Source organism: Schistocerca serialis, chromosome 3 (genome assembly GCF_023864345.2).
Source record: "Schistocerca serialis cubense isolate TAMUIC-IGC-003099 chromosome 3, iqSchSeri2.2, whole genome shotgun sequence".
Classification (NCBI taxonomy): domain Eukaryota; kingdom Metazoa; phylum Arthropoda; class Insecta; order Orthoptera; family Acrididae; genus Schistocerca; species Schistocerca serialis.
In genome coordinates this window covers 1,002,557,698-1,002,806,387 of record NC_064640.1, presented here as the reverse complement: position 1 = coordinate 1,002,806,387, position 248,690 = coordinate 1,002,557,698, and the positions used below count along the sequence as shown (strand labels likewise).

General features: G+C 43.6%; 1 protein-coding gene across 1 annotated transcript; it reads left to right on the top strand.

The window, feature by feature from the left end:
• The first annotated feature begins 19,357 nt into the window (after positions 1-19,357).
• On the top strand, positions 19,358-204,072 carry LOC126471363 (glycoprotein 3-alpha-L-fucosyltransferase A). Its single transcript, XM_050099484.1, has 4 exons — positions 19,358-19,501; positions 60,626-60,805; positions 121,906-122,336; positions 203,001-204,072. Exons 1-4 carry the CDS (start codon positions 19,358-19,360, stop codon positions 203,326-203,328), a joined length of 1,083 nt encoding a protein of 360 aa, XP_049955441.1. The 3' UTR covers positions 203,329-204,072.
• The last annotated feature ends 44,618 nt before the right edge of the window (positions 204,073-248,690 follow it).

The following is a 248,690-nucleotide window of genomic DNA, read 5'->3' as shown; positions in this document are numbered from 1 at the left end:
TTATCTTGTTACCCAAACATGTTTCGGCACCTATGTACCATCATCAGTGGATTTTGTTTATTCAAAAACTGTAAAAAGTGAACATATCTTAGGTTTTAACTGATCTAACAAAATGGGACTGTCTTTAGGCCTCATTTTGTTAGATCAGCTACAACCCAAAATATGATCATTTTTGTAGTTTTTCAATAAACAAAATCCACAGATGATAGCGCAGAGGTGCTGAAACATGTTTGAGTAACAAGGAAAAACAATGTTTTGTATAAAAGGGCAAAACCTACATACAAGAATTGCTATTAACTGTGATACACTTACATGTGATACCTTAATACGGTGGCCGAGCGGTTCTAGGCGCTACAGTCTGGAACCGCGCGACAGCTACGGTCGCAGGTTCGAATCCTGCCTCGGGCTTGGATGTGTGTGATGTCCTTAGGTTAGTTAGGTTTAAGTAGTTCTAAGTCCTAGGGGACTGATGACCTCAGTAGTTAAGTCCCATATTGCTCAGAGCCATTTGAACCATTTGAACCTTAATACGTACACACATCAGTGTGTTGGTTAGTTTTTCTCGGCGTCTAACAGCTTTCACACAAAGTTTAGTACACGATGTTTTCTGCACGGTAGTACTGCAGCACTAAGTGGACTGCACACGTCAGTATAAACTAATCGTTTTGGGTCCATGCATCCACACTTCAGCACCTGACCTGCTGACCTGCTGCCCAGGGGAAAATTAGCATTGACGGTTTCCTCTTGCCACATGTCCTTGGAGGTACTAACCATCCATTAAGGTCCAAGGGATGTCTACTGGCCACCCACATGACGCCTTGTGGCTTCATGTGGGTGCGGTATGGAGGGGCAGGTGTTCAGCACACCGCTCCCCCGGCACCTTTGCAGACTTTCCAGACCGTGGAGCAGCTACTACTAGTTGAAGTAGCTCGTCAGTTGACATCATGACGTTAAGTGCACCTTGTACCAGTCCTCCCACCAAGGAACACTTCTTGGTAGTACCAGGGATCGAACCCGGACCCTTCGCATGGCAGCCATCTACGCTGGCCACTCAGCTATGGAGTCGGGCATATACACTGCTGAGCCCAAACATTATGACCACCCACTTAAAAGCGTGTTCGTCCACTTCTGAAACGTAATTCAGCAGCGATTCTGTGTGTCATGGATTTGACAAGTACTTGATAGGTTTTCAGAGGTTTGTGGTACCAGATGCCTACTCACAATTCACACACTTCACGTAATTTACGGGCAGTTGATTTGTGGACGCGGAGATGCCGCCCAGTAGTGTCCGGTTGGGATTCATCGGATTCAAACAAGCGGAATTTGATGCCCATGACATCAACGAGAGTTTATTATCGTCCTCCTCGAACCTTTTCAGCAGGTTTCTGGTTTTGTGAAGCGGACAGTTATCCTGCTGAAAGATTCCATTGCTGTTGAATAAGACATAAAGCACAAGGGGTTCCCTGATAATGTTCACGTAGTCCACAGTTGTCTTCTACATCTACATCTACATTTATACTCCGCAAGCCACCCAACGGTATGTGGCGGAGGGCACTTAATGTGCCACTGTCATTACCTCCCTTTCCTGTTCCAGTCACGTATGGTTCGCGGGAAGTAAGACCGCCAGAAAGCCTCCGTGCGCGCTCGAATCTCTCTAATTTTACGTTCGTGATCTCCTCGGGAGGTACAAGTAGGGGGAAATAATATATTCGATACCTCATCCAGAAACGCACCCTCTCGAAACCTGGACAGCAAGCTACACCGCGATGCAGAGCGCCTCTCTTGCAGAGTCTTCCACTTGAGTTTGCTAAACATCTCTGTAACGCTATCACGCTTACCAAATAACCCTGTGACGAAACACGCCGCTCTTCTTTGGGTCTTCTCTATCTCCTCTGTCAACCCGACCTGTTACGGATCCCACACTGATGAGCAATACCAAGTATAGGTCGAATGAGTGTTTTGAAATCCACCTCCTTTGTTGATGGACTACATTTTCTAAGGACTCTCCCAATGAATCTCAATCTGGCACCCGCCTTACAAACAATTAATTTTATATGATCATTCCACTTCAAATCGTTCCGCACGCATACTCTCAGATATTTTACAGAAGTAATTGCTACCTGTGTTTGTTCCGCTATCATATAATCATACAATAAAGGATCCTTCTTTCTATGTATTCGCAATACATTACATTTGTCTATGTTAAGGGTCAGTTGCCATTCCCTACACCAAGTGCCTTTCCGCTGCAGATCTTCCTGCATTTCGCTGCAATTTTCTAATGCTGCAACTTCTCTGTATACTACAGCATCATCCGCGAAAAGCCGCATGGAACTTCCAACACTATCTACTAGGTCATTTATATATTTTGTGAAAAGCAATGGTCCCATAACAATCCCCTGTGCCACGCCAGAGGTTACTTTAAGGTCTGTAGACGTCTCTCCATTGAGAACAACATGCTATGTTCTGTTTGCTAAAAACTCTTCAATCCAGCCACACAGCTGGTCTGATATTCCGTAGGCTCTTACTTTCTTTATCAGGCGACAGTGCGGAACTGTATCGAACGCCTTCCGGAAGTCAAGGAAAATGGCATGTACCTGGGAGCCTGTATCTAATATTTTCTGGGTCTCATGAACAAATAAAGCGAGTTGGGTCTCACACGATCGTTGTTTCCGGAATCCATGTTGATTCCTACAGAGTAGATTCTGGGTTTCCAGAAATGACATGATACGCGAGCAAAAAACATGTTCTAAAATTCTACAACAGATCGATGTCAGAGATATAGGACTATAGTTTTGCCCATCTTCTCGACGACCCTGTCTTGGTGCCTTCGATTACTGCTGCAAGTCCCATGGAAGCCCAGGCGAATGTTCCCCATAATATAACACTTCTCCCACCGGTCTGCGTCCGTGGCGCGCTGCATACTGTATTTCGGGCAGTCGTTCACCTTAACGACGGCGTATCTGGTTTAATAATAAACGGGATTAATACGACCAGACGACATAACTCCACTGATCCGCGGTCCAACTTCGATGATCCTGTGCCCACTGTAACCGTAATTGACGATGTTGTTGGGGCAATATAGCAACACGTAGGGGTCATCTGCAGCGGAACAGCATGTTCAGCACGGTGTGCTCCAAAGCACGTGTGTCAGAGCCAGCACTGTACTGTGCCATCAGATCTGCCACAGATCGCCCCCCTGTCCTGCAGGCAAGCCTCCGACCCCTATGTTCTGTGACGAAGTATGGATGTCCAACTCCTTGTCGCCTACTCGTGCTTTCAGCATTCTTCAGCCACTTTCCATAGAAGCTCATGACAATATCACGCGAACAGCCGACCAGCTTCGCCGTTTCCGAGATACTCGCTCCCAGGCACTGGGCCAAAACAATACGGCTTTTGTCAAAGCCACTTAAGTCGGACGATTTCCGCATTTGCCCCACTTATCGTCGCTTGAATGATTCCCCATTCGTCTCTGCTCCACTCATATACTTTTCTTACCGCATCACGTGCCCTCAGCGCCACCAGACAGCATACAACCTCGAGGTGGGCGGTGGTGATAATGTTTTGGCTCATCAGTGTACACATTGCTTTACAAAGTAAAAGGTGAAGCACCGAGAAGACACGATCGGGTGTGAGTGTAACCTCATACACATACACACCATTGGCTGGTGTTTGAATGATTAGAGTTGAAATTTTCTGTTACGTGCAGAATGGCCACCAGAGTAGATTAGTCTGTTTAGTGGTTGTTACCGAGCCTGTCAGGCCTCCATTTGGCTGTCTAGTTGAATGTAAAAATGTGCAGGACATTCGGATGTGGCAGTGTCCCGATGTTGGAATGCATGGTTACGTGAAGGCAGGCATACTCGTCATCAACGTAATGGACTCCCTGCAATATTCTGAGACATCCAGCACCATTGCTTGGAGACTAACAGCAGCCAGACCAGGGAATACTGTCCCATGCTGAGGCAGCCAGTACCACCACAACACTAATGGCTGCTAAGTTTTTGAAAACTGCCACAAGTTGCACTTAGTATTTTTTATTTACCGCTCTCTCTCTTCACATGAAGGAGAGCAACATAAGAATACACGCTGCAAAAGGTCTAAATTGAAATAATACGGAAAACTTACATCGACGTTACGTTAGTTGGTATATTTTACCACATTTACAACATTTTAGTTTACGCTTTAGCATAACTGTTTTGTATATCTAATGAAACAACAAGTTTACTGTTACCAGACACTGTTATGATGTATATTCTTTGTACTTAGTCATGATAATGGTTCTCTTTCAGTGCACGTCGTTTTTTGCATCTAATACTTTTTAGATGACATCTTTGTTTACAAAATATGATAGTTTACATGTGATGTGTTACGACAGTGAAAGGAACCTGTAATCATTAGAGGTATTCTGTTTTAGTTGTTTTAAATGGTTCAAATGGCTCTGAGCACTATGGGACTTAACTGCTGAGGTCATCAGTCCCCTAGAACTTAGAACTACTTAAACCTAACTAACCTAAGGACATCACACACATCCATGCCCAAGGCAGGATTCGAACCTGCGACCGTAGCGGTCGCGCGGTTCCAGACTGTTGAGCCTACAACCGCTCGGCCACTCTGGCCGGGTTACTTGTTTTATTTTCACTGTTAGATACATTCAGTTTTTTTGTAAAAAAAATCAAAACCATGTTCTGAAATAGTGTTTCGTTTCTCCACTAGACAGTGCCACAAGTTCCCCCAAAATCGTAAAACACACACATATGTCATACTAACAAATGTACATCCACCTGATGGTGGAGGTTTAAACCTTCGAAACGTATCATGGAGATAAATAAAGAGTGACGGGTAAAAGTAAACTTGTTGTTTCATTCGAGTGTATATTCTGATGATCCTGTTGTTGATCTGAAGAGCGAAACCGGTAAATAAAAAATACTAAGTGCGACTTGTGGCTGTTACCAAAAACTTAGTTTCAGCAGTCGCTCCCCCTTGGGGCAATGCCTGCTTCTATTACAAATGGCTGTGTTTGGAGTGGTGCCTTGAACGAGATGCATGGACTGACATCGTGTTCAGTGATGAATCGCGGTTCTGCACTAGCCCAGATTACCACCGGCAGCGAGTAAGGCGGCAAACTGGGAAGAAGTCCCATTCTTCCAATGTTTTGGAGAGGTGTTACTCCTGGCATCGTTGTTTGGGGAGCCGTGGAATATGATTTCAGGTCACGGATAATGTTGATTCAGGGTACCGTGACGACACAACGGAACGTCACGAACATCCTGCGTCCTCGTGCGTTGCCCCTCATGCGACAGTATCGTGGCAGCATTCTTCAACAGGACAATGGTCGTCTACAAGTGGCACGTGTTTCTGTGAACAGTCTACGTGAGGCTGAGGTACTCTGATGGCCAGCAAGATCCCCAAATCTGTTCGTGATAGAACATGTGTGCGGCTAGCACGGAATCGAGGAACCGTTATTACGGTTTGGGAGCCAGCTTGCCTCAAGAGAGGATACAACGGCTTTATGACACCCATCCCAGCGCATCCATCGAGGCCAGTGGATGAGCAAAGTATTAGTGATAAGTGCGTTCATACTGCCAAGTTCTTTGTAAATGTAACCCACTGTCGTAATCGCTGGAATAACATCACGTCCCTCTCAGCCCGTTAAGTTTCATTTTGGTTCCTCCTCCCCTTGTGGGCACTTCATTCTTTTTATCAGGCAGTAGGGTTGTGGCCCATGTATCACTCACTTCTTCCTCTATGCAAGGTATCAACGTATTCTGAATTCGTAAGATGTATGAGAAACAATTTCTCTGTGGACATCTGCGTGACAACCGAAACCACAAATCGTACGAAATGCTACTCGTGTGTTTCGCACATGATATCAGAAGAGCAACTGTAGGAGGTAAATCGACGGAGTCGGTATGTCATGATTAGAACCCGGATTATATGCATTTGAATGTTTCATTTGCAGATTTGGCTCCTTTTCACCGGTTATTGCAGATCTTAACTAAAAACTAGTGACGATACACATTTGCGCTCTATGTTTACAATATTTTAAAAATTTAGTCAGGCGGTCTCTAGCTCGATCTAGTTTTGATATCTCACAGATTGACCGCGACCTAGAACTGTGTGGAGTTGCCACTGCCTAGCGAAATCATTACGGAAGAGGATCAGGAACAGGCAGACCGAGTCAATGCTCCTGAGCCCGCAGCCCCGGTTCATCCCCTCCGCTGTACGCGTCGGCAACAATTAAGCTACGCAAGCCTTTAGTCGCACATTCATTGTTTCAGTTTAGCTTTCTATTTACTTGTACACAATTGAACGTGTTTACGACGTGTAGTGTGTAACGTGTTTTGCGCCATGCCGCCCGAAAAAAAGAAACGTCGTTTCGTGGACAGCTGACCATCCTGGAAAATTTACATATGACAGAATTGTTTTATAATGTCGGGTTTTAGAGAAAAACATCTCGTGCAAAAAAAGTTTCAAATAGACTACAATGTCAAGACAACTCTTCATATCGCAAGAATGCAGAAGAAATGACCACGACAACAACTTCTGACAGCAGCAAGTTCTATTTGGGATTTGTCCAAAGGTAACCAAAAATGTCGGTTTAACATGGATCTATGTGAAGCATTCATTGCAAGCAATATTCCTCTTCGCAAATTAACAAATCCTATCCTCAAAGGCTTCCTACGCAAATATTGCCTAAGTCAAAATATACCAGATGAATCAACATTGCGTAAAAATTATATATCGACAATTTACATAAATGTTCTGGAAGAAATTCGCTAGGACAGCATTATCTGGATTTCAGTTGACGAAACTGCAGATACTTGTGGCCGTTATATTGCAAATTTAATTGTTGGTGCTTTTAAAAAAAGAGCCTTCTTCTTCCTATGTAGCGGCCTGCAAGGAACTTGAAAAAGTAAATCATTCTACGATCGCCAGACTTGTGAGTGAGGGTATTAGAAAAATATTTCCAGAATCTTCTACAGATGAAAGGGAGTTCGTGTTTATTTCAGATGCTGCTCCCTACATGATCAAAGCAGGAAAAGCCCTCCGAGTATTTTATCCCAATTCGATTCATGTGACGTGCTTTGCTCATGGAGTACATCGCCTTGCTGAAGAAGTACGTTCCACATGTGTGAATGTAAATCAACTGATTTCATCCAAGAAGAAAGTGTTTCTGAAGGCTCCTGGTCGCATCAAGACCTACAAAGAAAAACTACCAAATGTACCTTTATCTCCTGAACCAGTGGTAGCACGTTGTGGTACCTGGGTCGATGCTGTGTTGTTTTACAATGAACATTTCGAGAGGGGTAGTAAACGACTTCGATAGTGCAGAGACTTTGGCAGTTTGCCAGTGCAAGGAAGTTTTTAATGACTGCGGTATTAAAAAAGACACTGCTGTGACTAGTACTCATTTTCCCCATATACCTGCAAGTATTAAAAGCTTGAAACTCAAGGTTTGCGTTGAATACATCTATTTAGTTGTTGTATAAAGTTATTTTAGTTAACTCCTCATTGCCGGAGGCATTCCCAAGAAAACTTAAAGCAAAGTTTCAAAACATTTTAAACAATAAAGTAGGCTTTGAACTCTTGTGCAAATTGATAGTTTTATTAATGGGAACTTTTACCAAAACAATAAGTGCCAGCATAGCACCCAAATTCAAATATTGCCCAGTTACCTCAGTTGATGTAGAACGGTCCATTTCTGCTTAGAAAAATGTTTTGAGCGATCGAAGACACAATCTTACTACTGAACATTTGGAACAGGGCCTCTGCGTGCGATATACCTCGCAGTTGGTCCTGTACATATCGATTGTTTGGCTGCGACTCGCTCCCAGAAGGAACAATTCTTAAAACAAGGTATGCGTCCCCATTTTGCAACTTTTTACAAAACAATCCCAGAAAGACTCCGTTCCCAACCTCTACCAGAAAATGATATCAGCGTTCTAAATGTTCCAATTTCTCATGTGGCCGGCGCTCTTAAAAAAAAAAAAAAAAAAAAGATTCAAATGGCTCTAAGCACTATGGGACTTAACTTCTGAGGTCATCAGTCCCCTAGAACTTAGAACTACTTAAACCTACCTAACCTAAGGACATCACACACATCCATGCCCGAGGCAGGATTCGAACCTGCGACCGCAGCGGTCGCGCGGTTCCAGACTGTAGCGCCTAGAACCGCTCGGCCACTCCGGCCGGCCGGCGCTCTACCTCGTAAGTGATATGCACAGATTAGACTTTGAGATACAATGTACACAGTAACTACCATGTTTTGTTATTATTTGATCTTGCATTTTTTCGACACTTTTCATGCATTTTTAAGTAGTTTTTATGCATATTTTAAGGTTTTTATGATGCATATAATCCAGTCTCTAGTCATGACAGTCTAAACTCGCTTAATTCAAATTCGTGCCGATCCGAGGTAAACAAAAACGGTCTAACAGGGTTTGATGTCAGTCTTTGGCCTACACTGAAAACTTCTTGACAGGTAGAAAGACACACATTATCCTGAACGGAGTTTTCTACACTCATCCAGAAGTAATTCCGCGTGTGCCGCTGGGAAGCGTGATTTGGAAATTACTGAGCATGCTACGTTTTAATGATTTAGAGGAACATACGAGTTCAGACACCACACAGACGCGGTTATCTATGAAGAAGTGCTACTCAATAAAAAAATGTAACAACATGCAGTCAGATATTGAATAAATACCAGCAAGATACAAAGACGGGCAACAAGTTTTCAGTACAGATTAATGTAGTTTGCGTATTTTACGCAAGGTAAAAATGTAATAGCCTTTGATTGCAAAATTACTGAGTTACAACTATAGACAGGTTTGTTATACAAATACGTGTAACAGTAGGTGGAGTTATGAAATGGAACTAATACAAAATCATTTACAGGTAAACAAAAAACAGCTTTTGAAAAAAAGGACAGATAATAGGGCACTGCAATTTATCTACAACGGAAATTTCTTACAAAACACTTTGCCGCCTATGTTAGAACACAGTTTAAATATGTTGCATCTTTATCTGCTTGGAATAACAGTGTATGCAAGCAAATATATCACAGACAGTCACACACTTGTTTCAAACATTTGAAAAAATTTACCTAACTGACAAAATCTACGTTGAAAATTTCAGCAGTCAGTTTTCGGTGAGGTGTTCACAAACTTTCATGAGCCACCTAAGTGCCGCCCACATCGTGCCGCAGAAGATAAAATTAGAATAAAATTTTCAGGAAAAAGACGTATAAGCAGTAATTCTTTCCATACTTCTTCCGTGCAAGGAACGGGGAGAAATGCAAATACGCGGAACAATAAAAAGTACTATACGCCGCACTTTGCAAGCTGACTTTTAGCAGCCCATATTCGTCGCCATTAGCCTTCTAAATGAACGCCATTGCAACTCACAGGTCAAATGTCACCTGGCTGACATTCCGACTGTTGGCACTCACTAATACTCTGCGTTATCCATTTGCACATACTTTCTGAATTTTCCAATGCAATGCACGACTGCAAGATATTTGCAAACAGTAATCAATTATCGAACACAAGCACTAATTAGTCAAAATGTTCAAATGTGTGTGAAATCTTATGGGACTTAACTGCCAAGGTCATCAGTCCCTAAGCTTACACACTACTTAACCTAAATTATCCTAAGGACAAACACACACACCCATGCCCGAGGGAGGACTCGAACCTCCACCGGGACCAGCCGCACAGTCCATGACTGCAGCGCCTGAGACCGCTCGGCTAATCCCGAGCGGCACACTAATTAGTCCTTAATGCTTGCACCAAGTAATGTGCAATTAAATAACACTTATGTTAAATGGCGTATAACTACCGTATATGAACAAACCCAGCATGTCACTACTGCAAAAACAGATTAATAGGAAAATTTTAGACTGCATTCCTCATTCACAGTATTCTTTTAAGCAGCGTAGATATATATTCAGCTTAAGATAACTGAAAATACAAAGGAAATAATGATCACCATTAGTGCACATAGATAAACAATAAACGAAGTGCCTTATTCGTAAACAATGATATCTAGACGTATTTTGCGTAGGTCGTGTTCCAGGGCTTCTGAGTATTTTAAAAAGGAAAACATTACTAACAGGAAGACGCAGTGTGACTTTACTTTGTTCAGCGTTTAGTTTCCGTAGCATTGTCATCATCTGGTCGAGCGTAATTGAGTCATTCTGGCTACCTACGGCGAATCATTATCGTATTGAGTCTAACGGCATAACCGAACTAGGTGGCGCAGTGGTTTGCACAAAGGACTCGCATTTGAAAGGATGACGGTTCATATCCACGTCCGGCCATTCAGATTTAGATTTTCTGTTATTTCTGTAAAATGCAAATGCTGGAATGGTTCAGCCGGCCTGGGTGGCCGAGCGGTTCTAGGAGCTACAGTCTGGGAACGAGCGACCACTACGGTCGCAGGTTCGAATCCTGCCTCGGGCATGGATGTGTGTGATGTCCTTAGGTTAGGTAGGTTTAAGTAGTTCTAAGTTCTAGGGGACTGAGACCTTATAAGTTAAGTCCCATAGCGCTCAGAGCCATTTGAACCGGAATGGTTCCTTTGACACGTCGATTTCCTTCCCCATCCATGAACATTCCGAGCTCGTATTCCGTCTCTAAGGACCACGATGTCGACGGGCAGTTAAACTTTAACCTTCCTTCCTTCCAACAAAAAAATGGTTGAAATGGCTCTGAGCACTATGGGACTTAACATCTTAGGTCATCAGTCCCCTAGAACTTAGAACTACTTAAACCTAACTAACCTAAGGACATCACACACATCCATGCCCGAGGCAGGATTCGAACCTGCGACCGTAGCAGCCCCGCGGTTCCGGACTGCAGCGCTAGAACCGCACGGCCACCGCGGCCGGCTTTCCTTCCAACAGCATAAACGCCACATATACACTGCATCCATGAGCGTTGGCAGAAATTTATTCAGGAGGGCCAAATTGCCATTTATGATGTAAATGAGTACCTCAGTTTCGAGACATGTCATGCCAAAAGAGCGAAATTTTGTAGGTGATGGTTAGCCATTCACTTCTAGAAGTATATGTGAATTTCATAGTAAAAACTCTACAGGTACTCCAGATTGCAAGTGCGAAGCAAGTCCCCTTATGGACGCGTATGACAGTAGCTTATAAATGTATTTTCTTTTAAATATGTACTTCTTTATCGTCAAGTTCATGAATTTACGAGAATTTGTTATCATACGGGTACACATACTAATACTTATAATGTAGAATAATTAATGGCTCATGATGAGAATATCTATTCATAGTTAGCCATTATGACTCAATTACATTCGACCAAAATATGATAAAGCAGTCGCAACTAGCCACTAAATGATGTAGAGTCGCACTGCAACTTCCAAGCGGTCGTACTCTCCTGTTTCTATTATATGTAGAAAAAACGAGGTGTCGTAACGGATAGTTGATAAATTTGATACTAAAAGCTTAGGAAAGCAACTATAGAAGCAAAATAATCTTTACTTATTCGTATAATTTGCAGTATCGTTATTATCATATGTTCAATGGAAACTGTTAATCTCTGCTTCAAAACACGTGTCTGTACCAACATGAATACAGGTACCTCGAAGGTACAATTTATTTCTAGTAGAGAATATTCAGTGCAGAGCAACAAACCATTTTCTAATTTCATTATGGTACGTGAGCCACAAACCTGTCTCTTCCAAGACGAGCGTATTTCATGACATATCTACACGTAACGCCCTTCGGAAAGGCTGGTTGTACCTTGTCGCTGAAAAGAATCGGCTTAACCCTAGCAATATCAACACATTTTCCGTAACGCGGACTACGAAAGGGGGCGGGGGTGGGGCGGGGTGACTTAATTCCCACCACAAAAGATTTCGTTAATGGTTGTTAACAGTTATTAACAACATAATTTTTAAATAGGTACTGATGTATAAGTTGCAAAATTCTAGAGCATATTCTGAGTTCGAAGATAATAAATTGCCTAGAGGCCGAAAAGATCATGTCTACGAATCAGCACAGCTTTAGAAAGCGTCGCTCGTGCGGAAACCCAAGTTGCTCTTTTCTCACATGATATACTGCGAACTATGGATGAAGGGCAACAGGCACATTCCATATTTCTAGATTTCCGAAAACCATTCGACACGGTACCCCACAGCAGTCTGTTAATGAAGGTACATGCGTACTGAATAGGCTCTCAGATATGTGACTGGCTGGATGACTTCTTAATCAATAGAACCCAGTACGTTGTCCTCGACGGCGAGTTTTCATCGGAGACGGGGGTAACATCAGGACTGACCCAGGGTAGTGTGTTAGGACCGTTACCCATTTCTGTATACATAAATGATTTGGCGGACAGGGTGGGTGGAAATCTGCGGCTGTTCTCTGATGATGCTGTGGTGCACAAGAAGGTGTCGACACGAATGACGTAGACAAAATTTTTGGTTGGTGTGATGAATGGCATGTGGAAAATTTTGGAAATTTGTGGTAAGTTCCCATGGGACCAAACTGCTGAGGTCATTGGCCCCTAGGCTAACACACTACTTAATCATACACACACACACACACACACATGCCCGAGGGAGGACAAGAACCTCCGACGGGGGGGGGGGGGGGGGGGGGGAGAGGAGCCGTGCGAACCGTAGCAAGGCACCTTAGACCGCGCGGCAATAGCATGCGGCTCTTAATGTAGAAAAATCTAAGTTAATGCGGATAAGTAGGAAAAACAAACCCGTAGAGTTCGGATACAGCATTACTACTAATGTCCTGTCTGATAACGTTGCGAAGCGATATGAACTAGGTCGACTTCGGCTTATTGGGAGAATTTTAGGTAATTGTAGTTGACCAGTAAAGGGTACCGCATATAGGACGCTACTGCGACCTATTCTTGAGTACTGCTGGAGTGTTTGGGATCCTTATCGGGTCGGATTGAAAGAAGACATCGAACCAAGCCAGATGCAAGCTGTTAGATTTGTTACCAGTGGGTTCGATAAGCACGAAAGTGTTTCGGTTATGCTCCGGGACCTGAAGTGGAAGAATCCCTGGAGGGAAGAAGACATTCAATTCGAAGAACGCTACCTAGAAAGTTTAACCAATCGGCATTTGAAGCTGGCTGCAGAACGATCCTATTACCGCCAACGTACATTTTGCGCAGGTACCATGAAGTTAAGATACGAAAAATTACGGCTCATACGGAGGCATATGGGCATTCGTTATCCCTCGCGCCACGCGGGGTAGCCGCTCGGTTTGAGGCACTTTGTCACTGTTCGCGCGGCTCTCCCCCCCCCCCCCCCCCGCCCCGTCGGAGGTTCGAGTCCTCCCTCAGGCAGAGGTGTCTGTGTTGTCCTTAGCGTAAGTTAGTTTAAGTCAGGTTAAGTAGTATGTAAGCCTAGGGACCGATGACCTCAGCAGTTTGGTCGACTTACCACAAATTTCCAAAATTTTTTCCCTCGCTCCATCTGCGAGTCAACAGGAATGGAAATGACTAGTTGTGGAACAAGGTACCCTCTGCCACGCATCGTACGGTGGCTTGCGGAGTATGTATGTAGATGTAAGTAGTGTCCAGTACCTGAGAATATCTTGGCAATACCGACGCGTTTCCCGTAATGTACGCCAAGGGAAAGGATACGACATAAACACCACAAAAAATTTAAAAAATACAATTTTCGTTAACTGTCGTTGACACTCTTTTTAAAGATACATAGCTGTGTAAGAGGCGTCCTGAACCCGAAATTATGAATATGACATTTGTTGTGAAAAGTCACATTCACTACCAAGACTTGAATTTTTTGGTTAAAAGTTACAGGAAATTTAAAACATTTACGGAATCTGGCATAAGAACACATCAAAAATAAGAACTTTTTTCAATGACTAGATTACATAAATTTTTAAACAGTGGGCACAAAGTACCCTCCTCCTCCCTACCCTCTGGTATTGCGAGGGTTGCATGGTGGCATACACCATCCATTCCCCATAAAATACTGGTATTATATCCTGGCCGCGACCGTCGACTAGTGCTGGTCTCTATTGTAAACGCCAGCGTTGGTTTTGCAGTTTCCAAGAAAGGAGGCTGTTCTGCAGGCTGCAGGTAATGGTCCCTGATAAATGGCTACTGGTCTCTACCAACCATCCTGCTTTCAAAGACGAGTAATTTTCATAGGATAGACGGTATCTGCTTACACCTTTTGGAATAGAGACAGCTGAGAAGGTTGTCAGTATGCAGCCCCGTACGGCAAGTACTATCAATGTTAGTAGGAAACGGCCAATTTAAGTGCCTTCATACCGTCGTGGAGGCTGATTATTTCTTGGGGCAGTTTGGTAGCTCACGAAATCGGAAGCCAGCCGGCTGTCCTCTTGAGGGTCGGACGTGAGTCGTAGGGCTCTGTAGAGTGGAGCTGAGATGTTAAAAGTGTAGTATGTATGAAGTTAGGAATTGACGAATCTGAGGGATCAATATGACTGTTTTCGGGACTTTTTGAGAAAGGAGATGAGCTAATGACCGAGAATTTGGTATGTGGAACTGCTCTGAGCACTATGGGACTTAACTTCCCCTAGAACTTAGAACTACTTAAACGGAACTAACCTAAGGACATCCTGCCCGAGGCAGGATTCGAACCTGCGACCGTAGCGGTCGCGCGTTTCCGGACTGTAGCGCCTAGAACCGCTCGGCCACTTCGGCCGGCGGTACGTGGACGGAGGTTTCATATTGTGATGAGCTAGCTGGAGATAGTGATCGATAATAATGAGATGGACTTAGTGAGATCTTATAGAAGGCAATAAATTCCAGTTGTTCCGGTGGAAAATTGTGGTGCTTTAGTGTGTGTCTTTCTGCCTTTTAACTTTAGATTGTTATCCAATTTTGTTTACGAAGGAGGTAGTATAAACCAATTGGAGACTGTATAGTGACGGTTGCGGTGCTCCTTATCCCACCCAGTTGTTGGAGCTGAGAGTCTTTTAAAAGTACGAGGGACATTCAGTTAGTAATCATACACTTTTGTTTGGCCAATTTCTGTTGTAAAACTACGTAATTTCTTATGGTACATCGATGAATATTTCCGCTTCAGCTCCTGTAGCTTCATGAAGTCCGTAGCCTTCTAAATGGCGTCTGTAGCTGTGACTCCAACAATGTTGTGACGTGCTGACACTCTCATTCGAGGTGATCGACGGTTCATAATCAAACACCTCTTGCTCAATTCAGCGAAGAACCATCTGTGCGGAAATACTTGAACGTTACAAAGCTGATCGTGACCATTTTTTGTCGAACATCGTCACGGGCGAGAAACATGGGGATCATCAATCCGAATCGGAAACAAAATGGCAATCCATGGAGTGGCGCCACGGCAACTCTCCTCCGAAGAAAAAGTTTAAAGCCATACCCTTAGCCAGTAAAGTCATGGCGCGGTCTTCTGAAAGTGTTCCTCTGTTTTATACCCTTCCTCGTGGTGCAACGATCGACTTGGAAATGTATTGTGCTACCCTCCGGAAACTGAAGAAACGACTTCAGCGTTTTGGTTCAAATGGCTCTGAGCGCTATGGGACTCACCATCTGAGGTCATCAGTCCCCTAGAACTTAGAACTAATGAAACCTAAATAACCTAAGGACGTCACACACATCCATGCCCGAGGCAGGATTCGAACCTGCAACCGTAGCAGTCGCGCGGTACCGGACGGAAGCGCCTAGAACCGCTCGGCCACCGTGGCCGGCTTCAGCGTTTTCTTCGCTAAAAAAAATGCAAACGAACTTTTGCTTCTCCATGACAACGCGAGGCCTGACAAGTGTGCGCACCCGAAAGGAGCTCACAAAAACTTCAAGTGACTGTTCTTCCTCATCCATCCTACAGCCCTGATCTCGCACTTTGCGACTTCCATCTGTTTGGCCCAGGGAAGGATGCACTCCTTCGAGAGCAGTACGTGGATGATTCTGAGGTTAGTGATGCAGCAAAAGAATGATGAATAATTATGGTGTACTGGAGTTTGGATAAAACCAACCTCCTTTCAGAAAAAAAGGGTTGCATTATTTAATGAACGCCCTCGTAGTTCGATGGATACGGAACATTGATTAGTGGCATAGAAGAAGCGATTATTGTAACACCGTCTGGCGGTTCAGTGCCAGGTTGGTAACTTTCATTTAGTAAACGTATGCGTAGTAGTGGATAGAAATAATCCGGGTTCATCAACACACGTTCTGAAGGTAGTCTACGGAGCTATACGTAGCGTGACTTGTCTGGCGCACGACACGGCGCTAAATGTGCCGCGAGTGAAACTACGCCGGACGCTACGGAAGCTCCGAGGCGACCGACGACAAGGGATGTTTCATGTAGAACATTTGGTGTCGATGAATTCGTCACGAAAAATACATATTTATTGTCTCAACACCACATAAACGCTATTGCAACAATCTATTCTGAATATCTAACCCGTGCTAACTTCGTCCTATATACGATCCAGAGGTTGCCCGAATTACGAGGGTAATCATAAATTTTCAAGTAGCACCTCAAAATATAAATTTATGTAATTATTTTATTGTGTGTTTGTAGGTGCATGCCTGCAGATCTGGTACCCTTTGACATACATCACATTGTCACAGTATGGTAAAACTTTATGAGTGGGCTGAGCCATTCCTTTACACACTAGTGGCGTGCTGAGGTACTACGGCGCGGGAATGTCGATGTGTACTAGGTCTCCAACAGAAGTCAACATCCAAACAAGGATTCACCACAAAAAAATAATGTATACATAATGTACTGGACCTAAAGGTGTCGGCGTTCTGCCGAAACACGGTATTGAAAACTACACTCTAAGAAAAAAAGAAGAAAACGACACACCACAAAGAGATTATCCGAATATGACGAAATGTAAACCCAGGATACACTATGTGATCAAAAGTATCCGGACACCTCAAAAAACATACGTTTTTCATATTAGGTGTATTGTGCTGTCCCCTACTACCAGGTACTGTATATCAGCGACCTCAATAGTCATTAGACATCGTGAGAGACCAGAATGGGGAGTTACGCGGAACTCACGGACTTCGAACGTGGTCAGGTGATTGGGTGTCACTTGTGTCATACGTCTGTACGCGAGAACATCCCTAGGTCCACTGTTTCCGATGTGATAGTAAAGTGGAAAAGTGAAGGGACACGTACAGCACAAAATCGTACAGGCCGACCTCGTCTATTGACTGACAGAGACCGCCGACAGTTGAAGAGCGTCGTAATGTGTGATAGGTAGACATCTATCCAGGTCATCACACATGAATCCCAGACTGCATCAGGATCCACTGAAAGTACTATGACATTTAGGCGGTAGGTGAGAAAACTTGGCTTTCATGGTCGAGCGGCTGCTCAGAAGCCACACATCACGCCGTTAAATACCAAGCGACGCCTCGCTTGGTGTAAGGAGCGTAAACATTGGACGATTGAACAGTGAAAAACGTTGTGTGGAGTAGCAAATCACGGTACACAATGTGGCGTCGCGATGTGTGGGTTTGGCAAATACCCAGTGAACGTCATCTGCCAGCGTGTGTAGTGTCAACAGTGAAATTTGGAGGCGGTGGCGTTATGGTGTGGTCGTGTTTTTCATGGAGGGGGCTGTCACCCCTTGTTGTTTTGAGTGGCACTATCACAGCACAGGCCCACATTGATGTTATATGCATCTTCTTGCTTCCCCCCAGTGAAGAGCAATTCGGGGATGGCGATTGCATCTTTCAACACGGTCGAACACCTGTTCATAATGCACGGCCTGTGGCGGAGTGGTTACGCGACAATAACATCCCTGTAATGGACTGGCCTGACCTGAATCCTGTGGAACACCGTTGGGATATTCTGGAACGCCTACTTCGTGCCAGGCCTCACCGACCGACATCGATACCTCTACTCAGTGCAGCACTCCGTGAAGGATGGGCTGCCATTCACCAAGAAACCTTCCAGCACCTGATTGAACGTATGCCTGCGAGAGTGTAAGTTGTCATCAAGGCTAAGGGTGGGCCAACACCATACTGCATGCCAGCATTACCAATGGAGGTTGCCACGAACTTGTAAGTCATTTTCAGATTGGTATCCGGATACTTTTTATCACATAGTGTAGCTTGCCATAAAGGGTAAGAAAACGGGCGTAACATATCGTCGACGTACCGCTATGCTGTAAGGGTGCCGCAGATGACGACCGAAGAGGTTCTGCTCGAAAACAAATGGCACCCCAGACCGTCACTCCCGATTTCCGCACCGTATGCCGGGCGGCAGTCAGACCGGTATCCCACTGCTGTCTGGGGCGTCCCCAGAGACGTCTTCAACTTAGAGTCTCATTGACTTGAGCCGGCCGCGGTGGCCGTGCGGTTCTAGGTGCTTCAGTCCGGAACCGCGTGACTGCTACGGTCGCAGGTTCGAATCCTGCTTCGGGCATGGATGTGTGTGGTGTCCTTAGGTTAGTTAGGTTTAAGTAGTTCTAAGTTCTAGGGGACTGATGACCTCAGATGTTGAGTCCCATAGTGCTCAGAGCCATTTGAACAATTTTGAACATGAGTAGAATTGTCTTCAGTGGTGTGTCCCGCTTCGAACCGAGCCCTGATGACTAGCGTAGGTGTGTCTGGGACGCCTTGGACACCCAGGACGCCCCGTTTTGTCGACTTTCGTCGCAAACAATCCTAGGCCTACATTTCAGCTAAATTATGCCCTTCCGCGCAAAGCGAAAGTTTGTACTGCTTGCGAAAACCTATCTTGGCCAGCAAAGTCGCCGGATCTATTCCCAATTGAGAAGGTTTGGAGCATCCAACCGTCCAACCATCTCGGGATTTTGATAGTCTAACGGTACACTTGGACAGAATTTGGCACGATACCCTCAGGAGCACATCCAACAACTCTGTCAATTACTGTCAACCCGAGTAACTGTTTGCTTAAGGGCCAGAGATGAACCAGCGCGTATGGACTGGCTGAGTTTGTAGAGGTCTTTCTCTTGAATAAATCATCCAATTTATCTGAAGTTGTAATCATTTGTTTGTCTGTTCATGTACATCACATCTACCGATTTCCGTCCCGTTCCTATAATTCCATCGTGCTTAAAAAAAAAAAGGAAACAAACGCTAGGCGTAAATTGAGACGCTCGTAGCGCGTGTGGCGGGGCGCAATGCAGCACGCACTTCCGTAACTTCACACGTGCTGTACTCGTCTCAATTTGCGCTTAGCCTTAAAGTGTATTTTTGGTAGTAGTAATGTTGAGACGAGTTAGAAGCTCGGTGTGGTGTTTCAGGCGGTGGGTGACGTGACCGCGGGGGCGGGTACCCCGTGGTCGGAGGAGTCGGCGGCGGCGGCTGCGGCGGCGGCGCTGGCCGAGCAGCCGTGGGCGCGGCCGTGGTTCATGGCGGGCGGCTCGCGCTGGCCGCAGTACGACCCGGCCAGCTCCGCGCGCCTCTGGCCGCACCAGGCGCCCGACTCGGACCGCATCACCGAGCAGCTCATGTTCGTCCCACCGCCCTCCGACGAGCCGCCCCGGATACGCAAGGTGCGGCACACAACTAACGACGACAAATAAATCGTTCCTACAGTTTTGCAGCATTCAAATACACTGTTCACTCGTATGACATAAGCAGCGACTGTTACTAACAACAACGCTCATTGTACACGAAGGAGAGGCGTACGATAGTTGTAATATTATGCAAGATTTAAACACACAACCTTACCGTATGCCTGCAAAATATGCCTCGTTTCTAAAGTTACTACAGTACTGGCCATTGAAACTGCTACACCAAGAAGAAATGAAGATGATAAACGGGTATTCATTGAACAAATATATTATATTAGAACTGACATGTGATTACATTTTCACGCAGTTTGGGTGTATAGATCCTGAGAAATCAGTACCCAGAAGAACCGTCTCTGGCCGTAATAACGGCCTTGATACGCCTGGGCATTGAGTCAAACAGAGGCTGAATGGCGTGCACAGGTACAGCTGCCCATGCAGCTTCAACATGATACCACAGTTCATCAAGAGTAGTGACTGGCGTATTGTGACAAGTCGGTTGCTCGGCTACCATTGACCAGACGTTTTCAATTGCTGAGAGATCTGGAGAATGTGCCCGCCAGGGCAGCAGTCGAACATTTTCTGTATCCAGAAAGGCCCGTACAGGAGCTGCAACATGCGGTCGTGCATTATCATGCTGAAATGTAGGGTTTCGCAGGGATCGAATGAAGGGTAGAGCCACGGGTCGTAACACATCTGAAATGTAACGTCCACTGTTCAAAGTGCCGTCAATGCGAACAAGAGGTGACCGAGACGTGTAACCAATGGCACCCCATACCATCACGCCGGGTGATACGCCAGTATGGCGATGACGAATAAACGCTTCCAATGTGTGTTCACTGCGATGTCGCCAAACACGGATGCGACCATCATGATGCTGTAAACAGAACCTGGATTCATCCGAAAAAATGACGTTTTGCCATTCGTGCACCCAGGTTCGTCCTTGAGTACACCATTGCGGGCGCTCCTGTTTGTGATGCAGCGTCAAGGGTAACCGCAGCCATGGTCTCCGAGCCGAAAGTCCAAGCTGCTGCAAACGTCGTCGAACTGTTCGTGCAGATGGTTGTTGTCTTTCAAACGTCCCCATCTGTTGACTCAGGGATCGAGACGTGGCTGCACGATCCATTACAGCCATGCGGATAAGATGCCTGTCATCTCGACTGCTACTGATACGAGTCCGTTGGGATCCAGCACGGCGTTCCGTATTACCCTCCTGAACCCACCGATTCCATATTCTGCTAACAGTCATTGGATCTCGACCAAAGCGAGCAGCAATGTCGCGATACGATAAACCGCAATCGCGATAGGCTACAATCCGACCTTTATCATAGTCGGAAACGTGATGGTACGCATTTCTCCTCCTTACACGAAGCATCACAACAACGTTTCACCAGGCAACGTCGGTCAAATGCTGTTTGTGTATGAGAAATCGGTTGGAAACTTTCCTCATGTCGGCACATTGTAGGTGTCGCCACCGGCGCCAACCTTGTGCGAATGCTCTGAAAAGCTAGTCATTTGCATATCACAGCATCTTCTACCTGTCGGTTAAATTTCGCGTCTGTAGCACGTCATCTTCGTGGTATAGCAATTTTAATGGCCAGTAGTGTAGTTGAAAATACAGGTACAAAAACGAATAATGTTAAAAAGTGGAATAAAATTGCACCAGACACTTTGTGATCTCTATGTCCAAAAAACAGAGAGACAAAAATTGATTTGTCAATAGCTCCAAAATTTGCACCAGCAAAAAGCAGTGCACAAGTGATTTATTTAATGAGCCATATCCATTTCTTTTGAGGATAGCCACCTGTAGCAGATTATTACGAGCAGGTTCTGAAGAGTAACGCCTCCGTTTTTTTTATTCAGTTATCAGTATCCGTTTAGGTATTACATATCGTGCATATTGCTCGGTCAACTTTCCCGTTTCGCTGACGCGAGTTGCAGTCCTTTGCCGCTAGAGGACTCTGCATTGTAGCTCGTAAGATGACGGTGTGTAATGTAACTTTGATGGTGTGTGGGAAACACCGTAATCCAGCCGAGTTTTGAATTCGAAGAGTTCGTCCACACATGGAGCACCATCTCCTTTAGCCTGAAGATGCCAGAACACACACGAACGCTTCGTCAGCTCCAACTATCCGACGCCTTGCGTTCACTGTCACCGATCATCCTCCATACATTCACAACTTGCCCCCAGTCGATTTTCATTTGTTTGCTAAACTTAAAGAACACCTTCGAGGACTTCATTTTGATAGTGATGAAGCCGTGCAAGCGAAGGTGAAGTGGTGGCTGCGTGAACAACGTTAAACATTCTATAGTGACAGAATCAACAAACTGGTCTCTCGTTGGGAGAGATGTGTTGCTCGTCCGGGTAACTGTTGAGAAATAAAGATGAAGAATAAAGATGTAAGGATTGTTTTATTTAAGAAGCTCCGAGAGTTTTCACATAAAAAATTCTGAGGCATTACTTTCGAGCATGCCCTCGAACCTTTCTGAACAACACAGTGCACTACAGGGTCAAAAGATTAGTTGCTTTTTCTATGGCCATTCGTGCCACCTGCCCAAATTCTTAACAATTTTATTTGGGAGGATGAATAAATAAAACTTTCCTGCTGCAGTTCAGTATCTAAAACGTCAAAGTTTTGAACTTGAAAATTCAGCAAATACGGACCAGTTTATTCATCAGTCCATCAAAAACTGACTGCTGTGGTATGGAACACCTGAGGTTAATTAGGAGTGCACAAATACACACACTGTTGTCAAGGAAACAGTATATATTTTACAACATATTGCACAAACAAATTTAAAATTAGCTTCTTCGTTTGTATTAACAACAGTATTGTGATCCATTCCACAGAAAATGTAACCCTTAATGTCAGCTCACATTTGAACAGCGTCTTTCAGTTAATGCTGAAACTCCCTGTTGACCAAACTCTTCTCATAAAGAATGACATAACCACAACTTAAGCTGTCGCTAAAATCAGCTACAGCTTCAGAAATGCTATTAATTTTTTGGAGATTACTGGAACAGAAGCGGATTCAACAAGTTTGTAGAAATGGTAAAGCATTTACAAAGCTTAGATATTATGTGAACTACGAAAATCGGTTTGTCTATCTGAAAACACGAAAAAATGACAGATCATATTACAGAGGGCAAATGAATTCCTCATATGAGTAAGATGATACCTCAAAAATGATGCACATAATACTGTTCTCAATTCTCAGTCAGTTTTCCATAAATTCACTCTGCATATATTTGAAATTACTGTCGGAAAGTATATTTATTTGTATGTCTGATTATTTATTTCCATAATTCCACTGAACTGTTATTTTTTCTACCAGTCTTTTAAAATCGAGGCAAGTGCTTTTGAATGTATCAGAAAAAATTAATTCCTTCAGTACTACACTCTTTCAGACTTAGACAACGCAGTTGGAGCCCGTGTTATTTCCTACCTTCTGCGCCGATTTGTTTGTTAGAACGGTGGTCGTGCGGTTCTAGGCGCTCCAGTCCGGAGCCGCGCTGCTGCTACGGTCGCAGGTTCGAATCCTGCCTCGGGCATGGATGTGTGTGATGTCCTTAGGTTAGTTACGTTTAATTAGTTCTAAGTTCTAGGGGACTGATGACCACAGCAGTTGAGTCCCATAGTGCTCAGAGCCATTTGCACCATTTGTTTGTGAGAAGATCGTGTTATGCCTCTTGTAAGAAGGAAAAATATCTACTAGGAAGTGTGGGAACTCAGCAGCGTGACACACGCAGTGGTTACGGTTATTACAAGCCACACCACAAGTTGGGAAACGGGGCCAAATTTCTAGTAGTTTACTGTCGAGTTGAGATTTTCGCAAATGTTTTATTCGTATCTTACAGGAACTAGCAGTACGGCAATAAACGGCCTTTTAACCACGCCGCTAACGGCAATCAAGTAATTTATAGCAATACAACAATAAAAATTTTTTTTTATGAAAAACAGAAGCTAGCAGTACGGCAATAAACAGTCTTTTAAAATACGCCGCTAACGGCAACCAAGTAATTTATAGAAATACAACAGTTTTAAAAAAAATTAAAGAACATTAGTAAACAGGCAACTAAGGTAAATACAGAACTTTGTTAATAAATTACGGTGAGGTAGTGAGGCTATCAATACCGCCATTAAAAAAATTAAATAGGTCTCAGCAAACACACGATTAATGGCAATAAAAGGAATTTACAAACTTGGAGGAATTAAAAAAAAAAATTTAAACAAAAGTGTCCTGGAATATCATTAGAACATATCAGATATGACGGACCCGTGTAAGGCGGTCACAAATCACCCACCCAGGGATGCTGAAGCTAGACAGAATACTGACCAATTTAAATACGCCTGTAAACACAATTGCCACTCTCAGGCTAGTCACTGCACCGAGTTTTAGCCAGCGAAAACTTGTTATAAGATGGCTTAACTTGCTGACAGAATTAGAGCTAACCTCGTGCAAGGAAACATTACACCACACAGTCCTGAATGAGCGACCACATGATCAACCAACAAGAAGCATGACTTTACTCATCACCCACGACAGAATGGCTAAACAATTAAACTGCCAAAACTATACCCCCCATCGGACAGTAACGAGAGGAGGAGGAAAGATCACTGTCTTCAATTACACCGGTGCCACGGACAGGAAACCCGGTCGATGGAGGCCACAAGGCAGAAGAGACGCTGGTTACTCAAAATTATTACTTAACGATTAAACCTTCCACGAACTTAACTTGCAATCATGCTCGAACAGGCAGTACACTACCTCCGATGGCAAGGATCCACACATCCGACCGCGCACGCGTCGCCAGCGTACCCAACACGCGACGGTCACGCGACAACACGCTCTGTCACCGGAGTGCACGTCTTCTCTGCAACGTTGACGGGTAGTGACCGCTCCTTCATGTTAGGTGTCTCCTTTTAAACTCCAGTGTTGAAAGGGAGGATTTAAAGAAGCTTGTTAACGTCCCACCAAGACGAAATGAACAGCAACTACTCGTGGGGCGATTCTGAATACACCCAACACGCGGTGAGCTCTTCCGTCAACTCGACCCGCTCGTTACACACAACCGACATACATGACGTGGGGCCTGGTACAACCGACCACGCCTGCTTCGCGCTGGAAAGCCACACTGTCCTCCCGTATCCGCCACATTCTCCGCGCGCAACACCCCTACTTCCGTGCCACCACACGAGGTTACAACCGGTCAAAGATCTCACTTCCTCCATAGCAGTTTCCCGGAAACAAAAACGCAGATATCGATAGCAGAGGGAAAAAGACAACCAAGCAGCTACTTAATGACAGACAACATATCAAACAAACATGTCAGGGGAAGAAAAGGAAAACCAATGCAATCTAAACACAAGGTGTAGTACGAGTCGATACACGGCTCAAAGGGGGAGTATCGTGACCTCTCGATACTGCACTTTATTCCTGCGATATTGCTGATCGTGTTCGTTTGGATCCCGCGACTGTCATGTGAATATGGAATCTATAAATTCGAGAGGACAGTACTCAACGTCGTGTAAGAACTCAGTGTCAGCACATGACTAAAGCCCAAGAAGACAGACATACTATTCGCCCGGCCGTGTAGGATCCATTAGTCAAGAACTGGGCTTGCTTGTAACATGACAAATATCCACGTCGACGGTCTTGAGTACCACCGGCGACCAGTTATGGCTTCCGTTGACGTGCCAGTCCTTTACACAGGAGTGACTCGACGTCTTTTCAGACGATTTCCGATCTGTGTACAGCATCACGATGGACGTATCCGTCAGTGATGGCTCAGAGGAGAATGAACACTGCAAAACTGCATACGTTGTCGTCATAGCGTCATATGGGCTCAGCTGGTTTGATGATACGGGGTGTTATTGGGTACGCAACACGATTGCCTCTGCTTCGCGTAAGTGGTAATTTGGATATCAGCTGTTACATAATGCCGACACGTGGAATGTTTTTACCTTTTTGAAATTTGGACTGTGTAGCCTCAGAGATATCGGGACGGCATCTGTGTATAACGGGCAGTCAAATGAAAACCGAACACACGCCAAAACGGGACAATGGAATGGTTCCATTCAACAGTAATCAGTACACGCATGAAGACATTTATTCCACTGGGAGACGAGACGGTCAGTTCGTGTATCGTGGAACGAGATCGGCAGCTGAGGAATCCACAACCGCATTCTCTCTTGCACTTCTTCGACCAACTGAAACCGACGTCCAGCCATGTGTTTCTACAGGTCGCCAAAGATGCGAAAATCACACGGTGAAACATCCGGGCAGCTTCTCCCAACACAAATCGCTGAAGCGAAGCCTTCGTCCGATTGGCAGTTTGGGACCAGGCGTTATCGTGCAACAAGATGATTCCCCTGCTAGTCGATTCCACGAGTGTGGAATGACGATTAGTGTGCAGCGCTATGAAGACACTTTGCAGAGCTGCGACGTACCATAAAGTCAAAATCCCCGGGAACGTTGTCGTACGGAATCATCCTGTAACACGATAACGGCCGCCCCTACAGTGCCAATCGGACAAAGGCTACGCTTTAGCGATTTGGTTGGGAAACATTGCAATATCCTCCGTACAATCCGGATCTTTCACCGTGTGATTTTCAACAGCTTCAGCGACCTGAATAAAGACATGGACGTCGGTCCAGTAGGACGAGGAAATGCGAGAGTGAGTGCGGTAGTGTATCCGTCAGCTGTCGGCCGCTTTCTACGAAACAAGAATTGATCATGTCGTATATTTATATGTCTTAAAGCGTGTGTTGATTACTATTGAATGGAACCATAACACGGTCCCACTGGGGCGGCTGTTCGGTATTCATTTGACTGCCCCTCATACATCCAGTTTACCGATATTCATTGATATGAGAAAAGGAGAAAACAATACCTCTAATTTCACAGCAGAAAAGTGGCAATGAAATTAATTCCATATTATCCAAATTATCCACACATACACTAATCTTGCTAATAAGATTATAATTCAGAGACTCTATAATTACTACACAGAGAAGCTTTACTGTCCTTGCTCTGCTTCAGTTAACATTAACGTGTAGGTCACAGATCTCGAAATACAAGAGACTTATTGCATGACTCAAACGTTTCACGAATTCATAGATAAATGACTACTCTGAGCATGCTGAAAAGCTAAATGCAGGTCAAATGATACGCTACAGGCAACCGATCGACTAACAGACTGCATACAACCCAACAAGGTTGCTCACACAAAAAGGACACCACGATAAAAGCTTCAAACTCAATCGCAACCGGATGGTGACTAGCTGGCCGTGCAAACGTAACAAAATTAAGAACTGAAGTGAACTCAATGCGGAGCTGTCCATGCGCCACGTAACATTCAGCATGCAACCCTGGTCCAAGCTGGGTTGCCAGACGTTCGGTTTCTTACCAGACTGTTCGGTATTTCAGCCCCGTGTTCAGTATTCAGCACCAAACTATGAGTGGTCTGGTGTTTTTAGATTTCCTTTTATATTACTAATTTATTTATTTATTTGCAAAATCAAGTCAGTAAACATTTGATGCGCTGTTGCCAGCCGGCACGTGCTGCGTGCGTGACATCGACTGATCGTTGTCGGTCTTCTTCTCTGCATTCGGCCGCCGCCGACCGCGCCCCCAAGCCTACGCCGCGCACCAGTTAATCAGTTGAAGCTCAGTGCTGAACGCAGATGCATTTCGACTTTATTTTGTGCATTGTTTCGTATGCGTATCTTACCTAAATACGTGTACAACCACCAAAGGTGCTGGGTGGTGCAGACATTGATAAAGATAGTTTATATGAGGAAAACCGTATACTACAAAAAACTCTGGAAGAATTAAAAAGACAACCTTCTACAGCAACAAACCCGTTTTCGTGGAAAAAGTTTTTAAACGGAGGTGGAGCGCCGAACATAAAATATTATCAAAAGCGGAATGGCAGTTCCATGCAACAATCCCTATTTGGATAAAGTCTTCCGTCACATTAGTCATTCATTGCCTAACGCTAGAAATAAGGTGTGTCGATATGGTAAAAGCAGAATTACGCTTTCATTGTAATTTGAAGTTTGCAACATGCAACGACTTTTAGCAAAAAATTAAAGGTAACAAAAATTTTTGAAGACTATAACTAGCAAAAACAAATATAATTTTTAGTGTTTAGCAACTGTTTTATTGTGTTCATCCTCAGCTCAGTAAACCCTTCCACCAGGAAATGTTCGCTAATTGTGTCAGATATCCCGTTTTTTAAGTCCAGTGCAAATTGGGGAGATTTTGAAGGCTGTTAATTGATTCCCATTTTATTGCTACTTCTTAAGGACATAAAATGTCGGGAGAAGTATGTCATCTATTGACAGATACCAGGCACTTCTTTTGTAGTGTTCTGTTACAGAGGGGATGTAGGATATCCGAGGGTTATTCGGAAAGTAAGATCCGATAGCTCACAAAATGGAAACCATTGTGAAAATAAAAAATGTTTTACTTGCAACAGTTAGCTGCACCTCCCATCTACTTCTCTACATAGGCGCTCCGACTTAGACATTTGTCCTAGCATTGTATCAACTCTCTAATACCCTTATCATATAATGCAGTCGTCTGTGCTTTCTGCCAGTTCCCTACGCTGATCTTCGGCTTGTTGTCTGTGCCAAAATGTTGTCTTCGCAGCCAGCAGTTCATGTGGCCAGCGATGAAATCAGGAGGTGCCAAGTTCGGGCTGTATGGTGATTTAGCAAACACTTCCCATCGAAAATGCTGCAGGAGCATCTTCATTGTCCTGCAGAGTGCGGCCGAGAATTTCCATGAAGAAGAAAACACATGACAGTTATGTTACGTGAGTTGGGATGACATCAGGCGAAATCTCTCACCAGTCCGTCGTACTTGGCGGGATACATTATTCATCCAGGTATCTTTACGTGGTCACTGTGCGCTCAGAACCGAAAAGAGTGACGTGAGGCGATCGACGGTCGTACTAGAAACACTGCCCAATACATCTGCGCAAAGCTTCATTGGATTTTCATTGTGGTTTCCAGTTCGCACCCGATCGGACCTTACTTTCCAAATATCCCTAGTACAATAATACGACCCGTATCCGGATAAGCGGTCAGTTTATTCCGACACAGAGGTTTTGTTTACTGTCGCGGAGTTCCCATCTAAATCCCCCTCCGATAGTGCTGAGCTATGTGAGGGAACATGCGTTGTGCGAAAGGCAATGAGGTGACGTGAAGCTATAGAGGATGCCTGGACGCCATATGGGAGCGATATAGACGTGTTAACATCTCGGGCAAAGTGGGCTTGGGGGGGGGGGGGGGGGGCGCTTGATGTTGTACTCTGCATGTCATGCAGGTGATAGTCATAAAGAAACACCGGCATATGGTGTGGGCGGCTGAAGCACAGCTCCGTGGTCGTGTCGGGGGTCGAAGCGGTGGTAGAGAGGTCAGCGGGGCTGAATGGTGCCAGAGGGTTCGTGATCCGAAGAGGGCAGGCGGGAAGCTGTAACGGTGAGACTGCTAGCATAGGAACAGGAGGTGAGAATGGCAATATTGTGAGTATCTTTAACAGATCTCTTGAAGTGACAGGTGATCCGACCATTTTCTGGGATCATCACCTGATAAAGCTTCTTGCAGAGTCCATGCCAGCTTAAGGTGACTGACAGACACTGTCATAGTTTTCCCTCGCAACAGTACGTCAAAGATATGGTCATCCCGTCAAAGTACCTTGCAGGGACCCAAATATAGGGGTTGCAAGGCTGGTCGGATTGTGTCGTCGTGTAACATGACAAATTGACAATGTTTTAGGCCCTTGCGGAGGAATACTTTTAGCGCAGTGTGAGTAAGAGGGGTAGATTCACAGAAGAGGGCGATGGGGCGCTTTACTCACGAAACCGGGTCGGGCAGGTCAGGAGGTGTAGTCGAAGGTTGTTGGAACACAGTCAGCAGGCAAGAAGAGCACTTTGCCGTACAAAATTTCAGCATGCGAAGCTTCAGGGTCGCGTTTGTGGGTCATACACACTCCCAGGAGTACCCACAGCAGCGCCTCTGTTCAGAGTCCACCGTAGTAAATGAGAGATGTCTTTAAGGTGCAGTGTCACCACTCGATGAGCGCATTGTTCTGTGGATGATACTCTGTCACTGTAAATCTACGGGTGCTGAACATGTCACACAAGTCAAGGAAGAGAGCCAATTCACACTGCTAACCTTCGTCAGTCATTATTGACGTGGGGAAACCGAAGTACAAAACCTTGGTGCGGAAAAATGCTTGGGCGGTGCATTCGGCCGTAATATCTTCAAGCAGTACAGCTTCTACCATCAAGTGACGCTGTCGATTACGGGAAGGCTGTACAGACAGCCATCGGAGATGGGTAGTGGTCCCACAAGATCGACGTGCACATACTGGAAACGTCCTTTTGGGACTTAAAAGCGCCCAGGGGCGATTCAGTGTGACGTGAGACTTGTTCCTTTGGCACAGAATGCACGCACTGGGTCAAAGCTTGCAATCCCTCTTCACCTTAGGCCATATGAAATGGTCCGCCAACGGGGGCGACATATGTCGGAGTTTGCCAAATTATGTAACTGGTTCGAAGATGAAATTGCAAAAATGACTGAGGAATAAGAGGGCGCGTCCGTTTCGGCGAGACGTCACAGATGATCGGGCTGGTCACGCTAACAATAGACCAAAGTGCAATCCATAGATTTGTGGAGGTGTCACGAAGAAAAGCCTCTAACTGCTGGCCTTGGTGTTGTGCTTCCGCGAACTTTAATAGTCGAAGTGGGATGACACGGTGTTGATGCATGAGAGGTTATCTTTCACTACGTTTTACACGCCTTTCGTATGACAGACGTCGGTGGTGAACTGTGCAACTTATGATAAGTGCCAGACTTGTCTAAAGTCGATTGCATCTCTGACGTCCATGTGAGTTTACGTCTGCCGGTAGTGGGCTTGCCGATGAGGACTTGAGTGGGTGGCACCTGAAGAGAAGCTGCCTGTTGACGGTACTTTGGATAAAAATTTACCACGGCTAAAGACCAGCATACTTTCTGGTAATTCTGCAGTGACGGCAGTTGCTGAATGATTTCAGTGCTCTGTGGCGTAGGGTGAACGCCAGAGGCGTTTACTACGTGGCCAAAGACAATTGTTATGATGCGAGTCAGCAGCTGTTATGTTCTGGGGAGACTAATTTTACGTCCTCCTTGTTGTTGTTGTTGTTGTTGTTGTTGTCTTCAGTCCTGAGACTGATTTGATGCAGCCCTCCAAGCTACTCTATCCTGTGCAAGCATCTTCATCTTCCAGTACTTACTGCAACCTACATCCTTCTGAATCTGCTTAGTGTATTCATCTCTTGGTCTCCCTCTATGATTTTTACCCTCCACGCTGCCCTCCAATGCTAAATTTGTGATCCCTTGATTCCTCAGAACATGTCCTACCAAACGGTCCCTTCTTCTTGTCAAGTTGTGCCACCAACTACTCTTCTCCCCAATTTTATTCAATACCTCCTCATTAGTTATGTCATCAACCCATCTAATTTTCAGCATTCTTCTGTAGCACCACATTTCGAAAGCTTCTATTCTCTTCTTGTCCAAACTATTTATCGTCCATGTTTCACTTCCATACATGGCTACTCTCCATACAAATACTTTCAGAAACGACTTCCTCACGCTTAATCTATACCCGATGTTACCAAATTTCTCTTCTTCAGAAACGCTTTCCTTGCCATTGACAGTCTACATTTGATATCCTCTCTACTTCGACCATCATCAGTTATTTTGCTCCCCAAATAGCAAAACTCCTTTACTACTTTAAGTGTCTCATTTCCTAATCTAATTCCCTCAGCATCACCCGACTTAATTCGACTAAATTCCATTATCCTCGTTTTGCTTTTGTTGATGTTCATCTTATATCCTCCTTTCAAGACACTGCCCATCCCGTTCAACAGCTCTTCCAAGTCCTTTGCTGCCTCTGACAGAATTACAATGTCATCGGCGAACCTCAACGTTTTTATTTCTTCTCCATGGACTTTAATACCTACTCCGAATTTTTCTTTTGTTTCCTTTACTGCTTGCTCAATATACAGATTGAATAACATCGGGGACAGGCTACAACCCTGTCTCACTCCCTTCCCAACCGCTGCTTCCCTTTCATGCCCCTCGAGGCTACAACCCTGTGTCACTCCCTTCCCAACCGCTCCTTCCCTTTCATGCCCCTCGATTCTTATAACTGCCATCTGCTTTCTGTACAAATTGTAAATAGCTTTTCGCTCCCTGTATTTGACCCCTGCCACCTTTAGAATTTGAAAGAGAGTATTCCAGTCAACATTGTCAAAAGCTTTCACTAAGTCTACAAATGCCAGAAATGTAGGTTTGCCTTTCCTTAATCTAGCTTCTAAGATAAGTCGTAAGGTCAGTATTGCGTCACGTGTTCCAAAATTTCTGCGGAATCCAAACTGATCTTCGCCGAGGTCGGATTCTACCAGTTTTTCCATTCGTCTGTAAAGAATTCGCGTTAGTATTTTGCAGCCGTGACTTATTAAACTGATAGTTCGGTAATTTTCACATCTGTCAACACCTGCTTTCTTTGGGATTCGAATTATTATATTCTTCTTGAAGTCTGAGGGTATTTCGCCTGTCTCATACATCTCGCTCACCAGATGGTAGAGTTTTGTCAGGACTGGCTCTCCCAAGGCCGTCAGTAGCTCTAATGGAATGTTGTGTACTCCCGGGGCCTTGTTTCGACTCAGGTCTTTCAGTCCTCTGTCAAACTCTTCACGCAGTATCGTATCTCCCATTGCTAATGACACATGGGTGTAAGGTGGTGAGTCTAGCGGTTCTAGGCACTCAGTCCGGAACCGCGCGACTGCTACGGTCGCAGGTTCGAATCCTGCCTCGGGCATGGATGTGTGTGATGTCCTTAGGTTAGTTAGGTTTAAGTAGTTCTAAGTTCTAGGGGACTGATGACCACAGATGTTAAGTCCCATAGTGCTCAGAGCCATTTTTTGTAAGGTGGTGAAAGGGATCTGGCGCCATAGAAATCTGGACAGACAAGCAAAAGAACAGTTGACACAAGTGCAATTAAAATAAATATGTTTTACTCAACTTTTGCGATAAAACTGCTGCACTGTCGACAGTTTATGGCAGCCCAGCATGGGCATGCATCCATGCACACTGCTGGTAGAGCTAGACATCAACAACTCAGTGGAACATTCGGCACCAATTAGCGACAAGTAAGTAATTTCGACTAGGAGGAAAATGGAAATGAGTGTATGGATGGTGTTGTTGGCCGGGAGGCCCCATCCGGGGAAGTTCGGCCGCCAAGTGCAAGTCTTATTTCAGTCCACGCCACATTGGGTGACTTGCGCGCCGATGACGAAGATGAAATGATGAGGAGGACAACACGACACCCAGTCCGCCAGCGGAGAAAATTTCCAACGCGACCGGGAATCGAACCCGGGCCCGCTGCATGGGAGGCAAGCACTTTACCACGCAGCTAAGCAGGCGGACTCGACTAGGAGGCTAGTGCCCAGATACTCGGCGCCTGTAACACCATTCTGGCGGCCTTCATTTGTTGGCGGCCTGGAGGTTCTTCATCGATGGTAATGTTCAAAGCGTCGCTCGCGGCACCTGCAGGAATCTTCGAGGCGCCAGATCCGGCGTTATCGATAGGTCGCGACACTACATTCCTCCCCCATGAACCTCATCACCATCGTCGTGTAGTGACGAATGCTGTAATATTCAGAATGTTCAAATGTGTGTGAATTTCTAAGGGACCAAACTAACTTATGCTAAGAACAAAACACACGCCCATGCCCGAGGGAGGACTCGAATCTCCGACGGGAGTGGCCGCGCAGTCATTGACACGGCGCCTCCGAGCGCGTGGCCACTCCGCGCAATGACGGCATTGGAGCGGCACAGATGCAGGAACCGATGAAGAGACAGGAGCCGACGCTGTGGCTTTGCCGAACTGCTGTCCGCTCCCTGGCATTCGCCTTGACCCCGTCCCTGAATGCCAGCCGAGAAATGCGATAGAGGGCGCGTCCTCCAGCGACGGTACGAGGTCTTCTAGTGGTCGAACTGCAACGGCATCGGCCGTGCGGTTCTAGGCGCTTCAGTCCGGAACCGCGTGACTGCTACGGACGCAGGTTCGAATCCTGCCTCGGGCATCGATGTGTGTGATGTCCTTAGGTTAGTTAGGTTTAAGCAGTTCTAAGTTCTAGGGGACTGATGACCTCAGATGTTAAGTCCCATAGTGCTCAGAGCGGTGGCCGGCCGCGGAATGGAGGGGAAGCCTGCTGCCAGCTGCCTGCTTGGTGACAGATGAGGTGTCGGGTCCAGGTCCATCAGATCAGGGCTAGGTGTTGGTGACGCAGGACCACAGGTAGCCGCAGGGGGGTGCAGGCTGCATCATCCGGGCAGGCAATGAATCTGGGAACAAAGAGTCAGGGGCAGGATCACGAATCTGCAGGTGCGAAGTTGGTTCAGGTGGCGAAGCTGCAATCCACCTGGACCTCGTATCAAAATCGTGCAATTGTCAAGCAACTTTACGACGATGCCGCGTTCCCAGCGCTTCCGACCGCTGTATGATCTGAAAAAACTGGGTCATTAGTGTGATGGAGTGGGTGGAGTGGGCGCCGGCCGCAGTGGATGGTGCAGCAAAAGGAGCGACGTGTGGTGGCGCCATCCGTGAATCAAAAGGAGTAACTGACAACACATCGTCTACCACAGGCAACCGACACGAATGTGCTGCGAATACACAGAAAGAAAGATCCCTTATCATTTAAATACAATATAGCAGGTCAGCAACTGGAAGCAGTTAATTCCATAAATTATCTGGCAGTATGCATTAGGAGTGATTTAAAATGGAATGATCATATAAAGTTGATCGTCGGTAAAGCAGATGTCAGACTGAGACTCATTGGAAGAATCCTAAGGAAATGCAATCCGAAAACAAAGGAAGTAGGTTACAGTACGCTTGTTCGCCCACTGCTTGAATACTGCTCAGCAGTGTGGGATCCGTACGAGATAGGGTTGATAGAAGAGATAGAGAAGATCCAACGGAGAGCAGCGCGCTTCGTTACAGGATCATTTAGTAATCGCGAAAGCGTTACGGAGATGATAGATAAACTCCAGTGGAAGACTCTGCAGGAGAGACGCTCAGTAGCTCGGTACAGGCTTTTGTTGAAGTTTCGAGAACATACCTTCATCGAGGAGTCAAGCAGTATATTGCTCCCTCCTACGTATATCTCGCGAAGAGACCATGAGGATAAAATCAGAGAGATTAGAGCCCACACAGAGGCATACCGACAATCCTTCTTTCCACGAACAATACGAGACTGGAATAGAAGGGAGAATCGATAGAGGTACTCAAGGTACCCTCCGCCACACACCGTCAGGTGGCTTGCGGAGTATGGATGTAGATGTAAATGTAGAATCAAACAAATCGTGACCAAATATATTTGCACTGTTCGCTAAACGCAAAACCTGAAATGTAACAGTTTTCTGCAAGCCCTGATATTCAGCAGGAAGGCTGCAAGAACGGAGCACTTGAATGTCTTGTCTGTTGTGTGCTCTAAGCGTAGTGTGCGATTTCTCCAGTTTGGGCTTGCCAAAAAGATCATTAGTGTTGCGACTGAGCAAGGAAACTGAGGCACGCGTATCTAACTGCAAATGAATAGTTTGGCCAGGTATCACAAGGTCTACATAGAGTTTTTTAGAGTGGCATTGCACCGAAGAAGAAGCTACTGATTTCTTGAATTGCGAACCACCACACTTCTGTTCCACACTACAAGGTCAGTTTCGTTCAGAATACACAACATCTACAGCAAAGATTGATTTCTGTGGGCGTGTACCACTAGAGGGAGTCTTCTCTTTTCGTAAGCATTTCGCTCGAACATATCTGTTCTTGCCACATGAAAAACAAGTTGCGTTTCGTGACGGACATAAGCGACGTTTATGCGCTGAGAATCAGCGCGGGCAAGGCTTCATGGTTGGCTATGCTGAGCCCGAGTGGGCCGTTGTGTGACTTGGAAGCGATCTGTTTACGCGGTCGCGCAATGCTATAGCTAGGCGCCACAACAGAATTGTTGATTGAAAACTATCTACGGCACTATGAAAAGAGCCTCGATCGTCAATAATTTGGAAAACTTGCTGCAAGGAAGAGTCTGGATACTTGAGAATCTGTTCCCTTATTCTGTTATAGTCATTTTCTCAGTAATGGCGTCGCATGTCATAAGATCACTGTAATACTTGCCACCCTCACATTTAAACTTACACTGCCTAGTAAGCCCTTACAGGTCTGTCACCCACTGTCTATAAGTTTGTCCTGAGTACTTCTTTACTCTGAAAAATTTAAACATGGCAGCCTCCACATGGACGTTCTCGTCACAGTATGTATTCAAAGAGTGAATTAATTCTTCATAGGTCAGAAGATCTGGCCGCGAAGTGGGGAATCATTTGCAGCACGTTCTGTTCACTGGCACACCGGCCGTTGATAAGAAAAAAGATTGTTTAACAGTATCTGGTATTAGTGCGCAGATAGATGGGTGTCAGACTGGGCCAAGTACTCAACTCAGTCCTCTTAGTCCTCTTCAAATGGGCGAAACGGAATCACTGATGATCGCTGCATGAGTTGCGGCGCTACTTTAGTTGGTGGAGTCTCATTGTGATTTCCATTGGCTGCCATCATCATCTCAATAACCTGCGTCATTTGCTGCGTCCGTAACTGGAGTGGGTGCCGAAAGCGCTTGCAATTGTGGCGCCGCTAAGTGCGAGGCAGGCATGCTTTGGGCGGTGGGGTAGCCGTGGCAAAGCAAAAAATACTGAAGCTAAATCAATATGTAGCAGCACAAACAAGTAAATTGACTGAAAAATTGCAAGCACGGATCTGGAACAGAAATATCTACCGGCGCAAACGATAAAAGCGTGACAAAAATATCCAGAAGGTGATGAAAAAATAGACGATAGAGGAAGTAAAACGATGTGTCGACTTAGATTCAAGGCTCGTCGGTGACTTTATGATGCGAGTGGGTAGTCGTTGTGTTCCGAGGATCCTAATACTACGTCCTCGTTGCTAATGATAAATGGGTGGCAAGCGACCAAAGCGGTCTGTCGCCGTAGGAATCTGGACAGGCAAGCAAAAGATTAGTTGACACAAATGCATTTTAAATAATTCTGTTTTACTCGACCTCTGTGAAAGAACGGTTACACTGTTGACAGCTTGTAGCAGCCATGGCTAGCTATAACCAGAGGCCAGACCCTGGCGTGTGTCTATGTACACTATATGTTTGCCGGTAGAGCTAGCAATCAACAACTCGGTGTAAACTTTTGCACCAGCTAGCGACATGGAAGTAATGTCGGCTAGGAGATTGGTGCCCGGGTGTCCGCCACTTATAACACCATCCTGGTGGTCTTCATTAGCCGGCGGCCTTCATTGGTGGCATGTTCAAAACAGCGCTCCCGGCGCCCGCATGAATCTTCGAGGTGCCGGCTCCGGCAGTATCAATTCTCGTTGCCGTGAAGTCCGTTGTCAGAGCGCATCGAAAACTTGTATGAGACGCGTGTAATGGGAATCCCAAACACGTGATGATAATCATTTTGTGGATATCGTCAGGGAACATAGGGATTTACAGGTATGCTTTCTTGTACTCAGTGACACAAAACACAGATGCATTCACCAGATGATGAATGAAATTCTGAATTTTCGGGACTGGGTAGCTGTTCAGTATAGTACGAGCATCACACAATCGGACACATCCGTGTTTTGGGAACTAATTTGACAGGTGAAGCCCACGAACTGTCGTGTGATGTCAGCCTGTAGGCGTTCATCTACCGCTATCTTAGCGACCGTGGGTAGATCCGGTGGTAGTCTGCACGGTCTGTGACGCACTGGGGGGCTGGGCGTAGTGATGATCTTATGAACCATTCTGTTCTTAACAAGGCACTACACAAAGCAGTCTTTGAGAATAGCGTGAAGACACGTCAGAGGGAGCACGAGCAAAAACCATGATACTGCCCTTAGTATCCGCAGATGGTGACGTTGTTGTAAGTGATCCACAGATGGCTAAAGAGCTTCAGAGTTCGGTCGTGCAGAGAGACGGAGGGTACGTCAGAATCGGGTGGAGGCAGTCTGCGAAGCTGGTCAAGACGGTGCCACATGGTGTTCCTCCTCAGCTTCGCTAATTTTGAGCTGAATGGCATATTTTTCGTGTTGCATAAGGATGTTCGTTGCATGCGAGTCGAAACAGAGCTGTTGTAGTTTCTGAATGTGACCAGTGTTGTGAAGGCAGTCCTGAAGGTACCGCTAGCCGGTGGGCATTCTGGTGAGCGGCGGAAGCTGTTGCGTAAAGTCGAGGGGGCGTGGCCCAAGTCACCGGTGACAGTGCGGCCGCTAGCGGCACGAGTCAAAACACCACGTACCGATCAGGTACCAAACGGAAGTTTCGAAGGAAGACTGCACTGAGTACTGGCTCACTAACATAACCAGCTATGAATGCCCAGGCGAAAATGTGATCAAAACCCAGGTCCAGCGTGCAGGTATGACATCCATAGATTCGGATTATCAAGTCGTTTGTTGCAAGAAACAAGAGGGCTGAACGCGCAGACGTTTGGAAAGAAGAAGGAGGCGGCGAAGTATTGACTTCCGAGTCAATTGGCTGCTGAAGCGGTCGAGAATGAAGAACGTGTTCTCACGATGATGGCGAGGCGGGAGAGAGCCGGCGTCAATATCGTGTGGGCATAGGCAGCTTCGATATGCTGCACGTTTCGGTATGCCTCCTGCAAACTGTGCATCGAGTTTGAGAAGTCGCATGGCCAACGACAGCTGCAGGCAGAGTGACTAAATCGTGTGTGATACCGACACATTTGTTGTCTGGGCTATTTATACATTGTCGGTGCTATTTCTATGCCTGAAATTAATTAATTCTATGTGTGTGTGTGTGTGTGTCTATTTACATAATATTTTAAAAAAAGTAAATGAAACATTATGAAAGTAGAAACACACGCACACACATATACATATATATATATACATATATATATAATTAATTTTATGGATAGAAATAACAATTTTCAAATGGCTCTGAGGTCATCAGTCCCGTAGAACTTAGAGCTACTTAAAGCTAACTAACCTAAGGACATGACACACATCCATGCCCGAGGCAGGATTCGAACCTGCGACCGTAGCTGAAGCGCCTAGAACCGCTCGGCCACCGCGGCCGGCTAACAATTTTCAAATCGTAATTTTGGCTTAAACAGTTTATCTACTTTAAGGTGTAAGTGGTTGTAGATGAGAAACTGTGGAACAAAACAGTCACTGTAGAAACACAACTCATCAGGAAAACTACACCATGTGGTAAAAAGGCATGAATTCATAACTTATGTGTTTTTTTTCAAATATCTGTAATTACGATTTAAGAACTAATAGTTGCACGTATACAAACAGTAAAGAACATTCTTTATCTTTAACAGATGAAAAATAAAAGCCCACTGAAGATGCTGCAACTGTAGTGAAACATGTTTGGGTTAAAAAACAAAACTGCGTTTTGCTAAAGGAAGACCCTTCCCAAAAACATTCGTATTCCCACAGTGTTCTTGGTGTCACAACAAGATCCTGTGACAACTTCTCTCAAAGTGAAGCTGAAGTGGTGCCAGTGTGTGGTTATTCACAACATTTCATTTTAATTATTATCTAGTTTAATGATTCTACTTTCCACAACACCCCTGTAAAGTACAAGCATATTTTTATTTATCGTTTTCATAATAGGAAACTCCATCTGAATAGGCTACATAAGGCCCAACGGTACTGAACCGACCGGCTTGTCATCTTCAGCCTGTAGGCACCTCTGGTTGTGGGTACAGAGGGGCATGTGGTCACCACACTGTTCTCCCGTGACCGAAGAGGCTACTTCTCAGTCCAGTAGCTCCTCAATTGGCCTCAAACGAGTGGAGTGTAGCCTGCTTGCCAACAGTGCTCGCCAGACCCGGCCATTGAACCATCCGAGCCCGACAGTGCCTAACTTCAGTGATATGACGAGAACTGGTGTTGCCACAACGGCATAATAGGAAAGGGCCTATATTAAATGATATCGTAGAGGCCGAGGTGACAGTCCTCTATGGTGGGTGGCGGAACTGGATTGACAGAAGTCAGGAGGCCAGTAGTTCACAGTCCTAGACAGAGTAGCAGCAAGAGTGACGACTGGGTGCCTGGTAGCCGTTCGACGTATCGTCATGGAAACATCATTGTTCAAACATTCATTTATTGCTCAACAAAGCAAAACAATCGTGACGATGGCCAGACTAGTCAGTGCCCTCTGGACGTTAGCTGTTTAGGGTCAGGAAGAGTGCCGCCTTCAGCAGCTGGCCAGGCAACGTGAAGCGTCGGACGGCCGGTGGGATGAGGATGGCACCGAGTCGGCAGGGTTACTGACTGCAGCAGCAGGCGTCAGCCAACAGTGTAGGCTCGAGGCATCCTGGTTGCTCAGGACGAGGCGCAGAATCGAGCTGTGGGCCAGGTGGATGAGACGCCCGCAGCAGGTGTCTCTGGCCACGCGAGCAGAGCGGTCCACCAATGAGTTTGTCTGCAGGGGCGATGGCGGCTGAGCGACTGCAAGGCACAGGGCTCCAACTGCAGACCTCCAGGGTACGAGGTCGTCGGCAGCTGAGATAGGCCTGCAGGTAGCCCACCAGTTGGAGGGCGCTAAGTCAGTAGCATCGGACTCAGCGCGAACGGTAGAGCTTCAGCTATCAGTGGCAGAGTACACTTGTTGAAGCATGTAGACTCGTAGACCTGTAGACCGTCGTAGGTCCCCCCTCGTAGCTGCTGGCCGGCAGACTGCAATCCCTCTGTCTAGAAATGGGTAATACTTATACAGGCTCGGCCCGTGTCTGTTTTGCTAAAGGATCGGTTTCCGTCATGTAAGAAGAAGAGAACAACGGCGCGGGCGTGAAGTCACCCACGCTGCAGCTGTCTTTCTACTCCACCAATGCTATAACGCCTCTGGTCCCTTGCTTGTCCGTAGCATGTTGTAACCACCTCAACGCCTCTGAGACAATGCTTGCCATATCACCAGGTAGCCTCTGTTGTAACTTCGCCTTGCCAGCCTAAACTGACTTGCTTCCACGGCCTCTTGCATCAGCTGTGGGCGGTGACTCAATTTTACCCAGCCGTGCCAAGAAAATTAGCTGTGGCGTAACAATGTGTATAAAAGCGAGCTGTAATTATGTGTCAACCATATCAGTGTAAAGATGAACTACTCTGGCTTCTAACTAATTATGGAACGATAAGTAAAAGTATATCATTAGTAGCTTTGTGTGAAAATTGCTCATAATAATGTTACATTAGAAATCAACAGTGAAATTTTTATTTCAGTTTGTTTAAGTATCACTATCTTTATATTATTCTTCATGTACGCCCATTCATATTGTAAACTACCAGCTCGAATAAAGTTTTCTTACCCGATTAGTTCAATGATACGTGTCAATGTTGTTTTGGTTTCAATTTTCGTACATGGCAACATAGCATTAAATATCATTAGAAAGTCAGTCCACAAGTTCCAAAATACGTACGGTTAATGAGAAGATTTTTGGATTGGTTAAAGTTTATTTTTACGCTCCACAATCAATTGTAATTTAAGTAAGGAAAAAATTCTACAGAAAATTACCTAAATAAAAGAATTCGTGTGGTATTAAAACTTTTTTGTGTACGTATACTGACGTGACAGAGATCGTGGGACAGCGATATGCATATACACAGGTGGAGGTGGTATCGCGTATACAAGGTATAAAAGGGCAGTGCATTGACGGAGCGCCGGCCGGTGTGGCCGAGCGGTTCTAGGCGCTTCAGTCTGGAACCGCGCGACCGCTACGGTCGCAGGTTCGAATCCTGCCTCGGGCATGGATGTGTGTGATGTCCTTAGGTTAGTTAGGTTTAAGTAGATCTACGTTCTAGGGGACTGATGACCTCAGTTGTTGAGTCCCATAGTGCTCAGAGCCATTTGAACCATTTTGAACCATTGACGGAGCTGTCATTTGTACTCTGGTGATTCATGTGAAAAGGTGCCCGACGTGATTATGGCCGCACGACGGAAATCAACAGGCTCTGAACGCGGAACGGTAACTGGGAGCTATGGGTATGGGACATTCTATTTCGGAAATCTTAGACAATTCAGTATTCTGAGATGTGCAGTGTCAAGAGAGTGCCAAGAAGACCACATTTCAGGCTTAATCTGTCACCCCTTACAACATAGTGGCCGACGGCCTTCACTTAACGAGCAGCGCCGTTTGCGTGGAGTTGGCAGTGCTAACAGACGAGCAACACTGCGTGAAATACCAGCAGAAATCGGTCTGGGCGTACGACTAACGTATCCGTTAGGACAGTGCTGCGAAATTTGGCGTTAACGGGCTATGGCAGCAGACAACCGACACGAGTGCCTTTCCTAACAGTCGGCCATTGCTGGCCGAGCGGTTCTAGGCGCTTCAGTCTGGAACCGCGCGACCGCTACTGTCTCAGATTCGAATCCTGCCTCGGGCATGGATGTGTGTGATGTCCTTAGGTTAGTTAGGTTTAAGTAGTTCTAAGTTCTAGGGGACTGCTGACCTCAGATGTCAAGTCCCATAGTGCTCAGAGCCATTTGTACCATTTGAACCTTTCCTAACAGCACCACATCGGCTGCAGCGCCTTTCCTGTGCTCGTGACCATATCGGGTGGATTCTAGACGACTGGAAAACCGTGACCTGATCAGATGAGTCCTGATTTCAGTTGGTAAGAGCTAATGGTAGTGTTCGAGTGTGGCGCAGACCCCACGAAGCCATATACCCAGGTTGTCAACAACACATTGTGCAAGCCGGTGGTGGCTCCGTAATGGCGTGGGCTTTCTTTACATGGAATGGACTGGATCCTCCGATCCAACTAATCGATCGTTGACTGGAAATGGTTATGTTTGGCTACGTGGAGACCATATTCAGCCATTCATGGACTTCATGTTCCCAAATAACGATGGGAATTTTGTGGATGACAATGCAGCATGTCACCGGACCACAGTTGTCCGCAATTGGTTTGAAGAACATTCTGGACAGTTCGAGCGAATGATTTGACCAATCAGATCGTCTGACATGAATCTCATCGAAGATTGATGGGACATAACCGAGACAGTTGTGCACAAAATTCTGCACTGGCTACACTTTTGCAATTATGGATGACTGTAGAGGCAGCATGGCTAATTTTTTCTGCGGGGGACGTACAACGACTTACTGAGTCCATGCCATGTCGAGTTGCTGCACTAACCCGGGCAAAAGGAGGTCCGACACGATATAAGGAGGCATCTCAAGACTTTTTTCACCTCATTGTATAACATGTGTTCCTCACAGTCATTTGATTTCAGACGCGAAGTATTATGTTTGGTTGCAAGTAGAGGAAAAAAGCCTCACTAGGACCACCTCGAGTGAGTAGTGTGATCCTGCTGCACGCAGTAAATGAATGTGAGAGAACTTGCTCTGTTTATCTGTCTGTCCATCTGCTTGTCCATCTACGCACTCTTTTTAATAGCAAATGAGAAGCTACTTTGGAGCCTTGCAAACGCAGCGTCTGATGAAAGTGAAACGCTGGCTGACATCATCTCTGACGTTGAGGAATTCACTTGAGACTGACTTCCCAAAATTTATGGACACGAATGAAATTATATCGTGCACTCTGTACACATCGAATGCAGACAATAGTTACGTATCCTGCAGCGAATGACTTCAAATTTTTCCTTCGACACCATGTCATATAACCTCGCCACTAGCTACGAATAACTCCAATTTCTGAATTTCATGATTTCGTACTATTGAATCTATACTAACACAATCTGTAGACTAAACAAATTAAAACTTGTGCCAGAGACAGGGGTTCGTACGAAATTAATCCGAACGTTTTTCTTGACAAGTAATTCGCGTAGTTAGACAACCGACTCGTAAGGGAGACGTCTTAGACCTCCTATTACCTAAAAGACACGATTTGTTCAAATCAGTTAACGTAATGGAGAGAATCAGTGATCACTAGGCTTTTGCAGTATCAGTGGCTTCAGATGTTATAAGCAATGTTAAGAAAGTTAGGGGAACGTTTTCGGTTATCAAGAGTGTCAGGAAGCAAACTTAAGATTATCTGAGCAATCTACATCAAATACTGAGCTCTAAGGACGAAAATATGAAAGAAAAATGGATAAAATTTTAAAAATATTGTATAATACCCTTTAGGCTTGTATGTGACATACAGATTTAGGTTTGCCGTGGTTTCCCGAAATTGCTTAAGGCAAATGGCGTGATAGTTTATTTGAAAAGGTTGTGGCAGTTTCCTTGTTCATTCCGAGGGGTGATACGTTTATAACAATTCCGTTGTCGGCAGGAGGTTAAAGTTTACCCTGCCTGAAATCATCTCTGACGCTGAGGAACTCCCTTCAGACTGACTTCCCAAAATTCATGGTCACGAGAGAAATCACGTCTTGTATTCTGTACACATCGAATGCAGACAATAGTTACGTACCCTGCAGTTAACGATTTCAAATTTTTCTTTCGACACTATGTTTCATAACCTTGCCAGTAGCTGTTGGTGTCTCCGTAATGGTGTGGGTCGTGGAGTGGACTAGATCCTCTGGTCCAACTGAATCGATCATTGACGAGAAATGGTTATGTTTGGCTACTTGACGACCTTTGCAGCCATCATGCATTCTGCTGCTGAGGCCGATTGGCTGAAAAGGTTAAATTCTTGTGGGATACTCAACATCCCACTCCCACTCGTCATCATCTCTATCCGGACTTACAATGCCAGCTGAGTTTTCCTCCTCAGTACTCCCTTCTTGACGTGGTTCTTCTGCTCCTGTTTTTCTTGTAAAACTACGCACCAACCATCGCTGATCTTGGCCCATTCTATATAGAGACTTAGTAACGTCCATCCTTCGGTATCCTATTACGCGTTCCGTCCCCCCTTTCTATTTGGTTAAATTACAGTGAAGCACCACAAGTTCAGATGTACCTGTTTCTCCACAATCGCAGAGCGCTGTTGCTCATCCTCCTATTCTGTGCTGGCGGACGGTGTTAGGACCACGTCCAGTAATGAAGTGCACTATTCCCTTAGTTTGGACATCAGGCGCGATCGTAGTCTGTCTTTGACACTTGGGGGAAAAGCTATGCACACACCTATCGGTAGTCATATCGTTCCAGTCACACTGCCATTCATCTGTTGTCAAGATCCGGTGCAGGATCCGGTTCCACGGAACATGTATTGGTTGGGGTTGGATTTTTTGGGGGAGGAGAACAAACAGCGAGGTTATCGGTCTCACCTGATTAGGGAAGGACGGGGAAGAAAGTCGGCCGTGCCCTTTCAAAGGAACCATCCCGGCATTTACCTGGAGAGATTTAGGGAAATCACGGAAAACCTAAATCAGGATGACCGGAAGCGGGATTGAACCGTCATCCTACCGAATGCGAGTCTAGTGTGCTAGCCACTGCGCCACCTCGCTCGGTGTGTTGTCAAGAGCCGGCGATTTTGTTATTGATATTCACGCATGTAATAACATGCCCTCGGTCGAGTCACCCCTTACTGAAGCAGTAGCATGCTGCTCTCTATCGTACTTGAATGTCGATGGGGCAGATCACCAGTATTACCAGTACATTATCGACAGGCGTGTACCGAAGGCCCCAGTAAGCCTGAGGAGTTCGCTCCTCTGCCCTCGTCTAAGGATGGTTCTGCATTTCTGAATAGCAGCCAATGAGCCCGTAACTGGCTGCGAAGCCAACTATGTCAGTGAAGATAGCGGTGTCGTACGCCCAAACGCCATGCTTGAAATTCATGGTACCGGCACTTACAAATGGTTCAAATGGCTCTGAGCACTATGGGACTTAACATCTGTGGTCATCAGTCCCCTAGAACTTAGAACTACTTAAACCTAACTAACCTAAGGACATCACACACATCCATGCCCGAGGCAGGATTCGAACCTACGACCGTCGCGGTCGCGCGGTTCCGGACTGAGCGACGAGAACCGCGAGACCAACGCGGCTGGCCCGGCTCTTACAAACTTGAGCATAATTTTCACTGCTTTTCCTGCGGATAGCTTAGTGCGTGTCATAAAATCCCTTCTTTGATCCAACTGGACTCTCATATACCTACAGATATCACTGCGCGATATGGAGGCGTTATTAATTTCAATCGTGGAGTTTCTAGCCTGACACAGTACGCCTCTGGGGCCTCTGGGTAGCATGTAGATAGTTTTTGGTGCTGCTATGATTAGATGATTATTTCAACACCACCGCCGCATCTACTAGAGCACACCACCAGTCCTTTCCTCCAGCTTCATCTGGAAGTCCCTTGGGAGTAGTCGGATCCTTTGCTTAGTATTAATATTCTCAACAATAATATGACTGTATTTAGTCGTGACGTAACATATCATTTCCTGGGCACATCTGTGTACTCGTCCTGTTCGCTGTTGTGGGCACTAAACCGTTATCTGGGGGACGGTGAGTTTTGTTCAGCCTGGAGATGATGGGCCAATATTTCCATAAACCTTCTAAATGGCCTGGGTCGAAGTCAAGTAGGCTGGATTAAGGGCTTGGGATTTCACACGTTGCCCGGTGAACATCCACTGGAAAAAAACTTCTGAGGGTCTTGGCAGGAAGCAGCACCTTACAGAAAATGCACGAGCACGAAGCTGCCAGTAGTAATGTCTTAATTCTGTTACTGAGGCAGACTGGCTAAAAGGGTTCAATGTTAAATAATTTCGTGGAATAATTTGAAACTTTCTAAGTCGAGAAAAATCGGGGAGTCGATCATCAGTCTTCGAGGAGAGTAGAGAACGCGGTACATGATACCTGTAGACTGAAGGTGGTGTTTTAGTTGCTGCTTATGTGGAATCACGAGTGAGTGATCCACGAAGTAGGTTACCAATACTGAAAGCTCTGAAACAGTTTGTGTGTACGTTCCCGTGCATGGGCACAGAACTGTGACTGAGTCGTTTCCGGCCAGTTTGGCCTCTGTTGCGGTTTTGTGGGCGTGCTCGGCTTCGGTAGACAGTAGCCTTACGTCAGATCGCTGATCCAGTTCGTAGCTGGAGGTGGTGGTCAATTAACAAACGAGGCTTGGCAAAGTTTAACTAAAACAAATAAATTGCGTTTGTTAGGAATTGCACCATTTAATAGACAACAGTACAATATTTATTTATGTATTATTTTTTTCAGTATCGATTTCGGTAGAATTCAGATCATCTTCGAGCCATCTGTAGCAAAGGAGAACAGCAACACGTAAAGTGCATACATTAACTTACATAGTGCTTCATAAAAGTGGTATGGAGTGAGGATTTACTTTGAGCAGTAAGCGTCTAGACCACGAAAATATGTAACAAAACTGAACAGTCTCTTTATTGAATCAATGAACAAGAAGGCAACATCTCATTACCAAATTCAGCATTTCGTATCAGGAAGACCACTTCAAATCTAATCTTACAATGACCGCAGTTCCGACACTCAGGGAACAGATTCTCTGACTGGTCCCTTGGACATTTAAGTCACAACTAAAACGGAGAGAAGGTGCATTGTAAAAGATGCTCAACAGAAAACCTTGAGGCCAACCAGAATCGGCCACAAATAACTTAGATAGAGAAATTCAAAGGACTCCAGTTAACAAATGAACAACAAGACATTAAACAATGAAACCTTTAAGTTTAGCTGTAGATAATAAAAAAATCTTTAAGACAAGGAACCTTAAAAGACTAAACAGCAAGTAAAATTTAAAAGCTGTGATCTTCATTTTAGGTAATGAATTCTTTAAAAACATTTAAACAGCGCTGACCTGCTGGGAAATTTCAACTTCACGAATTTAACTAAGGTAAACTTTACAGTAAACTTAATAAATCTGTTGCTGCACCACAGCAGACAAATGATTTATAGCAAACAGCTTACGTACTTGTGACAGCGCACAACAGTTCACAATGAGGTAAACAAGAAATTTGAGTTCCGCAACTTACAGTTCGTGGTAAGATCAAATTTCAACTTACACGTTAAACAGAGAGCAAATGACCATCAGAAAGTGATAATTAAAATAAACATCTTGTTTAGGTGAATCTTTAGGGCAATAACCAGCGGAGAAAGTGACCCAGGCAGAGAGTTCGTTTTCAAAGAAACGGTTCATGCACTGAACACAAGCGGTGCTCTCCGTTTCCAAATAGCGGCCTGCAAAACTATACATCCAGCGGTTTGGGTCAGCAGTTTCCGCAAACGACCCCCTCATCTGCGGCCACCATACTGCAGAGTGTACCAGGTCACATTTCGTCCAAAATAATCAAGTATGTTCGACGTCCAACAATGACTCAGCTCTACTGAGGCACCGCGCGTCCCGTAATTGACAAGTGATGCCGGGCACCAATATCCATAGGCTGCTCTTAGCTGAGTCAGAATGAGGTTTGCCCCTTGCAACTAGCAGCCTCAGACGTCAGCGTCATCACGGCTGCGCCTTCACTCCTTACGCACTCTGCGCGCAACTCTACAGATAAACATTGACTGCTGCCGACAAGAAGTCACAGACATGGGGCAGAACTACACTGTTTCGCTTCGCGGGCAGACTCTACGCGAGCGCCTAAGCTCACCGCTTGAAGAAGCCTCGCCAAAACCCACGGTGGCGCCGTCACAGCGGCCGCTGCCATTTTAGGCGAATTACAGCACACGTGAAATCAAATCGAGATCGAACCTCCACAAAACTGGCACTTCCTCCACGCTTAAACAAGGCCATGGAGAAGAGGGGACGGGGATCTCGAAGCCTCATCCTGGGGCCCCACAGCCTTGATCTGGCATACATGAACCTGACCTTGCTGCGCTGTAGCCACGTTCTCAACGACAAACGAGACTGGATAGGCAGCTCAGCAATTCCGAATGCCCCAACAAATCTCAGGAACATCTTACCCGTAATCTCGTCTGCAGCCACCCTACTACACTTTTTAAAGTTTTTTAACGAGGACCAACTCGCCAATTTTAAAAGAGATAGAGCGCCTCCCACGGTTGTACCGTGCTGCTTATCGGCTGTGAGCCAATTTAATGTTGTTGAGGGTTCAAATGGTTCAAATGGCTCTGAGCACTATGGGACTTAACATCTATGGTCATCAGTCCCCTAGAACTTAGAACTACTTAAACCTAACTAACCTAAGGACTAACCGGCCGGCATAGGCTTGTCCTCTTGATAAGACTGCAACATCCCTCGCCTGGTATTCGGACTGGGCTTCGCACACCGACATTCTTAACACTTCAGTACTAACTTGCGGATGTTAGCACAGAGAGTGGGCCAAGTTATATGCTCCTGAACCTTAGCTATAGTCTTACAGAGGCGTAAATGACCAGATGGAAATAGCGGAAAACGACAGGCACTAAATTATCTTGTAGACGTATTTTCGATTTATCATCCCGGCTGCCGGCCGGTGTGGCCGTGCGGTTCTAGGCACTTCAGTCTGGAACCGCGTGACCGCTACGGTCGCAGGTTCGAATCCTGCCTCGGGCATGGATGTGTGTGATGTCCTTAGGTTAGTTAGGTTTAAGTAGTTCTAAGTTCTAGGGGACTGATGACCATAGATGTTAAGTCCCATAGTGCTCAGAGCCATTTATCATCCGGGCTGGCGCGGTAGGAAAGCAACTCTTTAATAAATCTATAGCCTGGTAACTCGACCCCCGGGGTAAGCAGTTGGAAAATACTACTAAGCTTGGGATACTTTGCCTGTTGATCGGCAAAATCCAGGAATAGCTCAGGCATTTCACTGAGTACACCCAAGTTACACTCTGCTGGCCACTGCATATATTACGTAACCTGCTCACTGTCAATAATCATTCTACTAAGAACATAACCAGCTGATTCTCCGTATCCCGAATATGTCTAACAGTGAATCGGAATGCGGAAATATGGGCGGCCCATCGCGCTATGCCTTTAGTCTTACGTGGTGCAGCCAACATCCAACTAAGGGCTTGATTGTCAGGCTCGAGCCTGATTTGATGTTCTAAAAAAAATGTAAACTTCTCTAAGGCATACAGTAATGCGAGAGCTTCTAAGACGTAGAGTGCATAATTGACCCCCACACTACATAATGCCCTGGACGCATATGCGACGGGACGTCACTCGCCATTGGACTTCTGCAACAAGATAGTCCCCCAGTTCATAGCTGGATGCGTCCATTTGAAGTATAAAGTCTTTCTTAAAATCAGGAATGACTAACACGGGTGCTGTACTAAGAGTGTACTTCAGGGCATTGAAACCAGCTTGATGATTGTCAGTCCATTGAAACGGCACGCCATTACGACGCAACATGTTAATCGAAACTACTAGCTGAGCAAATCCTGAAATGAACTTACAGAAAAAGGTGATCACTCCAATAAATCGAGCGATATATTTCTTATTCTTAGGCTGAGGAAAATTCCTGACGGCCTTGGCACGTTGTGTGTCTACCTTCTCTCCGCTCGCTGACACCACATGTCCCAAGAACAATATTTCTGAACATGCCAAATTCACCTTACTAGGCTTAATAGTAATATCAGTTTTCCTAAATCTCTCCAAGGCCGGCCGAAGTGGCCGTGCGGTTAAAGGCGCTGCAGTCTGGAACCGCAAGACCGCTACGGTCGCAGGTTCGAATCCTGCCTCGGGCATGGATGTTTGTGATGTCCTTAGGTTAGTTAGATTTAACTAGTTCTAAGTTCTAGGGGACTAATGACCTCAGCAGTTGAGTCCCATAGTGCTCAGAGCCATTTGAACCATTTGAACCATCTCTCCAAGGCCTGACGTATATGGTCAATATGTTCTTAAAATGTGTAGCTATACACAACCACGTCATCCAAATAGTTGTAGACGATACGAAATTTCAGCACACCCATGACAGAATATAAGAGTCTAGACAAAACGGCTGCATCAGTAGATAAGCCAAATGGGACATGGCTAAATTCAAACAAATCGTAATCGGTGCTGAAGACTGTTAATGGCTTAGAGTCTTCAGTAAGCGGTATCTGATGGTAGGTCTCGTTGAGATATAACACACTAAATAGACGGGCCCCCGCGAAACACTTAAAACAATTGCGCAAACCTGGTAGGGGCACTGAGTCCAGAATTACCTTACGATTTAGTGCCCTATAATCAACAACCGACATCTATCCTACGCTCGTAGGGTTGGGCACCAGAAACATGGTTGATGCGTATGGAGATGTTGATGGCTTGATAACCCCTTCTTGCAAAAGTTTATTTATAATTTTTGTGATTTCCTCCTTCTTGGGTTGGGACAATCTCAAAGATTGGTGGCGCACTGGCATATTAACCGTCAACTGGATTCGATGTTTAATACGATTAATAACCCCCGAACGCTCGGTGAGAAGATTGGGCAATGCCTCCAAAACCCTCACCAAGCGTTCAGCCTCTTCCGTCTTCAAATGAGCAACATCAAACTACATTTCACTTGTTGGTACATAATTAAGCCCAGCCTTAGAATGATTGTCAAACTGATACCTCCGATCTGACCTAAACTTTAACCAAAACGTTCTATCCGCAAATCCCAACACGCAATTTACCTTATCGAGAAAATCACAACCCAAAATGAGATCAACAGACAGACCTATCACAAAGCCAAATATAATGGTCCAAGAAAAATCATAAATCTTAATGCGAGCCCTCACTCGACCCACAGTAGGAACAGACTCGCTATTAACGGAAAGACACTTTTTCTTCACTGGAATTAGTTCAGGAAATTTACAAACGTTTCTGTACCTTAAAAAACTTGGTAAGCTTATTAAAGTCAAACTGCTGCCGGGGTCGCAAAGTGCACACACAGGCGCTTGATTAATTAAGACGCACACACGCGACAACGAACCAGGGCACATAGTACTGAGGTTATTACACACCGGCGGCGCCGGTGCGCACCACGACGGCGAGCAGGTCTCTCCTTGCGTCAGGCAAAATGGCCTTGCTGCGCACAGCGAAAACAATTGCTTGCCTGACAGGAATTCATTTCTCAATAAACCTCTGAAAAGTCGCAGCACTTGTTTTAGCAACACCTTTTGAACTATCTCTTTCCTCGTCATTAAAACGGATCCCTTCAATAGTGTTAGCAATGCGATTGAGATCACGAAAGCTTACAGGTTTCGCACAGAATGCAACTCTCGAGTGGTCTTCCTGTCGCATTTCATCGAAAATACTAGCAACAGTTTGTTCTTCAGTGAAATTAAGGCCTAAAGCAACTTTAACCGCCGGCCGAAGTGGCCGTGCGGTTAAAGGCGCTGCAGTCTGGAACCGCAAGACCGCTACGGTCGCAGGTTCGAATCCTGCCTCGGGCATGGATGTTTGTGATGTCCTTAGGTTAGTTAGGTTTAACTAGTTCTAAGTTCTAGGGGACTAATGACCTCAGCAGTTGAGTCCCATAGTGCTCAGAGCCATTTAGCCAACTTTAACCATCCTAATACTTTCAACATAGTTAGCAAAGGTCTCACTGGACGATTGAACACGAAAATAAAATTTGTGAGTAAGCTCATTTCTCACTCTCTCAGAAAGTATTTCTTCAATAATTTCATCCCGCAAAAGCTGCAACGACTGATCTTCCTGAATAACGTTATAAATCATTCTGGCTAGCCGCCCCTAGGCCAATCGATAAACCATTTGTAAAATTTTAACACGAGAAATTTGAAAAACCTCAGAATGAATCAGTAACCTAGGAAATAACCATAGATTTTTTACAATACTGTCCCCTGTTTTAATGCTGGACTGACCAGTCCCCTGTAGAATCGGCAGTAAAATTTTAACACGAGAAATTTGAAAAACCTCAGAATGAATCAGTAACCTAGGAAATAACCATAGATTTTTTACAATACTGTCCCCTGTTTTAATGCTGGACTGACCAGTCCCCTGTAGAATCGGCAGTATCTGATTCGGCAATTTACCAAACGAGTTGGAAACTTTAGTCTGCCTGCTATTAAGTGACATTCTGGTACCGCGCGCCGCGGACTTTCAATCCACGCCAGACGTCATAGACGTCGAAGACCCATAAAGGTCTGTGCAGCATCGCGCCGTAAGCTGTGGCGTTGCGCGCCTCCTGGCCCGCTTTTACTATGAGGGCACCACAGCGGAACACGTGGTTGCAGCGACCAATAGCGGCGCCCCCGATAGCGTACTTAAGCGCCTGCCTCTCGCCCAACCAGATCCTCTACACCTCCCGTAAACTAGATCCCCCTCACCCGCTTTTCTCTCCCATCCTCTCCCACCCCCATCTGCTGCCGCGCCTGTATTTCCACGTCCCACCTGCTCTCCATCTCTCCACCCTCTTACCCTCTCCCAAGGTGGCTTCCTCGAGCTGCCCCTTACTGATGATGCCCTCCTCCCCTCCACCATCTACCCCTCCTATCAAATTTGCTCCTCCCCTCCCACTCCCTGTGTTTCCCTCTCTCCCTTCTCTCTCCCTTCCCTCCCTTCTCCCTACCTCCCCCCTCCTCCCCTGGGCTTCCCCTACCCCCCACACCTTCATTCTTCCCCCCATCTCCTCTGCCATTGGCATCTCTGCTCTCCCCTCTCCCTCCCCCACCCCTTCTTCCCCTCTTGGCCGGTCTCCGGACTCGCACACATTCAGTGGACATTCGCATGCCCGAGATCATCGCCATCAGTTTTTTGTGTGTGTGCCGTTGTGTTTGTGATTCAGTGTTTTTCGTCGCCCACGCTCCTTCATTCATGTGTGTCGTCTACATCATCAGTGTTTGTGCACAGAGCCGACAGTTTTCTTGTTTTTGCGTAGAGTGTGAATGGCTTCATGTTTTTTTATTATTGTATCTACTGTTTTTCACCTACCATTATGTTACTTTTATGTCTTCATTGGTTTTTTCACTTATTGTACTGCTTGTGGCTGAAGAGCGGAGTAAAATTAACCACTGCCTGCCCACCTTGTATGAGGTGCAAAATGACAATAAAAAAAAAAGCCCAACCAGATCCTCTAAACTTCCCGTAAACTAGATCCCCCTCACCCACTTGTTTCTCCCATCCTCTCCCACCCCCATCCACAGCCACGCCTGTATTTCCACGTCCCACCTACTCTCCATCTCTCCACTCTCTTTACCCTCTCACAAGGTAGCTTCCGCCAGCTCCCCCTCCCTGGTGATGCCCTCCTCCACTGCATCTACCCCTCCTATCAAATTTGCTCCTCCCATCCCACTTCCTGTGTTTCTTCCTTAGGGCACCCTCTCTCCCTTCCCCCTCCCTTCTCTCCCTCCTCCTTTCCTCAGCCCTCCTCCCTCCCAGGCTTCTCCTACCCCCCATCCCTTCATTCCTCCCCCATTTCCTCTGCCATTGGCATCTCCGCCCTCCCCTCTCCTTCCCCCCCCCCACCTTTTTCCCCTCTTGGCAGGTCCCCGGACTCGCACACGTTAAGTGGACATTCGTGCGCCAGAGATCATTGCCATCAGTTTTGTGTGTGTGCCGTCATGTTTGTGCTTTAGTGTTTTCACCACCCACACTCCATCGTTCATGTGTTATCCCCATCATCAGTGTCTGTGTCCAGTGCTAACAATTCCTTTGGTTTTCTTCGCGTGTGAACGGCTTCATGTTTTTTCGTTACTGTGACTACTGTTTTTTGCCCCCCATTATGTTATGTTCATTCTGTGTCTCCATTGTTTTTCTCTTGTAATACCTGTGGCTGAAGAGCGGCATAGTGTGCCGCTGGCTGTGCGGTTCTAGGCGCTTCAGTCTGGAACCGCGTGACCGCTACGGTCGCAGGTCCGAATCCTGCCTCGGGCATGGATGTGTGTGATGTCCTTAGGTTAGTTAGGTTTAAGTAGTTCTAAGTTCTAGGGGACTGATGACCACAGATGTTAAGTCCCATAGTGCTCAGAGCCATTTGAACCATTTGAACAATTTGAACCAACTGTGCCGCTGCCAGCCCACCTTATGTAATATGTGAAATAACAATAAGGAAAGAAAAAAGGCCAACCAGCCAGTCTAATCACGCGTACGTCGGTTGACACCTCGCCTCCCGTTAGACAGTACTTCCTTGTTCTGTGTATGAGTGGACGTGTTTGTTTCCTTGTGACTCTGTTGTTCGATATTGTTGTATTCGTTCTGTCCTTCGTTGGTCGTGTCCGTCCTCTCCCGTTGTGTTGTTCGCAGGCCTCTCCACGGGTCCCGCCGCGCTTTCCGTCATTGCTACCCTGCGAACGTCCTGGTCGCAGTTACAACAGACATGTCATCCCAATTACCAACATCCGACATCGTCTTTCACTAATTAAGTACAAAACAGAACATCATTACATCCTCGATCGTTTATATAAAAAGAACTGAAATGTCCGACAGGTGTCGAAAATAAAGTGGAAACAATCAACCATCGCGTCGTCCTGCGTGCTTTTCATTGGACTTTGAGAGCCTCAATAACGTTTATACCCTCTGTGAGCGTTTATCACTGCCTGACACCTACGTGGCATTCTCCGTATGTCCACAGAGTTCATTCTGTGGTATCCGTTACCATTTTTCAATGAGAGCCCACGAGAATTCTTGGAGAGTATGTGGTGGAACAGGGCGACCACAAACACATCTGTCAAGCATGTCCCACATACGCAAAATGGAGTTTTCGTCGGGACTCACCGCCAGCCATTCTATGACTTCAGTGCCCAGCCTTCGCGAGATATCTCTGCTGACGCCCACCACATGTCCTGAAGAAATTCAGGGCCACCACCTTACGCAGCAGCCACCACGTGGTCCAACAGGATCTGTTCGAGGTAATGCCTGGCGGTAAGGCGACCGTGGACATCGACAAGATCCGCATGGCTGTCAGCACTGAAGCTTCCTCATAACATCACAGAAGCGTGGAAGTCTGTCCGATTTTCTGAACAACATTTGGCACGTACCGCTCACCACGAGTCTCCGCACACGAACACGGCCGTCATCTTGCGTCAGAGGATATCTGGACTCGTCTACGAATAACACGTTTTGCCAATGACGAAGTTGCCAGTTGACATGGGAACGACAGAAATGAAAGCGAGTTGCAGGATATTGTCTTGTCAAGCGGAGTACTCAAGCAGGGCGTCTGGGTCGTAAGGTCCTTTTTCGTAACCTGTTTCTTGCAACCTGATCGGTCACAGCGGTTCCAGGTGCCATTCTGAGATCGTCTTGCAGTGCTCCTGCGGTATCTGTACGACGCCTCAACGCAGATATGGCCAGATATCAGTATTCACGTGGAGTTGTACTACGTCAGCGACCTTGTCCAACACGCCTGTCTCCCTATAGCATGTCCACAATCTATGGATCACACATGGAGAGGCATTGGCCTCTGCAGCAACACGACCGAAAGTCCATCCTTTTGGATCAGACAGGCCATCCTTGCAACTTGCACTACACTAGATGTCGCACTCCCAACATCCACAGATGACAACTGCCATATGTGTACCTCACTAGGAAACACTGGGACACCGAAGCTCATTTCCTTCTGAGGGGTCGCCTGACACTAGCACAGCCAATAGATGGCGAATGATTTTAGTTGTTCCTTACGCTGAAAGGAAAGATCCCAAACCATGCAATAAGACCACACGTACCGCCTGTATCAAAATAGATTTAACATACGGGACGTTGATAGACATGTTCCTTAATTCTTTTGAACAATACATAGGGTCCATCTTAATTCCCACTGATAACATGTTACTAACTTTTTTTATAATAAGTACAACCATAGTCCAGTACATGGATGTATCAAACCCAAAGAGTCAGCAATTGATGATATTATTTTAAATTGAGCACCAAGCCTCATTAATTATATGATGTGGAAGACCTGTAAATTACAACTGACACTATTCACGTCTTGATCCACTGAAAATCTGAGTGTGGTTTTATTGAATGACTTTTTCGGTATTGCCATTAAAATGCGTTCCCGTTTTTTGTTCCGTAGAATACGAGGACAAGGTGCTAGGAGCCCGTTGGAGGCAGCATATGAACTATTAGCGATGTGCATACCCAGTGTAGTGGGCGGGATCTTTTATCTTTCGGAACGTAGACAGTCACAGTGCTTTAACTGATGAGCTAAGATTGGTGACAGGTTTATACCTGCCTTCCCGGTGAAAGTTGGGCCAGTGACCTTTACTTAAACTGATTGCATGTGTATAGCAGTGCAGGGAATTAATCCGGGTCCGGCAGAAAACACTGCGGATTAAATCTGCAGAGTACTGTGTAATTCGTCTGGCGCGCCGTACAACGAAAGTGCATGGATTCTGCCCGCAAGCACCTGTGGATTTTGCGCGATGTCACAAAATTTCAGACGACGGACGAAAGGAATGTTTCAGTGTGACCGAACTTATTTGTCCTACGGCTTTCTGGAGTATTATTATACTAGCAGAAAAGTGCTTCTTTCGGAGCACATGCTCCGGTTTCAAAACTCTCTCACTGAAATATGGGGAACAAGCTGCCTCTTTCTACCTTCCTCGGCACCATTAAAAATTTTGGCATGCGAACATACCGGGTGATCAAAAAGTCAGTATAAATTTGAAAACTGTATAAATTACGGAATAATGTAGATAGAGAGGTACAAATTGACACACATGCATGATAGACATGTTCCTTAATTCTTTTGAACAATATATAAGGTACATGTTAACTGTCATTGTCTAATAAAGAACCGAAAAAATACAAAAGTTCAAAAAATGTCAAACAGATGACGCTTCATCTGATCAGAATAGCAATAATTAGCATAACAAAGTAAGACAAATCAAAGATGATGTTCTTTATAGGAAATGCTCAATATGTGCACCATCATTCCTCAACAATAGCTGTAGTCGAGGAATAATGTTGTGAACAGCACTGTATAGCATGTCAGGAGTTATGGTGAGGCATTGGCGTCGGATGTTGTCTTTCAGCATCCCTAGAGATGTCGGTCGATCACGATACACTTGCGACTTCAGGTAACCCCAAAGCCAATAATCCCACGGACTGAGGGATGGGGACCTGGGAGGCCAAGCATGACGAAAGTGGCGGCTGAGCACACGATCGTCACCAAACGACTCGCGCAAGAGATCTTTCACGCGTCTAGCAATATGGGGTGGTTCTAATAAAACCCCATGTCATTCCAAGCATGTGTGTCAATTTTTAGCTCTCTATCTACATTATTCCGTGGTTTATTAAGTTTTCAAATGTATACTGACTTTTGGTCACCCGGTATTTGCGCTTTTTTGAAACATGCAATTCACCTCTCACACCCAGAAGCTCCCCTAACTGTAACTCGCTCATACCCACTAGATCATAGCTGCAAGTCGTTCATACCCACCCTACCCCACATGGCCCTTCTCACTTACCCATTCAGCCCTACTCTTGTCATTGTCTCTTTGTGTCTCTCTGTTAGTGTCTCATGTTTCACAACCACTGTCTCCTTCGTTCTGTCCTACACCTACTGTCTTCTCTCACTGTCACAGTCTGTCTTTTGGTCTGTCTTACTGCCACTCTCTACTGTCTGTTTCATTCCTCCCCACTGCTGCTGTCTATTCTCACTGTCACTGTCTCTCTCTTCCACATTGTCATTGTCACAGACTCTGTCTCTCATTATCACTGGCTCTCACTCACTTCCACTTTCTTCTTCTCTTCATTCCTCTCCCACTGGCACTGTCTTCTTCACCCTTTTCCTAGCACTGTCCTGTCACTGTCAACTATGTTCCAATGCCACTATGGTCCTCTCTCTCACACACATTGCCATTGTCTCCTTCGCTCTTTCTATACCCAACCACTGCCTACCATCTTCCAGTATTTATTACTTTTCTGTCTCTTTCTCACTGCTACTATCTCCTTATTCCTCAGCACAAAGAAGGGCGAAAATGTTCACATGCCAAAATTTTTGCAAATATTTTTAAAGGTGCTAAGGAAAGTAGAATGAGGCAGCTGGAACCCCAATTTTGAGTCAGAGTCTTTTGAAAAAGGAGCATATTAGCCTTCGTTGTGCTCCAACAGGAGTATTTTGCCGATGGTTCCCTTTTTTTCCCTGCTACAACAGGGCATGTCACTTAGATGAAAAGAAATTTATGGGTCAGTAAACTTTTCACAGAGTACTTCTGTGAAACTGAAATAATGCAAAACTAATTTTAAGCCTTAGACTGTATTTTACATGCACAAACATTTTGCATATGCTTCAGTACTACAACCTGGTGTTTCTAGAAACCTTCTGATGATAACGGAGACACTTTACAGCATATTTGTCAGTGCTACGTCACTTTATAAACTTCGTTTTCGCATCACACTGAATATTATGTGCGTATTTTACGTGATCAAGTAGAGAAACTTTGAACCTCTGTATTTCGGGAACGGGTAAAAGTGTCTTGAAAATTTTCAAGGCTGTTCGAGATTGGAATCTTAGGAATACATAGTAAACATTACAGGCATTTGCTGTGCGTAGCCATTTTAGAACAAATGGCTCGGTTCTGACACCCAAAAACGACGTTTTTGGAGTTTCTCGACAATGGATAAGTACACTGATCAGCCAGAACATTATGATCACCGACATACTATCGATAGATACCCGTCCAGGCGATATCAGCGTCACCTGTCAAGTAATGACTGCTAGTCAGACACACGCACGGCGTTTGTAGTATCAGTGAGACAGCTGTCCGTGTGTAGAATGGACAAGGCCCGCGATCTCTCTGTGTTTCACCAAGGGCAAATTGTGATGGCCCGGAGGCTCGGCACGAACATTTCGGAAACTGCACGACTGGTCGGGTGTTCGAGGAGTGCCGTGATGAGCGTCTCCAACACGTTGCGAAACCAAGGTGAAACCACGTCCAGACGTCGTGAGTTTGGGCGGCCACCTCTCATTATAGATGTCGGACGTCGTAGGCTGGATAGATTGGTAAAACAGGACAGGTGGCGAACTGTGGCGGAACTAACATCAGACGTTAATGCTGGGCAGAGTACAAGTGAGTCTGAATACACAGGGCGCCAGACACTCCGAACGATGGGATTCCGCTGCCGACGACCCATGTATGTGCCAATGTTAACATCACGATATCGGCAACTACGACTGAAATGGGCACGTGGCCATTGGCACTGGACGTTGGTGCACTGGCAGAGCGTATCATGGTCTGATGAATCCCTATGTCTTCTTCATCATACCGATGGGAGGACGCGAATCCGTCGTCTACCAGAGGAACAACTCCTTGACACCTGTACTGCGGGACGGAGACGAGCTGGCAGCGGCTCCGCTATGCTCTGGGGAACATTCAGTTCGGCATCCACGGGTCCAGCGGAGATCGTGCAAGGCACCATAATGCCCAAGGAGTATCGTGCACTGATTGCAAATCACGTACACCCCATCATGACGATCGTGTTTCCCGACGGCACTGGCGTTTTTCAATAACATAGTGCGCCATGTCACAAGGCCAGGAGAGTGACGTAGTGGTTCGAAGAGCACAGTGGCGAATTTCAATCGATGTGCTGGCCTCCCAACTCGCCAGATCTGAATCCGATGGAACTTGTCTGGAATGTGATTGAACGTAGCGTCAGAGCTCATCGCCACTCTCCGCAGAATTTATGGGAATTAGGTGACTTTTGTGTGCAGATGTAGTACCAATTCCCTCCAGCGACCTACCAAGGCCTCATTGCTTCCATGTCACGATGCGTCACCGCTGTTTTCCGTGCCATAGTCGGACATACCAGCTATTAGATACGTGGTGATAATGTTTTGGCTTATCACAGCATTTTTCAAAACGGGAAGATGGCACTTATAGATGAATGCCTACAGAATATACTTTTAAAATTTGAGGCATTTGCCGAGGTTATTTGCAAGTAGGGTAAACTGTGTACCTCGGAAAAGGATAAAGATATCAAGAAAATTGCCAAGGTTGTTCGAGATCCGGATCTTGGGAATATATTGGAAAAATTTCAACTATTTTATGTGCATAGCCGTCTTCAGTTCGTGGCTCAGTTTTGGTATCGAAAACCAAGGGTTTGGGGTTTCTCATGCACCACCCATGATCAAAATGGTGCTTCCATAAGCTTCTTAAGGCCCATTATACACGATATTTAAGGTAAAAGAACTAACCTGCTTTTATGCGTGGCTTTTTAGAAGATTTTCGGTAGCGCACATTGTCACGTGAGTACTAACGTAACTACTAGACGTTGTCTGTGAGCTGCAACTGTTATGTGTCGCAGGTGCTGGTGTACAATGGACTGGGGTCGTGGTCACCGCTGCGCGCTGGTCGCGACGCGTTCCAACACTGCCCTGTCAGCAGCTGCACCATCACCACCAACAAAGCTGAAGCCTCGGACGCAGACGCCATCCTCTTCAAAGACCACTTCGTCAACCCAGGCGTCCATCGCCCCGCCAGGCAGGTTCGTCTCATACCTCCTGTTTCTTTTGTTTTTTGAACACACTTCAGATCTCAACAAACTTTGTAACACCACAAGGCATTTATCTTTCAAATCATCCATCTGAAAAGTTAATTTCATATGTAACACACATTATCTCCTAATATCGTGGCGGACCTCCTTTTTCCAGGCATAGAGCAGCAGCTCGGCGTGGCATTCACTCAACAAGTCTTTGGAAGTCCTCTGCAGAAAAAATGAGCCATGCTGCCTCTATAGCCGTCCATAACTGCGAAAGTGTTCCCGGGTCAGGATTTTGTGCACGAAATGACGTCTCTATTATTTCCCATAAATGTTCGATGGGATTCATGTCGGGCGATCTGGGTGGCCAAATCATTTCGCTCGTATTTTCCAGGATGCTGTTTAAACCAGTCGTGAACATTAGTGGTCCAGTGAAATGGCGCATTGACACCCATAAAAATGCTATCGTTGTTTGGAAACGTGAAGTCCATGAATGGCTGAAAATGGCTCCAAGTAGACTAACATAACGATTTCCAGTCAACGATTGGTTCATTTGGACCAGAGGACCCAGTCCATTCCAGGTAAACACAGCGCCACCATTGTGAAGCCACCACCAGCTTGCACAGTGCATTGTTGACAACCCGGATACGTGGCTTAGTGGAATCCGCACCTTTCACTAACCATACCATCAGCTCTTACCAACTGAAATCGGGACTCATCTGACCAGGCCACGGTTTTCCAGTCGTCTAGGGTCCAACCGATATGGTCGTGAGCCCTGGAGAGACGCTGCGGGCGATGTCATGCTGATACCAAAGCCACTCGCGTCGCTCGTCTGCTGCCATAGTCCTTAAAGCCAAATTTCGCAGCACTGTCCTAAAGGATACGTTCGTCGTACGTTCCACATTGATTTCTGCAGTTATATCAAGTGGTGTTGCTTCTCTGTTAGTACTGACAACTCTACGCAAACGCTGCTGCTGTCGGTCGTTAAGTTAAGGCCGTCGGCCACTGCGTTGTCCGTGGTGAGAGATAATGCCTCAAATGTGGTATTCTCGGTACATCCCTGACACTGTGGATCTCGGGACGCTGAATTTCCTAACGATTCCAGAATGGAATGTCTCAAGCATCTAGCTGCAACTACTGTTCCGTGTTCAAAGTCTGTTAAATCGCATCTTGCGGCCATAAACACGCCGGGAACCTTTTCACGTAAATCACCAGAGTACAAATGACAGCTCCGTCAATGCCGTGCAAAGGAACTGGTACACCTGCCTAAAATCGTGAAGGGCCATCGCCAACACGCAGAAGTGACGCTACATCACTTGGCATGGACTCGACTAATGTCTGAAGTAGTGCTGGAGGGAATTGACATCATGAGTCCTGCAGGGCTGTCCATAAATTCGTAAGAGTACGAGCGGGTGGAGATGTCTTCTGAACAGCACGTTGCAAGGCATCACAGATACGCCCAATAATGTTCGTGTCTGTGGGGAGTTTGGTGGCCAGCGGGAGTGTTTAAACTCAGAAGTGTTCCTGGAACCATTCTGTGGCAATAGTCGACTTGTGGAATGTCGCATTGTCCTGTTGGAATTGCCGAAGTTCAAAAATGGTTCAAATGGCTCTGAGCACTATGGGACTTAACTTCTAAGGTCATCAGTCCCCTAGAACTTAGAACTACTTAAACCTAACTAACCTAAGGACAACACACACACCCATGCCCTAGGCAGGATTCGAACCTGCGACCGTAGCGGTCGCGCGGTTCGAGACTGTAGCGCCTAGAACCGCTCGGCCGCCCTGGCCGGTGATTGCCGAAGTCTGTCGGAATGCACAATGGACATGAATGGACGCAGGCGATCAGACAAGATGCTTACGTACGTGTCAACTGTCAGAGTCGTATCTATATGTATCAGGGGTCTCATGTCACTCCAACTGCACACACCTCACACCATTACAGAGCCTCCACCAGCTTAAACAGTCCTCTGCTGACATGCAGGGTCCATGGATTCATGATGTTGTCTCCATACCCATGCACGTTTATGTGCTCGATACAATCTGAAACGAGACTCGTCTAACCAGGCAACATATTTCCAGTCATCAACAGGCCAATGTCGGAGTTAACGGGTCCAGGAGAGACTTAAAGCTTTGTGTCGTGCAATCATCAAGGGTACACGTGTGGACCTTCGGCTCCGAAAGCCCATATCGAAGATATTTCATTGAATGATTCGCACGATGACACTTGTTGATGGCCCAGCATTGAAATCTGCAGCAATTTGCGGAAGGGTTGCACTTCTGTCACGCTGAACGATTCCCTTCAGTCGTCGTTGGTCCCGTTCTTGCAGTATCTTATCCCGGTTGCAGCGATGTCGGAGATTTGATGTTTTACCGGATTCCTGATATTCACGGTACACTCGTGAAATGGTGGTACGGGAAAATTCCCAAGTCATCGCTGCCTCGGAGATGCTGTGTCCCATCGCTTGTGCGCCGACTATAGCGCCACGTTCAAACTCACTTAAATCTTGATAACCTGCACTGTGGCAGCAGTAACTGACCTAACAACTGCGCCAGACACTCGTCTTATATAGGCGTTGCCGACCGCAGTGCCGTAATCTGCCCGTTTACGTATCTCTGTATTTAAATACACATGCCTATACCAGTTCCTTTGGCGCTTCAGTGTACGTTGTGTACGCAATGCTACCGATATCTGCACATTGCTGTCCCATGACTTTTGTCGCCTCAGTGTACAATGGCTGTTGCCGGCCGGTATGGCCGTGCGGTTAAAGGCGCTTCAGTCTGGAACCGCGTGACCGCTACGGTCGCAGGTTCGAATCCTGCCTCGGGCATGGATGTGTGTGATGTCCTTAGGTTAGTTAGGTTTAATTAGTTCTAAGTTCTAGGCGACTGATGACCTCAGAAGTTAAGTCGCATAGTGCTCAGAGCCATTTGAACCATTTTACAATGGCTGTTGCCGAGCATTATAGCACAGCTTACGTACTGTGAAGTACTCGTCGGCTTCTCGATTTCTGGTAATACTTAAATACCTATAAGACTGATGCTGTGTCACAGAAAACCTGTAAGAGATGCAATATTACCTTATCTGTGTGCCAATGTAGCTGTCAGTTTACTTTTCTTGATTTGCGAGACTCCGCTAGATCATGGTACTTAAATATAGACCTAGGAGATGGTACAAAGAAGAGGGATGGCGTAGAAGTGTGTGTTCTACGTAACCCTCATTTCGTTTGGCGAGATTAAATGTATCTTTCCTAAGATGGACTTACATTATTATCTGCACAGGCGTGGCAACGTCACTACACTAAACGGTCGGCGCGGTTACTTCACTGTACGACGGTGGCTCAATACTTGCCGGGTAACAGAAACTCGTGAGAGGGAAACGAACTCGCCGTGCGCGTCTATCTTCGGCAAGCAGACATTCGGAGCCCACTTAGAGATAGTCAAGGGAATTGTTCACAAGTGAAACTTCTCATCGCAACCCCCTCAGATTTAATAGTTAAGTCGTCCAGTGGATAGCCCGTCAAAAACTGAGCACAGATCAAGCATGAAATGAGGAAGAAGGTCTACTGAACAGCGAAAAAAGAAGCAAAACAGAATTAGTGAAGGGTGCAAGCTCAGCATGTGAGCAAAACTGAACAGCTATGGCGTCGTGGTAGTGTGGTCACAATGTTGGACTGCAAAGCAGGAGATCCGTGTTTAATACATTTTTTTTTCACAAAATTATGCACTTTCCATCAGGTTATTGACGTGTCTGTCCTTCTTCTGTAGTTCTGGCAATTGTCATGCTATACTTTGGTTATAGAATATGGGGAGGCAGGAGAGGAGATTAGTGTTTAACGTAGCGTCGACAGTGAGGTCATTAGAGACGGAGCACAAGCTCGGATTAGGGAAGGATGGGGAAGGAAATCACCCGTGCCCTTTCAAAGGAACCATCCCGGCATTTGCCAGAAGCGATTTACGGGAATCACGGAAAACCTGAAGCAGAATGGCCGGACGCGGGTTTGAACCGTCGTCCTCCCGAATATGAGTCCATATACACTCCTGGAAATTGAAATAAGAACACCGTGAATTCATTGTCCCAGGAATAATATATAAACGATTTAAGAGACAATCTGAGCAGCCTTCTTAGGTATTTTGCAGATGATGCTGTCGTTTATCGTCTAGTAAAATCATCAGAAGATCAAAATAAATTGCAAATGATTTAGAGAAGATATATCTATGGTGCGAAAACTGAGCCCAAATAATGAAAAGTGCGAAGTCATCCACATGAGTGCTAAAAGGCCGTAAATTCAGCTAAATACCTAGGAATTACAATTAAGAACAACTTAAATTGGAAAGAACACACAGAAAATCATGTGGGGAAGACAAACCAAAGACTGCGTTTTATTGGCAGGACATTTAGAAGCCGGTCTTTGTGGTCGAGCGGTTCTAGGCGCTTCAGTCTGGAACCGCGCTGCTACTACGGTCGCAGGTTCGAATCCTGCCTCGGGCATGAATGTGTGTGTGATGTCCTTAGGTTAGGTAGGTTTAAGTAGTTCTAAGTCTAGTGGACTGATGACCTCAGATGTTAAGTTCCTTAGTGCTTAGAGCCATTTGATTTGACATTTAGATAATGTAACAACTCCACTAAAGAGACTGCCTACACTACGCTTGTCCGTCCTCTTTTGGAGTACTGCTGCGCGGTGTGGAATCCTTACCAGATTGGATTGACGGAGTTCATCGCGAAAGGTCAAAGAAGGGCAGCACGTTTTGTATTATTGCAAAATAGTGGAGAGAGTGTCACGGAAATGACACGGGATTTGGAGTGGACACCATTAAAACAAAGGCGTTTTTCGTTGTGGCGGAATCTTCTCATGAAATTTTAATCACCAACTTTCTCCTCCGACTGCGAAAATATTTTGTTGACCCCGACCTACATAGGGAGAAACTATCGTCATAATAAAATAAGGGAAATCAGAGCTCGAGCGGAACGATATAGGTGTTCGTTTTTTCTGCGCGCTGTTCGAGATTGGAATAATACAGAATTATTGTGAAAGTGTTTCGATGAACCCTCTGGCAATCACTTAAACGTGATTTTCAGAGTATCCATGTAGATGTAGATGTGGAAAATGTTCGCTGACGCTTCCCGGCGACAGTGGGCGTCTTTTGTGATTGATTATGCCCCTAAATGGCGGTAGGGCGTACGCACTCTACGATGTTCGTATGCAGCGTATCTTGCTTATGGTCGAGTCTGCTGCTCGGCGTGAAACGGGATAGGCCGAGCTTTTAAAATATCCTTCTCCGCCTAGAGACTCTCATTCTTAAGGTTTTCTTGTTGAAAATTACTCTAGCAATTTACTGAGGTAGGTAGTATGAAGATGAAGCACACGTGGTTAATAGACTCGGATAATGCGGTGAAATCTCGTCGTCCCAGGGCCATCGAATTTCAGGAAGAAGCCTAACGTTGCCGGAAAGTGAATTTGTGCCTAACAAAAGTTGTTCTCCTGACGTGGCCTATCAATAATGCAAAGATTTTCAAACACTCTGTATATATCACAATAACACTGGTTTTTGAGATATTTATAGTCTTTTAGGTTTTTGTATGTTTTTTGCCCTTCCTCCACCTTTCCCTCGATTCAGTCGACCTATTATAAACACTGTTTACATGCGCTCAGAACGGGTAGTTTGTGAGGGATTCCCGCTGTCATTTCGACGCCAAGACTTTGAAACACACTGTATATTAAACGATTCGTTCTGATCAGAGGATTACGAAACTGAAATTGGATTTGGGCTACATAAAGTATTATAAAAGTTATCTCTGCACCTTTATGGATGTTTTAATTAAATAATAGACATTAAACTATTGTACTTTAATTAAACCCATATATCAAAATCGAGGTCTAAGGCGATCAAAAACACTCCGTTTGAACGCCGTACAGTCCAGTATCGGTATGCTAATCAATTAAAATCACCGCAGCCAGTTGAAATCACCGTGGGCGGTGAGGTAATCCTCCCATCGACGCATAGGGTTGAAGATATCCGTTTGGTAAAACATGGTGTCCTGTTGTATGAAGAAGTCAGTAACTTCCTGTTTAGACCCTTCAAAGCCTGTTTTATGGGACTCAAGACCTGATAATCCCATGGGGAAATATGGGGGCGTGCGTTATCATGAAGCAGTAGCGCCCAACACGGAACTTGTTGCCCCATTCCACAGCGGTGGCTTTCGACAGACATGCTGCTCCACACACATTCTTAATTTTGCGATGGGTGTCTACCGGTGTTTGTCCTTCGGCAGCTAAGAAAAAAATAACAGCACGTTGGTCCTGTTTGGACGCATTTGGAATAACGTCGCCATAGTTCACATTTCCACATTTACCGGATGCACCTCGGAACGAATTCCACAGTAATACCTTGCCTACATGTCGGTGCTTATATACCCACATCGGAGTCGCGTTACGATGCATATACGCTGCAGCAACGCCCTCAAACGGAAACCTTTTGATCGTCCCTCGTATTTTGACCTCTTGCTTCGACAGAAATACATCAATTGAAACAAAATGCTTTTCTGAAATAGTGTCAAAATAAAGATAAGTAGTATCCTCACATTAGCCTGTGCAGGACTGATGGAAGCTATCTCCAAAAAAACCTATTATGCCCCTACTAATAACATGTTGTTCCGACTTCAGATACAAGTTATTAAGACTGGGGATCATATGTAAAAGAAAAACTATATACGAATACTTTAACGACACGAAGAAAGCTGGTAAAGTTAGAGTGACAGGGAAAGGCACAGATAATTTCCAGCAATTTTATGTAGTGGCCGAAAGTGTCTGTTATGTTATATCAAAATTAACTTGTAAAACATAAGGTTACGACTAACAAAGCAGTTTTCATCTGAAGCAATCGATTTGCAATACATCGACTAGTCACCATCTTTCTCGGATTCATGAAAAGAACGGCGAGTTAAACAGAATTATCTTACAACACGCGCCTCCTTTCGTCAGCTGTCTGCTTCGTTATCGCCTCCAGGAGCATGTCTGTGGGCTTTCATTACTTCCTTGGGCCCTTGTTGCGTTGACCGTCCCTCCTACACTGTATTTTTCTAGCCGGCCGCGGTGGCCGAGCGGTTCTAGGCTCTTCAGTCCGGAACCGTGCGACTGCTACAGTCGCAGGTTCGAATCCTGCCTCGGGCATGGATGTGTGTGATGTCCTTAGGTTAGTTAGGTTTAAGTAGTTCTAAGTTCTAGGGGACTGATGACCTTAGATGTTAAGTCCCATTGTGCTCAGAGCCTTTTTTTTTGTATTTTTCTACATTTGCAAACAAGTTCCAAGTGGAGACGATGTTTTACAGTTCACGAAAGACTTCGGTTCACAATCTAATCATGCAGCAATAACAAAAAACAGCTAGCGCTGGTTGTGGGCATGATGTGGCATCGTCGTCCACTCAGCCCGCCTTGCCATACTGACAACGAAAGCTTGTAAGTTAATTTGCTATGAACAATACACAATTTTACCATTAAAATGATTTTCTTAGCAAAGTTTACACGTAAATTTTACAGATCAGTTTAGAATATAAGCGCATTCACAGTTTGGTTAAAATATGAATATCAGTATGAACATAATGACGCACCAGTTGTCCAGATGAGTGATCTGGTTAGTTTAAAACATAACATGTTTCGGAAAGATACGATCCCACTATCAAGTCGTATAAAATAAGGAAAACACAAATAAATACTCCACTTTATTACATATACACGTTCCAGAACATTAATGTAATTAATTAAGTACTGCACTGAATAGGTGTTTGAATGTTGTGCAGGTGTGCTTAAATTTAACGGAGCTAAACTTCTAACTGTTGTTATTTATAGATCCCCAGACTCCGATTTCACAACATTTTTGCGAAAGCTAGAGGAGGTTCTTGGTTCACTTTATAGGAAATACAAAAAGTTAGTTATATGTGGTGACTTCAATATTAATTGTATAAGTGATTGTGCAAGGAAGAGGATGCTGGTAGACCTCTTTAATTCATATAATCTTATGCAAACCGTATTCTTTCCAACGAGAGTGCAAGGGAACAGTAGAACAACCATAGACAACATTTCTGTTCATTCCTCATTACTAGAAGGGCATTCTGTTAGCAAAAAGGTGAATGGCCTTTCATATCATGAAGCACAAATTTAAACTTTAAAAAATTTTTGTGCTGCAACACGTGTTAAATATAGTCATCAGCTGTTCAGGAAAGCTGATCTAGTTGCTGTAGAGACCTTTGTAAACCTTATAAAGGAACAAGAGTGGCAAGATGTTTATAGCGCTGATACAGTAGACGATAAATATAATGCTTTTCTCAAGACTTTTCTCATGCTCTTTGAAAGTTGCTTTCCGTTAGAACGTTTAAAACAGGGTACTAGCACAAACAGGCAGCCTGGGTGGCTGACTAGAGGGATAAGAATATCTTGTAGAACAAAGTGGCAATTATATCAAAACGTTAGAAACAGTCAAAATCTAAATGCAGCAGCCCATTACAAACAGTATTGCAAGGTGCTTAAAAATGTTATTAGGAAGGCAAAAAGTATGTGGTATGCAGATAGAATAGCTAAGTCTCAGGATAAAATTAAAACCATATGGTCAGTCGTAAAGGAAGTTGCTGGTCTGCAGAGACAGGTCGAGGATATAGAATCAGTGCGTAGTGGGAATGTCCGTGTTACTGATAAGTCGCATATATGTACAGTATTTAATAATCACTTTCTGAATATAGCAGCTGAACTAAATAGAAAACTAGTCCCAACAGGGAATCATATAGCGCTCTTAGAAAAAAGTGTTCCGAGACTGTTACCTGAAATGCTGCTCCATGATACTGACAAGAGGGAGATTGAGTTAATAATTAAATCACTAAAGACCAAGAACTCTCATGGATATGACGGGGTATCTAGCAGAATACTGAAGTATTGTTCTATGTATGTTAGCCCAGTTCTCAGCCATATCTGTAACTTTTCCTTTAGGAGTGGTCGGTTTCCTGACCGATTAAAGTACTTTATAAAAAGGGAGACATTGATAATGTTGACAATTTTAGACCTATTTCTATGCCATCGGTGTTTGCTAAAGTTATCGAGAAGGTCGTATATACAAGGTTACTGGAACATTTAAATACACATAATTTGCTGTCAAATGTTCAGTTTGGTTTTAGAAATGGTTTAACAACTGAAAATGCTATATTCTCTTTTCTCTGTGAGGTTTTGGACGGATTAAATAAAAGGTTGCGAACGCTAGGTGTTTTCTTTGATTTAACGAAGGCTTTTGACTGTGTTTACCACAAAATATTACTGCAGAGGTTGGACCATTATGGAGTAAGGGGAGTAGCTTACAGTTGGTTCGCCTCTTACTTTAAGAATAGAAAGCAGAGGGTAATTCTCCGCAATATTGAGAGTGGTAGTGATGTTCAGTCCCAATGGGGCACTGTTAAGTGGGGCGTTCCCCAAGGGTCGGTGCTGGGGCCACTGCTGTTTCTTATTTATATAAATGATATGCCTTCTAGTATTACAGGTGATTCAAAAATATTTCTGTTTGCTGATGACACCAGCTTGATAGTGAAGGATCTTGTGTGTAATATTGAAACAGTAACAAATAATGTAGTTCATGAAATAAGTTCGTGGCTTGTGGAAAATAATTTGATGCTAAATCACAGTAAGACTCAGTTTTTACAGTTTCTAACTCACAATTCAACAAGAACCGATATTTTGATCAGACAGAATAGGCATATTATAAGCGAGACGGAACAGCTCAAGTTCCTAGGCGTTCAGATAGATAGTAAGCTGTTGTGGAAAGCCCATGTCCAGGACCTTGTTCAGAAGCTAAATGCTGCTTTATTTACCATTAGAACAGTATCTGAAATAAGTGACACTTCAACACGAAAAGTAGTCTACTTCGCATATTTTCATACGCTTATGTCGTATGGTATTATTTTTTGGGGTAATTCTTCTGATTCAAAAAGGGTATTTTTGGCTCAAAAACGGGCTGTTCGAGCTATATGTGGTGTAAGTTCGAGAACCTCTTGTCGACCCCTATTCAAAAATCTGGGAATTCTGACATTGCCCTCACAGTATATATTTTATTTAATGTCGTTTGTTGTTAGCAATATTAGCCTATTTCCAAGAGTTAGCAGCTTTCACTCAGTTAATACTAGGCAGAAATCAAATCTGCATCTAGAATGCGCTTCCTTGACTCTTGTGCAGAAAGGAGTGCAGTATTCTGCTGCATCCATTTTCAATAAGCTACCACAAGAACTCAAAAATCTTAGCAGTACCCCAAACTCTTTTAAGTCTAAACTGAAGAGTTTCCTCATGGCTCACTCCTTCTATTCTGTCGAGGAGCTCCTGGAAGGGCTAAAAAATTAAGCAAATTCCAGTGCTACATTGTTGATTTTCTTCATTTAAACTTACGATTTGTCACATGAATATGTTTTTTTATTTTTTTTTTATCTGTTTCTAATGTCGTGTTATAATTTCATGCATTGACTCGTTCCATGACCATGGAGACTTCTCCTTAATTGATCCCACGGAACAATAAATAAATAAATAAGTAAAACGTGGGGTCTGCCTCGCCGTAGGCCCCATCGGCCACTCCACTTACGACTACCTCGGCACCGGCGGATGGACACCGGAGGGAGCCGACACAGGCTATGGATGTTTCACTCGGGTGGAGCTGTGCAACCGCCTGGAGCCGCGGCGACGAGAGAACGAGACGCCGCTTCTATCGGTAAACAAGAGCGTTCGCGGAAGCTAAGGACGCCGCGCGAAATTGAAACCTTCACGGACGAGGAAAACTCGTACCCTCCGCGCGGTAGCGTCCTTCACGACGAACCTGATGTGGAACATGACGGGACAACACCGCTGGAATTCGGCGAGAACATCGAATTGATGGGCCAAGAACCACTGGAAAAGACAATAGCTTTGGAGAAACGGACGATTTCGTCGTAGTGCGACACAGACGGTACTCTCGGAGAAACTCGACAGAAGACGCTAAGCTTCAGAAACGACGAGCTGAGACGATTGAGATTACCAATAGGTGCACACCTATTACCCCTAGAGATGAGAACTATGACGACTCCACGCAGACACGAAACCTCGAACTAGGAACGTCGGAACAACAAGCCGCTGCTGCATCTGCCACAGCAAAACAAAAACGTTTTCCACCATTGACGATTCATTATACTGGCTAGTATGTGGAACTGAGTAATGCGCTACAACAACAACTCTCTGGAACCCTGAAGGCCATCTTCCAGAAGGAAGTACCATTTCGAGTCCTTTGAGTATTAAAGTAAGGCTCTGAAATTTTGTGAGACCTACGACTTGCCGCACTTCACACATCAACCTCTGGAAGAAAATGATCTTAAGGAGGTGATCAAATGCTTGTCCGCACAGGTCACAGAATATCAACTCCAGGAGGCATTAAAAGAAAAAGGATTCCCCCGTGCCAGGGTATATCAAAATAAAAGGAGAAAGGGACATCAAGTCAGTGGTGAATTAGTTAGGCTGCCCACGTACTGCGTCAGCCTTCCTAAGGCAAAAGACAACCATAAAATCTACGACATCCGGTACCTTCTCTACACGAGGGTGTGCATTGAAGGTTATCGGTGCTTCGAGCATACGGCAAATTATTGCTGCGTGAAGTGCGCTGGAGACAATCGAACCAAAGACTGCAGCCTGCCCTGCACCTCTAATGCAAAATGTGCTAACTGTGACAAAGACCACTGCGCCTCATGGTGCGGTTGCGAAAAATATCTGGCACTCCTCCGGAAATATAAAGCCCAGCCGCAACAGCAGGACAAGAAACCTACGGTGAAGATCGTTCAACAATCTTCAACGCCAGCGACGACCAGCAATATGGACTAAATGGCTCTGAGCACTATGGGACTCAACTGCTGTGGTCATCAGTCCCCTAGAACTTAGAACTACTTAAACCTAACTAACCTAAGGACATCACACACATCCATGCCCGAGGCAGGATTCGAACCTGCGACCGTAGCAGTCGAACGGTTCCGGACTGCGCGCCTAGAACCGCGAGTCCACCGCGGCCGGCAGCAAGATGGACTGTGAGGCACCACAACAACACCCATTCGGACAGGCCCAAATATCAGCTACCACTACGGAAGACTCCAAGACGACGGATTTCACGATCCTATGCAGACACACTGTCGCCTAGGAGAGACCAACCTGCAACATCTGCTTCCACTACAGCCACCCTAGGCACCTCGACACCAGTCATATCAGACATCGCAGCCCTACTTGTACAACTTCAACAGAAACTGACAGCAATCCTCACGCTCTTGGAGGGAACAATCACGGCGTTTACCGCTCCTTAAGGAATGGATAACGCCCGCAGAACAAGACACCTCCGACTCTGCATTTGGAATGCCAATGAAGCAAGACGTAAATAAACTGAACTGAACGAATTTGTTAGTCGGCACAGAAAAAAAATGTTCAAATGTGTGTGAAATCTTATGGGACTTAACTACTAAGGTCATCAGTTACACACTACTTAACCCAAACACACACACCCATGCCCGAGGGAGGACTCGAACCTCCGCCGGGATCAGCCGCACAGTCCACGACTGCAGCGCCTTAAACCGAGTCGGCACAGGTTGGACATTGTTGTGATATCGGAAACGCACCTGACAGACATGGCTAGTTTCAGATTACGCAACATGTACGGTTATAGGACGGACCGGGTTGGGCAACGACCTGGCGGAACTGCAGTGTTCGTCAAAAACACCATACGACATCATCAGGAAATTAACATCGCTGTGGCAACTTTGACTGCTAAAATCCAACGGGCAACAAGACGTGCAGCGACTGATATCTTTCGTCATGAGCATCAATTTGAAACATTCCCTCCTCATCTCACCGACATCAAGCATCGCAGGAATAGTCACAGAAACCGATGGCAACGACATAGAGATCCAGAAGATAGACGGCTGATGCATCGTTTATCTCGGTAGCTACGCGGCCGAGCTGAAGAATGGCGGCAAGACCTCTGTGAAACAAATATGGACGAAATGTTTCTCCAGACTAGGGAAGAGTGGAAACTTGTCAGAGCACTACGCCAACCGAGACCACCAACGAGAGCAATACGAGGCCCCGATGGCCTCTTATACGACTCTCTTGGCAAAGCTGAATTGTATGTCGACGTATATGAACACCACATAACAGGTAGGCCCCTTCAGGATGCAGAGGACGCAAGGGAAGAGGACCGTATCCGACAGCGAATTGGCGACTTCGGCCAACTCACCATACAACAGAGGCCTATTCTTAGCACTCCCGCTGAAGTTATAAGACTCATCAGGAAAACGGACAACTCGGCGCCTGGCAAGGACTCTGTGACCAATGCCGATCTTAAGCATCTTCCGGGAAACGCCACCGTTCTCTTAACTCGAATTAACAACAGCTGCTTACTCATCGGCTACTTCCCTGCAGACTGGAAGACGGTGAAGACGATTCCTATTCCCAAAAGAGGGAAAAACCCAACGTTGTCAGACAGCTAGTCTGTTGCCCACACTCGGCAGAATAATGGAACGGGTGCTGCTACAGGGTCTAATAGACTATCTGGAAAAAAATAACATCATCCGCCACGAGCAGTTTGGCTTCCAGCTATGGTTATCGGCGGAGCTTCAGCTGCTTCGGATCACAGAGTCCGTACAACTCAACCTGAATAGACGGACCTTCATAGTTGGAGTTTTCCTAGATATCGAAAAGGCATATGATCGGGTGTGACGTGACAAGCTTATAGTCAAATTAGTCGATCAAACCCGTCTCCCCGACTGTTACATCAAGCTGATTGATAGCTTTCTGCAGGATAGGCGTCTGTCTGTACAAACAGATGGAAGAAATCATCACTGCAAATTGTCTCACCTGGCATCCCACAGGGAGCTGTGATATCGCCATGCCTGTTTAATTTGTATATTAACGACATTCCCACCATTCAGCACGTCACTGCCAGTCTGTACGCCGATGACACGGCTTTCCTAACCTCTGGAAGGAACATCGAACGACCTGTCAACAGGATGCAGCGACAACTTGTCGTCACCGAACAATGGGCAAAGAGCAATAAAATCACCCTAAACCCTACGAAAACGGCAGCAATACTGTTTACGAAGAAACAGCCGGAACTGAGGACGCGACCTGCCATCAACGCACAGCCAATATCCTGGACTACGACGAAATACCTAAGATTGATACTATGTAGATGATCCGGGGACTCGCGCTGTTTTTCACGAGCAAGAATCTAAACCCATCAACGAAATTAAAACTTTACAGAACAACGGTACAACCTTCCCTGCTGTACGGCTCGACGTCTTGGGGAACAACATGTGACTCTAATATACGCAGTTTGCAACCACTACAAAACAGGTTTCCGAAGTGGAGTCTAGGCGCCCCACGATGGGCCAGGACGAGAGAAATACACGAGCTGACATGAGAAAAATACATCGCTGAGAAGATAAAAGGCCAGGTTACTCCTCTTTTTCACAAACTAGACGAGTATCGGGGAAATGCCCGACAACTTGCGAATGTAGGCCAGGCCCTATCACGACACTGGCACAAATACAAGGTGCCTCGAGCCATTATTGCGCCCCCACAGGACCACCAAAGATAATGCAATCTTCAGTTATTCGTTGTTTAACATGTAAGTAGTTACTGTCAATCACTCGCACGACTACCTAACCAACACCTCAACACCCTCAAAGGACTCAAAGACCCACAGAGAGCCCAAGTCCCCTTGCAAGCGAATACACGATAAAGTGAAACCATTTCTCACAAGTTGCCACCCCAGAAGAAAAAATCGCTAAAGGCGATCACTCTTTGGACACAATACGCCAAAAAAAAAAAAAAAGCGGAGAAATAGTGCAGTCGTGTCGTAATGCGGAAGCGGAGCGATTTCTATTAAGTCCAAACGGGCATGATCATTGGCTTCGGGCCAAAGGCGGAAGCATTTCCGAAAGGACTAAGTTTGTAAACTGGCAACTGTGGTGTAGCAATGGTCATAGATGACGGGGTTGAACGACGGCTGCAGAGATGCACACTGGCGAATAGACGTGCAACAGTTAAGTAACTGATCGTCTCGATGAACCGAGGGGCTAGCAACTGCGTCTCATCAACGACCGTTCACCGAACGTTGCTGCGTATGGACCTCCGGAGTAGACGGCTGGTTCATGCACCCATTCTGACTGCTGCTCATCGGCGACAAAAGCTGGAATTTGCGCGTCAGTATCGCAACTAGACGTCCACTGACGACTGGTGGTCTTTTCAGGTTAATATAGTTTTGTGTTCCATCGCACAATGGCATTTGGCGTGTAGGACCCTGCAACAATTGTCGGAAGGGCCCAGGTTGGAGGAGAGAGCGTTATGGTCTGGGGAATGTTTTCGTGGCATTCCCTTGGAGGTCTAGTCTTTCTGGAAGGCTCAATGGATCAACACAAGTATGTGTCTATCCTTGGGGACCGTATCCAACCCTACTTGCGGTTTGTTTTTCGTCGGCACGATGGCATATACCAGCAGAATAATGCAAAGTATCACACAGCTCGTTGTATACGTCCTTGGTGCAGAGATCACCGGGATGCGTTTGCCTTAATCGCCTGGTCACCAAACTCATTGGATTTAAACCAAATCGAGAGTATATGGGACCACCTCCATCGGGCTGTTTGCGCCACAGATCCTAAACCGAGAAACCTAGCGCACTGGAGTCGGCATGGTTCCATATAACTGCCGGTAACGTCAAGAACCTCACTTACTTTCTCAGTGCACGTCTCGCAGCGGACCGCGCTGCAAAGTTTGGTTATTCAGGCTTTTGACAGATGGTGACATTAATATGACTGGACATTGTAATAACATACACGTAATGGAAATCTGTCTCTATTGTCCATTTAGTGTTAAGTATCTTTTAAGTGTTATGCCATTAAGCGCACTCAAAACTTAAAATCAAGCGCCAAAAATTCATTGTCAGTTATATGAGAATCTGCGTTCTACACATCGTGTTATAACGTTCGTAATTACCGATGGCGCTTAACATTCACATAGAGCACGGTTTGTTACCGAGAGTCAACTACCAGTCACCTAGCGAAGATTGTAACTTGCTGTTACGTACATTTTATTTTCACCAACGATATATCTGTCGATAGAAATACAGTCGAACGTCTGTACGTCATTTCATAGCAAAACCTAAAAATACTCTTACGCCTATATTATCATATTTACCTGTATTAAGAGTTGACAGAATATAATATTCACTGCTATATCAACCCACATGTGTAAACACTGGTAACCAATCGAATCCTCATGACTAAAACTTGATCCCCATTCCAAAATGTTCCATCACTTACAATATAGATTATTAACTGCTTACATTAAAACTAAATTATTACTAAGAAGATTACGTTGGTGGTTGCTTTTCACAAGAACATCGCTACAGTAAGCCCAAAAAATGGTTCAAATGGCTCTGAGCACTATAGGACATAACATCTATGGTCATCAGTCCCCTAGAACTTAGAACTACTTAAACCTAACTAACCTAAGGACAACACACAACACCCAGTCATCACGAGGCAGAGAAAAATCCCTGACCCCGCCGGGAATCGAACCCGGGACCCCGTGCTCGGGAAGCGAGAACGCTACCGCGAGACCACGAGCTGCGGACCAGTAAGCCCAGAAATGCCCATTAGACACTTACGTATTTTCGTTGAACGCGTCCATTCGTTCATCTCTGAAAGCGCAGCATATTTCTATTTCCTTCCGGTCTGATAGCAACGAACTTTTCTGTTCCAAATGCGATATATTCGAACTGTCCGTGATGGTTCCTAACGACTGCTACTCATTCTTCAGGAGCCTTGCTACCGCTGATCACCACTGTCATTATCATTATATTCTTTGAACCTTTAAAATAAGGTTCAAAGATTGTAACGATAAAATTTCTTCCTGTCTGTCCCACGTAATTCATTTCACAACCTTGAGGTTTTGTTTCATACACTTTTCGCATCCAATTTTCACCTGTGCTAATCTTAACCGTCCAGAACGTAATTTTATTTTCGTTGTTGTTGAATAACCTTGCCAGCTTATATGAGGTTATTCCCCAATATGACATGACTCTGTATAACAAAGAAAAGCCGGCCAGTGTGGCCGAGCGGTTCTAGGCGCTACAGTCTGGAACCGCGCGACCGCTACGGTCGCAGGTTCGAATCCTGCCTCGGGCATGGATGTGTGTGATGTCCTTAAGTTAATTAGGTTTAAGTAGTTCTAAGTTCTAGGGGACTGATGACCTCAGAAGTCAAGTCCCATAGTGCTCAGAGCCATTTGAACCATTTGAACACAGAAAATGGTTTATCGTCGGTAACAAAGTACCTTAGCAATGAGCAGCAATCGTAAGAAGAATCATGGACAGCTTAAATACACTGAATTTTGAAGAAAAAGTTCGATGCCCGTCAAACTAAGAGGAAACAGAAATATTCTGCACCTTGAGAGATGAACGCGTCAGCTAAAGTATTCAACACCATTTCTGAGCCTACTTTAGCGCTGATCTTGTGAAAAGCAACGTACTCTATTTAGTATAAGGGGACGATCAAAAAGTTCCTGTTCGAAGGCCGCAGTGTCCAGAACCGGTTTGTCAATCAGGCAAAATCGCCGTGAGCATCGAGGCAATCATCCCACCGACCCACCAGGTTGAAGATACCCGTTTGGTAAAGTGTCGTGTCCTGCTGCGTGGTTCAAATGGCTCTGAGCACTATGGGACTCAACTGCTGTGGTCATAAGTCCCCTAGAACTTAGAACTACTTAAACCTAACTAACCTAAGGACATCACACACATCCATGCCCGAGGCAGGATTCGAACCTGCGATCGTAGCAGTCGCACGGTTCCGGACTGCGCGCCTAGAACCGCCTGCTGCGTGAAGAAGCCCGTGACTGCCTACTGCATATCCTGTTCAGACAGGAATTAAATGGTTCAAATGGCTCTGAACACTATGGAACTTAACATCGGAGGTCATCAGTCCCCTAGACTTAGAACTACTTAAACCTAACTAACCTAAGGACATCACACTTATCCATGCCTGAGGTAGGATTCGAACCTGCGATCGTAGCGGTCGCTCGGTTCCAGACTGAAGCGCCTAGAACCGCTCGGACATCCGGCCGACAGACAGGAATCGTCGGCCAGTGGACTGTAGGGCGGATGCACGAGTGACTCCCACTTGAGATGGCGTAGCTTCTGCGTGCGTTATCATGAAACTGCAACACCCATTGGTGCACCAATGCAGAAAATCTCTCCCATACCATCTGGTGAGCAAGATGTATGAGACAGGTGAAATACCCTCAGACTTCAGGAAGAATATAATAATTCCAATCCCAAAGAAAGCAGGTGTTGACAGATGTGAAAATTACCGAACTATCAGCTTAATAAGTCACAGCTGCAAAATACTAACACGAATTCTTTACAGACGAATGGAAAAACTAGTAGAAGCCAACCTCGGGGAAGATCAGTTTGGATTCCGTAGAAACACTGGAACACGTGAGGCAATACTGACCTTACGACTTATCTTAGAAGAAAGATTAAGGAAAGGCAAACCTACGTTTCTAGCATTTGTAGACTTAGAGAAAGCTTTTGACAATGTTGACTGGAATACTCTCTTTCAAATTCTAAAGGTGGCAGGGGTAAAATACAGGGAGCGAAAGGCTATTTACAATTTGTACAGAAACCAGATGGCAGTTATAAGAGTCGAGGGACATAAAAGGGAAGCAGTGGTTGGGAAGGGAGTAAGACAGGGTTGTAGCCTCTCCCCGATGTTGTTCAATCTGTATATTGAGCAAGCAGTAAAGGAAACAAAAGAAAAATTCGGAGTAGGTATTAAAATTCATGGAGAAGAAATAAAAACTTTGAGGTTCGCCGATGACATTGTAATTCTGTCAGAGACAGCAAAGGACTTGGAAGAGCAGTTGAATGGAATGGACAGTGTCTTGAAAGGAGGATATAAGATGAACATCAACAAAAGCAAAACAAGGATAATGGAATGTAGTCTAATTAAGTCAGGTGATGCTGAGGGAATTAGATTAGGAAATGAGGCACTTAAAATAGTAAAGGAGTTTTGCTATTTGGGGAGCAAAATAACTGATGATGGTCGAAGTAGAGAGGATATAAAATGTAGGCTGGCAATGGCAAGGAAAGCGTTTCTGAAGAAGAGAAATTTGTTAACATCCAGTATTGATTTAAGTGTCAGGAAGTCATTTCTGAAAGTATTCGTATGGAGTGTAGCCATGTATGGAAGTGAAACATGGACGATAAATAGTTTGGACAAGAAGAGAATAGAAGCTTTCGAAATGTGGTGCTACAGAAGAATGCTGAAGATTAGATGGGTAGATCACATAACTAATGAGAAAGTATTGAATAGGATTGGGGAGAAGAGAAGTTTGTGGCACAACTTGACCAGAAGAAGGGATCGGTTGGTAGGACATGTTCTGAGGCATCAAGGGATCACCAATTTAGTATTGGAGGGCAGCGTGGAGGGTAAAAATCGTAGAGGGAGACCAAGAGATGAATACACTAAGCAGATTCAGAAGGATGTAGGCTGCAGTAGGTACTGGGAGATGAAAAAGCTTGCACAGGATAGAGTAGCATGGAGAGCTGCATCAAACCAGTCTCAGGACTGAAGACCACAACAACAACAACACGTTCTTCATTCTCCGATGGATGGATGGATGGATGTCTACCGATCTTCATCGGCAGCCGAGAAAAGAATAGCACGTTGGCCCTGTTCGGGCGCATTTGGTAATAACGTCGCCATAGTTCCCATTGCCGCCAACGGCCGTGCCGCAGTGGCAATACAGGTTCCCGTCACATCACCGAACTTAGCGCTGTCGGGCTGGGCTAGCACTTGGATGGGTGACCATCCGGTCTGCCTACAGGTGTTGGCAAGCGGGGTGCACTCAGCCCTTGTGAGGCAAACTGAGGAGCTACTTGATAGAGAAGTAGTGACTCCGGTCTCGGTGTGCTTACAGAGCGCTGGAAAGCGGTGAGCTGACCACATGCCCCTCCATATCCGCATCCAGTGACGCCTATGGGCTGAGGATGACACGGCGGCCATTTGGTACCGTTGGGCCTTCATGGCCTCTTCGGTAGGAGTTAAGTTTTAGTTTTTATAGATCACATTTCCGCATTTAAAGCTCGCACGTCAGAAAGACACGAATACCACACTAATCCCTTACCTCCTCGTCGATACACTGAAGAGCCAAAGAAACTGGTCCACGTGCCTGATTACAGGGCGGTGAGAAACAGCCTGGAGACTTATAAGAGTGTTGCAGGGTAGGTTGTGTTGAGAAATAAACGTTAAGAAAAGAATTCGATACGTTGTGCCGTTTCCGAGTTAATTAGCATTGAAGTTAGCCAATCAGACCATTGCGCGCAAATTCAAACAGCCCGCAAGATAGAATTAGTATCGACTTTTCTCGTAGCGTAGGTGATAGCGCTCGAGACTGTTCAGCCTTTGGCTCAAGCTCTATCCTTACGATCGTCGTATGTCAAATTTTTGGTTGGTTGGTTGGTTTGGGGAAGGAGACCAGACAGCGTGGTCATCGGTCTCATCGGATTAGGGAAGGATGGGGAAGGAAGTCGGCCGTGCCCTTTCAGAGGAACCATCCCGGCATTTGCCTGGAGTGATTTAGGCAAATCACGGAAAACCTAAATCAGGATGGCCGGACGCGGGATTGAACCGTCGTCCTTCCGAATGCGAGTCCAGTGTGTAACCACTGCGCCACCTCGCTCGGTCAAATTTTTGTCAGTGGTAAAGAAGTAATAATTGAAACGTCATACCTGACGCGGCAAGTATACTGCATGAACATCGAAAATGTAGTAAGCGATATACTTTTCGCTGGAGTGGCCGAGCTGTTCTAGGCGCTACAGTATGGAACCGCGAGACCGCTACGATAGCAGGTTCGATTCCTACCTCGGGCATGGATGTGTGTGACGTCCTTGGGTTAGTTGGGTTTAAGTAGTTCTAAATTATAGGGGACTGATGACCTCAGAAGTTAATTCCCATAGTGCTCAGAGCCATTTGAACCATTTTTTCTCTGGTTTCGACTATTGAGGAAGAATGCCATTCGTCCATAGACATTCGGACACCTCATTGAAAGTGTCCCCAGTAGAGTTCCGGATGTCATCAAGCCGAAAGGTGGACACACCGCGCAATAATGACCAGTAATCGGTGCCTAGATACTTTTTAATCAGATAGTGTATCAGTCGATGTTATTTTCTGTCAAATCTCAATAGATGCGAACATGGTAACATAGGTGTACGATTGTCTTTAATTTTTGCTACGACGTGACATACTTACGGTCAACTGTGTTTTAATCGACAGCTGTATCGTTAGTGGCAATGATGTATACGCAACAACATATTACATTATTTCGTAGGTGATTGGCAGTGGACATCCGTTGATAAATAGAGATCTGTGAGTGTGTTAGCGCCATCGGTAATTTGGAACGTTGTATCACGATATGTATAATGCAGAATCTTATATGTTTGACAAGAAATTTTTCTGCTTGATTTTGACTGTTTGTAATGGTAGAAAACTTTTAAGGTACGTTATACTGCATGGACAATATAGACAGAGTTCCATTACATGTATGTTATTATGTATAATAATGTGGAGTAATGATTCGCGTGTTCCTTGTTTGTTTTATAGAAACAGATAATGGGACCATGTTTCCGAAAATATGTTGTGTTTTCAAGTTAAATAAATCACTCATTTGGATACAGGAGCGTCGTATTCTCGGTACTGATATCGTGATACAGTTGTACTATGGCTTCACGACACATAAAAGTGCAGATGTAATGTTGAGACGAACAGATTTAGGTTTGAACCAATATACGCTTCAGGAGTTTCACGTTATTACCATACACTATAGAACTGCATTGTTATGATTACGTCCTATCTGTTATACCAACAATGTGTAGCTAGTTACACGTGTCACTTCATGTGCACTGCCGAAATACGTATATAATATGTATACAAGGAAAATGACAGATTTTCTGCTCGTATTTTGCTCACGACTATCACAGGTTAAGGAAACGACTTATCACAATATCTGACTTGCAGAGCCCCACGTGGCACTGACGTTCGTTATCAGTATTGACCGTGTTGTGTCCGTCTGTGCAACGATGTGGATGAACACTCTATAACACATCAAATACTATAGAATTATTAAAACAAATTTATTTCTTTACAATATATACAAGATAAACCATACACAATTTTGTATCCTGTAGTCTTTCTGCAGTCTCTCTCTCAGTTCCACTTGTACTGCATTCATAAAGAAGTTTGAAGCATCCCCAACTCTCTTGTGGTTTCCTTTTTAGGTACTCCAAGTCGACGTCTGCTCGTAGATACGTATCGTCGGTAGGTTTTCCGGCTTTACTTCCCGACGTGACAGCGACGACTCTCCGATGAGGTGCGGGCCTTGTGTTTTGCTATTTCTGCGATTCTTGTAAATATCGCTTTTATTTAGTAATTTGCCCGGCTAAAACTCTCCCCTTTTATGATTAAGATAGCCTGCGCCACCTTTCGAAGGCAGTGGGGACGTCAAAGAGTCACAAAAGTTCATATTAAGCAGTCCGTAAAACACGAAACGTTCACTTCAGTTAGCGTGTTAGTTACTGCCTACGCTTTCCGCTAGATGGTGCCGACTTACTGCTGAATAGCTTTGCTTCCGTAAAACCTTCACTGATTAGTACTAGGTAAATGAAATAAGTACAGCACTCTTGAATTTCACTTTCACTCTATATTCAAGGATTAAGATGGTGATGGATGATGGTCTATTTAAAAGGTTCCTAGCCTGGAGGAATCTAAATAGTCCGCAAATGCCGATATGCACGCGCTCTACGTCCAGATTCGTAACTAACGGCACAAGACACTTTCAAAAGTCCACACGTTGATATCTGAATACCGGTACCTCTGAGTTCACTCGTATCAGCAGATATCGAGTTTCTCCGTCTATATGTCCGTAAAGTTCCAATCTAGCACTAAAGTCCTAAAATCCCCTTAATACTCCGTTGCTACCAACAGTCAGAGATCGTACACTACATCACTTTTAATCTCCGTAATATTCTAACAGTTTATCGTGAATCTTTACACGATAAAGTCCAATTTAATTATTTTATCACTGACTGACACGGGTTCCCCGCCCTTTAACGAAACAATCAAGGAAAAAAGGTGGCAATAATGACGATCAGGCCCTTTTATACGTTTTTCATCACAAGAGTTTAACGTCACTGTCTTCTCCATGACGGAGCTTCCGTGGCTTTGCTGTACTTAGACGTTAAACTACTTGCTGATATACTATAATTTTGATCTGCAATTACCGAACTCTGATTCTACACTATTTTCCCCTCTAAAAATTCTATTCTTAATTTTAAATTATTCTTTCTATAGCTTTAATCACTGTAAACTGAACCGAGGTGTTATAAGTTCTCACTGCACTGTTGTCCGTGCTCTCAGTGTGATTGGACAGTAGTATGATGACAATCTGAGATAGCGTGAGGTGGGGCTGTGTGTGTGTGTGTGTGTGTGTGTGTGTGTGTGTGTGTGTGTGAGAGAGAGAGAGAGAGGGAGAGAGAGGTGTGACAAGGCAAGGTCCTTCGCTTCTCGTTCACCCCTCTTGCGATCTTTTTCGCTGATTTACAGATCGTCAGTGGCTGGCAGAGGGTAAATGCTGACGTTCGGTGGGGTGTAAGGTTGAAAAGTGATAGTCCCACCCGCGGTATGTTGCCCGGACCTCGCTCTAGGAGGTCCCGGGCTTGCCGGCCGCGGGCGTGTGCCAGGCCCCCCAGTGTTTTCCGTTTTCGTCGTACCAGAAGCTGCCGTGTCCGCAGCCTGAGCCGTCGTCGTCAGATGTCTGTCTTCCACGGCCACGCTGGTCATAAACTGGGCGGCGCGCCCCACCGCACGGCAAGTCTGAGACGCCTGCGTCAGCCGCGGGCGCACCGCAGTTTGCAAGTTGCGGCATCGCGCTGAGCGGCGCTCGGCGGAGTTTTTTTTTTTCCTTTATTGATTTTCAATTCCCCCCGAAGGGGCGGGCCGGCAGTAGCTTATTACGCTGCTCTACAGCCTACAGACTTTTTTTAAATAAAGGAAGAAGAAAGAAACATGGAAAAACAGGCGATAAAATGGCGATTTAAAGTGAAAAATGGCGTAAAATTGCGGAAAGTTAAAACAGAAAGCTAAAGGGGGTTGGCAATGTAGATAAAAGACACAGGAATCAGACAAGTAACACAGTAGACACACAATTAAAAAACATGGTGACAGTCTGGTTTCTGTTCGCAAGTAATAAAAAGCACACCCAGCGACAGTATGATGGCTGTTCGCTACACTTCCCAAAAGACACAACACGGAGCACGCACTGGAAAAACACACTGGAAAACACTGCACGAAAAAGGCGGCACAAAGATGGCACTCCCGACCCAAGGCAGATGGGGGGGGGGGGGGGGGGACCTGGAGTAGGGGGAAAAACAAGGAGGGAGGAGAGGAAAAAACGAAAAGGGGGGAGGGGGGAACGAAGGAGGGAGAGGACTAAGAAAGGGGGAGAAGGGCAGACGCGAGAGGGAATGAGAGGAGGCAGAGGAGGGAAATGTAAAAGGACGCGGGGGAGAGAAGGGGGCAAAGAGAGGGGAGGTGGGGAAGAAAGAGGATGGAAGGGGGGGGGGGGAGAGGGAGCCAGGGAAAAGGACAGAGGAAAGGCTCGGCGGAGCTTTGAGTGCGGCAATTTAAGAGGAAGCGATGCCCAATCAGAATTGCAGGCGGGGAGGTGACGAAAATTCGGCGTCCTCTGGTGGCGTGTATAGCGCCACCTGGTGGCGTCTTGTGAACACTCTATTGCAGAGGCTCATGGCGGCCGATTTTAATGTTTCTTCTGCGGAGATGAGTGCGCAGTGTGACGCGCTGAGTGCGGTCGACGAAGGCGCCGCGGATGCCGCATAACCCCCTCCTCCCCCCCCCCCCCCCCCCTAAAATGAACACCTTAGTCTCATATTGTGCGTGCGAGCGACGATACGGGGGAGGTTGTGCCGTGGTGCTGCTCTACTCGTGGAGATGGAGTCGGCTGTGGCGAGATGGCAGATGTCTTTAATCAACCGGCGTCGCGACATTCGTCTTGCGAACCACAGGAACATCTGCAAAAAACGGGAGGTAGGACGTCCATCCCACGGCACAGGTGGGTGCAACGTTAGTGATGCTGTAGAAGCCGAGGGCTGCACGGCTGTCGCAGGGCCGATGTCCGTGAACTGACGTCGCTGTGAATAGTGACAGATGCTGCGGTAGCAGCAACAGCTGTGGAGGCGACAGCGGCTGCGTAGGTGGGCAATGGTCGATCTCCTTCACCGGGTCGAGCCGTGAGTTCGTCAGGCCCCTGTAAGGGCTGTTCGCTGCAGCAGTCGGAGATGCAGACAGCGTTTCTAAAACACGAACATCTACGGCAGGATCACAATACTCACGAAAACGTAGTTGATTTTGGTGCCGTCGGTGGGTGCCTGTTTTTCCGCAAACAGTGTAATGAGTTCGGACAGTCGTCTGAGTGAAGATGCCGGATTCACAGTTGTGAGACTTGTTAAAAGCAGGGGTAGAAAAATTGGTTCTCCCTATGGCGTCTGAAGCAGGCTGTCGAGAATGAAATACGAGGGTCGTTAAGTAAGTAATGCCCCACATGTTTTGCCCCACATGTTTTTTCTCAGAACATATTTATTGTTAAGAGTCAGAATTTGGTGACAACATACATCAACATGTCTCGTCCATAACCTACTTTTCTACGTAGTCTCCATCACGTTCTATGGTCGTACGCCAACGTTGTGGAAGAGCATGTATTCCCTGCTGGGAAAAACTCTTGTCCTGTAGACGTAACCATGTATTCACTGCATGACTGACACTCTCGTCATCTTCAAAGTGTGTTCCACGTAAAGAATCTTTAAGCGGCCCAAAGAGATGGAAGTCCGAGGCTACCAGGTCTGGACTGTGGAGTGTATGAGGCAATGATGTTCAATCCAATTTGGCGACGTGTTCCCGGATTGTCAGACTTGTGTGTGGGCGTGCATGATCGTGTTGGAACAAGATTTCTGCTGGATTCTTGTCCGATAGAACACGTCGGAAACGGTTCTTGGTTTATTCAGAGTCTTCACGTATGCCTTTGAATCGATGATCGACCCTCTTGGCATCACATCCGTGAGAATGACGCCACAATACAGAAGTCAGTCACCACGACTATTTCTGGCAGATCAGGTTGTCTTGAATTTCTTCTTTAGTGGTGAATGAGGATGATGCCACTCCGTGGACTGCCTTTTTGTTTCCGGAGTAATGCACCCAGTTTTCGTCCCGCGTAACAATCCGTGACAGAAAGGCCTCTCCGTCGGTCTCAAAACGCTCCCACAATTCAGATGAAATGGCCTTTCTTTGAATCTTGTGGTCCGCTGTGAGTATTCGTGGAACCCATCGTGAGCACCTCTTTGAATATCCGACAGTCTCGATCATTGCAGACGCACTTCCAATGCTGACCGACAACTGTAGAGCCGGTCGGTACGAATAATGGCACCCGCACGATTCAGCGTGTCTGGAGCAGTGGCTGGGACAGGACGTCCCGAAATGGTTCAAATGGCTCGGAGCACTATGGGACTCAACTGCTGAGGTCATTAGTCCCCTAGAACTTAGAACTAGTTAAACCTAACTAACCTAAGGACATCACACACATCCATGCTCGAGGCAGGATTCGAACCTGCGACCGTAGCGGTCTCGCGGTTCCAGACTGCAGCGCCAGAACCGCGCGGCCACTTCGGCCTGCGACGTCCCGAAAGTGGCTTATCATGGAGCTCTGTTTTTGCATATCCTGAGGCTCCCATCAACTGCACCATCTCCATACACTGCACACAAACGTTTATGGATGTTCACCACGGTTTCCTTTTCTGCACACAATAATTCAATAACAGCACGCTGCTTCTAACGTGAGTCGTACGCAGACGTCATTTTGATGCTGTACTACGGCTTTTTCATCTGCTAGATCGGTTCGAAACTTCGCCGGCGCACAGAACAAACATCAAATGTGAAGCAACAACAAGGCCGTTTGTCCATATATATTAACGGCTTTTTTTTTTTTTTAATGTGGGGCATTACTTATCGAACGACACTCGTAGATGCAGCAGAATGTGGTGACGACGACCATATAATAATTCCGCCGGCTGAGCGTCGTGAAAAGGCAGAGTGCGACAGATACTGAGAAACGACAAGAAACCACTTTCCCTCGAGTGCGCAGCACGAAGTTTGGACATCTGAGCCCTGAATGTGCGAACAAAGTGTTTGACTTCATAGTTAGATTGAGAAGAAAACGGTGCCATTCGGATATGGTGAAACCCATATTGTTAGCAAAATTGTTGAAATTCCATCGAAGGGTACTGTGGACCACTGTCCGAAACGATAATTTGTGGCAAGCCTTCTTAACAGCAGACAGAAGTCAGTGCTTTTATAGTGCTGCCGCTAGTTGTCGAATTCATTGGAATGACAGATGGATATCTACTGTGCACATTGACTATAATCAACCACCGTTTGTTCCAGAAATGACCAGCATAATCGATGTGGATGCATTGACAAGGACCGTAAGGTCGAGGCCACTGCATGGTTATCCGCGCATGCATGAGAGTGGGCAGTTACCTTTTCTTTCTGCTTGTCAAGACCGAGCTATGTACAATGCTGGCACGCTAGCTTCTTAGTTCTAACGCTTCTGCAATGTCCTTTTTTATAATAACCTATAAACACGTTGCTGTGGTCAAGACTCGCGTTTGTTCGTTAGGAGTATGCGATAAAATTACCCCATTCTGAAGAGAAAGGCTGTTGTGTTGCACATAGCATATCCGTACCACTGCATCTGATCACTGATTTCAGATTACTAGGGCAACCGATCAAAATGTAATACTCGAGCAATCGTAGTGATTGACTCTATTCAGTAGCTTTGCTGCGATCCGCCGACAATCAATGGGAAAAAGTTTGCAGTGCTTGCGAATCAGATTGATTAGTTCGAAGATAAGAAGCTTCTGATGCATCCAATTCCAGATGCTTCAGGTAATCGAGACAGAGTGTCTGTATTTTCATTTTGCGCTGTAGGGTGACAGAGAATTTCGTATTGGTAATTTGAAACAGGTAGCGACCAACATTGCAGCTTCTGTGCTGTAGAATCAGGCACATCTTTCGTCGGATAGAAAAGGGCGGTCAACGGCGTAAGTTCCGTCACGAGAAAAATTTTCTACCATGCAGATATTCATGAAATTTCGTGACACATTAGATGATGGCTAAGGTTTCCTTTTCCAGCTGACTGTAGTTGACTTGGGCCTTGTTCAACGTAACCTTGTGAGATAAAACTGCCCATACACCATGCGATGACGCATCAACCTCAAGCATTTCTCGGTTTTGCGAATCGACATGAATAAGGCATTGGAGATTAAGCAACGCATTTTTCGACTTTCAACATGGATGTTGTCATTCTGCAGCCAATTGGAAAGCAACATTTTTACGGCGGAGCAGATGCAAACGAGCAGCAATTTATGCTTCGTTCGGGTTAAATTTGATATAGTAGGTCAGTTTGCCCAGAACCGCATGAAATTCTACTACATTTTGTGGAGGTCATCTCTGGATAGTCTCTAAATGCTTGTTAGATGAACGTGCGCCGTGGGTATCAATGATATGTCCAAAATACTCAACTTTAGTATTGAAAAATGAACACTGCTGTAAATTACACTTCAGCCCTGCGTCGGTTAAAACTTGAAAAGATATTTCAGATTTTGAAGATGCTATCCCTGTGTTGGTTTGACACAATGACGTCATCCAAATAATGTGACATGACGGAAATATCGGCGTCACTTGTTTGAGAAAGCGTTAAAATAACGTGGGACCACACGCACTTCCGAAGGGAAGGCGCTGGTGTTGATACAATCCGACGAATGTATTGACCACCATAACATTTTTCGTATAGGGAATGTTGAAGGTAATCAATGGCTAAATCAGTTTTAGAAAAAAAATCGTCCTGGTGCTAGATTATTCGTAACCTCCTCAATACGTGGAAGGGGAAAGAATAAATAACCGTTTGAGCATTAACTGTTGCTTTAAAGTCGGCACAAAGTCTGATTTTTTCTGTTCACTTTTATTATGATAAGCAGAGGAGATGCCCACTGACTATCAGAAATAAATTTCAAGACTCCAATTTGCCGTAATCTGTGAGTTCAATAGCAGGTTGATTGCGAATGGAGGGAGGTACAGAACGCGCGCGGTAGAACCCTAGCTTTCAGCGTAATGTGTGTTTGAAAATTTTTTGCATGTGCAAATGTGCCAGCGAACAAACGTCCATATTTTCCACACAGTAGATGAACGCAGCCATGGGAAACTTGCGTATCAAAAGCATGCACATTCTCCTGAATATCTAATCCAGACAAATGAAATAAACCCATGCCAAAAATATTGGGACACGAGGGTGGTTCAGCTGCTGCGAATGACACTGCTTCAGTCATTTTTCGATACTTTGTCTGCAAAGTGCACGTCCCAAGAACAGAAATACTTCCGCCGTTGTATTCTGTGAGGCGATGGAGTGATTTTTAGAGCTAAGGATATCCATATTGTTGGTATGTAGTCTGATTAACTAATGTGGCTGAAGCACCAGTATTTAACTGAAATAGTTCAGATTTCTTGCAAATCTGTAACCGTATGAATAGTCTGTGGTTTGTTCTCGGAAGACAGCTGTCAGTTCTAACTTTCGGAAGACTGCTTTTACCTTCTTTGCGAGAGACAGAGCCTTTTGCAGTTTGTCCGTGTAAGGACAGCAGATTTGAGTTAGGCAAGTTATGTACTGTGCCCGTTGATTAGCGGTTAGGGTGCTTGCGTCTACGGTTTCTGTGAGTATTGCCACGAGTAGCGGATAAAGATACAGAATGTGAAACCATTTGCACAAAACTAGGCTGAAGTGAAACAGTGTGCTATGCACTTCTTTTGCAGGCACACTTGGTGTGTGTTAAGAATTGTGACAGTACCAGCATTCCGCTTGGCGGAAGAAACAGTGTTTGCGATCATGCGTGACTAACACTTGACCCAAGACTTGGGAGCGCGTGTATTTACACTGTAAGTGGTCCAAGTGGCGGGGTACCTCACGCCCAGCATACACTGTGGTTTTCGACTGTCGTCAACATGAGCTACGGGGCGGCCACATTAAGGTAAATTAACGCAAAGTCTTGTGCTTCCTGAGCTTCATTTACTTTAAGTACTTCATTGAGACAAGGTTTCCAATGCTTTAGAATATTGTCGCGTCTCCTCTTTTCTGTAACGTTCTGAACTATGGTCTCGCGAAGCATTTCTCCTTGAAGAGGAGCTCAACGAGTGCAGTTCAATTCGAGATTGCGATTCATGCCCTTGAGTTCAGCGATCCGTCCGTTATAAGACTGATTACTTTGATGACGTGTGCGAGAGAATGTGAAAGGAGCTGCTGGTATATGAATCTACGCTTCAAAAAATCCGTTGAGCTTCCGAATCACTTCCCCTTACGGTGAGTTCCGGGCTCTACTGAGCGAACAGTTTATTGAAAACTGACACTCCTACCCAAGAAAAAAAGAAATAACGTCGTGAGTAGCCCGTGATTTTGTAGCTAAGAAGTGGTGCTGGAGCGGTATCCGATACTCTGTCCATTCCTCTTATTTGTCATCAAAACAGTGGAAGGGTTGAGGTGGAACCTGGCCACTGGAATTCTGTGCTTCAGTGGTTTTTGATTGCTGAGCCTCAACCAGTGTACTTACGCTGCTTAGCAAAGATGGAATTTGTTGGTTTGGAAACATACACACATCAAAAAAAGTTTTGCATCACCTCGGTTCCGAGAGTTCCGGAACCTGTACAGAAAATTGGAATAGAGATCAACATAATCATCATTTCCGTCCTTTTTATTGCTCATGAAAAACCGCGTATTGCATGTTGTACCACCATACAGCGAGACCTTCATAGGTGGTGGTTCAGATTGCTCTACACACGGCACCTCTAATATCCAGTAGCACGTCCTCTTGCATTGATGCATGCCTGTATTCGTCGTGGCATACTATCCACAAGTTCATCAAGGCAATTTTGGTCCAGATTGTCCCACTCGTCAACGGCGATTCGACGTAGATCCCTCAGAGTGGCTGGTGGGTCACGTCGTCCATAAACAGCCCTTTTCAATCTATCCCAGGCATGTTCGGTAGGGTTGATGTCTGGAGAACATGCTGGCCACTGTAGTCGAGCGATGTCGTTATCCTATAGGAAGTCATTCACAAGATGTGCACGATGGGAGTGCGAATTGTCGTCAATGAAGACGAATGCCTCGCCAATATACTACCGATATGGTTGCACTATTGGTCGGAGGATGACATTCACGTTTCGTACAGTCGTTACGACGAGTCCCATGACCACCAGTGGCGTACGTCGTCCCCACATAATGTCACCCCAAAACAGCAGGGAACCTCCACCTTATTGCACTCGCTGGACAGTGTGTCGAAGGAGTTCAGCCTAACCGAGTTGCCTCCAAACACGTCTCCGACGTTTTTCTGGTTGAAGGCATATGCGACACTCATCGGTCAAGAGAACGTGATGCCAATCCTGAGCGGTCCGTTCGGCATGTCGTTGGGACCATCTGTACCACGCTGCCGGCCGGAGTGGCCGAGCGGTTCTAGGCGCTACAGTCTGGAACCGCGCTACTGCTACGGTCGCAGGTTCGAATCCTGTCTCGGGCATGGAACTGTATGATGTCCTTAGGTTAGTTACGTTTCAGTAGTTCTAAGTTCTAGGGGACTGATGACCTCAGATGTTAAGTCCCATAGTGCTCAGAGCCATTTGTACCGCGCTGCGTGGTGTCGTGGTTGCTAAGATGGACTTCGCCATGGACGTCGGGCGTGAAGTTGCGCATCAAGCAGCCTATTGCGCACAGTTTGAGTCGTAACATGACGTCCTATGGCTGCAGGAAAGGCATTATTCAACATGGTGGCGTTGCTGTCAGGGTTCCTCCGAGTCATAATCCGTAGGTAGCGGTCATCCACTGCAGCAGTAGCCCTTCGGCGGGCTGAGCGAGGCATGTCATCGACAGTTCTTGTCTCCCTGTATCTCCTCCATGTCCGAACAACATTGCTTTGTTTCACTCCTAGACGCCTGGACACTTTCCTTGTTGAGAGTCCTTCCTGGCACAAAGTAACAATGCGGACGCTATCGAACCGCGGTATTGACCGTCTAGGCATTATTGAACTACAGACAACACGAGCCTTGTAACTCCTTCCTGGTGAAATGCCTGGAGCTGATCGGCTGTCGGACCCTCTTCGTCTAATAGACGCTGCTGAAGCATGGTTGTTTACAACTTTGGGCGGGTTTAGTGACATCTCTGAACAGTCAAAGGGACTGTGTCTATGATACAATATGCACAGTCACCGTCTATCTTCAGAAGTTGTGGAAACCGGGGTGATGCAAAACTTTTTTTGATGTGAGTAATAAGTACAGTGTGTGTTGTCTCCAGAGGTTACCATTTCATACAAAATTTAAATCACTTCAAAAATAGGGATAACAAATTCAGGAACACTATAATAATAATAATAATAATAATAATAATAATAATAATAAGGCAGAAGTGAAGAAAACTATACACTTTACGCCTGCCTAGGTGGCTGAGCGGTTCTAGGCGCTACAGCCTGGAACCGCGCGACCGCTACGGTCGCAAGTTCGAATCCTGCCTCGGGCATGGATGTGTGTGATGTCCTTAGGTTAGTTAGGTTTAAGTAGTTCTGAGTTCTAGGGGACTGATGACCTCAGAAGTTAAGTCCCATAGTGCTCAGAGCCATTTGAACCATATACACATTACGCTCCTGCCTGTTTCTAGTATAGAAAACCTGCAGTTTATTCCGCCGAAACTGGTTGGTTCAAATGGCTCTGAGCACTATGGGACTCAACTGCTGAGGTCATTAGTCCCCTAGAACTTAGAACTAGTTAAACCTAACTAACCTAAGGACATCACAAACATCCATGCCCGAGGCAGGATTCGAACCTGCGACCGTAGCGGTCTTGCGGTTCCAGACTGCAGCGCCTTTAACCGCACGGCCACTTCGGCCGGCTGCCGAAACTGGAAGAAAATACTGACTAGTTCAGTGTGTAGAGATGTCGAAACTTCTTCCGTGCATCCAAGTCGTCACAAATCACAAATTCGACGCTAGAAATGTCTGTTGTGTTCGTCGGTGTAACGAGGTAGATAAAAACTCTAGAATGCATCAAATGAATGATTGAAACGATGCATTTCTTTACGATATATTTGAGATAAAGCACGCATAACATTGTATCTTGTATTCCCTATGCAGTCTCTATCTCTGTTCCATTAGTACTGGTTGTCAATATTCATTAGCAATCATAGTAGCACTACTGTCGTACTAATTTCGTAAAATTCTGACTACACTGTCTTCCGAACGCTCGGTGTGATCGGAGAGTAGTCTGATGATAATCTGAAGATAATCTGAGATAATCTGAAGCGGAGTTCTGAGTGCGACGGGTTAAAAAGACAGGTGGACCAATCACAATTATTGCAGACAGTGAGGTGATATGAATTCGGCGTCCTCTCCCTCTCTAGCACTACGTAGTACGCGAGGAGTCCGATGCGAAAGCGACCGCGTGAACACGCGAGAGACCTAAAGCGAAGTGGTGCAATGCAGTTACCCTGTCCTGCGTGCGCAGCCCAGCCGCGCGGCGGCTAATAATACTTCAGAAAAAATACTTTTCCCATTTTCATGCTGTAAAAAGTACTATATGTTAATGAAAAAAGCCTACATCAACTCCTACAGTTAGTTTTTCTCTAGATATTCGCCTTTTCATTTTAAAATATAACAAACCACGTCTTTCGGATTTGTGCGTTTTCTTCGCTATAAAATGCTTCTCATTTGATTCTGACGCAGGTCTTCATATCTTATAGTTTCACATAACAGCTCGATTATGAAATTTCTATTTTTTCGATATTCGTCATAATTATTGTAATAGTTACTTCCAAAGTAACCTTTCCATAAAATTTAAAGGCTTTATGGCGAAAAATGTCGTCACTGGCTACTTTACGTTTGGTTCATTTTAGCTGTTGCATTCCTGCTTACCAAATGTAGCTATCGTATCGAAATTGTTTTTAAAGTTGAAATGAAAGGCATGTCTCACTACAGTATGGAGAAAACAGAAGCTGAAGTATTTTATTTGAGCGCGCTGCCTGAGCGCACCACGGGTAAGTTCCCTGCAGTTCACAATCTGTTGTTGAAAGTTGGTTAAAGCTGACACGTTATTCCGCCGCCAGCACGCACGCCCATTCAGCACAGTACATTCATTATGGACAGACGAAAGACAGTTTTAATGGAAAACTCGTATCTTCAGTATCAAATAATGAAGAAACACTGTCTGCGACGAAGGAGTTAATAATATGTATTATAAAGGCCTACACATGGAGAATTTCACAATTTTTACGAAGAATTGAAACGTCAACCTTTTGCTGTTCAAGGAGTATGCTCGAATATTACCTAGAACATTTGATTATATCTTCGCCACTATAAAACCTGTTCTGCAATTCAATCCAACTAATACAGTTCAGCCAACTCGCCTTTTCTTTCAGAATTTCAAAAACGGCTGTTTCCACAATTGTTGTAGAAGTTTGTAGAACTAGATAGACAACATTGTTAACAAAGCACATGCTCGAGACGACAAAAGATGAATTTTAAAAGTTAGTACAATATTTTTGGGACATATGACACTTTCCGAACTGTCATGGAAGCATTGACGGGAAACACATTCGCATTACAATACCCTGTAAATCTGGTTGCATGTATCATTGCTACACATCCTTGTTTTCGATTGGATTATTAACTGACACTGATGCTTATATTTGGTTTGTTGTGTCGAATATAGGCCTCTATGGCAAAGAGAATGACGCAGGTGTTTTATGTTACTTTCCATTGCGACACGTAATAGAAATGGGAAGACTAAAAATACCTAAATAAGAATTTCTGCCACGATCCCCTACCAAGTGTCCATATTTCTCATAGGAGAAGCAGCATTTACTCGAAACGAATATTTAATGAGGCCTTTTCCAGAAACCACAGACTACACCGAAGACAATAAAGATACAGATGACTATCGGTCATCATAGGCAAAAATTGTGGCAGAACGTTCTTTTGTTTCTATAACATATAAATTTAGAATTTGGTTTAAACCTATCAAAGCCAATGCAGAAAATTCAGCATATACTGTGAAAGCTATAAAATCATCGTTCGTGATCTTGAATCAATAAACGAGACTGAGGTTGCATTTTTCCAGAATGTGTACTGAAAAATACCAAAAATAGCTAAAGACAATTTACAAAACAGATGTAATGTTCATCACGAGCAGCCGAGCAAACGAGGGAAAATATTACACTGTCTTTTGAACAAAATCCTATACAAAGAATTCAAAATACGTTGGTTAATAAATGTGTTGTATCTGTTCATTTGTGGTACCAATTATATTGGCAACTTCCTCCTTTGAACCGTACAATATTAAATAGTTAATACAATTTTTATAGCGTTCTTGCATGGCACTGATCGAAATTTCAGACATCGTAAGTTAAACCGCAAACCGCCTCCATTTCACCCGAAAATATTAAACCGACTGATCGTGTTCCCTTCGACGAATCGCGCGTCGCTCGATGTCCCGCCGTGTGCGCTCACGAGAGACCTGCATGTGACGTTTACGCTCGCTCCATCACCCGGTGCATGTAGTTCCGTGGAACTCCGACAGATGTCAATACAGCCGGGAACAACCACACTCGACTTCCTTCACACTCGTTCGATCATCTGACGCTCGAATGGCCCGGCCGTCTATTCTCGTTACCCGATCAGAGCCCAGTCGCCTGCTCCAGAATCACGGCGCGTTAGGCTGAGCAACGCCACCTAAAAGACATTTAGGTGGCGTTGACCTGAGACGAAGGAGAGTGTGAAAGCGAAATTCACTCAAAAGGAAGCATTCTGAATACGAAAGATGTTGGTCGTAGTAATGTTTGGGAGAGGTTTTCATTACTGATTGATAAGGATACGTTGGTGACGTGAATTCTATACATACAAGCCTGAAACAAGAAACGGATATTTGGTGGAACAGCTTCTCTACAATGCTACCGTCTGCAGTTAAACTGTACGATAAAGTCGTGGAGATGTTTGCGGGGAAGTGCGTCTCTGATAAACATTTTGATAATGATAACAACAGTGCTAAAGAACTCGTGAAATTATTATGGACTTTCAAAGATGCAAATCGAGAGAGGTGTCGCAGTATTAGCACACTGGACTCGCGTTCGGGAGGACGACGGTTCAAACCCGTGACTTCCCTAAATCGCTTCAGGCAAATGCCTGGATGGTTCCTTTGAAAGGGCACGGCTTATTTCCTTCCCTAATCCGATGAGACCGATGATCTCGCTGTCTGGTCCCCTCTCCCAAATCAACCAACCAACCAAAGGTGCAACAAAATTGCTAGAAGGCTAGGAGTATCCTACAATTCAGTTTTTCTTTTATGGGTACGTAAACTGAAAAGAAGGTACAGAGACACGTTTAAATTATTGCGAAACGTCAGTTTCAGTGTCACTGTACATTAGAACTGTCATAATATCAGCGCACACTCCGCTGCAGAGTGAAAATCTCATTCTATCATAATGTCGTCTATAAACTGTAGAAACGACGAGCGTTGAAAGTGTGCTGTCTGCGTCTCATAGACGAGAAAGTCTAAATCCGGACGCTGTAGAAAATAGTGACATCTCTCCAACCGTCCATCAGGTTACTAAAAGTGATGTCCATTTTTGACATAGACGAGACGTTAAATACTGCGCGTCAGATTTCTGATGGAATATCAGCTTCAGGTAAGCTAGAAAAAAATTATAACGTGACAGTAATAACTTATTCTGTTTTTGTGATATCTGTAAATATTTATTCAGCACCGCAGGGAGGATGTCAGCCGAATTCATCAGCCTAAATAAATTTTGTGACTGTGTCTGGAGTGACTACACTGTGGACCACGTCATACTTTATCTATTGATGAGGACGATTTGTATTCAACCCGAATGAGTAGTGGTGATGACGACCATCCACATCAGAGCTTGAAATATCATAGTAGTCTGGTTCCCAAGCTGTTTAATTTAGTGAGAAGAACGTTGTGTTGCAGCCTCAGATGTGTCTAGCGAAATATATTTCAGTCGGCGGGGAACCTTATGTCGGACAGACAAAGCATACTTGACCCGAAGCAAGTAGATGGTATACGGACAACTCATTGTAATTACAACGCTAACAGATAATAATTAATAGACAATTTTTTCCTGTTAGATTTATAATTTCTTAAGTGGTAGATGTCCCGTAAGTACAGTATGTAATTTTGAATCATTAGAGCAGATGATGTTATAGAAAACAGCCATGCGCTTTTTCATTCTGCGACTGTCCAGTTTTACAAAAGTTGTTAGTTATTTAGTTTTCCAGTAAAACTTTAAACTGTTTCCAAATTTTTGTAATTGTTTAAAGCAAACTACGCTGAAAAACCATAGAAACAGGTGCACCTGCCTAATATCGTTTAGGGCCCCCACGAACACGCAGAAGTGTCGCAACACGACGTGGCATGCACTCGACTAATATGAAGTAGTGCTGGAGGGAACGGACAGCGTGAGTCCTGCAGGGCTGTCCATAAAACCATTACAGAGCCTCCACCAGCTTAAACAGTCCTCTGCTGACAAGCAGGTTCCATGGACTCATGAGGCTGTCTCCATACCTATGCACGTCTATCTGCTCGATACAATCGGAAACGAGACTCGTCAAATCAGGCAACATTTTTCCGGTCATCAACAGTCCAATGCCGTTGCTGACGGGCCCAGGCAAAGCGTAAGGCTTCGTGTCGTGCAGTCATCAAGGGTACACGAGTGGGCGTTCGGCTCTAAAAGCCCATATCGATGATGTTTCGTTAAATGGTTCGGACGCTGACACTTGCTGATGGCTCAGCATTTAAATCTGCAAGAAATCTGTTGAGGGGTTGCACTTCTGTCACGTTAAACGATTCCCTTCGGTCGTCGTTGGTCCCGTTCTTTTAGGACCTTTCTCCGGCCGCAACGACGTCGGAGATTTGATGTTTTACCAGATTCCTGGTATTCACGGAACACTCGTGAAATGGTCATGCGGGCAAATCCCCACCTCATCGCTACCTCGGAGATGCTGTGTCCTATCGCTCGTGTGCCGACTACAACACCACGTTCAAACTCTAAATCTTGATAACCTGCCATTGTTCTAGCAGTAACCGACCTATCAACTCCGCCAGGCACTTGTTGTCTTATATAGGCGTTGCCGATCGCAGCGCCGTATTCTGCCTGTTTACATATATATTTCTGTATTTGAATACACATGCCCATACCAGTTTCTTTAGCTCAAAATGGCTCTGAGCACTATGGGACTTAACTGCTGAGGTCATCAGTCGTTTCTTTAGCGTTTCAGTATATTTTCTCCTGTGAATCTTGACGTTGTCGCAGTTAGGCGATGCATTGCAGGAATATACGTCTACTGCATAACTAAACTGATGTGGGTACAGTTCCATCATCTGGTGGGAGTACGTCAGAAGCAACACCAGCCTACGGATATATATAGAGCGATACGATGTTGCAGTGTCTGTGTTATTCTGAATTACGAAGCAAAGTTTCTTTAGACATGCTTTGCAAGCATGTCCAAAGGGTCTTTGCATCTTAATTCAAAATAATACAGACACTGCAATATGGTATTTACCCGTCGACACCGGGCGAGCGACTTCCATGTAAAAGTCTCACCTGTGCAGGTGACTATTAAAATTGCTACACCACGAAGATGACGTGCTACAGACGCGAAATTTAACCGACAGGAAGAAGATGCTGTGATATGCTAATGATTAGCTTTTCAGAGGATTCACACAAGGTTGGCGCCGGTGGTGACACCTACAACGTGCTGACATGAGAAAGGTTTCCAACCGATTTCTCATACGCAAACAGCAGTTGACTGGCGTTGACTGGGGAAACGTTGTTGTGATGCCTCGTGTAAGGAGGAGAAATGCGTATCGTCACGTTTCCAACTTTGATAAAGGTCGGATTGTAGCCTATCGCGATTGCGGTTTATCGTATCGCGACATTGCTGCTCGCGTTGGTCGAGATCCAATGACTGTTAGCAGAATATGGAATCGGTGGGTTCAGGAGGGTAATATGGAGCCCCGTGCTGGATCCCAATGGCCTCGTATCACTAGCAGTCGAGACGAAAGGCATCTTATCCGCATGGCTATAACGGATCGTGCAGCCACGTCTCGATCCATGAGTCAACAGATGGGGACGTTTGCAAGACAACAACCATCTGCACAAAAAGTTCGACGACATTTGCAGCAACATGGACTATCAGCTCGGAGACCATGGCTGTGGTTACCCTTGACGCTGCATCACAGACAGAAGCGCCTACGATAGTGTACTCAACGACGAACCTGGGTGCACGAATGGCAAAACGTCATTTTTCCGATGAATTCAGGTTCTATTTACAGCATCATGATGGTCGCATCCGTGTTTGGCGACATTGCGGTGAACACACATTGGAAGCGTGTATTCGTCATCGCCATACTGGCGTTTCACCCGGCGTGATGGTATGGGATGCCATTGGTTACACGTCTCGGTCACCTCTTGTTCGCATTGACGACACTTTGAACAGTGGACGTTACATTTCAGATGTGTTACGACCCGTGGCTCTACCCTTCATTCGATTCCTGCGAAACCCTACATTTCGGCATGATAATGCACGATCGCATGTTGCAGGTCCTGTACGGGCCTTTCTGGATACAGAAAATGTTCAACTGCTGCCGTGGCCAGCATATTCTCCAGATCTCTCACCAATTGAAAACGTCTGGTCAATGGTGGCCTAGCAACTGGCTCGTCTCAATACGCCAGTCACTACTCTTGATGAACTGTGGTATCGTGTTGAAGCTGCATGGGCAGCTGTACCTGTACACGCCATCCAAGCTCTGTTTGAATCACTACCCAGGCGTATCAAGGCCGTTATTACGGCCAGAGCTGGTTGTTGTGGGTACTGATTTCTCACGATCTATGCATCCAAATTTGCGTGAAAATGTAATCACATATCAGTTCTAGGGCAATGAATACCCGTTTATCCTCTGCATTTCTTCTTGGTGTAGCAATTTTAATGGCCAGTAGTGTGCATAATGGATGTACGAGTACAGGTTGCAGACGCATGGTTGACGACATATGGTAGTTTGGGTCTGGCCGTGAGGGGTGCGCGGATAGTGAAATGGTGAGGCGACCGCTCGCTATAAGCCGGAAATCCGGGTTCGAGTCCTGGTGCGGCATACATTTTCATTGTCGGTATTCCATTCTACAGTTGATGGTTGTTAATATTCTCAATTGGGAATACATTTAACATATGACACATAGAGACGCGTGCGCCGTATGGGGCGACTTCTGACCTCCACAAGGTGCCTCCCTCGTCTGATCGCTGTGTGCACTTATAGTCTCAAAATGGCTCTGAGCGACTTAGCTTCTAAGGTCATCAGTCGCCTAGAACTTAGAACTAATTAAACCTAACTAACGTAAAGACATCACACACATCCATGCCCGAGGCAGGATTCGAACCTGCGACCGTAGCGGTCGCTCGGTTCCAGACTGTAGCGCCTAGAACCGCACGGCCACTCCGGCCGGCACACTGATAGTCTAGCACATTATGCTCAAGCGAGTATGAACGAGCAAAATGCCCATTTTTCAGATCTCTAGTGCTCACGTAGGATAATTCAACCGCTACGACTGTTTCATATTTTCGCGGTTCGCAACAGTTGACTCACGGCGGATGCCGGTTAACAGCGGCTCGAGGCGGTCGCTTGAAAATGTTGCTTCAGCGGAGACAGCGAGCGCGACGCGCCGAGGGCGGTCGATCAAGACACCGCCGAACCGCAAACAGCAGCTATGGAAAATTCTGGAAGAAAATGAGCTACTATTCCCTTCGTCCATCCCTCCCCACCCCCCTTACTCGTCAGCTCTCATACCCAACTCCACATCTGTGGGTTCAGTTCAATCGCCGTGTTAGCTTTGCGACTCCTCTGTCACACACTCTTCAGCATTTGGGGTGAGTCGCTTTCAAAACGTCTACACACACGGCCTGACTGAAAAAAAAAAACGAAGCAAAAACATGATCGAATCGCAACGTAACTTCGTAGACGTACACAACTTCGGCGGGAACGCAAATGCATTTCTCTGTGACAGGTAGAATGTCGACCAGATTGCATTAGTGTTCCTCGTATTTACTGTTCTTGTCAACCCTGGCAGTATATACAAGGGGCGTGTACAGCGTCACATGTTGAATGATCTGTGCCAAGGACACGGAGTGCCGTGTACGTTATCAGGAATTGACAGTGTGAAAGAGTATCAACTGAAGACATAAAGTCTGGAAATGAGTCTGCGATCACACTGTAGCACTTTATTTGTAAAGGTACGTCTTGACAACACAAATTTTACAATCCGTTATTACCGGTTGCCGTCTTCAAATCTGTTGCAAATAAAAAAAAAACGGTGGTGTAAACAACTAAATTCAGTTACCCGAAGCAAAATCTATAACAGGCCTGATGATACATAAGAAAAATAGCAAATATTTAAATGATTAACAACCATGCATACCAGCCATACAGACCATAAAATATTCTGTAGGTACAAATGTCAAAATTTATACATGTAGGAATGTGGTAAGTGCTCTTGATGGTCTGTATGTGTGTGGTATTTATACAAGTAACTGAGGCTAATAGAGGATACTATAGCCAGGGTACATAAGTAATCGGTATAGTAAATTTAAATACTTAGAATTCAGTATTCGTATCCATTAATTAAAATTGCTCTACATGCGAAAACGAACGTCTGACAATAAAACATGAACTGACATACAATATATGGAATTAGATCCATACTTCTCATTATTACTCTTTACACCTTATATATAGATTTTAAGTGTGGATCTAATTACACACATTGTATGTCAGTTCATGTTTTATTGTCAGACGATCATTTAGCCATGCGAAGCAATTTCAAGTAATGGCTATACATACCGCATTCCAATAAGGCACATGCAGGCCATGAACAGCACTTATTATGTACCTACATCATAAATTTTAACGTTGATATCTACATCAGAATATGTATGGCAGAAATGAATGGCTATTAATCATACAAATATTTTTTTTTTATTTTTCTTATGTATCACCACGTCTGTTATAGAGTTTGCTTCAGCTAACTGAACTTAGTTGGTTACACCATCGTTTTTTTTCTTTGTAATAGATCTGAAGACGTCAGTAGCCGAAACCGGTAATGGTAGATAGTAAAATTTGTGTGATCAAGACGGACCTTTACAAAGAATGTGTGAAAGAGGCCTCATTGTGGGTCTCCATTTGACCGGCTGGTCGAATCGTGCAATATCCAGATTTGCGAGGCATTCAGATGTGACAGTCGCCCAATGTCGATTGCATGAAAACGTGAGGGCAGGCATACTCATTATCAAGTTTGCGCTCGACCACTTAGGACCATCACGAGGGTGGATTCACATCTGCACCACCCGTCTGAGAACTAGTAATGGACCTTCTGCAACATTCTGTGTCGTTCCCCATCACTGGTCGGTTACTGGGAGCATCCGAACTAGGGAATGACAGTGACATGCACATTCTCCCGCTATCACTACACACATTGGTGCCATTACCGGGAAGCATGGACTGCTGATGAATGTTGTCGCATGATGTTCGGCGATGAATCACAGTTCTGCCTTACCCCAGATCACCATCGACGCTGAATATGACGGCGATCTAGGAAGACGTCCCGTCCTTCCAGTGTTTTGGTGAGGCACGGGATGTTACTTTTGACTTCATGGTGTCGGGATCCATCACGTATGACTTCACGTCACGATTCGTGGTGATTGAGTGAACTCTGACGGTTTAACGGTAGATACGGACAGCCTACGCCCTCCTGCGTTGCCTCTCATTCGACATTATCACGGTGCCATTTTTCAACAGGATACTAATCGTCCAAGCACGGCACGTGTCTCTGTGAACACTCTGCGTGATGAGGTAATCTCGAGGCCAGCAAGACCTCCAAATCCGTCCTGAACAGAACATGTGCTGGACCAACTCGGACGTAAGCCGCATCCCAGTGCCAGTGTTCTAGATATCGAGGACGAGTTAAAAAAATTGTGGTCCAGCTTGGCTCAAGAGAGAGTACAATGGATTTATGACACCTTTTCCAATCGAATCTGAGCATGCATCCAAGACAGAGGGCGTGGAGCGTCATAGTGGTAAGTGGTCTTTAACGAGGGTTGGAACTTAAAGAGTGGCAACTATTTATTCGCAACCGATACAAAAGAGTTACATGTTTGCACCTGTTACTGTTCTTCAAAGTAGTCACCAGTGTTGTGTACAACCCATTGCCAGCGATGTGGAAGGCGAAGTATACCGTTAGCAGAGCCTGTTCTGTTGATGGTGCGAATGGAGCGGTGTCTACTGCCTGTCGAATCTCTGGAACAATTCTGAAGCGAATGTCACGAAGTGGTTCCTTCATCTTCGGAATCAAATCAAAGTCACAAGGACTTAAGTCTGGGGAATATGGTGGATGGTATAGTACTTCCCAGTCCCATCGACCGAACAGAGCAGCCACAACTTGCGCTATATGCGCCCGCCCACTGTCGTGCAAAATGATGGGTGGTTGCTCAGAAAGTGTCGCCGCTTCTTTCGCAAAGCTGGTCGCAGGTGATGATCCAAAAACGATCAGTAATACCGTGCATTGACAGTCTGCCGTGGAGGAACGTAATGCGTTAGGATAACACCATCACAGTTGTACACGAGAATCACCATAACTTTCACCATACTGGGGCTCTGACGCACTTTCGACGTTCGCGGCGACCCATAACGACACCATTCGTTGGATTGGCGTTTCAGTTTTGGCTCGTACGATGTGGCCCATGTCTCATCCAGTGTTGCGATACGGCGTAAGAAAGCCTCTCCTTCGCGTTCATATCGCCGTAACGCATCCATTTCTGCATTTCCGTCAATTTATGCGAAACCCATCGTGATGCAGTTTTTCGCATGCCCAGGCGTTCCTTCAGGACGCGAAGCACAGTGGTATGTGCTAGTCCGGTTTCGTGGGTGAGCTCACGAATCGTATGGCGTCGATCACGGTCCGCTAATGCGGCAACAGCATGCACTTCTTCTTCAGAGGCGCTAGGATAACCTGTCCGATGAATGTCTGCCACAGTTTTGCCGACCTTCGTTGAAGGCTTTTACCCAACGTAACACTGTTCTGTGCGGCAATGGCGATTCTGCTCACGCCTCTTGAAGACCTCGATGACCCTGTCGTGTTGTACGACCGCTGGCACATTCAATCTTGATCCAACTCCGTTGTTCCTGTTTCGAAAACATAGTGACACCGTTACGTTAGACCGCTTGCTCACAAGTGACTGTTTTTCCCTCGACTGTGCGCACGCCGGTGACGTGGGATGGACGAGTACATTTGCTCGGAGGTAAGGTAGGTATGTCAACAACGGGTGCTATCAGCGACAATAGTAGATTCCGTTGCATAGTGTCTCCACAGCAGTGTTGCCATTATTTAAGTTCCAACCTACGTATTTCCTAGTGCTTTGTAAATCTGCCTCGGTTCAAAAATGGTTCAAATGGCTCTGAGCACTATGGGACTTAACAGCTGTGGTCATCAGTCCCCTAGAACCTAGAACTACTTAAACCTAACTAACCTAAGGACATCACACACCCATGCCCGAGGCAGGATTCGAACCTGCGACTGTAGCAGCCGCGCGGTTCCGGACTGCCCGCCTAGAACCGCGAGACCACCGCGGCCGGCGCCTCGGTTCCGTAATCACTGAAATTACATCACATTCCCTCTCAACCAGTGAAGTTCCATTTCGTTCCTTCCTCCGTCTGCTTCACTTTTTTTGTCAGACAGTGCAATTATGATCTGTGCTGCCATCACCGGGTGGTAATGATACTACGACTCGACACAGTAATTTGGATATTTCTAACACAGATGCTTTTTCAGTGTGGGGTGTTCGACCGTACGACTCTTAGCGCCAGAATGAACAGTTACAATTACATAGCAAAATATTTCCATAATGAATCATAAATACTCCAAAAGCAATATAATAATTCTGAATTAATAGAAGTTAAAAAATTAAGTATATACAACACTGTATTAATAAGCAGTAAAAAATACAGAGAAAGAATTATTTTGTAGCATATTTTAGGTGTATCTTGATGGACATACAGTTTCCCATTAACAGTTTTGACAGGAGGCGTCAACACAAAAAAGAAAACGTTATGAGTTTTTTTAACAACTGTCGTCGCGCAAAATGGTGCTCAAGTCTCCACCGAATTCACTAAGTGTCTTCTCATTAGCCAAATGTGGCCATAAGCACTGCAAAATAATATCCCTAGTCCAATACCCAGCTGAGTAATTCTCAAACGCTGTACGTCAATGATGCTGTAAGGTAGAGAAGGTACATATTAAGTTAATCCTGCATATAGAGTGCTCTGGATGACGCAGTCATTGAAACACTGCACTGTATTAGGAACGAATATGTTTCAAATCACTGTCTAGCTGTCTTACTTTAGAACTTCCGTACTTTTTCTGAAATACTTTAGACGAATGCAGGAGTGGTTCTTTAACCAAGGGCGCAGTCGATTAATTCCTTCATTTAGATCCGTCTTCGCTAGTACCTCGATTTTAATAACACCAGTGTCCACGGAACTCTATAAGCTTATCTTCTTCCTCTCTTACCTTGTGACGAACAAAGCTGTGAAACAATTACGTGAGGGAAACTTATTAGGAGTATCGACGCAGATGAAATAGCAGTTTAGTTATTCTGCACCACGCAGTCCGTACGCTTTCTGTGTAATATCAAACGAATTCAGTTTCCGAAACCTCTAAAGATCTCCTGAGCATTTGACACCAATCAAAATTCAGTGCCCCCTTTCCCTATCTCAGTAAATAAATTACACATAGTTACATCATTTTGCTGCAACATTTTACATTTTACTAATGCCTGACTATAAGGTTCGACATGGTTTTAAATGAACCTTTTCGCCTGTGCTGTCGTTCGTGTGGATGAAAATTACTTCAGTGACAGAGTTACTGTGTCTGTGTATCCACCCCAACAAAGGAGACTAAACAATATTGCAGCTCGTACATGCCATTGCGTAAGTTCTATGGTCTTGCATAACATGTTCCACGTCGAGATTTACAAAGCTACCGAGGCTTGTGACAGGTTTGTCCTCCAGAGAGGAACTGTTGCGTTAATTAATTTTCACAAACAAGAGGTGACAGCAGGGACAATTACTAACTCCTTTAAACACGTATCCGACATGGAGCAGTAGCTGTCACCTAAAGCTCCGACACGCATGGCAGTCTATAACAGATAGCTAACACTCAGTAACCTGTTTTCTCTTTTTAACAGCGATTATCTCATGAAACAAAGTATTTTCAACAAAGTCTTACAAAACAATAATATGTCGATGTGCCGTTATTTATTAATTTCTTGATAAAACTGTTGTTGTTGTTGCTGTTGTTGTTGTGACTCCTAATGGAGAGGTCTCGCGGTAGCGTTCTCGCTTCCCGAGCACGGGGTCCCGGGTTCGATTCCCGGCGGGGTCAGGGATTTTCTCTGCCTCGTGATGACTGGGTGTTGTGTGTTGTCCTTGGGTTAGTTAGGTTTAAGTAGTTCTAAGTTCTAGGGGACTGATGACCATAGCTGTTAAGTCCCATAGTGCTCAGAGCCATTTTGAACCTAATGAAGAGATACATACCTCTCCTAACGCCAGAGAATATGATTCATGAGTGGCTACAAGAGTATATAGAATATTGTGTACGAATGGCGTATATCAGTTTTAACTGCATCGTGTGTAACACCTACTCGAGAGAGATGCAGCGAATTGACAGGAACATTCTTGACGCTTTATTAATCATTTACTAATTTCAGTATTAACTGTCACTGATGAACTGCTGACAGAGATGATGTTATTAACGTGATCCATTACTCATTTTATGGTCTCGAGAAACCTGAGTGAAAAGCGATTGCTAGGCGTCTTAATAAAACAGTTTTATGAAGGCAGTGTCGTAAGTGTTCTCCAGACACCAAATTGTATACAAAGAAAAGAACGCTTTTCAAACGCAAAAATACTTAAGCTTTGTAGTAGACTACCACAAGCAAAATGTCAGCATATGGACAAAAAGAGTCCATGATAAGCTCCCTAACATGTCCGCTGAACTACTGGAATTAGGAGTAAACGTATTAGTAAATACAGTGAAAGCTTTGTGTGTCAGAGAAATAACATGGACACATAATTAAGAATTAGGAATAGATTAGTAGCGCGAATAGAAACAAACGTGTGGTGCTCGCAATGGAGCCGAACCCATAGCTCTAAAGATGTGCTCAGAGATATGACTTCTTTAAGAACTTTAGAACAATTGTCCAACCAAGGCCCTCTTGACCTAAAATTCCAAAGTTTTTTATTAGCTCCCGGTCTCCATCTCTCTGCCGAGTGTTACGAACAAAAGCATTTTAACACTTCTCCAAAAAACGAGACGCTTTCACATGATTGTCAATGGTGCTGCGAATGCAGTTGTTTCCGCTTGTCCGGTAGCAATATACAGGGCGGTTATAATTAAGCTTCCGCTACTTGAGAGGGCACCAATGGGAAACGAGTGATAGTGGGACAATGAAACTTCGTGGAAACATTTGTAAGGACGTGCGGAAGAGAAATATCGAATAAACGTCTAAAAGAAACACATTTTAATTTCCAATTGATAGTGTCACATTTGTTAATCGTGTACCACGTTCACGTTCCACGTTACAAACGTTACTCAGTCTGACGACCTTCTCTATCCACGACAGCCTGGAACTGCACAACAGATTGCTCTCCTGCTACCCGGGAACATCTCAGGTGGGATGCTGGCTACCTCCCTCGCTATGCTCATTTTCAACCGCTGACGTGTGTTAGTGTCCCGTTGATAAACCGTATCCTTCAGCGAATCCCATATCCATAAATCACAAGGTTGGTGGCTACGAAGTTTAGAACGATCTGCCAGCTATTCGGTTTTCCCCAAATGTGTTACAGAGTAACCGACTGACCTCACAAGCAATGTAAGATGGAGCTACATCAAACATTTCAGTCCAAAGCACCTCTTACCTGTAGAGAAGGGATCACATGTTGACGAATCAGATTATGGTAATGTGTGTGCCGTTCACGTTGCATGTCCTTGGTCCTCGAGGTCCAAGTCTCTCGAAGAAAAATTAGCCATTTACAAACTGTGTAATAAAGCCACACTTCAGGAACGTTCGTCGGCGCTGAGGATCCCCAAATGCGACGACTGTGAGTGTTCTGCACCCAGTGAGCGTAAAGTGTGCTTCATCGCTCCTCAAAATGTTCTATGGTCATATGTCGTCAACCTCAGTCCTTGCAAGAAACGCAAGTGCCAAGTCTACTCGAATGTCTGCCTCACGTGGCACAAGCTCGTGAATAATGTGAAGTTTCAGTAATTTTTGAGGATATTTCTCTTGGAGAACAGCCGTTTTTTAAAAACTTTGAAATGAACATTAACAGTCACAACCGCAAGAAACATTTTTTTATGTTACCAGTTTCGGTCTATTTTAGACCATCTTTAAACCTCATGCCATGTTGGTAGGCGGTGGCAGTGAACGAGCAGTCCTATGGCTCACGAACGCTAGCTCAGAAGTTAGCGTTCGTGGAGTTGTAGCGCCTGCTCCATTCCTTTCCCACTCCTTCCCCTGGGCGTTGATTCCCACACAATTCGCCGGCGAAAACGACAGTTCGCTGTGCGATTAGTAACAAGACTAGATTCTTCACAGTCTTTGACACTGCTGACACTCCCGAACGATTCAATCCTTTTCTAAGGACGTTGTGGGGCTGAAACACCATTGAACGTGATCGCATCCATTTGGAGTATAACGAGACCATAATTTTTTTTCTTGCGTACAAGGTGGATTCACTAGGATTCAAAACCCTTTGACGAAATTTGAACGCGATCAGAAGTAGCAAAGGGTGCTTATGCTTTCTCAGCCCTCCTCTTTCGCGCCCTCTTATGACGTGATTATGGGGGATTCGACATTGACACAACTGTGAACAAAATTACAAAGAATCCCTCTGAGACCCCCAGTTCGGTAACAAACTCGGTGTCATCCGCGCACCTTTGTTGGATACTTTAAAAGTGTCCGTGTACGGAGACAGACGTTCACTGATTCCTAGGTACTGGCGTACAGACATCCATTCGACACCTCTTAGATTTTGCATGCATCAGTAGCAACTTCAGCGACGTGGCGCCACATAGCTGAGATGTGTAGAAATGGTTGTGTGTCACACTGGCGCCTAGGCATCAGTGAATGGCAGTCTCTGTACAGAAAATTTTAAAGTGCCCAATAAAGACTCGCGAGTGGCATCAAGAGCGTTGCCAGACGGTGGGGGCGGGGGGGGGGGGGGGGTACGCATCTTAGAGGCATCGATTTTGTGCGTCAGTTCTCACCCTCCCGTCACCAATCCTAGCTCACAGCCGTTATGGTCGTTATGATATTTAACCCTAATCTTCGATTCTTTTTAATGCAGTTGGGTTTCATAACTCCACACAGGTCAGTCTTCCCTACCTCAACAATACTTAAGATACAGCTTTCTGCGCGCCTTACCTCTTGCGTTGCAACTTGGATGAGATGCCACACGCGTCGTTCTACTCCACTTATCGTGTACGAGATCGAGAGAATTTCAGTCATTTGTTCTAACACAAAATGCCTCTTCCACCAAACTGCAAGCCATGAAGTCTGCGTCGATAACGAAACACTTCCTTGCTACTCTTTGACGAATTACTATTCTCGGGATTTGCTCTTACAGACTCAACCAGCCAGACACGTGTCACAATTAGAATCAAAGCTACCGTCTGCCAATAATTCCTTCCTACGCAACAAATTCCGCTGATGCTCTCCTATACCTGGCCTTAGACTCCCAATTACAGGGTGACAATTATTGAACTATATGAAAAGAACTGCAAATTAGTGACAAACTGCAGCGTGCGCACACTTTATTCAACATGTAAACGTCATTACAGATATTCGGATTTAGGTTATGACATGTTCGATATGCCCGCCATCATTGGCGATGATGTGGCACAGACGAATAGCTAAATTCTGCATGACCCGTCGAAGTGTCGGAACATCGATACTGTCGATGACCTCGTGAACGGCTTTTTTCAGCTCAGCAATGGTTTTGGGGTTATTGCTTTACACCTTGTCTTTAATATACTCCCACAAAAAGGAGTCGCATGTGTTCAGATCTGGAGACTACGGCGGCCAATCGAGGCCCATGCCAGTAGCCGCTAGGTACCCCAGAGTCAGAAAGCGGTCCCCAACGTGCTCCTCCAGGACATCAAACACTCTCCTGCTACGATGGGGTTCTTGCACGAACCTTGTCGCAGTCAGGGTCACTTTGGATAATGGGGATGAAATCACCTTCCAAAACCTTCACGTACCGTTCGGTAGTCATCAAGGAATATAGGACCAATTATTCCGTGACTGGACACTGCACACCACACAGTCACTCGTTGAAGGTGAAGAAACTTACCGACAGCGAAATGTGGTTTCACAGTCTCCCAAATGCGCCAGATTTGCTTATTGACGAACCCATCCAAATGAAAGTGGGCTTCGTCACTAAACCAAACAACAATGCGGATACTAACTCCCATGATGCCCCGCTGCCAGTCGTGCAGTTTGAACGTCCTAACACAAACCATTCAAAGGGGATGATGATTTTATTTCATATAGTTCAGTAATTGTCAGCCTGTAGTTTTATTAAAGCCTACACTCTACGACAGGGTGAAAATTTTACTCTCGGAGCAGTTTTTGTTCTTGAACCAGTTAGATCTACTCATCTACCAACTACTCAGCTAAATGTTGCGGGAGCAGCCAACAGAGAAATTTGACAATTAAGAACATTGATGACGTTGCCACCTGTTTCGTGTCTTCGCGGTAGCAACACAGACGTCCGTTAGATGATGTTCACTGCGGCAGGTACATTAGACCAATAAAAGCTGAGTACAACTTGCTTCTCATGGTTGCAGCTATGAATATTCGTGTCACAGCCTCTCCAGATGATCCGTTGTGCGCACTGTTTTCCCCACAGACCAGGGCTCTCAGCTGCAGAAAGTTAGCAAGCACATCATTATGACAGAGCCACGAGGGTAGGGGAAATTGCCGGCAGAGAGATGGCTTTCATACTAACTAAATTTGCTTATACTCATGTTAATTACATTTTGAGCAATTTTCTACATCAAGTTTCAACTCCATCTGCAGAATAATTTTTTTGTGTATGACTTTTTATTCTTTTTTTTTATATTCCGTTCACTATCAGGAGCCGCTTGGTTTTTCGTGCACAAAATAAGTGAAAATCGCGCGGGTTCAATCTTCCTTTTGTGCGTGGTGCCTGTCACGTATTATGCATGCAAGTTCAGTTCGTTGTTATGCCGTCTTAGTAAATTTAACAGTCATTACACACGACTGTGTAGGGCTTAGTAAACTGCAACATATGGTATGGGTGTGAAAGAGGAAACACTCGAATGAAGAAACGGAACGCAGAGCCATGATGATAGTATTGACATGAGCTGTGAGATTCTGCGAACGCAAATTATAGGAGGGGACTCTTGAAGTGAGCAAAGTGGGGAGGGGACCAGTAAATTTGACAAAAAAAGTAGATGCCTTCATATATATGGTTCAGATCACCGAAGTTAAGCGCTGTCGGGCTGGGCTAGCACTTGGATCAGGTCTGCCAAGCGCTCTGTTGGCAAGCGGGGTGCACTCAGCCCTTGTGAGGCAAACTGAGGAGCTACTCGATTGAGAATTAGCGGCTCCGGTCTCGGAAACTGACATACGGCCGGGAGAGCGGTGTGCTGACCACATGCCCCTCCATATCCGCATCCAGTGACGCCTGTGGGCTGAGGATGACACGGCGGCCAGTCAGTACCGTTGGGCCTTCATGGCCTGTTCGGGAGGAGTTTTTTCATATATATATTGTGAACTGTGGGAAAGAGGTGGTTAAAATTTTGTTGTAGAAGGACATGAAACATGTAGAAGCGCAGAGAGGAGCGCCGGAAAGCAAGGGTTGGAGAACGGAAAATGGATTTCTACGAATCTAACTTACGACAGGTAGCAGAAATTTTTGGATGTTTTTACTACAGGAATAGAAAAGGTATAAATTTGTTAATACCATGGCATTAGCATAAATGATTCAGTGGACTGCAGGTACTAATTTTGGAAAATCAACAGTGTAAATAAATATGGAGTGGAAATGGGGCCAAGCCTTGCGATGAAACTGGAACTGTTAACAGTGACGTAAGAACGATGGTTAATTAGTAAGGTTCCTATTAGTCAGACACAGAGGACGGACAAAGTTCAGCAAATGAAACTGAAGGATAGTGGGGAAGAATACATTTTGTTTTAGGCAACAGTGAATATGGTCGGCTAGAGTAGATTCAGGAACTCTATTAAATATAACTGCATCCTGATGACACCATTGGCAGAGGATGACACGGCGGTCGGTCTGTTCCTTTTGCTCTTCTAGGCCAGAAAGCGGAACTTCACATTAAATATAAAATTCTTCATACGGTAACGTCAGTAGTTCGTCTCGCGAGGGTATTTTTTATGTCAGAAGAATTTTTCATGCATTCTATAGTTCAAGGTTCTGACCTGGACACAAGATGTCTTGTTTAAAAAGTTACCTTATTCTTACAGGGAGATGGTACTGGGCAAAACTAGGAAATAAGTCCTATAAGCATATGTGCGGAAACGAAACTTGTTGAGATATGAGCCATCTGTCTGATGGCACTGTAGAAGATGTTCATATGGTTGCCATCACTTTTTACGTACTCGTATCTTTCAACACTCTTCCTCAAATAATCACAAAATTGTGTTAACACACCTGGCTGCCTTCAGATTTGCTGAGATGTGTGGGACACACACTCGACAACGTGTAGACGTTGTCTATGGATTTGGCCTGTACCAACGATTTTAAACGTCGCCATAGCCAAAATTTCAAAGGTTTAAAGTCAGGTAAAAGTGGAGATCGTGCTACAGGACATTCTCACCAATACATCGCTCATTAAATGTTTAGCTTGGCTAACGTTGTACGAGGCGCAGAAAACTGGACAGAACCCTGTCGTACATAACCAGTCTACTGTATTTCTGCAAGGATAATTATTAGCGCAAAAACTGTAGTTAGACAGCGCCTGATAACGTGTATGGCAAAGTGTACTACTGTACGAATACGTTACCCACCGTTCATACTTCATTGAACCTGATGTCTTGGTTCAACGATCGTTCAGGAATATGCAACTGCCTATGCGTTGTTATTGTGGTAATTTATTACTCCAGTATGTGTGGCATCCACCTTATGCCTAATTAAATTGTGGATATTTAGCGCTTAGTACCAACCTTACAGCTTGGATGATGCAGGAAAGAATTTTAACTGCACCACAGCAAACAGAATGTGTACACAGCCAAACATAATCAATAGGGGCGAGCAATAATCGTCATCATTTGGTTCTGAAGTTGTAAGTAATCGCAACAAGTAGTCGCGAAATATTTTCCGCAGCAAAATTACGTTTATAAGTGAAATTATTTTTTAATTCACTAACCACATTTCGTTGCAGATGGCAAGGTAAATAATAGTAGTAGTATAGTGGGGTTTGTAGCGCAATCTTGATACCAAATTGATATGCAAATTAATTAAATTGATCAATTAATCACACACGCTCACCCCTGCACACCGCCGCCCGCGACCGCGCCCAACCCCGCCCACAGATGACGTCACGTGTTTTTCTCAGCTGCACATGTGCCTCAGCCTCTTCATACCCCCCCTCCCTCACCCTCACCCCTCCCCCAACCTACCGTATTGGTGGGAATTTCGAATTTTGGCAGGAAGTTCGAATTTTGGCGGGAATTTCGTTGTCCCAGGACTGTGCTGAAGAGGATGGACGTATGTCTTTATTTAAACAGTCTTTATTTAAAGAATTTGATGCAGTGCCTCCATCCAATGTGTTCACCATGGGGTCTGGAGTCCAACTGACCTAGTATACAGCACTGCCACCAGAGGGCACTGTCGGCCCTCACATGATATAATACAATATGGCGCTCTGGAGGGGAAAAATGGTGGGAAAAGGACTCAGTCTGTTCTGGGCTGCCAGCCAAAGTGGCCGTGCGGTTCTAGGCACTACAGTCTGGAACCGACCGACCGCTACGATCACAGGTTCGAATCCTGCCTCTGGCATGGGTGTGTGTGATGTCCTTAGATTAGTTAGGTTTAATTAGTTCTAAGTTCTAGGCGACTGATGACCTCAGAAGTTAAGTCGCATAGTGCTCAGAGCCATTTTTTTGTTCTGGGCTGCTGGAGAGAGGAAGGAGTGTCTTTTATTTACTTTTGGAACAGTTTATTTAGGGCCGTATTTCACGTTGTTTATTTATTACATTGATATAAAACACTCGCCCTGATGTTCTTGCGGTCACAATATAGAGTTTACAGGCATGGAAACTACTCATATATCACCAAAATAATGCAGTACACTGATGTACACACACGAAAACAACTCGTAAATTACTGAAATAACGCACTGCACAGCCTACAGACATATTCACAAAACAATGCAGCACACTAACGTGCAGAAACATTCACTACACACAAAATTGTCAATATAATGCATGTGTAACGCTGGCCAAACACGTTCACAATGCTTAAACAGCCAAAATAATGCAGTGCACAATAAAGATATTGGTAACCACGTTATCGACTTTATAAGGTGCCCAGACATGCGACTATGAGAAAATTGTAGGTCTTCCTTGGCTAAGCAGCATGGCATTACCAGGCTGGAGGCTACAATATCCAACTACAGAATGGATCATGTGTTCGAGCCTGTGCACGAGTATTTGTTTACTTGTATTAGACATCAGTAAACAGTATTTACAATGTGCTCCACTTCACTCTGTGTCACTTTCTTCCATGTGGCGGCAATTCACAGATAACATACAGAATAACTGTTGTGTTTAATAATGTTCTACAGTTTGTGTACTGGGGTAATAAGAATACCCAAAAATTTACAGGTGTACAAGTAAGTCTTCCAGATACTCCAGACAGAGAAAAGTTTATCAGCTATGTTCTGTCTGCATACAGTTTTAATTATCTACCTATAAACTATGTGGACATTTTTAACTATGACTCCAATTAAGACAATATAAGTATTATACAAAAGAGTTATGTTAAAGCAGGAGAAACTTATTTTTCTCAGTCTAGAACACTGTTCTCCACAATACCGGCCGATATAAATATTGCAGAATTGGGATTGGTTGACACAATCAACGTCATTCCACAACTCCTAAGAAACAGAGTAAATGTATCACACAGACTTCAACCATTTCCCATTGAAGAAATTACATCTTTAAGTACAGTTAATGTGTTATGTGCACGAAAAAGGAAACTGGAAATGAAAGACATCGAACTGAAGGAAAGAAAACTAGAGTATACAGAGAAGACAACTGCCATAAAGGAAGAATATAAGCTTCAAATAAAGAAGGAAGAGGTTATTGCGGATGTGCAGGCGAGGTTTACATACGGCTTCAAAGACAGTGTATGGAAAAATCTATCTATGAAGTGGGAATACAAAATATTGGCATTTACAGTAAACAGCAATGGAAATTGGTCACGTGTTGGAGTACTGACAGAAATCAGTGGAATCGAGAACATTTACTTTATTAAGGGATACATGGAAAATGTGTTTATTAAGCTCTGTTCCCATTTGGATCGGCTTAAAAAGGATGGTTATATTCTATGTAAGTGTGGCGAGCTGGATGTTGTCCACCTAGCAACAGAACTGCCATTTCCTCAGATTAAAACTAATGGAATAACTACATTTAATGGACACTCGTTTGCAAAAGTTGTAAATTTTAAGTTCTATACAGGAATCCCACAAGAATGTAGAGCAGAAGAATTGTCGACATACACACAGGAAGACGTGGAATGCTTTAACAGTATCGTCATTGAGGAGATGCAAGGAAAAACTAAAATCCCTGAATTCTCTCGCCTGGAAGAGCTGCAGCAAGGAACTGAGCTAATAGTTAAAGCCATAAAACAAGTATTTTACAGGAAGAAAATTGTATATGTCTTAGAATTTGAGAATGTACCTTCTCTGTATTTGTCAAATTACTGGTTGAAGAAAGAAATAGATTATTTAGATGTGGATTTAAGTTATAAGTTAAAAATTAAATCGGGCATTATTAAAACTACACCTAACAAAAATAAAGAAACAATTGTTTTATGTGTGTAAATGTATATGCAAAAGTTAATCATTATTTTGTATGAGATTATATAACTGTCTTATTTGCTAACCTAGCCAAAACCCTAAGACATTTCCTATATACAACGATTTATGTGCATTTATCTTAGGTGTGGAAGTGGGTGATTGGATGACCTTGAAAAGTATTTGAAACTAGGTAGTTGAAAGTGTAGCGACCCCCTTTTCGCACCTATATGAGTGTTTGTGCACTGCATTATTTTGGCTGTTTAAGCATTGTGAGCCTGTTTGGAGAGCGTTATACATGCATTATATGGATAATTTTATGCATAGTGAACGTGTCTGCACATCAGTGTACTGCGTTATTTTTTGAACATGTCTGTAGGCTGTGCAGTGCGTTATTTCGGTAATTTACAAGTTGTCTTTGTGTCTGTACATCATTGTACTGCATTATTTCGGTGATTTACGAGTAGTTTCCAGGTCTGTAAACTGTGTATTGTGACCCCAAGCACATCAGGGCGAGTGTTTTGTACCAACATAATAAATAAACTATGTGAAATCTGTCCCTAAACAAACTGTTCCAAAAATAAATAAAGAACACTCCTTCCTCTCTCCAGCAGCCCAGAACAGACTGAGTCCTTTTCCCGCCACTTTTCCCCTCAAGACCGCCATCTTGGATTATGTCACGGGTGGGACAATGGCGTCCTCTGGTGACAGTGCTGTATACTAGGTCAGTGGGACTCTGGACCGCCCGCATCTCGTGGTCGTGCGGTAGCCTTCTCGCTTCCCACGCCTGGGTTCCCGGGTTCGATTCCCGGCGGGGTCAGGGGTTTTCTCTGCCTCGTGATGGCTGGGTGTTGTGTGCTGTCCTTAGGTTAGTTAGGTTTAAGTAGTTCTAAGTTCTAGGGGACTGATGACCATAGATGTTAAGTCCCATAGTGCTCAGAGCCATTTGAACCATTTTTGACTCTGGACCCCATGGTGAACACACCGGATGGAGGCACTGCCTCAAATTGTCTAAATAAAGGTATACGTCCATCCTATCCAGCACAGTCCTGATTCCCGCCAATATGGTAGGTGTGGGGGAGGGGGGAGGGGGGATGAAGAGGCTGGTGCACATGTGCAGCTTAGAAAAACACGTGATGTCATCTGGGGGGGGGAGGGGGGGCGTGGTCGGGGCGAGGGTAGACGGGAGTGGGTTGGGGTGGGAATGATTAACTGATCAATTTAACTAATTTGCATATCAATTTGATATCAAAATTGTGCTACAAACCCCACATACTACTACTAATAATAATGGAAAATATGTCCTACAGAGATTAACATTGGCAATAATAAGGTAGTTGTCGCAATAGACTTAAAATGTATTTAGTCCTGCAATTCATTTTTCAACAGTTATTATTTAAAATGTGTTTACATTTTACAGACTTGAATAAGATACTCTCAAATGATGACAGAAGTTTGCTGAAAGATGTTTGGGTAAAAAAATGAATATTTCTGTTTGCATACTAAGTGGACCTCAATTCTCATAATGAGTGATGAACTTGGACAGCAAGGCAGCTTAGACCTCAGAGTTCTGAATATTTTCAGCATAAGTAAAATATCTCATGCTTCGAAAGTTACTTGTTTCTGGAAATAGGCTGATTCATCCTTTCTTCTAGTTTGGATTAACAGCGTTTAGTAAGCGTATAATACAGTTTATTTTAACCCTTTGTTTACCAGAAATAAAATCTGTATAAAAATAATTTTCTCTTAACAAAGGTCATATCAAGTGAATGTTAAATTAGCACCAGCACAAATACTTTAAGAAAAGTGTGTGTTACAGCACTTTTGTTGTATGTTGTTTCAGCGAAACTGCTGGTAAAGCACGAGTTGTTCACTTCTTGCTGCAGTCTGCAAAACAGTTCTCAGTATTCCAGAATGAGATTTTCACTCTGCAGCGGAATGTGCGCTGATATGAAACTTCCTGGTAGATTAAAACTGTGTGCCGGACCGAGACTCGAACTCGGGACCTTTGCCTTTCGTAGGCAAGTGCTCTACCAACTGACCTACCCAAGCACTGCTCACGCTTCCTCCTCACAGCTGTACTTCTGGCAGTACCTCGTCTCCTACCTTCCAAACTTTACAGAAGCTCTTCTGCGAAAAGCACTTGCCCGCGAAAGGCAAAGGTCCCGAGTTCGAGTCTCGGTCCGGCACACAGTTTTAATTTGCCAGGAAGTTTCATTTCTCAGTATGACACCTGAGGAGTCCAGCATCACATGTTTGGTAGATCCACTTGGTACGATGAGAGTGTCTCGCTGTGCTACAGAATGCTTAATTTCCAAATGTTCCCTTTGCAGGCGTATTACTGTTTCATGTCATTTATCAGTTTAGCTTCTGTAGCGCATGCTCTATAGGAGATAATGCCTAAAGCTCATTTGCTCCTGTTGCTCTAATGGCCTACAATGACAAAAACTCTAAACTCCTTCAAAGCCATTCTTTCTTCTGCACTAATTTCTCAGAGATTATGTCAACACTGCCAATAGCCACATTTACAACATGCCACATTACATTACATGCCATCACATCTGTTTGATTATCACTATCGGAGTTTACTGACTTCTCATCACACGGTAATCCAGTAGCTGAGAGGGAATGTCACTGATCAAGTCAGCAGCATGCAGATTCCACAAATCTAATTCTGAGAGGAAGAGATGATTCCACCGTTTCTTGACAGTGGCTACAGTCTGAAACACAAATGATAGTCCTGTTTATGTAAATCGAAGGTGGATGGGAGAGAAAGGAAAGGGAAAGAACTAATGATATCAGCTTCATTGGGACTTTTTGCGTAATCAGTGGCGACGAGCGAAAATGTCTAGCAGACTTGAACTCGAACCCGGGATCTCCTGCTTACGAGGCAATTGCGTTAACGATCGCGCCACGCGTACACAGCGCGGACTACGGCACGTTCCCCAGGCGACTCACATTCCCATCTCGCACCACCTATGCGTAGCCTCCGTCCACGTCCTGCATGTTCGCTAATTTTAGATTCCCGTTGGAGGTCTAACGTAAATGTGTATCTGCGCTAAAGGTTGTGGATTCAGTGCCCATTGAGGCGAATCAATTTTATGAACACGTTGTGTCTGTCCTTTTGGAAGCGCAAAAGAAACTGGTATAGGCATGCTCATTCAAATGCAGAGATATGTAAACAGGCAGTATACGGCGCTGTGGTCGGCAACACCTACATATGACAACAAGTGTCTGGTGCAGTTGTTAGATCGGTTACTGCTGCTACAGTAGCAGCTTATCAAGATTTAAGTGTGTCCGAACGTGGTGTTATAGTCGGCGCGCGAGCGATGGGACACAGCATCTCCGAGGTGAATCCATGGAACCTGCATGTCAGCAGGGGACTGTTCAAGCTGGTGGAGGCTCTGTAATTGTGTGGGGCGTGTGCAGCTGGATTGATATGAGACCCCTGGTACGTCTAGATACGACTCTGACGGTTGCGCGTACGTAAGCATCCTGTCTGATCACCTGTATCCATTCATGTCCATTGTGCATTCCGACGGACTTCCGGAATTCCAGAGGGACATTACGTCACCTCACACGTCCAGAATTGCTACAGAGTGGCTTCAGGAACACTTTTCTGAGTTTAAACACTTCGCTGGTTACCAGATCCCCCGGCCATGAACTTTATTCAGCATCTATGGGATGCCTTGCAACGTGCTGTTCAGAAGAGACCTCCACTCTAGTACTCTTACGAATTTATGGACACTCTCGGGAGCCCTACACAATATTAGGCAGGTGTCACAGTTTCTTTGGCTCTTCAGTGTGTATTCACGCGATCGTGCAATTGATTCGTCTGGATGGGCAATTAACCACACCCTTCAGCGTGGATGCACATCTACGTTCGACCTCCAGTGGGAATCTAAAATTAGCGAGCCTAGAGGATATAGACGGGGGCTGTGGATAGGTGGCGTTAGTTGGGTATCTGAAACAGCAAGGGAGCGGTCAAGATAGTCCACGCATTTGCACTTAACGCTGTGTCCAGGTGGTGCAGTGGTTAACGCTACTGCCTAGTAAACAGGAGATCCCGAGTTCGAGTCCATGTCCGGCACACATTTTCACTAGTCAACGTTGATTCTGCATAAAGTCCCGATGCAGCTGCTATCATTAGTTAATTTCCTTTCCTTTCTCCCCACTCCACCTCCAATTTACGTGATATGTATCACAGCTGGAGATTTCGCGTGGTGGCTATTCTTTCGGACATGTCCCAAAGGACAGACACCACGTATTCACATAACTATCTTTATAGCAGTGGAGCCCATAAGAAACCTAAGCTATAGCTTTTATTTCTAAGCCATTAAAGACGGGAAATGTGTCCTATTGCACACCGAGTTCTGGAGGTGACCACTAATGCCCAACAGTTGCAAATAACTGTCACGGTTCCGTTATGGAACCACTGGCATGCTAGGAAGCCGATCTATCAAAGATTGCTGCCCAAAGTAGCCATTGGTAAAAAAAGGTTTAAAAATCTATACAACGCGGCGTTAAAGGAAGTAAATATGGGTGTTAGGAAGGACTGGAGCTAGCATTTGATGTATCAATAATTTTTTTAAAAAATATGTGAAAGCGTAGGGATATACCATAAGTGCGCATATGTAACTTTTTTTAATGTACAGCGATGAACTGTGTTATGTGGCTGGCTTGCAGGTGTGGATCCTGTACTTCTTGGAGTGCCCGTACCACACGCAGCACGTGAAGCACAACGACGTGTTCAACTGGACTGCGACGTACCGGCGCGACAGCGACATCGTGGCGCCGTACGAGCGCTGGGCCTACTACGACGACCGCGTGCGCCAGAAACCGCAGGCCGACTTCAACTACGCCGCCAACAAGACCAAGAAGGTCGCTTGGTTCGTCTCCAACTGCGGGGCTCGCAACAAGAGGCTGCAGTACGCGCACGAGCTGCAGAAGCACATCCAGGTCGACATCTACGGCGCGTGCGGGACCAAGAAGTGCCCGCGCTCCAATGCCAACAAATGTCTCGAAATGCTCGACAGGGACTACAAATTCTACTTGGCATTCGAGAACTCGAACTGTAAAGACTACATTACGGAAAAGTTCTACGTCAATGGACTTATGTAAGTTACTGTTAGAAACATTCAATTATTTTTTATTTCTCTGCCTTTATGAAGTCTGTCTAGTGACAGAGACATGAAAGTGTAACTTAATATGGGTATTGGGGCAGATTATATACACAAGAAACTAACATGCCAAAGTATTCATTAGAGTACTGGCTTCTAATGTATCGGAAAACGAGTACCCAGCCTCTACAGACTCTTTAAATTATTTCATTTTCCTCTTTTGTCTGTAACTGTTCTGATTGTGCTATTGCAATTTCGGCTTATGTGGCATTGTCACGCATTGATGCCACCTAATGGCATAGAAATAAAGCTGAGATCGTGCAATAACATCATACCCAAGATGGTGGAACATCATGGAGTGCAGGTGCTACAACACAACGATGTTCTTCCATAGGACTCGTGTACTCTGCTGCTGAATACACTGATGTGACAAAAGTCATCGGACAGCGATAGGCACATATACAGATGGAGATAGTATCACGTACACAAGGTGTAAAATGGCGGTGAACTGGTGGAGCTCTCAATTGTATTCAGGTGACTCGTGTGAAAAGATTACTGACGTGATTATGACCTCACGACACGAATTAACAGACTTTGAATGCGGAATGGTAGTTGGACCTACACACATGAGACATTCCATTTCGGAAATCGTTAGAGAATTCAGTATTTCGAGACCCATAGTGTCAAAATACCAAACTTCAGGCATTACCTCTCACCACGTACAAAGCAGTGGACGATGGCCTTCACTTAACGACCGGTAGCAGCGGCGTTCGTGTAGAGTTGTCAGTGCTAACAGACAAGCAACATTGCGTGAAATAACCGTTGAAATCAATGTGTAACGTTCGACGATCGCATCCGTTAGGACAGCGTCGCGAAATTTGACGTTAATTGGCTATGGCAGCAGACCACTGACGTGAGTGCCTTTGCTAACAACAAGACATCGCCTGCAGTCCTGGGTTCGTCACCGTATTGCCTGTAGTCTAGGCGAGTGGAAAATCGTAGCTTGGTCAGATGAGTCTATATTTCTGTCTGTAAAAGCTGCTGGTAGGGTTCGAGTGTGGTACAGACCCCACGAAGTCATTGACCCACGTTGTCAACAAAGCCCCGTGCAAACTGGCGGTGTTTACGTGGAATGGACTGGGTCCTCTGGATGTTCGCCATTTGCAGCCATTCATGGACTTCATGTTCACAAGAAGAATAGAATTTTTAAGGATGACAATACGCTGTGTCATCAGGCCACAATTGTTTGCGATTGGTTTGAAGAACATTATTGCAAATTCGAGCGAATGGTCTGGCCACCCAAATTTTCTGATATGAATTCGATCGAGCATTTATTCGAACATAATCGAGATGTCAGTTCGTGCACAAAATCCTGCACCAGCAACACTTCCGCTATTATGGATGGCTACAGAGGCAACATTTCTGCAGGGGACTTGTTGAGTCCTCGCCACGTGGAGGCTGGTGCGCTACGCTGGGCAGCAGGAGGTCGAGGAGGCACTCCATCACTTTTGTCACCTTAGTGTAGTTCACATGTGAGAAATATCGATGTTTAGCTAAATGCAGCAATGTGGACAATAACAGATTGCATTAGATCTACTCTTGTTCACTGATTACCACCCCTATGGTACATTGCGCCGCTATATCTTCGAAGTTAGAATTCACCAAGGAGTATGAAAAATTAATTAAAATTATGATAACCTATCATACTGGCGGAATCAATGCAAGCAATGGATTTCACCTTGAGCAGAAAGTGCTCGGAAACACTGAATAATATCGCCCATGAGGAATATTGGGCCCTCACAATACTTCGCGCAAGACCAGCCGGCATGGAATTACCGCGGCGTGCTTCGAAAACAATTAACGGGTCTCGTATACGCCATAGCATTTGTGCAGAAAGCCTCCACCGATGGCGAAAGGCCTCTGTGGTAATGAACATCAGACAATCAGACACATTGTAACAAACTGTAGTAGACGAGCTTAACCCGGAAATCTAGAAGGTTTCTTGGGAGTGACAGAGGAGCCCTAAATAGACTGAGAATTTAGATATTAATTTCTAGATTTAGTTCTTTAATTCTATTTATTTTGCAAAATCACGTAATTCTTGAATGTTGGTTCCAGTTCAGTTGGAACTGACATATGCTAGACAAATAATGGCACAGTCATTAGTTCAAAATAACAATGTTCTTGTAGGGCTGTGACCTACTTCATGGTAATAGAATGATTGGCTGTTTTCAATAACATAAGTAACATGATACGTAAATTTGTGTTATTTACATGCACGTCGAACTCGTGTAAATAACAATGTAAGGTGACCGTATCCTAGACACGTCCAATGTCATCTCACTTTTTTAGTAACGCACAGACGATCAAAATTCTTTATATGTAGTTGAATATGTAACTTGCCCCTGAATTCCGTGCCCCTTTGATGTAACTGTTTGACAATAAAAGTACTGTTAAGAAAAGGAATTGCTCAGAAAAGTATTGCCCTCGTCTGACAGTCACGTGAAAGGAGTATGTTTTGTTGCTCTGTGGTGTTCACGTGCTCAGAGCGTAGAACGTAGGTAGTGTGGAAGTCATGGGAGTGCTCGCGAAGAATTGATAAAATTAACATTTGGGATAGAGGGTCGAGAGTCCACGAAAGATGCAAGTATTACGAGACAAATAATGAAACAAGTACAGAAGTTGTTTCAGTGATCGACGAAGTGTATAACATGATTGTTCGAGTATGTCCAGTCGACACTTGTTTTGTATGTTTATAGTTGGAGCTGAGAAACAAAACGAGAAATTATAATTTACAACTGAAAAACGATTAATTATAGATTCTTTCTTCTTTTTTTTTAAGCATCTTCCCACAAAAATTACTGCAACGAAAATTTACGGAAGCATCACCTTGAAAGAAGTGACGCAGGCAACCATGTCGTGATGGAGGTAAAACAAGGCAAATAAATGCTATGCTCAGAAAACCACCATTTCAAGACCAGAAGACAGGTCAAGACACAGTTTAACATAAGGACTAGTGGATTCAGTGCCCAAGAATAGATAGTGCATGTCATCGGCTCTATCACTAAAATTTCCTTTTGCAGTCAGATTAGACCATACAAAAATAAAACCGCTGTGCAAATAAAAAGTATAAATTACATTTCCAGGGCCATAAAATTTGAGACAATTCGTATACTACAGAATAAACATTCAAAAGTGATACACTTAATTAATTGTGCACGAACTGCAGTAACAACACATCTTAGAACTGCAGTCGTAGTATAATACAGATTAATGTATTATGTTACTCATGTAATTGATAACAGCCACTGACCCTGTTACCGTCAAGACGTACACAGCGTTAAAAGAACGTTGTTGCTTCAAGACTATTTATATGCCATAAAATGACATTGAGTATTATGTTTGATAATGGCACAGAAGCCAAAGCTGCAACAGCACAATAAAAACAGTTATAACCAAAAGCAGGAAACGACATCATTTAAACAAAGCACTTCTGTTGGTCAAATCAAAGATGATGCCAGACATTGCTAATCCCCTGACGAAACACGAGAAGAATGTTCTTCCTTCATTTGGTTATTAATGGGGTAGTCTACAAGAGGTACAAACAGGCACGTGAAAATACAGTCATTCAAAAGCAATTCCCACTAGCTTCTAATCAAAAAATAGTACAGTTGATTTATTTACCAGCACTTTCAGAATTTCTCCATCTCGTTATTTAAATTTGTTTGTTCGCTTTTACATTGTGGAAGTTAATGATATATGAACATAAAACATGAGAGACGCATTTTTTGCTTAAAGTAAGAGCTGTGTAATTTTATACGACACGATGTAACGGATGTTTTTGCTAAACAGGACAATCTGCACGAAACGCTCCATGAGAGAGGATAAGGAGCAAAAAAGGTGATTTGGATTATCATGGTGGCGGTGGTTTGGGGGGGGGGGGGGGGGTGCGACATTGACACATGCGAGATTAAAACAGCAAAGGGTCCCTCCAAGACCACCCAGTTCAGCAACACCCTCAGTGTCACCAGCGCTCTTTTGTTGAGCATATTATAAATGTACCTGTACAGAGACAACTCTTGATGGACTCTTAGGCACCTGCAGGTAAGCTGCGCTGCTGCTGTAGCCCCTGGTAGCGAGCATTTGGCATGAGAGGGGTGTCAAGCGCCTAGGAATCATTCACAGATTGTATCTGTACAGGTACATTTTTAAAGTGATCAACGAATGTGAGCAAGTGGCACTGACGGTGTTTTCCCAATCGAGGGGGGGGGGGGGGGAGGGGGGGGGAGTTGTCTTATAGGGACTCTTTGCCATTTTATTCGTGCGTGTCCTTTGCTCCCTTGGATCACTTTCTTATTTCGTCCAGTGGTTTTGAACCGTCTCTAGTTGTTCCACCCTGTACACCAGAGCAAAAAGTGCGGTCACATTACACTCCAAAAATGTGGAGTCATGTTCAGTGGGATTGCTGGTCCAAGATGTTCTTAGCTTAGAGCTGAATCGTCTGGGGGAGGGGGGGGGGGGGGGGAGCAGGGTGTCAGCAATGTCAAGGTAGTCAAGAACGTCACTCTGTTGCTTTCGAACTGACTGCGACAACTGTGAGCGGATCATCACCCCGAGTGAAGGGTGGTTTTATTGGCGCCCTTTTTGCCACCCCCTAAAACCTTTTCGGTCAGTTCTGAGCGGCGCTGCCTCTGAAATGTTTTCCTCGGCCTCTCATAAGAAACCGCAAGATTTCAATACTGGGCTTCGCGGTTCTGACCTCCATCGCAAAGGTGACAACAGAAGAGGTGACGTGTGGGTAAAAGAGGTGTGTGACGATATTCCAATCGTGTGACATGTCCACGGTGGGGTTGGGCAGAATTGTGGAGAAATTTCCTGCCAATGTGACATCTTTAACGCGCCTTCCACGTCACATACACTTCTGAGCAGTGACCTTTATTTTCCATTTGTCTACACCTTGACGGTTGAAGTCACAGGGCGCCACGCTTTGCACCATCATAGAGGAAGGTTTCAGGTACCTTTGAGCCAAATTTCACATTTCTTTGTCATAATTCTAGACAGTTACGCCTTTTCGAAAAAGTGAGTCATTGCCTTAAAACGATGCACTCCACTCGCTCTATGGTGGCTTCAGCGTAAAACAAAAATAATAGATCCGACCAACAGAGAAATCATGTGATGATTTCTTTCGTAAAAGGAAAAAAAGTACCTATTGAAGACTAGCAATGAGAGCAATCAGTTTGAAACTTATTGTCGTAAAAATACGTTATAACGCGTAACCCGTTAGGAGAACAAATGAATATAGTCGTCACTGCAGAATTCCCTTCGACTTCCATTTCAGTCTTCAAAATGGGGAAACCTTCAAAATGGAGAACCCCAAACAGTCCACTCGCACGTGCGCCCTAGAATACCGTGAGTTTCGGGTTAATTTCACTTCATTTCATTCTTCTTAAAGCTCGATTAAAATTACTACGTAATTAATGTAGAATAATTTTTCTTTGATATTTATTTTGGCATACTCAGTGAGTTTAAAACACTGATTGTATCACCGTGTATCTAAGAAGAGCCCAAAAAGTAAGTACCTATATTTCTAATTAGGTTATTATTATCTCGACATTTTCAAGAACATAATATCAGGACCAGAAATGCGTGGACTCACAATTTTCTACACGGCCCAGTCACATTACTATGACTACCGCCTACCTTCGACATCAGTGTGAAATAACCACTCACCGACAGTCGTAATGTGGAAACGGGGTGGTTTATCTGACATCCAAGGATGGGAGCATTTCCGAAACGGCTAAGTGTGTGCATTGTTCGTGTGCCGCCGTCGTTAAGGTGTTCGCATGGCAAAATGGCGCTATCCAAAACCGGCGTCGTGATAACTGTGGTGCACCACGGGCAATAGATGTCAGGGGTGACGTGTACGGGCGAACAAACGTGTAACTGACTGACCAGACGAACCAAGGGGATACCAACAGTGTCTGCCTAACGACCGTTCAGCGAACGTTGTTGCGTATGGGCCTCCGTAGCAGGCGCCTGGTTCATGCACCCATTCTGACAGCAGTTCATCATCGACGAAGGCTGGAATTCGCACGTAAACACCGCAGCTGGACGTCCACTGAATGGCAATAGTTGGTTTCAGATGAATCACGTTTATGCTCCAGTGGCGAGAAACGTCTGAAAGCAAACACAAATCGTAGGAAGGGTACAGGATGGAGGAGAGAGCGTTCTAGTGTGGGGAATGTTTTTGTGGCAATTCCTGGCTAATCTCGTCATTCTGGAAGGTACAATGGGTCAACACAAGTATCCATCTATCCTTGGGGACCATGACACCCCTACATGCAGTTTGTTTTTCTTCGGCGCGCTTGTATCTACCTGCAGGACAATGCAACGTATCACACATCTCGCAGTGCACGTGCTTGGTTCGAAAAGCACCAGGTTGAGTTTACCGTACTCCCCTGGTCACCAAACTCCCCGGATTAAAACCCAGTCGATAATCTGTGGGACCATCTCGATCTGTTCGCGCAGTGGATTCTCAACCGAGAGACCTAACGCAGCTAGCTACGGCAGTGGAGTTTGCCTGGCTCCACATCTCTGCCGGTACCTTCCAGAACCTCATTGACTCTCTTCCTGCACGTCTCGCAGGTATCCGGGCTGCAAAAAGTTGTTATTCAGGCTTTCAACAGGTGGTCACGTTATTGTGACTGGACAGTGTTTATTTCTTTGTAAACATTAGATTCTTTCTTTAGAAAGTTTTAAAGCTAATAACACTTTGTTCTAATACTGAAATGTGTTATAAATTCTACAATCATGATGTCCAACAAGCACATACTGGTTTAAAGAATAGCAAAATAAAAATAAACTTTTTATATACTGAACAAATTGGCGTTGAAGTGAGTCACAATATGAACACTACACACACCATTCATTTGATAATGACCATATGTACATTTACGATCATGATGCTATTATATTCTCATTACTAAAAGCCTACAGGCTACATGGAGAGACAAAATTACTTTTAATTGGCATGTAGGCTATGATCTGTCACCGAAATAAAGTTGTAAAACTTTTTTTAGTGAAAAGAATTCATCCATCTCGCTCTCACAAAAGAAAGCTGAGAAAAGCAAGGAATGGAGAAGATAATCACTCGCTAGATCTTTATCCAAATACCTATCCTCTCGTGGAGAAAATAATGATGACGAAGGAAAGATTAATCAAACTGTTTAATGTGCCTCTAGTGTACTGATAATTACTGCTATTGAGACTAAAAACAGAGGTGAAAGGCCTACTTACGTGATTTTAATTAAGACTTCGACATGAGACTGAAAAAATTTGATAAAGATAGTAATGAAGAGAAAATTACTGAGAATGAACATATTTCTGATGGATTTAATTTAGACTCCTCTTCATCCACTGAAACTACAATACCTGTATTTCAGAATTGTGACTACTGAAAAAGATAGTGGAGGATATCAGCCCAGGGAAGGATCTTTTGAATCTATAGAAGACCAGATGAACACACTAAAGAAACACCTCGGTGTTTAATTTTGTCGTGGTTTTACTCACATTTGAACGAGACTAAATTTTAAGGAAATCGTTGCTACACTGACCATCAACAAAGAAATGTACTGATTTCGCTGCCGATTATTTGCCTCTGAGGGCGATACCAATAAAAATAAATTTATTTCTGACTTCTGTCAGTGGAAGAAATTATGTTCAAAGACATTAAAGCTTGAATTATTATGTCAACATCTATCAAATTTAGAAAAATTCAAAACTCTCTATGAGGTTGAAGCTTCATAAATCCATTGGCAAAGATAGTCAGAAGATGGTTAATTACGAGACCAAGAAATAGAGACACATTTTACATAGCCTTCTAGATATTACACTATTTGTAGCTCAGCAAAATCTTGCTTTGCGTAGTCATCGTGAACACATTCCATCGGGAAACAAAAGAATTGACGCAGTTGATGACGAAATATGCTCCAGTATTGAAACAGCATTGCTTAAAACTTGAAGAGTCCGCTGGCGGATCAACTGGAGTAGGTTTTGATTTTTCAAAAGAGATACAAAATAATTTCTTTTTCTTTTCTTTTGGGTGAAGAAGTTAAGGAAAACTTGACTGCAGATATAAAAAAGTGTAAATACCACGGAATAATTTTTGACAGCACTCCTTATGAAATCAGAACTGACTGAATGAGTCATATAATTAGATACGCCCATATAGAACACAACACTGAGGAAGTTGTAGAATCCTTCTTACATTTTTTATGTCGGAAAAGACTACGGAATGTATGGCAAAAGATTTTCAACAGCAGATGGGAAAAAGAGGGGCTCGATATTGCGTTGTGCAAGGCAGGGCCGGAACTATGACTTTTACCAAGGGGGTAAGCTTAAATTTGCCCCTACAAAGATCAACAGTTTTATACCAGTAATTTACGTAATATATTTCGAAATAAATATCACCATTTCATATCATTAACTCACTGTATTGACTAAATTAAGTCAATGTCAAAACAAACAAAAAACAATTTTAAAAATACAAAAAATAAAACATGATGATTCATTGTAGAAATAATAAATTTAAAGTTTCACTTTCCGCGCCTTTATTTTCAGCAAAAATGTTTATCATCTCAGTTTATGGAATCGGCTTGTTTTTGCTCTACTGAGATTATGTTCAGAATTGTTAACCTTTGCTGAGCAACTGTGCTCATCAAATAACTTTTAATTCATTTCAGATTGCTGAAACTCTTTCTTCCAGATGAAACAGAAACTGACACGCCAAGGAATAATTTAAAGGCTGTAGTAAGGTTGGGGTACCTCTCTACCAATTTATTTTCATAAATTAAACTTGTGGCACCTCGCAAGTCTCTTTCTGTTTCCAGCGGATGGTGTTTGGAACTTTCAGTTTCAAAAACAAATTCTTCACTGTTAACATGTTCTACATAGATACCTCCCAGTTCCACTGCTATGGCCTTTAAGTCCTCCACTTATATTTCTTGAATTTCGACACCACATAAAAAACCAAACTTTGCACCAACTTTCTACAGTGCCTTAAACCTGGTACTAAGCTCCATTATAACTCGGACAGTTATTTCTAATAGGGACATCTTGAAGAAATTTTCCTATGAATGTTCGGATACTTCATCCTCATAAAGCTCGACGGTCATTTTTTCTTTCCTCTGATCCTTTTTTCTGAGAATTCCGTTAATATCGCATTCTCTTCAACTAATTATTTGGCCTCAGAAATTGCTCCGTGGGTGCAAGAGTCGCTAGAAGCTTTATGAAAGCTCAATAAGCCTTCGACATTTCGAGCACTTTTATGAGTCGTTAAGACCTTATCTTTGCAGAAACTGACTGGCGTGATATTTTTTGTTAATATTGATTTGTTGTTGTTGTGGTCTTCAGTCCATAGACTGGTTTGATGCAGCTCTCCATGCTACTCTATCCTGTACAAGGTTCTTCATTTCCCAGTACCTACTGCAACCTACATCCTTCTGAATCTGTTTAGTGTATTCATCTCTTGGTCTCCCTCTACAATTTTTACCCTCCACGCTACCCTCCAATACTAAATTGGTGATCCCTTGATGCCTCAGAATATGCCCCACCAGCCGATCCCTTCTCCTAATCAAGTTGTGCCACAAATTTCTCTTCTCTCCAATTCTATCCAATACCTCCTCATTAGTTATGTGAGCTACCCATCTAATCTTCAGCATTCTTCTGTAGCACCACATTTCGAAAGCTTCTTTTCTCTTCTTGTCTAAACCATTTATCGTCCACGTTCCACTTCCATACATGGCTACACTCCATACAAATACTTTCAGAAATGACTTCCTGACACTTAAATCTATACTCGATTTTAACTAATTTCTCTTCTTCAGAAACGCTTTCCTTGCCAGTGACAGTCTACATTTTATATCCTCTCTACTTCGACCATCATCATTTACTTTGCTCCCCAATTAGCAAAACTCCTTTACTACTTTAAGCCTCTCATTTCCTAATCTATTTCCCGCAGCATCACCCGATTTAATTCGGCTATATTCCATTATCCTCGTTTTGCTTTTGTTGGTGTTCATCTTACATCCTCCTTTCAAGACACTGTCCATTCCGTTCAGCTGCTCTTCCAGGTCCTTTGCTCTCTCTGACAGAATTACAATGTCATCGGCGAACCTCAAAGTTTTTATTTCTTCTCCATGGATTTTACTTCCTACCCCAAATTTTTCTTTTGTTTCCTTCACTGCTTGCTCAGTATACAGATTGAATAACATCTGGGATAGGCTACAATCCTGTCTCACTCCTTTCCCCAACCGCTGCTTCTCTTTCATGCCCCTCGACTCTTATAACTGCCATCTGGTTTCTGTACAAATTGTAAATATCCCTTCTCTCCTTGTATTTGACCCCTGCCACCATTAGAATTTGAAAGAGAGTATTTCAGTCAACATTGTCAAAAGCTTTCTCTAAGTCTACAGATACTAGAAACGTAGGTTTGCCTTTCCTTAATCTATTTTCTAAGATAAGTCGTAGGGTCAGTATTGCCTCACGTGTTCCAACATTTCTACGGAATCCAAACTGATCTTCCCCGAGGTCGGCTTCTACCAGTTTTTCCATTCGTCTGTGAAGAATTCGTGTTAGTATTTTGCAGCCGTGGCTTATTAAACTGACAGTTCGGTAATTTTCACATCTGTCAACACCTGCTTTCTTTGGGATTGGAATTATTATATTCTTCTCTAAGTCTGAGGGTATTTCGCCTGTCTCATACCTCTTGTTCACTAGATGGTAGAGTTTTGTTGGGTCTGGCTCTCCCAAGACTGTCAGTAGTTCTAATGGAATGTTGTCTACTCCCGGGGCCTTGTTTCGACTTAGATCTTTCAGTGCTCTGTCAAACTCTTCACGCAGTATCATATCTCCTCTTTCATATTCATCTACATTCTCTTCCATTTCTATAATATTGTCCTCTAGAACATCGTCCTTGTATAGACCCTCTATATACTCCTTTCACCTATCTACTTTCCCTTCTTTGCTTAAAACTGGGTTTCAATCTGAGCTCTTGATATTCATGCAAGTGGTTCTCTTTTCTCCAAAGGTCTCTTTAATTTTCCTGTAGGCAGTATCTATCTTACCCTTAGTGATATGCGCTTCTACATCCTTACATTTGTCCTCTGGCCATCCCTGCTTAGCCATTTTGCACTTCCTGTCGATCTCATTTTTTAGACGTTTGTATTCCTTTTTGCCTGCTTCATTTACTGCATTTTTATATTTTCTCCTTTCATCAATTAAATTCAATATCTCTTCTGTTACGCAAGGATTTCTACTAGCCCTCGTCTTTTGACCTACTTGATCCTCTGCTACCTTCACTATTCCATCTCTCAAAGCTACCCATTCTTCTTCTACTGTATTTCTTTCCCCCATTCTTGTCAATCGTTCCCTAATGCCCTCCCTGAAGCTCTTTACAACCACTGGTTCTTTCGGTTTATCCAGGTCCCATCTCCTCAAATATTGCATATCACAACGAATTAAACCAATGACTTTGAGTTTTCTTATATTCATTTAAAATAGATTTTGCCGCAGTTTCTGTTTGTGGAGTTGACAAGTTATGAATTTTAACTTCTTCCAGAGCCTTTGCAACCTTTCCAAATTCTTGTAAACAGCTCGACCCCTCTACTTTCGCAGACTACCTACTCGTTCTCTCGGATGTTGATATTATGGGTGCATGTTTTTGTAAGATTTCCCATTTTGAAGTTCAAGCCACAAAGAATAGATAAAAACGATGGATAGTTTCAAAAAACATTTGAGCTACGGCAGATGTGTTCGCTGTATATGATCCTGCTAGATTCATAGAATTAGCAACACATGGACTCTCCTCAGGCATTCTTGATTAGAACACTTTGTACTTTCCACCGATGTTTGCTCCATTGACTCTGCAGTATTTCATGTTCAACTCATCGTGTTCTTTTTTTTTTTTTTTGCACTATCTTCTGACAAAGAACTTCTCCTGTTTCATCTCTAACTATAAAAAAGTCAACAAAACTCTCCACAACCTCTCAGTAACTTAACTTTACATAGTGAGTTACTTAACTCATCTGTTCATTATAGCTGATATTTGGGGTACATTCGAAAACATAAATGAAAAGTACTTTGCATCTAAAATATCTTTAATTATATCTTTTCTTATTTTGTTGGCAATGAAGTCAAGGAACTCATATTGTAAATTTTCGGAAAGATGTCTAATTTGTCTTTTCATGTGGCGCTCAATATGCTGATGTATGGCATCACCATAGAATGATATGAGATCAATGGTGTTTCCAAATTTGCCACTCTCTGGATCACCCAAATCTCCAGCTCCGTTTGTTCCTCTAAAGGGAGTCCCTTGATTTGCTAGAAAAAGAACAGCATCAATAATACAGTGCCACACAGTTCTACAATGAGGTTTATCTCTTTTTATCTGGTCTTGTACCTTCGAATCAAAGCCCCAACATCCAAGAGAAGACTCTAGAGTTTGGTGAATTTTCAGGGCCCTTCATCTATAGCTAAGAATGACTTTGACTCAGCATCTGAACCTAAGTAATAAAATAATCTGCAGGGTGTACAAGATAAAACATCTTTGCTCTCATCATAGCCTAGCCATAAAATTTTTAACTACTGACCCATTTTTAACTTCTTTCAAAACCAATCTTTATTTAAATTGCAGCCTTCTCTATAGCTTTTACTGATTTCAGGATCACGTTCGTTTCCTGCTCTCATATTTATAACATAACATCTCTCAATGTCAGAAAATTTCTTCGGCCATGTAACAGGATCGTTAAAATCAAATTCAGACTCACAGGTTCGGCCTTTTGATGAAGACCAACTCACGATCCCGGAATTTATGTTTCATATTTCACTCCATCGTCTATTTCCTTCTTACTCGTGTCATCTTGGTGGTTAACTTCAGTTTCTCCTGAAACATAAAAATACAAAATCCATACTAAATTTGTGAGGTATAGAGTCCTGGAGTAAGTTGTTTACATTTTCTGTTGTGATAATACTATAGTACCGGTAAGCGGTTAATCAGTGCTAAAAATGTCACATAAAAAAGGTACAAAAAGAAAACTATCCGTAATTTACATATACAAACCAATCGGTAATGAAAATCTGTACAATCGCATGAGATAATGCAACAAAAATCTACTGCTATTTTCTTCAGGCTTAGATACATATTTTCAACCGTGAGTCTCTATTCATATTTATACTCTATTTCATCTTCTGTTTCATCTTCTATTTCATATCCGTACATCGTTTTTATAACACTCAGCATTCAGTTCCATTCTTATATGCTCTATATTTAGATATGAGTAGATACGTCTATGTGTGCAGGACTATATCTTAAAACATAAACTGTGTGATACTTCGCATTGTTCAAATCTTTCACATACGCAAACATAATGAAGACTCCCGATTTGAAAGTACTTCAACATCCAAAAATAGAAATAAAACGAATTCACACGCGGTCTAACGTTTTGTTTACACTTTATCTTTCTCTTTCTTGCGCAAAGGGTTCATTTCGAACTCGTTAAAAACAAAGTAATACTCAACGACAAAATTACAACAAAAACAAATATTAATGCCGTATGATTTTAAAAGCACATAAAACGCGAATATATCATTACAGTTTCACAGTACCCGTCACGTATTTATATTATACAATCCTACCTGATATTTTGTTTTCATTACAGGCAGTAGGCTTTGTGAAATACGAATCCTGTTTTCGTGTTTGGGATAACACCTCAATTACTTTCTTCCTCTTTACTCCCGATATTTTTCTATACATCGCTCCACTATTTCTTCTTCGACCATACAGTATTGTAAAAGTTACTACATAAATTTAAACACACAAAAATTAACAAACATAGAGATCAATGAAACAGGATTAGCAGACAGCAAACAATGGATAGTCATGTGATGGGAGGGGGTCTGGTTGCGCAGGCATAGTGTCTGAGACAATTTCCATGTCAGCTTGGAGGTACTCCAGTTTTATTGAATGTTATCACTTTTTGATTGCACTTGTTTAACATACATATAGTTCTATGACAATTACTTTTATTAAAATTTATCGGAAACAAATATTTTATACTTAACCTAAAAATAAAATTTCGCCCAAAATATTCCGCCTCCTAAATTCTGCCGCCCAAAGCACGTGCTCCTTCTGCCATCCCCCCTCCCCCTCTCGCCACCCCTCCCACCCGTCCTCCCACCCTCTCCCACCTAGATCCGCCACTGGTGCACGACTCAAGGCTCAAGGTTATGACACTGTTGCGTCAGTGTCAGGTGTACGTGGAGTAGTAGAACGAAAACTTCCGGAATTCAATCCTAAAGCTCTGCTCAATCCCCGAGTTAATCATTCCTTAAATCTTTGTGACGTTCATTCATTCTCATATGTTCCTTCTAGTGTCACCAGTATTGGAATTGAGGTGAGTACATTGGTTCTCCTCGCCTTCTAGTTATAGATGGGAATTACTTGTAGAGAAGACAGGAAAGAGTTTGAAACGATTGTCTCACACTCGTTGGAGTGCTTATTACAGTTGACTTAAAGTCATAAAAGAATATGTGGAAACTATTGTTAGTACCTTGGAAGATATGCAAACTCCATCGAAGGCAAACCTTGATACTACATCTGCAGCTACATGTGATTTCACCTTTATGACCCACATCAAATTTTGGCACAAACCACTAGAAGAACTAAATTTAATCCAACAATATCTACAGTCTCCAGAAATGAAGTTGAGTAAAGGATTCGCCAAATTAAAAATGCTGAATGAGTTTTTAATGATGTAACGAACTACAATTATAGACAATGCTGTTGCTTTTGGTATTGAAAAATGCAATGATATGAACATTAAACATTGACTGACTGTGAAGAAGGAGGGTATTTAAAACTTTACTGGATAAACTAGCTCATGACACTTGATTATCGATTCTTTGTTTATCTCCTCCTCCTCCTCCACTTCCTCTGTCCTTCACCCCCACTTACTCTCTCTCCATTTTCTCCTCCTCCTGTCTATATCCTTCTCCTCCTCCACCCTTCCTCTGTCCTTCACCTCCTCCCCCACTGTCTGTCCATTTTCTCTCCTCCCCCTATCTATCTGCACCTGCTCCTCCCTCCTTTCCCTATCCATCTCCTCTTTCCCCTCTCTACGTCCATTTACCCTGGTCTCCTCCCATCCCCCTCCCTGTTCATTCCCTCTTTCGCCCTCTCTCTGACCTTGAGCCTTTCTTATTGTTATAGCCAACGAAAACTTGACTGGGAACTAAAGTCGCTTAAAATAAATGGATAAATTGGTTGGGACCACAGGTATATAGGGTATGAGAGACCTCTCCAGGTACTGGATCCTAGAGGGTCTTTGCATAGTAATAATCTGCAAATGGATAGGTTCAAGAAGTTTTAAGCGATTCAGATTTCGTAGTAGTATTCTAATCTTAAGCCCACAGCCATAAATGTAACGTCCTTGTTTTCTATTCAAGCCGACTGTGAGGAAGGAAACAAAGCATCATTATTTGTGTATACAATTTTTGTTTAACATTATATATAAGGAGAAGGAATATATATGGGAGAATCATTATGTCTTGCGGTCTGTCTCAGTTAAAAAGCAAGAAACAAAACGAAACCGCACATTTTCACTGCGTCGCATAGCACGGTATTTTTTTTACTCACAGTTGGTTTTAACAGAAAATTTGTGAAGTGTTGTTTAAAAAAGCAGAGGGCCTAAGTCCGTCTGAATGTTTATTGAAGTATCGTGTAAAAATTTGAAATAAGTATATATATATATATATATATATATATATGTGTGTGTGTGTGTGTGTGTGTGTGTGTGTGTGTGTGTGTGTGTGTGTGTGTGTGTGTGCGTGTGTGTGTGTGTGTGTCTTTAAATATAACATGTTGTTTTTGTGGTCTTCAGTCCAGAGATTGGTTTGACGCAGCTCTCCATGCTACTCTATCCTGTGCAAGCTTTTTTCATCACCAAGTAACTACTACAACCTACATTCTTCTGAATCTGCTTATTGTATTCATCTCTTGGTCTCCCTCTACAATTTTTACCCTCCACACTGCCCTCCAATACTAAATCGGTGATCCCTTGATGCCTCGGAACCTGTCCTAACAACCGATCCCTTCTTCTAGTCAGGTTGTTACACAAATACCTCTTCTCTCCTATTCTGTTCAGTATCTCCTCATTAGTTACGTGATCCCCCCATCTACTCCTCAGCATTCTTCTGTAGCACCATATTTCGAAAGCTTCTATTCTCTTCTTCTCTAAAGCATTTATCGTCCATGTTTCACTTCCATACATGGCTACACTCCATACAAATACTTTCAGAAAAGATTTCCTCCTACTTAAATCTATACTCGATGTTAACAAATTTCTCTTCATATATATTGAAAAATATATGACAAATGCCTGTGCAAATGTATATTAAATTATTGTCTGCACACTGAAAGTAAATCGGTCAAGAACTTCTCGAGATTTTTGCTAACAATGTGTTCTCAGCCTGCGTCCGTCCGAATGTTTGCCACAGTATAATTTGAAATAAATCGAACAACAAATTTACGAGACATTTGCTAATAACGTGTCCCTTTATATAGTATGTACATATATATTTATGGATCACATATATTATAATATATAGTTTACATGTGTCTAATGTTTATTACAACATTGTGTAAAAACTGGATCAAATCGGTCAACAAGACTTTGCTAAAAACAGTCCTCTGTTATATATACTTATATGTCATATATATTAAAATTTTGTAGCCTATGTCTGTCATAAAGATTATTGGAGTATCGTATAAAAATTGAAAGTAAATCGGTCAAGAAATTCTAGCAATTTTTGGTAACAACGTTAAGCATTGACTTGTCTTTATATAATAGAATAAATTTTCATTTTTATAACAAATTCATTAAAAAAATATTTAGCCTACTTCCATCCGAAGATTCATTAGAGTATCGAGTAAAAATCTCTACATCCCTTGTAATCAATACTTCTTGACCTTTTGTGTATCGGTCGCGTCATGAGAGAGAAATTTTTCTAAACTGGAAGTAATAAAAAATTATCTTCACCCTGCGATGAGTCAAGAAAGACTAACCAAACTGTCAGTTGTATAAACCGAGAGAAAAGTTTCAAATCAAATAGGTTTCAACGACGTTATTGAGAATTTCAATGAAATAGGGACACGAAAACATGTGCCATAGTAAGATCAATAATATCTACCATCTCGTACTAACATTACGAAACTAACTGATATTATAACTGTACAAACTTTATTTATAGACATATAAAATAAAAGGTAATTTTCTTATTATGTTCTTTGTTATTCCTTCGCACTCTGTCTGATGGTTGGTGTGCTAAACGCTGATTTGCATTCTAAGTATCTCACATATATCTTTATGTACGTATACTACAATTGCTTGAACATCGAGTACACACGTTATAAATATCTGAATTTTTTGTCAGGTCTTACACCTATATTATTTATTTTCTGAGAAATCTACACTACAAATGCATCAGTTTCTAAGCAGACCGTGGCCCTTATTTAGTTCCCCGCCCCGGACGTCCGACGAAGTTACCCCGTTACTGTAAGTAACAGTTCCGCTACCAAAATCTGCAAGTGAAACGTATTAAGGACGAAAGCAGTGAATGGCCGACTAAGAACAAAGTGTGAAATTTGTTAGAAAAAATGAGCCTTCACTTCCATTTTTTCTTTGCTGTATCCTTTCTCTGTGGATTTAAAGTTGTACTCCGTTATGTGATCTGAAAAGGGAAATTGCGGAGAATATGCCCAGAGACTGAAATGTGTCGATCCGTGAAACTTACTATATTGCTTAATTGAAAGTGTATTTCCCGTAGCAAGCATCGGGAACCGGGATCTGGTGTGCGACATAACTTCTACTTGTAATGATTGTTGGGATTTGACTGTAGTTCAATATCTCAAGGGCATCTAATCATCAAAGTTTACGTTTATTATTTGTATATGGTGTCTTAAATGGTATCTTAGAACTGGATATCTTTGTTGCCGCTCGGATTGGCGATCTTTCAGTCAGACTCAACTGTTGCGCTACGACTAAGCCTAACACAAATAAATGCGCCATATTTATAAAATACAATGAAAAAACTTATCATTGCTGTTTTTCCCTTTAGTTCTGACCCAGGAAATACACATGAGCCAAATTCAAAATTTTGAACCATATGAAAGCAGTCCTGCGAATCTGAGGAACATGTATTAGTTGAAACGTGTTGAGGGAATTCCCATTAAAAGCCTAACAGCCTTAATGGGTGGCTGTAAATTTCTTTGCTAAAGGTAAAGCATTTACGTGATATTTAGCAAGGAGGTTCATTAAAAATGCGTCTTTGGCAACAGCCACGTATACTGAGGAGTCAAAAGTCGCGGGATACCTCCAAATACCGTTCGGACATCCTTTTGCCCAGCGTAGTGCAGCAACTGGACGTGGCGTGGACTCAACAAGTCGTTGGAAGTCCCCTGCGGAAATACTGAGACACGCTGCCTCTATGATCGACCATAACAGCGAAAGTGCACCAGGGAAAGCTTTTGTGCACGAACTGACTTCTCGATTAGGTCCCATAAATATTGGACGGATGGCTAGATCATTCGGTCAAATTAACCTGAATGTTCTTCAAACAAATCGTGAACAATTGTGGCTCAGTAACATAGCGCAGTGTCAACCTTAAAAATTCCATCGTTGTTTGGGAACATCATAAATGACAACGAATGCCGAACATATAGAGGACCCAGTCCATTCCATGTGAACACAACTCATTCCATTATGGAACCACCACCAGCTTGCACACTGCCTTGTTGACAACTTGGTTCCATGGCTTCGTGGGGTCTGCGCCATACTCGAACCCTACCAGCAGCTCTTACCGACTGAAATCTGGACTTATCTGACCAGGACACCGTTTTCCAGTCGCGTAGGGTCCAAGAGATATGGTTACGAGGTCAGGAGAGACGCTGCAGGCGACGTCGTGCTGTAGGCAAAGGCACTCGCGTCGGTCTTCTGCTGCCATAGCCCATTAACGCCAGATTTCGCATCACTGTCCTAACGGGTACGTTCGTTGTAGGTCCCACATTGATTACTGCGGTTATTTCACGTAGTGTTACTTGTCTGTTAGCACTGGCAACTCTAAGCAAACTCCGCTGCTCTCGGTCGTTAAGTGAAGACCGTCGGCCGCTGCTTTGTGCGTGGTGAGAGGTAATGCCTGAAATTAGGTATTCTCAGCACACTCTTGACAATGGGGATCTCAGAATATTGAATTCCCTAACGACTTCCTGAATGGGATGTCCCACGCGTCTGTCTCCAACTACCATCCCTTTTTCCAAGTCTGTTAATTTCCGTCGTGCGGCCATAATCGCGTCTGAAACCTTTCCACATGAATCACCTGAATACAGCTCCAGCACTGTCCATTTATGCCTTGTGTATGCTCTACTACCGCCATCTGTATATGTGCATATCGCTATCCCATGACTTATGTCACCTCGGTGCAGAGGATCCTAAAAGTGCCTTATCATATACTGTGCCTATAATAAATCCAAAACAAGACGTGTCTGTGTTGCAAAATGTATAGTCGTATTTGAACACTCAAAAATTCTCTGGAGGTATGTCTGTAGTTTTCAAAAGAATTTATGTTTAAATTTTTCTCAGAAACAGCTAAAATTCTCGTCTGAGATCAAAATGCTAACCAAAATTTTCATCGTCGCCCCAAATTCTGGGCTCGTTTTACCCTCCCATCTGGAAGTCACACAACTTTCGAAGTTTCGAGGTTGGATTAATAAAAAAATAGAGAATAGATAAGACGGTGGTTTTAATGCTTCATGTGCTCTACATAATCTTGATTAAAACGCACGAATATTCGTAAAAGCGTGTGAAGCTTTCAGAAAAGTACTTTTTGGGATGTTGTTCAACTCGTGCGTCACGCTGGCTTCAACATCAGCTATGTCGCCAACGTGTCGATCCTTCACGTGAATTTCTGCACTCTGTCGTTATGTGGTAGGTTCGTATTGACAATACTAAGTCTCCTTGAACATTTGATTTAGAGATGTTGCTCCATTGCAATTTGTGAGACAACAACGTTGACACACTACGGCAACACGTCCACTACTGAACACTGCCTTCTCACAACTGATCGGTCGAATGCACAACAGTTGTTATAGTCGTTAGTTCGAGTTGCCACCGTAGCTACTGCGCTGACGTCTCTTATACGTCAGGAATAAAATCAGTCACGGAACTTTTTGGACGGACGCTGTACGTAATTACATACAGTGAACAAGTAAAGACATAATTTATTGCTTTCTACTTAGAATGGCATGCTGCTGCACAACTGTCAAGATTCAGGTAGAATGATAAATGCTTTCCAGGCATAAGATTTCTTTGTGCATTAAGTTGCGAGTGACTGACCAAAATTATGAACATCCAGCATCACTCCCTCATCGGTGTCAACGCATAAAGTGCATAAAGTGCTAAACGCTACATCTGCATACATACAGAGTGACTTATTCAGTTCTTTGGCATTAGATATGGTCGCTGCATAGAGAGCCTTTTTCAGATTATAATAGATCGCATCAAAAGTTTTCTGCCGCGCGGAGTGGGTGCGTGGTTTGAGGCGCCATGCCATGGAATGCGCGGCCCCTCCCGCCGGAGGTTCGAGTCCTCCGTCGGGCATGGATGTGTATGTTGTTCTTAGCATAACTTAATTTAAGTAGTGTGTAAGTCTGGGGACCGATGACCTCAGCAGTTTTATCCCTTAAGAATTCACACACATTTTTTCCTGACATGTTACACGACAGGAAGTAACACAAAACTTCGCTGGGAAGTTTACGAACCTTTCGGGAAATTCATAATGAGTCACAAGTCAAAAATGTAAGGAAGATCTTCCATGAGCAGATTTCACAATGTAGATGATCCTCCTTAGGAAATGAGGTTACTGATTTAACGTTCTAAATCACGTCACCTTCATTGCAGCTATATCTGTACTCAGCTAACTTTAGGCTACATGATGCGCCATATCATTTTGCAACCTTCCTGTTATTATTGGTGAAATTAAGGCTCCAAAACATTTATTGCAGCTCTGTCTGTACTCTGCAAACCAGAGGCTATGTGATGTCAGAATCATTTCCCAATCTTCCTGTTCGACTATCAGACGATTCGCGTTAGCTACATAAAACATGTCCCAAAGCGAGCAGTTCTTTTAATCATAGACGATGTGAGTCCCACACAAAAAAAACAGTACCAGAATTGATTGACGAAGGATTTTTAAGCGCCATAACTCATGAGTGAACAACACTTCCGTAGGATTGTTGCAATAAATTTCAGTCCGGCATCAGTCATCTACAGGGCTAGGTTTCTATAGCCATTAAATATTAGATCTCTCTGGCCACATACTCCCATATACTTGACGGCTGTGACTGATTCCAGTGACTCAGTGTCGATAACATGTTCTTTGCGTCAAGGCTGGTCATCTTCAAGTCTTCCTGCATTCTGTAGCACCTTTCTGACGACGTGACGTCCCTGTATACCATAATGTGATCTGCAATCAGCCTCAAGTGCTAAATACGTCTCTTTTAGTAAACAGTACTGCTCATAGAACACTTCCTTGAACACAGAACCCGAGTTTTGCTTGAGATAACGTCTCCCCTTTCTTCTTCTTTTACGTTAATCTCATCTAGCGCCGAGTTCGTTGTACTCAAGATTTGGCAAAATTTATTTTTATTTACCACTGCGGCCGGCTAGCCTTCCTGTCGCTGCCGTCATCAACTTATGGGGCTGTGGCTGTGAAATGTGTTCACTTTGTTCTGTGTGTGATCATATTTCAATTCTTTATGTGTTGTGTCTGTCCGAAAGAACAGACACCACACATATAATAATAATAATAATAATAATAATACACACTGAGCTAACAAAGCTCATGAGATACCTCCTCATATCGTGTTGGGCCAGTTCAACGTAGGATAGACACAACATGTCTTTGGAAGTCCCCAGCAGAAATAATGAGCCATGCTGTCTCTACAGCCGTCCATAATTGCGAAAGTGTTGCCGATGCAGGATTCTGTACATGAACTGACCTCTCGATTATGTCCCATAAATGTTCGATGTGATTCGTGTCGCTTGATTTGGGTGTCCAACCCATTCGCTCGAACTGTCCAGAAGATTCTTCAAACCGAATGCAAACATTTCTAGCCCAGTGACATGGCGCATTGTCACCCATAAAAATTTCATCGTTGTTTGGGAACATGAAATCCATGAATGGCTGCAAATGGTCTCCAAGCAGCCGAACATCCAGAGTATCCAGTCCATTCCAAGCAAACATATCCCCCACCATTATGGAGCTACCACCACCTTGCATAGTATCTTGTTGACAACTTGGGTCCAGAGTCTCGTGGGGTCTGTGCCATACTCTGACCCTACCGTCAGCTCTTACCAACTGAAATCGGGACTGACCACGCCACGGTTTTCCAGTCCCGTAGGACCCAACGGATATGGTCGCGAGCCCAGGAGAGGCGCTGCAGGCGATGTCGCGCTGTTAGCAAACGCACTCTCATCCGTGGTCGTATGCCATAGCCCATTAACGCCAAATTTCGCCGCACTGTCCTAACGGATACGTTCTTCGTATGTCCCACATTGATTTCAGCGGCTACTTCACGCAGTGTTGCTTCTCTATGCAAACGCCACTGCTCTCGGTCGTTAAATAAAGGCCGTCAGCGCAGCGTTGTTCAAATGGTTCAAATGGCTCTGAGCACTATGCGACTTAACTTCTGAGGTCATAAGTCGCCTAGAACTTAGAATTAATTAAACCTAAGTAACCTAAGGACGTCACACACAGCCATGCCCGAGGCAGGATTCGAACCTGCTACCGTAGCGGTCGCTCGGTTCCAGACTGTAGTACCTGGAACCGCACGGCCACTCCGCCCGGCGCGCAGCGTTGTCCGTGGTGAGAGGTGATGCCTGAAATGTGGTATTCTGTGTCCCAGGCGTCCAGCTCCAATACCATTCCGCGTTTAAAGTCCGTTAATTCCCGCCGTGCAGCCACAGTCACGTCAGAAACCTTTCAACGCCGACCACTTGAGTACAAATGACAACTCGGCCAAGGCGCTGCCCTTTAATGCCTTGTGTACGGGTTAATACAGCCATCTGTATTTGTGAATACCGCTATCCCATGACTTTTGTCACCTCGGTGTATACGCCTTTGCGGCATTTCTTGGTATGTTTTGTGTGGATGCACCTTAGGTCCGACCTCTTGCGGGAATCGTGCCATATACTGAGAGCAATGAGAATTGTGGACAGGGGCGCGCAGTGGAAGTAGTTGCTACAGGTTGGAAATTGGGGTTGGAGAGCCACAGCTGCAGTCTGCCTTTGGCAGTGCAACAGAGCGCACATGTTGTCGTGTTCCTACAGTGGTTACTTACGCGGTGGCTTAGTGTCTACAATACATGGCGAAGCATACCGTAAATCTACACTCCTGTTTACTTTTTGCAACGATTACACCCAAACCAAGGCGCTCGAGGTGGAGCGTTTTCTGAGAGAGGTCAAGATCACGGTGCCTGACATCATAGGCTGGGATTCTTTGGAGGAAGAGACCAAACATCGAGGTCATCGGTCATCATAGGCATACATTTGTTGATCTGAAAAGCAAGGCCTACGTTAAAGCCATCAATGAAGCGGCATGTGAACGCATACTGTGCAAAACCAAATAGGGGTTCCACTTCCGTCATGCCAACGGAACTGTCGGGGCGGTGGCTGTAGGCCACGCATCTTAGGCATGCGTATGATACGCGTTTTCAAATTGCCATTCAAACTTCCGGCAGAGGAAGTTGTCATGGCACTCTGACCGTACGGCACAGTTCATGGCCATACGGCGGTGAAACAGACTCAGTTTCGGATATCTCCTGTCCTAAATGGCGGCACTATAGATCTGCGATTCTACGTACAGATCAGAGGATGCCGTGCAATAATTATGTAAAACAACCAGCCAAGGCCCTATTCTCGTTGTGGCCAAGAAGGCCACCTTAGATCTGAACACCTACAACGGCGCATTATGCAACTTCCTGCTGCTGACCTACGCCGCTGCTCTCTCTTCTAATGCCGCCTCGCGACGACGTCCGGACGCCACCATTGAGTCGGATCATCCTCTTATCGAGGGCGCCTCGGACGGCCTGGTACCTAGGTCGGCCGTCGACCCCGCTCCGACGGAGACGACGCTGTCGAACGCCGACCCACTCCTCAACATCAAGGTGGAGCACGAGTCGTTCATCACCCCTAACGCGGCCTTCTTGACACAGCGAAGCGAATCCCTGCCGTCGTCGGACACGGGAAGTCACGTGAGGAAACGACGTTCTCAGAAAAGTTGCAAGAGAAGGCTCTGAACTTTCTCCAGCCAAGAGGGGACATTACAGGCCAAAGACAAGGCCACCATCGATCCGAACGACGCCCACGAAATCCCCATCGCTGAAGGGGACGATGTGAGTGTGGCTACATCTACCAGTGTTCCTGTGCCCGACCCCCACAGCACCGTGAGGACACCAAACCACCAGTAGACTTAGCTCTGGTGATACCATGTCACAAACCAGTACGCTCTCTTTGGAGGACGAAATGGACGATATACTGGTGCCCACCTCCACGGCACAGGGTGTAGAGTAGGTCGAGGACCAGGGCCCACTAAGGGGTCCTGGGACACTGGCACCATTCTGCTAATCGTTCTCTCCCCATAAACACCTATGGGCGAGTGGAACGATGTTCCATCACGACTCCCACGACTTCTGTTCTGTTGATGCCACAGCAGATCTTCCTCCAGCAGTCCACCACCAGGTCTATCGGATAGCGACGATCAACACTAGCAACATCAGTTCATGGGTAAAACCCCACCTTATGTGGGAGATGTTCTCGTCTTCTGATACTGATTTCGCCCTCCTGCAGGAAGTACATATGGCTAGTCTTCCCAATATAAACAGCTATGCTGCTTACGCCTCTGAAGGTGACTCCATGGGCCATATACAGCTACAAAGGGATTCCTGTCTCCAGTGTCACTTTCCCGCCATCAGTTAGGCTGTGGCACTCCCTGCCATATGGACATGCTTCATTAATATCTATGTCCTGTCAGACTCCCCCCAACAATGTAAAAGGGCCCAGTTTTTTTCCGAAGACACTGTCCCCAGTTTTAGTGTGATATGAGCACTGCCTGCTAGGAGATGATTTTAACTGTGTTCTGCACCCAGAAAATCGGAATCCCCACTGATTGATGCCAGGAACTACGTTTAATGATGGGGGACCTTCTGCTTCACAATACCTGGTAAGTCCAAAATGGCGACCGTCCTGCTGTACATATCTTGCAAAACACCATTCTTTGATTTAAATTCTGAGGAAGACACTCCTAGCAGTGTTGAAACCCGGTTAATTCGTTAAAAATAGTGACCGAAGGCTGTTTTCATTCAGTTGTAACTATTCACGGTCTCTAAACGTGCAGCCATGTACAGAATTCTTGCAAACCATTTGGCAAGTCGCCTTAGCAGGATATATGCGTCACAGGATCTTACATCTGCAATAAGCGACACCAAACGATGGCTGCTGGTCTTTTCCGACCATTGTGCTTACATCTGCACGGTCCTCTTTCCACCCCAATCTGTATGACGCCTCCAAGCGCCTTGGAAACTCAGTATTCTCATCTGCTTGACCCAGACTGTCGTCAGCACATTGCTGTGATGTGGGCGGCCTGTGAGCAATGCCTTCCCAGCTACCACTTGGCGCTGATATGGTGGATGCACTGCGCCAAACAAGCGATCTGGAGGGCACTGATGCAATATGGAAAGGACCTGGCCGAATGACATGGCAACATCATCAACTTCTACTGTGCGATCCTCTGAGATCAGATCGTCCAGCCACCATCCCTAGACACCCATATGGAATGGCACAGAACTAAGATGAGGATAGCTGTCCTGGCATACCTTAAATTGCAGGAGGTGGTAATACAGAAATGATGCCATGCCCAGGCGGTATTGGAAATTACATTACATCCATGCATCACACAGTGTCCGACGATCGACAGCATCATCCACAGCTCATCGACACTCTGGTCATTCCATATGATTTACCAGTCACGAAACAGAATGATATTGTTAATGTTTTCATCAAACACTACCGACATACTTACAGGGAAGAGGATGCCAACGCCATTATGACGATGCCATCTTGCAGTATGGCACATGCCCCCTCGCCCACATGGAGGCAGATACTTAAACAGTGGTGCTCACATGGGATAAAGTCGATGATGCAATCGATAAAGATGTAATCAACAGATTGTCTGGCGTAGACAGTTTACTGAATAAGATTTACTGCGCCTTCAAAAATGGTTCAAATGGCTCTGAGCACTATGGGACTTAACATCTGTGGTCATCAGTCCCCTAGAACCTAGAACCTAGAACTACTTAAACCTAACTAACCTAAGGACATCACACACATCCATGCCCGAGGCAGGATTCGAACCTGCGACCGTAGCGGTCACGCGGTTCCAGACTGAAGCGCCTAGAACCGCTCGGCCACACCGGCCGGCTTACTGCGCCTTCTGAGGGTTCATGGCACCACAGTGGATGACTGTGTTCCAGGAATTGATGACATCTGAGGAAGCAGTCCTGCTCGCATTCTTTGAGGGCATCATTGTTCCAATCCACAAACCATCTTGTGGTTTGACCATCACACACTAACGACTGCTCACCCTCCTCAACACAGATTACAAGATCTTTTCCCAGTTACTGGCAATGCATCTCCAAAGGCCCTTATGTCCTTTCCCTGGAGTAAACTGCACCTTTGGGCAGGTTAACACAGGTGAACCCCATGATTTAATTGCGATGGTGGCTACCTGCAAAATCCGCGCGGCAGCCTGCGACAAAGTGCCGCACCGTTTCCTCTTTTCGGTGGTGGCCTGCATGGGCATCCAACCTCCCTTCATCGACATCCTCCAGCGCCTTTATAGTGGTGCCTGTTCCCAAGTACAAGTCAATGGACGACTGGCAGGACAGGCACTCATCTGCCGCTCAATTTGGCAAGGATGGGCCCTCTCAACCCTCCTATATGCTATTGCCCTAGAGCCTCTCAACGGGGGTCTGTCGATCAAGCTCTCTGGACTCACCCTTCGCCAACACACCTTTTGTTGCCAGGTGAACGTCGACGACCTTCTACTCCTCATTAACTCCGGCTCTGAGATTCGATTAGTCCTGGAATTGAGTACATGCTATGGGGCTGCTGCAGGTCAAATCTGTGATGTACATCAGATGAGGCCTCCAGGAAAATGAGGTGACACCCCTGCTGCAAGTACAGACTTTCTGGTACCAGGGCGTTTTCTTTACCCCCACTATCACAAGCACAGTCGTGACGTATTTCCGCAACGACGTCTGCCAGTACCATCGCCGCCACCAAGACCCTCTTTGATACACAGAGTACCTTAATCGCTATGTGGTGTCTAGATTGGTCCACGTTGCACAAGTGCTCCCTCGCCGACGACAACTGATTGCAACCTTTAGGTAGCCATTGGCTATTACCTTAAATTAGTTCCATGTTTTTAAGTCCGTTATGAGACACTTAGCAACAGGATGGTTGCCTCGGACTCATCAACGTCCTAATGCGAGCCATCCCATTCCACGTATAAAATGTAGCCTCTTGAGTGGAATCGATGGAATCGTTTGGAATGCATTACCCTCAAGAAAGCGCTACCTGTTGGACAAATAACTATGAGAAAATAATGGACTAGACGGGGCACGTCCCTAACACGCACCTTGCTTGATGTCCTCCTGCCTGGTCTACCTCACCACTGGTGTCTGCCAGTCACATTTAAGCCTTCTTTGTCGACTACAGCTATGCACTACCTGTCTCCCAGCCACGTATCTGCCCAGTACTAAGGATTTTTACTCCCTACGACTGCACAGCATTCTCCATAACGTACTGGAGACCAAAAATCTCTTCATACGGTGGCCTATAGTGTGGTGTACCATCCACCAACCCTTCCTTCCTACCGACGTCCGGGGGGCATGGTACCGCGTAGTCAACAGGAAATTGGCCACAAAACAATGACTGCACAACATCGGTTTGTCGGAGTTCCCTCTGCCGGCCGGTGAGGCCAAGCGGTTCTAGGCGCTTCAGTCTGGAACCGCGCGACCGCGACGATCGCAGGTTCGAATCCTGCCTCGGGCATGGATGTGTGTGCTGTCCTTAGGTTAGTTATGTGTAAGCAGTTCTAAGTTCTAGGGGACTGATGACCTCAGATGTTAAGTCCCATAGTTCTTAGAGCCATTTGAACCATTTGATTTTTTTCGGAGTTCCCTCTTTGTCTCCTTTGCCAGTAACTCGACACTGACGACCACCGTCTGACCTTTACCTCTTCGCACTACGTCTGGCGATTAGTGCAGAAATAACTGCCTGCTACATCCGCGTCCACCAGACGTGACGGAACAGCGAATGTTTCTATATCCAGAGGACACATTTTCCCGCCGCCAAATATCATGTCCTTACGTGGGTAAACCTGTCGGCAGTCAGTTATTTTTTTCCGTGAGGGATCAAAATCCTGCCTCGACATCTGAAACTATTTACAAGCAGCCCTCGCAGCGTTCGAAAATACCCCACGTTACTGACCTTTATTTCCCAGTTGTCGTGGAGGGGTCTTTGTTACACCCCTACTTAGCAAAGCAGTACCAGGTTCCTGCCCCCTCCGGCTGTGTCTTAGCCGCCTATAGTCGATTCTACACCCGACTGCTGCGGATGGGAAAGCCTGCCGTAAATACGTGTTTTTTATTTTTCGTTTTGCTTCACCCCTCTTCTATCGTCCCGCACTAACCCACTTCCGGCTCTTATGCGCGAAAGACGTACGCTTGCCACAGGGTAACGTGGTGCCATCTTTCATCTTTTCTCCTTGTTTCCTGATCCAGCCCTTGGCACACGCAAGCCCGTCTCTGTGGTTTCCCTGGCCACCTCGGATACGGTGACCCCAGTCCTTTTCGGTTCTTTGTCGTTTATGTTCACAAACGCTTCTGTTTTCTTCTTAGGTGACGTATTGTCACCAAAATTTCATAATAACAGTAATAAAAAAAAGACTTACACTTCAGTTGTTTCCCAGCTCTCCTACTGTCCTATGCTACACTGGCTGGATGGCAGTGAGGTGGATACTCTGGCCAGGCCTCGGAATTCGACCACTGCCCACTTCCCCTCCCCCCCTCCCCCCTTCTCCACCGAGCTCCCGTTGGTCAATTCCTCTTCAATAAATAAAATAAACAAATAAAGCGTTTAAGACGACCGCTCGAGTAAAGCGGGAAATCATGGTTCGCGTTACAGTGTGGCATAAATTTTCACTTGTCGCTACTAAATTATTTCAGTACCCTCATGTGGCTGACGTCGGTGTTCCTCTTTCATCACTGAGCCAATTTTCTCGACGTCACTTTCAGAATAGGAACTGTGAAAGACAGAGAGAGGGGAGGAGACGGGGAAGGGGGGGGGGGGCGAAAGATTAACAGAGCTTGAATAACTTCGCCGTGTAAATTCCGGCTATATCATTAGGCTCCTCATTATTATATCATCAGTGCCTGCGAAGATCGGTAACGTTGTAACACTGCAACACAACGAGAGTAACAGGCAGACTGCATCCGTATTCGATATGATATGATTGCAAGTTCCGATAGACGCAATACTACGTATTCATTACTCACTGTATGTGAATGCTGAGATCTTCCATCAGCGGCAATACGGCTGTTTGTTTCATCAGTCCATGAACAGATCACGTTTTGACTCATATCTAATTATTTATGTGTGATGGAGGCGTCACTCACTCTCTTTTTCTCTGCAATGCTAAGATTTAGTAATTACGCTTTATGGTATTGGTGTTATTGCCTGATGTTATAATCTGTACCTTACAAATCGTGACTGATAGGGGTAAACGTAACAAACAAACACGGTCGAAAAACAATGAGCATGGCTGTAGACATTGAGCCTAAGAAGTAACATTATAATATAGATCTTATTTTATTATTTCATGGTTCTAATAGACAGTCAACTAACACAGAAATGTACCTTAAACTATGCCGAAAAAATATAAATTTTAGCTAAGGATCAAAACATAGCGACTGTTAGCGGTCAGCGTAACAAACAGAAATGGTCGAAAAATAATGAGCATAGCTGTAGACTGTTGACACTAAGAAGTAACATTTTAAGATAGATCTTATTTTTTATTATTTCATGAGTCTGGTAGACAGTCAACTAAAACAAGAGCTGATATGAAACTTCCTGGCAGATTAAAACTGTGTGCCGGACCGAGACTCGAACTCTGGACCTTTGCCTTACGCGGGCAAGTGCTCTACCAAAAGGTCCCGAGTTCGAGTCTCGGTCCGGCACACAGTTTTAATCTGCCAGGAAGTTTCATATCAGAGCACACTCCGCTGCAGACTGAAAATCTCATTCTTAAAACAAGAGCGTTACTTTCGAAAATTGGGTGTTTTGTGAAGCAAAGTAGTTCTGTGATAAGACCCTCTTCATATCAAACCGGAAAGGTAATAATGTATACTTCATGCACTAACTACCAACCAGTTTCAGTCAGAGTCTGCAGATGAATTGAACTGATTTTTGGAGGACTGTTGTTTAGTGAATGACAGTTCAAAAGACTTCGAAAATTGCTCCATAGAGTTGTGATTCTGAATGCTCCATTATCTTCCCGCCTGGCACTGGCGTAGCCATGTATTATGTAAACGCTAGTCGACTTAACGAAAATTTAGCACTCATAATAGGGGCTTAAGGATATATTTCTCACAATCTTTGAAACTAAAATTGCATGTCCTGTTATTTCACAACAAGAAATCGACTTGAAAGAGCGAACAATTTGCCTTAATGATTTTTACTTCGAGGGAGACCACAGTCCCGTAAGTTTTTTTAAAGAAATTTCCACCATTTGACTCTAAACTGTTTATTTATTTTACACAACCATGATTGCAACTTTATAGCCCTTTTCAAGTGTATGTCATGCAGCGCAGGGCATAGAAACAAGACATCATTACTTATATGAAAACATTATTTACGTTTCCAGATATATTTGTCCTGTGTGAGATCTCGTCGTCAAGAAGAACATATTCCTGGTCTTGTAGACCAGTTGTCGTATTACAGGACATGAGTACATATCGAAGATATATAATATGGCTGAGATCATGCACAGTGAATAATCATTAGCACACAGTATAGCGTATTTAATAGCCAATATAACCAATATATTTCTGTGACCTGCATTCGTCACTTGTGTGTATCAACTGACGTTAATGTACGTCAAAACAGGCGCAGAGATCGTAAGAGGGTGATATGAATGTGTAATACAGGCATTTAGACTCATCAAGTTCCACCTTCACTTTTCTTGTAATAACTCTGCTAATCCAAAGATCATGTAGCCCTCGCAGTGGTGCAGCTTTGCTACGATCTCTGCCACTGTTTTAACACACGTTAACGTCTGTTGACGCACAGAAGTGACAAATACAGGGCACAGGAATATATTGGTTGTTAAATACGGCATAATGTGTGCTAATGGTTATTCACTGTGCACATTGTCAGCCATATTATGTATCTTAGATCTGTACTCATATCTAGTAATACGACAACTTCAGTTCAGAAATATGTTTTTTCGACTATGACATGTAACAGACAGGTGAGGTGTATTTTTAATAAAACATGTAAAAATGTTTTGAAATACGTAATGACTTCTTGTTCCTATGCCCAGCTCTGTATGATACTTACGGTTTATTATTTTTCAGTTCAAGATGCAGTTTAGAATGGCTATAAAGGCAAAATGATTGCGTAAAATAAATAAAAATTTACATTCATATGGCGGAAAGTTCTTTAAAAAATTTTGTCTCAACGATTTTGAACATAGCAGCCGTATTTAAATTTTAGGTTAGGTTAGGTTAGTATTGTTTAACGTCCCGTCGACAACGAGGTCATTAGAGACGGAGCGCTAGCTCGGGTTAGGGAAGGATGGGGAAGGAAATCGGCCGTGCCCTTTGAAAGGAACCATCCCAGCATTTGCCTGAAACGATTTAGGGAAATCACGGAAAATCTAAATCAGGATGGTTGGAGACGGGATTGAACCGTCGTCCTCCCGAATGCTATCTAAGTTTTAACCATGGATAAACACAGCCATCTGGCTGCACAAATTTTACTGCATTGATCTGATGACAATACCAACTACCTTCATCAGAATAAGTTACAGTAACCTATAAAAACTTTTTAATCAACATAGGAGAAGAACAACCACATCAAAAACCCCAAGTGTCATTAGAAGTATTAAAAAGCAGAAAACGTATTATTTATATATATTCAGATTGCTTAGAGAAATAATAAGAACATATGAGCTAAAGGGCTCAAGTCAAATCAGTAAAAGTTATTGTAAAACCAATGTTAAATCTACGAGCATAGGAAGCCACTAGGCTTGCTAACCTTTTCGTGTGATGTCAGTTCTAGTGGTTTGCTATACTTGTGGATTTAATGTTTGCTTTACAAGATAGCTTTTACTTATTTGACTTGAGCACTTTAGCTCATATGTTTTCATTGTCTCTCCATGCAATGTCAATCTATGTACGTAACACTTTTCCTGTTTCTAATACTTCTAGTGCTACTTAAGGTTTTCGATATGGCTGTTATTCTCCTATGTTGATTGAAAATTATATATAACTGTAAATTATTCTGATGAAGATACTCTTAATTGGTTTCTAAACCAGGTCAGTGCAATAAAATTTGTACAAACGGTTGGCTGTTTTTACCCATCATTTAAGAGAGACAAAATTTGCAACGAAAAACCGGAGGAGGCAGATTAGAATTTACTATCTCTTTATGTGAACCTAGTTGAAAGTGTTTTAATCACCGAAGCAATGAAGGCAGAATAGAAGAATCAATGATTCTATCAGTTACACAAGTCTCTAGTGCTTGAATGATAAAAGATTATTAGCGGGTGCTTGTAAAACAAAGAGTTTTAAACATACAGGTTGTGGACAAAACTACGGAAACACAACACACTACCATTCCTAATAGGGTATAGGAAAATCGTTGGCATTCAAAACAGCTTCTAGTCGCCTCAGTATAGGATCTATATGGTTTTCAAGAGTCCTATACCATCCTACATGCGAAATAGTGGCAAGTCAAGGGGGTGCGTAGGAGAACAAGGGTGGCATCAGCACAATCTGATAGTGGGGGTTGCCTACATCATAGTCAAGTATACATTCTGGGGAAAATCTATTCCCGGCCGGGGTTCAAAAATGGTGCAAATGGCTCTGAGCACTATGGGACTTAACGTCTGTGGTCATCAGTCCCCTAGAACTTAGAACTACTTAAATCTAACTAACCTAAGGACATCACACACATCCATGCCCGAGGCAGGATTCGAACCTGCGACCGTAGCGGTCACGCGGTTCCAGACTGACGCGCCTTTAAACACACGGCCACACCGGCCAGCCCGGCCGGGGTGGCCGAGCGGTTCTAGGCCCTACAGTCTGGAACCGCTACGGTCGCAAGTTCGAATCCTCCCTCGGGCATGGATGTGTGTGATGTCCTTAGGTTAGTCAGGTTTAAGTAGTTCTAAGTTCTAGGGGACTGACGGCCTCAGTTGTTAAGTCCCATAGTGCTCAGAGCCATTTGTAATTGGGAGATTGGGCCGTTTTGACCTTCGTGGCGGCGCCCTGACGATAGACACACACGCGGGAGACCCGGAACGGTGGCTGGTGTACTGAACTTCATTCCATTCCCTTGTGATTACAGTTATTATGTCATGGGGAGCAAGGGTGCGGGGGTGCAGTCATGATGTCTACCCAGGTGTGGGAACCCTGTCTCCCACAAACTGATTCAATAAAGAATATGTATGAATATATTATTGACTTTGATTTGAATTTCATGTCATGAGATCCTTCCTCTCCAGCACAGAGTGAGTCTTTTTCCTACCATTTTTTTCTGGGATGGTTGGAGAGGAAGGGGCCGAGGGGTACGGGAATGGGACGTCCTCTGATGGTGCACTGTGCACTAGCTCAATCGATCCCTGCATATGAAGGTGAGCCCACATATGAAAATTTTCCAATAAGACGAAACCTCCAATCCGCAACAGTGGAATTATATAATTAGCACATGCAGTTGCTGGATGCGTGCTTTTCCCACCAAATAAAAATGAGATCCAGCCCCTGCGAATTGAATTTTATAAATAAACGGTATATCCTATGCTAAGTAATTCAAGTTCCTGTCGTGAGATCCTTCCTCTTCAGCACAGACGGCAGCTTAGGGCCCATGGCGGAATCCATTCTCAGTCAGTCATTCACCTTGGAGTGAGTTCTCGCGTAAACGCTGCTTTGTTTGCTATTTGGTCCGACCGCGACCGACGACGCGCGCAGGCCCAGCAGTGGCACGTTAAAGGAGGAGCAAGAGAGAGAGAGTACATGTTTCGGCAGGAATTTCTCGGGTGCTTTCTTTCAGGGATTAGCGTGACACAGCGGCTGCTGATGGACACATCGCTTCGCGCGGCCCCCAGTGCACCCCGAATCTGGGCAGCCTGCGTGTGTGGCGCGAGCCAGCACTGGATGCGGGATGGTGGACGGTGCATGCTTCGCACGTGTAATTACAATTTTAACAGTGTAGTTGCGTGTGTTGACTGTTTCATAACAGTATTTCTCCCATGACCGGAATAAAAAAATCGATTGATTTAATTACTTACTTTCGATGTATTTTACAAGACCTGCAGGGAATGATGAGCAAGAGAGATCCAACACGTGCAGACTGAATTTTTTGTAAATAAGCAAAATACCTTCTGCTACATAATTGAACTTCCTGTCTTGAGATCCTTCCTCTCCAGTACAGAGCCACCAGTTTCCAGGTAGGTGAGGGGAAGAAGGGGAGCAAGGGTTGTGGGTTTACCAGTGAGGGTTACTTAATTGATCAATGTAAGTAAGTAATCAGTCAAATTGATAGAGTGGCAGGGGGCTATTCGAATAACTCAGGCCTGAAAGTGCATCTGTAACAGCAAGAGGGGGGAGGGTTGGAGGTTTCCTGAGGGGTTAGGAGGAGGAGGAGGGGTGGGGGGAGGTTTCTCAGGACAGATTATCCACAGGGGATCTTAATCCTCTTAGCAGAACAGTAGGTTAAACCCCTGTCAATCAAAAGAGAATAACAGGTTTACCCCTGAGCACATACTTGCACCTGATGTAGGCAACCTGCATTAACTACTGTGGTGATGCCGCGCTTTTCCCTCTGCTATGGTGATGGAGGTGGATAGTGATCACGAATCCTTGTGTCAAAAGTGGCTCAATAAAACTGAGATCTGGTGGTTGTGGTGGCCAGGGAGATTCGACAATCTATCTTCATGCTCATAAAAGCAGTCTTGGGCGAAGCGAGCTGTGTGAACAATGGTCCTGTCGCCTTGGAACACACCATCACCATTGGTGAACAAACACTATACCACGGGATGAACGTGATCAGCCAGAATGGCCACATAATCCTCGGTAGCAATGCGACCTTGCAGAGTAACCGTGGGACCCGTGGAATACCGCGATATGGCTGGCAAATCATCACCCAACTCCCGCCATATTTCACTCTTTGGACGTAAACTCGGCCAAAAGTTCGAAACAGTGCGGAACACGACACATTGGACCAAATGACATTTTTACATCGCTCCAGAGTCCAGGTTTTATGGCATCGGCGGCACGTTTTCTTGTTATGGGCATTTACACCACTGATGAGAGATTTTGGAATTCCCTACAATTTCCTGCCTATGGAGCTCCCTTCGTGTTGTTTTCGGTGCTGATAGGGTTCGTGAGTGCGGCATTTAGTTCAGCAGTGACCTATTTTTCGACACAATCCACTTCAGTGACCGTCCACCACTATCACTCAACACGTACTTCCGTTCGCGTTGTGACTTAGCGATGACGTTTTCCCACGTTAGAGCTCCTTACTGACATTGTCGCCCCATGAGGGCACGTTGCGGAGCATGCCTTGTCGCCCGTGCTGATCACACATCCCCTTTAAGAACTAAGTCCCATCGTTTGTAATGTCCAGAGGACCATCCTGAATTGCGTTGACTTCTGTATAATTATTATCTTTGAATAAGAGTGTCATTTCTGTTCCGCTCATTGCGTATTTCTTTCAGTTACATTCTGTGCTTTACACTGATCAGCCAGAACGTTATGACCACCTACCTAATAGCCGGTATGTCCATCCTCGGCACGGATAACAGCGGCGACGACGCCTTGGTTGGTCGTTAGAGGGAGTTGGCTCCACAGCTGCACACACAAGCCACCTAATTCCCGCAAATTTCGGAGAGGGGGCGATTAGCTCTGACGCCACGTTCGATTAAATCCTAGATGTGTTCGATCGGGTTCTGATCTGGCGAGTTGGGAACTCGCCATTGTGTTCCTCGAACCACTCCGTCACACTCCTGGCCTTGTGACATGGCGTATTATCTTTTTGATAAATAACACTGTCATCGGGAAACGTTATCGTCATGAAAGGGTATACGTGGTCTGCGACCAGTATACGATACTCCTTGGCCGTCATGATACCTTGCACGAGCTCCACTGGGCCCATAGATGCCCACGTGAATGTTCCCCAGAGCATAACGTTGCATAAGCGTACTGACAACCAAATCTTCGAGCAGGTACAGTCTGAGACATAAAAATTGAGCGCCGGCCGGTCGCCACAGAGACAAAGTCCGAGTCGTTCACTTAAGATTGCCAATAAAACCGACCGCCCCTGACAACGCTAAGTCCGACCATCTGCACAATCTGGAAACAATGTAAGATGCGGAAATGTCAGGAGGAAGTATTATCAACGTCCGAGAGTGTGTCCTGTTGTGCGAGCCCGTGGTTTAGTGGTAATCGTAGTGCATTCAGAAATTACATTCGCGTGTTTGCTTCCGCTCGAGCGTTTCCTCGCGATGCAGCGGCTACCGGCCACCGGTCAGACGCTAACCGCAGCCCGAATCGGGCGCCCCCCAGGAGAACAGGGCGCGAATCTGTCAGTGTATGCATCAACTGTCATTTTCGAATCTGTACTCCTAGTTATCATCTTGCAGTTAACCGTTGGACTTCTTGAAAATCATGAACTACGATTAAGCGCTGTAAAATTGAGTCGCAAGTGGAAAAAGAGGCAACATCTGCAACACAGTATTTACTTTTGGTATAACAGCGGGCTGAATGCAGAGGAGCCAGCTCGAAAGACTTGAACAGTGTGTGGAGCGAATGCTTTTGGGAAAAACACGCCAGAAAAAGATATTCTTGTTTCAACAAAGATCGTTCTGGCATGAATGATTCTCCACATTAAGGATGTCTAGACTACTGATATAAGTGATGGATTACCATTTAACCACAATGCCGCCCCGGTAGCTGAGTGGTCAGCATGACAGACTGTCAATCCTAAGGGCCCGGGTTCGATTCCCGGCTGGGTCGGAAATTTTCTCCGCTCAGGGACTGGGTGTTGTGTTGTCCTAATCATCATCATTTCATCCTCATCGACGCGCAGGTCGCCAAAGTGGCGTCAAATCGAAAGACCTGCACCAGGCGAACGGTCTACCCGACGGGACGACATTTCCATTTACCACAATGCAACATTTGCATTCAATAGGCAAGGCTCAGAAGTCTGGTGGAGGAGTACTGCATGCTCTAATTCGAAACAACAAAAATCAACACAGTGACTATTATTGAACTTTTGCTTCAACGTCATCAGGTCGCTCATTGAGCATTCCTAAGCAATACTGTTGCTGGTAAAGAGTTATGACGCCTTTATCGTTAACTTCCTAAGATGAAATGAAAGGCTGAGCTCCACCAAAAGATGCAAACTCGAGCAAAGAGTAGTGTGAAGACAATGTTTTCCATCTGATAGCTCCAAATGTGTGTTTTGCACCACGAATTCTGCCCCAATGGTGTGTCCATGACTGGAATTTGTCCATCAGCTGGAATTTGTTGCCAACAATTGAGACACCTTTCGGTCGCAGCGTAAGAAAATCGACCGGCAAAACTACATCACGTGTGCCACTGCATGATAACGCACTCTGTTGATTTGAGGAACAAAACTATTAAGAGATGATAGAGAAGTCATCTCTCAGGCCCTTCTCCCTTCGATCGTACACTCGTAAAATTTTCCCTTTCCCGCTCTTGATCTATCAATCGTCAAGGCAATTCATTTCTAGACGAAAATGGACTACACTGGTTTAATGACATCGTTAGAACCAGTAGGTTTCTACAGGAGTAGAATTTGTAAACTACTTTATCATTGTCAGATTGTTTGAGATGTTGTGAAAGAATATGCTGTTGCTGATTAATTTCTCTTTGATGATTACTGTTATGCTCAATAAACTAATGGAAAACGTAATTAAAATATTCACTGTACTAATACACATTAAATTCAACTTACTATAGAAGCATCACGACGGCAGTCTATCTTAATAAAGCATTAAGTGTCTGTAAGACGATTGTGCCTATTTTAACACGAATTAATAGGGTATTACCGACTTTTGACATCGTTCTGACTTTCAGCGCGGGCCGGAGTGGCCGAGCGGTTCTAGGCTCTACAGTCTGGAACCGCGCGACCGCGACGGGCGCAGGTTCGAATCCTGCCTCGGGCATGGATGTGTGTGATGTCCTTGGGTTAGTTAGGTTTAAGTAGTTCTAAGTTCTAGGGGCTGATGACCTCAGATGTTAAGTCCCATAGTGGTCAGAGCCATTCGAACCTCCTGGTAGGCAAGCATGTTACCTCGGGACTGGTTTTTTTCTAAAGGGGTGGACATCGTTCTGACTTTCAGCGAGTCTATAAAGACGAACGAAAGCAGCTTGCACCTGGCAGACAAGCATGTTACCTCGGGACTGTTTTTCTTTTTTCGTTTCGAGGTTGAATTTTTAGCAAATGTCAATCAGACGTGTGTCGTTGGTGTTAGTTTTTCGGTGTGCTGAATTTTTACCGGTGATTTTTCTATAGGTTTTTTTCTATCCCAAATTGAGCGTTGAAATCTCCCATTATGATTTTCGCATCATCTTGGTGAATTTTGCTCATGGTTTTCTCGAGTGTGTTCCAGAATTTTTCGACGTTTTTGGGGTTTTTCTTTTTTCGATGTTGTTGGGATATGTGAATTGATGATGGTATATTTTTTATTGGGGCTCTGAATGCGCATAGTCATCAGTCGATTGTTGATGGGTGTGAATTCTTTGACGGAGTTGATGATGGATCTGTGTACGAGAAATGCCATGCCGAAGATTGGTGCGCCTTTGGCTACCTTTTGTTCTGTTTTGCTCTTGAAGAGGCGATAGGTTCTATAATGAAAGGTTTAATTGTCAGTTAATGACGTTTCTTGAAGAGCAAGGATGAGATTTATTTGTCAGTCGATTTCTTATGTGAGATTATTTAATTTTCCTTTTTGGATCAATGTATTGACATTTAGTGTTCCAATGAATATCTTCTGCTTGTGGGGTAGTTTACCAGAGATCTCTGATATTCTCTGCTGTGCTAGCCTGGACTCCCCAGAATCCGAAAGTCCAGATGCCGTCTGTCGACGGGCGGGTTGTGTACAACCTGGGATAAAGTTGAATTTACTTGCAAAGTTCATGTTTGCTTGTGTGTCATTGGTTGGCCTCGATGATACCAGGACCGGATAGGACAGAAGTTGTTGAAGCCTTTGGAACCAAATATTTTCAGCCGAGCTCACTGAGCTAACAGACGGTGACAGGAGTACCGGTGATTTTCACTTAGACGTGTCTGGATTTTGGATTCAATGGGTTGAACAGCCGTTGAGGAGTGTGTTAGTATTTGGTCCACCCCAAGTATTTAATTTCCTTGTTACCACCCATATCTGGGAGGCTTTCCCCTATCTGCCACCTGGGAAGGCTCCCGATGGAGGATCTAACAACCTCATACGGGATTATTATTGTTGTTATTATTATTATTATTATTATTATGTCGACAGCAAATCCGATATGGTGTTATCTTCCCACCACTGAAATACGGGAGTTTTGTTCGAGTCAATATTTGCAAAACAAAAATATAGGTTACAATTACGTTACATTGCTCACTTTTTCTTAGACAGTTGCTCCCTGTTACTCCATCAAAGGAATTTACGTGCGCGGCATTGTTGCAATACAGACGTACAGATTATTCTATTTCTGTAAGTTCCGTTCGATATCAGATCGTTCTAATCTGATTCAGCCAGTCAGTCTTAATGTGTATTTCCGATTACGACTCTCATCATTTGATAGACTCGCTAAACCACATTCCTAATCGGACTGTTGAATCTAGATCACTTATCTATGACAGGGCCTGAATTCTTAAACACTACGGAAAATACTAACTCTGTGTGCTTATTACAAAATGTTATTTAAATATAAATATATGAAGTAACGAGATAACAACTTATAACAGGAGCACAGCCCCATCCATCAGAACAGAGCAATGCTAGGTTGGTTTCAGGGCCAAGAGATGATAAAGCTGTTGCCGTTTGTTCCACGATCACCGGACCTCAACCCGATAGAGAATATGCGGGCAGAGGTAACGAGGTCGTTGCCATGTGGATCTACAAATGCAAGTGGCCTTTAGACGAATATAGAAAACGTATGGTGGGAAGTAAACAATTACGCTACACTATCGAGGACCTTAGTGGAATCAATACTCCGCCGCCTTCGAGAAATCTTACGTAATGATGGTGGGTGGGTAGGTTACTAAAAATATGCTCGTCTACAAAACCCATGTGGACAATTATCTGATAATCGGCCAAGCTTTGCTTTGTTGCGGCTCTTTATCATACAAGGCCATTTACTTTCAGTCTCCTCTTCACAAATCTTGCAATGCAAGGTAACTGAAAAATCTCACCCACTCGACGCCAACTGAGTAATTGATTGGCGCATGTGTTGTTCAACAGACAGCAGTCGTCACTCTGACTGGAATCAATGATTATGGATAAATATTACATCAAATATAACTGTAAAGTATTTTAATACGATGGAAAGTTACAAACTGAATTTTTACCCAACCCATGTCCTGCATATTACGTTATGTAAGTAAGATGTATTAACTCCATAATATCTGGCTCGCAATAAATGCAGCTATTAGCAGTGCCCAATGCCACCGCGATTTGTTTCTGTTGGCTGAGCGTGGACAATGCAGAAGACGCTATGCCATAAACAGAAAGAAATCACCTTGACTCTCAATGCAGTGAGTGGACATCACTGCCAGCATGTTCTTATAGTAACCGACGTGAGACACTACTCACAGGTGCCATGGAGCTATTGGAATCGGTATCATGCCATTAGTCATCAAAATATTAACCATTGGTGAAATGTCCACACTATTTCAATCCCAAAAAATATAAACCTTCTCTCAAAATAATGTGAGGTGATATCAAAGCTTATCCAACACAGAAACTAACTGCAGAGCTTTCATGCACCCAGTAGTAATACACAACGAAAAATTATGGCTTGGAAGCGTGTATTTCATTTCCTCCTCACATATCAACGCCCTTGTTTTAGTATGAAATGAGAAAATAAACACAAAAACTAAAGTTTCTGAGAAGCATATATCATTTCCTCTTCTCATATCATAGCTTTTGCTTTAGTATGAAATGAAAAAATAAATAGTTTAGGGTCCTGAAGCATAATATGACACCAGATTCTTGCGGTAGGCCTTATCGGAAACGCAAAAAGCAGGGAGCTCTCCATTCATTTGTCCAAAAGTCTGTTTCTTTTAATGCAATACTACCGCTCGCAGATTCTAATTCAAGGACTTGCGGACATCAAGTTCTTCAGCACAATGAGACTTATAATATTGAGCTAATAACGGCATGGAAAAAATGCAACAAAGACGAATTCCCCTAGAGCAGTGGAGATATTTGCACATTAAGCAATTACTGCCAGCTGTCACAACACTTTATAGAATTCATACGACATGCAACACAACTGTGAGTGCACTTCAGACTTCATCTAATAAAACGTCAGGAGACGGAAGGAAACGTCAAATTAACGGCGCTTTCTGAGTCATATTCAATCCAAAATGAGGTGTTATGAAGGTAGTTGAGCGTTCTAGCAATTACACTTTGATAATTCCCATATGAGTATTCTGATAGCCAAAAGACCTGTTCGTGTGAAACCATCGGGAACTACGTTAATATCAAACTATAAAAACTCGAGACAATACGTAGACTCTTCCCTTCGCTGGGTAACCTATTACTGTTATTTGGGGATCTGTCTGTCCTAGGCGTGATGCAAATGGAACTTCACATTCTTGACAAACATCAGCAACTTGTAATCAGTGCGAGTCACAACTGTGTGATGATAATGGTACAGGTTGTCAGTGGATGTGGTGCTATTATGCTGTCAAACTGCTTACAGTAACGTTAATGGTGGTGCACATAATCTAGCGCTGACTACCTAAGTAAGGATAGTGTGGTGGCGTCGTCGTTTCTCTTTATTTGGCATCACCGTGAGTAATCTGATTTAACGAACGTAGTACTCCATTCACGAGCTGTTAGTGATACAGTATGACTACAGAGATCATTGTGCGGGTATTACATTAATTCTGCAGTCAATTGCTTGAAAAATATTAGCGTCAGCTATGCAGCTAAGATGACTCACTACACAGGTACTCTATGTTGCACTTGGTTAAGTGATCACCTCGCTGCAATCCTGCATCTACTGTTCATAAATACTTGTATACTGACCATTCGTTATTTGACTAAATATGCGCTACAATCTGATTCGCATATATATGACATGGGTTAGCGCCATCACAAATCAATGTATAAGGAATGGATGCCGCTGAAGTACCGTTACATTAATAGCAAGACAAATGTTCACAAATCACCTGTATTGCCTCAAAAATCAATTGCATCTGAAATATCGAAGGACAGACGTCCAGACTGTCACAGGGCGTTGAAATACACCAACGACGGTAGATGAAAATTTGTGACCAACCAGGGTGCGAACATGGACCTGCCGCTTACTAGGCAAACGCGTTGACCATTGCACTATCCGGACACAGCAACCGACCTCCCTGCAGGACATATCTATACATGCTCCTCGTCGGACACAAATTCCCGTCGTTGCCACATACCACATATGCGGTAACCCCCGTCCATTATTCCACTCACTCGCAGTCACACTGTATTCCCGCGAAGGTTCACACAATGACGTGCGTCTGAATAATAATACAGGATGTTTCAGGAGGAAATATTGTAGGAGTTGGTAGTATAGACAATTGCAGAAAAAATTCTATACAACATGCGTCCAATTTTTATTGATTACATACAGCAAGGTTCAACGCATTTTCGTTTCGTTTGTTGGCCCTCACAGGACCCCATCGTCTACACTTTCTTGAAAATGAGCTTCCAGCATCATTGGAAGAGGTTCCTTTGGCTACAAGAATGGATATGTTCCTCCAGCATGACGGGGCCCTTGCACTTTTCTAGTCGTCATGTGACACATGATCCAAGCCTAACATTTACCGGAAGATGTATCAGTACATATGGGCACTTTTCGTGGCCACCAAGGTCCCCAGGCCTTATCTCTTTGAATTTTTGCCTGTGGGGATGGTTCAAATGGCTCTGAGCACTATGGGACTTAACATCTGAGGCCATCAGTCCCCTAGAACTTAGAACTACTTAAACCTAACTAACCTAAGGACATCACACACATCCATGCCCGAGGCAGGATTCGAACCTGCGACCATAGCGGTCACGCGGTTCCAAACTGAAGCGGCTAGAACCGCACGGCCACACCGGCCAGCTGTGGGGATGGTTTAAAGGCGAAATGTACAAAGAAAAAGTAAAGCCAAGAGCCGATTTCATCGTTCGGATTATGAATAGTGAAACCCTCATAAAAGAACGCAAAGACGACCTCAGAAGAGCTACACGTGGTGTTATCAAGAGAAGTCAAAAATGCACTGAAGTTGGTGGGGGAATTTTTGAAAATCAACTTTCAACGTTCTCATTTGCCTTTGCTTTGAGTTTGTTAGGGTCAGATACTAACAGCTGTATCTCTGTACTCAATAAAAAGTGGACACACGTATATGGAATTTTTTATGCAATTCGTCTATACTACCACCTGCTAAAATATCTACTATTCCTCCTGAAAGACCATGTATATGCATATATGTGTGGTGTTTGTTCTGTCGGACATGTCCGAAAGAAAAGACACCACGAATCCGGGTTCGAACCTGGTCAGGCACAAATTTTCATCTGCAGCTATAGCTGTATTTTAACGCCCTGTGACAGCCTTGAGTATGATACAGCACATGAAGTAAATACAGACCCTTTAGAAGTCAAAAGTCGGTAATATCCCATTAATTCGTGTAAAAAAAAGGCACAATCGTCTTACAGACACTTAATGCTTAATTAAGATAGACTGCCGTCGTGATGTTTCTATAGTAAGTTGAATTTAATGTTTATTAGTACAGTGAATATTTTAATTACATTTTCCATTATTTTATTGAACATAACAGTAATCATCAAAGAGAAATTAAACAGCAACAGTATATTCTTTCACAATATCGCAAACAATCTGACAATGAGAAAGTAGTTTACAAATTCTACTCCTGTAGAAACCTACTGGTTCTAACGATGTCATTAAACCAGTGTAGTCCATTTTCGTCTAGAAATGAATTGCCATGACGATTGATAGATCAAGAGCGGGAAAGGGAAAATTTTACGAGTGTACGATCGAAGGGAGAAGGGCCTGAGAGATGACTTCTCTATCATCTCCTAATAGTTTTGTTCCTCAAATCAACAGAGTGCGTTATCATGCAGTGGCACACGTGATGTAGTTTTGCCGGTCGATTTTCTTACGCTGCGACCGAAAGGTGTCTCAATTGTTGGCAACAAATTCCAGCTGATGGACCAATTCCAGTCATGGACACACCATTGGGGCAGAATTCGTAGTGCAAAACACACATTTGGAGCTATCAGATGGCAAACATTGTCTTCACACTACTCTTTGCTCGAGTTTGCATCTTTTGGTGGAGCTCAACCTTTCATTTCATCTTAGGAAGTTAACGATAAAGGCGTCATAACTCTTTACCAGCAACAGTATTGCTTAGGAATGCTCAATGAGCGACCTGATGACGTTGAAGCAAAAGTTCAATAATAGTCACTGTGTTGATTTTTGTTGTTTCGAATTAGAGCATGCAGTACTCCTCCACCAGACTTCTGAGCCTTGCCTATTGAATGCAAATGTTGCATAATGGTTAAATGGTAATCCATCACTTATATTAGTAGTCGAGACTTCCTTAATGTGGAGAATCATTCACGCCAGAATGATCTTTGTTGAAACAAGAATATCTTTTTCTGACGTATTTTTCCCAAAAGCACTCGCTCTACACACTGTTCAAGTCTTTCGAGCTGGCTCCTCTGCATTCAGCCCGCTGTTATACCAAAAGTAAATACTGTGTTGCAGATGTTACATCTTTTTCCACTTGCGACCCAATTTTACGGCACTTAATCGTAGTTCATGATTTTCAAGAAATCCAACGGTTAACTGCAAGGTGATAACTAGAACTTCAGATTCGAAAATGACAGTTGATACATACACTGACAGCGTCGCGCCCCGTTCACCTGGGCGGCGCCCGATTTCAGGCTGCGGTTAGCGTCTGGCCGGTGGCCGGTAGCCGCTGCAGCGCGAGGAAACACTCGAGCGTCAGCTGTTGTGATAGCGACGCAGTCACGAGCTGTCCTGCAGAATAGTTTCTGAAAGTATGTGTTACTACTGGTGGGTAGAATGTGAAAGAAAAGGTACGATCGGACGCGAACACGCGACTATAATTTCTGAATGCACTACGATTACCACTAGACCACAGGCTCCCACACCACGACATACTCTCGTAAGTAGGTAATACTTCCTCCTGACACTTCCACATCTTACAATGTTGCCAGATTGTGCAGATTGGCGGACTTAGTGTTGGCAGAGGCGGTCGGTTTTATTGGCCACCTTAAGTGAACACCTTGGACTTGGTCTCTGTGGCGACCGGCCGGCGGTCAGTTTTTATGTCTAAGACTGTGCACTCACCGATCAACGTTAGCGTGACACCGTACTCCTTCCTTGCATCTTTTCAGGCGTGCATTCGTCCCTGGCTCCATTTATATAGATGTCTCCGTCCTGCAGTACAGGTGTCAAGGAGCTGTTCCTCTGAAAGACGACGGATTCGCGGGCTCCCATCGGCATGATGAAGAAGGTATCGGGATTCATCAACCACGCAACACTCTGTAACTGGGTGACATACCTTACACAGTTTTGGAAATTTGTGAGTTCTTTTTGGTGATGGATTCTGTCTGATATTTAAGCCACTGTATATTTTATCATCACTTACTCCATAGTGAAGAGTTCCTACTAAACCCTAGAAAACTCTACGCCCAGGATTCCAACGTTGCAGCTGTGAGATGTTGCAGCTGCATGTTGCTATCAGTTCAGCCCAAACATCCACAGTGGTAGAAAACGTATTTCTACTAGAGTTCACTAAACAGGTGGCAGTAAACACGCTAGTTAAAACCTGCTTAACACCTACTTGACATGACGGTACTACACTCCTGGAAATTGAAATAAGAACACCGTGAATTCATTGTCCCAGGAAGGGGAAACTTTATTGACACATTCCTGGGGTCAGATACATCACATGATCACACTGACAGAACCACAGGCACATAGACACAGGCAACAGAGCATGCACAATGTCGGCACTAGTACAGTGTATATCCACCTTTCGCAGCAATGCAGGCTGCTATTCTCCCATGGAGACGATCGTAGAGATGCTGGATGTAGTCCTGTGGAACGGCTTGCCATGCCATTTCCACCTGGCGCCTCAGTTGGACCAGCGTTCGTGCTGGACGTGCAGACCGCGTGAGACGACGCTTCATCCAGTCCCAAACATGCTCAATGGGGGACAGATCCGGAGATCTTGCTGGCCAGGGTAGTTGACTTACACCTTCTAGAGCACGTTGGGTGGCACGGGATACATGCGGACGTGCATTGTCCTGTTGGAACAGCAAGTTCCCTTGCCGGTCTAGGAATGGTAGAACGATGGGTTCCATGACGGTTTGCATGTACCGTGCACTATTCAGTGTCCCCTCGACGATCACCAGTGGTGTACGGCCAGTGTAGCAGATCACTCCCCACACCATGATGCCGGGTGTTGGCCCTGTGTGCCTCGGTCGTATGCAGTCCTGATTGTGGCGCTCACCTGCACGGCGCCAAACACGCATACGACCATCATTGGCACCAAGGCAGAAGCGACTCTCATCGCTAAAGACGACACGTCTCCATTCGTCTCTCCATTCACGCCTGTCGCGACACCACTGGAGGCGGGCTGCACGATGTTTGGGCGTGAGCGGAAGACGGCCTAACGGTGTGCGGGACCGTAGCCCAGCTTCATGGAGACGGTTGCGAATGGTCCTCGCCGATACCCCAGGAGCAACAGTGTCCCTAATTTGCTGGGAAGTGGCGGTGCGGTCCCCTACGGCACTGCGTAGGATCCTACGGTCTTGGCGTGCAACCGTGCGTCGCTGCGGTCCGGTCCCAGGTCGACGGGCACGTGCACCTTCCGCCGACCACTGGCGACAACATCGATGTACTGTGGAGACCTCACGCCCCACGTGCTGAGCAATTCGGCGGTACGTCCACCCGGCCTCCCGCATGCCCACTATACGCCCTCGCTCAAAGTCCGTCAACTGCACATACGGTTCACGTCCACGCTGTCGCGGCATGCTACCAGTGTTAAAGACTGCGATGGAGCTCCGTATGCCACGGCAAACTGGCTGACACTGACGGCGGCGGTGCACAAATGCTGCGCAGCTAGCGCCATTCGACGGCCAACACCGCGGTTCCTGGTGTGTCCGCTGTGCCGTGCGTGTGATCATTGCTTGTACAGCCCTCTCGCAGTGTCCGGAGCAAGTATGGTGGGTCTGACACACCGGTGTCAATGTGTTCTTTTTTCCATTTCCAGGAGTGTATTACAGAAATGAGACAACCCAGTCAGAAATTATCAATAACATACATTCATTGTTACGATACAAAATTACACTTAAGTTTGGTAACAATTTGATGCATAGAACTTGAAGTCCAATCCCTAACACAATGAAATCTGAATAAATTTGCTGCCTCTCGGCAACCTATGATATTGTCACTATGGCTGAAAGTAATTACGGAGAATCTCGTATTTCCTGTTTCTGTTCCTCTGTAAATAGCGACTGCTAAGTCGGAACTGTGGTCTCCTGAACGGAATTCGTGGAACTGTGCTCCATAGCGTAATTGCAGAAACTGCTGGCAGCGCAGGCAGCAGGCGAATTGCAGGAACTGAGAGAGTGACTGCAGCACATCATCTTTAGTGCCCGTTGGCGGAAGCACAGTAGTCCACTCTCTCTGGAGGCCGGCAAGTCTAGAGCCATGTACACAACAGCAACATTCTACACTTTTAAGTGAGTTTCGAACATTGATGTGTATATTTTACATTACACGATACATTGTCGGAGATGAGAATCACCTTACAGGGTGACAATTTTTGAACTACATGAAAAAGACATGTAAATTAGTTACAAACTACGGCGTGCACACACTTTATTCAACATGTAAACGTCACTACAGATTTTGGGATTTAGATTATGATATATTTGATATGTTTGCCATCATTGGCGATGATGAGGCACAGATGAATAGTGAAGTTCTGCATGACCCGCTGAAGTGTCAGAGCATCGATGCTTTCGATGGCCTCCTGAATGGCTGTTTTCAGTTGAGTAATGGTTTTGGGGTTACTGCTGTACACCTTGTCCGTAATACAGCCCCACGAAAAGGAGTCTCGTGTGATCAGATCCGGAGAATATGGCCGCTAATCGAGGACCATACTAGTGGCCTCTGGGAACCGCAGAGCCAGAATACGATCTCCTCAAGAACATCAAACACTCTCCTGCTTCGATGGGGTCAAGCTCCGTCTTGCATGAACCACATCTTGTCAAAATCAGGCTCACTTAGGATAATGGGGCTGAAATCATCTTCCAAAATCGCACCGCTTATTCTGTGACTGGACATTGCACACCACAGAGTCACCTGTTGAGGGTGAAGAGACTTCTGGATCGCGAAATGCGGATTCTCAGTCCCCCAAATGCACCAATTCTGCTTATTGACGAACCCATCCAAATGAAAATGGGCTTCGTCGCTAAATCAAACCATATACGAGAGTTGCCCAGAAAGTAATGCACCGCGTTTTTCCTTTTCAACAATGCTTTATTGAACATAATGAGAATTACACACACAAAGGAATGATGATTTATCAACATATCCCACTTTTCCACGTAATCTCCATCCCGTTCTGTGTTCTTCAAAAATGGCTCTGAGCACTATGGGACTTAACTTCTAAGGTCATCAGTCCCCTAGAACTTAGAACTACTTGCACCTAACTAACCGAAGGACATCACACACATCCATGCCCGAGGCAGGATTCGAACCTGCGACCGTAGCGGTCGCGCGGTTCCAGACTGTAGCGCCTATAACCGCTTGGCCACCCCGGCCGGCGTTCTGTGTTCTTCCTCCAGCGCGAAACAAGGGTGTGTATGCCCTGTCGGTACCAATCCTTGTCCTGGTGGCGGAGCCAGTGCTTCAGTGCGTGAATCACCTCCTCATCATCCTCAAAATGTCTTCCACGAATGACATCCTCTAATGGCCCAAACAAGTGAAAGTCTGTGGGGGCTAGGTCGGGGCTGTACGGTGGATGGGGTAACACTGTCCAACCCTTTTTTGCGATGTGTTCAGCTGTTCTCAGACGTGTGACAGGCCGAGCGTTATCGTGTTGCAGCAACACATCTCCTCGGTTGCCGTGGCGCCGAAGTCGCCAGAAGCGCGTCTTGAGTTTTGTTAATATGTTGACATATGCTTCTGAATTAATGGTACCGCCTCTTGGCATCACATCAGTGAGAATATCACAGTCCCAGAACACGGTGATCATGACCTAACCGGAGGAAGCAGTTGCTTTGAATATTTTCTTTTTTGGGGAGTGGTAATGGGGTCATTCCATCGACTGTTGTTTTGTTTGGGGCTCAAAACGGTGAACTCAGGTTTCATCACCTGTCACAATCCGGGACAAGAAGGCCTCCCCCTCAGCCTCAAAACGTTGCAACAAATCAAGACAAATGTTTTCTCTGTGCGATATTTGGTCCACCGTTAGGTACCTTGGGACCCATCTTGCACACACTTTTGAGTGTCCAAGAGTGCGGATAATTGCATCCACTGCTGATTGACAGATGCAGCAGCAACCGACGAGTCGTAATGCGTCTGTCCTCGCGAATGACAACATCAGCTCGCTGCAACGTCAGGTGTGACAGCCGTGGATGGTCTCCCCGACCGCCGCAAATCGTGGAGTTCCGCCGAACCGCCTTCTGAAGACATCACCCTCCGTGTCCAGCGACTAACTGTACTTCTGTCTACAGCAGATGCTCCATACACTCTTCACAAGCGTTTATGAATATTCCCCACAGTATCTTTCTCTGCAGTGAGAAATTCAATGACGGCACGTTGCTTGTAACGTACATTACCTACAGATGTCATTTTGAAACAGTTCTGCAGCTACGCTATCTGTCACTCAGGAGACTTCAAATAATACATACGTAACGTTTCGCATTCGCAGCATTGTTTTCGGCCCAGAAAAAAAACGCTGTGCATTACTTTCTGGGCAACCCACGTAATTCCCATCTTGCCCCGCGGCCAGCCATGCAGTTTGAACGTCCTAACACAAACCGTTCAGAAGTCATGACGCGTTTGTTTCATATAATTCGATAATTGTCACCCTATAAGTGCCCAGAAAAATCTTTACATCAAAGATAGAACGAATACCTAATCTCTGAATTCTTAGTCCATCACGCATCCACTAAGTTGTCCACTGGAATGCTCCATTGACACTAAACCTAACTATAACTATCTACTCAACAACAGCCTCCAACCAGGAGTCTCAAAAAATAGTACAGAAACAATTTCGTTCGTATAAAACTCAGAGATACTTGCATTGTGACTATAGTTCAGAACTGCGATTCAATCGTGAAGCCATTTTGAGAAGTACAGGAGAAAGGGTTTCACATGATGTAATTTAGGAAAGTCATGCCTCCTCTCAGTATTTTTGTTAAAATTGTATCCTCAGTCATTTAGTGTTAAATGTGATGATGATAAAACATTTTTATGTTATGAACATTACATAGAAGGGATAGTAATTAGGCAGCCATAAAAAACAGAAGAAAACGATTATTAAAAACTTTGTCACTTCAAAACAATGCACTGGATAGATGGAAAACAGAGTAAAGGTCGTCAGACTGAACAAAGGTTATTAAAATAAACCAATACACAACGACATGGGAAAATCATGATCCATGTTTAAACTGAGTTGTCTCAATGATACAACCATCATTAAAATTACAGTGAATGAGGTCATACACTGAAGAGCCAAAGAAGCTGCTACACCTGCCTAATATCGTGTACGGCCCCCACAGAAGTGCCGCAACACGACGTGGCATGGACTCGGCTAATGTTTGAAATAGTGCAGAAGAGAACTGACACCATAAATCCTAGACGGCTGTCCATAAACCCGTAACACTACGAGGGGTTGGAGATGTCTTCTGAGTAGCACGTTGCACGGCATCCCAGATATGGTCAATAATGTTCACGTCTGAAGAGTTTGGTGGCCAGCGGAAGTGTTTAAACTCAGAAGAGTGTTCCTGGAGCCACTCTGCTGCAATTCTGGACGTCTAGGGTGTCGCACTGCTCTACTGGAATTACCCAAGTCCCTCGGAATGCACAATGGGCATGAATGGATGCAGGTGATCGGACAAGATGCTTACTTACGTCCCACCTGTCAGAGTCGTATATACAGGGTGGTCCATTGCTAGTGACCGGGACAAATATCTCACGAAATAAGCATCAAACGAAAAAACTACAAAGAACGAAACTCGTCTAGCTGGAAGCGGCAAACCAGATGGCGTAGGTCAAACGGATATCAACTGCATTTTTTTAAGTAGCAACCCCCATTTTTTATTACATATTCAAGTAGTACGTATGGAAATATGAATGTTTTAGTTGGACCACTTTTTTCGCTTTGTGATAGATGGCGCTGTAATAGTCACAAACGTGTAAGTACGTGGTATCACGTAACAATCCGCCAGGGCGGACGATATTTTCTTCGTGATACATTACCCGTGTTAAACTGGACCGTTTACCAATTGCGGAAACGGTCGATATCGTGTTGATGTATGGCTTTTGAGATCAAAATGCCCAACAGGTATGTGCTATGTATGCTGCTCGGTATCCTGGACCACATCATCCAAGTGTCCGGACCATTCGCCGGATAGTTACGTTATTTAAGGAAACAGTAAGTGTTCAGCCACATGTGAAACATCAACCACGCCCTGCAACAAATGATGATGCCCAAGCAGGTGTTTTAGCTGCTGTCGCGGCTAATCCGCACATCAGTAGCAGACAAATTGCGCGAAAATCGCGAATCTCAAAAATGTCTGTGTTGAGAATGCTACATCAACATCGATTGCACCCGTACCATATTTCTATGCACCAGGAATTGCACGGCGACGACTTTGAACGTCGTGTACAGCTCTGCCACTGGGCACAAGAGAAATTACGGGACGGTGACAGATTTTTTGCACGTGTTCTATTTAGCGACGAAGCGGTAACGTAAACCGGCATAATATGCACTATTGGGCAACGGAAAATCCACGATGGCTGCAACAAGTGGAACATTAGCGACCTTGGCGGGTTAACGTATGGTGCGGCATCATGGGAGGAAGGATAATTGTCCCCCATTTTATCGATGGCAATCTAAATGGTGCAATGTATGCTGAATTCCTACGTAATGTTCTACTGATGTTACTACAAGATGTTTCACTGCATGACAGAATGGCGATGTACTTCCAACATTATGGTTGTCCGGCACATAGCTCGCGTGCGGTTAAGCGGTATTGAATACCATATTTCATGACAGGTGGATTGGCCGTCGAAGCACCATACCATGGCCCGCACGTTCACCGGATCTGACGTCCCCGGATTTCTTTCTGTGGGGAAAGTTGAAAGATATTTGCTATCGTGATCCACCGACAACGCCTGACAATATACGTCAGCGCATTGTCAATGCATGTGCGAACATTACGTCGCTGTTGACAGGAATGTCGTTACACGTGCATTGAGGTTGACAGACATCATTTTGAGCATTTATTGCATTAATGTGGTATTTACAGGTAATCACGCTGTAACAGCATGCGTTCTCAGAAATGATAAGTTCACAAAGGTACATGTATCACATTGGAACAACCGAAATAAAATGTTCAAACGTACCTACGTTCTGTATTTTAATTTAAAAAACCTACCTGTTACCAACTGTGCGTCTAAAATTGTGAGCCATATGTCTGTGACTATTACAGCGCCATCTATCAGAAAGCGAGAAAAGTGATCCAACTACAACATTCATATTTCTTTACGTACTACACGAATATGTAATAAAAAATGGGGGTTCCTATTTTAGAAAAACGCAGTTCATTGTAATTTGACCTATGGCAGCGCCATCTAGCGGGCCAACCACAGCGCCATTTGGTTTCCCCCTTCAAGCTGGACAAGTATCGTTCTTTATAGGTTTTCGTTTCACTCTTATTTCGTGAGATATTTGGCCCGGTCACGATCAATGGACCACCCTGTAGATGTATCAGGGGTCCCACATCACTCCAACTACACACGTACCACACTATTACCAAGTCTCCACCAGCCTGAACAGTCCCCTACTGATATGCAGGGTCAATGGATTCATGAGGTTGTCTCCATACCCGTACACGTCCATCCGCTCGATACAATTTGAAACGAGACTCGTCCGACCAGGCAACATATTTCCAATCATCAACAGTCCAATATAAGGCGAGGCGTAAAGCTTTGTGTCGTGCACTTATCAAGGGTACACGAGAGGGCCTTCGGCTCCGAAAGCCCATATCGATGATGTTTCTTTGAATGGTTTGCATGCTGACGCTTGTTGATGGTCCAGCATTGAAATCTGCAGCAATTGGCGGAACGGTTGCACTTCTGTCACGTTGAATTATTCTCTTCGGCTGTCGTTGGTCCCATTCTTGCAGGATCTTTTTCTGGCCGCAGCGATGTCGGAGATTTGATGTTTTACTGGATTCCCGATATCCACGGTACACTCTTGAAATGATCGTATGGGAAAATCCACACTTCATCGCTGCCTCGAAGATGCTGTGTCCCATCGATAGTGCGCCGCCTATAACGCCACGTTCAAACTCATTAAAATCTTGATGACCTGCCGTTGTAGCAGCAGTAACAGAACTAAGAACTGCCGACCGCAGCGCCGTATTCTGTCTGTTTACATCTCTCTGTATTTGAATATGCATGCCTGTACCAGTTTCTTAAGCGCTTTAGTGTAAAATAAAGTTAACTGGAGGATGCAAACAAAATATCTATATTCGCGTTCAAGCAACAATCCATTTGCAACATTTCTAAAGCTACTGGCTCCTTTTGAATCTGCTGAGGCAATGATGAAAGTCGAAATGCACCTTGTGACCATGAGGACTTCGTACCTTATTCCATAGTCCATTACGTTTCGGGCATGTATCTATAGAAACTCCCATTCTTCCGCTGAAACTCATACAGTAGGCCTTTACTTCTCTGTCATCTTCCGAATAAGTCGATCGACTGAAGCTACAGGCCTAAAGCATATCTATAGATTCTTCACTTCATCCCGAATGAGTCTTGCAACTTTTGTAAATAGGTTTCCTCGGAATAATTGTTGCCTATCTTCGAGCGGCTACCAATCCAGGTTTTTCAGCATTTCCGTGATGCTTTCCAGTGAGTCACACAAACCTGTCACCATTTGTGTCACTCTTTCTTTGTGTATGTTCAGTATCCCCTGTTAGTCTTATATGGTATGGATCCCACGCATTTTATCAATACTACAAGATGAGACGTCCAAGAGATTTGTAAGCAGTCTCCTTTACAGAATGACTGCAGTTTCCCACTATCCGGCCAATGAACCAGCCTTACCAACGACTGAGCCTATGTGACCATTTCAGTTCATACCCCCACAAATTTTTACATCCATGAGTTGCTAGAGTCCAATGGTGAATCACTGATGTTGTAGTCGTAGGATACTACATTTCTACGTCCCGTAAAGGGCACAGTTTTACACTGAGTCGACGAAAGTAATGGGATAGCGATATTCACATATACAGATGGCGGTGTAATCGCGTACACAAGATATAAGAGACCAATACATTGGCGGAGCTGTCGTTTGTACTCAAGTGATTCATGTGAAAAGGTTTCCGACGAGATTACGGCCGTACGACGGAATCAACAAACTCTGAACACGGAATGGTAGTTGGAGCTAGGTGAATGGGACATTCCATTTCGAAAATCGTTAGGGATTTCAATATTCCGAGATCCACAGTGTCAAAAGTGTGCTGAGAATACTAAATGTCAGGAATTACCTCTCACCACGAACAACGCAGTGGCCGACAGCCTTCACTTAACGACCGAGAGCAGCAGCGTTTGCGTAGAGTTGTCAATGGTAACAGACAAGCAACACTGGGTGAAATAACCGCAGAAATCAATATGGGACGTACGACGAACGTATCAGTTTGGAAAGTGTGGCGAAATTTGGCGTTAATGGCCTATTGCAGAAGGCGACCGATGCGAACGCCTTGCCTAAAAGCACGACATTGCTTCCGGCGCCTCCGCTGGGCTCGTGACCGTATCGGTTGGACCCTAGACGACTGGAAAACCGTGTCAAATGAGCCCCGATTTCAGTTGGTAAGAGCTGATGGCGCCAACTCCACGAAGCCATTGACCCAAGTTGTGAACGAGACACTGTGCGAGCTGGTGTTGGCTCCATAATGTTGCGTGCTGTGTTTACGTGGAATGGACTGGGACCCTGGTGGAACTCAACTAATCATTGACAGGAAATGGTTATATTCGGTTACTTGCCGACCATTCGACGATGGAATTTGTAAGGATGACAATGCACCATATCTCCGGAACACAGTTGCTCGTGCTTGGTTCGAAGAACATTCTGGACAATCCGAGTGAATGATTTGGCTGGCCAGAGCGCTCGACATTAATCCCCTCGAACATTTACGGAACATAATCGAGAGGTCAGTTCGTGCACAAAATACTGCAGCAGCAATACTTTCGCAATTATGGACGGCTATAGAATCAGTATCTCTTAATATTTGTGCAGGGGTCTTCCAACGACTTGTTGAGCCCGTGTTAAGTCGAGATGCCGCACTACGCCGGGCAAAAGGAGTTCCGACACGATATTAGGAGGTTTCGCATGACTTTTCTCACCTCAGTGTTCATTTCTGTACGTTTAAAGCAAGTTGGCAATCTTTGTATCATTTCAGAGTCTTATTAAGAAGTAACTGGACTTAGACGTTACTTCATTATCGATAACCACACCATCTGCGAAAAGTATGAAGCAGCTATTAATGTACAGCATTAACAGCAAGCGTTCCAAAGCACTTTCCAATAATATAACTGAAGTTACTTATACTTCTGTCAATGACTCTCCACCCAAGATAACACGCTGAGACCTCCTTACCAAGAAATCCTGTCGTTGTTGATACCCCTAATGCTCGTACTTTTTGTTAATAAAGGTTGTGGTGCGATCCATGGCTTTCAGGATGTCCTGCGAGTAAACCAAGATTTGGCTTCGCATGAACGATGTTTTCAGAAACCATGCTGGTTGACATGGAGGAGGTTAATCCAAATGAAAGAACTTTGTTAATCATCTCATAACGCGTTTCGGGAGAACCCCCTCATCAGATCTGTGCATGAAACATAAGATATAAGGTGGGATATTAAAGGTAGTACATTGCAACGTGTTAAAATCTATGAACAATCTCATCTCACTTACAATTCCGTAACATCAAAAAATGGCTCTGAGCACCATGGGACTTAACTGCGGAGGTCATCAGTCCCCTAGAACTTGGAACTACTTAAACCTAACTAACTTAAGGACATCACACACATCCATGCCCGTGGCAGGATTCGAACCTGCGACCGTAGCGGTCCCATAAATGTTCTGTAGGATTCATGTCGGGCGATCTGTGTGGTCAAGTCATTTTCTCGAATTGTCCAGAATGTTCTTGAAATCAATCACGAACAACTGTGGCCCAGTGACATGGCGCATTGTCATACATAAAAATTGCATCGCTTATTGGAAATGTAAAATACATGAATGGCTGAAAATGTCACCAAGTAGCCCAACATAACCATTGTCAGGCAATGATGGGTCGAGTTGGACCAGAGGACCCTGTCCATTCCGTGCAAACACAGCCCACACCATTATGGAGCCAACACCAGCTTGCACAGTGCCTTGTTGACAACTTGGTTCCATGGCTTCGTGGGGTCGGCGCCACATTCGAACCCTACCATCAGCTCTTACCAACTGAAATCTGGACTCATCTGACCAGGCCACGGTTTTCCAGTCGTCTATGGCCCAACCGATATGGTCACGTGCCCAGAGGTGGCGGTACAGGCGATGTCATGCTGTTAGCGAAAGCACTTGTGTCGGTCGCCCGCTGCCATAGCCCATTAATGCCAAATTTAGCACGCCCGGTTGGTCGTGCGGTCTAAAGCACGGCTTTCCGTGCGGGAAGGAGCGCCTGGTTGAAAAATGGTTCAAATGGCTCTGAGCACTATGGGACTCAACTGCTGTGGTCATCAGTCCCCTAGAACTTAGAACTACTTAAACCTAACTAACCTAAGGACATCACACACATCCATGCCCGAGGCAGGATTCGAACCTGCGACCGTAGCAGTCGCACGGTTCCGGACTGCGGAGCGCCTGGTCCCCAGCACGAATGCGCCTGGCGTATTTGCGCAGAGGCCCGGTGAACCGGCCAGTCTGTGGACGGTTTTTAGGCGGTTTTCCATCTGCCTCGGCGAATGCGGGCTGGTTCCCCTTATTCCGCCTCAGTTACACTACGTTGGCGATTGCTGCGCAAACAAGTTCTTCACGTACGCGTACACCACCATCAGTCTACCACGCAAACATAGGGGTTACACTCTTCTGGTGTGAGACGTTCCCTGGGGGGTCCATCGGAGGCCGAACCGCACAATAACCCTGGGTTCGGTGTGGGGCGGCGGAGGGTTGAAGTGGACTGCGGTAGTGGTCGTGGGGTTGTGAACCACTGCAGCTGCGTCGTTTCTAGGTCCCCGGTTAACGTACAATACAATACAGTACAATGCCAAATTTCGTCACACTAGCCTAACGGATACGTTCGTCGTACGTCCCACATTTGTTTCTGCAAGTATCTCACGCAGTGTTGCTTGTCTATTAGCGCTAACAACTCTACGCAAACGCCGCTGGTCTCGGTCGTTAAGTGAAGCGCGTCGGCCACTGCGTTATCCGTGGTGAGAAGTAATCCCTGGAATTTGATATTCTCGACACATTTTTGATACTGTGGATCGCGGAAATTGAATTCCCTAACGATTCCCGAAATGGAATGTCCTATGCTTCCATCTCCAACTACCATTCCGCGCGCAGAGTTTGTTGATTCCCGTCGTGCGGCCATAACCTCGTAGGAAACCTTTTCACATAAATCACCTGAGTTCAAATAACAGCTCCGACATTGTACTGCCCTATTAGACCTTGTGTACGCGATACTACCGCCAGCTGTATACATGCATATCGCTATCCCGTGACTTTTGTCACCTCAGTATATATCCTATGTTTCATGCCACTGATCTGATGATGGGGTTCTCCCGAAACGCGTCATTACGTGATAAGTAAATTCAGTGTAGCAATAAGGACAAGCGTATTACCTTTTAGAGCCAATATGGTCGCAGATGTCCTTTGGAGTTTCTTTTTGTCTGAAGGGAGTCATCTTGCTCAAGATACATCAGCTGTATTAGTGCATTCATCATCGCGTAACATTCTCGCTGTTTACCATTGTGCATTTTTCTGCACCAAAGATTAGTAAAATAAGTGTACTGAAAGAAAATACGTGGGACACTGGATCACCTCCTACCGTGTCCCGCATCGCACAGTTTACGTGCATTACCAACATGTACACTGCTCTTGTTACCTTTGACTTGAAGTTTATGAAACGCTCAAAACGAAGAAGAAAGAAACGAAAGGAGAGGGGAACAGCTCTACGTGGGCGTTCTGTATTGTGTAGCTATGAAATGCATTCAGGCCATCAGAGGAGATGTGGTCCTCTGAAAAGCGGAGCCGTACAGTGGATGCAACTACACAGCAGCGAGCGAGTTAGCTCTTCTTTTGGCTCGTAACGATCGCGTCCCGTGCCTGCCAGTCGATGACCCAGCAGCGCAATATTGCAGCCCGCCCAAAAACTGCTCTGCAAATACAAGCGCCGCCTGTGACCTCCTTTTCAGTACCGTGTCCTCTTCTGCTCACTTCACCGCTCGGACCAACAACAAAACCACCCTCCTACTTTATCAAGTGTTCCTTGATTCATGTTTGACTAAGGACGATGTGAGGGCTTTCGTACCAACGCCTACTTCGTACGAGTTTTCTTACGAGTTTTTGTTGTTGTTGTTGTTGTTGTTGTTATTGTCGTCTTCAATACGAAGGCTGGTTTGAGGCAGCTCTCCAAGCTACTCTATCCTGGGCAAGCCTCCTCATCTCCGAACAACTACTCGATCTACACCGTTTTGAACCTGCTTACTGTGTGTGTATTGGCCTCCCCCTGCAGTATTTACTCCCCCTCCCCCCCCCCCCCCAAATCACACACTCGCACTTCCCTCCATTACTAAATTGGTTGTCCCTTGATATCTCAGAACGTGTCCTGTCAAACTATACCTTCTTTTAGTGCAGATGTGCCAAAAATTTCTTCTTTTCTCCCCAGTGCTATACAGTACCTTCGCATATAATCTTCAGCATTCTTCTGTAGCACCACATTTCAGAACCTTCTGTTCTCTTCTTTCCTGAACTGTTTATGGCCCAAGTTTCATTTCCATACAAGGCTACGCTCCAAATGCTATGCTACCTTCAGAAAAAAATTCCTAACATTTGAATCCATTTGCGATGTTAACAAATCTATCTTCTTCAGACACGCTTTTCTTCCCACTGCTAATGTACATCTGGTATCCTCCCTACTTCGGCCATCATCCGTTATTTTACTGCCCAAACAGCAGAAATCATCTGCTACTTTTAATGTGTCGTTTCCTAATCTAATTCCCTCACCATAGAATGTTTTAATTCGACTACATTTCATTACCCTTCTTTTGCTTTTGTTGTTGTTCATCTTAGATCCTCCTTTCAAGACACTGTCCATTCTACTCAACTGCTCTTTCAGGTGCTTTGCTATCTCCGACAGAATTACAATGTCATCGGTAAACCTCAAAGTTTTTATTTCTTATTTCTGAACTTTAATTCCTTCTCCACATTTTTCTTTGGTTTCCTTCAGTGCTTGCTCAAGGTACCGATTGAATAACATCGGGGACAGGTTACAATCCTGTCTCATTCTCTTCTCAAACACTGGTTATCTTTCATGCCCTTCGACCCATAACTATCGTCTGGCTTGCACACCAGCTAGGACAGTTATGTTATGGTTGGCTCTCCCAAGGATATCAGTAGTTCTGACGGAATGTCGTCTGCTTCGGGGGCGTTGTTTCGACTTAGGTCTTCCACTGATCTGTCAAATTCTTCTCGCAGTATCATATCTCCCATCTCATCTTCTTCTAATCTCTATTCCCTTTCTATAATACCGGCTTACTTTATTTTCTTTTTATACTCCCTCTATACAGGGTGTTAAAAAAATGGTCGAATACTTTGAGAGGTAGTAGTACTCATCGAAACAAGTAAAATAAGTCCAGTAAACATGGGTCCGAAAATGCATACTTTCTGAGATAAGTCCAGTAAACATGGGTCTGGAAATGCATACTTTCTGTGGTGAACACATGTTTACCGGAGGTGTTCAACGTGGCGTCAATTCATGACAATGCACCCCTCTCCCCTCCGGCGTAAGGAATGAAGCACCGTGTGAAGAATGCCCGATTGTTGTTGTCCCTGCTGACACGCATTGAAGACCCGACCCTGTAGTGTCCGCACAGCGTTGGTTGGCGTGGCGTAGACCAATTCCTTCAAGTGGCTCCATAACCGAAAGCCTAGGGGATTGAGGCATGGGGAAAGAGCAGGCCAAGTTTGCCCTCCCCCCCCCCCCCCCCCCCTCCCGACCAACGCAGTGGTCCTGAAATGTCTTCACCAATTGTTCGCGCACATTGTGACGAAAGTGTGCTGAATTGCCATCATACATGACCCATATTTGTATTTGTTGCTCCAGTGGCACAGCCTTCAGCAAGGTAGGCAACAAGCTAATGAGAAAGTCCAGATAGTACCCCCTCCCCCGCCCTCCCAGTTAACCTCTGTGGTAGCACGTATGGCCCTATTAACCTATCGCCAAGTACGCCTGCCCATACGTTGATTGAGAATCGGTGTCGATTCCCTCTTTCTTGAACTGCTTGGGGATTTACATCTGCCCGTACATTCTGGTTATGGAAATTCACAACACCACCTCTTGTGAACCCTGCCTCGTCGGTAAATAGAATATTGGATGTGAACAGTGGATCTGCGGCACACCTCTGCAACAGCCATTGACAGAACCGTCGTCTGCCATGATGATCCTGTAGCCTTATGGCCTGAACGCGCTGCAGATGATATGGATACAGCAATTGCTCATTAGGTACCCCCAGATAAGAGAGAGAGAACACGCCTTCTGCTGCTGCTAATTGTCGCACACTGGTCCCAGGGGTTTCTTTCACCGAACGTAGCACACGCTCCTCGATGTCAGACGTGAGGACTGCGCGGGGCCTTCCACAGTCAGTCTTATGAGGCGCAAGGGCATGTGTGACCCAAAGACGCTGGAGAAGTCTGCCGAACAGGTTATCAGAGGCCAGTCTGCGCTGCAGATATTTTCTAGCCCAGAGGGCACAAGTTCGCAAGCTACGGCCATTTCTTAAACCACAGCAGAATATCGTATCCGCCATTTCACTTGTCGAGTAGAAGGCTTCTGCTGCTAACAAGTGATGAAAGAAAGAAGACGTAAATGTACTACGCCATTTGTACGTACAAACAGCACAATAGCAGTAACCACATAAGTCAATCCGCGTTTGGAATGGGGTAAAACACAATTATAAGCACTCAGGGTAGACAGTGCTGTACAATAACACACAAGCACGACGAAAACTAACGTTGCCTACAACACAACTCTAACCACACAACTGACTGCAGACCGCCTGATGGTTGGTAGGGTACTGTGAGTAAGACACCATGATATCCTGCCGACACATTGTAATGTAATGACTGTGCTGATGTCCGCAACCCTTCCTATAAACATGTGTTTATCTCAGAAAGTACATTGTACTCATTTTTCTTGTTTCGATGAGTACTACCACCTCTCAAAGTATTCGACACTTATTTTGAAGACCCTGTATACTGCTTCCACCTTTTACCTTTCCCTTCTTTGCTTAGGACTTGTTTTCCATCTGAGCTCTTGATATTCGTACAGCTGCTTCTCTTTCCTCCAAAAGACTTTTTAATTTTCCTATAGGCGGTATCTATCTTTCTCCCACCTCCAATTCCCGTTCTCCCCAATCCGCGCAGATGCCACAGCAGGATGGGAGAGATTCTGTGAATTTCAGAAAAATTAGGAGAAGGCTATGGCAAGTTAAACCTTCGTCAAACCATGTCAGTGACGCGATTAATAAGCGCACTACTCACTAAATACAGATATCTGTATTTGAGTCCCAGTCCAGCAAACAGTCTAACATTATCAAGCTGAAGAGAACAGCTTTAAACGCGCAGTATTTGTGTAAAATGTAAAAAAATGTTAAATATATTTGTTAAACGTGTGGGAAACGCGCCACTTGAACAATTAGCTCTCAAACATTATTATTACATTTAAAAAAAAATACACTGCGCAAAAGAACTTATGACTTTTAGTAACCCCGTAATTGTCTCCCATTGTGACGCATAAGTCTGAAATTTTCCTCAAAGGTGCCTACTGCCTTTCTCTGCAACGGTGCAAAAGCGTGGCTCCCTGCGATGTCATCCCTGGGCTTGGCGACACTTCCAACAGCAACAGCGACATGCGAAGAAAAGGCCACAGCTGAAAGTTCAGGTAAAAAATGAAATGTCGTGTGACCAGGGCCTCCCGTCGGGTAGACGGTTCGCCTGGTGCAAGTCTTTCGATTTGACGCCACTTCGGCGACTTGCACGTCTATGGGGATGTAATGATTGTGATTAGGACAACACAACACCCAGTCCCTGAGCGGAGAAAATCTCCGACCCAGCCGGTAATCGAACCCGGGCCCTTTGGATTGATAGTCCGGCGCGCTGACCTCTCAGCTACGGGGGGCAGGCTCAGGTGAGGTGAAGGGTGTGCTTATGTTGCCGCAGTGGCACCAAATTTCACCAAAATTTTGTCCAACAGCAGTGTGGACTAATCAGACGATGGGAAGGTCGTCACTCCCCTATCCCCCATCCCCACATCTCATAGCTTCTCTTGACACCTCTGCAGTGGAGGTCAACACCGCGACGTCCAGTGTTGAAATCACGATGTTTTCTTATATCTGGCCGAGGAAAACATTTCAGATACACAGCACCTCAGAATACACGTGGAAAACCCTCAGCAGGTGGCACAAAGGGTGTCAGTGAAACCATCCTTTCCCATGCGGCGTTCATTTCCACGCATTCCGCGGTCGATAACGACAGCTCGCAGTGCGATGAGCAACAAGACGATGTTCTTGGCAACGTTCGACACTGCTGACACCCCCGGACGATTCAATTGTATGCTAAGGATATCGTGGGGCTGCAACCACACTGAACGTGATCTGACCCCCCTTGGAAGGTAATGCGACCACTATTTTTGCTCTTGTACACAGGGTGGAACCACTTGGGGGCGTTCAAAATCATTCGACGGACGAAATTTGAACGTGATCCAAAGTAGCAAAGGGTGTTTATACTTTTTCAGCCCCCTCGTTTCGCGTCCTCCTGTGGTATGATCAAGCTGTAGCATGATCATGGACGGGTGCAACATTGAAACGTACATGAATACAATTGCGAAGGGTCCTCAAAGGCCCCAGTTCGGCAACACAGTCGGTGCCACCCATGTTTTTGAGAACATTAAAAATGTACCTCGAGAGACTTAAGACATCGATTCAGCTGAGTGGTGGATCAGAGCTGTTCTAGCACCTGAGGGCACGCAGCCCCTATGACACACCTTAGGTGGGGTTTCCTGTCCTCAGGTGTGGGAGCAACAATCTGGCACCACTCAGCTGAATGGGTGTCGGAGTACTTGACAGGTACATTTCTTACATGCTACACAAAGGTGTTTGGGTGGCACTGAGGGTGTTGGCAAACTGGGGGTCTTAGACGGACCCTTTGCCATTTTATTCATGTGTAAATCAAAGCATAAACACCCTTTGCCGCTTCGTATCAAGTTCAAATTTCATCGATTGATTTTAAATGGTACCTAGTGATTCCACATTGTATACCAAAGCAAGCATTGCGGTCGCACTACCCTCGAAAGGGGCTAGATCGCGTTCAGCGGTGTTGCAGCATCACGATGTCCTTAGTTTAGGGTACGGGAATCAACGCCCTGAGAGAAACGGTGCTTTCACTGACGCCCTTTGTGCCATCTCCTGATGGTTTTTCGTTTCGTTTCTGAGCGGTAGTGTATCTTTGTCTGAAATTTTTTCCTTGGCCACCCATAAGAAAACGGCGTGATTTCAACGCTGGGTGTCGCGATTCGACCTCCATCGCAGAGACGTCAAAATAACGGGTGAAATGTGGATAAGAGGGGCTGTGACGACCTTCCTACCGTCTGACACATCCACGATGGCGTTGGGCAGAATTGTGGTGAAATTTGGTGCCAATGTGACACCATAAACGCACACGTGAAGTTCTGAGCTGTGGCCTTTCTTCGCATGTGTCGACACATTGCTGTTTGAAGCGTCGCGGAGCCCGAGAGTGACGTCTCAGGGCGCCACGCTTTTGCACCATTACAGAGGAAGGGTGTAGGCATCTTTGAGCCAAATTGCAAACTTGGGAGACGATTACAGGGTTACAAAAAGTGATAAGTCTTTTGCGCAGTCTATACTCATGCATGAGGGTACTGCCATTACCAATGTTTGACTACATACACTGCATATTGAAACAGGTAGCCCTGCCATTGCAAACAGTTCAGACTACTCACTGAACGTGGTCGCGCAATGGTTAGCACACTGGACTCTCATTCTTGAGGACGACGATTCAGACGCGCGTCCAGCCATCTAGATTTAGATTTTCCGTGCTTTCCCTAAATCGCTTAAGGCAAATGTCGGGATGGTTCCTTAGAAAGGACACGGCCGCTTTCCTCCACCATCCTTCCCTAATCCGAGTTTGTGCTCCGTCCCTAATGATCTCGATGTCGACGGGACGTTAAACACTAATCTCCTCCTCTTCCTCCTTCGGACTATTCAAAGTGAACAAAGCTCCAGGCCCGAACATAATTCCTATAAGATTTTGTATGTAATACGCTGCGGAATTAAATTCTTTCCTAGTTCGTGTTTATTGAGAATCTCAAGCGCAACGAATAGTTCCACATGACTGGAAAATAACGCAGGTCACTTCCGTTTTGTAAACGGACAAAACGAAAGATGCACAAAATTGCAGGCCTATATCGTTAACGGTTGTAAGGTTCTAGAACATATTTTAAGCTCCAACATTTTCACATTGATGAAGCACAAGAAGCTACTCGCAGGGAAAAAACCACTCGTGAGGAAAAAGTTTGCTTTATTCACACAAAATATCTTGCAAATAGCAGATGTAAGTGAATAGGTAGAGTACGTCTTCCTCCATTTTCAAAAAGCATTCGTCAGTACCATATTCTTGATTAATACTGAAAATATGAAACTGAGTATCTTTGTGCATATGCGGATGACTCGACTAATAAAAAGCAGTACGTTATAAGCCTACTGGATGGCACACATTCAACAGAAACGAAAATAACATCGAGTGTGTTCCGAGACAAGCGTTAATGCTCTCAATATACATAAACGATTTATCAAACAGCCAAGTAATGTCAGCAGCACTGTCAGATTGCTGTTGTCTACACGAACGTCGTTGGACGACTGTCAAGGAAAGCAGAAAGATTTGGACAGAATTTCCACTTGGTGTATGATAGCTCTCTCCACCACTGGAGTCCGCAGCTCGTGGCCTAGTGGCTAGAGTTGCTGCCTCTGGATCACGGGGTCGATTCCCGGTCAGGTCGGGGATTTTCTCCGCTCGGGGACTGGGTGTTTGTGTTGTCCTCATCATCATTCGAGCAGTGCCGAGACTGGAAATCGAAATATTAGGAACCTGTACGGGCGCTGATGACCACGATGTTAAGCGCCTATCATCATCATCATCATCATCATCATCATCATCATCATCATCATCATCCACCAGTGGATAAGTACACGACAGTGCTTACAACAAAGGGAAATAATGCGATAGTATCCGATTATAAGATTAGAGGAGAACATCTTAAATGTCTGCAGGTAGTAAGAAAGGCGAAATGAAGACTTCGGTTGATTGGAGGGGTCCTGGGGAGCTGCAGTGAATGTGTACAGAAACCTCACATAAGACGCTAGTGTGATCAGTTCTCGACTACTTCTCCACCGTATTGAAATTTTGTGAAGTAAGCATGGCAACAGACAAGGACCGAATTAAAAAATTCTCTGTTAGCTCTGTAGCAAGTCGGTATTGGCCATATCATAATGTAACAGAGTTTCTCAGGGATCTTAAATAGTACTCTTAGCAAGAAAGTGACGGTGTCTCGTAAAATCCTATTGGGTAAATTAATGCTGTGCGACTGTTCTGCTGCCGCCATCATAAATCTCGCGTAGATATCATGAGAATAAGGTAAGCGAGATCAGGGTTGTATACAGAGGCACATGCGGGGTGAACCTAATCTCCATTGACAACACTTCAGAGGTTCTTCAGGGATATTTTCTAAGTTGGTTGGTTGGTTTGTGGTGGTTTAAGGGACCAGACTGCGACGGTCATCGGTCCCATTTTCTAAGTATTTTGGTGTATACTGAGATGACAGAAGTTACGGGATACCGATACGAACGTATAGAGATTGCCGTAGCATGACGTACAAAATGTATGAAAGAAGAGTGCATAGGTGGAGTTGTTATTGTACTGACTTGATTCATGTGAAAAGGTTTCCGGCGTGATTATGGCCGTTCGACGGGAATTAACAGAATTTCAACGCGAAAGCGTCTTAGCTAGACGAATATGACAGTCAGTTCCGGAAATCGTTAGGAAATTCAATAAATTCTGAGGTCCACAGTGTCAAAAGTGTACCGAGAATACCAAATTTCAGGCAATATCTCTCACCACGGACAACGCAGTGGTCGACGGCCTACCGAGACAGCGGCGTTTGCGCAGAGTTTTCACTGCTAACAGACAAGAAACACTGCGTGAAATAACCTCAGAAATCAATGTGCAACATACGACGGACGTATCCGTTAGGGTAGTGCGAAAAAATTTGGCATTAATGGACTATGGCAGCAAACGACCGACGCGAATCCCTTTGCTACGACCACAACATCGCTTGCAGCGCCTCTCCAGAGGTCGTCACAATCTCGGTTGGATCCTAGACGACTGGAAAACAGTGGGCTGGTCAGATGAGTCCCGATTTCAATTGATTACAGTTGACTATAGGATTCGAGTGTGGTGCAGACCCCACGAAGCCATGGACCCAAATTGTCAACCACGCACTGTGCAAGCTGGTGGTGGCTCCATAATGGTGTGGGTTGTGTTTGCATGGAATGGACTGGGTCCTCTGGTCCAAGTGAACCGATCACTTACTGAAAATTGTTACGTTCGGCTGCTTGGAGACGATTTATAGCCACTCAACGATGGAAATTTTTTTGGATGACAATGCGCTATGTCACCAGCCTACAGTCGTTCGCGACTGGTTTGAAGAACATTCTGGACAACTCAAGCGAATGATTTGGCCACTCAGACCGCCCAACATGAGTCCGATCCAACATTTATAGGACATAATCGAGTGGTCAGTTCGTGCACAAAATGCTGCACCGACAACACTTTCGCAATTCTGGACGGCTGTAGAGCAACATGACTCAATATTTTTCCATGGAACTTCCAACGGCATATTGAGTTCATGCCACGTCGAGTTGCTGCACTCCGAAAGGAAGCCCGACACGATATTATGAGGTATCCCATGACTTCCGTCACCTCATTGTAGTGTACTGTGCCCCCTTCTATAGCGTTCAGTGAAACCATAGACGGGATTCATATCGGCCAACTCTTCGTGAGAAGCTTATTCATACTGCAGTGGTTCACTTTAGCGTACCAGTAAAACTAAAATACGAACGTTAGACACAACCGAGCCATACTTAGTGCAAGCTTCAGGACGGAGAGTAAAGTTGTAGCTTATTCATCGTGTGGTTGAAACTCCCTTCTTATCCACGTTTGCTTACTAATACATAATTACGCAAATATGGGTTTTGTCCTGAGCAAACACAAATTTGTGTCTGCACAAGGCAGAACCTTACTTCCATAATCACATAAAGTGGTTACAGTTGCTAACAGCAGGTACCGTGAGTGAACGGAACAAGACTATTATCCAAACGAGACACGCAGCGCATATCGTATTAGTTGACCACAATATTATTGCACGTGGGGGTAAGGGCACTTCTGTCGGCTCATCGTGAGTCTGCGGGTAATCGGGCTTGATACTATATGCACAACTGGTAGTGCGATGTGTTTTCCTTAGGCACCGTTGTACTTTTTTACTGTAACGTCACTGCGTGTATCAAATAAAGGCAAAAGTGCACTAACTTCATGACTGAGTACTAGACATCTGTAGTGCACTTATTTTCAGTGTAATACGTATGCGAAGATAAATGGGGGGGGGGGGGACAATTTAATTGAAATTACTTTGGAACGATCCAACGCAGTGCACCGATTTGTCATACCAAAATACTCAGAAAACATTCCTGAAAATCTCTGAATTTCGCTCGTGTTCGCCCTTTATACAGTAGTTTTCCTCTCGCTCGATAAGCGAATGGAATAGGACAGAAAATCGCTGGACTGTTGGTGTGAAATACCCTCGGGCATGTACTGTACTGTACTGTCGTGAGTTTGGGAATGTGCTCGTGTCGACACGAAGACTGATCAGCAACACTTCCCGTGGGATGTCCACACGTAACTCTGAATCCTGAAAAGTTCTACTGATAGATATTCCCTTACTTACCCCGTTCTAAAAAGTCTGCTAGTACAAATTACCGTGATTAAATCACATTCCAGACTAGTCGGGACCATGAACACATGGCTTATACAAACATTCGCAGCAATTACTGGAAATGAATACTAACAGAGTGAAGATATGACGAAAATTCATCACACATACTGAAACGACGAACTAGAGCTCCAATCTGTCTGAATAGTTCTGCACATTGTTTCCACAAATAAACGTAAAACCAAATAATAAAGGCAACAAAAAAGGTGGCACGTGTGACGAAAAGAAGAAAGGATGGAAGATGAGGATTTACATCTAACTGAAGATGAAGTCATTAGAGCACAAGTTCGAGCAACACAAGGAAGGGGGAAGTGTGAATACATGGGACGACTGTGCAAATAATTTATTTACAACTTGTCTGAAATGTACAAAACGATAAGTCAGCTTCATATGAAATATGTAGCATCACGAGTGAGGTGAGATATAAAAAGACCATCCCTACAGACCACCGCGCTTAAAGTTCCTCGTGTACTGGTATGTGAATCCACATAAAAATATAGCATCCAGCCTCATTACAGACACTACCTCATCCGAATGTATCTCTTTCAGGTATGTTTAACGGATAACAATGGCTTTTCAACAAATCAAATGCCACTTTGTAAGCCAATTTGGGGCATATTCATGAATAGAGAGAGTTCCCCAAAAATGGTTCAAATGGCTCCAAGCACTATGGGACTTAACATCTGAGGTCATCAGTCCCCTAGACGTAGAACTACACATCAATGCCCGAGGCAGAATTCGAACTGTAGCAGCAGCGTGGTTCCGGACTGAAGCGCCTAGAACCGCTCGCCCGGAGAGTTCCGCTCGTTAGACCTGTAGATCAGAGTACCTGTTCATAATCAAGAAAAATGAATATTTGGGTTTGATATCTCACTGATGATGAGGTCATTATGACAGAATGCAAGCTTGGATTGGCGAAAGGCGGGGAAGGAAATTGTCCCTGTCCTTCTCAATGAAACTATCCTGGCATTTGCCTTAATTGATACTGTGAAACTAGCAAAAGCTAGAGATCAGAAATGAGGTCCGTATACTCGCGTCAAACTCACCAGCGAGTCCTGTGACTTCATCTCCAAACTCGCCATCTGCGTGTGTCCGCAGACTCGACTCATGAGTTTCCGCCGCAGTCCACTCGTTACCTGAAGCACACGCACCTAAAGTTCCTCGTTTAGCGCATGCGCGATGAGCAGCATACTCGGAAATTTGTAACTTCTCACTCGGCACGGTCTATGGATCACTGACGACACAGACACACTCACGTCGTGGTTGGTTGCTGATTTACAAGTAGGCATAAAAAGTGCACGAACTCTGAGTAGTCGATTTTGACCAGAGAGTCGCTTGTGTAAAACGGGCTCGAGTCTGTTGTCGGGTACACAAGTGGACTCAACTCGCACACGGAAAGGAGAGCGAGCACAAGATTTCACAAGTGTAACCACGGAATCGCAGCGTTCCCGTTACATACACAATTTCCGCCATTAACATGTAAATTATTATTCATTTATTTCACACATTCATGATTTCGGTTTCATAGTCATTCTAAAGTGAAAGATGAAATGTCACAAAGTTTCCGACCAGCCTAAAAGACAGACATTTATTGTATACCAATATAATATCTGATCAGTTAGCAGTGACATTTTTTCTGTTTACACATATATTTATATAGGTAAAACTTTGTCGAAGATTGCTGTAAATTTATTTTAATATTTAACATCTATTCAGAGAATGTCTAACAGTTACGTTCACATATACACACTTTCGAGGCGTCACCGAATCTATAAAGATGGTGCCAGAAAACATGACATGAGAATGAAGTGCAGTCTCTAAATGGTGATTAATTACTATAATAAATTGCAGAAATGAATGACAAACTACACAACTCGCCGTTAGCCCAAAAGCGCAAGTTGCCATGACCAAATGAATACAGAAATAGCTCGCTTCTTGTCTCAGGGATATAATGTGATGCTCTTTACCCAGTTTTCATTTGAAGTAGCACGTATGTTTTCTAGTGGTGGAGGTAGAATACAACCTTTTTTGCACTGGACGAATTTTTTATGTTTTTCTTATAAAGCGTGAACTATTGCATGAAACGTATAGCAGACATTGCTCCTCCTCTAACGGAATAGAGTACTTTGCAGCAATTGTACTGCTACTTATACCCACACAGTCTCACAGAACACAGCTTCATTAGAGGCCATCTGATCCCGACAGCAGGTCATTTCGCCTAGATCGCGTACTCCTCTTTCTTACTAACAATAAGACAGTCACGACTAGCCTTACACTCCTGCACGCTACCGCAAGAGAGAACGAGTCGACGAGTATGTAGCGACCGCGGCGCCACAGTCATACTCGCGAAATTAAAGTGGGAACGAAGGAAGCCCGTTAGCACTGGAGGAACAGCTCCTACTCGCTCCTTTTCTGATCTGTAACGGAAACCTAAATCTGTACGTCAGGTTTTACCCCTCCTCCTGAATGCAAGTCAGTGTCTTAATCATTGTACTACCCAGCTCGGTTACACGTTCATCCACTTCCTGTTTAGAGCAAAGAGTGGTACACATGTGCCTGGTTATCTGGCTCCACAATTATGAAGTCTGTCGTTATTATGTGATGGTATCATCCTTCTTCATTTTACAGAAAGGATAGACCAGAGTTGGGACGGGGTCACAATCCTGTATCTCGTAACGGATAGCAGGAATTATCAAAAGTATTTGTCATTGTCCTCACTTTCCCTGACTAAATGTTGTGGTTGATGAACCTGTGATCAGAAATGGTCATAATGGTCTAAAGACTATGACAAATATTGTTTTTGTTTTAATGTGGGCACAGACCGAACTTAAGGAAACTTGAAGGAGGCACATATCACAAGTAAACACTTTATTCTGACTGAAAAGCATCAGACTAATCTTTAGCTCTTTCAGCATTAAGGTTCTCATTAGGAGAAGGAATTTACCTTTGACAGCATATGAAATACTCATCCCATACTTTGAGTTCAGGAAATTACTGTATTACCTCTTGTACTCTAAGAACTTGATGAATGTGTTGAAAATACGTGACTTTTAGGCACCATTTAAGACATAAATGTCAGTACCAATTCATTAACTGACATCACTGTATCTAATCTGGCTGGGGTGTTGGTAACAAAGGAACAGAAAAAATCCCAATTTGCCATCTTGTTTTGGTTTCAGTGTTCATGGCATCTTTCGATGAGGATTTCTTTCAGGCCAGAGATTAATGAGCCTATAGTAAATAATATGTACTCACTCAAGTACTACATATCCCTTCTGGCAGTTTCTTCCTGTAAGCACTTACAGTAACTGATCACTGTTCTGCACTTTTGCTTTACTCATATCTGCCGTTCTTGCTACAATAGTATGTAGGGAGTTCAGGAAGTAAGTTACAAGTCATCCCACATGAACACCATTGGGCAACAAGAGTGGCACATTGCCCAACAGTAATACATGTTCTGCGCTTTGTGCAGACACAATTCTGCTACGGTATGGATAACACGTGCATCACAGTGTGGGAGTGAAATGGTACAGCAGCTGCAAATTTACTCCAGAGTTTTAGTATGAAGAATAATATGATTCTTGTGAGCAAAAGACATATATTTGACACAGATTTATCATGAAAATCTGGCAATATATAGACCAAATGCAATATTGTGTCTAGCCATTGTGAAGTGGTGCCAACAATTTGACCACGACATGGGCGATGCTGACTGGAAAGAGAGGAAGATCTTGCACCTTGAGATTTGCACCTTTTTGGCAAGATGAATGAACATCTGACGGGAAAGAGATTTTTCTAGGAAGAAAATTTTCACACACTCGTTTCCCGATGGCTCTGGGGCAACGAGCAAATTTCCATCATTGAGCAACTGAACAATTGGTAGAACATTCTAACTGTCGCTTACAGAGTCTTTGTGTCTATGTAGAACAACAGTGTAATGTAACGGTGTCACTTTGAAGAGTGGTGCAGCATGCAATAAAAGTTATCTGGCCTGCAATAATAATGTGAAACTCGCTTTTTTAAGTCCCCTCTTAGCTTTCTGTCATGGAGGATGGTATGAAGTAAAATAGTTTCACAGAGCTACAATATGAAACAGTGATTTAAATAGAAGCAGTATTTCATTTGTTTCTGATTTTGTGTCATATAGTACTCAAGTCAGGCAATTAAACTGGTTTTGGTACTTTAAAAGTGTGGACCACATTTCATACATACATTTATATGTAAATTATATGATATACAAACATTTAGTGCTTATAAACATCATGTAAAAGAGAAACACTAAATGGGTAATAAATATACTCTCCTAGGTTCTCAACTGAACAAGCCATTTTCTCATTTGTCAACCAACTCCTTGAATCAATAAACAAGAAAATGTCACCAGTTAGAATCTTTTGTGATCTGTCAATTGTATTCGACCGTGTAGATCAAAGGGTTCTACTAAGACAAGCTGAGCATTATGGCTTGAAAGATAAAGTAGGGAAGTGGTTTGAGCCATATCTAGATGACAGAAATCAGAAAGTAGTATTCAACAGTTGTGCAAAGGCACCTGCCAACTCTGATTGGGGTACATTAAAATGTGGAGTGCCACAGGGCTCGGTGCCTGGACCCTTACTTTTCTGAATCTTTGTAAATGACCTCTCATGGTGTGTGACCTAAGAAGCACACTTCACCCTATTTGCAGATGACACAACCATTATGATTGACAAGGTACCCAACTGCAGTCTAGAGAACATTGCAATCACTGTATTCCAAGAAGTTCTAGATTGGTTCACTGCAAATGGTCTGTCCCTCAAAGTTAGTAAGACACATTTCATTCAGTTTCAAACAGTAAACAAAAAGTTGGAAAATGTTGAATTAAAACGTGGAGACAAAGAAATAGTGAAAGTTGTATCTTCCAAATTTCTGGGCTTACATATTGATAACAAACTAAACTGGTCTGTCCACATCACTGACCTGCGTAAAAGACAGAATTCAGCAGCATTTGCCATTCGCTCAACTGCATCTGTTTGTGACATGGAAACAATCAAAACTGCATATGTTGGTTATTTCCATTCACTCATGACGTATGGCATCATATTCTGGGGAAATCAACCACAAGCAAATAAAGTCTTTGTTGCACAGAAGAGAGTTATCAGGATTATGAGTAGAGTGCATCCTAGATCTTCTTGCAGAAATTTATTCAAACAGCTGGGGATCCTCACCAAGCCTTGTCAATACATCTTGTCACTAATGTGCTTTGTGAACAAATATTATCCAATTTGTAACATAAATAGTGCATACAATGATCACAATACAAGAAGAAAACATGATCTTCACAAAAATTTAAAAAATCTCAGCATGGTACAGAAAGGAGTACATTATTCAAGCATAAAAGTGCTCAATAAACTTCCTGTCCATATTGAGCCAATCATTGGGGATCTTACTAAACTCAAAACAGAGCTAAAACTTTATCTTTTGGATAATTCTTTCTATTCTTTACAGGAATTCTTTGATAATGTGTAATACTTCTTGAATTTGTGTTTAATTTCATGCATTTCTAATAGAACTGATTATGGAGATTAGCATATCACTTGTTGGCAGAATATTTTTTAGATGAATTAGGCCTACTTTAAATTTGTTTATGTAATCATCTATGTCATTACTGCACTATTATTTATGCAGTCATCTATGTCATTACTGTACTATTATCTGTGTTGTTATCTGAATTTTGGTGTGGAATTATTTGACATGTGGATGTCCTTTTTCATGTATCTGTTTATATATGTTAAATTGGTTGCCTCATGATCATCTACATGTGGCTATTACTGTAATAACCTGACACATTCTACATCATAGTGATAGATGCGCGTCAAGGACCCACGGAACTCGAAAATAAATAAAATAAAATCAGGCTGTTCAACAAGCAATAGTCCTACTCAATGAGGCCAAGGCCTGGTTCATTGTTAACAGGATGAAAATTATTCAAAAAACATGCAGAAGTTGATGAGGCTTTTTAATTGATACCAAGTTAACCTGGCAACAGCATACTAAACATGTTCCAAACTTCCATGGATCCTCTACCTCTTGAGTAAAACTATAAAGTATAATATCAGAACAGTACCTACTGATAGCGTTGTATGCAATGTTCTGCAGGCACATCAGCTATGGGCTGCTGCTGTGAGGCCACTCTGCAGCCTGTAAGAGTGCTTTTATTGCAAAATATAGCAATGAGAACATTATCTCAAGCAAAACAAGAGACCATTGTAAAAATAAACAATGGAAATTCCATGTTGGAATATCACTGTTACAGGGAAAAGATAGATTGCTACTCACCATTAGGATGACATGTAGAGTTGCAGACATGCACAATGAAAAAGACACAATCACATTAGCTTTCAGTCAAAGCCTCCTTCAGAAAAGGAAACATACAAACATCCATTCATGAAAGCAAACACATCTCATGCACACATGACCACCATCTCTGGCAGCTACAACTGGAATCATTCTCTGCTAGGGGTACATGAAAGTTTAGACAATAGTGAAGTCCAGAGAAAGTATTCAAACTGCCATGTGAAGAATATTCTTTTAGAGACATTGCTGATAATGTTGTCCATTTACAATAACACACAACTGGTATCTTTGTGCTAATGATTGTCTAGCACACTCAAAACAAAGAGATGTTTCATGAATCTTGGGTGCAGCTTCAGCCACATGGACAAACAGCTCTTTTTGAGTGTCTGTTGGGACACCACAAGCTCCACCCCCACCCCCCCCCCCCACCCCCCAAAAAAAAAAAAAAAGAAAAAAAAAAATCCATAAGAGTCAGATCAGGGTCCAAAAGTTGTGGAAAACATTGTCTAAATGTCCTCTAACATCAAGTGCATTGTGTCGTACAGCCCTGTTATTCTAGAATCATAATCACTGGCTGACTAATAGTGGGAAATTCTCCAACATTTCTGGTAATACTTAATGCAGAAAGACATGGTAATTTTCTCCAGTAAGCATGTTGGGGAGAAGATTCATCCCCAATTGGATGTTCATGAACAATACCGCCCCACACATTTATGGAAAATATCTGTTGATGGTGGAATACATGAGTCACCTCAGGCATGGCTATTGTGGCTGTTAAATATTCCTTCATTTGTGAAAGCAGCCTTTGTAGAAAACAAAATGAACATTTGGAAGTCAGTGATGTTTACTGGTTGGTATGGGTGCCATTGGCAAAACTTCATGTGCTGGGGAAAGTAATCAGCTGGTAGGTTTTGTATCTCCTCACACCTGAGTGGATGCATGTCCGTTTCACACAAGGCAGTCCACATACTGGTGTTGGAGGTATTACCACCTTGGTAATGGATTGTGTACTGGTGCTGAGGTTGTCCTCAGTTAGTTGTAACACAGCTTCCTCAAACTGAACAGTTCGCACACTTCAAGATCTACCAGTTTCCCATTAGTCTAGCCAAAGGGATCCATGTCAATGAACAATGTCATTAATTCCTTGAAATGTGATATGATTTGGTAACCTCCTCCCTGGAAATTTTTCTGCATGCAGGTGCCTTGCTGTTTGACTGTTCTATCATTTCTCCCCATAAATGAGATGTACCGGGTGATCAAAAAGTCAGTATTAATTTGGAAACTTAATGAACCATGGAATAATGTAGATGGAGAGGTGAAAATTGACACACATGCTTGGAATGACATGGGGTTTTATAAGAACAAAAAAAAAAGTTCACAAAATGCCCGACAGGTGGCGCTGGACAGCAAAACGTCAGTGACTGCGCATGACAATCATGTATAAAAGGAGCTGTAATGAGTGAGAGAATCAGATGTGCCAGCAGTTGCAGCATGTTGACATTACCTGAAAAGGTGCTTTTGGTGAAGCTGTATTATCAGAATGGGAAATGTGCTAATTCAGCGTTACGATCCTATCGCTATAGGGGATTTGAATGGGTAAAGATCCTTTGATTTTATCCATACTGGATGAGAGGTTGTGGTTGTGAATGTCAATGTTAAAAAATATATCAGCTCAACCACGTATTGTGCCTGGTGCATGTTCCATTTTAGCGAGTTTTAACAGGTTCTTTTACTTTTTATTATTCTAATGATGGAAGCTTGACTTCCGAAACACGTCAATCTTAGTGTTTTCTATAAAAAAGTAGTTGAGCCAATATATTTTTTAACATTGGGTAAAGGTCTGTTGACAAATGCAGCTGTGGCGAGAATGATTTCAAAGTTCGAAGCCACAGGTTGTTAAGACGATAGATCCCATAGTGGCCAACCGAGCACAAGGTGTAACACTACTGAGACAGTTCAGAAAGAAATGGAGACTGTAGCAAGTTCATCTATGTACGGGGAAGTCAGTACTCGTGCTGTCGCACATCACGCCGGCATTCCATACACTACTGTTTGGTTGGCACTTAGGCGTACCCTCTGATGCTATCTGTACAAAATCCACCGGCATCATGAACTGTTACCTGGCAATTTACTGAAGCAGAGAGCATTTGCGGTGTGGGCGTTTCAAAAGATGGCGGAAGATGACGATTGGTTGAGTAACATGTTGTGAACCGATGTAGCTCATTTTATGCTCCGAGGGTCCGTAAACGCCCACAACTGTAGAATTTGGGCTACCGAAAATCCTAGAACTGTCGTGGAAACTCCATTGCATGACGAGAAACTCACAGTATGGGTTGGATTTACCACATCTACCGTTATCGGGCTGTTTTTCTTCGAGGAAATGCGTGATTCTGGTTTTGTAACTGCTACCGTGACGGGTGAGAGGTACACCGATATGTTACAGAATCGCATGATCCCTAGCCTGGCTGATAAACACCTGCTGTAACGTACGATGTTTATGCAGGATGGTGCTCCACCCTATACTGCTAGACACGTGAAAGATCTCTCGCGCGCGTCGTTTGGTGATGATCGTGTGCTCAGCCATCACATTTGTCATGCTTGGCCTCCCAGGTCCCCAGACCTCAGTCCGTGTGATTATTGGCTTTGGGGTCACCTGAAGTCACAAGTGTATCGTGATAGACCGACATCTCTAGGGATGCTGAAAGACAACATCCGATGTCAATGCCTCACCATAACTCCGGACATGCTTTACAGTGCTGTTCACAACATTATTCCTCGACTACAGTTATTGTTGCGGAATGATGGTGGACATATTGAGCATTTCCTGTAAAGAACATCATCTTTGCTTTGTCTTACTTTGTTATGCTAATTATTGCTATTCTGATCAGATGAAGCGCTATCTGTCGACATTTCTTGAACGTTTGTATTTTTTTCGTTCTAATAAATCCCCATGTCATTCCAAGCATGTGTGTCAATTTGTACCTCTCTGTCTACATTATTCCGTGATTTATTCAGTTTTCGAATTTATACTGACTTTTTGATCATCCGGTATGTCAGCTTACGTGGTCTGAGTGTAATCAGCCATAAAGAACCTGTACACATCAGTACAAACAACATGTGGGCAAGCAATGGCCCATGGGTCACATCTGGCCTGCAATGGTTTCAATCTGGCCTTCAGAAGAAATACACAAAGTTACTTAATTACTTGTCGACTGGAACTGCCTATCACCACTGACGTATTTTTTCCCAGTCTTTCTCATATTAGCATTAGTAAATAATTCTTGTCCATTGTAGAATGTATTAGAACATTGCAACTGTTGAAACTGAATGTGATTTTCAATGAATAAACTGCAACCAGGAACGTATATAAGCAGTGTTTTCCCATAATGACATTTCAAGATGCCTGGCAACCCATCTTCAGATGGTTACAGTTATTTACATGTTGTGAACATTGTTTCTTTACTGACAGTGTTGCATAATTTTTCAGTGGAAGCTTTTAAGACAACTTCTGCAAAACATTGTAACTAAAGATATAATGTTCATGATGCATAAATAAATGTATACATCTGATGAAGGGATGAAAAGAATGGATCTAATCTCAAAAATGTGTGTTTTGAGACATAATTTGTTGGCTTGGCGTGTCAGGAAAGAGGTGCCATTGATATTGATGTGTTACTCCATAAAGATTAACGTCACAGATGCTATAGCTTTGACTTTATACAATAGCAGCACTGCTGCCGCATCACGTGACACGGTGGCCCATGAATTTAAGTAACTGTGAATCAGACTCACAGGTCAGCAAAGGCTCATCATGCCTGGTATAAACTTTTATGTAAACACAACACAACATAAACCTTAATAATGTAGTTGTTTATCCAGGGACGTGGACATTGCTACCAGTAATGACAACTTACCCTTTCCAGCAATAAGATGTAATTGTGTTGCATATCAGATTCATGTGTCAATATGTTACACACAAAATGATCAAAACAACATTGAATATTAGCCTAAGGGAAGAGCAGCATGAAACCCTTAAAGGGCCCCTAACGAAGAAACAGTCCACCTGTGCTATTTGCACCACATAACAAAAGTGTTTCTTTTTATATACTCCAGTAACACTAAACATTTGTATACATAGTTATTTTATATCCTGTATATCTTTCCAGCAGTACTGAAGTTTAATACATCATTTTAAAGTCACACTGAAAACCTTTGTTAATATATACTGGGTGGTTGTAATTAAAGTGCAGCTACTCACAGAGGTTGAGTATGGGCTGTAACTGTCATATGATAATGAGTAGATAGTCTGATGTGTTAATGTGGAACCCTTTTATGCTGAAATAAAAATAGTTCTAGTTTTGGCTACTAGGTGCAAATCTGGTGCTGTGAACACAAGGAAGACATATAGAAATGCTTCCATATGTAATGGGTTAGGAATGGGACATGGGTGGAAAAGGTCAAGGAAGTGAGAAAGGAAAATGTTGATTTTATTATTACACAGTGTTTTCAGTATGAGCACCAGAGACATTGACAAGATGCTGTAGGCGCCAGATTTGCACCTGGTGGCCAAAACTGGAACTAATTTTTTCCAGCATAAATCAGTTCCACAATAACACATTTCAATATCTACCAAGTTTTGCTGCCATACAATAGTAGGTATGTGTAGCATTTCGAATTTTGTCTGCAATATAAAATTTCTACACACAACAAAAAAAGAGCAGGTTACAGTACAGATGTAGCTATGGTTATGCAAGTTATTTTAATGAACTACATCAACACTTTTGACTCCTCCTGTTGATTATCATGTGTAATTAATTCAGAATAACATTTACACTACAGTTCACAAATATATCACTGTGAAGTAAAGAAACTAGTTGTCAAATTGATTTTATTGCAAGACTCTCTGCCATTGTACTTGATGTATATAATTGCTTGAGTGAGGTGCTGGATGGTTGACATGATAAAGATTCATAATTCTCTACTTTTATTTTGCAGGAGGAATGTTCTGCCTGTAGTTATGGGAGCAAGACCTGAAGACTACGCACGAAATGCTCCAGAGCGTTCCTACATCCATGTTGATGAATTTGCCTCCGCTAAAGAACTGGCAGCATACTTACATCAACTTGACACAGATGATGAGCTGTATAATTCTTATTTTCGTTGGAAGGGCACTGGAGAGTTCATTAACACATACTTCTTCTGTCGTCTTTGTGCACTCCTTCATGATGATTTCCCAGCCAAAGCATATCGTGATATAAATGAGTGGTGGCGAGGTCCAGGAACTTGTACTAGTGGATCTTGGCGAAAGGTTACTCATGAATAATGAAATTTGAGAAAAGATTCTGATTTAAAAGAGAATCAGTTTCATATTACTAGCTGATAACATGTTCCCATGTTAAGTATTATATCACTACAACATGCTGCAAAATGTGGCTGTCACCTGCATCTTGTAAGATAGATAGTCATATCATTCTGGAGAGAAAAATGATAATTAACCTGAGAAAATAACATGTACATATTGTACAAATAAACAGCAGACAGAGAATGTGCTATTTAATGTCTAATATGGTTAGGTCAGCTATGGTGAATGAAATGGTTTCTTATCTAATGTATGTGCACCTATATTATATTCAATTTCTTTGAAATTTGGCTTCACAGTGAGGGTGAACAATACAGATTTCATTCCAGTATATCAATGCATTCCATTCAGTTTAATCTCTCTTGCAGTCAAATTAGGAGAAAGCTTCAATATAAACACAAAATTTTTTTTTATCCATACTATAATCATGAAAAAGATGGTACAGCACTTTAAAATTACACAAAAATAATATTGAAGAGTATAGGGGCATGGAAATGAGAAGAAAAAGTCACTCATAACTTTATGTCCAACAGACACACACTCTACATGGTACATGATGTATAGTGCCATCAGTGGAACATCAGCACAAGAGGTACAGAGTACTGATTAGATGTCAAAGTACTGTTAAAATTGGAGATGATTAATAGTTGGATTATTGCCAATGGCTGTCTGAGAAGGGAAGTAAAACTTCATGGGTAAACAAAAAGAAAAGTGTAATGTAAACTAATTGAATATTGAGGGGGGGGGGGGGGGGGGGCAAAGGCTTGATATAACATGAAGATCTGGGACTGAATAAGGAGTCGTTGTTCACAAGATTAGCTGATCTTGGCACATCACTTCTTATTAAATGAGTAATGAACAATCATCTCTTGACTAGTCCTGTATCCAATACTCAGAAATTTTTATCAGATATACACTTTCCACTGCTTGCATTCTGTTTCATCTAGACACTTCTGTAGCTCTCATTATCCAAGATTACACATAATTTTCTGTATTACATTACTATCCTACAACATCATGTAAAAGGAACTTGTAAGATAAGATGCTAAAATTTGTAGTTTGATTTAATATAATTTATATATTATGTCTGAGAGCCATTCAGATATAAACCAAGACTACTTTCACATATGCTGATGAGTGATAAAAAGCAGTTTGTTAATTTGCTTTGTGCTTTTCTTTAGTAGAGATATGTATCAAGCACTCCAGCACATAATTACACATGTACTACTAATCTGTTACATTGTTGTTGAATTGTCCCTGTCTTGATAATCCCGTTTGGGGCCCAAATATGTGACAATAAGATATGCACAAGCTGATACAGCAATGAACGTGTTAACAGATGGACTGTTTACTGAGTACAATAAGCAAAGCAAACGTTTTAATTCAACCCAAAACTTGATGTTTTTGATCAATTAGCATCCCAAACCATTCATAGAGTCTGGTCAAAATCTAGAGTAGTTTGGCACCTTCATTTATGAGAAACTAAATAATATTTTATTTGTACAGCAAATGTAAGAACCTCCAGTGTTTGATATAGGATTTACTCCCATCTGTATAGCTACTTCTAGCTACCACAAGAGCCCCAGCCCATAAGTCTGGTATATATTTCAATAATACTGATGAATATTCATATTATGTACGCATCACATCAGATGTCACTGAAGACACAACCAAAATTTATACAAGCTAAAATAGCTTTATTCTCAGGATAGTGGTTCAAACTAAAAATACAAGTAAACCACTTGTCAGGAGCAGTAACACCCAAATTCTGCACAAGAATTTAATGAAGTTGTAAGCATGTAGAGAAAATGAGGAATTCAGAACATTTTATTTTCAAAAGAAATCTGTTGTAGACTGATAGTGGCATTGATGATTTCATAATAACTGAAGGGGGGAAATTTTCTGCACAATAATTTCTGAAACTGTATGCATACAAAAGCACAATTTTTTGCTCTATGTGGGGAGCTGAAGAAACAGGTGAAATGAAGGTCAAAGGAGTATACCAAAATCCATTATAGCAGTATTATTAAAATTATTCAATATAATTTACATTGATTGCTATCATTTGACACCTCTGTACATATATACAATTTTTCATGTTGCTTCATCTTTTTGTCCTTGCAGAGACAGCAAAATTTCTGTGTGAATTATTATATGAAGCTAACTGCCCTATCACCGAATAGCAAAAATATTGAGTCATCAACAGCTACACACAAAAGAGAAAGATAACTTGCTAGCTTTTTGAATCAATCATTTCTTGAACCACAGAAGAGAGAGAGAGAGAGAGAGAGGGGGGGGGAGGGGGGCGGGGGGGGGGGGGGGGCATGTACACACCTGCATGTGTGCCTGTTGATGACTCAACATTTGTACTATTTGGTGAGTGGTCTCCTTTACACCTAAATTTACATTCTACCATAACTTTCCTATTATAATTGTCCTATAATACATATGGTGGTATGGTTTTTTAAATAATTTTTCAACAGCTATATGTAGCAGAATCAACAACATAATATATTATATGAAAATATTCAGCTCAAAAGTAGGAAAGGCTAAAAAAAACAAGTAGTACAAAATACGTGTTTAAAATACAAGGTTGTGAATATTTTTTGCAGAAAACAAATAATTATGCTGAAATTTCAATAATAACAAAGCACTTTCTATATGAAGATAATTACCTATTCTCATAATAGAAATTCAAGAGGCTACACTCGAAAAACAAAATTCTGAAGGATTTTAATCAGTAATGGTGATAATGTTTTGTTGTCGACACTCACATGATTGTGAGTAAACATATCAGAACTGCCAATGCAGACCCATGTAATAGTATAAACGAAAAACAAAAATTGAAATATAATGTTCCCATCATTTAACATGTTGACAGTCTAGTATTTACAATGTAGAGTCACTGGGAAGCCAGGTCTATCTTGTGAACCTGAAAAGTTTTTTGTCTTGTTCATTACTATTCAGTAAAATGTATGCCAAATGTCATATATAGAATTGTGCCACTGACATTAGCTCAGTAGTAGAAACAGTAATATTTACAACTCCTGTAAGTATGTTGTAAGATTGTCTTTTAGAGTACTGATTCAAATTCCTCACCAAAGATGTACTAATCCACCTGTGTCAAGGTTGGTTATAAGATAGTTACTATTAGATATGGAAAAATATATTGATAATAAGTTAAAAGTGTGAATTTTCCATATAAAAAACAAGTCATTTGATGTGGAATATAGTATTTATTTAGCTGTGATAAAAATATCAGTTCAGTTCTAAAATTAAGAATCACTGATAAACTTAGTAAGCTTCTATTATCAGTATTTATTTCTTAGAATGCTACTGAATGTGGTATTACAGGATTTTTCCCTCTTATATTTTAATGTACTGGTGCTGAAAATTTTTGTGGTGTTTATGAAAACAGCATTTATTTCTGTCTGTAAGACAATATTATTAATGCAATATTCTGAGTGATTTGCTCAATAGACAGTTACCCATGCTGCAAAGTGTGAATCCAGTGGTGCATAAATTTGTAGAGTCTATGCTCAACTGTAAAAATTAAGATGCCTGGAATAGTGTGGATGTTAGCTAATTGTAGAAACCTTTTTATAGTGTGAAATGTCTCACAGAATATGAAAAAGCATTCCGATAAGAAGTTGTTAGATACATTGTGATTTCATTATAATTATTTCTAAGAATTTTTTATCACTATTCTAGAAACTGTTCATTGCCATTTGGTTTAGGTCTTTGACAAACATCTGTATTAAAACTGCATTTCAAAATATGATGTTCCTCAATATATGCTAACTATATTTGTTAATTATTTCTCTTTTAATATTTAAGTAGAGTCCAACATCTTTATGAAAAACTAGAGTAGTATAAACACACATTAAATGAACTCAGTGTGTCTCTTACAGAAAGCAGTTTTATTCTGTGCCTCCCAAGTTCTCTCATGAAAGTAAGCCTAAATTTGTGCTTCATAAGTTTATTATTAGTCCATATTTCTCCAGTTCTTTGTGTGCTAAACAACTCAATCTAGGTGTTTTCTGGTCTTTACTTGGTAGCTTAGAACTGAAATCTTTCAATAACCTGTCATACAAATAAGAAAGATTTAACTACTCCCCATGAATTAATATTCCTGCTTAAGTTTCAATAATTTTTCTGAGAAATTTTTATGTCCAAAGCATTTCATTTTGCAGGGTACTTTCTCAACAAATCATGAAATTCATTAAAAACAATTTCATGTGGTGATAAGTGTACCTTGATTTCAATATTCCTTGCCATAAAATTTTATACTACAGTATTATAATATTTGTGACTAATTAGCATGTTCAGACTAAAATCATGTAAGAACTCTTATTAAAAGAGGTTAATAAAATTGTAACATTTTTGCTGAGTTTAATGTGTGAGAGGTTCAAATATAAATGAGGGTTGTTACGTAACGACAACATATTGCTTGCTGCTCTTCGATTTGTCCCAGTATCTACCTAAAATGAGGATAGTGATACTCCAAATATTAGTTGGTGAACATTAACTTGCATTCTTCCTTCCCATTCTCTCTTTTGGATTGCAGTATTATGGACCTTTAATACATGAATCAGTAATTGATCAACTATAGCACAAAGAAAATATGAGGGACTGGGAGAGTGATTCTGTATTTGTTCTTCCATCCCTTTCTCACATCACCTCTTTAACAAAATATTTAGGTTTTAAAATGAGAATCTGAAATAGTTTTCAGCATTTCATATGTAGGTGAAAATAATTTTTCAACATTCATATTTCTAAACTGGTAAGGTAGCAAAGGCAGGTGACAATACAAGCCACATACTAAATTTACCTATTTCTCCATTTATTTTATGTGAGCATTAAGTTCACATTTGTAGAAATTTTCTGGCCAAAAAATGGTCTTGTCCGACCATACACATTTGGTTGTGACAGAAATCCATGCCTAAAAAAAGTATTTAAGTATTTTGAAAATGACAGAAAGTGATGTGTCCTTCATGCATGGACAATGTGATGATGAATGACTTAAGAGGTATGGGTGATGTGACATGGCATTCCTCAAACTATGAGATATGTTGACTGATGTGAAAAAATTACATGAAATTCTCATTTATACTTGAGCCCCTTCATCATTTTTAATTATAAGAGTATAGATGCATCAGTAATTTTTATTTTTATGCTACATTTTAGCACATATTTTATTTCACTGAAACTTGCAAAGTTATATCCCAAATTACCTCTCAACAATTTTGTGGGCCACAATAATTCAGGCACAACCTAAGAAAATATGTGAAATATTTTTTTGAGGCTTACAAAAGTAGCACACTACAACACTTTCATTGTCTAAAACAGAACAAAAGATGTATAACATCTAGACTATACACCATTTACTATGCTAAGAATATGCCTATCGCAGCCAACAATTAGTTGACTGAAGTAATGTGTATTTAAATGCATGCCATTAGTCGTTCAGACATTAGCCACTGATAACACTTTGTGAACATTTACAATGACCTGGAATAAGCAATCAACAAAATTTAAAACCTCAACAATGTGAGACTTGCCTCAAATCATTGTTTCTAAGTAACAGATAATGATTTGTTCACAGACTTTATATGTCAGTCTAAAATTGGAGATAATCTTTCTCTGTGTGCTCATAATTATAAAATAATAATTAACATATTAATATCTGTAGACATATCAAGTTGATAAAATGTTTGCTAAAATGTAACAGAGGGCATTATCAAAATGATCACTGCAGCAAATAAAATGTCGCCCATTTAGTTAGCATTATTTCTCAACCAAAATGTTACACACATTCATTTATAAGTTAGTTCAGTTTTTTAAAATTATGTGATTTTTATACATTTTTTCTTTATGTTTGTAAAGATGAGTGGAATGCATGATCAAGTATACTTAATGTATTTACAACGACACTACAGTGTCTGAACGAAATTACATTCTAAAATTTAGTGTATTAACCAAAGATTACTCCCTTTTTCATAATAAATAAAAATATTGTTGTTGTTACAATAATTATACATCTTGTGTGTCATTTTAAACATATATTTAAATCATTTGGTTCAACTTCTCCTGCTGCTGAAACATCACCACACAACTAATTGCCCCTATAGCAGAATGGTTATCATTTCTGGCTACTGATGCAAAGTTCTTGAGTTATGTTCTCAGTGACTACCTCACACAAGTCTGGAATGGGGCTCAGACAGCCTCATAAAGTCAAATGAGAAGCTATAAATTTTTCTCTGTATTTCCAGACAGTGATAACAAATAAATAACCATATTATGTACATTATTACAGATATTTCTTTGTTAAAGCTGGCTGGAAAGAAAGAGGAAAATTTCTGTGCTATCAGGACTGCTATGTTACTCAACACAATGCTGCCACAACTTAAAAAAGTGAAATACAAAAGAAAAGTTGTTTGAGTTAATAAGCAGTACTATTAATAAAAAAGTGTTTCCAATATGTTGGTATCAAATGTTTTTAGAGTTATGATATTGTGGTATCTTAAAAGAAGCCATTTTCCTATGTATACTGTTCTTTTCTTAATATGCACTTTATTTCATTATTTAACTATTAGCTAATATCATCCAGTTGGGCATTATGAAGCTACAGATGTTTGATATTACCCACTGGGGTGAAATTAGCAAATTACTACATACTGAAATAGTGTTTATTTCAAAACAAAACGAATGGCCTTAGCAAAATGATAAATTTCTTTAAGAAATTTTCAGTGGCATGGAACCACAAATAAAAATGAATAGTGTAATGCATTGCTAAAGAGAATTTCTTTTCACACAATATCTTCATATTTGTGTTGATATGTATTTACGCTGTGTGGGGAAAGTAGCAGTCATTTGCATGTTAATGGAGTAAACAACACAGACATTTCGTTTGTTCTACTGTTGTAACAACTACAATTTGAGTCCTACTGTAGTCCGTGACATGATTATTTTTACAATGACATACTCATTTTATTCAAATGCGCAACAAGAGGGAAGATCCAAATGGCACAACTTGTGAAACAACCACTGAAGTCAAGCATGTTGTGCTCAACAGTAATCTGCCACTGGGCAGTCAACTCTGCTCTTGATCACAGTTCAGAGGTGACCACTCATTCAGGTGGACAATAAGATGGTGGCCATGTCCACACAAAAACCATCAGAAGTTACAGAAGAACTGGTATATGACATGATTGCTTTCATGCACTGTCCTGCTTCTGATAGGGTAGGATATACCTGTGATGAGTGGAGGAGGATGTGCTGGGTGGTGCCTGGGACAAGCCTTCCACCAGGGTCTTCCACACAGATATGGTCGATCTAGCAACAGTTTGGACATAGGTGTGGCACACAGATGGACCAGGACAGTTCATAGATTGGGAAAGCAGCAGAATATCAATTTGGGAGATGTAGAATGAATTGTAGATAGGATGTTCCTCATTTCCAAGCAAAGCAAAGCCATGCCACAGGATGTGTTCCAGTTTTGTTATTCCTGTGTGATGCTGGTTAATGGGAGAGAAGGGGTAAAGTGCTCCTTTGCAGCTAGTTCATGTGAGTGGTTAAGGGGTTGGAAGCAAATGTGGATATAGTGTGGACTTGGTTGACTTGATATAGACGGATAATTTTTATTGTGTCATTCAAGCATGTAGATGTCAACATCCAAGAAGGTGGCACACTGGACTGAGGAGGACTGATTGGGTGACGTTAATAGAAGAGAATGTGATAAGGCTGTAGAGCGTAGAATATCTTGACTCTTGGTCCAGATCACAATGATGCTATCATCAATGAAACTGAACCTGACATGCAATGTAGTACCTCAGATGTCTGTTTATCTTTCCCCTGAAAAAGAAGCAGTTGAAGGTTGAAACTTCCTAGCAGCTTAAACCTGTGTGGTGGACCAAGACTCTAACTTGGGACCTTTGCCTTTCACAGGAAAAGGCTCTAAGGTAGGAGACAAGGTACTGAAGGAAGTAAAGCTGAGAGAACAGGTTGTGAGTCGTGCTTTGGTAGCTCAGTCGATAGAGCACTTGCCTGCAGAAGGCAAATGTCCCCAGTTCCAGTCTGGCACAAAGTCAGTGCACACTCCGCTGCAGAGTAAAAATTTCATTCTAGTTGAAGGCTAGTAGGACATTCAGTAGGATACTGAGAGGTGTACTGTTTGGCAACAGCAAGACCATATGCATCGGAGAAGTTAGCGTGTAAGGATATTGCAAAAGTAGGGATCTTTCAGTAACAGGATGAAGATGGCTTGAGAGGTGATGAAAAAAGTGGTTTGTGTCCTTGATATAGAAAATTAGGCTATAGGTAATGAGTCTGAGGTGCTAGTGAACCAGAAGTTATATTCATTCTGTGGGAGCACAGTAACCAGTTAGAATGGGGCAGCCAGGATTATTACTTTTATGCGAAGTGTGTAGAAAGTAGGTGTGCAGAGAGTAGTAGAGGTGAGAAGGAAGATGGCTTCAGAAGAGAGGTTCTGGAATGAGCCTAAGGATCTGAGCAGGGATTAGAGGTTATGCTGGACATCTGGAATGGGGTCCCAGTGACTTGGCTTGTAGATGGAAAAGTCAAACATGTGGTGAATATATGTCAGGTAATTACTGTGGTTCATCATGACATTGATGGACCCTTTACCTGCAGAAAAGATGACAAAATCAGTGTCTGTCTTAAGACTGTGCACAGCTGTTCTTTACTTTGTTGAGAGGTTTGTGTAATTGGAAAGGGGCCTATGAAAGAACATAAGAAATTCCTGGAAGGAATGGCAGCTGTGTGGGAGTTGGTACAGTCACAGTTGGGCAGAGGATGGGAGGTTGGGAGAGGAAAGGCTCAATGTTGGTTTTGGGAGGAGGGATGGGTGACAAAAAAAAAGTGCTTCCACTGAGGGAATTAGCAGAACATATCTTTGACCATTCCAAAATGACACTTTGAGTGCAGGGCGAATGTAGGTCTTTGGATATAACTGATACTTCTGTGATATTGAGAACTTTTGCAGATAGGTTGGACAACAATGTTCTGGGAGATTAAAACTGTATACCTAAGACTTGAAACCAGGTTCTTTGCCTTTCATGGGCAAGTGCTCTACCACCTGTGCTACCCAAACACAGCTCATGACCCATCCTCACAGCTTTAGTTACACCAGTACCTCACCTCCTACCTTCCAAGCTTTACAGAGGCTCTCCTGCAAAAGCTGAAAATCTGCACAACTAACATTCCTGGAAGAAAGGATATTGTGGAGACATGGCTAAGCCCCAGCCTAGAGGCCATTTCCAGAATGAAATTTTCACTCTGCAGCAAATTATGCACTGGTATGAATTTTTTTTGGCATGTTAAAACTGTGTGCCAGATTCAGACATAAACTTGTGTCCCTAGCCTCTTGTGGGCAAGTGGAAGAGATGAGGTACTGGTAAAAGTAAAGCTTTGAGGATGGGTCATGAGTCGTGCGTTGGTAGCAAAGCTGGTAGAGCATTTACCTGTGAAGGGCAAAGGACCTTAGTTCAAATCTCAGTCCAGCACACAGTTTTAATCTAACAGGAAGTTTCACATCAGTGCACACTCTCCTCCAGATTGAAAACTTCATTCTGTAATAGCATTCTGGGTTTGTTTCGGTTCTGGGTTATGTGGCATGTTGGAAGGGAGTTTTGGGGTATGTTGGTAGAGCTCAACATGGTCAAGTCTAGGTGAAATGGGAGTTTTATGGGTGTGTGAGTGTGGGGGGGGGGGGGGGGGTGAGGATGTGGTAGGGTGGTAGGGTAGATACTGTTGATTAGTGACATTCAATGACTGAAGCATGATGACAGCAAACTCAAAAATTGTTTGGAGACAGTGTTGTTGAATTACTGTACCAGTAGTCGTAGGGTAAGAGTTTCAATATTTTGGCGATGAGCTGCAGGCAACTGAAATTTCAAAACAACATTATCTTTGTACCAAACATTTTTAGTGATCTTATTGCATCAACCTATGATAAACATTAAAGTTTCCAACAACATCATCTGCTATCATAACAAGGAAAGCAACTGACTGTCACAGATGTGATAGTAATCCACACATGTGCGTACTGTTTTGGCATCACATTACCAGAGACTTCAGCAGTACTGATGGTGATGCATCACAAGCACTGCTGCACTTCTCATAACAAAGTAATGGAGATTACTTTTCTGTTTCAAATACCTTCTACCTACTGCTATGAGCATATTCTATATATCTCTCTAAGTTTTTATATGTATTATAATTTACAAGGCGTCCTTAATGGATCAGTCTTTATAATTTGAAGCATTGCTTTAAGTCTGTCACTGCTTAGAAAAGATACTTTGCATTTTCTTAAGTGTTGTCATGACTTATTTCTCTGTGCATTTGAAGTCGATGTACTAGTGTCTGGTGCAGCATTGGGAAATGCTTTGAATAGACAGTTCCGTGCAACAGTATTTTAATTCCTTATCTGTTTAATATTTATCCATTTTACTGGATTTTTCTATGCAAAACAAAAGTTTTCTGCAACCATTGTGTGACTGATTATGGGTTCTATGGTGTTTTCACTTTGTTGAGAGCACTCTTTTCTTAAGTTGCATCACTTTCAGATCTGTCTGAAAACATTCCAACTATTTATATAACCATTACAGCTCACAAAAATGCTCCAGCATGCTGTCTCAGCTTTACATACACCACTTTGAAAACTATACCAGTTTCTTCAAAAATCTGATTCATACAAAAAATATGTAAAACTGCACACCATTTTTTTCTTTAATGTTCATGGATTTTATGTCATACCCACTCTGCACACTGCAGAAGACTGTGCATGAGACCTTGTTCAGCTATCAACTGAAAGGTTAAGTCAATTCCATATTTGTAAATTGTAACAGACAATGGCATGTAACTCTTTCATGTCTGAAGTTGGTTATATGCAATAACTCTAAAGATGTGGCAACACTTCAAATGAACTTCTACAGTACACCACAACCCTCCAAATGAGATGTCAATCATACTGCATTGGCATTTCTCATCAAGGTCCTTTTAATATTTATGACTGATCCAGTTCTCTCCAGCCAGTTCCCTCCAACATGCATCACTGTTACAGGAAAATACCAAAGTTACAGTTTCATGATATGGCAAATTAACCTTCAAGATACTATAAATGTGTCCTATCTAGATTCTGTAATTTGGGCATATGGATATTTTAGCCATCACAAATGGTCTCTCGTATAATTTTACGCTTGGAAGTGATTATACACAGTGTTTAATGTCCTTCAGCATACATAACAGTATGTTTCAAATCATTAAAGAGTAAGTTACATGTATGGTAGAAAGCCATAAATCAAAAACATTGAAAGAAAGTTTCAAATGCAAAACTTCCTGGCAGATTAAAATTTTGTGCCAGGTTGGGACTCAAACCTTGGACCTTTGCCTTTCATGGGCAACTGCTCTAATGACTGAGCCATTCAAGCATGACTGATGATCCACTCTCACAGCTTTATTTCCACCAGATCTTCATCTCTTACCTTCCAAACCTCAAAGAAATTCTCTGCAACAACACATAGTCTGCTGCAGAGTGAGAATTCATTCTGGAAGCTACTAACGGTTGGAAATGGACATTTAACTTTTTACTGACATACACAACTTGCACTTTATTAAAACAACTTAAGGTCATAGCAAAGTGGTGACTGTCAGTCTCAAAGCATTAAGGATACACAAAATTTTGCCACTCTCTCCCAGATATTTCTGTTGTCTCTTCTACAATGTGATAGGAAGCTAAGACCACTACCAATAAGTTCCCCTTCAGTTTCCACTATAGTTTCATACACCAACAACACCACATAATTTCAGCAAGAAAAAAAGTCAATTTGAGTGACATGTGGTGATAATGCTGGCAAGGGCATGATAGTTTGTAAGGGAAGAGGGCTAGATCTGGAGGTATGAAGTAATTCTAATATTTTGGAAAATGAATGGCTACTTGTAAGTAGCCATAAAAAAAACTTCCAGCTATGTCACAGTTAAAAACCTACATAACACTGACTTTTAAAACATTTTCTTGAAAGAAAAATACCTGACTACATATATTTTTTCCTTTTAATAGGAGGTGGGGGGGGGGGGGGGGGGGCAACTGCATTCCCCCTTGCTGCTTGGTGTAGGCACCCTTGAGTCCTGGCTGTAGGATGAGATCATCCTTTCAAATACAATGATGAGGATGTCAGTTCTTCAGATGCTCATGAATACTAATATGAAAGGGGGATAGTTCACTGACCTGTTGAACTGGAATCCTCTTGCAGAAAACAAGAAGTATGGTCTCCAACAACTGTGATGCCTTGAGTGATGAGGAAACTGAAAATACATCAAGTTGTATGGGTTCAAGCATACAGTCATCCTTATCATCCATGACTGAAAAGGTGATTGACAGACTGACAGATAGCAACATCACTGTGGGAAGTAGTTCTATGGATACCTCCAGCAAAGTATCAGGAGCAGCTAAGGTATGATAAATATACTGTGTGTCTCATGTGACATCAAAGCAAATGCTAGAAGAAAATCAACCTTGCTAAAGATCATCATATGCCCATGGAATCAAACACATGATGATGATAGACACCTGTAAAATATACATCTGCCCAGTACTTCAGTATGGTTGCATAACATGCACCAATCAAATGAGATGGCCCAGAAATAAGGTCCTATTAGTTGATCTTACACAATTCCAGTGGACAGGTTGGTAAGTGATCTGAGACAAGTGTGTCAAATGGCTATTTATCACTCTTACCTGGGAATAAGTTCAACCCTTCAGAACTGCAGTGGAGAATCTATTGATAGAACTGAATTCTGAGTTCAGAATCATTTGGCACCATTATCTGCAAACACTGACTGTGATAGGGGTATAACTGCTGCTCCATCTGTATGCTTCACAATATATTCTTCAAATTATGCATTTACAGGTATGTTGATAAGTGCTTATTAATGAATTTTCTCCCACAAAATATGACATCATCTTCTCAAACACTACTTGACAATTAATTATTTGTTGAGAACCTTGACCAATTCTAGTGGTTTGACTGACCCAGATTCTCGTAAGTTTCTGTCTACAGCAATCAATACCTTTCAATAAGGAGAATGACTGATGTGAAACTTTTTCTCTGTATTAATTAACAGAGTGAACTGCAGACCTGGCTGTGGCAGGAACTAACTTGTACCCGTAACTTGGTACAGCCATTTTCCAATTCAAAATAGTGCACATTGTTATCTCTGAGTGCAAGCATAGAAAGGGGCAGTGCAAAATGTTTTCATGGGCAACATTAAATTTAATAATGATGATGAGATGGGCAAAGGAGTAACAGTACCAGTGAAGGAGGTGATAGAATGTCAAGCAAAATTATATACAATGAGTAGGTCTATGGTATGCAAATTACAAAATGAGGTGACACAAAACTGTGTTGAGTGGAATTCAAGTACCTATCCCAAAGAAGAAGAATCAAAGAGCAGGCAACCGATATTTCATTGATGATATGAATAAATGAGATATTAAATGGTAATTTCTGCAATATTATGAACAATACAAGGAAATGCCAGCTTTGTGTAAACTTAAAATATTTTGACTCATATGACTGGATTTTACAGCTAACACGGAAACTCTGAGAAAACAGTTCTGTCCATAGGATTTGGCTTTAAACAGTAACAGAATAAACAAGACTTTATGTCTGAATGCAAGGACATGGTTGCAAAATGGGTATACTAAATTAGATTTTTACAAATAGAATGAACAGGATGAAGTGCCCGAGTTAAAGTGGCCAGTTTATTTATTTATTTTACATGCTCTGGACTTAAGACACGCAAAATTTAAAATGCAACATGATATATAAAAGTACAGTACAGTAATACAAGATACTGAAAGTAATAACATAAAACAGCAAGACATGTATGGTTTTCTATTAAATGGAATGCAAGTTCCAGAATTCTGTGGTTTTGGTGGCCTTATCACTTTCTGTATAAAGATCTTCTGTGGTGCAAGGATCGGGCAGGTTTCTGCAGACCAGGAGATGTTTTGTGTCCTTTAGGTTGTCACACTCACATAATTCATCCTCAGTGGTGTAGCCCCACTTCATGAGGTTTGCCTTGCATCTTGACACTCCTGTCTTCAGTTAGTTTAGAGTCTTCCATGTCACATGCAGACGAAAGCCCATGGCAGGTTCCTCTTTGATGTTTTTCTTATCCCTTTCACTTAATGAATCTTGCCATAGCTCTGTTTGATGAGTTCCAGGTGCTGACAGAATTGCCACTGTTGTGTGAATGAAGCTCCTTCTTGAACTCAGCCTAGGTCTTTGTGCTTCAGGTCTGAACAAGGGATGCCTGGGATCAGTTTCCTGCTACTTTTTCTCAATTTCTGTGGATGTCAGGTGACGCTATACCCATAATTTGATGGACTTTGGTGACAGGAATTGATCATAGGGAGCCAGTCATGGTACATCCAGTCTCATTCAATGCTGTCATCTTCAGGTGATACCTGCAGACTGACCATCTCTGCTGAATCTCCTCCCCTTTATACTCTGATCGCTCCCCACCCCTTCCCCCGTATTATGCCGCACGTGGGGCTCCGCAAACCGGGTGTTTAACATATTCCGTGTAAATGCGGTAAGGCATACATCGGGGCAAACTGTACGGACAATCGAAGAAAGGTGCCAGGAACACAGACGGCACACTGAACTGATGCAGCCTACAAAATCTGCGGTTGCGGAACATTACATGGATACTGAAGATACTATGGAGTGTGCGAAAATGGAAGTTTTATGGCAGGCCTCATCTTTTTTGGACTGTGTTCTGAAGGAGGCGATTGAAATACATGTAGCTGATGGGCTATTCAACAGAGATGCTGAGTTCAACCTCAGCAAAGCCTGGGACCCAGCACTCAGCCAACTAAAAGCACAGCACCGACCAAAAGTGATTTCCACACCCGACTGAGGCCACAGGACATCTGATGGTCCACAGTTTGCAGCCATCAGCCTACCCGTCCCCACCACTACTCCACGCAGCGCTGCATGCGGCATGACATGGGGGAAGAGGTTCGGAGCGATCAGTGTATAAAGGGGAGGAGATTCAGCGGAGATGCTCAGTCTGCAGGTATCGCCTGAAGATGACGGCAAGGAACGCTGTCGAAATATTGTGGTTTGAAGATGACTGCACCCTGCTGGAGACCCGAGAACAGTATGGATGCCTTACACAACTTAAGTCAAATTAAAAATGTGGACACTTCCTTTCTGGAAAAAATCATCATGGGTGATGAGACTTAATGTTATCAATATGAACCTACTACAAAATGACAAAGTGCAGTAAGGGTCTCTGCTAGTTAGTCAAGACTGAAGAATGTGTGAATGACAAGATCGAAAACGAAGATATGCTCATTGTCTTCTCTGATGCTCATGGCATTATCCACACGAAATCTGTTCTCACTGTCACCACTGTAAATTTCTAGTATTATTTGGGTGTCATAAATTGGTTGTGCAAGAGGATTCAGAGGACTAATCAGCAACAATGGAAGGGAAGGGATCTCTCCTTCCTGCAAAACAATGCGCACGCTCACGCAGCTGCAGCTCAGTGCAGTTTCTAGCAAAAATACAAGTGCCAGTTCCCATCCACCCTCCATATTCACCAGATTTGGCAAAGAGTGACCCCTTTTTCTTCTTTTTTGTTCCTCAAAAGTAAAAATTCATATTAAGAGTCAACACTTTGATGAAATACCTAACATTCACGCCAGTTTGATGCACAAATGGAACAACACCCCAAAGAAGGACTTTTCTGACAGTTTGTCACTTTCAAATGGTTGTATCAATGTGCTGTGCATTGTGCATTGTATTCAAGTGTGGAGAGACTATGAAGAACAATTGAAGTGTTAATATCATTTTTTTTTTTTTTTTTTTTTCCCCCTCCAGCCTAGGTGACAAAAGTTCTGATTTCTTTAGACTTGGTTCATGATGTATGTGATAACTAAGGAGCCACTGCTGTATTTCACTTTTTAATGAACAGGTGAAAGGTGGTGTATTCTCCTCCTACTTCTGCCAAAAATGACTATACTGCTAAAAGGTAATCCTGGAATAATATATGTCTCTTTGTATTTTTAAAAAAAATTTAGTGACCATTTCTGAATGGTAATTTGAGGTTTTGATTTTTGAGTCATATCCATCAGTCATAGCATGAATGATGTCCACGCCACAAGAAGAGAAACTTGCAGGCAACATCCAAAGGAACCTCCCAGTGGCAGTGAGACCACTCTCATGAATAGACAGGGATGACACAAAAAAAAACCACTATCAAAACTGGAAGATGGAATCCCCATGTTATCAATTATACTGCTAGAAGTGTCAACTACCAGTAGACATTGCAGTATTCACAAAATAAAAGAACTCAAAAGAAGAGACAGGCATAGGGAAGGTGATATTTGACAACATCGTCACCTAAAGGAAAGCAACATGAAACGCAAGCAACAGTATCAACCTTTACACAGGAAAATGTTATGTTGCCACTTTTTCCTCAGTTGTGAAATGAATGCATTGACATTAACATAAATCAGGAAACTCAGTTCCCACCCAGCTCCTGAATCTGCCATCACTGATAGTTTAGAGGGCTCGTGGCACTGACTAGCCTCTAGGTTGGGTAACCCACATTCACTACATTGTAATCAGCCAACACTCCTTATGCTCTTTGAATTGCTCACTACTGGAATAACCCAAGGGTTACATGTAGCTTATTGAAAGCTACAGATGCAGTGAGCATTATTCCCTTCATTTCACTGTACCCCTCCAAAACTGGACTTCCTTTCTGAGATGTAATACTGCCCCTATTGTCTAATATGTTTGGAGTCACAAATTATAATGTGAATATACCTGAAAAATTATTAAATAATGGTATTTCATGGATTTGATACACAAATTTGCACTGTCTGTAATAAATTACTGGCCACACAGAGGCGATGTCTGCCTTAACACAATTATTATTAGTATAAATACTTGAGACCATAGGATGAGCGTAGTTGAGCAAATGATTGCATTTTATAACCATTTACTTACGACTCCAGATACAAAAACATCGGTCCATTATGAAGGTGGCTACCCAAACTTGGAAAAAAGAAAAAGAAAATCCTTGAGAATTCCAGGTATGGGGAGCAAGATGGCATAAGAAGTTCCTCATAATAAACAATGAGAGGGAGGGGAAGGGGAGTATCTCACATTATTGACTTGTCTCTTTCCTATTGTCTGGAAACATTGCAGTTTTTAAACACTGATAATTTATTTGGAATAATATTCATGTAATTAACTTACTTTGAAATATTAAGTATTTTAAAATTTGTGATTTATAAAACTCAATAAATTCAAATTCCAATGCTAGGTTAAAAACACAGAACTTCCTCATATTTTATGAAATGCCCTGAGATTTCCCTGATTTTTCCAGGTAAAATGTAATTCCCTGAGACTTCCAGGTTTTCCAGAAGAGTCACCACCCTGCACCCAAAGTGGTGCATTCAAATATTTATTTCATGTGCTTAAGAGACATCTCACAGGCAAATCATAGGATAGACAAAAACTAATCAAACAACAAGGGTGGTGCACATCTGAACTAGAATCTAAAGTGTGCATGAAACTGAATTTCATGGCAGACCATAGAGTAGAAATGTCATGTCGGTATATCTAGTGACACACAAAATTCCACTGGACTGCTAAAGAGCTATGCAGATGACCTACTAGTAAAATTGGTGATTTCTTTAAAAAATATTGAAAAAATATTCACACTGCAAGCACACAATATAAGAGAACAAAACTGTTTTAGCTGATGATTACTCCTTCAAACACACTAAAGATTAGGAACAGTTAAATGATATTAACTGCAGCTATAACTTGTCAGGCAGAATTAACGGGCTACTTGTACGAACTAAAAGACTCTTATAGTTGTATAGACCACTCTCACCTCTCTTGATACCTTTTGTCAAGCAAAATAAAATACTAAGTATGAAAGACAAACAAAGTCTGCATGAGCTGAGGGAGGTTAGACATGTAAGTGAAAAATCTCTAGGGAAAGTGAAGTCCTTACTGCAGTTTGAGAATGGAACACTGAGTGTGGTACAGAAAATGGCATTACTTATAATCACTTTTTTGTACATACTTTGACAGAAACTGTCCAACTACCTCCCAAGGTAAAAAAGTGATCAAGCATCTACATCTACACCTACATCTATACTCTGCAAAACAACTGTGAAGTGCATGACAGAGTGTATGGTCCTGTTCCATCCACGTATGAAGTGCAGGAAGAATGACTGTTTAAATGCTCTGTGCGTACTGTATTAATCTAATCTTGTCCTCATGATCCCTATGTGAGCAAGAACAGAGGTTTGTTGTATAGTCCTAGAACCATAAATAAAGCTTGTTCTTGAAACTTTGTAAGCAGGCTCTCTCTGGATACTCTATCTTCAAGAGCCTGCCAGTTCAGTTTTTTCAGCATCTCTGTGACACTCTCCCATGGGTCAAACAAACCTGTGACCATTTGTGTTGCCCTTCTCTATATACACTCCTGGAAATTGAAATAAGAACACCGTGAATTCATTGTCCCAGGAAGGGGAAACTTTATTGACACATTCCTGGGGTCAGATACATCACATGATCACACTGACAGAACCACAGGCACATAGACACAGGCAACAGAGCATGCACAATGTCGGCACTAGTACAGTGTATATCCACCTTTCGCAGCAATGCAGGCTGCTATTCTCCCATGGAGACGATCGTAGAGATGCTGGATGTAGTCCTGTGGAACGGCTTGCCATGCCATTTCCACCTGGCGCCTCAGTTGGACCAGCGTTCGTGCTGGACGTGCAGACCGCATGAGACGACGCTTCATCCAGTCCCAAACATGCTCAATGGGGGACAGATCCGGAGATCTTGCTGGCCAGGGTAGTTGACTTACACCTTCTAGAGCACGTTGGGTGGCACGGGATACATGCGGACGTGCATTTTCCTGTTGGAACAGCAAGTTCCCTTGCCGGTCTAGGAATGGTAGAACGATGGGTTCGATGACGGTTTGGATGTACCGTGCACTATTCAGTGTCCCCTCGACGATCACCAGTGGTGTACGGCCAGTGTAGGAGATCGCTCCCCACACCATGATGCCCGGTGTTGGCCCTGTGTGCCTCGGTCGTATGCAGTCCTGATTGTGGCGCTCACCTGCACGGCGCCAAACACGCATACGACCATCATTGGCACCAAGGCAGAAGCGACTCTCATCGCTGAAGACGACACGTCTCCATTCATCCCTCCATTCACGCCTGTCGCGACACCACTGGAGGCGGGCTGCACGATGTTGGGGCGTGAGCGGAAGACGGGCTAACGGTGTGCGGGACCGTAGCCCAGCTTCATGGAGACGGTTGCGAATGGTCCTCGCCGATACCCCAGGAGCAACAGTGTCCCTAATTTGCTGGGAAGTGGCGGTGCGGTCCCCTACGGCACTGCGTAGGATCCTACGGTCTTGGCGTGCATCCGTGCGTCGCTGCGGTCCGGTCCCAGGTCGACGGGCACGTGCACCTTCCGCCGACCACTGGCGACAACATCGATGTACTGTGGAGACCTCACGCCCCACGTGTTGAGCAATTCGGCGGTACGTCCACACGGCCTCCCGCATGCCCACTATATGCCCTCGCTCAAGGTCCGTCAACTGCACATGCGGTTCACGTCCACGCTGTCGCGGCATGCTACCAGTGTTAAAGACTGCGATGGAGCTCCGTATGCCACGGCAAACTGGCTGACACTGACGGCAGCGGTGCACAAATGCTGCGCAGCTAGCGCCATTGGACAGCCAACACCGCGGTTCCTGGTGTGTCCGCTGTGCCGTGCGTGTGATCATTGCTTGTGCAGCCCTCTCGCAGTGTCCGGAGCAAGTATGGTGGGTCTGACACACCGGTGTCAATGTGTTCTTTTTTCCATTTCCAGGAGTGTACATTCAATATCCCCTGTTAGTCCTGTTTAGTGACGGTCAAACATACTTGAGTGATATTCTAGAATGGGTCACATGAGTGCTTTGTAAGCAGTCTCCATTGTAGACTGATTGCATTTCCCCAGAGTTCTACCAATAAACCAAAGTCTGCCACCTGTCTGACCCACGGCTGAGTCTATGTCATCATTTCATTTCACATCCCTATGAAATGTTACACCCAGCTATTTGTATAAGTTAGCCAACTCCAACTGCAACTCACTGATATTACATTCATAGAATGCTATGTCTCTTTTCATTTTGTGAAGCACATAATTTTACATTTCGGAACATTTAAATCAAGTTACCAATCTTTGCACCATTTTGAATTCTTATCAAGATATGACTAATTATCCATGCACCTTGCATAGTACTTCATTATAGATAACCACAACATCTGCAAAAAGCCTGAGGTATCTATTAACATTGTCTGCAATGTCATTAATGTACAACATGAGCAGCACGGGTTCTAACACATTCCCCTGGGGCACACTTGAAGTTACTTCTACACATGACTGTGACTGTCCATTCTAGATAACCTATTGTGTCCTCCCTACTATAAAATCCTCAATCCAGTCACAAATTTCATTTGATACACCTTATGATTATACTTTCGACACTTGTAGATGTGATACTGAGTCAAATGCTCTTTGGAAATCAAGAAATGCTGCATCTACCTGATTGACTGGATCCAAAGCTTTCATTATGTCATGTGAGAAAAATGTGAGTTGGGTTTCACGTGATCGATGCTTTTCGAATCCATGCTGGATGGCATGGAGGAGGTCATTCTGTCTGAGATAACTCATTACGTTTGAGCTCAGAATTCTAAGATTCTACAACAAATCGATGTCAAGCTGCTTTGATGCGGAATTGGAGTCAGTTATGAGTATGTTATGTGTATTCACAATATCAAGGAAATTTTTTCAAAGCACTGGATTGTCTTCCTAGCTATACCAAATTAGCAGAATTGTTGGCCATCAATTACCTTCAGGAGAAATTGGATGACAACTCTACCTTATGCAAGTCACCCTTGAAGTTTTGTTTTACCCAGACATGTTTCAGCACTTTTTGTGTATCTTCAGTGGATTACTCTGGTCCCTTTCTGAAAAACTGTTATTACATATTAATGCAGGGTTTTGATCCGATCAAAGGCACGGAGTGCGTCGAAGATGTGATGCGATGTATTGCCAAAGTATTTGCCAGCGAGTGCCGCAGCAAGTGCAACGTGTCCTGTAACAGTTTGTTATTGGCCGTATGACATAAAGGAGCAAGCATGCTGTGGCTTAACAGGTTGCGTAAGAGATGCCGTATGAGCAACACTCGCAGTAATGACGGAGTTATAGAGGCGCTTTATGTCGCAGCAGGGGAGAAAACAGCAAGCTGCACATGACTGACCTTGGCAGCGGATGACTTCGGTGTTGACGTAAGCATCACCTCAGAGTCCGTGGATGGTGAGTGTGTTACAGCGGTAGATGGCAGGATGTCCCAAGCGGAGTTGACAGTGTCGGTGTGTTGATGTGCGAAACAGCCGTGATTGAAGGTTGGGGGGCGTGGCCGTGAGCCCTGTGCATGAGGCATGGCAGCGGCGAGAGGTGGTGGAAGGCGGACATGGTCGGTGAAACTGTGGTCGGAGCAGGAAGGTGATGAGACGTAATATGAACGTGAAGAAGTCGAACCGGTGGATGAACTACTGGTCCTTGGCAGAGAGGCGACACAGTTCAAAGGAACTGGAGCTGCGCGTGTGCTGTCGCTGTTGGCACTGTGGTCAAATCGTAATGCTGCAAGCTGCTCGCACAAAACTGCTGCACTGTCATGTGTCGGAGTGGAAAGATGCTCACTTGTCAAAGCAGAAACGGCAGATGTGTTGGTCGTACATTGTGGAGGTAGTGAAGAGGGCGGCAAAGCAAGTGACACTGGAATGCGGCTGGTTATGCCGTGGTACAGAAACAAAGCGTATTGAACTACCAAGGAAAGGTGGAAGCGGCGTAAATAAGTTGCTTGTATCACATCAGTAACGTAGAATTTCCTCTTGAGGCGGCGTGATGATGACAGTTGTGACATCTGGGACACAGATTCATGTAGTGTGATCATCAGGGTATTAGTTGTAGCTGGTAATAACGGTGACGGATTGTCAGCAGTCAGAGGCAGAACACTGACAGGAGCATCTTGTTGCATGTCCTGCTCGGTCGGTGTCAGCTGCAGCATGTGTAACTGATCTTGAACCAACAAGTTGTATGTCGCAATTTGCTCACATAGCTGTAGCAGTTGTTCAGGCGAAAATGTATGTCGTGAAGCAGTCAGAGGCGGAACAATGACAGGAGCACCTCGTTGCATGTCGTGCTCGGTCGGTGTCGGCTGCAGCATGTGTAACTGATCTTGTACCAACAAGTTGTATGTCGCAATTTGCTCACGTAGCTGTTGCAGTTGTTCAGGTGAAAATATATTTTGTGAAGCAGTCTGATGTGTATCACTGAGTAAGATGGGGTCGAAATCAGAATCTGTCTCTATCAAAGGGTAACCTGGCGTACAAGACAAGGTCGGTGGCACAGTATTGATGTAACAGTTCGAGTAGAAGAGATCGTGTGTGCGATCGCGAATGTGAAACTCAGTACTTGGCAGAGGTGGAGTGAGAACACGTTCACTGCTATATAAAGCATTGATACAGCTGAAATCGTCTTCTGGGGTGGGTGAACAAGTTGCGGGCGCGATCCAGTAGTGAACGACCGGGCGGTAACGTGCATAGTGTCGGCGAGTTGTTGAAAAGATGCAGGTGCGGTAGCCGTGGCGGGCTCATATGTCGCGCAGCTGTTTGTTTGGGCTGGGTCGAGGTCAGTGAGCCAGCAGGCGGCGGCTGTGACGTCGCTGTCGGTAGCGGTCAAGTAGAGTCGGTGTGGCTCGGGTGCTTTTAGGAGAGAGGCGTGGCACGTCCAGTGTTGCACTGAGAAACAGCTGGCATTGTCGTCGATGTAATTGGTGCATTGTTGTTGATTGATAGCATGTCCTTGACGAAATTTTTCCTGTGAATTCGAACAGGCATGCGATTTAGCCATAGTTCGGAGTTCATGCGAACTGGGAGTTGCAACACAGACCCCGTTTGTTGCAGTCCATTGTTTGGCATGATTGTCCAATACCGAAGCATTGCACAAAGTTAATTCATTACACAAAAGCAAGTCAAAATAGTCCAAATTAATTGCCAAAGAGGCACTGCACTGTCCGGAAGTCAAATTACCGATGCATTGAGCGGGTTTCGGCGGATGACGTGCACGCCTCGGTCGCATTGTCAATGTGTGAGGTGGTGACGAAAGTTACCAAACAGCACGATTCACACAAGAGTCAGTAATTTACACACTAATTACACTGCATCCAGATGCGGTGCGATGCGAAGTCGATGGACGTAGAAATACGACAAAGGGTTGCTGCATTCTTTGTCCATGGCGATCTTCCAGTACACATTTCTGGCATCGTAAGCGGCGTTCGTGAGCGTCGGGGTCACCAGTGTGGGGATCGAGATGCTACGTACGGTAATATCGAACCCAACATTAAGTATTTGCTCATTTATACTGAATTAAGTTTATTTTGATCATGTCAATACAAACACATCCACTCGAATACAGAGTTCAGAACACATTGAGATCGACAGTTTTCAAAGACGTTCGTTCTCAAAGATGAGGCGGCCGACTCTTGCAGTCAATAACCGCCACACATACATAAAACCTTTTTTCCAAATAAGCTATAAAACAAGAAGCCCAGACATACTGTAGTAAAAAACATACAATACATCAGTCCAGTAACACATATCTCAACTGCAAACTGTAAAAAAAACCACGTATAATACTTGACAACAATCACTTCATTCACAAATGTAAATATTTTGTACCAAATGTTCTCTAAACGTTAATATGTAATAACAATTTTACAGAAAGGGAATAAAGTAACCCACTGAAGATAGCACAGAATATGCTGAAACATGTCTGGCTAAAACAGAACTCCAAAGGGTCTTGCATAAGGCAGAATTCCTCATCCAATTTTCTTAGCAAGCACAGAAATAAGAAGAACTGCAACATCAGAAGATGATTATTCAGGAGGAATGTCAGTTCTCCAGATAGACATATATAAAATAAATATATTATCTTAGCTTTTAGAAGTAACAGTTTGGACTTCATGATGAGATGTCGTCGTAACTTCACGTCTGCTGTACAGCGAGCTACCTTAATTTAAGTATTAACTGTATTTTTCTTACTTGTCACTTCTTCTTCTGGGTGTTTTTGCTTTTAGGAAGCTTTAATTGTCGAGTGCTAGTAATAGTGTTCCATAGATTTCGTGGTTGTTTTGAATACAGTCAGAGAGAGTTCCTTTAGTTAACCATAGTGCCAGTAGTGCTAGTGTTTGTTTTCAATACAGTCCAGAGACAGGTAGTGCTATTTTCATTGTTTTCTACAAGAAGTGGCTAGTATCCACAGTTTAGTCAGCCGCCTTTAGTGAATTAGCAGTCTACTTAAAAGTTGATTAACTTTCTACAGTAAATTGATTTCTTAGGATGGATAGGATGTGTGACTGCTGTGTACGGACGCATAAGGAGCTGGCCACTGTTTGCGAACAGCTGAACGTGTTGATGGCCGCGGTCAGCCGTCTTCAGGCTGCTGCCTTGGAGTATAGCAGCAGTGGGGAGTCCGGTGCATCGCATGGTACACCCCAGGTGTTACATGCTTCACCCACTGTCCCTGCTGTTGAGACATCTTCGCGGGTGCCGGGCGCGGTTGGGCCACCCTCTCCCCAACGGGAGTGGCGGGTTCAGCGGCGTTCACGGCGCACGAGGCGGTGGGTCAATGTGGAGGCTGGCCGTGTGGCATCGCCCGCTCTGCCTGTGGATGGACATGTGGCCGCTCCTTCAGCAAGATCCGAGCAGGCACACGGGGGGAGGGGTTTATTAGTTATTGGGAGCTCCAACGTTAGGCAGGTGATGGAGCCCTTTAGAGAAATAGCGGAAAGGTCAGGGAAGAAGGCCAGTGTTCACTCTGTCTGCTTGCCGGGGGGGTCTCATCCGAGATGTGGAGGAGGCCCTGCCGGCGGCGATAGAGAGAACTGGGTTCACCCGACTGCAAATTGTTGCTCATGTCAGCACCAATGACTCCTGCCGTCTGGGTTCAGAGGTCATCCTCAGTTCGTACAGGCGGTTGGCAGAATTGGTGAAGGCGGAATGAATCGCTCGCGGGATGGAATCAGAGCTAACTATTTCTAGCATCGTTCCCAGAACTGATCGTGGTCCTCTGGTTTGGAGCTGAGTGGAAGGCTTAAACCAGAGGCTAAGACGATTCTGCCGAGATCTGGGGTGCAAATTTCTCGACCTCCCCTATCGGGTGGAGAAATGTAGGGTCCCCCTGAATAGGTCAGGCATGCACTACACGCCAGAAATGGCTACAAGGGTAGCGGAGTACGTGTGGAGTGCACATGTGGGTTTTTTAGGTTAGAGAATTCCCTCCCTAGGCTGAAACCAGACGTAAACAGTAATGAAATCCTAAACTCAGATTGGAATGTATACCGCAGAGACAGGCTGGACAGTGAAGGGGGAGGCGTGTTTATAGCGATAAGAAGTGCAATAGTATCGAAGGAAATTGATGGAGATCCGAAATGTGAAATAATTTGGGTGAAGGTCACGGTTAAAGCAGGCTCAGACATGGTAATTGGATGTCTCTATAGGCCCCCTGGCTCAGCAGCTGTTGTGGCAGAGCACCTGAAGGATAATTTGGATAATATTTTGAGTAGATTTCCCCACCATGTTATAGTTCTGGGTGGAGATTTTAATTTGCCGGATATAGACTGGGAGACTCAAACGTTCATAACGGGTGGCAGGGACAAAGAACACAGTGAAATTTTTTTAAGTGCTTTATCTGAAAACTACCTTGAGCAGTTAAACAGAGAACTGACTCGTGGTGATAACATATTAGACCTTCTGGTGACAAACAGACCCCAACTATTTGAAACAGTTAACGCAGAACAGGGAATCAGCGATCATAAAGCGGTTACTGCATCAATGATTTCAACCGTAAATAGAAATATAAAAAAAGGTAGGAAGATTTTTCTGTTTAGCAAAAGTGACAAAAAGCAGATTACAGAGTAGCTGATGGCTCAACACAAAAGTTTTGTCTCAAGTACAGATAGTGTTGAGGATCAGTGGACAAAGTTCAAAAGCATCGTACAATATGCGTTAAATGAGTATGCACCAAGCAAGATCGTAAGAGATGGAAAAGAGCCACGGTGGTACAACAACCGAGTTAGGAAACTGCTGCGGAAGCAAAGGGAACTTCACAGCAAATATAAACATAGCCAAAGCCTTGCAGACAAACAAAAATTATGTGAAGCGAAATGTAGTGTCAAGAGGGCTATGTGAGAGGCGTTCAATGAATTCGAAAGTAAAGTTCTATGTACTGACTTGGCAGAAAATCCTAAGAAATTTTGGTCTTATGTCAAAGCGGTAGGTGGCTCAAAACAAAATGTCCAGACACTCTGTGACCAAAATGGTACTGAAACAGAGGATGACAGACTAAAGGCCGAAATACTAAATGACTTTTTCCACAGCTGTTTCACAGAGGAAGACAGCACTGTAGTTCCTTCTCTAGATTGTCGCACAGATGACAAAATGGTAGATATCGAAATAGATGACAGAGGGATAGAGAAACAATTAAAATCGCTCGAAAGAGGAAAGGCTGCTGGACCTGATGGGATACCAGTTCGATTTTACAACGAGTACACGAAGGAACTTGCCCCTCTTCTTGCAGTGGTGTACCATAGGTCTCTAGAAGAGCGTAGCGTTCCAAAGGATTGGAAAAGGGCAGAGGTCATCCCCGTTTTCAAGAAGGGACATCGAACAGATGTGCAGAACTATAGACCTATATCTCTAACGTCGATCAGTTGTAGAATTTTGGAACACGTATTATGTTCGAGTATAATGACTTTTCTGGAGACCAGAAATCTACTCTGTTGGAATCAGCATGGGTTTCGAAAAAGATGATCATGTGAAACCCAGCTTGCGCTATTCGTCCACGAGACTCAGAGAGCCATAGACACGGGTTCACAGGAAGATTCCGTGTTTCTTGACTTCCGCAAGGCGTTCATTACAGTTCCCCACAGTCGTTTAAAGAACAAAGTAAGAGCATATGGACTATCAGACCAATTGTGTGATTGGATTGAAGAGTTCCTAGATAACAGAACGCAGCATGTCATTCTCAATGGAGAGAAGTCTTCCGAAGTAAGAGTGATTTCAGGTGTGCCGCAAGGGAGTGTCATAGGACCGTTGCTATTCATAATATACATAAATGACCTTGTGGATGAAATCGGAAGTTCACTGAGGCTTTTTGCAGATGATGCTGTGGTGTATAGAGAGGCTGTATCAATGGAAAATTGTACTGAAATGCAGGAAGATCTGCAGCGAATTGACGCATGGTGCAGGGAATGGCAATTGAATCTCAATGTAGACAAGTGTAAAGTGCTGCGAATACATAGAAAGATCCCTTATCATTTAGCTACAATATAGCAGGTCAGCAACTGAAAGCAGTTAATTCCATAAATTATCTGGGAGTACGCATTAGGAGTGATTTAAAATGGAATGATCATATAAAGTTGATCGTCGGTAAAGCAGATGCCAGACTGAGATTCATTGGAAGAATCCTAAGGAAATACAATCCGAAAACAAAGAAAGTAGGTTACAGTATGCTTGTTCGCCCACTGCTTGAATACTGCTCAGCAGTGAGGGATCCGTACCAGATAGGGTTGATAGAAGAGATAGAGAAGATCCAATGGAGAGCAGCGCGCTTCATTACAATATCATTTAGTAATCGTGAAAGTGTTATGGAGATGATAGATAAACTCCAGTGGAAGACTCTGCAGGAGAGACGCTCAGTAGCCCGGTATGGGCTTTTGCTAAAGTTTCGAGAACATACCTTCACCGAAGAGTCAAGCAGTTTATTGCTCCCTCCTACGTATATCTCACAAAGAGACCATGAGGCTAAAATCAGAGAGATTAGAGCCCACACAGAAGCATACCGACAATCGTTCTTTCCACGAACAATAAGAGACTGGAATAGAAGGGAGAACCGATAGAGGTACTCAGGGTACCCTCTGCCACACACCGTCAGGTGGCTTGCGGAGTACGGGTGTAGGGTGTAGATGTAGAGATGGAAGCACCTCCTCCAGCTCCACTAATTCATGATTGGAGTGACTTGCCCTTCCTTTGTAACGTTCCCCAATTTATCCCTCTGTCCTTCCCGAGGAAGGAACCATTAGTTCCAAAACCTAGGATAGTGCATGTACTTTACTACAAGTACCAACATTTCTTTTGATGACCGAGCAAGGTGGCGTAGTGGTTAGCACACTGGACTTGCATTCAGGAGGACGACGGTTCAATCCTGAAGCCAGCCATCCTGATTTAGGTTTTCTGTGCTTTCCCCAAAATTGCTCCAGGCAAATGCCTGGATGGTTCCTTTGAAAGGGCATGGCTGACATCCTTCACCATCCTTACCTAATCCAATGAGACCATTGACCTCGCTGTTTGGTCTCTTCCCCCAAACAACCCAACCCACTTCTTTTGAATGTAAGTACTAGACAACAATTCTGTCTCATAATTTTATAGTGTTCTTGAGATAATGGAAGAGGTTGGAAGAAGAAAGTGCTAACCCTCAATTTAGTAAGGATAAGTCTGCTCGAGTTACCTCTTGTGTTTTTCAACACAACACATGCTGATAACAAGTAATTCCATACACTGATAAGCGAAAACACTATGATTACTGCCCGCCATGATGTTGGATGCTGACTGGTAGTGTTGCAAGCATGTGATGCAGTAACAAAAGTATGTAAGTGGAGCAGACACGGGTGGGGGATCAGCCCAACAAATATATGGGCTGCAAATGGGGAAATCCATTGAGATAAGTGACTTTGACAGAGGACAGATGATTATTATGCAGAGCCCGTGAATAAGTATTTCGAAAATGGCAAAGCTGGTTGAAAGAGGTAAAAGGACAGAGAAACTACCACTAGGCGCTAAGTGGTTGGAAGTGCACAACTGCCCACAGAATGTGGGGAACGGAGGCTCTTCTGCTCTCTAAAGTAGGACAGATGGTGATCTGTGGCATCTCTGCTAAAAGAACACAATGCTGGTACACACACACAGGTGTTCTTAGAGCACATTGTTCATTTTACATTATTGAACATGGAGCTCCACAGCACATGTTAACCCAATGACATTTTCAATTATGACTACAGTGGGCATGGAACCATTGGGAATTGACCATTGATCAATGCAAACTTGTTGGTTTTTCTGGTGAATTAAATTTTTGCTACACTAGGTTGATGGTTGTCTCCAAAAATGCAGTCATCTAGGTAAACGGTGGCTTCAGACATGCAGCATACCATGGAAACAGGCTGGTGAGATTAGTATTATGCTGTGGGAAGCATTCTCCTGTGCATGTATGGAACCTGTGGTAGTAATTGAAGACATGCTGACTGCTGTGAACCACCTGCATCCCTTCATGCTTGATGTTTTCCCCAAGAGCAATGTCATCTTTCAGCAGTATAATTGTCCATGTCTCAGAGCCAGAACCATGCTACAGTGGTTTGAGGAGCTTTATAGTGAACTCACATTGATTTACTTCACCTGAAGTAAATTCTATGGAACCCATCAGGGTCGCTATCAGGCGCCATCACCGCATATACAAATCAGCGGCCCCTTATTTATGTGAATTACATGACCTGTGCCTAAACATCTAATACCACATACCTCCACAAAACTTCCAACAACTTTCAGATCCCTGATACACAGAATCAGTGATATATTTCATTCAAAAAATGGATAAACAAGCTATTAAGCAGGTGGCTATCAGTCTATGTACTGTTAGAAAAGCTATCTACTACATGAACTGCTTTGTCTTATTGTATTTATCTTCTTGTCTTTGCATTTAACCAAACATACAACCCGCAATAAATCAAAATTTTCTCCTCTGTGTTAGTACTTCCTTCTGCTGACCCCTTCAAATTTCCTTTGATATACTTATACCATATTAGTTATTACATAAATTGCACTACCTACATCTACAGCTACACACTGCAAATCACCATAAAGTGTGTGGCAGAGGATATGCCCCACTACATGATTTACTGGGCCTTTTTTCCCCATTCCATTCATATATGGAGTGTGGGAAGAACAACTGCTTAAATGCCTCTATACATGCTGTAACTAGTCTACTCTTATCTTTGCAATCCCTATGGGAGTGATATGTAGTGGGTTGTAATACACTCTAAGACTTTAAAAAAAAATCAAACAAAAGACCATGAAGGAATTATTCAAAGGGCATAGGAGTCAGTAGATGTGAAGTACATATACAGACAAACAAATCATAACAATTCCAGAAAAAATTGGATAATTTATTCAAGAGAAAGAGCTTCACAAACAGAGCAATTCAATAATGCATTGGTCCACCTCTGGCCCATATGCAAGCAGTTATTCAGCTTGGCACTGATTGAGAGAGTTGTTGGATGTCCTCCTGAGGATTACCGTGCCAGATTCTGCTCAAATGGTGCTTTACATCATCAAAATCCTGAGCTGGTTGGAGGGCCCTGCCCATAGTTTGGTTGGTTTGTTTGGGGAAGGAGACCAGACAGCGAGGTCATCGGTCTCATCGGACTAGGGAAGGACGGGGAAGGAAGTCGGCCGTGCCCTTTGAAAGGAACCATCCCGGCATTTGCCTGGAGCGATTTAGGGAAATCACGGAAAACCTACATCGGGATGGCCGGACGCGGGATTGAACCGTCGTCCTCCCGAATGCCCTGCCCATAATTCTCCAAATGATCTGAACTGGAGAAAGACCTGGAGACCTTGCTGGTCAAGGCAGGGTTTGGCAAACATGAAGATAAGCAGTAGAAACTCTCACCGTGTGCAGGTGGGCATTATCTCGCTGAAATTTAAGCCTAGAATGGCTTGCCACAAAGGGCAGCAAAACGGGGCATAGACTATCATTGACGTACCACTCTGCTGTAAGGGTGCCATGGATGACAACTGAAGGGGTCCTTCTATTAAAAGAAATGGCACCCCAGATCATCACTCCCAGTTAATGAGCCATGTGGTGGGCAACAGTTAGGTTGGTATCCAACCACTGTCTGGGGCATCTCCACACGTCTTTGGCCTGGAATCTCATTGACTGTGATTGTTTGATAGAACTGTCTTCAGTAATGAGTTCTGCTTCAGGCTAAAACCCGATGACCAGCAAAGACGTGTCTGGAGACATCCAGGACAGAGGTTGGAAACCAACCTGATTGGTGCCCACAATATGGCCTGATAACCAGGAGTAACAGTCTGGGATGCCATTTCTTTTCATAGCAGAACCCCTTTGGTTGTCAACCATGGCACCCTATCAGCACAGCAGTATGTTGTTAATATTCTATGTCCCATTTTGTTGTTCTTTCAGACAGTATTTCATTATAATTAAATGTATCATCTGTGAAAAGTCTCCGGTTACCATTAAGAGAGTCCACGAAGTCATTAATATACACTCATGTTCAGAAAAAAAAAACAGAAAACCTTGAACTAGAGACAGGGCATTCATTTTCACAGGACATGTACATTAGTATGTTCTTCAGAAATGATTAGCATTTCAGTTACCTCGATTTAACATGTGTCCTGTTGCCTAATATGCACAGGGTCCTCCATGGATAACTGTTTTCATTTGTGATAGAATCAACACGTATAATGCGTGAATGGTGTCCTGTGATACAGCCATCCATGCTGCATTCACCTGGTTCCAAAGTTCATCTGTGGTGGTTGGCATTGCATCACAGCACTGTACCCATTGTTTCACCGCATCCCACCCATTTTTGATTGGCGACAAGTCAGGTGATATGGCAGGTCAGGGTAAAAGAGTGACACCCTGTGACACCAAGAAGGCATATGTTCATGCAGCAACATGTGATCATGCATTGTCTTGCTGAAAAATGGCACGTGGGGTGTTGCACAGAAACGGTATGGCTACAGGTCGCAAGATGTCATTCACATACACCACACAGGTCTTAAGAGCACTGGACATGCACCAACTATGGTTTGTGGTTGTACCCAATAGCACCCCACACCATAAGGCCTTGAGTTGGTGCTGCACGTCTTCTGTGAATGCAGTCACTGTGATGCTGCTCCTCTCACCCCCCCCCCTCACCCCACCTCCTGTCTGCAGCAAATCAAAATGCGGCCATCACTTTCAAACAAACAGAACCTGTATTTGTACATAAAAACTATCGATACCATCCCTGACCCTGCAATGTCGTTCCATACACCATTGCCGTCTAACATGTTTGTTAAAGGTAGGTGGAGAAGTGGATGATATGCATGTAACACATGTCATATTAAATTGTGATGGATTGTACCCCCGACAGTGTACAATGTGTTACACTATTGGGCCAGAGCCAAGGAGGACGCAGATCTGTCCTGCAATGCCATCTGCATGAGGTGTCGATGTTCTTGGGGTGTGAACCATTCTGCATGCACCCATTGCACTGCCAAAACACTTCGTCCCACTCGAGCAGCAGTTTCCCGGATTTATGCATTACATTCTCTCATGCCAATAATGTGCCCTCTTTCAAACTCACTGATCTTTTTTGCACAAATCTCTGCAAGGCATCCTGCATGTCTGCTCAAGCCACACTGATCCATTACCTTTGGTTCATAGCGAAAATTAGAGCCTCAGGCACATTTTACCAGTAGGTGTTGTTGCAATGGGATATTGATGTTGAACTTGAACCCGTGGGCTGAGATGATTCAAATGCTAATCATTTATGCAGAACATACTAATGTACATGTCCTGTGAATATGACCATCCTATCTCTAGTTGTTCAAGATTTTCTGTTTTTTCCCAAACATGAGTGTACAACATGAACAGGAAGGGTCCCTACACACTTCTCTGGGGCACACCCAAAGTTACTTCTATATCACTCCATCCAATATAGCTTGCTGTGTCCTTCCTACCAAAAAAACTTCAGTCCAGTCACAAATTTCACTTAATAAGCCATATAATCATATTTTTGATAATAAGTGAAGGTGTCTTACGGAGTCAAATACTTTTTAAAATTAGACACACACCGCATCTACCGCTTTCAGAATGCCATGTGAGAAGAGAGCAAATTGAGTTTCACATGATCTGTGTCTTCTGTTATGTCCATAATCCATAATAACGTTTCTATTTGTCTCTGTAGAACCAATGAGAGACTAAATAAACAAAGTAAAAGCAATGCTCTTACACTAAATGACTCCGTCACAGCAGTATGAGCTCCTAGACTGAGCGTATGGGCTGTTGCCATTATTTGCAGATAAAGTTAGTCTACAGGAAGGAGACTGAAGAGGCCATAAATTGTTACATTCAAAGAACACACTGAAAGGGAATACAGTCCACGCAAGGGGCTTGTGACCTTGTCTACTGATAAGGAACAAGGTCTACATCATCTGTGAATTCTGGTACTCACTATGAATTTAATAGGTATTATGTTAAGATAGTGGGAAAAACTGTAAACAAGATTTCATATTTCAGCACAGATCATGTTAGTACTGTAATACGTAACATGTGCTGACTCATGACTCTATAGAAAAAAGTATCTGAATGGGACTATAATGAAACCTTGCACTTCTCAAAAGTTTCCAGGTGTCTAGTCTACATAATGTTCTGTCCTGAATGAAACTTTTTTGCACTGCAGAACCACAAGCCACAGTAATAAAAATGTGCTTATTGCCTAGTCTTTTTCAATAATATTTTAAAAAAGATGATAAAACGAAGTGTCTAATAGGCCACTTTCAATATTCATTGTACTGGTTAAATTTGCTTCCTTAATTACTGTAAAGGTAATATCTTCTATAAGAAGCAATGTGTGCAATGTGAATTTCACAACTACAACTACATTTGATCTGGCAAGAAGGATGATGAAAGTGTATGGAGAGAGGAAGTCATTAGCATGAAAACTTAGTGATCTCAATGACTGCATACCATACAAGACCTTTCTCAGCAATCAAAAGTGCTGTAGTGTTGATGGGTCTCATTTGAAATTTAACAACACAACTCTGAGGGGTTGTATAGGGTGTATTGTTGAAAGTTCGAGTACAGAAACCCATTTCCTAAACATATTCATGGACACTACAGAATATGAATGTTACAGGAGCCAACTGCCGCCCTTTAGCACCATACAAAAATTTTTTACCCTGATAGAGTGACAGTAGAGCTTCTTGCGATGGATCTCATAGCATTCAAATCACTGGATGAATCTGAATGGCCCACATCTGTCACAATAACACTGTTTACAGTTGTTAGCATGCTAACTCAAAATTTGCTACCGAACTGATGGTCTGATCATATGTATTGTCCCATATAATTTCAACACTAAGCAGGACCAATAGATGATATTTCCAGATGTGGGCTCCATCTTTAGTTTGTTTCTCAAGACACCTTCCACACTCCCCCCCCCCCCCCCCCCTCCAGAAGTTCGTTGGTATGATTTTGTGTCACCTTGTATAGTTCAACACAGCTACATTAGTTACAGATTACATTGTGGGGCCACTCACTAGGCTAAAATTGTGTCCTGAAAACTCTAGAAAAATGCTGTTAGAGAATTATACTATTAAGTAACAAACTGGAGCGTTGTAGACCCACCTTCAGTCACTTAAGAATAAGGACAGTTTTCAGTCAATATGCCTTCAGCTGTCTCAACTAGTTCAAATGAAAAAAAGATAGGATACGTTTAGTATGTAACATGAAACCAGTCACTGGAATATTTCTATTAAAAAAAAAAAAGAACATCTTGAGTTTCCAATTTTCAAAAATGTAACATCTTTCCAGTAGTGACACTGAAAATATTGAATGTTTTGGCTGCTGAAATACAGCTACTGCCTCTGAAAAATTTTAGAGTAGAGCTTCGGAGTAAGATCCAGCGCAGGGAACTTTGTATTCAGTTAGCATTTTCTTACTGTACTTAATTTGCAGAATTGATTTTTCAGCAGCTACAACTTTTATCTAAAGCTGAAAAGTGCCATCAAGTTACGGCTATTGCAATAATATATTAATATAATGGGCTATTACTTTTAAATGAGTATACCAGCCATAGTTCTTAAGCTACCTATCGTCTACCTGCGACTCAGCATCTCCGCTATATGGTGAGTGGTAACTTTCCTTTCCATTCTGGATTTTCCATTGTTTGACATTAACTTGAAATCATTATTACTGAATTCCTATTTTATTGTATGCAAATTCCCAATTGTGTGTATTCCTGATACTATAATCGCACACATTGATTAACATTTGGTAACTAATGGTAATTAAATTAAAATATATAAATGGGATGCGGATAATCATTTCACAGGCGCATATCAGGAGTACAGGCCAATGGCCTTGCCACAGTGGATGCACCGGTCCTTGCTCAGTTACCAAAGTTAAGCAAAGTCAGGCCTGACTAGTACTTGGATGGGTGACCATCTAGGAATACCAGGTGGCATTGGCTCTGGAACGTGCAAGTCACTGGAGTGGCATCTGATTGGAAGACTTGCACCAGGCCATTGAGCCATACAAGATTATTATTTATCTGGAGTACAGGTCAGATTTTTTAAAACCTACAAATGCCATTAATATGATTGTAAGCATGTCAAATGGAACTATCTTGCAAAATGAATGGTAGTGTGTCATTAATAAATTCTGTATTTTCCATCAGTAATTGGTCACAAGTGGTTCCGTGTGAGACAGTTATAAGTACTGCATTAACAGTTTCAGTGTTAGATACTGCATGGCACCGGATGACACTCTTGAAGATTACACACCACTAAAAATATCAGCATCTGACTGGATTATTTTCAGAACTTACATATCTCTGTCTTCTAGTACAAACAGAGCTACTGTATAATATTAATATCTTGCTGTTCCACATATCTGTATCCTAGAAATGATAGTTTTGCAAATAGGAAGTATGACTCATTGGGAAAAAATACATAAGTAAATCAGTATGATAGAGGAATCACAAATGACATTCACATAATTGACCAATGTCTACATAAAGAGCACCCCATCATTAGGGATAGAAGAGGACTTGTGTAAAAACTGCTCAATAATCTTGAAGACTCAAGCCATTTCAATGCAAAGGACAACAATGTTGCAGCTGACACACTGCTTCTATCCATAATCACTTGGCTTGACAGAGAGTCACTCTTTTTAAATGAGGGGAGGGGAGAGGAGTGTCTCCACGTTGTGCCTTGTCCATGGGAAATTAATTGCAATTTCTGATCTCGATCTTGACCTTGTCAGGCAATCAAATTTGTCCCTACTTGCACGGGGTTTGAATCTGATTAACAGACTGAGGAAGTGGACAGGGGTTACAACACATTGCAAAACGTTATCATCACAATTTTCATCTACTGAAATCAAGAACTTCCATATTTTCAAGAAAAGCCCTCACACGAGTAAGATTGCAGCCAAGGATTCACTGTAGACAGACACAAACAAAAACCTGAACATTTAGAGTAAAACAGGCACTGTTGATAAATTACTAAACATGTATTGGTTACAGAGTGGCAGACAATGTGATGTTACTCTAGCAGCTAAATTTAATCTCTGCAAAACAGATACTGTAGGAGAAAAACTTTTCAAATAAAGCATGAAGATTGTTGCACTCATTACTCGGGTGAGTTCGGACAAAGCAATAATCAGAGGGGGTTGGGTGGGGAGGATAACTTTCAACATCTTCTTACCACATGGTGATGTAGAAAGTGGTATTCAGCATCCAGCAACCTGCTGTAATGCCCCTGTTCATAATAGGTCCTACTGTCATTTTAAAATGGTGGCACTTAGTCGTAGGCTTCACTATGCACATATGTCCAAGATAATGAACAGTAAAACTGTAATGAGACTAGAGGTGGTCCTCGAGCTGGATACAATTACCACTGATGTCTTCCAAACATGCAACCACTATTGACCAAATAAGGAGAATAGAGCTGAGATGGCTGCATCCTGGAGTTTTACAGCCTGAGGGAATGATACTATGTAAGCTTCTGACTTCAAAAAAAATAGGTCTCCTACCAACTGCTGAAAAAGGCGGTGGTCGAGTTCTTACGTGCTGTTCTTTAAAGGTTTCTCATCCTGCTTAGGCGGAAACCAGTGCAAAGGAGGGCATTTCTGTATGAAGGTGCATCTTGTACACAGAAGCAGCAGTTCAAATTTTCAGTAGATTCTAACAGTTGTTGCCATTTTGGAGCAATTACTCAAGTTCTTTTATGATGGTCATATTGTAGAACATATCACATAATGCCATTCGGCAGTATGTAAGGAATTTGCTTATGGCAGTCTCTTTGCTTTCCAATTTTCTTTGAGAGGGAAATCTGCATGTAAAGTTATACAGATGTTAAAATAAAATTAATATTAAAAATTAAGTGCACAAGTGTTGTGGTATCAATATTGTGTAGGAATATAGACCTGATTTTAATTAGTGGGGAACATTCTCTTACATTAACCTCACATGAGCACTTATTGACATGTTCTAGAATATTGCGAAGCTGACTTGTGTTGTAATGTCAAATATTCTGTAGAAGATTTTATGAGTGCCAGATTAAAATAAGGTAAACTTGTTGCCAATATAATAACCACTGTCACAATATGTGTAAATAATCTTTGTATTTTATTCCTTCATTAACATCCTGAGTGCCATGAGGCCACTGGCAGACACAGTACAGCTTCTTACCTGACACCATGTGCCCGCCAGTGGCCACATACTCCACTATCTGTATCACTATGTAGAATGCAGAATGGTGCATTACTTCATATTTCTTGATTGAGCTGACCCGGTGTACAGGAAATCAGGCATAATATCCTGACCAATGTTTTTAACTTTGTTTTTCTTTTGCAACTATACACACCTTCCAAAGATATACTGTACTCCACAGAGTATACTGTGTAGCCACAGGCAGATATATGGCATTGTATGAACATCTGCTGTGTCTGCCGGCGGTCTTGTAGCAGTCAGTGAGTTAATTGGTAGAATCAGTGTATTTTATTATTCTTTCAACTGAGGAATCTATAGTAAACATGCTCCTGTGATTAACCCCACGTCTTTGTTTAAACATAACACAACATTTCCGAACATCAATAAATCAGTATTTCGTTGTGCTGACGCTTGTTAACACTATTCAATGGACACAGGACTCAATGAAGATTTGTATGCTCATGACTTTTAATAGTAACCATATTGTACAGGAAAACATCCTCTTTCATGTATTATCTGCCCTGGTTAAGTAGTTACTGAACATCAGTGTCAATGCAGCACTTAAATGAAATGGAATGGAAACCACTGTAGTACTTTTTTATGCATATAGTTCATGTTTCAAACATAAAACAAAAGTCTCTTTAGACCATCTCATCTCACAGAATACATTTCAACAGCCCAGAATCAATCAGCTTCCAGAAGACGTATCACTAACATTATCATTGTTACGTATCATAAAACATACCTGAAAACGCCGTCAACTTCAATATGATCCGACCTCATAACCAATCACTCCAGTGACTGTTCTCAGCATCCATATCTCCAATGTGGCCTGCACTAAGAACAGTAACACCATACTCACACATATACATGGGTATCAACACCCCTGTAAGTGTGGCTAATTCTTTCTTTTCTAAGTATCCACCATTTAAACAAGTCACTCAGTTCCATAGGTATAGCAATTTTGATACATTCGAGTGTCATATGGAACAATTTTTCATATTCCCAGTAACAAAGGTTCTGATGTAAGATAAAAAGGATTCTGACAGCTTCCATTTGTGTCATTTTGTTGAGTAAATGAAAACTCTGCCCAAGACATAATCAGTCAATTACCTTGATATTTCTGCTGTTTCAGTAGAACAAGGTATATTGGCATTCCAAACAGATATTGTCACTCTCATGCTAAAACCATAAATGTGCAAGAAAAGGCAATTTTGACTTATGTACATCACTACATTTCATTTTTCATGTTTTTTTTATATGGGGAAAAACTCTCATATATTGCTGGGATAGTGGAGGATAAAATGCAAGGTTGAATATTAAAGAAGCTTAAAGGAATTATACTTTGCTGTGCCACGACAATGAATGTGGGGCCCATTCGTGACACGTGTGTGTCACATTTGTGCTCTTGACAGTTTGTTGAGAGCCCTCTAAATATTATGCAAGCATGAATGTGTGATGTAAATTGGTTAGATACGATAACAAATGATGTCACATGTGATAAATAATAAAACATTTTGTCAATATTTATAGCTCTTTGTGGGTAAAAATATGACTGAACATTTCAGCGGCACTCATTTAGGTTTTCAGTTCATTACAGACAAAGAGAACTGGTAAGAAATTTGAGTAAACAAAAGAAGCTAAAAGGAGGACCATACCCTGAATCCAGTGGAACAGAGAAATCATAGAAAGCATTGCTTCCTGCTCTGAGCCAAAATAAATATCCACACTTCAAGATATACGGTGTGTCGAAGGAAAATTGGTCAATATTCAGGGGATATAACAGGAGCAACCACCTGAAGCAAAAAACTTCATCTGGACATATACCCTGTTCCAAACATCCATACAAAGTTTTTTGCTTCAAATGAGTGTTCCTATCATATCCATGAATATTGACCATTCCTCCTGGGATACCCTTAATACAGTGCTTTCAGAAACATGTAAAAATTCAGACAAACAAAGCCAATTTATTGCGAGTCACAGCCAAAAGTTGACAAATGTTCAAATGATTATGAATAAACAAAAAGACCAGAAGGCGGTCAAGTGTGTTGGCTGTAAATTTAAATCTACAAGCTGCACTGGACACTTCAAAAGGACCTTGTGGTTTGACCAAGACAACTTGTAGTGTATACAGTGGGAATACACAACATGGTGGACCAAATACGCACTTGTTATTTGTGAAATTAACCAGGCTAGAAAACTAGGTAACACACGTCTACGATTACGTCATGGCACTACAGAACATCACAGAAAAGGTGGTGATTATGATGAATGCAAGTCATCAGAAGAACTCTACACTTGTAGAATGAAAATGAGAGGGGTAGTGGCAGAAGTGAAACTGTGAGGGTAGGTCATGAATCATGCCTGGATAGCTCAGTCAGTAAGATCATTTGCCACAAAAGGCAAGGTTCTGATTTTGAGTCCCAGTCTGATATACAGTTTAATCTGCATCAAAGTTTCAACTCTCCATTTGTTTCTACATACACTGACTGATAGAAAAAGTGAAGCACCCAAAAGGGGAGGAAAACATGAAATGAAACTTCACAGGTAAAGAGGGTATGGGATGTCATTCTGGTGGTTACAAAACAGAGTCAAATTTACACAAAAATTCTGACTAATCTGTATATGCTGACAGTGTGTGAGAAACATATGATTCCAATCAAATATGACAAATATTATTACAGTTTCTTGAGTGATGGAACTGCATGTTATATATTGTCTGAACCAGACACTGAAGTGTATTCTGCTGCATATCAAAAGTGTTATGTCAATTAGTTTTTTTTTTTTTAAGAATTTGTTTATTAACTAGTATTATAGTCTCTCTCAGTTTATCACACTCTAAAAAGTATCATGAACCAGTGAAACTGGAATCAGCAATCAGTGCGTCTGATTAGCTTGTAGCACAAATGTGATGCCAGAACAATGAATGTGCCAATCCCCCCCCCCCCCCCTCCTCTGAAAAAAAGAAGAGGGGATACATTACTGAATCTCATATCCTAAAATTTGTAATTGTCCTAATAATAAATCAGATGTCGACAATCTCCTTACATGTTGACTGCCACATGCTCGGTAATGGATGTTTCTCCACCACTGCCAAGCCAAGCATATGGCGTTAGGTGTGAGGCACTGCTGTGGCCTCTGTGGGTACATGGCAGTCTGTGTGTTGAACTCCCATTGTTGATTTTTAAAGCTCTGTAAAACATTAAATGACCTATACTTCAAACCTAATAAAATGCACATTCACTGTTTTGGCTGAAGTTGACATCTTGATGGTACATCTGTCTATACATATACTCTCATACTATGTTCTTGTTTCTGTGATTAAGCATTACAATCTGAGATTCTCTATCCATTCCACAAATTATGTTGTATCATCATTAGTTTTCTGCTGGATTTTAACTTGTTTCTTGTGCAGTGACATTACACAGGTAACAGTTTGCTATTTTTACAATCTGACATCACAACAATTTAAGTTGCTTATCAACCATCTTTATTCAAGTTCAGTATGTTCTGGCTAATACTTTTATCAGCATAACCATACAATTGCACCTGTTACAGAGTACAGCTTTGCCTCCTGAATGAGCTTCAATTGGACAGTGAGTCAACTAAAATGTTCATCTTAAACAATTTGTAAACTATTAAAACTATGGCAAATTTGTTTTCACTTTTTGGTAATGTTACCTAGGCAAACACGCAATACTGCCCTATATATTATCGTCAGCTTTAACAGCTGCACTAAGGATTTCTTTTTATGCTGCTACAATTATTTTACTCCTTCCACCAGTTACGGGCACTGCAAATTAAAAGGGTGAGATAATTTTCAATTAATTCCAATGAATATGCAATGTTTTCAAATGTTCTTCATTTGTCAGCTGTATGCAACCTATTTAAAATAAATCAGTAAAAATGTGTACAAGAGGGACACTACAACAAGACTTTTTTTTTGCTTTCTGACAGCCAGGTATCTGATCCATTAAGCAACTTCCCCACCAGGTGCACTGCATAAAAGCAAGGAAAGCAATTCAGCACAGTTTGATGCAGAGAATGTGGATATCAAACCATTCCACTCTGCGTGACAATGAACACGTTCTATGCGGTGCCGGTACATCAAATGAAATGGTTTGTTGTTACGTGACTCTGAAGGACATTTCTTGTTTCCCATTATTATTGATACGTGTACATGTGCCATTGGAATAATGCTCTGTTCTGTGCAGTTCTGTATCACTCTGCACCATGTGTTTGTGCATGGCACTACGTGGCACATCCAGTGTGGACATGGCTTTACATCCATATGACAACACAAAATTATTTAACCCTGAAGGTATCATCAGCTTGATAGGACATAAGGGATAACAAGGAGGGCAGTGGTATTATGTGTAAAGGGACACTCCCAGTTTCCAATAAATTAAAAGTGAAACTGTGTTCCAAGAGTAAACAAGGTAACTGTGCAGTACAGCCATGTTATGGATGCACAATTCAAATAAAAAACTTCAATGAAATGGTACAAGATCAAAAACAAAATTAAATGTTAATGGTGGGAGTGCATATGCACATTCTAACAAATCATAGGGAAGAAACCGAAAAAAAAATCTTTGGAACTTAAATTTCCTTTGATAGAAGGGCTGACAATAGCATAAGTTACAGGAAATAAACTGCAGCTGGGGAAAGTCAGAAAATTAGAAACTGAACTTAAAAAAAAAAATAAATGAAAATCTGGTATCTTGAAATCAGGTCAAACAGCAAAGGTGCTACTTCTGAATGTATGTTCTAGAAACAAAACGTAAGTGATCTATAAGAGACATGACAAACAGCTGTAAAAAAAAAAAAAAAAAAAAAAAAAGAGGAAATCCAATTTTAAAAATAGATGTATAGTGAACTTGAAAATAGAGATAAAAGGAAAATGCCGAAAATTACCAGTCATCAGATACACCAAAGTTCCAAGCCACCAGTGGCTAACAAAGTGATGCCCAAAATAATGGGTGCTGAGCGACAGTCATGGTCGTGGAATTGCTACACAGCTGATGCACACATAATTCTTGTAGGCATATGATTTTGTAAAATCAGGAGCTCCATTATGTGAAATAATGTAACACAGTCCACAGAAGAAACTAGTTTGAAAAAATGACAATTTAGTCATGCTGATTCAGATTAAAATGATAGTTATAGGAACAAGACTAACAAGGAACTTACACATATTGGGAGGAGGAGGGGGCGGGGGGGGGGGGGGGGGGGGGGGGGGGGGGGGGGGCGGGGGGGGACAACTTAAACCACCAATACATACAAATCTTATCATTGTGAACATTCAATTTCTTTTTCCATTTCCCTTCTTAGCTGTGTGTAAGGTGCAAAATCTGTAATGCAAACAAGGGTATTACATAAATAACTGCATACTTTAAGTATGCTGAACTTACCTACATAAGCTATAAACAATGAAGATACCACTCAGGTCATGGGCTCCAATGCATGGACCTATTGGCCAAAAATATATTTCCACGTCTTGGGGAAATGAGGACGCTGGAGTAATTATCCAGAAATACTTGCAGTGAAACATCATATTGATCAGAGAGCTATAGTGGCTGAAAATAAAGCTGTAATTGCTTTGGAATTGATAGAAAATAAACGAAAACAAATAACATGGCCGAGTGGAAACTTAATAGTATAAGGACAGGTCTTCATTCTCCACAATAGATATTTTACAGCTTACATCCCCAATATCAGCAACAAGAAACAGGCAAAAATTACACCATGTGATCAAAAGAATCCAGACACCTGGCTGAAAATGACTTACAAGTTCATGGCGCCCTCCATCAGTACTGATGGAATTCGGTATTGTGTTGGCCCACCCTTAGCTTTGATGACAGCTTCCACTCTAGCACGCGTACGTTCAATCAGGTACTGGAAGGTTTCTTAGGAAATGGCAGCCCATTCTTCACAAACTGCTGCATTGAGGAGAGGTACTGATGTCTGTCAGTGAGCCTGGCATGAAGTCGGCATTCCAAAACATCCCAAAGGTATTCTATAGGATTCAGGTCAGGACTCTGTGCAGGCCAGTCCATTACAAGGATGTTATTGTCATGTAAACACTCCGCCACAGGCTGTGCATTATGAACAGGAGCTCGATCTTGTTGAAAGAAGCAATTGCCAGCCCCGAATTGCACTTCAACAGTGGGAAGCAAGAAGGTGCTTAAAACATCAATGTAGGCCTTTGCTGTGATAGTGCCATGCAAAACAACATGGGGTGCAAGCTCCCGCCATGAAAAACACAACCACACCTTAACACCACCACCTTCGAATTTTACTGTTGGCACTACACATGCTGGCAGATGACGTTCACCAAGCATTCACCATACCCATACCGTGCCATCAGATCGCCACATTATGTACCGTGATTCGTCACTCCATACAACGTTTTTCCACTGTTCAATTGTCCAATGTTTATGCTCACCAGCGTGATTAGTGGCTTATGAGCAGCCACTCAACCACGAAACCCAAGTTTTCTAACCTCCCACCTAACTGTCATAGTACTTGCAGTGGATCCTGATGCAGTTTGGAATTCCTGTGTGATGGTCTGGATAGACGTCCACCTATTATACATTATAACCCTCTTCAACTGTCGGCAGTCTCTGTCAGCCAGCAGACAAGGATGGCCTGAACACTTTTGTGGCTGTATGTGTCCCTTGACGTTTGCACTTCACTATCACATTGGAAACAACAGACCTAGGGATGTTTAGGAGTGTGGAAATCTTGCGTACAGATGTATGACAAGAGACACCCAATCATCTAACCACGTTCAAAGTCCGTGAGTTCCGTGGAGTGCCCCATTCTGCTCTCTCACAAAGTCTAATGACTACTGAGGTCGCTGATATGGAGTACCTAGCAGCAGGTGGCAGCACAATGCACCTAATATGAAAAAAGTATGTTTTTAGGGGTGTCTGGATATTTTTGATCACATCGCGTATGTACAATGACAATCTGATAAGGAGTTCACCAAACAAAATAAGAGCAATATGGAAGATTAAAAAGTGGAACTTTAAAGTCTTTATCATTTGATGGAGTCAAAGTAACAGACATAAAATTACCGCTGAAAAAATTCAATGAATACTTCGCATCATTAGCTGAAGGTCTCATTCAAGTATACTGTTAAAGGTACAAACTCATATTGCTCCAGTACATCAGTGATCACAAATCGTTCTAATTATCTGCATAAAATATATGATTTTCTGGATGCTATCGAAACAGCATGACTCGCCACTAATGAAAAAGGTTCTACTGATACAGTTTCCTACTACCAACCTGGACCTCAGTTAAGTTTTTTTCCTGAAGCACTAGAAATATTTCTCTTGTAACCGGATTTTAGTGGGACTAGAGCGCACTGGCGGACTGGAATTGCAGGCGCGCGCGCACACACACACACACACACACACACACACACACACACACACACACACACACACAACAGGGATGCATGACAACACAGACTACACAGCAAAATACAAAGAACCAGAGAGCAAAACCAAATTGGATACCAAGATGTAGCAACTATCAGTGACCAGAGCAGTGGCAAATAGATAAATGAT

Bases quoted from the DNA above. Each gene is read 5' to 3' on its own strand.
- LOC126471363 (XM_050099484.1), top strand. From the start codon at position 19,358: ATGGCGGGCGGCTCGCGCTGGCCGCAGTACGACCCGGCCAGCTCCGCG. The intron at 19,502-60,625 runs GTGCGGCACACA...TATGTGTCGCAG, and splicing joins AGCCGCCCCGGATACGCAAG to GTGCTGGTGTACAATGGACT. The intron at 60,806-121,905 runs GTTCGTCTCATA...GCTGGCTTGCAG, and splicing joins TCCATCGCCCCGCCAGGCAG to GTGTGGATCCTGTACTTCTT.